Here is a 288358-nt window from a genome sequence, read left to right as displayed (position 1 = left end):
AATCCATTTAATATGTGCCATGTTAATTTTTCATTCTATTTTTTAATCAAAATAGCATGCAGTACCAAGTCCCATACTTTACAGAAGTCTTTTTATCAATTTATAATCTAGAAAAAATACCAATTTAGTTTGACAGGATCTATTTTCCATAAACCCATGTTGATTGGCATTAATTGTACTGCCCTTCCTTAATCTTTATTAATACAGTCCTATATCAGCAACTCCATTATCTTGTACAGGATCAATGTCTAACTGATAGGCCTATTACATGGGTCATCCCATTTAGCCTTGTCAGGGTTCCTTCCCCCCTCTGAACTCTAGGGAACAGATGTGGGGACCAGCATGAAAGTCCCCCTAAGCTTATTCTTGCCAGTTTAGGTTAAAAACTTCCCCAAGGTACAAGCTTTGCCTTGTCCTTGAACAGTATGCTGCCACCACCAAGCGTTTTTAAATGAAGAACAGGGAAAGAGACCACTTGGAGAAGTCTTCCCCCAAAATATCCCCCCAAGCCTACACCCCCTTTCCTGGGGAGGCTTGAGAATAATATCCTAACCAATTGGTTACAAAATCATCAAAGACCCAAACCCCTGAATCTTGGAACAATGGAAAAAATCAGTCAGGTTCTTAAAAGAAGGATTTTATTTAAAAAAAAAAAAAAGGTAAAAATCATCCCTGTAAAATCAGGATGGAAAATATTTTACAGGGTATTCAGATTCAAAACAGAGGATCCCCCTCTGGCAAAACCTTAAAATTACAGAAAACAGGAATAAACCTCCCTCTTAACACAGGGAATATTCACATACAACAAAAGAAACTAATCCGCCTTGCCTGGCTTACCTATACTGCTTGCAATATTGGAGACTTGGATTAGGATGGGTTGGAGAAGATGGATTTCTGTCTGGCCTCTCTGAGTCCCAAGAGGGAACAACCATGTAAACAAAGAGGACAAACAAAAGCCTCCCCCCAAGATTTGAAAGTATCTTGTCCCATTATTGGTCCTTTGGGTCAGGTGCCAGTCAGGTTAGCTGAGCTTCTTAACCCTTTACAGGTAAGAGGATGTTGCCTCTGGCCAGGAGGGATTTTATAGCACTGTATACAGAAAGATGGTTACCCTTCCCTTTATATTTATGACAACACCTTTTTATAAATATTGGCACAACAGTAGCTTTCTTCCAGTTTTCTGGAACTTCTCCAGTGTTCCAAAACTTATTGAAAATCAGTATTATCAGGCTAGCAAGCTCCTCCAACAGCTCTTTTGAAACTGTTGGGTGCAAGTTACCTGGACTTGCTGGTCTAACTTTAGTAGCTGCTGTTTAACATTTTCCTGAGATAGTATTGAAATGGAAAGTGTATGGTAATCCTAGACATCTGTGTTTCCCCAAATACAGAACAGAAATATGTATTGAACATTTCTGCCTCTTTTGCATTATTATTATTGATAATTCTACCATTTCCATCTAATAATGAACCAATACCATTGTTAAAATTTTTGTTCCTAATATACTTAACTCTTCTGGCCATAGATTTCTCCTTGTCAATTTCCTTCCCTTATCAATTTTTACAATTCATAGCTTCTGATCTGTATTCATTATCAACTTCTCGTTTCGTGTGTATGTGTGTGTGTTATATATATCTTCCTCTCTTTCCTTCTAAACTATGTTGTGGGTGCGTGGTGTGGGTTTGTTTTGTTTTAAAACCAGTACTGCCTTCTTACTTGATTGTGGGTTTTGGGCATAGAGATAAAGGGCTGAAAGGGACCTTGAGACTTCATCTAGTCCACCCCCCTGTGCTGAAGCAGGACCAAGTGTACGTACACCATTTTTGGCATGTTTGCCTAACCTGTTCTTAACCCCCAATGATAAGGATTCTACAACATCCCTTTAAAGCCTATTCCAGTGCTAACAATTCTTATAGTTAGAAGATTTTTCCTAACATCTGATCTAAATCTCCCTTGCTGCAGATTAAGCTGATTACTTCTTGTCCCACCTTCAATGGACATGGAGAACATTGATCATTGTCCTCGTTCTAACAGCCCTTAACATATTTGAAGACTATTGTCAGGTCCCCCCTCAGTTGTCTTTTCTCAAAACTGAACATACTGAAAGGTTTTTAACCTTTCCCTCATAGGTCAGGTTTTCTAATGCTTTTATTAATTTTGTTGCTCTGCACTGGACACTACTCCATCTGAGGTGGCCTTGCCAATGCTGAGTATAGTGGGACAATTACTTCCTGCATTGTACATATGATACTCTTGTTAATACACCCCAGAATATTAGTCTTTTGCTACTGTATCACATTGTGGCTCATATTTTATTTGTGATCCACTATAACCCCCAGATCCTTTTCAGCAGTACGACTGCCTAGACAATTATTTCCCAATTTGTAGTTGTACTACGCTTAAGAAAAATTAAATATACTTTATTGAATTTCATTTTGTTGATTTCAGACTAGTTCACAATTTGTCAGTCATTGCCCTAGTTGTGACAATCTGATCTAGTGGTCTGAGCAGGAATCAGGCCAGGTACCAGTTTTGCCCTCTGACATCCTAAGAGTCAAGTTACCTGGAGATCAGTAAGCAGGAGCAGGTATTGCAGAGGAAGCAGTCCTAAGCAGGGAGATTCCAGTTCCTTTGTTTGGTTCACAGTTTCTATATAAACCCATCAGACTGCAGGACTGGAGTCCTCTGTTGGGGTTCACAGTCCATTCTGGCAGATGTTACTATGTCAGTGGTGGCAGATTGGAACTTATTAGCTGCTAAAAGCTCTGTGGAGCACGGAAGACCTACAGCACCTGACAGTCATGCTGAATTCTAATCTTGTCCTCTAAAGTGCTAGCAACCCCTCCCAGTTTGGTGTCAATAAATTTTATAAGCAGATGCTCAACTCCATTATCCAAGTCATTTCATGAAAATATTTACTATTGGACGCACAAGAGACCTCTGTAAGATTACTAGACACATCCTCCCAGTTTGACAGGAAACCATCTATAATAAAAGTAAAGGCGTACTTGTGGCACCTTAGAGACTAACAAATTTATTTGAGCATAAGCTTTCGTGAGATAGAGACTAACACGGCTGCTACTCTGAAACCATCTATAATAAAGTGGCTTTTAAACAATTCCAAAGCTCATCTCCAGAGAGATTAATTGGGGAGTTACTTTGTTACTTATAAAGAGGCTCATTTGTGCCTGGTGCTATGACAGCTAATCCTTTCCCCCAGCACAAAGTTCAAACTTCTACATGTGCTATTGTGCCATTTTATGAGCCCAGCTATCATCCTTGTCCCTTTTAAAGATCTTTCTCAGAAGCACAGACCAACCTTGTTCACGCTAGACTTCTCCCCACCATTTCTACTGCTGGTGGCTCTGCTGGGACAGCAACAGTAGGAACATTAACAGAGACACAATGCAGGTAGCTGATGGCATTTTAAACTGTGTCATCTAGACTTGCTCTAAAGTTGTTAAAATGCTGGCAGCCAGTTTACATCAGTGTTCCCACCATGTCTCCTATGAGTAGAGCTGAGCAACAGTTCTAACATACAGCCCTGGCATAAGATCCCTCAGTGACCTCAGGTCAGAGGAGAACAGGGCATAGCAGAGCTCAGGTCCCTAGCCTGCCTCCAGTAGGCCCCTCTCCTCTTCCACCAAGGTGTTTAGGGTGGCTTTCTACTTGTAGAGTGCTCCCCTGTGGAGGGGAATTCTCTTCCGCTGAGTTTTTATTCCTCTTTATGCTGCTTTGTGGATTTAGCAAACCAGGGAATCCAACCACAAAAGTGTAGATATAGCCGTAGATATATTCCTGAAAAAGTAAATTAGAAACATAAGGAGTGAATAGTGTTTATGATCTCCAGGGCTGCTGTATTATATAGCTGCTGCTACTTTTTTCATATGAAAAAAAGCAACTCTTTCCTTCATACTCCCTCCCCGGCCCCCTTATCACACACTTCCTATCTCACACCTGCCAATCCAGTAGCACTCTTTATGGTGAGACTCTGTGCTCTACAAGGGATTGCAGTGTATGGCAATTGTTAACAGTGATATGTCATCTTAAAATCCACGTCTAAATCTGTGTGACTCAGATAATTCAGACCAAATGTTAGAATGTTTTGCTGCAGGAGCCACTTTTCAATAAGATCTGTCTGCGGTGACTTTTCGAATGGATACATGTAAATTACTAGGAGAACATTTTGGGTTATTTCTCCTTCCCTTTTCCTTTGCAAAGGATTCCATTTGTAAGAACTAAGGGTATGTAACACTGAACTGTACTCCTCCCAGTGAGCAGGTGAATGGAAAGAAGTAAAGCAGAGGGAGATTCATCTTTGTAAAAGCAAATTACTTCCCTTAAGTACTCAGTGGCTGGTGTATTTTTCTAGCATCACACTGTACATGTGATATTTCCTGACTTGTACTGTTAAATTGGAGAGGGGAAATACAGTCAATATTACAAGGTGATAGGAAAATTACATTGTTACCTGGCTACGTCTTTAATGGAAAGTTTCAATATATTTTGTACTTCCATAGCACCTTCTGCTGATCCCTTTTGGGGTGAGGGAGTTTAAATGTATTCTAGTTTCTTTAGACTACAGTAAATAATGCTCACAAAAGAACATTCAGACAATAGATCAAATTCTGGTCTGCTGTAAATGTTTGTGACTATCTTTTGCAGTCGACAGGGGGTGGATAGACTCGCATACATATGGGCTGAATTTGGCTTAAAGTCTTCAGATTTCTCATCTCATTAGTTCAGGTTGCACAAAAGCCTTTTGGAGAATAACTCCAATGATCTGTGAGTAGCAGCAGCCATTTCAAATGCTGCTGTCTTAAACAGAAATCTAAAACAGCAGGGGAGGCAGAGCTGAGAGGTCACACTTACTGATTCTTCAGTGACAAGATTAATATTAATGGATTAGAAATCAAATTAGCCACCCACTCTTCTTTTAGCAGAAGTTGGTATATCAAGGGTTATTGCATCTCCAGGGAGTACTCAGGCTCAGGTGGCTGAAAAACCTGTCATGCCTTAATGCAAAATAAAATGTTGGCCCTATTTTTTCCCCTGATTTCATAAATTCTAAGGAAAAAAATCCTATCACTTAGTACCAGTCCTCACATTATCCTAGCCAATTCCATCTGTAGAGATCCTTCCACCTTAATTGAACAGATTTCTTATCCAGATTGGTAGCCATCTGACAGATACTGTTATGTGACTGTCAGGAAATTGACTGCAAATCACTATTATATTTATTTAAATGAACTTTTTTCTTCATTTAATTTTCATTCATCTTCAAAAGCTCATGTGCCTCCTGGGGATATGGCTCAAGGTCACCATTTGGACATAAAAAGTGTTGACTTTTTTTGGTTTTAGTTTTTATTTTTGAGGTTGGGGCTTTTTGGTGGATTTTTTTTAATGCAATTTCTTTTCTTATTTGGCCATGTTGCTTATTTATCTTTGTGGGGATTTATATACTTTTGGGAGGTACTCAGGAGTCTTTTTGGATTTTTGAGAGCCACAATTATTGTTTTTTAGATCAATAATGATCAGAAGGAATGTTAATTCCTGCATCCTGCCCCTGTTCTCCTTTGCAGCATTGCATAGGATTTGCCATACTGGATTAGACCATACATCCATTAAGTCTAGTATCCTGATTCTGGCAGCGTAGCCAACAACTGGTGTTCCAGAGGAAGGTGGATGTTTCCTAGAATGCCAATCATATAGGTTCCCTCCTGCTCTACAACACAACCAGCTCACACTATTGTAATGGTGTGAAACTGTGCCTACACAGCTGTTAATGGGGTTTCCAATTTTGTTTAGCTAAGTTGATAGGAAAGAAGCATCTTTTTCCATCGCATACATGGAGCCTAAGAGCTACATGCATTCTGGGGACCTTGCAGAGGCAAAGGACTCTGTACAGAAGGGGCTTTGGTGGCAGCTGCCACACAACAATGGATCCTTAGATTGTATTAACTTGTTGTGTGTTGAGGAAAGAGGAAGAATCTAGAGGAGTCTAGTTGCCTCCTCTGTGTTTTCCTTCTTCTATTCCACAGCAGGAAATCCATGAAGGGATTTCCAGGATGTTGAGGGAGAAGTGGGAAGTGTTTCATTCTTCTCCAGAGACAAGCCTCCCTCCATGCATGGACATAGAGTGGAGTATGGGTAGATTCTTGTTTCAACTCTTTCCTGGTTCTCCAGCTTTTCAAGTGCTTTGGAGATGAACCAAATTGGTAATTGCAATGGTGTTATCTCTGCAGAGAGAGAATTTGAACTGGAGTGTTCAGGAGTGTTGCACTTGACAAATGCTGTTAAACAGCAAGGTCACGGAGGGGCTCAGCAATGGAATTTTCTATGACTAACCATTATCCATATAGGCCCAGAGCCACAAAAGGGCTTGGTCATTGCAATGATCAGCATTGCAATGTCTAACTTTCAGGCACCTAGAAAATCACAAACAATAGGATTCACAAAGCCTTAGTTATGTACCTAGGCTCCCTATACAATGAGTGGGGAGAGAGAGAGTTGCCTTAGACTGGGAACAACAACAGCCAGCACACTAGGCTAGGAGCTGTGTAAAGTAGTCAATAACTGATGCAGATGAGAGGAATCAGTGCTAAGCTCTGCCCCTCTGAGGGTTAGGCACCTAAGTTCTGGCTGCAGGGAGACACCTGGTTTTGCTTGTGATCCACAGCTGGGAACCCTTCTCTTTGAGTCAGGTGTCTTAGGTGCCTAAGCTGTTCTTGTGAGGAGTTACGCACCTGTCTAGCTCATCCAAACTGGCCAGAGGAGGAAAAGAATAAGGAGGTTGTGCTGCGTCTGTGTAACATTTAGCCCAGTGGTTAGAGCACTCATTCAGGATGAGGGGAACCCAGGCTCAATTCCCCCCTCTGCCTGATGCAGGGAGAGGATTTGAACAGGGATTCTCTCAGGAGAGGGCCTTAATCACTGGATTATGAGACATTCTGATGTGAGGTTTCTCTCAATCTCTCCTGTGGGAAGTTGTTTCACTTTGTATAATACTTAGATGGGGTCAACCAATATCATAATGAACCCTTGAACAGAGTCCTTGCCTTCCCCCCTTCATGAGTGCTCTAGTAACCAATCAATTCTAAGTTTGTGACCAATTTGTGGGGACTCCCAAAGTGTCACTGGAGAAATTCTAGGTGGAAAGCTTAAGAAAATGAAGCTTTTGCTGGAGCTGTACTCCGGCCCCCACCACCCCGCTCCCGCCCTTGTTGATTATTAGATGGGGCAGAGAGCACCTCTCTACTGTTGAAGTTTTGGGTAAGTAGCTTATGCAGAGGAAACAACATAGTGACCCTTCTTATCCCTCTTCATCCAAGGATGGAAGCAGAGCATTCCTTACCTTCTAGATGAGATATAAGACTGGCTGTCTGAGTCTCAACTACAGCTAATGTTTTGGTATTTCATAGGGGTGCTCTGAGGATTAATTCATTAACTTTTGACAAGTGTATATAAGGGATGGGTCAATCTATTTAGGTTAAATAAGAAACAACACACACAACCAAGGAACAAGTGAAATAAATAAAGCAAACCTTTTGAGGGTTTGAGAATTTTGCTTTCAACTTTCCCATGCTATTTGCTGGGTTCAGTCTCATTTCAGCAGCATTTCATAGACTCAGATGGTTCTGGTTGTTTGAATAAGGCCTCAATAAGTAGTCATCATTTTTGAATGCTTATCAGTATCAAATTTATGAAACTTTGGAGGTTTGCCCCTCTGAAGTGTTTTTTAAACTGGATTCAGGAGCACAGACACGTTTTAAGAAAAGTATGAGGATGTCAAATATTTTTGAGCTGTTAAAAAAAAAAAAGGCAAGACAACTCTGTACAATACTTTCAGAAAGAGGCACTGCCATGTGGCACCATCCTCAACAATACTTAAAGCTTCTTTTATTCTTTTTCCTTTTGCTCACACTCCAACGACTCAAGGCAGAGCACAGAAGACTGAAAACTGCAAGTTTGGAGTTTGACATTTTCTGAGTTTTGGCCATCCTAAAATCGAGGAACTTAAGGGATTTGTTTTATGTTTGGCCAAGATTTACACCACACATCCAGTCCTTCTCCCGCTGCAGTTAATGGGAGTATTGCCATTGATTTCAATGGGAGCAGGAGATGGCCTTTGCTGGTTTTCCTCAATCTTAATAAATTAGAAGCCATTCAAAAGAAAGCTGTTATGTTATTTACAAATATGTATGCTAGAAACAAACCAGGTACCCAGTGCATGAAAGATTTGAATTTTTTAAAATTTATATTGATAGATCAGTAAGGTTAAATTTTCAGTTTCATAATCATTTCTCTAGCCCGGCTTTAAAAATACTCTGCTATTCAAACTGTTAATTATATATGCATGTTTGGAACACAAGGTAATGTTGGGTTATAAAAACCATGCTGATTCATTAACCAATTAGCTGAGACTGAGGCTTCATTGTACTAGGCATTGTGCACACGCATTATGGGAATGATTAAACTTTCAGCTGGGAGTGTAAATTCCCAACTTGAGGAGACATACTAGCTAGCTTTAATCAAACTCACATGCTAAAAATAGAGTGTAGCAGTGGCGCTGAAAGTGGTGGGGGAGGGGGCTAGCCACCCCAAGTACTTGCCTAGTTTTTCAGATGGGCACATACTCAGGGATGGCTACTCCTCCTGCTGTTTATGCTACTGAGGCTCTGTTCTGTTTTTAGTGCACTAGCTCGATCAGAGCTAGCACAAGTACATCTCCTTGAGCTCTAAAAATACCCTAAAAGAGACAGTCTTTGCACCAAACAGCTTATGTTCAAAACAGGCAAAGAGCGTGAGGGGAAAGGTAATTGAAGTAACACGCCCACTGTGACAGAGGTCAGTGGTAAAACACTGGGAATAGACCCAGTCTGCTGCTAGCCCAGTTGTCCTGTCTATTCTCTCACATTGCCTCCCATGAACTAAATGATTTATTGCTGGAGTTATTTACTTGTGTACTCACTTTGGGAATCGAATTAATAAATATTTAGTGCCTCCCATTTGGTAATCAATTTATATTATTATTTTTGCTCCCTATTAAAACCCCTGGAAAAGGATTGGTATGTTAAACGTCTTTGTTGGTGAGTTCTATTTATGTACTTCAGTGCACCATAAACAGTGTAACACTGGTAACTGAACACTTTATTTTTGTTTTCATTAGGATTAATGGAGAGCTACACCTAAAATAAACCATTTTTACAGATTGGCATAGAACCAGAGGACCTGATTCAGCATAGCACTAAAGCACACACTTAAAGTCAAGCATCAGTTTAAGTCCCACTGACTTAAAGTTAAGCATATATTTTAAATGCTTTGCTGAAAAGGGGTGGGCTTAAGCATATCCTTCAGTACCCTGCTGAACCAGGGCATCTGTTTCTTTGCTTTGCTAAATTGAGGCCAAAGAATCGTTAGATGAGATGGATGGAAAGAATTAAAGCCTTTACCATGAAGTGAAATTCACCCTATGCTGTTTAAAAAAAAATCATAAGATCTAGGTACCATTTAAACCCTCAAGTTAGGGCTTATGCTGGCCTTTTTGACAGCAATGAATTTCACCATATAGGAACAAGACATGACATTATTTGTCTCATCCCAGTAAAGTCAATGACAATATTTTCATTGACTTTGATGGAAGCAGGAGCAGGCCCTTTATAGGGCTTTAGCATTCATCATGACATTTACACTGATTACATTCTGCCTATATTTTTGTAGTATACCCAAGAATGAAATACTCTATACCCATGTCAGTTTTCAGACAGCAACATTCCAGGAAACCTTACTAAATATATCACTAGAACCCATCAGTTATATTTCTATAGTCTGTAATGTTTCTGGATGTTCAGACAACATAATAAAATAATAGCTATACAACTTAATATTGATGTGACCAAACAGTCACACACATACTGATATGATCAACAGTACTGTCCAATGCTAATCTGACTCTTTTGGAATATATGTCACTTCAAACATGCTAACCATATATTATGGAAAATAATAATAAATATTAGGTGCCGCAAAATAATTCAAGGAACATTTCTCCAGAGAATGTGGTAACAAATTGCCCCAATTCTGCTATTGTGACTAATACTGTCACTATAAAGGGCTTTGATGTGCATATTTTATATCCTAGATATTAGGAATAGAAAATGGGTAGGGTGAAATTCATTACAGTTCAAAGGGCCTATGCAGGTACTATGCTCCCAATCCTCCCCATATTTATATAGGAGTATCTCATTGCAGTCAATGTGTTTGAGGGCAGAGTTCAGCTTTTGTAGTAGTGATGCATGGGACATGGTCCTCTGGTCTGGAGTGAATTATCCCAAACATTTCAAAGGCGAGATTTATCAAAATCATATGGACTGTAAACTGAAATGAGAAAGGAATGAAAGAAATCAAGGAAGCTCAGCCACTGCAAATCACATCTCCCAAAGCAGAAAACACTGGAGCCAGATAAGAAATCAACCCAGGAAGATAAGCTGGGAGCCAAATGCTGTGCTTGTTAAAAGGGAAAAAAAAATCAATGCAACTGCCAGACTTCACCCTTGAACCCCACTTCTGTATTGCAGAAGCACATGGAGACAGCATGTCATCAACTGGCAGGGTTAGATGCTGTGTCAGACCTAGCAGCAATTCTGAAAGGGCTAAATTCTGCCCTTACTCAGAGAGGCAACACGCGGCTTAGGCAATACTTAAATTCCACTTGAGTCCTCAGGGAGGAGTTCTATTGAAGCCATTGGGATGATTCTCCAGAGTAAGGGTAGCGCGATTTAGTCCAAACTGTCTGGGAACTTCAGAACAGCATTTTGTTTTGTTTTTTTTCAAATGCTGTTGGTTTCTGCTATTCCAGGAATATGAGTGTCATGGTAAAGAGCTACCTGATGATGCTGACTGCATCAAATTTTCCATGGCATGCATCCGGTGAAGTGAGCTGCAGTTCACGAAAGCTTATGCTCAAATAAATTTGTTAGTCTCTAAGGTGCCACAAGTCCTTCTTTTCTTTTTTGCTGATACAGACTAACATGGCTGCTACTCTGAAACCTGTTGTTCTTATGTTTGTTTAGAGTGAGTTTTAGTGGTAATGAAAAGTGGGTAATATACACTCCTAGCTAGAATCTTGAGTCATGAATAACTGGTAATGCAAGCTTCACTATAGGTAATTTGGTTCATATGTTCAATCCAGCATCTTTCCAGCTGTTGCAGTCTTGAGTTTTTCCTGTGCAACATGGATGTCTTTATTTATAGGGAGGATTCTGATGCAGGGAAATGTTCAGTGAGTTGAGACCTACAAACTCTTCACCTGTGACCGAAGCTCAGGCTTGCATCTTTGCCTCAGGATCTGCTAGCTCATTCTCAGCTGCTGTGCAGAGTTGGATTGGCTTCCATGGGACACCATACATATGAGTGACCTGGAAGCTAGTCTGTGACTAGGCCTATAGCAGCTCCAGTGAGGGACAACTCCTCACAGAACCCCTGTTACACAACCTCCATCTCCATGTGCAGGTGCTGGAGTCCACTGCCAAAGGACGGTCTTGGCTGATGCCATCAGAACTGGAGACCTCCTAAAGCAGGGGTCAGCAACCTTCAGTATGTGGCCCATCAGGGTAATCCACTGGCGGGCTATGAGACATTTTGTTTATATTGCCCATCCGCAGGCATGCCTCCCTGCAGCTCGTAGTGGATGCAGTTCGCCATTCCTGGCCAATGGGAGTTGCGGGAAGCGGCAGCCAGCATGTCCTGTTGGCCCGCCGCTTTCCACAGGTCCCATTGGCTGGGAGTGGTGAACCACGGCCACTAGGAGTTGCAGGGGCCATACTTGCTGATAGTCAATGTAAACAAAATGTCTTGCAGCCCGCCAGTGGACTACCCTGATGGGCCATGTGCTGAAGGTTGCCGACCCTTGTCCTAGACTGATTGGAGGGAGTGGGTGGACCACGTGGCACTCAGCCAGTACATGGGGTTGCCCACCCTGCACATTCCCTGTCATGTGCTTCAGGGGGTGAGGGTTGCCTTGCCTCCTGCATTTATTGCTTTTTCTTAAGAGGGTTCTGTGGGATGGTGCTCACCCCTGGCCTCTAGAACTTGTCATTGGACCCCTGCCCTCTGAACCACCCCATCTGCCCCTGATACACAACTTGAGTCACTGCATGACATCCAGCTGGTTCTGTCTCCAAACTACACGTAGAAACATCCACATGTGATCATGCTTCATCCCATCCACTTCCTCACCTTCATGTCTCATACTGATTCCAAGTGGCAGGAATGCTGCCGTCTAAGAGGGGCGAGGAACCCCAGTGGGCCAGTGTGTACTCCATTCTAGTTCCATAGCCCAGCAGGAACATCAGTTTGCAGCTCCTCCATGGAGCCATACACACAGGTGTGTACCTGGAGCTATTCACATACTCCTCTGACAGCTGTTCTTTCTGCGTCAAGAGGGAGACCCTGGAACACATCTATGTAGAGTGGGTCAGGTTGCAGCCAGTCTTCAGGCTTCTCCCGAACCTCTCACTGAGACCGCCTTGTCAGCCTCCTGGTGCTGGCCAAGATAGTCTCCAGGAAGAAGCTGGATGAGGGATGTGCTCTGTGACGATGAGGCCTCTTTCTGGGCCCTAATCCAATCACGCCTCCAGGCAGAGTTCCTCTGGGTGCTGTCCACTGGTTCGTTAGACACCTTTTGAGGAGCAGAGAGCACTGTCGGTGGTTTTCTGCTTGCTGACCCCCTCTGCAGCTCTCTGATTTTTTTTTTTAAACCTTTAACCTTCACTTGTCATTTGTTGTCTGCAGTACTCACTTGTGGCCTGAGTCCAATGGCTCCTCCCCCATTGGAGGGAGCAAACTCTATCTTTGGGTGGGCCTAGATCCACCTGTCCCAATACCAGCAAATAGTACACACTAGCAGATTACATTACAGTCCTGGGGGCCTTTATTTGAACTCAGATATTAGAAATTAAAGATGAGTGCATCAATGATTATCTAAGAGATAGCTGCAATTCATTTTTGTGGCCTCATCCAGCCTAATATGCACTAATATATATATGGATCTGTGCTTGGAGGTGCTTGTGCTTGTGCTGAAAAATGCCTACTAGTTATGTGCTCATAATAAAAAGGGGGGAAATCTCCATTTTAATAGAGAGTTGCTGAAAATATTGCAATTTCCTTTTGAGTCTAAAAGTCCGAGCTAGGCCAATAGGGTTTTAATTGTCAAATTTTAGGCAATATTACTGAGTTCTGGTTTACAGCCATGCTATGCACAGTTTTGATTGTTGTTTTCATACCCTAATCTTTCTGGATTTTAACCTCTCATGCCTCATTGCTCAGCAATGGAATGTTGATCATCAAATGGAATGTTGATTCCAACAGAGGATTTTACTACCCTCCATAAACAGAAATTTGGGAATAACATTTTAAATTAAACAATTGATTATTGCAATGCTCAATTTATTGGCATTCCCACTCATTTGATCCATAGGCTACAATTTGGTACAAAATACAGTGGCTGAAGTCAGTGATTGTGACTCCGATTTTTCTCCTTTTGCACTGATTGCTAGTTAATTTTATAACTACTAGTAAACTTGAACATAAATCCCATAAAAAACAGGAAATAGTGTATCTTTATGAATCAGTGGCTTTTTATACTCTGTGCTGGATCAGCTGATACAAGGAGATCTGTATTTTTGTTCCCAAAATGAGTTAACTTGGATGGTCCCTCATTTATCTGTTTGCACGTATACCATGGAAGTCATTGCCTATTGCATTAGATATGCCTTTACTTTTCACTGGTTTATTAACAATAAATGATACCTGGTCTCTATAATGCCACTATCCTTGAAGCATTTCAAAGTACTTTGAGGCTCAATCTTTGTAAACTTATAAACATAAATTGGACGGAAAGTTTAAGCAATTTGTCCAACATCCTACAGTGTCAGCTGAGACAACAATCCATAGTAGTGATTCTTCCTTTGCTGCTTTAATCACTGGAGCACAGTGCCTCTTCACTTAAGATTAAGTGTTCAATGCATTTGTTTTCATGATCGTTCAACTCATTTACCACTGCAAGAGAAATTCACTTTTAAATGACTCACTGACGATATGGGCAGGAAAACTTAGGTCAAATAAAACAAATCACTTTTTGACTTAGCAGGTCACCCTGAGGAGTTCACTGATGCAGGAGGTGCAGTCAAATGCTTTGAACTGGATATGAAAAAGATCTGAATAATTGAGTATTTTTGTCACCAACACTTGGAGATCTGATCGCTCCAATAATATGAGTGGTCAAATCAAAGGGCATAAGCTGATTGCTGGTGGGATATGGTCAGTTTTGGTTTTGTTTTTTTTTTTTAAACTCATAAGTGCAAGATTTCACAATGATGGGGGTTTGGACTTTCTCTAAAACATAAGGTGTAATGATTACTGTTGAAAACAAGATACTGGACTTGATGGTGCTAACCTGATGGCCTGATCGCATATTGCAAATGTTAGATTCCTAATTTTAAAGTTATAAAATTACTCAGCATAATGTTTTTGTTGATCTATTAAATACAGGAATATCCATTTAGATTTAGAGTGAAATTCACCTCTGTAGGGGGCCAGCAAAACATGAAGGGCTTGTCTACACAGTGCGGCAGTATGATCTATGGGGGTTGTGAATTGTAGAGTGCTCTAATAGGTTGTGCTCCATGTGGACCCTGCTGGCATGAACTAAAAGATACCTAGTGTGCTTTAATGTACCTCTGACCTATATCAGCACGAACTAAGTCCCTTTTAGTTTGTACCAGCAGAATCTACAGCAGTTTCTGCACAACACAGTGGTCTATCAGGGTGCCAATTGAAAAGCACACTGCAGTGCCATGTAGACAAGCTGTTAGGGTATGACCATATCCTGCAGTCACAACATGTGATTGCAGCTTGAGTAGGTATGCCTGAACTAGCTTTGATCTAACTCGCTTGGGTCCTGGAGCAGAGACACTGCAGCAGTGTGAGCTTCAGTGCAGTCTAGTCCCACCAGTAATTAATTACCCAGGGTTCTCGCCAGGCTTGTACAGTCCATGCTGAAGCTCTGTGACCTGAGCTAGGTAGAGCAAACCTAGCTCGGGTATACTTATTCAAGCTGCAATCACACAGATTGCAATGTAGACATACCATTAAGCAACCTCTAGCTCAGGGTTCTCAACCTTTTTCTTTCTGAGGCCCCCACAACATGCTATAAAAAATCCACAGCCCACCTGTGTCACAATAACTGGTTTTCTGCATATAAAAGTCAGCATTGGCGTTAGGGGGTAGCAAGCCAGGCGATTGCCTGGGGTCCCATGCCACAAGGCCCCCCGCGAAGCTACATTGCTGAGGCTTTGGCTTCAGCCCCAGGTGGTGGGGCTCAGGGCCCTGGGCTTCAGCCCTATGCAATGGGGCTTCAGCTTTCTACCCTGGGTCCCAGCAAGTCTAATGCTTATCCTGCTTGGCAGCCCCCCTGAAATCTCTTGCAGCCCCCCAGGGGGCCCCAGATCCCTGGTTGAGAACCACTGACTAGCTTTCATTTAAGCCCCTGCTGTAGAGTTCAAGTGGTGCATAGGCCTTTTGCTGACCTCTGCACAAGGGTGAATTTCGCCCTTAGAGAGTACTGGATCCTTATTCCATGGAATACAATATTTATTGAAATTTAACTATGTAGCAGAAAAGAACTTTAAAACTTTTAGAAGTTCTCAGCATTTAGGCCTTTGTTCAGCAAAGCAGTTAAGCACATGTGTAATTTTAAGATTAGAAATAATCCCATCCCTTTTCAGCAAAGCACTTACTTGTTTAGATCTATTGACTTCAATGCATATATAATATTTCCTTTTTTTAGCTGACTAGAGGATGGGAATTACTCACCAGCCTGAAGTTAAGCACATGCCTCTTGACTTTCTGAAATGAGCATCTTTTTTTCTTCAACTTTCTGTGTTTAGCTTTTGATTAAAGGAGATTTGTTTAAGTTTGAGCTAAGATGGTTTAGCCAATTTTAAGAATTGGGCACTTTGTGGCTGGGAAAGGCATCCCCACTAGCAAAGCTCTTTATGTACCCAGGAAAATGGTTCTTCCTAAGATATGTAGGTGAGAGGCTCCATCCTGTAGACCCCGGAAGGTGCACAGGATAGGGTGTTCTGGTAATGGTTAGCCAAACAACTCCAGAATTTCTGGTGTATCAGCAGAATGTTGAAGTCCTGAAGGACTTTTTTTTGTTTGTTTTTTTCCTAACTTTTTAAAAAAAAAATCTAGGAAATTCCATAGGAAGAATGACATTCAGAGAACAAGAAGACTGCACCGGTAAGCATTCGGATATAAGGAGATGCTAAAGTTTCAAACACAATCTTACTCAGCCCCTGTTGTGTGTGTGGATAATGACATGGTTTTTAATTGCGAGATCACATACTATTTCTTAAACAATATACATTTTTTCAGCAAAGTGTAGCATTTTGTAGTACCCTACACTGGTCTCTGAATGCCGAGCAGTGTCCTTGAAAGTCATTTCATTTAAATACAAAAAAACCCCACAGTGAGTAGTACTTACTCAACACACTGCAGGTTTAGTATAACACAGAGTAATAGCGAAAAAGTTGCTAAGAGAGGCCACTCTAGTTTGCAGTTAGTTATTGTCTTAGTTAATGGCTTCATCCTCTATATTGCATCTAAGGCAAGCTATGCTGTGCATAGGTCAATTTGTGTAATAGTTTGTGTGGAATAAATTTACTAATAACCATTTGTGATTTAATTAACATGCAGTGACTCTCTTATGAAATCTTTATTGGAAAGACTCATTTCAATGTGCATTCCAAACTCAGTTCAGACATTTGTTACACTCTAATTTGCACAGATAGTTATTTCTGGTTTTTTTTTTTTAGGATACATTTACATTTCAAACAACTAATTGGCAATTTTTGTACACTTTTTAGTGGGCAAGGGAGGCAGATATCTACTGCCAGAATTCTAAATGACTTTTTTTAAAATGCATAGTACGATCACGATTCATCATGCCATATTCAGCTTTGAAGAGGTATTCTCAACTGATATGTAGAATGTCTAGTACCAGTGATTAAAAGGATGTTGCAGTAGAATAGTGATAAAAGTTAACAAGACAAACCTCTTTACCTTGTAGCAGAATATGATCCAGAGATTATATCTGTAGTTATCAGAAAAATAGCAGTTGTCACTGAGCAGGTCAGAACAGGAATTTGGATATGATGAGTGCCCCTGGGGACAATGCCATATTTGTAGAGAGCTTATAATGACTACTTAAGTGTATAGGGGCTAATACATTGCCTTCCTACTGGGCTATGCTACGTATGAAAAACTTGATCCCATTGAAATTCATGGCAAAAGGCCTATTGACTTCAGTAGGAGCAGGATTGGTCTATAAATGAAAACTAATTAAAGATAAATCGTGGTAATCAATTCTAAGACCTAAAGCCCAGATTCTGCGATGATTTAGTCTAAGTGTTTGCAGGATCGGGGCCTTAGGTAGGAAATAAATTGTCACCAAAAGGAATGTATCATAACTGATTTTTTTCAATTTTTTTCTTAGAAACACCTGTCACCTCTTTAAAATCTCCATTACTGTGAATGTGTCTGGTGTCTCTAAGTGGTGCTATTCTATTGCTTCACCCCAGCAGGAAGTCCAGTCTGCTGACCTAGATTGTGATAAAGGAAGTGCTAATCAGCAGATTGGCCATGTAAGGGCTGAATTGGGAACATTGGAAACAGAATTGAGCAGTTTAATGGGAAATATACTTTAGTGGGGGATGATGGGGCAAATCAAGGAACCAGGGGCAATTAGTATGCATGCATTTTTGCAAGTGCAAGTTTAAGTAACCACATTTCAAAATTTGCCCTTGGATTGCAAATCCTGTCCTTTTACAATACTATGGATCAATCCATTGGTAGTGGGATACTTTTATATTTTCCACTTCTTTTAGTTAAAAATGCAGTACTGGATTTCTGCCAAATAGATGATGGTATCCGAGCTGGGTTAGTAAATATCCTGAAATGACTGTGTGAAATTAGTTGGCTATTTTTTTTAACTTGCTAAAAACCAATCAGCAGTTTGAAGAAGATGCATGTAATATTGATTCAGATATAGAACTTGCAAAGAATTATAAAATGTGCTGTAGGGGGGAAAAACCTGCCCAAGAGGTGGGGGAGAAGATGGACTAGACAATTGTGTTTAGTGTGTGTTTTTAGGTCTAAGTCCAGTGCATCGTTACATTCTTGGTTTTCACACCTGAGCTCCAGAAAGTCAAATGCTGGTTTAGCAAATCAGATTATTCTGAGAATTGATGGAATCATTCCAAGTAGAAAACAATAAGATATGGCTACTCTGATTTGGTTGAAGGTGGAAAGTCTTATGTCCAAGTGAGATCTCTTGGGCAATTGCACAGAAAGTATTCAGCCTAGGAGGACAATGATCCAACACCTAACTCAAGGAAGTCAATGATAGTAATGAACTGCTAACCTAGAACCATAAAATTAGAAGGGACCACAAGGGTCATCTAGTCTAACCCCCTTGCCAAGATGCAGGATTTGTTGTGTCTAAACCATCCAAGACAGAGGGCTATGCAGCTTCCTTTTGAAAACCTCCAGCAAAGGAGCTTCCACAACCTCCCATGGCAGTCTGTTCCATTGTCCTACTGTTATTACAGTTAAGAAGCTTTTCCTGAGATTTAATCTAAATCTGCTATGCTGTAATTTTTACCCACTGCCTCTTGTCCTGCCCTCTGGGGCAAGAGAGAACAACTTCGCTCCACTTTTTTTTTATAGCAGCCTTTCAAGTATTTGACAACCGCTATCATGTCTTCCCCTTAATTTCCTCTTTTCCAAACAAAACATGCCCAGTTCCTTCAGCCTTTGTTCATATGGCCTGCATTCCCGAATTTGATCAGCTTTGTTACTTTCCTCTGGATCCTTTCCAGTTTCTCCACATCTTTTCTACACACTGGTGACCAAAACTGGATACAGTCCTATAGCTGAGGCCTAACCAGCGCTGATAGAGTGGTACTTGCCTGCTATGCCTCTGTTCTTGCAACCAAAAATTGCATTTGCTTTTTTTTTTTTTGCAACAGCATCACCTTGCTGACTTATACTGAGGTTGTGATTCACCAGATCCTGCTGCCAAGCCAGTTTATTTGTGCACTGGGAAGAAAAACAGAAGTGTAGCACCTTACATTTTGTCTTTGTTGAATTTCATTTTGTTGTGTCTAGATCAGTTCTCCAATTTATCAAGATCCCTCTGAATTTTAGCTCTAGCCTCCAAAGTGTTGGCAAACCCCCCCATCCCCCAGCTTTGTGTCATCTGTAAATTTGATCAGTATGCTCTCTATTCCTAGATCCAGGTCCTTGTTAAAGATGTTAAACAACACTGGACCCAGAACAGATCCCTGTGGAACCCCACTTGAGATGGCCCTCCAATCTGATAGTTATTCTTTGTTTGTGGTTGTTGAAGTCTAGATATATTATGTCCACTGCATTCCCCTATGCTCCAAACCAGTTACTCTGTCAAAGAAGGAAGCTGGTTTGGCATGATTTGTTCTTGGTAAATCTATGCTGGTTGCTAGTGATCACCCCTTCATCCTCCAGGTACTCACAAATTGAATGTTTTATACATTGTTCTAGTAGCTTCCCAGGTATCAAAGGGTCTCCTTTGATATCTGGGACCTGTTACAGTGTTGTTTAAACTGGTTTGTTAAAGCCCACCATGACACCTTTCTATGCACTAGCAAGGTCTACATAGCCCAATTAATGCACAACACGCCAATGCACTTTAAAAATCCCACCCTCATAATGCACATTGCTGCATAGTGTAGACAAGCCCTTAGAGGTCTGCTTTGAGAGTTCTCGTGTCTAGCATCTGGACCCCGTTCTTCCCACCTCCTCCTGTTCAGTTGATACACATGCAGTGAGATTGATTGGAAAGTGGTGATGGGGGGGGTGAGGAGGAGGGACTTGCATGAGAAGGAAATAGAATAATGTAGGCAAAGGAATTAGAGAGCAAAATGCAAGGTAAGAAAGAAATGGGACTGGAGATGGAGAAGCTGTGAGAGAACAGAAAGAAGAGAGACCCTAAAATACTGTAATAAGAAAAAGGGGACTGAAGGCAGGGAAAGGGAAAAGAAAGACAGATGCAACCAAGACACAGTAAGTTATGTTCTAAAATATATATTTATTAGAAACCTGGTTGAGCATGTTCCGGTTAAACACAGGAAAAACAGAAGTAAAGAATGGAAGTCATAAAAGAGCAACTTGAGGGAAACAAGAGAAAGTAGGTTTCAGAGTAGCAGCCGTGTTAGTCTGTATTCGCAAAAAGAAAAGGAGTACTTGTGGCACCTTAGAGACTAACAAATTTATTTGAGCATAAGCTTTCATGAGCTACAGCTCACTTCATCGGATGCATCACAAAAGCTTATGCTCAAATAAATTTGTTAGTCTCTAAGGTGCCAGAGAAAGTAGAACTTGAGAGAATTTTTTTTTAAATAACACTTGGTCAGTTTTAGAAAGGCAGCACACTGACTGTTCTGGGAATTTTCACTCCACTAAAATCATCTAGTAATCACCTCTCTGTTCTTTCTAAGGCTATGTCTACCCTGCACTTTGTTGTTAAAACTTTTGTTGCTTGGGGCGTGAAAAAAGACACACACCCGCGCACCCAAACAACAAAAGTTTTAATGCGGTAAAGCGCCAGTGTGGACAGCACTTTGTTGGTGGGGGACGCTCTTCCGGCGACAAAGCTATACAGCCCCTTGTGCAGGGTGGTTTTATTTTGTCGCCAGGACTGTGCACCTTACAATGGCAATGCTGCAGCGGCACAACTGCACCGTTGTAAGGTGCGCAGTGTAGACATAGCCTTGGTCTGCCTCATTCAATGATAAGCTCTCCACCTCAGCTCCAGCTCCATTGTTTGTACCTCGGTACTGGTCAGACAGAACTACTTCCTTCTATTTGTGCACCCTATGAGCCAGCACCCCAGTAGATTTTGTCCGTACAGCTAATGACAGCTGGAGGTGGGAGCCACTAACTGAATTGGCAGGTACATCACAAAGTGGCTGTCAAGCTGCACAGAAGCCAGCATGGCAGGTGCACTAGGTGGTGTTGAGAGTTCTGTGCGCCCTCAAACTCATTTCTCACTGTGGGAGCCTCTCAAATCCTCAGACCACCTTTGATCACAATGGGGGAGTATTGGTATCACTCAGTGGGAAGAAATAAGAAACACTGAGTGCCGTTTCACTGAAAGTAGGTAAAATGACTTCCATCTGTGATGCTCCAAGTTCTTTTACTTGTATTATATAACAAAGCACTGCTAATTAGCTTTAGTTCCTCCTACAGTTTCTTTTTTATTTGCTTCTTCAGTGTGGTTCTGTTCTGAAACATGACTGTAAATAGGGCCTCAGTTTGATAAGTAGAAATTTTTCTGACCACTGGTCTTGCAAATGCAGCCTTGCATATGAAAGGGAATCTGTTCTTTCTGGCTTGTGCATTATCCCCAGGCCAGTAAGAGAGATTCTACAGGCTAGTTTATCCTCAATTAAACTTGTGTAACCTGTGTCTCCCTGTTCTGCCCTCTTTTACAGCTGTGCCCACACCAAGATTGTACACGTGTCACGGGGGATGGGGGGAATTTGGCCCTGCACTTGGAATTTAGTAGTTAATGTTTCATTCACTTGCATGCATATTTCATGGCTGTGCTGCTAGAATGCATATGCCTTATCTGACCAGCCATCTGACTGGATGCTAGTAGAGTTTGACAAAAATGTAGCTTTGAAAAATAATAAATCTTGATGAGGCAATCCAATGATTGAAGACATGCCATACTACCTGTGCTTTATGCTGTTGTCTGAACCGTTCCATGGGATCACAGCCCTACATACATATTTCTTTATGCTGGATATTATTGTAGATTATACGGGCCTGTAGGTTCAGGTGCCAAAACAGAGGGGAGGGTGCAGCTCCTTATCAAGAGCTGTTGGAGGCTAGTACACTTCCTAGCAGGAGGGCTTCCCTAACTTGTGTCCCTGTTGCAGTGGGTAATTTCAGGGGCACAGAATCATTGGGATGCAATTCTACCCCAGGCACACACCCCTCCTTCATACCATCTGCCTTCCCCTTCCACTGGCCTGGCCATACTCCCTGTGCCCAGGGCTGCTGTTGAGAGAGCTCTGCACCTGCTGTAGGGCCCTCTTCACGAGGGATAATCCATTTGGCATACACCAGCCCTACAGCCCTTTCCACCGGACTATGTATATCAGAGAACAGTGATTAATCTGGCCCTATATAAACAGCAAATAGTGAAAGGCTAGTAGTGCCTTTAAAAGCCTAAACATAGCTGCTACCATGAATGTGTATGTTTTCCATTAAAATTGATAATAGCGCATCTACGATGTGGGTCTCAAAGATCCTTACAAAGATGAATATAGTTATCCTGAGTAGATAGCTGTCATGAGCAGGACAGGCTTTCCACAGACAGGTCTCATACAAGTCTCAGAACAAGTAACTTTTCTCTGCATTCTGTCAGTTTTAGATTTGCATGTACATTCTGTCACCCAGGAGGGTGACCGTCAGACTGTGACTTAACACCCCAAGGCTGACTCCCTCTACAAATTGCAATGGGTGGTTTGTGCTACATTCTCTAAGCTTACCCATGACCACCACAATTTCCTGTTACAATAATTTGAACAGAGGAAGTTATGCAGAAAACAAGTAAGTTTGCTGTCTTAATTTCTGTATATTTGATTAAGAATTTTAATTAATGATGCTTGTTACAGTTTATACAGAGTGCTCCCTAAACTGCAGTATAGTTTGGATGGGGAAGGGGCTTGTGAGTCAGACAAATACGCAAGGTAATTTCAGAAGCATTATAGTCTTCTCAGCATGTTGCTCATAAGCAGCTGTATAAGGTTCCAGGAGACTCTTTCATTTATAATGCTGAAACTGAGGAAAGTAGCTTAAATATTCAGCTGTGAGATATTACTGCAGCTGGGATTTCTGATAAGCAAATTGAGCCTTTTGCCATTAGAAAATCTACTGTACAATTGTCAGTGTTCCTTAAAGGCAGTAATAAAAAAGCAATTCCACGTGATCCAAGCCAGAATGTTTTAAAAGTGACATTTATATCTTTTGTTGACCTCTTTATATACTACTGGGGTGCAAGCTGGAGACCGCTCTTAACGTTCATAAAACAAGTCATTCAATATAACGGATATCTGTACCTTTTTGCTAATAGTCATGGTTTCCTGCCTGTGTAAGAGGAAATGGGGTGGAGGGGAAAAGCAAGCAAGTCCTCCATCTGACACTCAGATAACCTGTTCAAAACGCACATGTGTTCTGGTGCCGTTCAGAAGAGACGTTCTTGGTATGTCTGTTTATTTGTCTCCTTTGCCATTGCAGCTACTGCACTGCAGTTAGAAGCTTAAATCCTCATTGCATATATAACTTTAGTTCCCAAACAATAGGCCAAACTAGAGAGAGAATATCAGCTGCTGTATTTTTTCTGGACACACAATGCCTTTGTGAGGCATGTTGTGGGAAAATTTGGGTTGCTATGCAGTTGTTTTGCTGGTAACATGGGAACTAAGCCAAGCTAGAGCAAGACATGAAGACTGTTCTCATTAGTCCATGTAACAGAAATCCTCAGCAGTTATTTTGCTCTTAAGTTTTCCTTTATGTCTGTGCATTTCAGAAAACTGCAACTCCCTGCTAGCTGTGTCGATGCTGCTGTTTGGGCCCGACAGGCCTTCTCAGAGAACTGCTGCTACATGCATGTCAGGCAAAATCATAGTCAGAGTTTTAGGCCAGAAGGGACCACTAGATCATCTAGTCTGATTTCCTGTATATCATAGGACACCAACACCCCCCTGCACCAGTACACTAACCCAACAACTGAAGTTAGACCAAAGCATTACAGCCCCTAAGAGATTAAACTATTATGCACCATAGGTAGAGAATAGGAAGGACTGAGGTGCCCCAGTGCTCAGGACCCCTGCAATACCAGGGAAATCCTGAGGTCTTTATTCAGTTTAATTCTATCTTACTCAGACAAAACTTCCACTGGCATCAATGGATATGAATGGTTTTAGAAAATGAAAACCAAGCAATGAACTAAAAATGTAGCAAATACTAAAGTTAGGGGTAAAAAAATTCTTGCTTAGGTCAGAGCAGAAAGGAAGGTAGAAAACAAATATTTATTAATATTAGTGCCATTTGCACTCACTTTGTTTTTATCTTCACTTCATATACCCATTCAGCTAACTCTGCTTAAGATCGAACAGACTAGAACTGCTCTGAATGCCCACCATATGCTAAATATACTAATTTAAATAATCTTTAGCTGCATGTATAGTGCTATGCAAAGGCCAAAGGAGACTCCTGGTAGTTTGTGTGATGACCTGCAAGCCCCTGAGTCTTGTAGAGGCAGCCTTGCTAATTGGAACTAATTTCAATTTCTGAGAGAACACAGAGGATAGGGTATATCCATTGGGTAATAAACTACTGCATTTCAGTAAAGAGTGAGAGGGAATCTTAAGCACTTTAGTTATAGAATTAGAGATGCAACTCCAACTGACAGCAAGGCAGAGAGCAGAACCCTGGAAGAATCTCCAAATACTGCAAAGACACCCCAAATTGTATAGAAATAGGATATTTTTAGCACCATTACTCAGCTTTTAAAGATTCTCCATTGTCCCCTTTGAGTCTGGGGAATATTTGTCACAAAAACCACCTTTACAATTGGCATTACTTGTCACCCTTACTGGCAGTGTCTAAGGACTGAATGGGCATGGAAAATGGACTAACCTCTCACTCTAAGGGTATGTCAACATTGCAATTAAAAAACAGCAGCTGGCCTGTGCCACCTGACTGAAGCTTGGGCTAAGGGGCTGTTTAATTGCAGTATAGCAGTTCAGGCTTGGGCAGCTGCCTGAGGTCTAGGACCTCTTACCTCACAGGATCTCTGCAAACCCAAGTCAGCTAGCATGGGCCAGCCATGGGTTTTTAACTGCAGTGTAGACATACCCTAAGAGGTAGTCAGCCTGAAGTGTGGGATAGATTTCACTCCCACTACACTTACTGTACATATTCTTTGGATAAATCAATGGTTTTTGACTTCCAGAACTATCAACCAGGCACCTTTTCCATACATTACATTCACACTTCTTTCTTGTCAGTGGCGGATTTAGAGTTAGTGGGGTCCTGTGCTCCGCTTCATTTTTGACCCCCCTCCCCCACCCAGGGACCCAGCCAAGAAAAAGAACATTCTCTCTTATCTCCCCCATCTGTTTTTCTTTCTTTCTTTTCTTTTTTTCTTCATCCTCCTCCTATTTTATAAGTAATAGGAAGTCAATGAAAATAAAGGGAGGTACCTTGATTGTTTTTGTAGTCTAACTTTTTTTCCACTGACCACTTGAAAATTGCTAAGGGTCGAGGCAGACCACTTAATGATCTTTCAAAATATTGTTTGTACCTTTAGCTAACTATTGTAAAGTGCTTCGGATAAGAGCGCTTTATAAAAAAAACATTGGGGTGCGGGATCTGACCAGGAGTTAGGATGTGGGAGGAGGCTCAGGGCTGGGGCAGAGGGTTGGGGTGCAGAGTGCTTACTGCGGCAGCTTCAGTTTGATGCGAGGGGTGCAGGTGGGGATGGGGGGTGGTGCAGGAGCTCCTGTTTGGCGCTCAGGGCAGCGGTGGGTTTGGGGGGTGGCAGGAGTCAGGGTAGGTGTGGGGGGGTGCAGGAGTCAGGGAGGTCAGGAAGTTGGGGTGCATGGGGGGTGCAGGAATCAGGGCTGGGGTTGTGGGGGGTGCAGGAGTGAGGGCATAGGGGTAGACCAGGGGTGGGGGGGGCGGTATATAGGGGATGAGAAGCTCTGGGCTGGGGCCGTCCCAGTCACGGCCGCTGGGTTACCCTACTGGCTGGCTGGTGGGTGCATCCCTGCCCTGCCGCTGCCAAAGGGAGCTGTAGCGGTAGCAGCACATGAGAGGTGAGACACCCTGGCCTGCCACTCCCTTCCCCTGGCATTTTTCCAGGGGCCACCAGCAGCAGGGCACGCTAGGGACTGCACCTGTGCTGCCCGGTGTCCAGAGGAGTAGGGCAGGCACGGACAGACGCCCCACCAGGGGAACACGCATGCCTCCCCTACAGCGCACCCCCCAGCCAGCCCCTCACCTGGCTGCCTGCTGTGGCACATGGGGCCGCCAGTGCCAGCCTGCAGAAAGAGTCCTGGAAGCCAGCAGGAGCTTAGCTCACCAGCTGGGAGAGCACACCGCATGCCACGCCTACAGCATGGCTCTTAAACGGCTCCCTCCCTGCTCTCCCTCACAGCTTCTGCCCCTGCAGCCATCCCCCCCCACCTCAGGAGATGTTAGGCTGCCCGGCCCTGGGGCCCATGCCAGGGCACTGTGTGTTTCATTGTAAATCTGCCTCTGCTTCTTGTTTTAATATCTGAGTTGTTTTGCTGATTAGTTGTACTTCCTTTCACAGGAGCGGGGATAAAGACACTTTTAATTAGCATTGTTAGTTTTAGCTTTAGTTAAGGTTTTACTTGAATATTGCCACCCCCACTTTGGGAAAATGAGTCCTAATTTCACCCTGAGAGTTAACCCTTTTTTGTTAGACTGTGGTGTACAAGGTGTACAACCCTTTTCTGTTTGACTGTGGTGTACATTTATTATTCAGCAATGCCGCTATTATACAATTCTGGGCAGTTTTAATTGTATAATAGCGGCATTGCTGAATAATAAATATGGCTTTTCACAGAGCCAAGTATGTGTATGTGTCTCTCCATTGCACTCATTTAACTTACAAAGCACAAAAACATTTTGATAGAGCATAATAAATTAGGATTTGACTTTATGTAGTGTGCAGTGATTATACAGCGAAACATGGCAATGATTTTTATATTCAATAATAGCATATGTACACCTTTGTACATTTATTTTATTTGTATTTCTTATGATTTACTGCATCTTAGACTCAAGGGGCTAGATTCTGTGTTGCACTGCCTGGCTGGCACAGGTGGACACAAGGGTCAAAGGTAGTTTTGCGCCATTTGGATTATGGAGTGTACTCCAGCTAGACAGTCCTGCAGCTATTGAGTGTCTGTCCTTCTACCTGTCTGTGATATGTACCCTCCCACATGCCCCACATATATGAAACTCCTTTAGAGCCCCTATATGCTGACATAGCAGTGTGTGGAGTCCAAGCTACAGCCAAAATCTGGCCTCTAATTGGCCCCATGTCAAATTTTACATGATTAATTTACTTAGCTGGCTATACATCACCACTGATACATATCATTGTAGCAATATTGCTAGCTCCAAAGGTTCAAAAATCACAAGTCAGACCCCCAAAATCATGAGTTTTTTTTAAAAAAAGGATGATATTGTGGTTTTGGTTTGTCTTTTTATTTTTGATCTTCCCCCAGCCCACCCCAGTGTGGGTGTGTAACGGGTGTTACCCATCTCCCAAATTTATTAAGGTGGTTTTTGGCCCCGTTGCAGGAGCTCTCACTCCTACAACTGCCAGTCTCCTGCCCACTAATTCATTCTGCCCCCTGCTCTCCATCAACTCTGCCTTCATATCTTCTCACCCCACCCCCAGCCTGAGCTCTGCTCCTCCTGCAGCTCTTGGGCTGGAAGAGTCTGCAGTTGGATCCTCTCCTCCTCCTTCCCAGGCGGGGTGCTGCAGGGATAGGGAGGAGGGGAGTGGAGGTGCTGTTCCATCCCTGTTGCTCACAGGAAGGGATGGGAGAGGAGGCAGCAAAGCTGCCCTGAGATGTTGGACTCTTTAGCTCTGTCCAAGGTGGGGGGTGAGAATGGTGTTGGCTCCTCAGGAGATGAGGGAGAGCTCAGCCTGCTTCACAGCAGCTCTACTTGGCTTCTCTTCCACAGGTGGTGGGGCAGTGCGGGAAGGCAATCAGAGGAGTTTTTCTCCCAGTCAGAGCTTATATTCTTCTTGCGCCATTGCCAGACTGGCTCCAGCCCCAGCTGAACTCTCCAAAAAATTGTGAGTTGGCAACACTATAATATAATTGACAAGAACAATAGCCCTCCCTCCAAGCTACTGCGTTCTTAGCTAGCATCTCCCAAGATGCTCAAGGTAAAAGATAGGTTTTGCCATGTATGCAGAAGGTTAACAAATCCAGCCTGTGACTAGGGCCAAGCAAGTTTCAAAGCCAAGAGCCCACAGAGAGAGCACCTTGCAGGCATCTCCTCCCTTTTAAAGAGAGGGGGCTCCAGCTTGACTGCTTTCCTGATCACAACCATGGCTGTGTGGTGGGAGAAAGTAGTGTCTCAGGTGGCCTCTAAATGTAAACCAGGCACTAGAGTTGAAAGGAACAAGCAGCTGGATTTCATTTCTGCAGCAGGAGGCTGGGATGGACCTAAACATCCCCTGGCACATGCATAAACACACTCTTTATGTTTGTCAGCCAGCTATGCACCAATGATGCTGTGGTGGTTTCAGGTTATATTTGGGGGAGGGAAAGGGAGAAAAATTGCTTTTCAGGCCCACCTAAAAACGCTAGGACCAGCTCTGCTTGTTGAAATGTTTAGCCTTTTCTGAGGCTGGAACTGAAGCTGCTGCTAACACAGCCAGGCAACTATCAGCCCATGGATGCACCTGCTCTTGCTACAGCAGCTGTTATAAGGGGAACTCCTTTCTAGTGTCCCTCACCACTACCTCCAATAGTGTATTGGGGATGCACTACATAATTCCTGTACCCCTGCTAGCTGCTTCACTTAGTGGGAGTTCCTGCAAGAAGCTGTGTTCCCTGGCCCAGCCAAGAGTTTGGGAGGGGTTAGAGCCTGATACAGCCAAATCCTCTATATGAGCCTGGGGAGACCTGCTCCCTAACCCACCATCTAGGACAGACCTCCAGCAATCAGGGGAGACCCACCCATCTGAAGAACCAATCCAGCCACCCAACCACATGACCAGAGTGGACCCATCCACATCCCCACCCACACCAACCACCACACAGACAGAGGAGTGATCTACTTGCCACTATCACTGGTGCTGTGAGAAAAAATTACCAGATAGGGTACCCACCCGGGGAATGAGAGGTAGGTCAAGAGTTACTGGCTAAGAGTAAAGGATAAGGGGGAAGTACTGAATGATTTTTAGCAGATAAAGAGTAGAGAACCAATGGCTTTGAGGGGAGAAATCATTTGATTTATTTTGGTTATTTAAAAGAAAGCAAAAACTCTGGGATCAATGGACTTTTTTTTAAAGGGAAGATATAGTGGAAGGCAAAATATTTTATTCACAAATATCACATATATTGTTGACTGATGGAAAAAAATTGGGGGAGCTTCTTGTTAAAATTTTGGCACCACATCACTATCCATGTGGTAAGAATTATGTGCACAATTGCCAGTGATATAAGTGGGGATTGCAGAAGTGCATTCATTAAGAAAAGACAGATACATCTCTCATTGCTTTCATAATTTGCTAATATTTGCAGCAGCTGTTCTCCACAGAGTTCTAGAATCTTCCAAGTGAGCATTAAACCTTTAAGAAAATATCCCTAAGTATTGTTCTGCCTGTAATTTTAACTTGATGTTCATGTGCCATGTATTGTAACCAGCGTATATGGTTTTGTTTTAATCATGCAGAAGCACTTTCACAGAAGGATATAGAGCATTGCATGGTGACTATTTTAAATGTTATTAGCCTTCACACACAATAAAATGTTTCAGAGTAGCAGCCGTGTTAGTCTGTATTCGCAAAAAGAAAAGGAGTACTTGTGGCACCTTAGAGACTAACAAATTTATTAGAGCATGAAAGCTTATGCTCTAATAAATTTGTTAGTCTCTAAGGTGCCACAAGTACTCCTTTTCTTTTTACAGAATAAAATGACTCTGACAAAGTCACTGAGAGATTGTTAAAAGCTTGTCAATATGGTATCCATACAAACTATTGATGGAGAATCACATTTTGCAGTGAAATCCACCAGGGAGAAAAGAATTGCAAAGAATTCAGTAAAAGTGCCAGCAGTAAGTTGACATAATTGGCTACATTTAAGCTTTTTTCCCTTTTCCCCACTTCTTTCATTTAAGTCAAATAAATTACACATTCAACTAACTGCGTCATGGTAATAATTGTTGTCTTGGAGTCTGCTTCAAACCAAGGATTAGGCCCTTCCCCTCCCCATCCACATGTATGTGTACACGGTCCTATTTTTTGCCAAATCCATTATCTCAGTCATCTGAGATAACAAAAGTAGCTACCCATAGAAAGTGGTGATGTGAAAGGTCCAAAAGCATGGAGTTATTTTGATTTAGGGTGTTAGGCAATAGTAGAAATAACAGAGAAACCACTGTTGAAGGGGAGTGGAGACATTTTGTAAAGCTGGGAATGGGATTTTTATTGCCTTCTCACTGCTGCAGTTGTAGAAATGTTTTTATAATGTTCCCCATTCCTTCAAAACAGCAAATTATAACATAAGATCAAGAGATAGTCAAATGAGCTGATTGGCTACTGTAAACGCTTGTACATGCCAATTGTGGCTACATAATGCAGAAGAAAATCCATATGCTTTTTTTGGTTCCACTTTCAGTTTGTAATAGCAATAACCACCACCGTTCAGGCCATTTCCTGAGGATTCAATGATTGGCTGGAGTTAATATTCCTCACCTGGCCCTTGCTCCCAATCAGTCATTAATCTTCAGGAAATATCCTCCACCTCAAACATTATGATATGATAAAGGTCTGTAAAATCAAGAATGGCATGGAGAAAGTGAGTAGGGAGCTGTTATTTATCCCTTCACGTAACACAAGAATCAAGGGTCACACAATGAAATTAATAGGCAGCGGATTTAAAACTAGCATAAGGAAGTACTTCTTCACAAAGTTAACCTGTGGAACTCATTGCCAGGGGATGTTAAGGCCAAAAGTATAACTGGGTCCAAAAAAGAATTAGAGAAGTTCATGGAAGATAGGTCTATCAATAGCTGTTAACCAAGATGGACAGAGACATAGCCCCATGCTCTGGGTGTCCCTAAACCTCTGACCAGAAGCTAGAATTGGATGACGGGATAGATCACTTGATAATTGGTCATTCCCTCTGAAGGATCTGGCACTGATAACTGTCAGAAAATGCAATAATGGGCTATGTGAACTATTGGTCTGACCCAGTATGGCCATTCTTATGTTATTACCTAAATAATCTTAGTGCAGATCAGTACACATGGTATTCCGATGTGAATAACACAGTATGGGCGATATATGGGGTGCAGCAATGTAAATGGTGAGGTGGCATTGAAGGGGAGGGCTGGGAGTCAGAAGACACGAAATGAAGGGTTCATGAAACTACGGCACAGTCTCTGCTGGAAGGGGCAACGTGCGCAGTACTGGAGCTCAGCCACATGAGAAGGTGTGTACCCTGGAGTTTACAAAGTAATGGGGCGGGGTCTCCTCCCCCTTTAGGGACAAAGGGGCTGAACCTAACATGGGTCTGATTGCCCTGCAGAGGGCGGGGGAATGCAGTGATATCCTAGGATGAAGAATTGGAGACAGACATCTGGACACTAGGATGCCCAGAAGAGCAGTGACCTCCTCCTCACAGCACTGAGACCTCAGTCCTGCCAGCTGATCCACTGGGGCTCTGAATGGACACAAGGGTCAGTATGCCCTGTAAGACCTGCTAGACCAGAGCCTAGGTTTGTAATATTGTAGTATCCATCATTGTATCTGTCATTTCAAGGTGTGTTGTACCTCATGTTGAGGGTCACTGGTCCTCATTTCAGAGTGATGGGATTGAGAGGTGTATGGTTAAATATGGTATTTTCTAACTTCAGAATGCTTGACCTAAATAATGTTCTTAGTATATTTATATTGTGATAGATCCAGGCCAGTTGGGTACAGCAGAGCAGTAGAAGACAGATATACTGGCCACTGGATAAGCAGTTTTCTGTTCCCTGACTGACCAGAGCAGGGGCTGCTCCAGGCTAGTGTGGACACATGACTCCAATTAGCCTGCAAAGAGTCAGTTGAAGCCACTAGGCTAATGAGAACACCTGACTCCAATTAACCTGCAAAGAGTCAGGTGAGGCTGTTAAGCTAATGTGAACACCTGACTCTAATTAAGGCCCCTCTGATACTATAAAAGGACTCACTCCAGCCTGGCTGAGGCAAGCCAGAGGAGAGGAAGTACAGCTGAAGGGCTGAGTAATGAAGACATCCTCAAGCCACTGGAAAGGGAGCCCTAAGGTAAGGGTGAAGAAGGCATTAACAGAGAGAAGCGGGGGAGCTTTGGGGAAGTGGCCCAGGGAAATGTAGCAACTCTGGCAGTGAAAGGTCGGCTGCCAACAGCTGCTGCTATTAGGGTCCCTGGGCCACAACCCGGAGTAGAGGGCAGGCCTGGGTTCCCCGCAACCCGCCACTACAGAAACACCTCCTACGAGGGAAAGAGAGGTCCCTGTCAGGACAGGAAGCTAAACTGTTCCGGAATAAGCTCATAAGGACGACAGAGACTGTGGGAGTTCTCTCACCAACCTTCTTGCTGTCTTATGATGAAAAGAGCTCAGTAAACTGTACTCTGGCCCCAGAGAGAGAAGGGCTACATGGAGGGTCAGTGAGCCTCTGAGGCTAGCATAAACCGCCTGGAAGCTCAGGACCCATGGGGACAGGGTTGGAGCTCTGCCACTATATATATAATATATATGTGTGTATGTGTGACTATGGCTATTGCATCCAGTTACAGAAGTGACTGTATTGAAAGTGGGATGTGATCCATATGCTTTTATGTGTATCACTATTTAGCTCTGTAAAAAGTCTTGAGTCTTTTGAAATATGCTGTATCCAGTAATAGATTCCACTTCCTGTGCAGGGCCCAAAGGGTCAATGTACCTGTATAAGAGTATGTCTACACTATGAAATTAGGTCGATATTCTAGAAGTTGATTTTTAGAAATTGATTTTATACAGTCGATTGCATATGTCCACACTAAGCGCATTAAGTCGGAGGAGTGTATCCTCACTATCGTGGCTAGCATCGACTTATGGAGCGTTGCACTGTGGGTAGCTATCCCACAGTTCCCACAGTCTCTGCCATGCATTGGAATTCTGGGTTAAGCTCCCAATGCCTGATGGGGCAAAAACATTGTTGCGGGTGGTTTGGGGTACCTCGTCAGTTGCCCCTCCCTCCGTGAAAGCAACAGCAGACAATCGTTTTGCGCCTTTTTTCTGTGCAGATGCCATACAACGGCAAACATGCAGCCCGCTCAGCTCAGCTCACCGACACCGCCGCTGTTGTGTCCTGGGTGCTGCTGGCAGCAGAAGGTGCAGTAGGACTGCTAATCATCATCATACACTGCTTCCGCTGCAGCTCTGCTCTCATGAATCCACCTCACAGGTCCTCTCGTCGTTCTCTATAAATATCTATTCTCGTGGTCTCCATCATCAGCCACTGCTTCCGCTGCAACTCTGCTCTCCTGCAGTTGCCATACCACGACAAGTATGGAGCCTGCTCAGATCACCGTGGCAGTTATGAACACTGTAAACACCTTGTGCATTATCCTGCAGTATTGCAGAACCAGAACCTGCAAAAGCAGGCAAGGCGGTGACAGCAGCGCAGTGATGAGGACATGGACACAGACTTTTCTCAAAGTACGGCAATTTGGACATCCTGGTGGCAATGGGGCAGGGTCATGTCATGGAATGCTGATTCTGGGCCCAGGAAACAAGCACAGACTGGTGGGACTGCACAGTGTTGCAGGTCTGGGATGATTCCCAGTGGTTGCGAAACTTTCGCATGCGTAAGGGCACTTTCATGGAACTTTGAGTTGCTTTCCCCTGCCCTGAAGCACAAGAATACCAAAATGAGAGCAGCCCTCACAAGCAAGTGGCGAATAACCCTCTGGAAGCTTGCAATGCCAGACAGCTACCAGTCAGGAATCAATTTGGAGTGGGCAAATCTAGTGTGAGGGCTGCTGTGATCCAAGTAGTCAATGCAGTCACTGAGCTGCTGCTATCAAGGGTAGTGACTCTGGGAAATGTGCAGGTCACAGTGGATGGCTTTGCTGCAATGGGATTCCCTGTGGTGGGGCGTTAGATGGAACTCGCATCCCTATCTTGGGACCAGACCACCTTGGCAGCCAGTACATAAACCAAAAGGGGTACTTTTCAATGGTGCTGCAATGGTGGATCACAAGGGACGTTTCACCGACATCGGCGTGGGATGGCTGGGAAAGGTACATGATGCTCGCATCTTCAGGAACTCTGGTCTGTTTCAAAAACTGCAGGAAGGGACTTACTTCCCAGACCAGAAAATAACTGTTGGGGATGTTGAAATGCCTATAGTTATCCTTGGGGACCCAGCCTACCCCTTAATGCAATGGCTCATGAAGCCATACACAGCATCCTGAATAGTAGTAAGGAACAGTTCAACTATAGGCTGAGCAAGTGCAGAATAGTGGTAGAATGTGCATTTGGACATTTAAAAGCACGCTGGCACAGTTTACTGACTCAGTTAGACCTCAGTGAAACCAATATTCCCATTGTTATTGCTGCTTGCTGTGTGCTCCACAATCTCTGTGAGAGTAAGGGGGAGACGTTTTATGGCGGGGTGGGAGGTTGAGGCAAATCGCCTGGCCACTGATTATGCACAGCCAGACACCAGGGTGATTAGAAGAGCACAGCAGGGCGTGCTGCATATCAGAGAAGCTTTGAAAACCCATTTCATGACTGGCCAGGCTATGGTGTGATAGTTGTTTGTTTCTCCTTGAGGAAAACCTGCTCCTTTGGTTCACTCTACTTTCCTATAAGCCAACCGCCCTCCCCACTTCGATCACCGCTTGCAGAGGCAATAGAGTCATTGTTGTTTCAAAATCATGCATTCTTTATTAATTCATCACACAAATTGGGGGATAACTGCCAAGGTAGCCCGGGAGGGTGGGGGAGGAGGGAAGCACCGGGTGGAGTGGTGGAGGAGGGAAGGACAAGGCCACACTGAACTTCAAAACTTATTGAATGCCAGCCTTCTGTTGCTTGGGCAGTCCTCTGGGGTGGAGTGGTTGAGTGACCGGAGCCGCCTGCATTCTTGGGCGTCTGGGGAGGAAGCTATGGAACTTGGAGGAGGGCGGGCGGTTACACAGGGTCTGCAGCGGCAGTCTGTGCTCCTGCTGCCTTTCCTGCAACTCCACCAGACGCTGGAGCATATCAGTTGATTCCCCCAGTAGCCTCAGCATTGCATCCTGTCTTCTCTCATCACGCTGCCGCCACTTCTCATCTTGCTCGTCCCTCCTGTCCTCGTGTTCATTTTCTGCTTTCCTGGACTCTGACGTTGCTTGCCTCCACGCATTCTGCTGAGCCCTTTCAGTGCGGGAGGACTGCATGAGCACAGAGAACATTTAATTGCGAGTGCATTTTTTTTCACCTTCTTATCTGCACTAGCCTCTGGGACAGAGATGATAGGGGCAACATTGAAACATTTACAGCTGCGGGAGGAAAAAAAGGGAGAGTAGTATTTTAAAACACATTTTAGAGAATAATGGGTAGACTCTCTTTCACGGTGAACCTACCTTTTAACATGTACCAAAAGCACATGTGCTTTGTAAAGATCACATTTTGCCTCTTATATTGAGGGCCTGCCGGTTTGGTGTGAGAGATCACACACAGAGGGCTGGGGAACAGAATTTCGCTTGCAGGCAGCCACGATAAGCCAGCCTTTCAGCTTCTTCAACCTTCATAATGTGGGAATGGTTTCAAACAGCAGCACTCTCCTTTCCCACACCAAGCACCCGTTGGGTTGGCCATTTCAAAGAAGGGGGTCTGTACTGGCCGCGAATGCATCCCAAGTTTTCAGGGCAAAATCAATCATTAAACACACTTGCTTTTAAACCATGTATTCTATTTACAAAGGTACATTCACCAGAGGTGCCTTCTCTGGCTTCATGGTCCGGGAGCCTCCCTTCAGAGGGTATTGGCTCCAGGGTGATAAACAGTTCCTGGCTGTTGGGAAGAATGGTTTCTCCACTTGCCTGCTGTGCGCTATACTCTTCCTCCCCAAAATCCTCATGCCTGTTGCATGAGACTCCCCTCTTGCAGGTATCCATGGACAGAGGTGGGGTAGTAGTAGGGACCCCCCCTAGAATTGCATGCAGCTCATCATAGAAGTGGCATGTCTGGGGCTCTTACCCGGAGCGGCCTTTTTTTTGGTTTTTTTTTTTTGGTAGGCTTGCCTTAGCTCCTTAATTTTCACACGGCACTGCTGCGGGTCCCTGTTGTAGCCTCTGTCCATCATGCCCTTAGAGATTTTTGCAAATATTTTGGCATTTCTTCTTTTGGAATAGAGTTCTGATAACACGGATTTGTCTCCCCATACAGCAATCAGATCCAGTACCTCCCGTTCAATCCATGCTGGAGCTCTTTTGCAATTCTGGGACTGCATGATCACCTATGCTGATGAGCTCACCACGCTGGCCAAACAGGAAATGAAATTCAGAATTTCGCGGGGCTTTTCCTGTGTACCTGGCTAGTGCATCTGAGTTGAAAGTGCTGTCCAGAGCAGTCACAATGGAGCACTCCGGGATAACTCCCGGAGGCCAATGCTGTCGAATTGTTCACACTACCCCAAATTCGACCCGACTATGTCGATTTCAGCACTAATCCCCTCATCGGGGAGGAGTACAGAAATCAATTTTAAGAGCCCTTTAAGCCAACAAAAATGGCTTTGTAATGTGGACGGGTGCAGGGTTAAATCAATCTAATGCTGCTAAATTTGACCTAAACTTGTAGAGTAGACCAGAGCTAAGTAGGACTTAAGTGATGCATAGGCTTTGTGCAGGCCTCTGTATAGGAGTGAATTTCATCCTGTCTGGAAGCATCTTCTCTGATGCTTGTGCTTACACCAATAGGAGGTGCTAGGCAACCAAGCTTCACACCAGAATGGGGTGGAGGAGGTTGCTTAGCAACAGTAAGCTACAAGTAGATGCTCTGTTTTGAGCTGCATGGGCATTCTGTTCTGAGCTATGCAAGGTAATCCAGAGATGAGTCTGAACCGTAAAATGAGTTTCACAACCAAAGATGCATGGGTAGAATGAAAGAGAATAAAGAGGCTAACAAAAGAATGTGAGTGATTAGCAAAAGAAGACGGGACCTAGAGAGAGATGACACTGAGGCCTATAAGAGAAACTAAACAGAAAAACCAAGACCAAAGAGAACCATTCCAAAAAAGACACACAATATGTACTCGAATGGAGGCCTTGCTGGTATGCATATGTGTATTTCAAATAATTATGCAGTATACCAATTTAAATGTTCTTATATCTGTTCATTAGATACTTTGCTTTAGAAATCAATTTTATTTATATTTACACAAATAGGTGTTTGTGAGTGCATATTATTATTATTATTATTATTTGTATCCCAATAGCACTAACAGGCCCCAACCAAGAATGGGGCTCCATTGGGCTAGGCATCAAAATATCACAGAATAAGATGGTAAGCTCTTCAGAACCGAGACTATCTAAATAGACAGACTTGGATGGTGCTACAATGTACAAGTATATATCTATCTGATTTTGTTGTATGTATCGCCTTTCACTAAAACTTTAATTTAGATTTAAGGATGTTCAAATGTATTTCCTGTCAATGCAATCTCTGAAAATCAAGGAAATCCCCAGTTAAGACATTAACATGCAACCAAACTCCATTCACATCTTATCAACTAAATAAAATTATCCTATTTTATGATTTCCTTGAGATTTAGCAATTGCATTGGTAGTAAAAACTTTTTACCAACCTTAACTTTATATCAATCAAGCTTTTATGTTGGACATGTCTTTACTTTTTTTAAAGAGGAGTTGAGTGGGATATGAGTAGAAATGCAGAAAACAGAGGGTGCTAAGCTGGAGAGAGTGGTAGGTGATGATGATAATAGGAGAGGGCTGGGGTGTTGGTTGTGGACAGGAAGGTCAGTGGAGTATGGCAGGTGGCAAGGGAGGAGATGTGGTGCAGGTGAAGCTTAGGGGGAACAGGGCTGAGAGAGGGAATGGGACTACTGAAGAATTTACAACAGAAAAAGACCAAAAGCTCACAAAGGGGAGGGGAAAGGGCAAAAATAATCCTATCCCATGTGGTTAGGGAGAGTAGCAGAAATCATTAGGACTATATTCCTCTGTTGAAGGCTAAACTGCAGTTATATTTTTTGTTCCTGCAAGATGGTAAAAAGAACAATGGTCTCTGCTGTATTTTACAATCCATCCAAATTCACTGATTTTTTTTCACAATTTATATTACCTTTTTCATGTTCACCCAGCATACTAGCTGTGTGCATTCTTTCTTGGGCAATTACTCTAAACATTCTGGACTTCCTTTACTTAACAGCAATGTAATAGTTTAGGCCACTGTGCCTCAATCTTTAATACACTTGCTGGAAACTTTATTCTTCATCACCTTTTATGAAGTTTACCATCCAGAATAGTGTCCTTGTCTTTAGGGCAACTGCCCTCCATTTTTATTACTTTCTGTTTTGGCTGGGTCATTATCTCAGGCTTTGCTCAGATAAATATTAGTTTAATCCACTCATTCTTGTTGAATCTTTTTTACTGAACAGGGATCTGCTGAAAGTTTCTTAATCATCCCTCTGGTTTTGTGTGTGTATGTGTGTAGCATTTTAATTTTTTGTATATTTTTTTTGTCTGTTACTCATTCACAATCCACATTTTCCAAAGATGGTTGCAAGCTTTTTTGTGGAAATGCTTTGCATGTGCAAAATCCAACATGTAAAAATCTGCACCACAAGTGTGTTTCAGATTCCAATATATGTGTGGGTGGGAACCCCAAACTTCACATTTAGCAACATTTCAGGGGCGTGAAAATGTATTAAACAAATTGATGACCAATTTTGGAGTTAGTGTAGTCTAGTGGATGTGGCCCTAGCATGGGAATCAAGAGACATGGGTTCTGTTCCCTCCTTTACCACTGACCTGCTGTGTGACCTTGGGCAAGTCATTTCACTGATCTTTGTTTCTGTTTGCCTCCTGCTGGTTAGTTTAGAAACCAGTTTAATTAAATTGGCACAGCTCTTGTGTGGACATTCTTATTTCAGTTCAATAATGTCTTAGGTCAATTCTTATTAAATTGGTAAGGAATCAAGAGTTACGCCTAAGTAAATTGGTTTCTAAGATTTAGTTAAATTGATTCCACTTTCTTCTGTGAATAAAGCTTACAGACTTAGCACACTGGGGTCCCAAGCTTGGCTGAGGCCTATAGGTGGTGGCATAAACCAAGTATTAAACTGAATTTAATTGACAAATCTTCCATCCGTTTCACCTCACTGTTGCAGATTTCCTTGGCATTGTCAGAGCTAAGGGCTTTACCTTAAACTGCCTGATGTCAAATAGCCATCCACATTGGCTCATCTACTAATGTCCCAAACTCATGTGGGGAGAAGTGGGTCATGGACAAAATTACAAAGGCCAAGGCATAAAACAAGATGAAACTAACTAAGGACATAATGGGTAACAAGAACATTTTTAAAAATACAAATACAATAAAAACAAGTGGAAGACCAAGGACAGGGAAGGTCCGTTACTCAATGAGAGGAAAAGACAATAACAGAAAATGTAGAAATGGCCAAAGTATTAAATGCCCTTTTTTGTTTCAATTTCCACCAGAAAAGCTTTTCAGAAAGCAGATGACAACATAGTGAACATCCATGTAAATGGGGTGGGATCTGAGGCTAACATAGAGAAAGAACAAGTTAGACATCTTCAAGTTGGCAGAGTCTGATGAAATACATCCTTTCAACCTTTCCAGACTACTGTACCTCTTTCAGGAGTTCGATTTGTCTTGCATACCCCAAGTTTCATCTCACTTACAAACTGCTTGCTTACAAAATCAGACATAAAAATACAAAAGTGGTACAGCACAGTATTACTGAAAAATTGCTTACTTCTCATTTTTACTATATTATAATAAATCAATTGGAATATAAATATTGTACTTACATTTCAGTGTATAGTATATAGAGCAGTATAAACAAGCCATTGTATGTATGAAATTTTAGTTTGTACTGACTTTGCTATTACTTTTTATGTAGCCTGTTGTAAAACTGGGCAGATATCTAGATGAGTTGATGTACCCCCTGGAAGACCTCTACCCCCAGGGTAAACGTACGCCTGGTTGAGAACCATTGTCCTAGACTACTTAAGGAACTGGCTGAGGAGATCTCTGAGCCATTATCAATTTTCTTTGAGAACTCATGGAGGATGGGAGAGATCCCAGAGGACTGGAAAAGGGCAAATATAGCTCCTATCTATAAAAAGGAGAATAAAGACAACCCATAGAATTATAGACCAGTCAGCTTAACTTTGGTACCTGGAAAGATAATGGAGCAAAAAATCAATAAATCAATTTTTAAGCACCTAGAAAATAACAAGGTGATAAGTAACAGTCAGCAGGGATTTGCAAAAAAGAAATAATGTTAAACCAACCCAATAACCTTCTTTGACAGGGTAACAAGCCCTGTGGATGTCTGGGGAGCAATAGATGTGATATCTCAACTTTAGTAAAGCTTTTGATACTGTTTTACATGACTCTCATGAGCAAAGTAGGGAAATACAGCCTGGACTAACATACTATAATGTAGGTGCAAAACTGTTTGGAAAGCCATACTCAGAGAGTAGTTATCAATGGATCAAAACTGGAAGGGCATATTGACTAGGGTCCCTCAGGGATCTGCCCTGGGTCCAGTTCTATTCAATATCTTCATAAATGATTTGGATAATGGCAGAGAGAGTACAATTATAAAGTCTGCAGATGATACCAAGCTGGGAGAGGCTGTAAGCGTTTTGGAGGAGTAGAATTCAAAATGATTTTGACAAACTGGAGAAATGGTCTGAAATAAAGAGGATGAGTGAAATTCGATAAGGACAAATGCAAAGTACTCCACTTAGGAAGGAATAATCAATTGCACAAATACAAAATGGGAAATTATTACTTAGGAAGGAGAACTACAGAAACAGATCTGGGGGTTGTAGTGGATCACAAACTAAATATGAGTCAACAGTGTAATACTGTGGCAAAAAGACCAATCATCATTCTGGGATATATTAGCGAGGCTGTTGTAAGCACAATATGAGAAGTAATGCTTCATTTGGAGTACTGTGTCCAGTTGTAGGCACCACGCTTTGGGAAATACGTGGACAAATTAGGGAAAGTCCAGAGGAGAGCACAAAAATGATTAATGGTTTAGAAAACATGACCTATGAGGAAAGATTGGAAAAAATTGAATTTGTTTAGTCTGGAGAAGAAAAGACTGAGGGGGACATAGTAACAGTCTTCAAGTATGTAAAAAGTTGTAATTTTTCTCCTTATCCACTGAGGACAAGAAGTAATGGGCTTAATTGCCGCAAAGGAGATTTAGGTTGGACATTAGGAAAAACTTCTGGAATGTAAGGGTAGTTAAGTACTGGAACAAATTACCTAGGGAGGCTGTGGAACCTCCATCATTGGAGGTTTTTAAGAACCGTTAGACGAGTGCCTGTCAGAGACGATCTAGATAAAATTTATTCCTGCCTCAGTTCAGGGGACCGGAGTAGATAATTGACTGAGGTCCCTTCCAGTCTTACATTTCTATGATTTTTTTTTCTTCTCGCCCATACCCTGTTGTAGAAGCTGCAACTCATTCATGGATACTCAAGTTCTAGTGCTTTGATGGTAGGTGTGTACCTTTCCTAAACTCTGCATATTTCTCACAAGCTTTTACTTAGACTGGTTTTCTGAGGGAATATCTGTAGAGTCAGTGGATGAAATGTTACATGCGACTCTGGCCTGTTAATGGTTTCCTGCTATATATAAATGCCAAGGCCAAACTAAAGAGACAAGGTGTGTGAGGTAATATCTTTTTATTTGGCCATCTTTGGTTGTAGCCATGTCGGTCACAGGACCGACATGGCTACAACTTCATTGCATAAGGCCAACCTAAATAGTTTAGCAAAAGTAAGTGTTATAGGGAAGGCAGGAAAGTTGCATAGTATGCACTCGCAAAGTTCTATTAACATGATTTTATTTTTTGTCATAGTAAAGGACTAATAGAGCTTGAATTATTTTATTGGATGGATGTTGATGCTATAAAGCTACATCTGATCACCTTATTAATCAAGGGCTACATTTTGAGTGGTTCAGGAAAGGGGCATATGTTTCAGCTTATCCTCTGCCACAGAAATATCTATTATTATGATTACAATTACATTATACATTTATGAATAAGTTAGTTTTGACTGGCTATTTTTTTTAAAAAAATCCTTAAATGTCAGTTGTCTAGCAACTTGACTGACAGGAACACATTCTGCATGGTATCTTTAAGAGGTAATATCAGTGAAGTGGAATCTTGTCACAAGATAATGGTCTCCTGCTGATACATAAATGCTCAGGCATTTATGGAAAATATATGCCAAGGCAAAGCCAAGATGTTTATTTTTGGAGCAGATGCTAGTTCTGTGCTCTTGTTTGATTAAAAGAACATTTCTGTTACACCCAATTATCATGTCTCTGAAGTAAAGTAGAATCAGACAGTGTGGGCTTGATTTTCATTTATGCTGAGGCCCTTTTTTGCTCTGCTGGGAGGCCATAATATAATTTTAAAATTAGACTGTTGGTGTAATGGCTGTTGATGACGCCAAGTGATAGTTGATTTCACTGTAGACCTGCTGAATTCTGATTGGGTTAGAGAATAGGACACTCTTGTCTCATTGGTTAAAACACAAGCTTATCTATAAAAGCTATGATCCATAAAGGACCTTGTCTTACATTACAACTCTTCTAATTTTGCTCATCTACTGTGGCCACTGATGGTACAAGAGCCTTCTTTACAGTTACTGCCATCCTCGGCAAGTTTTGTGAATCTATACCTCTGTCTCATCTTAATTAACATCACTGCTGAAAACTTATTTTTCTCCATTTTCCCTGTACCTTTTCAATATTCCACTCCCTCTGCTATTACCTATCTCTGTAGTAGTGCTATTTAACTTAATAAAGTGATCTGGGATACAGTTTGTGTGAAAAATGCTATATAAAATCAAGTGTACTCTACTAAAAAGTACAGTACTCTAATCTGACTTCAGAGTGCCTGATTGACTTACAAGACAATAATTGCACAGCCTTCCAGTAATCTGATCATTAAAAAAAAACTTGCTGCTACTGTGGATTTTAGGACAATGAACATATTATTTAACTGAATATGGCTTTAAAAGTGTCAATGTTAATTTAAAATATCCCAAACATTATTTTAATCAAGTTGATGGGCAGCCCTTTCCCAGAGTTGGTTTTAACCCCTTTCTAACTGGAGCGGGGTGACCACCCTGCTACACAGTGTTTGCACATTGGCTCCGTAGGTGGACCTTACCAGTCTGTTCAGGAGACAGTTTCTGCTTTTGATCTTTTCAGCTACTTTAGTGAGATGGTATTTGTATGTGGGGGTGTGATCTTCAGTGACCCCTAGGTACACTGGGTTTAAATCATGAGCCAACAATTGATCACTCAAGATGTTAACCTCAAGTTAGCTCTGAGCATGGTGTAAGTGGAAGCATGTTGACATGTCTTTGATGTACTTGATTTCAGTCTCCATTTCTTGCAATACTCACCTAAGGTAGCCATATCACTGTTCAGGTTCTTTTCAGTCTTTTGAAAATCTTGGTCCCTTGTGGCCAAGCAGTTATCGGCATACATAAACTGCCTGGAGATGGTGTTCAGTAGGTCATTGGTGAATGCATTAAATAAAGTTGGTGGCAGCACCCAGCCTTGTGGACGTCTGTTCTTCTGGAATCTGCAGGTCCTGGTTTTGTGGCCCAGACCCACCTGAAAAGTCTTCCTCAGAACATCAGCTCAGTTGCTACAGCAACGTATTAAGAGGAACTCTTAACAATTTATGCAGCAGACAAGTATGCTAGATGGTGTCATATACTGCTATATACGGTTAAAAAAGACAGCTTCAAGTTATCATCTTCTCTTGAAATCTATTCTCAAATGTACATAGTTAGTGCTAACACTTAGTCACAGGTTTCTTAGTTTGGTCGGAAACCTGCCTGATCATTACTCAAAACTTGTTCTGTCATGGGCAAAATTCTCTGTAGAATTATCCACTCCAGGAGTTTATGCTTACAACTCAGGAGTAATATTGGGTGATAGCTTACGGCTAAAGAATGGTCTTTATCTGGCCTTGGTAAAGCTTTCACTTTAGATTTCTGCAATATCTTGGGTGTCATATTCTCATGTATGACATGGGACATGAAAATACACAACAAGTGTTCTGGCTTTTCTTCCCAAGATGTTGTAGTAGTTCTGGTGAAAGCCACAGGCTTTCCCTGTTTTTATGGATTTCATTGCCTATTCTATTTCTTCTCTTGGGAATGGTTGGAAGCTTTCATCTTGGTTGAGCAGTGGAAATGGCTTGTAGTGATGCCACTCTTGTTTGACACCTCAAAATTGTATCTTTGTTTGTTGGTCAGGTATGTGACAACACTGTTTTTGGAGAGATCTTCTGTCGCCATGTGTCTCGTGGGTTTTGTGCTTCATTGAACTTTCTAATGAGCTTCCAAGCTTTTCTTCTGGATCTTGACATGTCCATTTCTGAGAACTTTTTTCCAGTGGACTCTTCAATGACATGGCTTTCATAAATTGTCAAGTCCCACCATGTTCTCCAGCAATGGGAATCCTCTGCAGAGGCTTCTCACAGCTCAACCTTCCTCTGGAATAGAAGGATTCTTAAGAATGACCATTCTCTTTGGTTTGGGAGGTAGAGGAAATCATTCCCAACCTTTTAGGAAAAAAAGGATACTTAAGAGTAGAAGGGATCATTGTGCATAGTCCACTCCTACCCAGCTCCTCTGGAATAGGAAATATCCTCAGAGAGAACTACGCATGCCTATTTCCCCCACGCCCCCCCTTACTTCAGAATAATAGGGAATCTTACTGGACACGTGCTCAGTGCATCTCCCACTTAAGAGAAGAATGACTGAGTGTATGATGCTGACAGTTCAGTTCTCTACTCCTTCTGGAGCAACATTGAACTTTGAGATCTGGATTCTTTTCTAAACTACATGTGTTTTACTTCAGTGTCTTCATCGAGGGATCAGGCCTGCTTGTGAGTGGAAATCTTGGCTGAATTTCTCCAAAGCGTGGGATTGTCACAGAAGCAACCTAGCATTTATGGTTCAGGACATAGCTTATTTTTTTCATGAGTTTTTCAGGTGTCGGGGAAAAAATAGAAGAGTTTATTATTATACCCTAATGGAAAAATCCAATAGAATTGAATTGGGATAAAACTTAGGGTCCTATTAGAAACTTAGCATTTTACAGAAACTACTAGAAATATTTATAGGGCTTGATTCGCCATTGCCCTGCACCTTGTATAGTCCTTTACACTTGTGCAAAGCAAGAAAATGGGCATAACATACTAGTATTTATTTGGTAGTGTTTTTACATCCACTGTACACAGATGTAAGTTACTACACAGGTGCAGAGCAGTGGAAGATCAGGGCCATATAATGTAACAGGGTTCTGCTGGCTTTCATTAAACTCTGCTATAGAATCCTATAGCAGGGATGTAATTCTCTTAAATTTTATAAATTGGCTCAGAGCACACAAAGACAGTTAATATTATTATTTTAAATTCCATGGGACATGAGGGAAACAACCTTGGTTGTGCTGTGCTGTGTGTGTGTGTGTGTGTAATATGCATATAACAGACTTTTAAAAAAAGAAAAAGTTAATGTTTTGCTGTTTTTTTTATTTTATTTATTTACTTTTTTAGAGGAACTACTTTTTGGTGGAAGAACTCTGTGATTGCAGTGAGTCAGACTGCATAATTACCACTATTGCAAGTATAACAAGGATTGTGATAGAACTTCTAAATTAAAATAGTTGTTCAGTTTACATTACAAAATAGCTATTGATAAAGAACTGGAAAGAGAACAAGCTGGAGAATTTGATCATATACAAAGCTCCTGATCTAGACTATTTAGTGGAGGTACTTCATGATTTTGTATTGTGTTTATATTTGTATTAAATATCTAGAACAGTTCTCAACTTTTTTTTACCCAAGACCCCAAAAAACACTTGTTTCATAGTATGACCCACAATCACAATCATTTACAGCTGCAAATGACCCTTACTGGGCTAACAGCAAGAAACTAGTACTGGACTTGGGTAGTTGGTTGTTGTGGAGGGTTGAGAGTGTTTGGGTTGCTGGGATAAGACTTGTGGGTACTAGAGTTTCTGGGAGGTGGTGTCTGAGGACCCTCTAGGGGTACATATTGGGTGCACTAGATACTTTTCCCTCATGGCCTCCTTCTCACCCACTCATAATCTACTCTGGAATAAGGTGCCATCTCAGAATGCTGTGCACATCAGGAAAAATGTCTTCACAGTGAGAACCAGATAGATGTTACCTCACCCACCTCGTCTCTCTCATATCCTGGAACCAACACTGCTACAACGACACTGCAAACATTAATCTGTAGAACAGTTTCCATGGGGAAGTGGTAGAAGCCCTATTGTTTGGCATATTTAAAATGAGACTTGGCAAAATAATGTACAGGAAGGAAAAATTCTCTTTTTCAGGAAGATGGACTTGGTGACCTAACAGGTCTTTCTATTTCTACTTGTTATGATTTGGTGAAATAGTCAATGGGATAAAAGAGTTGGTAACTTATAGATTTAAGAACCCATCTTTGGGTTCTAGTAATAGAAACTACTGAATAAAAGTGATGCTCAAGAAATTCTGTTAATTTTCATAGTTGGTGTGTTGCAGTTACCAGAAAGCTTATGTAACTGATGTCTTGATTTCTAACATGGTGTGCTCACTAAATTTCATGGCTTTGAAGCTTGATCAGTGGCCCTACAGAACAAATTATTTATTCAGTTACTAATCTAGAGTAACTTCACTGAGTTCAATGGAGTTCAAATTTACACCAGTGTCACAAGGCGCCTCCGTTGCTACTTGATGAACCGCGCTACCTGGCCAGTTCGGATGGCGTCACAGCCACAAACACACACCAGGCTGTGTATTTTTCACCCAGGTGTGCATTTTTTCCCTTCTTACATAGTAATATTGTGCAAGACAGGCTTGCAGCAACTTTCCCTACAGCCCTAATTCCCCAACCCAGGCTCATTCTTTGAGCTGCCCTTTTTCTTCTTGTTCCTCCCCTTATATCCTCCCCAGTTAACTTGTTAATGCAGTGATTGTCACCTTGGTGCTCACAGTCTCCCAGCAGAAAGTGTATAATTGCCCTGAGCTGAGCCTGCAGCAATGTCGGGGATAGGGAGGCTGCTGGTACCAATCTCACTTACCCTGGTTGTGACAGGGTGCTATCTGGCTTTATGATTTTAACTGTATCTTTACAGTTAAATTTGCCACTATGCAAATATCATGAGTATGTCTGCAATTTACTGAGTAATTTTTAGGAAATGACTCTATGTGTTAACAGTGAAAAGAATAGAATCCTGAATATATGATAGGCAAAGTTGAGAAGTTAGACAATACTTTTGGGCACAAATAAATGCTTTTTTCCCATTCTTAACACAAATTATAAAAGTGCATGCATTATGCAATGATTAGTGGACAGTTTTGTACATACAGATTGTTAGAACTGGCCTTGTAATTTCAACTTCTCTCTTCTTCGTTCTTTTCTTTCTGTTTTTAATTATCTGTTTTATCTTTTTGGATTCTGAGGTTAAGACGATAAATCTTTTTAGAAATCAGAAGCTCTCAGTGAGAATCCATTCATCTAGTCCTTTGTCACTCAGGTGTGGCTTGGCGCTTGCAAAATCCTCCCATGCAGTCTAACGTTGGTATAAATCCTCCTGCATCAGAGTTTAAGATAATCTCTAGTTAGCTGGGCTGGTCTAAAAATGATGCTGTTTCGTTGAAACCAAAATGTTTTGTGGAAACATGTCTGTTTGAATGAAAACTTCATTGGGAAGGTTTCTCAATCCAGGATGGAATTCCTGGAGATGGGGAGAGAGAGAGAACTGAGACTAGCTTGGTGTTTAGGGTTCTCTGCCTATCTCAGAGAGAGGACTTGAATCTGGCTCTCACACATCCCAGGTGATGCCTTAACTGCCAGGCTATTGAGGCTATTTTCTCTCTCCTCACATTGGAACAAAAATACATTTTGAAATCTTGAAATTTTTCATGAAATGGAATTGTTGTTGACTAGCCAGCCCTAGTCAGAGGAAAACTTGCCCTAGGGGCAGGTTATCCCATAACTGCCTACTGCAGGATTTCTTGTACCTTACTCTGAAGCAGTTGGTACTGACCACTATTGGTGACAGGATGTCAGACAAAATGGACCAGTATGTCTGATCCCAGATGGCAATTCTTGTATAACTTTTTAGGAGGATTAGGGAAAGTGCAAGAGACAGTGGAGAAGGATAATCACAATAGGAAACAAATAAAATATAAATCAGAGATGGACCTTAGCCAGAAAGTTTGTATTCAGATCTGGATCTGAACTTTCCCAAATTCAAGCGTGTTCAAATCCTAAGTTTCCAACTGGCTGCTCTTTTTATTTGGTAAGAAAGCAAAACATAGGCCTAAAGAAAGAAAAACACAAAGCAATGGAGGAAGAAGAGTAAAAATAAAGGAGTGGGGGAAAAAAAGAATATGGAACAAATTTATCCATCCAGAAACTGTGATTCTCCCCTGGCACATTACGTGTGTCTCTTTTCTGGCTTGTGGCACCTTAGAGACTAACAAATTTATTTGAACGTAAGCTTTTGTGAGCTACAGCTCACTTCATCGGATCCGATGAAGTGAGCTGTAGCTCACGAACTTACGCTCAAATAAATTCGTTAGTTTCTAAGGTGCCACAAGTCCTCCTTTTTTCTTTTTGTGGATACAGACTAACATGGCTGCTACTCTGAAACCAGTCTCTTCTGGCTAGTGCCCCTATGGCTATTAAGTTAGGGAGGTTCCTCCCGCTTTCTGTTTCCCATAAACTACCTCCCAGCCAACTTTCTGTAGCTGGGGCTCTGTCCATGGACTCATGCGTGAAATGTTGGCTGAATCTGGCCCGAAGAATAAATGATCAGGCGATAGAGAGAGGTTTGTCCAGTGCTCATAATATTTTTGGAGATATTATGCTGCATACAGTTAAAGACTATTTAAAAGGGTGGGTATTCCTGTTTAGTTTCTAATGACTGTTTTTACAGACTCTGAATATGGGAGGGCGCACATGCTCTCTTGTCTCTCTTTTCCTGTAGAAATAACATGGAACAGGAAAATAAAGATAGAAGCTGAAACATATGGGTAATTGTTGAACTAAGAGTGAAACTTAATGTGGAAAGTTAAACAATACAACTGGTTAATGGTCCAAACCATTGCCAAACATAACACCTTTTGAATGCTCTGAAAACAATTCATAAACATGTGAAAGTTGAAAGTCTGTTTTTGTCTGTGTTTTTGTGACTTTGTTACAGATTTGAGATTGCGTCAATGTATTTTACATTAGTTCTCCAGTCTTTTACAAACGGAGCACACATATGTAGTTCGGCCAATAGACACATCACCTTTTGAAATCTGTGCTTTTTCTCCCTACCTATAAAATGTTCCTCCTGGGGAAAAAACATTTTAATAATTAAAGAACAGTTTATTATTTGCGGGCCAGATTGGGACTCTTGGGCACCGCTGTGCACTGGAGGCAAGGTGGAGCTGCGTTCTCTTATGAGGAGTTCAGGAAAGCACACTGCCTCCTGGAGTTCCTTGGCACCCGCTAAGGAGCATGCTCCCTGAGCTCTTTGTGGCTGGTGGAGTCTAGGTGGGGACAGAGCTCCTTTGAACTGGCTAATGCTCTAGAGACTGCTAGTAGAGCTGGTCAAAGATTTATGATGGAATGCCCTTCTCTCCGAAAATACAGATTTGACAGAACAGTTCCAAGGGAATGTGTCGATTTTTTTTCCATCAAAATTTTCAGCAGAAACCAGGCACAGGGACAAGCAGCTCCCCAGCCACTCTGCTGGCAGGATCCTGGGTTCCCAGGCTCTCAGGTCAGCCACCTCCCCAAGCAGGTCAGAGGAAACCAGGGAAGCAGCTGCCCAGGGAGCCAAGAAACCTGAGGAGCAAGCCAAAAACCCATTATTGTTCTCCCAAAATGGAATTTTTCCCAATTTTTGCCTAGTGAACAATTTTGAATTTTTGACCTTTTCATCCTGATTGGGATGAAAGTTTTTCAGAAATTAATTTTTTTTGCACAACTTATTGTCTTTTGCCTTTTCTGGATAGTTCTAGTTACTAGTAAGGAGCAGCCCCTGAGCTTAGAGGAGTGCATGGACTACATTGAGCCCTCCTCACCTGCTCTCTGCAAGGCTCACCTCTTCAGGCCTCAGTCTGGCCCAGCATGTGCATCATAGTGTATTAATTTGTATCAGTTATTGTAAAACTTTTCTGGGGAATATTTACCATCCCCCAGGATCCCAAATTAATATTCCTGAATTTTGGTCCCTACTGTGAAGCAGTCCTTTGGAGATCTGTGTGTGACAAGTGGTTTCTGAATGGCCACTGGTGCTGTGTATTTAGCAAACATCCTCAATTAAATAATGTCCAGAAAAACTGTGCTTCTTTTTCCAGGTTTAACCATAAATCCAGATGTGTATTTCTCTGTATAAATTGTTTTGGGGGGCAATTAACCCAAGTAACAGATCTTGCTATGGATTTTTTGCTTTAAGCTTCTAATTGTGCACATATATTGGAAACTTATAAAATATAAAACAAAACACCATAGCCTAAAACCATGAGAAATTTAGCTCTGATTTAAGCATTCTGTGGGAATGCAGTTTCCCATCTCCTTGTTTCACTCCCTCTCCCATTTCCGGTAGTGTACTATAATGTAAAATCCTGAGCAGAACAGTTTTTCCATTCTGACATAGTGTTATGACAATGTCGAGGAAAATAAGACTGGCCCCCCTAGCAATATCATTTCTGCTCTGCAGGTGCTGATGTAATTTTCTCTGACAGATTCCCCACACCCTACCCAGTAAGTTTATAGTGTTCTAAAGAGGCTACATAGTAGCGGCGCATGCTGTAGCTGATTGATAATAATACTAATTGAAATCTGTTGTCCAAAAATGGTGCAAGCTTCCCCACTAATATGCTTTAGTCTTCTTTTGCAGGGTGAGGGTGTTCCATGCTAGAATTCATCATCTATTGAACACTTGCTTCTCTACTGAGATTGACAACAATGATGCCAATTTTGTGGCATGGTCTTCTGGTATGGTAGGTGTCACGCTGTCTGGAGTGGCTCACGAGTGAGAATACCAACCTCAAGGCAAACTGCTATGAAGCAGGTCACAAACCCCAAACTGGTTGAGTTCTATACTTAGATTTCACCAACCAAGTAACAAGAGGAAACTGCCCACTCTCTATGCAGCCTTAACATGGAGCCACAGACAGTCCCCTTTGGCATTCCCATCTATCATGCCACCTAAGCAAGCTTGACTCTGTGATAGTGTCACTTTACACCAAAGATCACAAAATAATCAGGTTTTTCCCAGTCCCAAAGGACCAGTCACTTACCTCAGGTCAATTTGCACCTTAGATCTCTCACTGGACAACTCTTGTAGCCAATTCTGTAACAAACTAACTACAGGTTTATTAACTGGAAAAAGAAATAAGGGCTTGTCTACACTTACTGGAGGATTGATTCTGCGGCAATCAATGCATTGACAGTCGATGTAGCGGGTCTAGTGAAGACCGGCTAAATCAACTGCCAATCGCTCTCCCATTGACTCCTGTACTCCACCTGATTGAGAAGAGTAAGGGAACTCAATGGGAGAGCATCTCCCATTGATGTCGCTTAGTGTGGACCTTGGGGTAAGAAGATCTAAGCTAAGTCCATTTAAGTTATGCTATTCACTTATCTCAAATTGCATATCTTTGATCGACTTTTTCCTTTATTGTAGACAAGTCCTAAGAGAGATATTTACAAGATAAAGGCAGATAACATACACACACAAATGAGTTACAGTCTTAAATTCCAAATGATGACAGAAATTTCTATAATATGCAAATTGTATATATCTTTTAGGGTTAACCCACTACATGGTTGGGGACTACTTGCTTATGCTTAGAAAGCCTCACCCCTCAGAGTCCACGCAGCAAAGGAATAAAAGTTCTCCTTAGCAGGCATTTTTATTCCCTTCTCCCAGAGTTCAAGCTGTGATGGGATGAGGGCTTGGGCATGTATCCTCTTAAGGGCTGTGGGGGAAGCAATCAACCAAGTCTTTGTTTGTTCCACCATGGCCTACTTGATGTGCAGGAGATAACACCTTCTGCAGGAAACCAGCAGTTTGCATTAGATCAGTGGTTCTCAAACCTTTTTTTTTTCACAGCTCACTTGAAAATTGCTGAGGGTCTCGGCGGACCACTTTAATGATCTTTCCAAATGTTGTTTGTACCGTTAGCTAACTATTGTAAAGCGCTATGGATAAAAACGAAAAAAAAAACCTTAATTTTTTTTTGTTCTACAAATAAAAGCACACAACTTACATTTTAATATCAGTAGTCTTACCTTTCTAATGCAATGGATGTGCCCTCTCTCCCCGCTGTGGCTGGGAAAGAGGACCATTTCTCCCCAGCAGCTGCAGCCTTGGAGCTAGGGAAAGTCACCTCTTTCTCTGGCCACCACAACCCTGTACATCCCAAATTCCACCCAATCCCTCTTCTCACCCCATCCCACCTACCCTCCTATTGCCCCCAAGGCCACCACCTCACCTTACATGTGCTTCTTCTCCAGGGTCCAGGCACCTAATTAGTGGAGCCATGCCTGCTTGGCTCCACTAATTAGATGGGTGGCCCTTCATTCTCTCATGTGTGGCTACCCACGTGTGCATCATAGAGAGAATTATCCATGGATCACCTGAATGGAGCTCAGACTAGTTTGAGAACCTCTGCATTAGATTAAATTTTTTTTCGTGTTTGGTGAATTACAAAGTTTCAGAACAAACATCTTTGCTTGTATTACTTTATAGCAGGGATATAGAGGACATAAGTGAGATTATGAAATGCTTGTGAGTTGCTGCAAGCATTAAAGTGTAAATATTATACACACTGAAATAAGTCCCATACTTATCTTAACAATATTACACACAGGTGAAACAGACTGGTTTCCAGCTATGCCTTTGTGAGGCCTAAGGGTCTTGGCATGAGCGGGAACCTGGTCTGCCAGCATCACAGTGGATTTCACAGCATAGTCGTTGGGAATCAAACAACCATAGTATGACCAAGTAATTTCACATAGACTAGTGACCACCTGTTAATGACAGAATCTTTTGTTTAATATTTATATCAAACATGATTCATGACTGAGTAACTCCAGTTCTACTGGTGCAACTCCATTGATTTCAGTGGGTTAGCACCAATATAAAACTGGTGAGTAATACTGTCATGATTCAGGCTTCTCAATTGGATTTGTGTTGGTGAAAGATTTGTATCTCTTTATCTGACCCATAAGGTAGCTCGTTTCAAATACTCTACACTTTTTGTAGTGAATCCAGTTTAACAAGCGACCAGTTAACTGAAAAGCCCAGATTACAGTACTCCCCAAACAATTCTAGTGCATGGCAATGTTGATAATATTTAACTGCATCACACCTCTTTGCCATGCCGTCATGTTGGTTATACGTTAATGGTCAAACAGAAACGCTTATGAACACACATGCTACAAACTGTGTGTGTTCCAGGCTAAATGCAATTTTCCAGTACATGTCTAGACCCATTCATTACGCAGCCAAATATTTTACCACAAAAGCATAAATCCTATACTCAACCATGAGATTTTATTTAAGAACCAAAGACATTTGTCATGATGATTTACTAGAAAATAAAATATGTCTCCTAGGACAAAAAATATATATTTAACCATAAAATGTAACTAAGTGAAAGGGAAAGAGGACTTTATTTTTTTCTTGCTCTAAAGAAATACAATACCAATTTTTAGAAATGAAATCATTTCCATGAATAGCTTCCGGTCAGTGAAATCCTCTTTAAAAAAAATTGACATGGACAAAAACAATTTCCAACAGCATGCAAGCCACAGCTATTAAACATGCCTCGCTGTTGCAGAGATATATTAGATTAGTCAAATTATTAGTTAAATTATTCTTGTAGAAATTGCAAACTTCTAAAAATTGACATTTTCTTTATCTACTGATGCCAGGACAGGTGCAGTAAATAATGGGTTCCACAACCAACATTTGTACTGGAAGATATTGCAAGAAGGCAAAGGTTTGAGTGCCAACTTGGTTGGTTGGTTGGTTACATTAAAAATATCTATTTTTCAGGATCCAAAATATGAATATAATTTCCATGTAGAGTTCTAAAGCTTATCTTGTCTTTTAGAGCATCATTCATTTGTGGGGTTCAAAGGATTTACAAACCAACAATTAAGTCTCCCAGCACCCCATGACAGGTTTCATAGTAGCAGCCGTGTTAGTCTGTATTCGCAAAAAGAAAAGGAGTAGTTGTGGCACCTTAGAGACTAACAAATTTATTTGAGCATAAGCTTTTGTGAGCTACAACTCACTTCATCGGATGCACCCCTATGAGTTAGGGAAGTATTATCCCATTTTGCAGATAAGGAAAGGAAAATTACGCTTGTGCCCTGCCCTACCCAATCCCCAACTTTTTATTTATTTTTGCTCAGAAGAGTTACAAACCCTAGATTTAAAATATATATATATATATAGTGTGTGTGTGTCTGTGTGTGTATATATGTACATATGCACACACATCCTCATTTTACTGATTAGTGCTTAGATATTGTGGTGATACACACCCTACAGATACCTTGGATAGAAACTGAAGCAAAGAGAGATTAAACGACTTGCCCAAGTCCCACATGAAGTTAATGGCAGAGCCAGGAATAAAACCCAGGTTTTCTAGTTTTCAATTCCAGTAGACGACACTACCCTCCAGTGTGCAGGCAACCTTTTCTTTTCGCAAATCAGTGCAGCCTAAAATAAGTTCTTCAAAACTGTGAAACTCTTCCACTGAATCCAAATGAAGAGCACCCCAAATTGACCCTCTATGAAGGAAACTGTATCCCCTCCATATAAACAAAATTGTACTTGAACCAAAGCTTCACTTATTGTACAGAAGATTCTAATCAGCAGGCCTCAGAGTGGGACCCTTTATGCTTAAGGCCTGCATACAATTGTAGCTAGGATTTTTATTTATTTATTTTTATGGCCTATCTGGAGCTGTGGACATTGAAATTCACAAAGCATGCTTTTTCTGTACTGTATTCCAGTATGTAGAATAACTAATAAGAGACCCAGAAACTCTGAAAAGATATCTTTTCATGGCTTATACTCAGACCTTCCATTTGTTACCAGACACATACAGCATTAATTTCTAACAGTAAATGTCATGCACACAGTAGCTCTGCTGTGGGTATGAAAACTAGTTTCATTTCAGCTGTAGCCGTAACAGATCAGATTACATCCCTCTGTGTGAAACTGTACAGCCCAAAACATGTTTTGCAGGGGCGATTTGAAAATCGCAGTTAAACTGACCTATATCTTAATGTTTTTCAGTTGTCTACCTGTATCTAATTAGAGGACAGGCTGACCAGATAGCAAGTGTCAAAAATCGGGACAGGAGGTGGTGGGTAATATGTGCCTATGTGAGAAAAAGACCCCAAATTTGGGACTGTCCCTATAAAATCAGGACATCTGGTCATCCTATTAATAACTTATTTATCAAGCACTGAAAAGTGAGCACGGCCCTTCACAGATATAAAGCAGGAGAGGTCTCTCTCCCAAAGTATTTGCAAACTAAATGAGAGCTTGCAGACTGAGGGCCAGATTGTGCCCAGTGCACAGGTGAACAGTGGTGCACAGGGAAGCCAAAAGGAGCCTTCTCTATCTTGGTTGGCCTGTGTAAGGGCTGGATAGAATTGTACAGGAGCTGCTCCGTACCTACTCGAAAGGCTGTTTGGCAGACATGAGGTGTGCCATTGCTCTGCCCTCCCCCCCCATTGCCCTCCCACACTGAGCAGCCATGCAAAGTGGTGGGGAGTAAAGTTATACCCCCCTCCCCAGGGGAACAGTAGCTGGCACCAATCTTCAGCACAAAGCTGTGCCTAAATGGTACAATCGAGTCACAAATATGAGGTTAAATAACTTGTCTGAGGTCATGCAGTGAGTTAGTGGCAGAGCCAGGAACAAAATCTAGTCTTCTGCCTTCCATTTTTTCTTTCAGTGCACTGTGCTGTATAGGACTGTTTCTAATACAGTGTGGGCTTAAATAACCAAATGGTGATTACAAGAGATGGGTTGTTGTATGCCTGTTTACTTTGATACTGCTATGGAGCACTCGCCCATATTAAGCCAGCTCTGCACTGAATGAATACCTAGGACCCTGTATATCCCCAGTGGGATATGAATAATTCTCAGTTCCTTCACTGAAAACTCAGGTGTGCAGCACCTCTTTTTAAAAATAGGTCACTTATTTAAGTGCCTAAATATGGATTTAACCAAAGTAATTTACCATAGGCCATAGCCAGTACCTCTTTCTGACTGAGGTGGTTATTATAAAATTTTTACAGCCAGGTAAACTATAGGATGGTTCAAATAGCCCAGTGATGGGCCCTGTATAAATATCTGGATAGACAGAGAACCTCAAAAGATCTTTATGAAGCTTAATTAATTAGTGTTTGTAAAGCACTTGAGATTCTTTGTTTTAAAATATATTATAGAAATGCAGTTCAATGTTTGTTCTACTCTTACTGTTAACAAGAACTTCAGTATTAGGTTGCTACTTTAAGAAATTGGGATATGCCATTTCAACTAGAATATCATAGAAAACTTTGTCTTATTGTCCTCCAATTTTAGTTAGAGACCAAACATTTTTGTTCAGTTTATATTACTGAATATGCTAGAAGACCTACGTTTCTAGCAGTACTAAGCTACTACAAAACAGAACAAAATAAAGCATTAATTTATGGCCAAATTTATCATTGACATACCAGACATTTCTAAGACGTGCATAAACCCTCAGACACACAGAAAAGCAACAGAAAGAGAACAAGATTAAACTCAAGTCACTCATGACAAATTTTTGGTATCTTTGGTATCTTATAATTAGGCAAGGCCTAAATGAAACCCTAGACCAAACTTTGGGTGATTGGAAGGGAGGTTGGAATCTGAATTTGGATCCTGATCTGAATTTCACAACCTTCTTCTATAATGGACTGAACAAAAACCCCAGAACCAAAATACACCTAAGTAAAATCCTGCTGAATTTTGTATCTCAGGCCCATCTCTGAACTTTCCCAACATATGGGATGTATGTTGAAATCCAGGATTCTGGTTCAGGTCTGTCCCTAAAACTTCATAATTTGTGATTAGTTTTCTATCAGCCTCATGAAATTAAAGGAAAAAAGGGTCTGAGACCTCTCCATCGACTTCAATGAGCTTTGGATCAAGACCTAATAGTACTGGCGAGAGCTAGGTATTGTCTGGTTAATGGCTGCACAAGCTCCTTCACATAGTTCTGCCAAAGCAGCTCCTTTCTAAATGGTCCTTTTCTAGCACTCAGCCTCATTTTAGCTGAGACTGCCACACGTGATTCATTAATTATGCCAATATTGGGTCATTTTGACAAAAGTCTGCAGAAGCCTAAGATGTGACTGCCAAACTCATTTTCACTTGTGGATTTGAATATAGGTCTTCAGAGAGGAAAGATCAATGCACAGTGCCAACTAGCCCTTTAATAAAAAAATAAATAATATGTATCAGATGGAGGAGACTTTGTATGCTAAGTTCAGTATGGAATGACTTTTTATAGCGGAGTTGTAAACCTCTGGAAGTGGTTTTATAATGGAAACAGTGACAGGTCCTGAGCTATGGTAACTCAATTAAGTGTGATTATAATAATACCCAGAAGGAAATGTCCAGTATGTTTTGCTGCTGCTTTCTGTTGTGTCCTCCACACATCCAACAATGAATTAAATGCAGGAAAGGAGAGCAGAGGACTGCGTATGTGCGAGGGGGAGGGAAGAAAGAAGGAAGAGAGAGTGGAGTTTTTAGAGCCATGCTCTTTTGCTTTCAGAATAGCTAGTCATTGTTTTTCCTGTTTCTTAGAAATCTGCAGTGTAGCCAATGATCAGAATCAGCTGTTGTGCTTTGAATCTATCTGTGTCTGTTTACTGTGAGCACAAAAAGAAAAGTCATTAGCTTGTGAGCACACTGAAAAGCATTGAGCAATGATGTGTTTTGAAAGAAGGGGACAGCTGAGCCTTCTGGAGGCCACAGTGAAAATGTAATATGCCAGTTATAATGGGTCTCCTGATTACTGTTGCTTACAATCATCTACACAGACAGTTTTTGTTTACATATTTGATTTTATGGTTCAATCCTTTTCAAAATGTAATAATAAAATGTTGCCCCCCACAAAAAGATTTTCAGAATTTTTCTGTCCAAAACTGTGAATTATCAAAGAGCTAAAAACACTACCTTGTATGGTTACCAGACCGAGCCAATTTTCCTCCACCTAACATCTGTTGTCAGAATACAGCCAGTAAACTGATCACCAATGTACAGAAAATGCCATATTTACCACATTTCAGGTATATATGGGATGTGCCCAGTCACCGACTGCATAGCAGAAATCCTATCTGCACCGTGCCACACACTTTCCATCCAACTAATAGCATCATTAGCTCACTTTGGCGTAGTGGTTCTCAATCAGTGGTACACGTACCCCTGGGGATACACAGAGGTCTTCCAGGGGGTACATCAACTCATCTAGATATTTGTCTAATTTTACAATAGGCTACATAAAAAGCACTAGTCCAGTCAGTAAAAACTAAAATTTCATACAGAGAATGACTTGTTTATACTGCTTTATCTACTATACACTGAAATGTATGTACAATATTTATATTTCAATTGATTTATTTTGTAATAATATGGCCAAAATGAGACAGTAGGCAATTTTTCAGTAATAGTGGACTGTGACACTTTCGTATTTTTGTCTGATTTTGCAAGCAAGTAGCTTTTCAATGATGTAAAACTTGGGGGTACGCAAGACAAAGCAGACTCCTGAAAGGGGAAAAATAGTCTGGAAAGGTTGAGAGCCACTGCTGTGGTGGACAGAATGGGAGGGAGCCTTTGCCACTATTAGGAACTCCATCATCATCATCATCATCAGGCTGGATGAATGGCTACCTGGCATTGGGCTCCCACACTGCCTCTGGAGCCAGCTCAATCGGTTCAGGTGTGGTGTGGTTCACACGGCCAAGACTAACCTCGCCTGGGGCATGCAGGAGCCCCTGTGCATCTGTAGTGCTGTGGAGGATGAGCCACCTATGCTGGATAGTTGCTCTTTTTGTGTTGGTCTCCCTAGAGGTCTTCTCAAACTGAACACTGCTGGTTCAGAGGCCACTGACTGGCTCAAGGCCAGTTAGTTGTTTTTTTGTTTTCTTTAATCTTGTCTTACTTGTCTTGCCCACATGCAATATATCCCCTCAGGGATCATTTTCTTCCAGAAACCCATACCCTTGAGACTTGTTGACTGCTCAGAGTCAGATCTCTTTTCTGAAAACTTGAACTCCAGAACAGCTAGTGATTTACCTGGAGTATAATGATGGGGGTCCCGATGATCCTAGAGGAGTAACTGGGCATTTTGCCATTGACTTGATTTGGAAGAGGATTGGGCCCCAAGATAGATTGAAAGGATGAACTGCCCAGATTGAATGAAAACAGGAGAAGGGGGAGAGAGTAGGCATCAATCTGCTTGTTTCTTATGTATCTGCCTCAGCTTTACATAAAAAATTGACTTCAGGATATGAACGTGCCAAAAGTTACTATTAATACATTTATAAAATGGCATTGCTTGATGGTTATAGATAAATGTCTCTTCAGCCAAAGGAGTTATGTTTAAGTTTGTTATTGTTTGTGCTATACAAGTCACACATAAACATTTAGAACCTCCTGGGAGGTGCTTGTGTTTTATTTCTGTGAAGCTAAAGGGGCTTTAATTATGGTTTGGAAATTAGCTTCTTTTTAGTTTTCTTCTTAATTCTCATCATTCCTACCCTGCAGATTGTGGGAAACTACCAATTTTTCTGTAACTGTGTCCCTTACCATTTGCTCTAAGCCCTAGGATGATCTCACTGTTTTCATTTCATCCTTCAACTTTCTTGCTCCCTGCCTCTCCTTTCCCCCACCAAGAACAGAAAACAGAAAACCTACTGAACCACTTCCACTGTTATAATACAGAGCTCCTTTCAGGGTTATACATCAACACTGCTGCCTAGGCCAGCCAGGAAGACTTATCATTCTTATGGTACATCTTATATCCTTATCTTCTTTCTGGAGAAAAACACACTATTTTCACCAGGCAAATTGACATTCTGCTAGCCAGGATTAACTCACTAGGTTTGAATAATGAAATGTACTTTTAGTTTCTATAAAGCCTCTACACTTACTAATACAGTTTCTCTATATATCAGCAGCTTATCAGAGTGCTTGGAAGACAGGGTTCAGAGTGATTCTAGAATCAGTGATTCTCTTCAGAGGGGCAGGTATTTTAAACATTATCACACATACTTTTTCACTTTAGCTAATATCGAAATCAGAAGCTCAAAGAATGTGCGAAACAGAGATAATTAAAGCTGCTTGTGCTCTCCCAGTATGTATTCACCAGAATTATTTTTGTACAATAGGTTTGGTAGCCACACACTGATTAGTCATAATTATGTAACTGTTGCAACGGAACCAATTTTTTATATGAAACTTGTTCAGATCAGTAAGCTACACATAAGAAAATTTTACATCTAGCCAATCTGTTTAGCGTGGTTCAGAGAATAAGACCCAGGACTGAGGTCCGGGTTCTCTTCTCAGCTCTACCTAGACTTTTGTGCCCCTCATTTTCATCATTTGTGAAATGGGTATAATGATACTTACTCTCTTTTGTGAGATATTCTGAGATGAATGGATAAAAAGTGCTATGAAAGTGCAGAGTTTTATTATTTAGTTTCTAATCAAAGGAGATAACTAAAAGAGTATGGAAGAAATTTTAGGCCATTATGCCGTTATGGCCTAGCTTGGAGTAGGAGCCCCTGGGGAAGAAAGTATTTTGAGTCTTGAGTCACAGTGCCTCCCAGAACTCCTGGGGAGCACACCTACAAGGTATGGAGAGGGAGAAAGGATGGTCCAATGAATAAGGAACTGGTCTAGGACCTCAGGGGCCTGGGTTCAATTTCCTGCTCTGCCACAAACATTCTGTGTGACTTTGAGCATGTCACTGTGCCTCAGTTTTCCACCTGTAAAATAGAAATTTAGGACTAGGAGGGACCTTATGAAGTCATCTAGTCCAGCCACTGTGCCAAGGCAGGACCAGCTACACCTAGAGTGTCCCTACCAGATGTTTTGTCTAACCTGTTCTGAAAAACCTCCAGTCATGGGGATTCCACAGCATCCCTTGGAAGTCTATTCCAGTGCTTAACTGTTAATAGTTAACTGGTATAGTTAATATCTTATAGTTACACACCATCACACTAGCCTATCCCAAACCAGCCCTGAAAGGATTAACTGTGCTTTGCAGGCTGAGGAAGGCTCACCCCTCCGACTCTTCTGGGCATGCTCAGCAGAGTATAAAAGGAAGCAGCCCAATTCAGCCTGGGTAGGTTACTGAAGGGGGAGGATGCAGACTGTAGGCCCTGTCCAGGGAGCTGTTACAGGCCTTGACTACAAAGCCACAGCACGCAGAGCTCCAGATAGACTCCAGGCTTCCTGCTGAGCCCAGAAAAGAGACCGCACTGGCAGGAGCTATACCACTTGAGGACCCCAGAGACCCATGGGAACCATGGAGCATTGCCAAGGGAGAAAGGGTAGGAAGCCGTCCAGGGGACTTAGACTTTTCTCTGGTGAGTGAACCGGGAAATCAGTCAGTATGTTTTGGGAGGATCTCTGCTGACTCAGTGGTGAGCATTCCCACCTTTGCCAGAGCCCTGGGCTGGAACTTGGAGGAGTAGGGAAGGCCCTACTCATCCTACCTTGGGTGCCCCACTTCCCCAATGAGCCAATAGGCCACACAGTACACCAGAAGTGGGTGCACTTATTGACTCCGGCCATTAGGCCACACTGCCCTGAGTGGAAGAGTCGCTTTACTGACTCCAGCCATTAGGACAAGCTTCTCTGAGGGGAATGGCTGCTTTATTGCCTCAATGTCCTGCAGGGATTGGGCCGGGGAACCGCTTTGTGGAACTGCCAGTGCATCTCACTGAGATGGGGCCTGGTGATGAACCTGAGGCGTTCCTCATCACCTTTGAATGGGTTGCGATGGCTGCCCATTGGCCCCCTGAACACTGGGTCACCCTGCTGGCCCCCTATCTGACTGGTCAGGTGCAGAATGCTTACTGCAACCTTGATCCTCACAAAGCCTTGGATTTCTAAGTAAAAGATGACAGATTAGATTACCCTGGCATTCGCCCGGAGACCTTCTGCCAGTGGTTGCACAAAGAACGTTACCTGCCTAGAGCTGGACCACAGGCTGTGGCTCAGCAGTTGCAGGACTATTACTGGAGATGGCTAAGCCCTGAGAACTTAACCGGGCCCCAGATAGCAGAAGCCGTGGCCCTAGAACAATTCATGCAGATACTGCCGGCAGGGGGAAAAGAGTGGGGGCAACACCATTGCCCCACTATCCTGTCCAAAGCTGTCTTGCTAATGGAGGATTACCTGGCCATGGAAGGATCGGAGCGACAAATCCCCAAACCAGAATGTACAGTGGGGTGGAGACGGAACCCTGATTGCAAGCAATTGAGGCCTGAAGTAGTGAGATCTCGGAACAAACTTAACATCACTGGGCCCCCACTGACCACTAGTGGGAGCTGGGCAACGCATCCTACCCTAAGGGGGAAAGCTTCTTTCTCCAGTACATCGGAGACTCCCGGACCCAGCCTGCGCACTGGAATGGCTCCGGGCCACTTCTATGAGTGTGGGCAAGAGGGGCACTTTTGGAGAGAATGTCCTTTTATGGATTGTGCCTATGCACAGGTGTGGACAGCAAACCACTGGGCTTGGAAAAAGGGCGTGGCTAAACTCCTGGTACCCGTATGGGTAAATGGTATTGACTCTGGCCATAAGGCCATACTGATACATTTTATAGTCAGGGTCATAAACACAGGACCTAACTGGCTGCTATTTAGTTTCCCTCCCCCCACCTTCTTCTCCCCCTGCTGTTGTAACAACCAGGCAAGGTACTAACAAACTTCAACAGGACTTTAAAAATAAAGTGGAAACCTCTTTACCAGCTGCTGCTGCACCCTCGGTAGCTCACTCAGCCTCCTCAACCCCCTCCCCCTTTCCTGTTTCCTGTCCTTTCAGACTCCCAACAGCCAGTGCTCCCAGTTCTAATAATTATAAGCACCATCTAAACACCACACCTACGTGACCTCGTACATGGGACGGACTATACCTACCCCATGACAGCTAGATACTAAGAAAAACTTTATAACTAAGTGAGGATAATTCTTCCCTGCTTCACATGGGTGTCGTGAAGATAAATACATTTAAAAGATTGGGAAGCACTTTGGAATTTACTGATGAAAAGCTATTTACTATTATAAATAGTATTATTTTTATTTAAAAATAATGTATTATTTTTACTACCCCGTCTCTTTGGAGGTTGCAGTATGCACACATGCCTTCACGGCCAGCTAGCTCTACAATGTCCTCACCTACTACCCATCTTTTTTTTTGTAGTGACAACAGGATCGCTAGCCCTAAGGATTCCTTTCATTCAGGGTAGCTCAAGGGCTGCAATTGTTGCCAGTCTCTGCATGGAAGACAAAAGGAGAGGAAAGGCTTTTTGCTTCTCTCACTCTGGAGAAGCAGGAGCAGGCCATGATGTGCAGATTCCACTTCCCGGCGTCACTAGTGCCTTAATTCATGCCACACTTAACTGGATCTAGCTGATTTCAGCAATTAAAAGTAAACATAGCCAAGTCTACTGCTCTGTTGCTAAATCTACATCAAAATAAGTGTCCAGATTTTCAAAAGAGCTCCTTTGAAGTTAAGCTCCTTTTTCAAACTTGGCCTGGTGTGTTAGTGGCTTAATTAATTATATAATTGTTCCTGTCATCCTATCATGGCTTCTTATATTATACATACCCCAAACCCTTCTTTGCGGGTAGTATCACTGGAGACACATGGATCAATAGAATTCTCTTTTCAAGCCAGTACATCTTCTCCAGTAACGGCTTTGATGGTCTGGTAATGGGCTATGCACCATTGTCAGATACAGTTTAAATCTCACCCACTTTACCAATAGCCATGCTGATTTGGAGGGCAGTTATAGATTAGATTGGGGAGGACTGGTTTGTGATGGTTAGTCTGCAATGCCATGGAGGAGAGCATTTCAGTGACCAGCCTCTTACTTTCCATGCTGGGAATGGCTATAACTATCAGTGGACAAGAGTTTGCCACTCTCCAATCTTGTCATATGGGCCCTCTTGAATGTTTTGTATACTTCATGTAAAACTATGAACCTGGTAGAAAATGTGACATCTTTTATTCCACATGAAGTAAATTATAATGAATGACCTTCAGCCTAGAAAGTTGCATTTGAACTGTTTTGGTTCGTGGATTAGAATTTGTCAGACCAATACATGTTGTTCCACTCTCTATCTTGTCCTTTTATTTCCCCCAAGAACAAAGCTACAGATGTTTTCTGCTGTTCATTTAGTGCCATCTTTCCTGAACATTCAGTGGACTGTATTTCTGTGCATCACTCGTATTAGTGTGATGGCCCAAGTGCAACTGAGAGCTGAATTTGCTTCATTATTCCCTTCTGATCTGATCCAAAGCCCTTTGAGGTCAATGGAAAAACTACCTCTGATTTCAGTGGGTTTGGTTTCAAACCATTATTTTGCTATGTGATTCTCTACTTAATGTGGGCCCAATTCTGCACTCATATACAAAGGAAACACCCTTTGACTCCAGTGGGAGGTTTGCTTGTACAGCAATGCAGGATCTAAACCTGTATTTGGAATGGAGCATAGAGTCAGTGGATAATGATAGATAAATTTCAAAAGGTTCACGTGAGGTAAGCAACTAAACTTCTGGTGGTTCATCTGAATTATTCCTGGCTCTGCAAAATTGATCTGAAAATCTTACAAGGCAAGCTTTGTTGTGAGATTTCTGATACTTTATGGTTCCATTCGGGCCACAGACTCTGTATTTCTCCTCATGGTAGACTGATACTTCTGCAGAGGCAGCAGGGGAAATGAAAAACAATAAAATAAACACCCACAGTTTTCTGGACTTTTTCAAGCTACAGAGAATGTTCAATTTGGATTTCGGTAACATGGTTGGTTGTGTTACTTAATCAAAATCAATTTTTCAATCTCTACTTAATGGGCTGTTTTTTTACTTAGCCTAAAAGTGTAAAGTTAGGGCTGGAAAACACTACAGAGTATTTTTAATTTAGATTCTGCATTTAGAACCCATGACTTAATGTTTTAACATTGCCTAGCATATTACTGGCAGTACCAGAAAATAATAAATAAATATTAATATGACAAATTGTGCTGTTTTCAAAGACATGTAAGAACATCATTTTAATATGTGGGTCAATTTTCCCTTTTTTGCATTTCCTCTTGATCAGCATCCCTGGTACATTGAGAATTGTATCTGTTTTTTCCTAATTGCTTAGATTAGAGTCAATATTTTGTGGATTCACATCATTGTCCTTGTATCTAACAGTGGAAGATAATTAATTGTATACGTGAAAAATGATCACTTACTGCAGGTATTTTGTCTGCTTCTTGTTTGCGCCCTCTTCTCCCCCCTTCTTCCCCCCCACCAATACTTTGTGCTAAGTAAAGGCCATGACATGGTGACTGCTGGGAATGCATTCCAGCAGGGACAATATTATGAAAGGCTCAAATAACATAACTCCAGTGGAGTTTTCAACAAGGGCTTCCATGAATGAGTTGTCCTTATGGAGGGCCCATTGAAATAGTCTGCAGATTGGAATGTTGTGCATAACTGGTGCTTACATTCTCTTATTGCTTGTCTGTTACTATCTCTTGTAGCTTCTTAAAGTTGCAATTTCCTGTTTCGTCACCATAGTTTTCTCATTGTCAAATTCACATCAGGGAGCATATCTACAAAACTGTTTTATTTTATAAGTATATGTCCAATCATCTGGGAGAGGTTAATGACAAGAAGAGAGTTGAAAAGGAGGAAGATGTAGAAAAATAAATAAAGAATTTAAGCAAAAAACAAAAAACAAGGTATTATTGGATCATCCATTTCTGTTCACCTTAAATATACTTGCCATATGAATCAATGGTAGTGAATCTGTTCTTCAAAACTAAGGATGCTGCTCCCATGCTCTAGATTTTTATTTGATCTGACTGAGGAAATCAGTCACTTGCTGGAAAGAGGCCAATAGCAGTGAAGAGAACTTAACTTTCGACCTTTCGACAAGTAATACAGGAAACCATCAAATCTTTTCTGTATCTACCAATATACATTAATTGGAAGAATTATGATTCCTTCGTTTCACTTTGCATTAATTTACTCACATGTCCTTATTTGGGATGTCGGAGTGAAAAAGCACCATTCAAACAATGTAAAGCTGAGAGCTCTACAATGCCTAGAATTGATGGGATACTTCTCTACTGTTTAAGGAGCATTATTTCCACTTACAACTTTTAATAATGTTTTTCTGTGTTTCTTTGTAATGGGTGCACTCACCTCTTGAGTACCTCTTAGTAGCTGGGTGGGATACCACCATCCTTTTGTCACCCCACAGCATACTGTCAGTCTGCCAGCTGACCATGGTGAGTCTTCCATGGCTTGGCCCTCCAGCAAAGTCACAAAGTCCAAATGAACCCCTTCTGGGGTAGTAAAGAGTCCAATAAGTGAACTGTTCTGATGGTCTTCAGCCCCGCTCTGGGCCCTTTAAATTCAACCCTTTGTTCAACCTCTCAAATAAGTCCTGTTTCGTTCTTTGGGTTTATGCCACTGTAGCCAGTAAGGGAACCAAGGCTTGCTTACTACTCCAGGTTCAAGCCTAGGGACCATATAAACAGCAGCTATGCCCTGCTCACTTTCATTTCATTGCTACTTCTTCGCTGGAGCTCTTCCTACTAGGCCTTTTTTAGTTTCACCCCTAACTCAAGGCTGAGGTTCTTGCCTCCTCTCTCTCCCTGCAAACTGAGCTTAAACAAATGCAGCTAGAAACAATCCCTCAAGTTCTTTTTGGCCAGAAGGGAACTCCCCTGCAGCTCCTTTTATCTGAGCCTGCTGGGCTCTGATTGGTTGTTTCTGTGAGGCCTCACTAGGCTGGCCAGGAAGACCCTCCTTTGCTGCTCCTTTCCTGTCATTTTGATGCTTCCTGGGGTGGCATGTAGTAGAACTGTGGGGTCTCCTGTAGGGAGCCACAAAGGCCAAGTACACCCTGTCACATTCCTCAACCCCTTAAATTTTAATCTTTCCTACAGTTGAATTTTATCTTGATTTCCTGTGACATCACAGAAATACATTTAATATTCATATGGATTGATCCATGTTTCTCCTTGGTAACTTAGCAATAGTTTACTGAAACTTGCAGTGAAATGACATCAATTTTTTTCATTCTTGCTTTACCTCCTTGTAATTAAATAATTCCTTGAAGTTTAGTAGTTTGATCTCTCTCTCTCTTTCTCTCGCTCTCTCTCTCATATATTTATCTTAAATTGTCTTGCCACAGATTGTGAAGCAAATTTATCAGAAAGGCTTTCTTCCGAATTAGAATTCTTAAGCAATATGTTAAAAGTAGAATACTGGAGAGTCATCTCTGCAGCCAACTCAGAGACCAAGTCTACTTTTAATAAACACACTCTTGTCCTGGCTAAATTTAACAAGCAAGTCAGCATCAACGCAGTATAATTATATTGTTGGGTGTATGTGTACAGCCCCTGTGCCTGGTGAGATAAATCCAGTCAGCTGTGAAGCAGCACAGAATATTATAGTCCTAATTTTTCTTGTCATAGTCAGCTACCTTGTTTTGGCTAAACTCAAATGGGGCCTGTCTAGAGGATTTGTATTTGTTTACCAATTTATTTTGAGGTTGCTTTAAGAAGGCTGAAGTATTCATACTTGTAGTTCAAGTTATAAGTACTGTGCTTTGCAGTCTCGGTGATAATAAGACTGGCTAGAGAGAAGTATTCAATAATAGAAAATCCTGTCCTTTGCTGGGTACCTTCCATGCTGTGGAGAAAAGTGACCAGTGTGGTTCCTCTGTGCAAGAAATGAGGTAGGTTTTGGGAACTATGCATCCTGATCTGTGGTGGGTTTTGACCTAAAAAGGTCTGGAGGATTTAGCCCATCAGCATATACATATAATCATTTCAGGCACAAACCAGGCCATTGCACAACAGCACAAGTTGGACAAGGAATGAGATATTATGGAAAGGATATTGGGTAAATGCATACACTTAGGCAAAGAACTATGGGATCTTTTGAGTAGATAGGACCTTTTTTTAACATCTCATGTGAAAGACCCCATTCTATATATAAGAAAGAGACCAGACTTATCTGAGAGCCTGAACAAAGGGTTGAATATACATATGAAATTTATTATCCTGAAAGGATGATGGCTAAGTTAATAATATTGCTGGAATTTCAGCAAGTGGGTAAAGCATTTAGGAATTTCAGATCTCCGTGTTAACACAACTAACTATCCCCACCAATAATGACTTCAGGTCTCTGATCTATTATGAGCCATCACAGATCCCTCTACTAGACACTCGTAAATCAGTTTGTATTACCTTTTGGTCACAAATCCATACATTCTTTCAGTGTAATAGACACGGGCAGAACCAAATTAACTTTGAATTGATAGCATCTCTTCAGATGATGGAAATTAGAGCCTGATTCTCCTCTCAATTACACCAGTATAAATCAGAAGTAACATTGTAAAGTCAATGTGGTTGCACTACTATATTTAAGATTATGAAAGGCATATTAAACACTGATCTGTCATTCTATTTTATATTGTTCAATAATATGAGACCAAGTTGTGGTAGGGACTCGATAAAGTTCATGGCATTTATATTTAAAACAAGTTGAAGGAAATACTTCCTAATCAGTAATTGAACCATTTAATTTACTGTCCACAGAGAACAGAGTTAATAGGTCAAATTCAAATAGTGGAAGCTCCATTGACTTCACTGATGCAGCAAGATTGGTTTTGGCTCAAATACAAGTGGCTGGATAACTCTGACAACTAAAATTTGTATCAGAGGGGTAGCCGTGTTAGTCTGTATCCATAAAAACAATGAGGAGTCCGGTGGCACCTTAAAGACTAACAAAATTTATGCCCAAATTAATGTTAGTCTTTAAGGTGCCACGGACTAATATTTGTAGTTATTTTGTCTAGGTTTGGGTAAACAAATCCCCATGCTTCAGGCTATAAAGCTGATAGTGACAGGCATTCAGAAAGAATTTCCACTCCGATGTACTAGTACATGATAATACTTGCCAGTTGCATTATGGTATTTTTCTTGCCTTCCTCTGAAGGATCACTTAGTGTTGCTTGACCTCTCAAATGTCCATAGAGTTCCATGACAGTTTTGGGTGGAACAAAGAAAACACGCTCCGTCCCTTAATGTCCACCCTTGGAAACAGAAAAGCAACTGACAGGATTAATGATCTGATCCTCTGGTACAATTTATAAAACCAGGAAATGTGTGCTGTAGGTTTTATTTTAAAAATCAAGATTTTAAATACAAAATGCTAAACTCTTAACCTATGCTATTTTAAGCCCCTAATATGAAAGTTGTTCCATATCGGTGCAGAGGTTCTCTTTTGTAGAGCACTTGCAACCTCAGGGTTTTGCAATATAAAGGCACTCACTCCATTGGCTTGTCCTTTTGTCAGTCATTTTTATCTGTGTGAAGTAAATGCAAACCAGCTCACGTAGAAGTAATACTGCATCTCATCTAATTTAAAATCCAGACATTTCCAGTGATTAGAGCTGGTCAAAAATGAGAATTTCGACCTCCCAAGGAAACGCTGATAACTTAACATTTGTTTTCATCCTGAATCAGGGCAAAAAGCTGAAATATCAGAATTTTTATTTTTTCATATAACATTCCAGAATTGAAATGTTTCATTTTGGCTCAGTTTGACATTGAACTGTGTCCGCCTGTGCTGGTGTGGTGCCTCATGAGAGTTGTAGTTTGTGTGTCTCATGGCTTCATTCTCCTCAGTTGGCAAAGGTAGCTGGCTGACCTACATCTACTATGAGGCACCGTGGTCTCATCTCTGATTGAACCACTATGGTATACTATGGGAGCCTCATGACCACAATGCATGTGAATGACAACTCCCCTGAGGTATTACAGCAGCACAGGTGGATCCAGATTAATGTCACAGTAAGTGACCCAAAACACAAGGTTTCAATGTGGTGTATGAAGGTATCAGGGATGCCATTCCTCTGGGATCAGAGGCCTGCTGCTGGGTGATTAACCCCACCTGCTGCACCTGAGAAAAGAGCTAACCTTAAGTAGCTGATCCCTATAAAAGAAGGCAGCAGGACATAGGTGCTGAAACTAGGAGTGCTGCAGCACCCATTAACTTGAAATGGTTTCCATTATATACAGAGTTTACAGTTTGGTTCAGTGGCTCTCAGCTCCACCACAATAAAAATTGTTCCAGCACCTCTGCAGCAGGAAATGGAGTGGGGAGACTGTAACACCCTTCAGAAAGCCAAGGGGCTGTGCTCCCAATGGACTGCTACTGGAGTTACTGCAGAGAGGAATTGCTCCAGAAACCAAATAGGTAGTAGGGAGACTGTGTAGTTCTTTATTATGAAAACAAGAACCAGGAAATTTTGGGTTGTTGGTGCGAGGGAAAGATTTGGGGAAGGGACTATTCAGCCTGCAAAGACTTTTGAGAGAAAAGTCTGAGAGGGTTTTGTTAAGGCAGGTTAAAATAAAACAACTAACCATACTGGAAATTGCTTTCCTGGATTCTGAGAGAGAGCTCAGAGTTTTATCCCAGGGTGTGAGTGGCTCAGCAAAAGCAAAACCTGTGCCAATAGGAGGAGGGTGCTATAAGATAGGCCCTGCCCCCCATACTTTATAGAGTGAGTGAATCTAAACATTTTTGGGTGTCTGATTTGAAATGAAATATATTTTGATTTGCCCAATATAAAATCAAAAATCTGCAAAATATGGATTTTTCTTGCTGTTGAAAGAATGAGGAGTACTTATGGCACCTTACAGACTAACAAATTTATTTGAGCATAAGCTTTTGTGGGCTAAAACCCACTTCATCGGATGCATGCAGTGGAAAATACAGTAGGAAGACACACACACACACAACATGAAAAAATGAGTGTTGCCATACCCACTATAAGGAGAGTGATCAGTTAAGGTGAGCTATTATCAGCAAGAGGGGGAAAAACCCTTTTGTAGTGATAATCAGGGTGGCCTGTAGGGGGGAAAATAAGCATGGGGAAATAGTTTTACTTTGTATAATGACCCATCCACTCCCAGTCTTTATTCAAGCCTAATTTAATGGGGTCCAGTTTGTAAATTAATTCCAATTCAGCAGTTTCTCATTGGAGTTGGTTTTTGAAGTTTTTTTGTTGCAGTATTGCCACTTTTAGGTCTGTAATTGAGTGACCAGGGAGATTGAAGTGTTCTCTGACTAGTTTTTGAATGTTATAATTCTTGACATCTGATTTGTGTCCATTTATTCTTTTCGGTAGAGACTGTCCGGTTTGGCCAATGTACATGACAGAGGGGCATTGCTGGCACATGATGATGGCATATATCACATTGGTAGATGTGCAGGTGAATGAGCCTCTGATCATGTGGCTGATGTGATTAGGTCCTATGATGGTGTCCCCGAATAGATATGTGGACAGAGTCGGCAATGGGCTTTGTTGCAAGGATAGGTTCCTGGGTTAGTGTTTTTGTTGTGTGGTTGCTAGTGAGTATTTGCTTCAGGTTGTAGGGTTGTCTGTAAGCAAGGACTGGCCTGTCTCCCAAGATCTGTGAGAGTGATGGGTCATCCTTCAGGATAGGTTGTAGATCCTTGATGATGCATTGGAGAGGTTTTAGTTGGGGGCTGAAGGTGACAGCTAGTGGCATTCTGTTACTTTCTTTGTTGGGCCTATCCTGTAGTAGATGACTTCTGGGTACTCTTCTGGCTCTGTCAATCTGTTTCTTCACTTCAGCAGGTGGGTATTGTAGTTGTAAGAACGCTTGATAGAGATCTTGTGGCTGTTTGTCTCTGTCTGAGGGGTTGGAGCAAATGCGGTTGTATCGTAGAGCCTTGCTGTAGACAATGGATCGAGTGGTGTGGTCTAGATGAAAGCTGGAGGCATATAAGTAAATATAGCGGTCAGTAGGTTTCCAGTATAGGGTGGTGTTTATGTGACCCTGGACGCTACAGTGCTAATAAGCGATGAAGTGGATCTCTTGTGTGGACCGGTCCAGGCTGATGTTGATGGTGAGATGGAAATTGTTGAAATCATGGTGGAATTCCTCAAGGGCTTCTTTTCTATGGATCCAGATGATGAAGATGTCATCAATGTAGCACAAGTAGAGTAGGGGCGTTAGGGGATGAGAGCTGAGGAAGCGTTGTTCTAAGTCAGCCATAAAAATGTTGGCATACTGTGGGGCCATGCAGGTACCCATGGCAGTGCCGCTGACTTGAAGGTATACATTGTCACCAAATGTGAAATAGTGAGGACAAAGTTACAAAGTTCAGCCACCAGGTTTGCCATGACATTATCGGGGATACTGTTCCTGATGGCTTGTAGTCCATCTTTGTGTGGAATGTTGGTGTAGAGGGCTTCTACATCCATAGTGGCCAGGATGGTGTTTTCTGGAAGATTACCAATGGATTGTAGTTTCTTCAGGAAGTCAGTGGTGTCTCGAAGATAGCTGTGAGTGCTGGTAGCGTAGGGCCTGAGGAGAGAGTCCACATAGCCAGACAATTCTGCTGTCAGGGTGCCAATGCCTGAGATGATGGGGCATCCAGATTTATGGTTTTTAGGTAGCAGAATACCCCTGGTCGGGGTTCCAGGGGTGTGTCTGTGCAGATTTGTTCTTGTGCTTTTGCAGGGTGTTCCTTGAGCAGATGGTGTAGTTTCTTTTGGTAACCCTCAGTGGGATCAGAGGGTAATGGCTTGTAGAATGTGGTGTTAGAGAGCTGCCTAGTAACCTCTTGTTTATATTCCGACCTATTCATGATGACGACAGCACCTCCTTTGTCAGCCTTTTTGATTATAATGTCAGAGTTGTTTCTGAGGCTGTGGATGCCATTGTGTTCTGCATGGCTGAGCTTATGGGGCAAGTGATACTGCTTTTCCACAATTTCAGCCCGTGCGTGTTGGCGGAAGCACTCTATGTAGAAGTCCAGTCAGTTGTTTCGACCTTCAGGAGGAGTCCACCCAGAATTCTTCTTTTTGTAGTGTTGGTAGGAAGGTCTCTGTGGGTTAGTATGCTGTTCAGAGGTATGTTGGAAATATTCCTTGAGTCAGAGACATCGAAAATAGGATACATTTGATGGGAAATTCCTGTACTAATTACTTTCCCAATCCAGACTCCTCATTCTGAAGCAAACACGTTCTCCCTTGTATTTCAGTGCCAACACTCCTGTCATAAAGCCCATGAGCATGTTACTTAAATATTTTTCCATGTAATGTTTAAGTTCATGACACTGGAATTCCATTATTAGACTGAATCTAAAATCTTGTGACTTAGAATCCAAAGGTGGTTTTTTTTTATTTTTTTATTTGTTTTCTGGCAATGAATTTAAGGTTCACATTTTCAAGGTTTTTTCTGCAACCATGAGAACTAGAAAGTTACTAAAAAAAATCCTAGAGAACCTGAAATCTGAGATTCCTATCTAATAACCTGATTCTGGGATGTGGGAGTTTAAGAAAAACATCAAATATTGTGTCATTACTGACAAATCCTGAGCTTTAGCAACATGGAAATTCTGAATTTTTATACCCAATTTGTACTGGTGTAAATGACTACGTAAGGTGAAGGACAAAGGAGAATTAGGCCATAAGAATGGCCACACTGAGTCAGACCAAAGGTCTTCTAGCCCAGTATCCTGTCTTCCGACAGTGGCCAATACCAGATGCTTCAAAGGGCAATTATCAAGTGATCCATCCCGTCGGGCAGTCCCAGCATCTGACACCAGAAGCTTAGGGACACCCAGAACATGGGGTTGCATCCCTGACCATCTTGGCTAATAGTCACAGAGAATAAGTCCATCAATGAACTTATCTAATTCTTTTTTTGAATACAGGTATAATTTTGGCCTTCACAACATCCTCTGACAATAAATTCCACAGGTTGGCTGTGCATTGTGTGAAGAAGTACTTCCTTTTGTGTGCTTAAAACTCACTGCCTATTAATTTTATTGGGTGACCCTTGGTCCTTGTGTTATGTAAAGGGTAAATAATACTTCCTTATTCACTTTTTCCACACTATTAATGATTTTATAGAGCTCTATCATATCTTCCCCTTTGTCATCTCTTTTGCAAGCTGAACAGTCCGTCTTTTTAATCTCTCCTCATATGGAAGCTGTTCCGTACCCATAATCATTTTTGTTGCCCTTCTCTGTACCTTTTCCATTTCTAATATATCTTTTTTTGAGATGGGGCAACCAGAACTGCATGCAGTATTCGAGGTATGTGTGTACCATGGATTTATATTGTGGCATTATATTGTCTGTATTTTAACTATCCCTTTTTTAATGGTTCCTAACATTCTGTTAGCTGCTTTGACACAAATAGGTAGGTCCAATATATTTGTGGTTTTTATATTGTTACGAGCTGAGTTAAATCTTATTATGGATTGAGTTGAAACCTCATTGAAACTGATGTGTGAACATGCCCTTCACTTAAAAATAGTTATGAGAGACAGTTAAGGGGTCCCATCTAAAACAAGGCCTAATAGATTCTGCCCAGAAATCAGCATGGTATGGACAGGGGAGGTCTATTAGTTATTGTTCTGACCAGGAGGGTGTGTCTGTGAAAAAGACAAGTAGTGGAGGTTGAAAGGGAGAATTGGAAGGGGGACAGACAAGAAATTGAGAGACTGAGGGTATGTCTACACTATGGGGACTATATTGGCATATATACAGTGCCATAGGGGTGCTGGCATAACCCCCGAGTGAAGATGCAGCCTAGAGTGATGGAAGGGTTTTTTTCCATCACTGTAGTAACATCATTTTCCTAAATGATGGTAGCTAGTCCGTGGAAGCATTCTTCCATCAACCTAGCATGTCTACACTGGAGGTTAGGTTGAGCTTAGGGATGTGGATTTGTCTCACCCTTAACTGATTTCTACATCAACCTAAATTAAGGAAGAGCAAGAAATTAAGCCAAGCAGGAGCCTGGAAGCACAATGTGACCCTGAGAGAAGCCTGGTTCTGGTGCTGGCTAAAGAGGCTAGGGCCTATAAGCAAGATACTATGCCCTGGTTTTGGTTCCTCTTACATTCAGAGAAGCAGGACTTTGTACATTCCTTGTAAATAAAAAAGATTGCATCAAAGAAAATACCAGACTCAACTGTCAATTTCTTCTCCTAATTGCAACTACCTTCAAAGCCCCAAACTTCAAGTAGGTGCTTGGGTTTAAATAGGGGTAGCAATATGTAAGATATCCCGTTCAATTTCCTTATAGAAAAAGTCAGAACAATTATGTAAACACCTTTTTTCCACAGTGCACATTTTGTCAATATGGGTTGATGTAGCTTGCTGTTGGTGCAGTACAGCACACAGAGTGGACCCAGTGGAGTGATTCAGCCTTTTACAGGCCAATCTCTGTTTATTTCTGTTGGGATGTGTTTACTGGGTGAGTTATTTTGTTTTTAATTATAATCCCACCTGTATTGGGTTACATATATCACTTTGTATTTGAATCACTTTTTTCTAAACCAGAAATAATTTGCCTTTGGGTTTCTACCACAGTGTGAAGGTCAGACTCAAAATTTTGTACACTATTCAAATAGTCCACTTGAGAAGGTTGTACTCTTGGGGAAAAATTTATATGTTGTTCACATAGAAAAGAAGTAACTGAGGAATAGAAAAGAAAATTGTCATTTTAATATCAATCATTCCCAGTATAGACTTTTTGCAGAAATAGTGCTGTCTGTAGTTTTTGACAGAATATAAAGGAGTTTCACCGCCTAATACAATACAAGAAATAATCTGTATTCTGGTAGAACAATAGCTAGGTATTTAGCATTGGCTTGTTAAAAAAGAAGATAATTCTATTAGATTTGGAAGCAAGTATGTAGAAATAATGCACAGCAGATAAAGGGTTTAACTAAAAAAAAAGTGCTGCTGTTACTTGTCAGGTTTCAGAGCAGCAGCCGTGTTAGTGTGTATTCGCAAAAAGAAAAGGAGTACTTGTGGCACCGGCTGTAGCTCACGAAAGCTTATGCTCAAATAAATTTGTTAGTCTCTAAGGTGCCACAAGTACTCCTTTTCTTGTTACTTGTTCAGATTGCAGTTTTACAGTTTATAACATTCTATCTCTATTCAGGAAAAAAAAATCAAGTATGTGATGTGAGAATCCACTTGCAAATCAGTTTAATATGATATTAGTGGAGTAACATCTTCTTAGCACCAGCACTTCACTGTTATTTTCTACGATCGTTTCTCCTGTTTTCTGCCACAAAGAAGGAGTTTTTGGTCACAAAATCCTGTAGCAGCGATAGGGAGGAGGTTTTCAGTTCCAGGTCATAAGAAGTCAGGCCCATTCATTATCTGTAGCAGTACATTCCACAACAATTATACTTGGACTGGGCCTGCTTCCACCCCTACATAAGTCAGTAATAAGGTTACATCTTTTCTTTCACACTCATTACATATATTCTTTTATACTCCACTTGAGTTGGTGAATAAACTGCAATCAGGGCAACCCTGAGGTAGGCAAAATTTTAACTGAATTTAATGGGAGTTCAAGGCTGGAGCCCCTTTATAATGCTGCTCTATATTTTATTCCTTAGAGGAACAAAAAATGTTAAGACAAAAGTTAAAATTTATAGATGGTTCCAAAACCCTAGATCTGAATTCTCTGATACTTTGGGATGTGCAAAAATCCAGATCTGGATTTTAGGCTTTTAGAAACTGACAAAGTTCTGGTCATAAAACTGCTTTATGCTTTTTTTAACATTTTATTTAGATAGAAATGTACAACTTTCCCTACAGCACCATTGTCAAGCAAGCTGGGAAATGAAACAGGAATATTTTAGGAGGACTTGTGGCATCTGATGAAGTGAGCTGTAGCTCACGAAAGCTTATGCTCAAATAAATTTGTTAGTCTCTAAGGTGCCACAAGTCCTCCTTTTCTTTTTGCGAATACAGACTAACAGGGCTGCAGCTCTGAAACCAGAAATATTTTAGTTGACATAAATATAATATGGATTGGTATTTTACTTGAAGCAATAATATGTTGTAATCAAGCAAACTAAAGTCTTCATGGTACATAAGCACATAAGAATGGCCATATTGGGTCAGACCAAAGGTCCATCTAGCCCAGTATCCTGTCGTCTGACAGTGGCCAATGCCAGGTGCTTCAGAGGGAATGAACAGAACAGTTAATCATAAAGTGATCCATCCCCAGTTGCCCATTCCCAGCTTCTGGCAAACAGTAGCATTTTTTTTAAAATGCTATTCTACCTTTGGTCCCAAGCACCCTGCTGTGGGCCTATGTTCACTAGGAGAAATGGGTCTTCTTAATAGGTGTTAGCTAACCCATTTTAAAACCTTACTATAGACAGGGCAAGGGGAATTTTAACATATCAGCTGGTTGTTTTGTAATCAAGGAGGGAGCATAAGGTCCCCACTATAACATGTATTAACTGATCAATACAACTTTTCCTGTCTACAGTAAGTTTTAAAATGTATTAACTAACATGTTTTTTAAAAGGCCACATTTATCCTTGCATGGACAGGCCCTGTGAGATGTGCAGAGGAGCAAATGAAAATAAACATACCAGAGCCCACACAGCATATTCTCCTTCTAGCACATGAGCTCCGCAGTTTTGGCTATGTGGGATGATGGGGATGGGCCTGCTAAGAATGAGGGGAGTTGGGATGCAGCCATACTTAATGGCATGGTGTCCTGAAGACCCCAAACATTACCAAGCTGAAATCCATGTGGGAGTTAATACTGGTTTTAACCGCATTAATAAACTCAGCCTCCCCTCTGCAGGAGGTTCAATCAATTTAGCAGCATAGGTTTTCTATGAAGAAGTTTTTGAGAACTTAAAAAAAAAGTTTTCTTTTGAGACCTTGTATTATGGCACAGAGTATCCAGGACTGTGTGTATGCAGCAGAGAGGAAAACAGACTTTATTAGGGAGTGAGTAATGGATTACGGAGCCAAATTTATGCACTGACTTTAATTTGGCTTAGTTTCTAGACTGATATTCTCAGTATTAGACTGATATTCTCAGATAAGTAGTAAAAAAGGCACTGGTAATTAAATTTAGTGACTATAAATCAGAATCTTGTGAAAAGGATCCTAATGACTCAGGTGATAGCAGATTAATGCTTAATTCCAAATATGTACAATTATACTGTTTCCCCCTCACACACCAAGAAAAAAAAAGTACAGATGCACCAACTCAGATACTTCAAAACATGGGAAAACACTTTGAGCCTAATACTCAAACAACTCCCACTGAAGCGAATGAAGTCAATCCTGTGATGTCTTGTACCACCTTTACTATTCCTTCTTACAGCTCCTTATTAGCTTCTCTTTTCTATGATCTGCTCAGGATTCTGAGAAGCTACTGTTAAAGGGAAGTAAATAACAGATTCACAAAAGCATTTTATACATATGTCATGATATGAAAGAACTGTCATCACATCTTTTCCCAGTCATATTTCCACGTGGTCAAAAAGTCTTTGGCTTTGTGCCTCTGCACTATGTTGTAGGATCAAAAACTCTCAAGCTTCACTCCAGTTTGGTATCTTTCTTCTCTTGGAGATTTTTCTTCCACAGTCTTTACTTGATGTTAAAAAAACAGCCTGTTTAAAGCCCACTTTGCCTTCTTCTAACTGAGTTAAGTACACGTGCTGAACCAAAGAGGTACAGAACATACAGATAAAAACATTAGTTGTTCTCTTAAAGGCAGTATGTAGAAAAGTCCTTTAAGAGCATTTGAATCAGGGCAACTGCATAATTTTGGGTCTTGTATGTATTAGAAAGCACCTTGCTACTTATGCACCATCCCAACATTTAAGATTACCTGTAATGCTCTTGTAACTGTCCTCTGACTTGAACACAGGAGGAAGGCTAGGGGGTGGGAGACAGGACGTTCTCATGATTTGATGGTAGGTCCAGGATTTAGCTTCCCTCATAGATCTGCTCAAACCCAAGTTTGTTGCCCTTCAAGGCTGCGAAGCTTATCAGTATTGTATCACTCAGAACTTTACTGAAGGGAGGTGATTTGAGTGTATTCAGGAGTTCTTTTCGAGTTAGACATCTGCCACTTTTAGTATTTGCACTTTAAATGATTTGGATAATGGCATAGAGAGTACACTTGTAAAGTTTGCATATGATACCATACTGGGAGGGATTGCAAGCGCTTTGGAGGACAGGATGAGAATTCAAAATGATCTGGACAAACTGGAGAAATGGTCTGAAATAAAGAGGATGAAATTCAATAAGGACAAATGTGAAGTATTCACTTGGGAAGGAATAATCAATTGCACAAATACAAAACGGAAATGACTTCCTAGCAAGGAGTACCGCAGAAAAGGATTTGGGGGTTATAGTGGATCACAAACAAAATGAGTCAACAATATAATATTCTTGCAAAAAACCCGAACATCATTCTGGGATATAGTAACATTTATGTTGTAAGCAAGACATGAGAAGTAATTCTTCGAGTAGAGAAAGTTCAAAGGAGAGCAACAAAAAATGATTAAAGGTCTACAAAATATGACCTATGAGGAAAGACTGAAAAAAATGGGTTTGTTTAGTCTTGAGAAGAGAAGACTGAGGGAGGACATGATGATAGTCTTCCAGCGCATAAAAGGCGCTTATAAAGAGGAAGGTGATAAATTGTTCTCCTTAACCATTGAGGACAGACAACAGGTAATGGGCTTAAATTACAACATGAAAGATTTTAGGTTAGGCATGAGGAAAAACTTCCTAACTATAAGGGTACTTAAGCACTGGAACAAAACTACCTAAGGAGATTGTGGAATCTCCCTCTCTGGAGGTTTTTAGAGAACAGGTTAGATAGACAAAGACCTGCCAGGGAGGGTCTAGATAATATTTAGACCTGCCTCAGTGCAACGGACTGGAGTAGGTGACCTAATGAGGTCCCTTTCAGTCCTACATTTCTGTGATTCTATCTATTGTTTTTTTAGCCAATGTACACTTGCCCAGAAGCCTCTACTTAGAATCAATGCTTAGAAACTATTTTGTGATACGTGCATTACAAACACCTAGATAGATAAATTAATGTGTTTTTGCTGAAGTCCAATCTATAACCATTAGATTCCCCATAATGGGTTAAAATAAGAAAATAAGAGATAATTTGTGTTAATCAGCTACCATTTAAAAACAAACAAACAATTCACTGGATCAGCAAGAAGTTACATAAGGACAGGGTTTGTTGCTTGCTTGAATGTTTCCAATGAATACATACTGTAGTGTTCGATCTGACCCTTTGTTTAGGCTACTACGCGTTTATACTGTGGTCATCACAGGGTATAGTGTCTGAATCTCTTACTTCCATTGTCTGGATTGTAGTGGTGTACTGTTGTGAGAATGGGTACAATAAAGCATGTATACTGATTTTAACAAAATATTTTTTCTCAACCACAATCTGTGCATCCTTTTTTATTGACGTGTATTTCTGATGGAGGTCAGGTTAAATTTTTTTCCAGAGGTACATTTAAAGAAGGGCCAACTGAGACACAGTTACTTTAACATCTCCTGCAAGCCAATAACAATGGAATGAATATGCCAACCAATTGTGAAGAATTCTGACAGGGGTTTGGGGACAGGCAGAAGCTGTGTTCGGGGGAAGTAGCTGTTTCCCTTTTTTGATTTATTTCAGGGAGAGCTAATTCACTATTTGCATTTTTTTCTGCTGGATGGTTATAATTTGTGATTGTTAGGGTACTTAGCGATTTTTGTGAGGGCCTTTTGAGTGTTCTTAAAATAAATACAAATTAGTTGCAATTCTTATTGCTCTACATCTTTTTTTCTTCTGCTATTTGAAGCAGAAAAGTAGATGGTAATCATGTATTATTATCATAAACTCTTCTAAGTGTGTAGGGGTTGGATTGAAATGTATTGTGAATGTTGTAGCTCTCTCTGTCTCTTACATTTTCATCTGGCAGCTGAAATGTCTTTCTAGTGCAAGCTGGGGAGTGAACCCAACGTAGGTTCTTGTCATCATAACACAAATCCTTTTTCTGTGCATTTATTATTATTTAAACATGATATTAGGTAGTAAGGAGGAGATATAGGCTCCTCTGCTTTGTGCTGGGCAGTAGTTAGTCATGGTGGACTTTTTGGAGGGGTTACAGGTCTGCCTGTATTAGCTGTAGGTGGAAGGGGGCTCAAGGAGTGACAAAGGCAATGTCTGATACATTGGTGCACCCTCCCATTGCAAATGAGTCATTAGCTTCCCCCACTATCATCCCAAAATCTTACTGTTACTCTCTCCGTGCACCTGGCAAGGTTCTTCTTGGTAACTAGTTTGGGAAGTTACAGGAGGGAATCAGTTTTCAGATCCCTCTGTATTCAGATTTCACCCATGCGGCTGTCCTTTTAATTCTCCCGGATCCTATATTCACTATGTGAGGAATATAGATGGGATCTTTGGGGCAGAAGGCAGTGGAAATGCTTGGGGAGTGGGAGGAAGGATTGGGAATATACAGTCCTAGATTCTCCTCGTTCTCTTTGTCCTGTAAGGTAAATTAAATTGAATACTTTTGAGGGCTTGTAAAAAATAAAAAGGCAGCCGCTCCGTGAAACGCAGATGGGATTTTAAGGCTCCCAGGCTGTAGATATGAAATCCAGGAGCGGCCGCTGGGGAGGCCCAGAGAGGGGATAAGGGAGAGCTGAGTGGCGACAGCGGGTATCCTAGGGGGGGAAATCTAGATGGGCAGAGATGGACTGGCGGGGGCGGGGGCGGGGGCCCAGCTGGGGGGGGCGGACCCAGCCCCCCCGGTGGATGAGCGCAGGACTCCCCGCGGCCGCTGGGCTGCTCCGCCCGCGCCCCCGCCGGGGCCGGGTTACGCGAGCGGCTCCGCGCCCGAGAAGCGGCAGCGTCTGCTGGGCTCCCGCCCCTGGCCCCGCCCCGCTGCCGGCCGCGGAGGAGGCGGCGGCGGCCCGGCCATAAAGCAAGTTTTGTCTCCGCTGCTCCAGCCGCTGCGGCGCCCCGCGAGGAGGCGGCGAGAGCCCGAGCCCGAGCCCGAGCCATGGCCGCGGCTGCCCCCGGGCCGGAGCGGGGAGGCAGCGCGGCCAGAGCAGCCCAGTAACCGCCCGGCCGCAGCGCCGGCGCCTTCGCTCCGCCTGCCCGGCCGCGTCCGCGGCGCTGCCGGGCTCGGGGGCCCGGCACCATGTGGGGCAGCAGGATCCTCCCTGAGCTCGGGGACGGCGGCGGCTTGCGCAGCTACAAAGCCGGTAAGGAGCCCGCCCGCCGCGCATCCGTCCCTGCCCCCCACCCCCCCGCCGGGCCCGGGCCCCTGCCCCTGCCCAGCGGGCACGTCTGGGCACCGCGCTGGGTTTGCAGAGAGCGACCAATACCCCCCCGCCCCCCCCTGGGTCTCTCCTCGCTCCCGGGTTTGAACAGATGGCCGGGAGAGTGGTCTCCATCCCCCAAGTCTGGCTTTGGGGCAGACCCGGCCCCACACCCGATCGTTTCTGTGGAGTGCTTCAAAAACAGTCGCAAAAGGATGCGGGTGGAGGGGAGAATAATAGTTTTGGGGAGGTGGCAGAAGGTCCGGGCAACTCATTTGTGGTGGTGCGTTTGCAGACAGGCTGCTCTGTGTCGAGGGGCATTTAAGGGAGCCATTTGAGCTGAGGAAATGCAATTAGCTCGGGCCTATATTGAGGGTTGATCATAATTACTTTCAAATCTGCGACTGGAAAAAAAACAAAACAACACAACCCTCCCCCACCAGACACCTCACTTCTTTCTCTGCAAAGGGGGAGAGACAAGTCTGGGGTTAGAGGAAGAGTCTTCATTGCACGTCTGTGCTGCTTTTGCACATGGCAAGAAGAGATCTAGTTAATGAATCTCTAGTCACTAGGTATAATTGAGGCAGCACTGGTACAGTGACTGGAAACATAGTGATAGCTCTGGGTCAGTTGTTTTTTCGGTAGTGTAACTTTTCAGGATATATGGTATCTTGGCCAAATTCATCACTGATGTAATTCAACTGAAAATGTTTTTAGAATGTGAAAGGATACAAGGATGAGAATAAGGGAAGGCCAGTTTTCTTGAAATCGGTGGATTTACACCAGAGAAGAAGCTAGCTCATTGTTTAGATGTGTTGTATATCTCATTTTTAATTAAACAATGCACTATATGATCCCCTTGATTCTTCTTGCACTGATTGCTGAAATGACATTGTGTTATATCCAGTAAAGTTCCCATCTTTTATTATTAATGTGGAACAGTTTGGTCACAGTACTGGGAACTCGCTGTATGTGGCTGTAGGGCACTTGGAAATACTGTCTTTCTTTTGCAACATTGGTAGTTATTTTATATCTCCAATTAGCTGGATTTAGGGATATAAATATAAACTGCCCACAGTTGCAGGAGAACTAACTGTTGTAGATTATACAAATGTAGTTTTCAAATACCCCTTTTTTGTATCGTTTGCTATTTAGTTAGCTGGAAGGTAGAGGTGATGACAAAAGCTGATTTTTATCTAAATAATCTGCTTTTCCTTAATTCACTCTAGAGGATGGAGGGCCTAAATGATAGAAGTCATTGCCCGTATGCGTGGTTCTTGTTTCAGATTTGACTACCAACGTTTTAGTCAGGTTTTCTTTTTTAACATGGTTTTCGACCTTTAATTTTAGTGTAACTTTTATAACTATTTCTGGCCTGCATTTGAACTCTGAGTTTCTACAATTGGCAAGACTTTTTCAGGTTGATTTGATATTTAGAATTGAATTTTTAGAGACGATTTTATAGTGTATTGATCTCATGAACAGGACAACTCATGGGAGCAAGGGCTTTCCGGATTGGGGCCTCTGTCTACTGGCAAATAAAACCAATGGACTGAGTGCAGAGAGCTTTAGACAGTTTTGTAGAGGGGGAGCAAAACCATGTAGTTCTTTTTCAAGCAAAGCTCTCATGATTTTGCTCCCTAGTCTAGACTAATACATCTTTGTCAGAGTGTAGGGCTAAATTCTGCTTTCTTCTACATCGGTGTAAACTGGAAATAATGTCATTGAAATCAGCCTACTGTGTTAGTTTTGAAATTGAGATGCATAGTTTTCATTTTGGAATTGCAACATGGTAGCAAAACATCGGTCTCTTTCATTAAATGGTATATAAATAGTTGGCATAGTTAAATGGCAATATTGTTTTGCTTTTGAGCCCACATGTTTTTGCTTGAAAATATAAGATATTGCCTGAACCTCCACAAATAGTCCCGTGTGTGCTCACGGTAATCTGAAAGATGCTGCTGTGGTTTCTTTACTGGTAGCAAGAATTATTAGTCTTTTAAAACTATGTATAACATAATTTGCTAAGGATTAGTTATTCTTTTGTCTAGTTTCCTATCCTTTTGATAGGAAAAGTTGTCATATCCTTCATAAAATCAAAGGAGAAAACTGCCTGGGGCCTAAATTTTTGGAAGGGCTAAGTGCCTGTGGATTCCTTTGGAACTGCAGGAACTTGGCAGCTTTGAGAAAGTGGCCATAATTATTTGAAATCTGGTGGTACAAACAACAGTACTTGAGCAGTGTATAATATCAGTTGTTACGATCACTAAACTTAGAGCCAGATATGAAACCTATTCATGTTAATGGGAATCTTTCTATTCACTTCAGTGGGCTTTGGATCAGGCCTTTACTGGCTATGTGAACACTGCAGTCTAATCCCAGGATTCAAACTTGGACTTAACCCCCCTTCTGTCTATACACAAATTGTGCTAAACCAGGGCTCAGTCTCAGGATCCCCTGGGGATGAAGGGTCTGAGCCTGAGTGAAACTGGATCCAGGGTTCAAACCCTATAGCTTTGCAATAGAGACTTGTGCTTTGGAAGTCTGCCAAAAGTCTTCCACCATCTCACAGGCTGGATTTCATTGTCCTTTTCCCCGGGGACATCCCTTCTACATTAAATTGGTATATATGGAGGACTAGCCAACTGTTCTTTTTTTAGTCCTGAAAAGGGCAGTTTGAGGAAGTATAATCGTTGCTATGCTCACTGAAAGGGAGGTTGGAGGAATATTCTGCAGCTGAGTATTGTACGTCAGTGTGGTCTCTCAGCTGTCACACTAAACTCCTTTATATTCAACTCAACAATAGGATGCGCATAGTGTCAGTGATGCTCAAATCAGCTCCAGTTGACTGGCTCCCGGTCCTGTCGCCCATCCAGCCTCCACAGATTAGAAGAGCTTCTCAGATATCTCGCTTTCTGAACCATGTCAATGCAAACGCGATGATTCCACTGCACGATGACCTACAGAACCTGCCAAAGACAAGATTAAAATCCCACAACCCTCTATGGAACCGTATCAAGACCCTTACACCCAACTTCAGTGCTTAGGCTCAATGGAGAGTCACATGGAGCATTTCAACTGCTCAAAACAAACAGCTCATTGATCCTGTTGGTGAATTTACCGGATTTATGTCAGAAAGACTAGTGCAGATTGAATTGCATAAGGGCATCTCATGGGAGACATGGACACGCCCTCTTTAAATGGAAATGAGGCAAACACCTCTATGCAACTGTGGTCACCAGGCACAAATGATGGAGCACATCATATCTGAGGGTCCCCTTTGTTCTTTTGCCAGGGGCCTGAAGGACATTCACCAGTTCACAGCTGTGGCAATGTGCTGGCTATCAAACTCAGATATAAATTTGTAGTTGTTGCTACCTACTCAAGCCATACAAAAAAACAAGTTTTCCCATGCTGCACCACAAACCAAGGGCTGGAGCAGCCTCATTTTGGGAGTGTGCTAGGAAATCTGGGATATGGGTGGTTGGACTCGGGGCTGCATAATGCAGTTTAGACCCTGGATCCCCAGGTTGGGGACCCAGAGTTCAATTCCTAACCTGGGGTTACAAATGAGTGTAAAATGTTCAAGCCCTAGGTTAGCAAACCCAGGGTCTGCTAACTTGAGTTCTACTCTCCCTGAGCTTATGTTGCGTTGTAAACATACCCACTGTGTCTGCACTGGGAAGTCATTTGGTTTAGGCTAAACTTAAACTGAATGTTCTTTTTCTGTGTTTGAATCAATCGTCAGGTGTCCCTTCATCCATGAATGGATGAAGGGTTTACTCATGTTTGTTCAGCAAATCTCAGTTCTGATAATCTTTATCTCAACAGTGTCTGCAATATTCTATAAATTGCTTCACTGTCTGTCTGATTTCCATCCTCCTTTTCCACCCCCTCCCCCTCAGTAGTGTTCTTTTGGGATAAACTGAGTTGAAGAAAAAGGGACTTTGCATTTCATATAATATAAGAAGCAAATGTATAGATTGGCACAACACAGAATTACAGAAGCATGGTTGGTTAGAAAGTGAACAGAAGATAAAGGTGAAGTGTAACCTTTGAGTTCTGATTCTGAAAAAATATTTCCATCACAGACTGAAGAAACTGCTGTAGTTAAGTGTGTCCATAAATAGTATTGGGTAGCAAATGAAAGGAGTGTAGTTAGAGGTGCACAACCATTCTGATTCAACATTGGTAATGAATGCCAATGTACTTTGCTGTTAGCAGATCTGATATTGTTTGTATTGATAAATAAATAAAACTGAAACTATTGAAATGATATGGTGTCATAAGATAATGGTCTCTTACTGGCAAACAAAAGTTAAGGCATTATTTTCAAAGTTGGAGATTCTTGTCTTATGACAGTGTGCCCTTCTTCCTCCCCCCCTCCCCCAGTTACATATCTCTCTTGGACCAAGTTACTGGTATAGATTTTTATATCTTTTTGTCTGTTGCACATTGGTGCAGTAGAGTTTTGAAGATGCAACATTGACTGGATGACACACAATAGGTCTTCTCATTAAATCAGTCAGAATAGTTTATCCATGAAAACATAATATTTTGTTAAAGTATATTCTATATACATGGAAAAATTCTTCTTTATTAAAGTACGTTGATGGGTACTACCATCCCCTTTTTTCATGAAAAATCTCATGGTCTACTTAAAAAACTTAGATACAGAGTGTGGAACCCTATCACTTTTTATATATAGCTGGATCATGAGATTTTTTTTTTCCTGTGGAAGATATAAATTCATTTTAACTTTTCTTAAAACACAATGAGCCACATCAGTTCCTGGAATATACACCAAGGAGTAATTTGGCCCCTATATTAAATGTTCAGGTATAACCTAGATAAATTATTCTGTTTCCTTTCATATTTATTTTCCAGAACCAGTAAAGTAATTGTCTTTATTGGTAAACTGCAGAGATACACAACACAAATACCCAGAATGCTTTGGAAAATTTTGAAAGTCTAGCTGTCTTTGAAGTCTTCACTCACATCCTGTTTTGTTTCCAAATTCATTTCAGAATGCAGAATTCCCTTAAACTGCAGAATGAAAACAAAGTAGACATTAGCTTGTGCACAAATTTATGTGCCTCTTTATATCCAAGGATTAAATGGTAAACATTTACACCATGGCAAATAGAGCTGCCAAGCTAAAATCAATCTAAGGTCTGTTAACACTTGTCTATTGTTTGAAAATTGAATTATTTTTTTTTAGAATTTAAGTAGGTCACTTTCAGACCTCTTTGCAAAAATTATTACTCGTAAATACCTTGTAAGTTAGATAAGTAATTTCACTTTATTTTACAGTGGGGTAAACTGAGATGCAAGAGTTTAGTAACTTGCTGAAGACCACACAGGGAGTTGTGAAAAGTGACTCCCAGCCCCAAGCTCAAGCCTCTAGACTGTTGTTTGAATTGGGTAGGCGATTAATGACACACTTCAGGCTGTGAAAATGTTCATCTGCATCAACAGTATCCACCAGACGAACAATCATTCCCTTAGACTGTGTGTGTTCAGTATGATATAAATGGCTGCAGGGACTTAGACAACTGCTTAATGATTTATTTGTAGTGTGTTTATTACCTTAAATAAATGGGACCATCTGTGTTCATACTGTAGTTCAGCAACCAAAACAGGACTATTGTGGCCCTAGGACTCTGTATGAGAGGAAGGTGTATAAGGTTTGGCTACGTTCTCAACAAACTTGAAATAAGGAAGCTCCTAAGGGTGTGATTAACATCGTATAGAAACAACTTCCTGAGTCTTGTGACTTGTAATGCATTAGGAATGTGATTAGTTCATATTCATAAACCCCTGAGCTGCCTTGTTTCTCTTACACATACTAGCTTATGTCTATGGTTTAAGTAAGAGTTAGACAGCCTACTCAGTGATGTCATAATTCAAATTGTGATAAGGTTGCAACTCATTGTGAGCTTTGCTGGTGTTATAACTTACTGAACACAACTGCATAGTGGCACTAATGAAACTTAGGTGCTTAGTTTGTACCAAGGAGAGAGAGAAGTACTTGGGAAAACTTAACTTAGTTCTTTTTGGGGGTGGGGAGGCTGGGGGGTGGGAAAAGATCCAGTCATTTCATTTCTGTAACAAGTTTTGCTCAGTAATTCAAGTTCAGCTACCAAGTATGTGATGGTCCTCTAAGCCTGCAAGGAGGCAGGCTTATCTTTGCGTGCTGGGCAATAAATGGTGAGTTAATGTCACCCTATAGAGTGGGCATCATATACATATTTATCCAGACAAATAAAAATAAAGTTGTCATATTATGGAATGAATGATTATCGGCGTTTACAAACTCGGTATGACAATTATGGGAATGGACATTGAGGTGATCTCTACTCTCCCTCAGTAATGATGAGGTAAACTGAGATTCCCTTGTTGGAATGGTAGTTGCTGTTAACTCCTTACATCTCTCCACAAAGCTATAGCTTTTCAAAACATTAATTTTAAAGCTGTATATATTCAAGTGAATTTGTACTACAAAACACTGTCTTAAGAGGTTGAGTGCAAAGAGTTTGTGGTTCTACAAAATGCAAAAGTATAAGAGCAGTAATACTCTTACTCAGTGGCATTTAAGGAAGGCTGCAATCTTTTCAATTGTATACTCTCACTCAAAACTCCTAATCTGACGGTGGACTACTTTTTTTTTTTTTTTTGTAATATCTAAAGTGACTCTTTAAGATATTCTGCTCAAAGCATTGGCTTAAGTAATAATAAAGTGAAGTCATCTCACAATACAAATCAGAACTATATATTAATAGTTTGCCCTGGACAGCTATGTCTAGAGTAAGAAAAGTCTCTCTGTATCTGTTTAAACAGGTGTTTATTAACCCATGTTAACTACTAACATGTTAAAATCATGGAATAGACTAACTAGGCAAGCTGTAGTTTTAACAGATGTTGGCTGGTGAAAGCAAACTTTAACATAAGATTTACTTCAACCAGCTAGTACATGTTAAATCTGCACTTACCTTGTCTATATTAAGATATTAACATTTAACATGAGTGAGCTAGTGTGTTAAAAGTCCACTTTTTTTTTTAATAGTATGGATAAAGCTTATGTGTCTGCCAAACATGGGGATAACCTGTCTTGAAAGCACAAATGAAAAAGATCTGTAAATCTAATGGTTCTGGAAGGACTTAAATTGTAGGAACAGATGGTTGTGCTGCCATTGTTGGAAGTAGAGTATGTATGTTGTGGATAGGTTATTATAGGAAGAGGAATAATTCTACACTTGTCTCCAGTATCAACTGTTCTGCCTTCCACATTCTTAAGAAGCCTGTCTCTGCATTGCAACCTGCCTGAGGCTTAACAGTGGAGGAGTTAAAACCACTTGTTAATTCTTATGGTGGTCCATTTTGTACCGCTGTAGCTAAGAATTTTTTTGCACTCTGCCCTTTGTTGTAAAGTGTTTGGTGACACACAACTGTGCTGTGAACTGAAAGTTTACACTAAAAACTCTCACATGCCACAGCAAGGGAGAGACTCCTCTCCTTCCCAGCCCCAGCTCCAGGCTGGGAAAGAGGGCCATCTCTCCCCAGCAGCCGCAGCCCTGGAGCTGGGGAAAGTCTCCTCTTTCTCTGGCCGCCACAGCCTTGCATGTCCCAAATTCCCCCCACCCTCTCTTCTCACCCCGCTGCCCCTTCCCACCTACCCCCTATTCTCCCCAAGACCACAACCTCACCTTATGTGTGCGTCTTCTCCAGGGTCCAGGCACCTAATTAGTGGAGCCATGCCTGCACGGCTCCACTAATTAGGTGGGTGGTCCTTCATTCTCGTGTGCGGCCACCCAGGCACATGCCTTAGAGGGAACTATCTGCAGACCACCTGAATGGAGCTTGTCCACGGACCACAGTTTGAGAACCTCTGATAGAAGTTATTAGAAAATATGCAGAACCTAATCATGAGGGGTGTAGAGGCCCCTTACTTCCCTGTAGGGGAGATTTTTGCTAATCAGCTGGTCTGGCTAATTTGAGGATGGTCAGACTGGCCAGGAGGAGCTGCAAAGCATTTGCTCAGCCATTCAATCACTGGAACCTATAAAGGCTCAGAAGTAGGGGGTTGAAGAATTCATGCAAATTTACTTAGAGCTTGACCAACCTTGTATGGGTCCTGGCCATTTGCTCTTCTACATCTGACAATTAATTACCCCGCAGAGCTGCCTGTGAAAGGTTAGGCTGAAGGATCTAAGGATTTGGGGTCCAAGTTAGCATTCTCCAAAATAGCTGATTGTCTGTCTGTCTGACTGGCTCTGCTGCCAGAATATTCAGCATCCTACTGATTTTCCATTTTGTCAATTGAGTAGCCCCCAGAGGCATGACCTGGGAGGTGCTGCTTCTTCCTGATGTTATTCCTCTGTGACCTCTGCTGCCATGTGGCAAGCATGTGGACAGCGTAGAAAGTGCAGTAGTGCATACACTACCTGTCCTCCCTGGGAAGAATTTCCTTGGTTGAGGTGCACTAGTCCCTCAAGTTTCACCTGGTGCACAAACTCCTGCAGCAAGAGGGGGAGGCTGAATCAAATCTTAAAACTACATGAGTCTTTCCAAGAGTCTCTTCACACCGATTTGGTTCACCACTACCGTCCATCTGGTGACTTCAGGAAGTAAATATTCAGATGCAGATTCCCACATGGAGGTCAAGGAGAATGAGGAGAGAGGAGCAGTAGAAAGAAGGATCATGATGTTAACTCCAGGGAGTAGAGCAGCTTTAATGGCACTGGCAGATTGGAATTGGTCCAGAATAGTATTGTATGAATGGGGGTTAAAGTGATAAGGGAAGACTGCTTTTACAAACCCTTGGCTGAGAAAAGGCGGGCTAAAGACTGAGTGGCACTAATGTCATGATCGAGGGGAAGGATTTTTTTAAGAAGGGGCTGTACAGCAGGTAGTAGAGAGCTCGGAAGTTACCAGAGAAAGAAGAGTGGCCTGTGGTGGTAATCACTTTCTCTTCTGCAGCTGTCTGTGTAATCCCAAGCCCTTATGTATCTTTGAAAACTGGCCAGCCACGGAGTGCTCCCCTCCTGCACATTTAGTGACAGAGGCTGTGAAATTTTCAAATGCAAATTCATTTATAATGCATGGAAGCTTGTGATGGGCTTATAAATTAGCATTTTGTTCAATACTTTGACAGTACTTGTATGATATCTATGTAACAAATCCTTTTTGCTTATTAGAACAAACATAATTTTCATCTTTAATTAAAGAGTCTTAATGTGCAGTATCCAAGCAAGAATCATTCCTAAGTCACTCAGAAATCTTGTCTGAGACTTTATCATCAGTTATCCAGTTTTTAGTGTCTGGTTCACTCTTTTTTTTTATGATAGGGCGTGTCCATGTTGGAAGCCGCAACTTTTTCAAATATGTTTCAGGGTAAATTGGGCATCTTTTCAAGATTGTTTTTCTTTAAAAATGGCAGCTCTTCTTGGATGCCTGCTCTGCAACAAAGTTATCCATAAGTATGGACGATCCTGATCCTTAAGAGACTTTGTTTTATAGTTGAGAATTAATGCAAAAGAGACTTAACTTTATACAGAATTCTATACTCCTATTAATCAAAGGATGAAAGCTTCTGTGAGTAGAAGCTCAAAGGGATGGTGACCTAGCTAGACATCGCACAGGGTGGTAATATTTACCACTTTATTTTTTAAAAATCTCTAGCAAAACTCGTATGGAAAATAGGGCTAACGTGTACTCTTATATTCATGATGTTCTGTACCTTCATCCACAGCTTCTTTTGATGTAACTAGAAAAAGGACTTGGAAGGTCATTTTACCAGAAGAATCATAATTAAATCGTATAGAAGATTTTACTGTATGTAAAGCCATTAAACAGATGAGAAGGAAGAGGGAAAAGAAGTAGCTGTTGGTAGCCTGGGTGGGGTAAAGTGGGATTAAGGGGAATATTTGCCATCAAAGTAAGCAAGCTGTTCAAAGGAAAATTGAATGTTTATCCCGGCTCCATGGGGGCTTCCAAGATGCTGGCATGCAGTGGATTTGGAGGAGAGCTGCTCAGTCAAAGGTCCTATCTTGACAAATAAAAAGTGCGCTTGTTTAAATCATCTTAGTTGAACACAATTGGAATACCCAGTTAAAGTGCTTCTAATGTGTGTTGAAGCTGTGTTAGCTGGCTGTGTTGTAGCCTAGTTTTCCCCTGTGTCTTAACAGGACTGTTCAATCCTGTTAAGCTAATGTGATTGAAAAATGCACCCTTTTTTGCCTGTTTGGACTTGCTCACAGAGGATACGCTAGATATTGGGGTGGAGTGGGAGTCCTGAAATGATTCTGTTCCTGCTCTGTAGCTTGGGAGCATTTCTTCATGCATGTCCCCTTGCCCCCTTTGAAATTCCCTAGTGGCTAGCTCACTTACTCTGGCTAAGTGCTGGGGGAAGGATTTCATTCCAAATGCACCATAGCAAGTGTAAAGAAAATTGGTGTTTTTGTTAAAATTGTAGGGTGAAATCCTGGCCCAATTCAAGTCTGTGTCAAAGCTCGAAGTGACTTGAAAGGGACCAGGATTTTGCCCCTTGCAGTTAGATATAGAAGTGTTTAAATACCACTTTTAGATCCATATCTATGATGAGGTACTGGAGCATCCTCCTGAACAATCGTGGGTCTGAGACTGTTTTAAACACTGGCTATGATAGATCTTTAAGTGGATCCCTCTTTGAGTATAATGCATATCAGAGGTAGTTGAAAAATGTGGAAATTCTTTCATGTTTGAATAGAAATACCTGATATTTGAAGATTATTGACCAATTGTAATACACTTCCTACATCCCATTTTTACATGGCCGTTCTTTACAGTCAAGGTTATTTATAGGCCTTTGTTTATAATGAAGATGAGGGGTGTTTTTATTCTGTTTTTCCCCAAGTCCAGTGCACCAGCGTGGTAGGAGTTCTTCTGTGATTCACTTGTTAGCAAGTGTGAGAACCTTCTATAAAGCTACTGAAGTTTTGTTGACTGACTCGTAGTGGACATGACTACTCACTCCACCCTGTATACAGGGAGGTCGGACTGGCTCTTTAAGGAGGAGGAATTGGGGTGCTAGGACCAAGGAGGTTCTGGAGGGAAACCCTAGGAATGGCCAGGCTATGAGAGGGCACTTGGGCATAGGTTTATGTTGTGGTGGTGGTTTTGAGTTATCAATAAAGCCAAGCCCTGGGAAAGGGCTAAATTTGTACACTGACTTGGGGGTCTGAGTGGTCTTTTGATGGTGGTGAAGGGATTCTGCTGTTCCTGTACAATATGTCTCATTTAATTGACTTCGGCAATTGGCTGCCTACCCAGAGGGCCCAATGTAGGAAGTGTACACAAATATAGTGTAAAACAAAATCTATAACATTTTTATTATTAATGCTCTGAGAAGAGAGGTGTCTAGTAAAGCCATTTTTAACTGATAGGCTCTCTGAATTTAAAAAGAAGACTCCCAGTCTGTAGCAATCAAATTGAATTGAGAGCAAAAGTGGAACAGTGGGGTAAAGAGTGCATTGAATAATATGAAGACAAGGAAGCGAGCCAGCATAGCAGACATGAGGTAATTTATGGAGTCTTTTGTGCCAAATGTAAAATAAGAAACATCTGTAGTCTGCATTTCTGAATGTTGCTGTGTGCTAATAGGCTGTATCTGGAAGAAAGAAAAGAACCCATATAAATATGATTAGCAAGTGAGAGGAAAATCTCAGCTCTACTAAAGTAAATGGCAAAATTCTGATGGACTTCAGTGTGGCCAGGATTTTACCTGTGATTGATAGGTTGAAAGCAGGTATTTATAGTTGTGTGTGGGGTGTATATATTCATAGATTATAAGGCCAGAAGGGACACTATGATCATCTGGTCTGTCATTCTGCATAAGGCTGGCTAGAGGACTTCCCTTAATTCCTGTTTGCAGTAAAGCATATCTTTTTTTGAAAAACATCCAGTCTTGATTTAAAAAATTTCTATGCAAGGTAAATCCACCTCAACCTTAGTAAGCTGTTTCAGTGGTTAATAACCCTCAGTGAAGAAACTGAGTAAATAAAATTTTTAAAAATTGCACCTTATTTCAAGTTGTGTATAATTTTTATATATAATATGAATGAATGACTTGATTGTAAGCTAGAATGTGACATCTCACAAATTGAACCTAATGCCTTCATATAATCTTTATATGTCTGTCTTCTTTGTTTTGTTTGTCCGTGCTTGTGCCTTTAGATTGATATAATCTCTGCCAGAAAGGGCTTGAAAACTTGTCACTGACCTAGTATTGTACAGTGGCTTATGCATTTACAAAGCCATGTAAATTGATGACTCTGTCTTGGATGCTATTTTAAGATCAAAGTCAAACCATTGTATTTTGTATTACTCCTCCTCTCTTCTCCCCAGAGGGTTTTTCTCTTCTCTGGAAACACTAATAGCTTAAAATCTTTCATAAATCTGTGAGAGTTCATAATTAGATGTTCCATGTTATTACAAAGAGAGTTATACATTTGGAAATGACTTCTGGGGATATGTAAAGAATACTGTACCTGTAGCCATCTGTATGCAATATGGCTTAATTGCATTAAAGGGTTCTAGAGAGAACAAACACATGAGAGCTAAGTTTTTTAAGTAGATTATTCATATCACCAAATCACAGAAGAAATTACATGAATTTATAGTAATTTTGAGTTATAATATTAAATGTAATTGGTCTAGAATACTGTTCTAGTTGAGTAGTAGTGATTTAAAGCTGCAAGTCGGGAAGTTCAGTTAGATAAGACTTCATGCTCTTTCACCCTCTATTCTCCTGGATTCCTCACTCTCTCCTGGGTTTCTCTTCTCCCCTCTACTTTGTCATTCTTCCCTCCCTTCTCACATCTTATCTCTGCTCACTTGCTTGCATTATGTGAGGGTCTCCTATTACATGATCAAAAAACTGGGAAGTAAAATACATTAATGCGTGAATGTTTGTTTTACCGATTGAGTTGCACAAGATACAGGTACGGGTCTTTTGCGTACAGAGGGCGGTATGTTATCGGTTTACATGGGTAAAATTGCTAGAGTTTCCCTACAAAGTTTTTCCGATTGTAAAAGGATTTTATAAAGAGTGCTGTCTTACCTCTATCTACAACTCTGTAAGCTCCATGCTAAAATAAATAAAAAATTATCCTCCCTTTTGTCTTGGTAGTCTTCCCCTTCCCGCTCTATCTTCCTGGTTTTTCCCTTCCTTCATTTTATTTACTATTTATCCATTTTCTCTCCTTCTTATTTTGTAGTAATCTTTTAGAGCAGCAGTGGGCAAACTATGGCCTGTGGGCCAGATCTGGCCCATCAGGGTTTTGGATTGGCCCATGGGATAGCCACCGCCAATGGCCCCACACCACTCCTGGAAGCGGCTGGCCCCACGTCCCTACAGCCCCTATGGGGTGGTGGCGGGGGGGGGGGGTGGGCAGAGGGCATCATGTGCTGCTCTTTTATGCAGGCACTACCCCCCACAGCTCTCATTGGCCGGGAGTGGGGAACCGCAGCCAATGGGAGCTTTGGGGGAGTACCTGCAGGCGAGGGCATCACATGGAGCCCTTCCCCCAGCCCTGGGGACGTGGTGCCAGCTGCTTCTGGGAATGGCATGGCATGGGGCCAGGGCAGGCAGGGAGCCTGCCTTAGTCCTGCTGTGTGCCACTGTCACTCTGACGCCACTCCAAGGTAAGCAGCGCTAGGCTGGAGCCTGCACCCCAACCCCCTGCCCTGAGCCCCCTGCTGCATCCCTCCTGCACCTAACCCTTTGCCTTGAGCCCCTTCCTGCACACCGCACTCCCTCCCACACCTCACACTCCCTCCTGCACCCCTGTCCCAGCCATACATTCATAGCCCTGCATGCAATTTCCCCACCCAGATGTGGCCTTCGGGCCAAAAAGTTTGCCCACCCCTGTTTTAGAGTACAAGGCCAGAAGGGACCACCAAATGATCTAGTTTGACCTCCTCTATAGTACAGGCCACCAGCACCTGCACACAAAAGCCAACAACCAAAATTAGACCCCAGTGTTATAGCCCACAGGAGACTAGACTATTCTGTACCATTGACGGAGAATATGAGGGACTGAGGGTCACCAGTGCCTGAGGACCCTGCAATAGCAGGCAAATGATTAAGTGAGAGAGACCCAGATAATCCAGGCCAGTGACTCATACCCACAAGCTGCAGAGGAAGGCAAAAACCCTTAAGGTCAGTGCCAATCTGACCTGGGGGAAATTCCTTCACAGCCCCACGTATGACGATCAGCTGAGCATGTGAGCAACCCTGAGCATGTGAGCAAGAACCAGCCAGCCAAGCACCGACAGATAAACTGTTCAGTGCCACCTCATAGACCTGGCCTTTCTCCTCCAGTGTCCCATCTCCAGCCATGGCCATCCCTGATCTTTCAGAGGAAGGAGATTAAAAAATATTAGGTCCTAATTGAAGCACTTCAGAAGCCTTGTTAAATAAAATAAATGTGTTGAAATAACACAAGATAAAAATCTAGTTACCATTGCTGAATATTTATTGCTTGAAGCCTGTCCTAATGCCTTTTCCAGAGTGCATGAACATAGTGACTTTGCCAAGCATTGCAGATCACCTGACATGCATAAACCACTGCTCCCATGCTTCCTGATAATTTGTCCATCATAAGCATAGAAAAACCTTCAGAAGCAGACAGACTAGAGCAGCCAAAGTAACACACTGGCTCAGTAGTGCTTTATTAATGAAGCTAACCACAGAGGTAATCTGAGTAATCCATGTGACTTTTAGTCAATTTTCCTCTTAGCCGATGGTGACTTAATGTAGAAGAATTCTGTTTAGCTCTTCATATATAAATCTATAATGCTTGTCTTCTGCTAGTGCTGCAAAGATCAATACTGTGTGTGTGTGTGTGTGCGTGTGCGAGAGAGAGAGAGAGAGAGAGAGAGAGAGAATCATAAAAGGGGGGGGGAACGAAACCTGTAAAGAAAAATAAGACAGAAAATGCAGTAAAAAAGAGGGACTAAATTGTTCCTTCCACACACACAGCTTCAGGAAGGGACTTTGCAGAGATTTCCCCACATCTCCCTGTTGTGGGCAGTGAGATAAGTCACTCCCTAACCTGGAGGATGATCAGAGATCCAGGGAGGCACTCAGGGCCATCTACATGTAGATCCTACCATGCTCTTCCCTTCTCCCCCCCCCCCATTTTCTCTTTTAGGAGCTGAATGACCCCAGGCTCCTTTTTTGTCGATGGTGGCCATCAGGGATATCCTTGGAAAGGTTATTACAGCCTTGTGCTGTGCTAGTGGGGACGATTGCTTCGAGAACTGTACAAACATATTAAAAGACACAGTCCTTGTATGAAGAAGCTTGTAACCAAATTCCTTTATCCTGAAAGATGATCAGCACTTCAAATTCAATTGAGATCCGTAGGAATTTAGGACTCTTATCAACCTGCAGGGTTTGATTCTATTAAAGCTAATACATTTTATCCTTTTTGTTACTTTGCAAGGTCATATTTTGTTGTGTAAGGCGTTTTGGGGCTTGATTGTGCTGAAGTTAATGGAAGTTTTGCTACTCATTGCGTTGAGAGTTTGACCAGGTCTATAAATCATAATAGATGGCTGCCAGTGAGTTATAAGAAAACAATTTATGGAATGGAGGGTTTCTGGTGCCATAGTAAACTACAAGAGATTTTCTCTTATGGTCTGGGATCCCACCACAATCCTGAGATGGATTGTTTATAAAATTGTATTAATATACTATATGAATTTGCCATTGTTTCTTCACCAAATTGGGATTTAGTGTTGTGCAGAAATGTACCTTGTTTCTGTAGTTAGAAGTGAAGTAGTGCTTCCCTAATAATTTTCAACCCCCTTTAATTTGAGAGGAATAGAGGACTAAACAATATGTTATCAGTTTTGAGGCAAATTGTAACTTGCTTGGAACACAGTTTTACTGATATGCAAACTTGTTTGGCTTTAAAATAATATTAATCTGTTTATCTAAGAATGGTGTTTTTATAGACATGTCTCAGACCTGAAACATTATGCACACCTCTTCTGAAGTATACATAGGAGGACACAGGTCTTATTTTATTTCTTTTTGTACATTTTCTTAACTTGTACATGTAATCTGTTAATTTATATGACTGCTCTTGTTGAATGAGCTCTACTTCTGCACAAGGAACAAGAACTTCTCTGCTGAACGTTCCCTTAAAAGAAATGTCGGAGGGGAGCTCCTAGCCTGCAGATTATAAATATATATAGGAGGGGCTTCTCCACAGTTGCTGACCATGTAAGGTTTGTAGGGTAACAGATACCTGCCAGCACTTTCTGAAGGTGTGCAGAATGGGAGCTTAGTTCCTGTTTGCCTTGTCTGAAGTGGCATTCTTAACCCTCAGCTTCTCAGAAATTGCTCATGTTGGGAGCTCTGCTATTATAAACATTGTAAACTGCACAGGCCAGTTCCAGTGCAGTATTGGCCGCTCGATGGTATTGATAGTATTGTCAGCAAAAAGTGGAAACAGCAACTCTGTACATGTATCCTAAATTATTATGGTGGAAAAGTGGACATAAAGAAAAGTTGTTTGAATGCTGAATCCACTACCTTGCTGTGCGAGCACCAAAGAAGCCGCAATCTTTTCTAAAACAAACAAAAATCCACATACAAATAATTTCTAGAACCTGAAACTTCAGTAAAGCGTAGTTAAGATATTTAACTAATTTCATATTGCCGTCCCAACTTGTTCCCTTATGCTTCAAACCAGCTGCATTATCCACCCAAGCTTAATTTTATATGGTTTCTCTTTCTATAGAGGAGCAGAAAGATTTGTAACAAAGTATACTGCATGGTGATTTTTGGATAGACAATGAGCATAGAAAGAATCTGCTCCCAGGACATTCAGTCTATTCTTAACAGCAGCAGAAAACCCTCTACATGGAAATGCTATACTGCTTGCTTCCCTGAGACATTTGGAAATCCCATTCATCCTGGAATATCCTCTCTTTCAGACAGACCCGAAGTCTTCAATCAGTTCTGTAAGATATACTTGACAGCTATTGATGTGTTCCATCTCCCTGTTAAGGGCTGCTTGGTCTTTACCCATCCCATGACTATGAAGCTCCGGAAGGACATCATAAAGAGACTCTCCAGTTTCTAAACTGATCCCTGTCTGAGCATTGTGCCCTCTGCACTCATGAGGCTATCTTTTGGTTTCCTGTTCCCACCTACACCTCTCTCGGAAGGTTGCCTGCCTTAAGGTTATGACCTCCACTAGGAGGGTAAGGCAGGTTGGGGCAAACCCACTAGACACAGGCTTTCACAGGTACAAATTCTCTTTGAGACTGAATCCCGAACTAATCCCTAAGGTGCCTTCTGAATTTCATCTTAACCAGACTGTTCGCCTTCTAGAGTTCTACCCATGGCCCCATCTTAGTACTGAAGAAGTCAAGCTTAATTCTCTGGATGTATGCAGGGCTTTGGCCTTTTGTTTGTGCCAGACAAGACCCTTTAGGAAGTCTCTCTAAGATTATTTGTTGCTATCGCTGAAAGAATGAAAGGAGAAGCTATATCTTTGAGCAGCTACTTGTAGTTCTGTACACACCTTCGCCAAGCATTGTGCTCTGTTTCAAACTTCAGATTCAGATGCTTTCTTTGGCCCTGGTATCCTCTGCTGTGTAGTACAGAGTGCTTCCTCGCATCCTCCTCCTCAATGAGCACTGGGAGTCATCCATAGGAATCAGCACTTAAAGAAGAAAGGAAGATTGCTTACCTTACCTAGTAACTGGAATTCTTCAAGATGTGTAGCGCCTGTGGATGTTCATGATCCTCCTTCCTTCCTCGCTGCTTGGGGCCTCTTTGGATTCATGGTAGAGCAGGGACTAGAGAGGTGATTGACAGTTGGTCTGCACTGCCCCTTGTGCCCTCTATTGGGAGCAGGAGGAGGCACTGGCACAGATCAATGTATGCTGCTCTTGAAGTGTTTCTGGTTCTGAGCTCATGGAGCACATGTGCACCCACAGTGAATACTCATAAGGATCACACATCTTGAACTCCAGTTACCATAAAGTAAGTAAGCTTCCTTTCTTTGTAACCATTCACTGTTCCTCCACAGGAGTATTTGAATGGAAAGTCACTCCAGCTATCATATTTACAGTCCAATTTATAAAGCAAATGAACTTTTGAAGAAAGACTAACTATGTCAAATTAGGGCATGGTCATGTTTAATTTCAGCATTGCAAGATTCCTCTTAAACTGACAATGTTAAAATTAATGTCGCTGTCGCTGTCCAAGCTGACTCATTTCTGGTCACAATTTTGAAATTGCTGTGTCAAAAGCAGTGTCAAGGACAGAAAATCTGGTATTCTATAGTTTACAATATACTTACCAATTTCAATATTTTACCAATTGCATAACAAGGGTGGAAGACTTTAGCTGTTGCTTATAGTTTAGCATCTAAGTTCATTAACTCCTTTATTGTTCTTATTGTAAAAGCAACTGTTTATCAAACTAACTAAACTGGGATTCTAAAACCCTTCTTGTGAAGGTTATTCTGTTATATACGTGCATAAATTTATGCACAATTTATATTAAAATCTATACCTGCTGCTAAAATAAAGTACTGATACAGCCAAAAAGCTGGCTAGCTGTCTGTCTGGTATCTGAACACTTTATATGTGACTTTTTCTGTAGAAAGATTAAATTTGATACAAAAAAAAGGCAATGAATGTTTAGATAATCTGTCTCGATAAATACTAGTCCACTTCTGCCTCTGTATACACTTTTCTGTCTACTGATTTTATATTATATAAACACTCATGGTGGTAAAACAGCATCTTATCTTTCATTTATTTTGTCTGTTCAGCCTTAGAGAGCAATAATTAACAGCTCTTGATAAACTAAGCCTATTCCAGACATATTCAGAATCCTGGGAGTGTGTGTGTGTGTTGTGCTCATTGGAAGGAATTGCTACCTGATCTGACCATAACTCTGATCTTTTTGGAACAGATTTTTAGTGCACTTATTTGTAAATCAGATCATCTTCATGAGATAAAACTGGTAACACTGTAAAATATTGCATTGATGTCTGACTGGTGTGATGCTTGCTGGTGTGTGTGTGTGTGTGTGTGTGTGTGTCGCCCTCCTCCCCCAATTAGGCAAGATTGGCAATCTATGCTGATTGGCTGGTTTAAGAACAGCAGAGTAACATAGGTGTACTGGCAGAGCAGTGTGGGGAAGCTTGCATATCGTCTGCCCATATTAAGCTTGGCTCAGTTACATTAGTCCCTCACTCTTATTTATATATATAAAAATCACAAATTCACAAAGTGTTGAAGAGGAGGTGGGGGCTATGAGACAGTGTATGTGGTGATTGTCATGCAATTTTCTTTTAAATACTCCAAGCTAATGAATTTTAAATAATGAACTGAATTAATTCAGCCTGCAGGGGGTTTTTTTTGGTTTCTGTTTTTTGCTTTCTTAACTGTCTTAGTTTAGAATTGGGGCTTTGTGTCTTTACACTTTAAATTTGCATTGGTTACAATTTAACTTTCAGCTCTTGAGACGACACGTTTTTTCTCGGGACTCAGTTTAATAAACTGGAGTGTCTTATTGCCTTCTGCTTCTTTTTTAAAAAAAACAATTTATGGCAGTGGAGTAAATTAACTATGAACAGCTACCACGTGTACAATACTTACTCTGCATAATAGTTTTCATCTATGAAATGTACCAATGGGATAGAAAGATAAAATAGTAATTTTCATTTTTTCATGGGTAAGGCCCTTTTGTTTTCAATTTTTACTGATTTTTTACCAAAAACGTTGAAGCCTGGGTTTTACAAAACTGTTACTTTGGTTTATATTGAGGTTTTTTTCCTCCCTAATTTTGGATCACTCAAATACATTAGTGACCATAAAATAATTAAATTTTAACATTTCTGTGGTGGGGAAAACACCACAGCAGCCCACCACGGTAGCATTTAATTTCAGAAAGGGGGACTACACAAAAATGAGGAAGTTAAAACAGAGATTAAAAGGTACAGTGCCTAAAGTGAAATCCCTGCAAGCTGCATGGAAACTTTTTAAAGATACCATAATAGAGGCTCAACTTAAATGTATACCCCAAATTAAAAAAAACATAGTAAGAGAACCAAAAAAGTGTCACTGTGGCTAAACAACAAAGTAAAAGAAGCAGTCAGAGGCAAAAAGGCATCCTTTTAAAAGTGGAAGCTAAATCTTAATAGAAAAGAGCATAAACTCTGGCAAGTGAAGTGTAAAGATATAATTAAGAAGGCCAAAAAAGAATTTGAAGAACAGCTAGCCAAAGACTCAAAGTAATAGCAAAAAAATTCTTTATGTACACAGAAGCCGGAAGCCTGCCAAACACCTGGTGGGGCCACTAGACCATCGAGATGCTTAAGGAACACTCAAGGACGATAAAGCCATTGCGGAGAAAATAAATGAATTCTTTGCATCGGTCTTCGCAGCTGAGGATGTGAGGGAGATTCCCAAACCTGAGCCATTCTTTTTAGGTGACATATCTGAGGAACTGTCCCAGATTGAGGTGTCATTGGAGCAGGTTTTGTAACAAACTGATAAAATAAAAAGTAATAAGTCACCAGGACCAGATGGTATTCACCCAAGAGTTCTGAAGGAACTCAAATGTGAAATTGAAGAACTGCTAACTGTGGTTTGTAATCTATCATTTAAATCCGCTTCTGTACCAAATGACTGGAGGATAGCTAATGTGACGCCAGTTTCTGAAAAGGGCTCCAGAGGTGATCCTGGCAGTTACAGGCTGGTAAGCCTAACTTCAATACCGGGCAAACTGATTGAAACTATAGTAAAGAACAGAATTGTCAGACACATAGATGCAGATAATTTGTTGGGGAAGATTCAGCATGGTTTTTGACGATGCATGATTTTCCTCTACAGTCTACTAGAATTCTTTGAGGGGGGTCAACAAGTATGTGGACAAAGGAGTTCCAGTGAATATAGTGTACTTAGATTTTTCCGAAAGCCTTTGACAAGGTCCCTCACCAAAGGCTCTTAAGCAAAGTAAGCCGTCATGGGATAAGAGGGAAGGTCCTCTCATGGATCAGTAACTGGTTAAAAGATAGGAAACAAAGGATAGGAATAAATGGTCAGCTCTCAGAATGGAGAGAGGTAAATAGTATTTCCCCCCCAGGGGTCTGTACTGGGACCAGTATTAAAAATATTCATAAATGATCCGGGAAAAGGGGTAAACAGTGAGGTGGCAAAATTTGCAGATACAAAACTACTCAAGATAGTGAAGTCCAAAGCAGACTGTGAAGAGTTACAAAGGGATCTCTGAAAACTGGGTGACAGGACAACAAAATGGCAGATGAAATTTAATGTTGATAAATGCAAAGTAATGCACATTGGAAAACAATCCCAACTATACATATAAAATCATGGGGTCTAAATTAGCTGTTACCATGCAAGAGAGAGATCTTGGAGTCATTGTGGATAATTCTCTGAAAACATCCACTCAATATGCAGGGGCAGTCAAAAAAGCTAAAAATGTCAGGAATCATTAAGAAAAGGATGGATAATAACACAGAAAATATCACACTGCCTCTATATGAATCCGTGGTACGCTCACATCTTGAATACTGCATGCAGATGTGGTTGCCCCATCTCAAAAAAGATGTATGGGAAGTGGAAAAGGTTCAGAAAAGGGCAACAAAAATAATCAGGGGTATGGAACAGTTTCCGTATGAGGAGAAAGTAATAAAATTGGGACTTTTCGTCTTGGAAAAGAGACGACAAAGCAGGAATATGATAGAGATCTATAAAATCATGACTGGTGTGGAGAAAGTAAATAAGGAAGTGTTATTTACTCCTTCTCATAACACAATAACTAGGGGTCATCAGATGAAATTGATGGACAGTAGGTTTAAAACAAACAAAAGGAAGTATTTCTTCACCCAACGCACAATCAGCCTCTGGAACTCTTTGCCAGAGGATGCTGTGAAGGCCAAGACTTTAATAGGGTTCAAAAAAGAACTAGATAAATTCATGGAGGATAGGTCCATCAATGGCTATTAGCCAGGATGGGCAAGGATGGCGTCCCTAGCGTCTGTTTGCAAGAAGCTGGGAATGGGCAATGGGATTGATCAATTGATTACCTGTTCTGTTTATTCCCTCTAGAGCACCTGGCATTGGCCACTGTCAGAAGACAGGACACTGGGCTAGATGGACTGTTGGTCTGACCCAGTATGGCCGTTCTTATGAAAATACCGATTAAGAAAATCCAGTCCATTACCTTAGGTAGCTGTTTGTTAATAATCAGCTAATCTAAGTGTAAATGCAAGGCTGTCTGTGAAAGCAAGACAATAGTAGAAAATGTATATACCCACACACTTACGTGTATATATGTACGTACTGTTTAATGTACAGTTCATGCAATAAACTACATCATTAAACATCTCTTTACTTTCAGTACACTTACATTTTCTCTTTGCTTTTTTTTTTTTCTGTCATCCCATCCCCCTCTATCAAACCCAGTAAAACTGGGGTGATTTTTTGCACCGATTGTTTCATCCGTTTAAAAATTTTGAAATGGAAACATTGATAAATTCCCAGATAATTTAAACAAAAATGTAGGGCCTTGTTTATGGCACATCTGATGGTTTAGACACCTGGAATTACATCATTTTGATGTGCTGCATTCCTTAGTGGCCAGGCTGTACCTGGCCCCTGCTATGGTATGTAAAGAGGAAAAAAAGCTTTTCTCCCTCCATCCCCCATATTCTGTCTACTGCAAGTAGGCCAACTGCAGTTGCAATCACTGGGCGTGTCCAGAGCGGGGAAAATAGGTGGCTCTAATCTAGATGACCCTTGAATGTAGAGATTGCTTCTTGTATAAGCTTTGCATTGGGCATAAAGGTTGTGTACTTAGTTTGACTGGGATTTTTCCTCAATGCATATGTTTTTGTGTGTTAGGCTGCAATATCAACAAGAAACTTTTGTATTACTTTTTCGGTATTTGTATCTCTTTTCTGTACTTTATTAAAAGAAGAAATACAATGCCAATCTTTAGCAGGATGCTAATTACCATGAGCAGCACGAGAGATGGGCAGTTTAGTGAGTTGCTGGGAACGAGGCTGAAGGAAGGATATAACAGTAATTCTCTCAATCACTGCTGTGAGGATGTTTTGTGGCTGGTGGGGGGACAGGACAATATATGTAGTGGTTTGGGCGGGCAGAGGTGTTTGAGTGAGTTTGGAGGGAAAGACAAATGTAAAGGAAGAGGGTATAGAACACTGTGGAGAAAGAGAAGGAAATGACAGACTCCAACAACATAGGAAAAAGATACACAATTATCTTTTATTAGGAGGAAAAATGGGAGGTAACAAGGAAGGGACTGGCAGAGAAACAAAAAAAGAGATGTTCAGTTACAAATTCTAAAAATGTGTTAAATAGTTGACAGTATTACAATTAACTACTGTATCCTGGAAATGGTAACCAGCTGTCGTATTCCTTAAATCACTAGTTCTCCATCAGGGGTACGTGAACCCCTAGGGGTATGCAGGGGTATTCCAGGGGGTACATCAACTAATCTAGATATTTGGCTTGTTTTACAACAGGCTACTTCTAAAAAGCACTAGCGAAGTCAATACAAACTAAAATTTCACTCAGACAATGATTTGTTTATACTGCTCTATATACTGTACATTGAAATGTAAGTACTGTACAATATTTATATTCTGGTTGATTTATTAATTGTATGGTCAAAATGAGAGTAAGCAATTTTTTTTCAGTAATAATGTACTGTGACACTTCTGTGTTTTTGTCTGATTTTGTAACCATGCACTTTTTAAGTGAGGTGAAACTTGGGAGGTGGTACGCAAAACAAATCAGACTCCTGAAAAGGGTACAATAGTCTGAAAAGATTGAGAGCCACTGCCTTAAATTGCTGGAGGTAGGGCATTTTAGAGGCATGGTGGTATACATGTTTTTGACATGGCTAGTAGGCTTGTTAGATGGGTATATTTTTCAAGTACTGTCAAAAACTACTTTATCAATTCATTAGCTGCATTCTTGTCTCCGTGAATGACAGTCACTGTGTAGTTTGGGATGTTGTAATGAACTCAAAAATTGTTAAATGACCTTAAAATATCTGAGTGGCATGCGAGAATGGTTACTGAATGTGGGACTAACCTTTGATCACATACTATTGAAAGTATAATGTGTAGTTAATGGCTAGGTCAGCGAATAACAAGACCTATGCTGTGCACTGCTTCTCAGTTTTTAATGTCTGACATCTGATTAGACGTACAAATCTGGTTGTCAATAAATATGCTTAACTAGACTATGTTGTGGCACCTTAGAGACTAACAAATTTATTAGAGCATAAGCTTTCGTGAGCTACAGCTCACTTCATCATCCGATGAAGTGAGCTGTAGCTCACGAAAGCTTATGCTCTAATAAATTTTACTAATTAAATTTGCCCCAAGTACTCCTTTTTCTTTTTGCGAATACAGACTAACACGGCTGCTACTCTGAAACCCCGTTACTGAAAGTTACTTTCTGATGGATATCTGGGTTAGCATACACCAGGTATGCATTTGATCATCCTTATAAAGTGTATATCTAGGGACTAATTGTAAGCCTGGTCATGTACTCTGCATAATCTGTGTTTCATAATTCTGCAGAATTGTGCTTTACAATCCAATCTTTGTTTCTTTAAAAAAGAAAATCTTAGATCCTGTGATTGTGAAAGAAACCTTCCAAATTTAAACTGAGTATAACCAGTGCACTGATATTTTCCTGAGCCTGTAGCCAGCTTGAAATGGTAATTTTGAGAGTTGCGAGCTGCCCCATTTGTCTTTTTAAACTTTGAAACCTAATGTTGCCCAGTCAGTGTTAAGTATTCCAATAATTATTCATTTTAGCAAAAACATTCAAGCAGCGTGATTATCGTACAACTTGAAACTACTGAACCTTTCTTGCATTCAAGTACCAAAAGCTTCCACCACCTACCCAGCTTCCATCTTCTCCTCTTACGGCTTCCTCAGTGCAACACAGTTCTGTGGCGTATTGATGGGTGAATTTAAGGCAGGCAACATACAATAATTTTAAATACCTTGCAACAATCAGTGCAGTTTTGTTTGTTCATGTTCAAATTTAAACCAGTAAAAGAGTGTATTTTTATGTTTACCTGAAATGGTTGGGGAATTTCTAGTCTGCTACTTTGAACTGCCACAGTAACTGTTGCTACAGAACCATTTAGGCAAACCTTGCCAAAGAGTACACAGAGCCCTGATTGTAACTTTATTCATAACCAGATAGTCACTATTGACTTCACTGGTCTGTATCTGGAATGACAGACTTCTGACTTCCTTCTCTGTAGGCCCAGATTACTTCTCCGCGGGATGGTTATCTGGTACTGAATCACTGTGGCAGGCCACAACCATTCCATCGAGCAGCCGAAGTAACCGTATCAGAAGACACAGTATAGCTTCTGACAGTGGCGACACGGGCATTGGTACCTCCTGTTCTGATAGTGTGGAAGGTGAGTGAAGATTTCTTTAAATTCTGAACTTAATCAGTTTTAGTGAGAAAGAGATGACCTAAGAAGTTTTTAAAGGCCAAATGTGTCTTAAAATACTTATTTCTCCAATATTGTTAAAGAACATGAAATTGCCAATTTTTATGATGGGTTGAGAAATTTGTTTTTGGTTAGATCTGATTGATTTGCATTGTATGGGCCTTAACTTCTCTGTATCACAAGGTTGTCTTCTGTTGTGTGGGAGTAAAGATAGATAGTTTAAGTCATAGGACTGGGAAAAAGATGGAGAAAGATCTCGTCCTTTTTTGCCTTCTGTTCAGGGGAATACAAGTTGCATTTTAATATGGGGCATCTTATGAACTGGCAAAGTTCATTAAGATTATCCAAAAATATCTAGAGAGGGATAAAACTAAGTTTGAGCCATATCATATCCCCAAGATTCCTCAAACTTGCTGCCATCACATAAGATGTATAAGGAGTTTAACCACTACAACAGTAGTATCCCTATCCCCCTGCATGGAGGGCTCTCCGTGGAGTTCAGAACTGCACTGGGGCAGCAAATGGGACAAGAATGGGTTAAGCCTGTGTTGAGCACTGATAGGCCACAGTGATGCATGGTCCCCTTACCCTAGAAAACCCTAGCTGTAGGAAAGGTTGGGGCTGTTACTTTTTTCTGCAGGGCCTTTCTGTGCTTGGATCTCTCTAAAAGGAATCCTGGAACCACTGCAGCCCTGGAGAAGGGAGATTAGCATGGGAGCCCTTGAGCCAATATAGAGGCATGGGTTTCTGTATGACTGCTCTTGGCCTCCTGAAGATGGCCTCGGATCCTCAGGGTTTGAGGCTGTAATGCCTCATTGCAAAGGGGGGAGTCCTTTCTTACCAATCCCGCCACCCAGCATTTGAAGAGGAGCTCTGGAAAGGAATTCTCTCCATCTCCTTATTCCCTTCCTGTGGGTTTAGCTGTGAGAAGGGGTAATCTGGTGCTATATTAAGAGACTCGGAGGTGATAACTGCTGTACAAAGAAGACATGTTCTCTATTGGCTAATTGCGATGGATTTGTGCTCTGATCAGTGTGCGTTCTTAACTCTGCTTTGTGTCAGAGCTTGTTGGAGAAATCCTCTTTAAAAATTGGGCCAATGTATTTACCCTAATTGTCAGCTCAACTGTAAAAAGTAAGTAAAAGTTTTTAAAAGGTCACAACTATTAATGGGGAAAAGTTTCAAAAGAGACAAAGATTAAATTAGTCAAAATAAAAAGGCCAATTAATTCAAGAACTGTGTAAAAATTCTGCTTGGTAAACAAGATAGTGTAAAACCCAAAATCAATAAACCAAAATTGGTTTGTTTAAAAACTAGGCCTAATTTGTAAACCAAATAATAAAAGGATTAATAAAAGGCTATTCGCCCTTTTGAGTTCCTTAAAGAGAGATTGTTTTGGGGGGAAAAATTGGAATGAGCTTCACCATTATGGTTGCTGCTATTCCCGGCGTCTCCTGGGACTCCAAGCATTTATCATCTTGATACTAGGAGATGTCCTGACCAGAGAGGGACCCAAATGACCTCTCCACCTCTGCCAGTTCTGCAATATCCCAAACGCCTCCTGGGATGTGAGACTTTGTATCTCTGTTACCCATCCGAGTGTGTCCTTTTCCTTCCCCACCTTATTTCTTTTTTTCTATCCCTCACCTTTTTCCTTTTGTCTAATAATAGTCCATCTTAGCCAGGCAAGACTATATTTTGCAACACAACTATAAGTCTGTGACTAGGAAAAGACAACTGAAAGCAATACCCTAACTAGCTCAACGCTGGTACAAGTTTTCCAGGTCTCAGAATGGCTTTATAAGACTGTGCTGTACTTGCGTTTCTGCAGCACTGAGGTTGCAATTGAAAGTAAGCACCAGAGACAGAAGCTGCGTTTTCTGTTTTTCTTTTCTCTCCCTTTTTGTGTGGGTCTTTGTCTTGTCTTCTGAAAAACAAAATCCAAGTCTCGCAACACCAGTAATGCAAGCTCCAGCTGATCTACTAACTTCTTCTCCCTCCCCCCCAGAATTACCATTTTTGGTGCCCTCTAAAAATCTGTCAGACCAGGGTGGCGGGTTTCTTCTAAAAACTTGCTGTAGCTTAAAACAAACAAGCCTTACGGAATACTTGACATTTCAAATGCTTTAACTGCCCCCCCCCCCCGCTTCTGTATTTTTTTGAAAAAAGGTTAAAGTAATGTTTAGTGGTGTGTTTGCCATGGTACTAAGCAAGCTAAGGTCTCTGTATACCAAATCTTGTTTAGCACAGTTTAAGCCTAAACAGTAATAGGGTCTTGTTAACTCCTTTAACCTTTGAGCCTATATATTCCATCTAAATTAATACACTTTCTTTCTTATTTTTCCAAATATTTATGTATAAAATATGGTAGGGTTTATGTAAAACAGATTATTCATTAGCTAGTCTATGAAGAAATATAGTTCAGAAAAAAATTCAGTAACCTAGATAGTTCTGCAGTACTGGGATTTTATTTGATTTTTTTTTTTTTTAATTTGCCTTTTCAAACCTTCTTTATTGATTCTTGCAAATTTAATTGCTGTAATACCGAAATAATGCTTAGTTATGCAGCATTAGGGTCCTAGCCACACCCCTTACTCAGGCAAAGCTCCTGTGAAATTCTTTGGGATCCTTGCCTGAGTAAAATGTGTGGATAGAGTCCAGAAGTATTACTGGCCCATAAGACTAGAAGAAGAGGTATTGTGTATGCTTGAAAGCTTGTCTCTCTCATCAGTAGAAGTTGGTCTAGTAAAAGGTATTGCCTCACCTGCCTTAGCACATAATTTTGCTTTCTGATCCACCCATTAGATTTCTCTTTGCTTATACACAGATCCAGACATTGCAGAATAGTGAATCAAGATCCAGGCTTGGATAAAAGCACTTCTTTTCTTGTTGGCTTCCCAATTTGAGGGGCAGGTGGGAAAGAGAGGGGATGAAAAAGCAATTGCTATAAAACTTGATTTAAGGGGTATTATCACTTTAACAGCTACCTTATATCTCTGTGGTTTTGACCTACTGTTACAAGAAACATCTCTTATTTTCAGTTACAGCAATCACATAACCTCTATATTTTTTCAGTTTGTATATTTTGTGCATTTGGTGATGCTTTACATACAGTCAGTTTCACTGTTTCCCTTAGTCCCCTGGCTTGTTAGCTATTTGAAAACTTGCATGACAGTGCAGAGAAAAACCAAGAAAAATGTGGTTGTAAAATACAAGTTGGCAGGAGGACTGAGGGGATAAGTAGTACCTGAACTTACTTCTTTGTAACTGACTAAATTTAAAGTTGACTGTGTTTTTCAGGAACAAATTAGAATAGCTGATGCAACTTCGATAAGCTTGCCAGGGCCGGCTTGTAGTCTTTATTCTAGCCATCTGTTTTCAATGTGGGTGCTAGGGAAATAGCCCTTAGGGAACAGACTTGGCAGAAAAGATTGTCTTTTGACAACTCAGCAAATCATTATAACGTCTAGCAATTCAAGAAGACTGAAATGTGGGTTTACCTCGCTTTTTCTGAAGCTACTAACAGTCTTTTGAATCTAAACAATTCTTTTGAATCTTTTGAATCTAAACAAGAATCTAAACAATTCTTAATTTTAGAATTACAAAAATGCATTTTGTTAACATTAACAATATCCTTTGAATTTTTTGTAAATAAGATTTATTCAGTAGTTCAGAGCTGTAGTTATTAAATGCAATAATATGTTGTCTGATGCAAAGACTGAAATTCAAGTCAATTTTTTTAAAGATGATCTGTTTTTCTCTTTCACTATTGCATTTTAATTTCTTTAAAAGGTGGTAAAATCAAATTTTAAATATTTATTTGAACTATTTCAGGAGCATTCTTCTTTCATTCTGGAATTAGAGTTTAAAGGGATAGTCCCAAGTAACTTTTTTTTTTTTTTTTTTTTTTAGACTCAGAATTAATTTCAGATTGGGGGCAGAAAGAGGTTTTTTTTTTTTTTTTTAATAATGCCCAAGAGGAAGAGAGAATATCACTTGATGTGTAGTTGTCCTCCTATAGGATTGGAGTGCAATCATAGTATTGTGCTAGTATATGAAAACGAGGAAATGAAACTGACTGGTCTAGTTTCATTGTTCACGTTGAGCAAAGTGGGTACAGGGGAAAGTAAAGACTCTTATGTGTTGAAAAGCTAACAGGATTTAAAATCTATTCTGCAATAATCATCTGATATTAAAGATTTGTATTAACTGTATTTATCGTCACTCAGAGTATCCTTTTAATCTTTCTGCCAACAAATGGTGATGGACATGAACTTGTTCGCTGATTCAAATCCTTGTTCACAAGTTTTTTTGTTTTTTTTTTTTAAACCAAATATACATTGAGGCCAAATACTTAATATTTCTACTTGGAGCAGGAGAAAAAGTTGGAGGTGGGTGCCACATCACCTGTGAGCTGAATAATATGCATCCGATGAAGTGAGCTGTAGCTCACGAAAGCTTATGCTCTAATAAATTTGTTAGTCTCTAAGGTGCCACAAGTACTCCTGTTCTTTTTGCAATACAGACTAACATGGCTGCTACTCTGAAACCAATAAATATATGTCTGGCTTTATTTTAAAAAAAATAGCTATCCCTCCTGACTTTATATAGTAGCTAACTCTCCAGCAAAGATTTGTGTGAGCTTATTAGCAAGAAACCTTTTTCTCATAGAATGATTTTCTTTAGAGTTAGGGTGACGAGATAGCAAGTGTGTGTTTAAAAAAAAAAAAAAATGGGACAGGGAGTGGGGGGGTAATAGGTGCCCATATAAGAAAAAGCCCCCAAAATCAGGACTGTCCCTATAGAATTGGGACATCTGGTCACCTTATTTAGAGTTCGTGTACTTTCTGAAAAGGGGGTGAGGGAATTTTAAGATATTCTTCTTATAAGCACTATAGATTCTATAGAGGCCTGTGAAGATGATTCCTTGCATTTCTTTTGGTGAGTATAGGAGGCAGTTTCCTCTAAGAACTGCACAGAGGAGGTTTTAGTGGGAGACAGGTGCTGGAAATCAGCACCTCATGATTGGCTGAGGCTCTCAGCTCCATGACAGGTGGGGTGAGCAGAGAGAACCAGGAGAGAGGATACTCTCTGGTTATCAGAACATGAGGCTGAAGGCAAGCAGGCAGACCCTGTGGAGCCCCTCAGGGTGGGAGATGGTCCTACTTGGTTGCTAGCGGAAGCCAGAGTACCCCAGTGTGAAGCCTAACCAGATGGTTTGTGTTTCTTTTTGAATACTTTTCTTGTTTGTGAAGACAAGAGAACCCTGAATAAAGGGACAGAAATCTAACCTGGGTGTGGCTGACTGTCGATCCATCCCCTGCTGGTGACTAGGGCCACTAGCATATAAAGGGGTACAACACAGCTGGTCCCAAGTGGCATCTCGATATGAGTCAATGTCTACATGCAGCATTGTGTTAACATTTTAGAAGCCATGGTGTATTTTACCATCTTGTGCCACAGGATGTATCCTAATGAATGTGGTCAATTCATACAGTCAGGAGTTCAAACTCACTGAAGCTTCCAAAAAATGCTAATGTGAGGGAGACAACTTTTTGGGTGGCATCATGGTAAATGTTGCCACATCACCATTCAAACAAGATATATGTTCATGCCCATAAAACGTGATCTGAAGATGTGATCTCGAACACTTTTTTTTTTCTTCAGAGATAGTTACTGATGTAAAATAGGATCGCCATTTACCTACCGTAATGAATAGTGTGACCTGGTTTTATATACCCACGCTACTGCCTAAGTCTCCCTTGCTGGGAACTCATTACCATCATTCTTTTCTAGCTACTATATGTTGACAATATGTTCTTTCAAAACTAATATAACTTGGGTTTCCCTGGCAAATTTTGTTTAAATCCTACTAAAGAATAAATTATGTCCCCAAGCATTAAGTACGTACTTCTGCTCCCTCAGGAAAAAACACTTTTACCTAGCAAGTGGTGACAGCATCTCCTTTTAAAGAAAACATTTTATTGTAAATTTAGGTGAAACACATTCCTGACTGTCAAGATAGATAATATCTATCCAACAAAATGGAGCTTACTCACAGGAACAGAGCATTGCTTTTCAAAGGAAGGAAACCCAGAAAAGAGAGGCTCCAATACGCTTCCCTGTTCAGTCATAGGAACTGCTCCATCAATTTCTGTCTGACCTGCCAGGATCCAAAGGCTCAGGGATTGACTGTTTAACTTGGAATAGTACACGGATTTCAGCTTCCAGTTTTGCTTATTGCTTAGTTGGAAACTAAGTATGCAATATGTTCTGAAATTAGAGTACACTGATGACAGTGGGAGCTGATGGCATTTGCCAGCTCAAAGGAGGTTCTCCTTATCTCCCAAGATTCAGGCCTCTCAGTGCTCTTATAGTACAATCAACTTGAGTTACATCAAGATGGATGGCTACTTTATGACTAAGATTTGGAGGTGTTGGTAGTTGAACACATACCCAACTACCTCTTTTTTTTTTTTTTAAATAAATAAAAAAAAGCTTCAGTCTCTAGACTACAGTATTAACTTCATCAGATCAAACTTCTTTCCTAACCCTGCACTAAGCTATGGTAAGCAAATACATTCATTAAGCCATCCTTCAGTCATATTTAAAAAAAAAAAAAGGGAGGAAGGGTAGAAATAAGGCAAAGAAACTACTTGAGAAAGAAGAGAAGAAGAAGTTTTGAAATAATGGAAATCATAATTTCACAGCTGCTGTAGGCTGTGGCACATCCCCCATGCGTACAAGGAAATGTTGCTATCAAGTTAAGCTAATTAGATGTAGTAGTGATACAGAAAAGTTCAGCTCAGAATGTGAGGCGAGATTCCTTTGGACCTCAAATCATCCTTTAAAACAAGCTCCTATTCTATAGTTTAATATTCCTGAGAATCCAACTTTGTGCAAAGAATAGTGACAGTACATCTCATGTTAAATCTCATCCTTTGAACAAAGCAACATTTTAATTAAAACAGAGTAATGTATATCTGCATTGTTTTTTCTGGATAATGCATCTTTTTTAAAGTTCAGCAGTAAAGCTCAAAAAATGAAGGGATTGTTCCCCTTGCTAGAATTGTGACACTCCTCCCAAAAGCCACTTCCATAGATAACTAAAGACTGTATTTTCAAAGTGCACGCGCACACAGAAACATTTACTCAGATTTGTATACAACAATAAGAAGGGGCATCTATCTAATGCTCAAGTGTTCCTACTGGAAAGTATTTAAAAGCAAAAATAAAGTTAACCAGCAGAACATGTCTCCCCTTCCCAACATATGTCTTCAGAACTTGTGCATGGTCATGTCTATATGCATTGCATTGCAACCACAACTTGCATGCTTACGATTGTGCTCTAAGATTTAGATCAGAATACCCAGTTTATAAATATGTTCCTACCATATAGAAAGTCCTTTTTTAGGAATAAAATGTGTCAGCCTGCCAAAGCCTGGAACCCTATGAATCACCACTTTAATACCTACTTCATGTACCCCTCGTGATTAGATGGTAGAAGTCTGTTTCTGAATTGTGAAGGTGTGTCGGTGCAACATTGGGGAATAACCTTGTTCAAGTTGACAGAGGCCTGAAAAAAGACTACCTTGGTTTCTCACAAAAAGCCTCACCCCAAAATTTATCAAACTTAATTTGAAACTGAGTTTGAAAATGCTTAAAGTGGTAACAGACTTTAAGGCTTCCCAGTGGCTTCTGTTAAAATAGATGTATATTGGAATAGTCAATACATAAGATAACAGATATCTAGTGACACAATGTGGTATTAGGCTGATGAGTAGAGAGAGTGATCAAAAGTGGGGATAATGCTGATATTATTTGGGGGTAGAGAGCATTATTATGATTTTGTATGGACACTATAGATTTGTATTTTTAATGTCTTATTTTTTGCAATTCTTTGTGTTAAATTCCTATAGAAGCACTTAAAACCAGTACTTCAGTTTAGAGAGAGGAGAGAAACTATAACTTAAAATTTACCACTGAGTTTCATGCAGCAGAGGGCTCCTAAAGACTTATTCAAAGGCACGTTTTTGCAATCCTTTTCTGTTTGCAAGCTTACATAGATTTCAGTGACAGCTATGCAAAGGTAGGGAATGCAGGATCAGGCCCTATAAACCTCACAGAGTCCTGGAGCCGGGGCTCCAGCCAGAGTTTGTACATATACACTGCAATTAAACAGCCCCACAGCCTGCAAGCCCAAGTCTGCTGGCACAGTCTAGCCGTGGGTTTTTAATTGCAGCATAGACATACTCTGAGAGACCAGCTTGCACAGAACTGCACCAGAATTAGGGGCGGGGGAAGTGAGCTTTAAGGTACTTTGTATACACTGCGGGTATCTGGAATAACCACGTTAACCTCTTGGTTGTGTATAATTACATAATTTTAAATATGGCTTGCAGCGTTACTTGAACTAATCATATGACTTCTTTTTTAATTCCTTGCATTATAATCAAGGTACTGCAACTAGCAGTAGAGTGAAAATAATCATTTGTGTTGTAGGAAATGATTTACCTTTTGCTAAGCATGAAAAGAATTGTTGATGGTGCCTGAAGTTTCAGCTCTTAATTTTACAGAGAAGAAGTCAAAGCCTTTGTAGATGGCTTTGCAATCATTGCTTTATCACGCTAAATTTACACTGCTGGCAGACTGCTTGACTTCCTCCTTTTTATTTTGGTCATGTGAACAGATCTGTTATCACTGTAGAGCTGAACTAATTATGATGGAATACTCCATTGTATTGAATGTAGCTTAAATAGTGTGTTCTATATATCCTTGATTTTAATTATGATTTTTATTAAATTAAAAAGTTGCTCTGATTCTGAGCTTTCACCAATGTAAATAGAAGGGTGACTCCACCAAGTCGTGCGTAAAAACTGTTCTGATGATGGAATCTGTCCCAAAGTCTTGCTTCTGAATGCCATATTACTCTATACTTTCTCGATAACCATAGGTACAGACTTCTTTTAGATGGGTCTCATCAGTGGTGAAGAAATTAGCTTGTAAATGCAACGTTCACAGATTATTCCATTTTTTTTTTACACTAATAGAGAGGTAAATTCTCTTTCCTCCCCCCAAAACCCTACAGAGAAGGTGGTGGGGTGGGTGTGTGTGTGTGATATGCAGAAATTATATACATAGAACAGTGAAGGAAAATTTTAAAATAGCCCAGGTTTAGGGGGAGGGGAATGGTTTGAAAGTCTGAGATGCTTGAAATTAAAAAAACGAAACACTTGGCCACCTGCTTATTGGACGCTAAATTTGCGGAACCAAAATGAAGATTAGAAGCAATAGCTCAATCAAGTTCTGCTTTGATATTAGCTTTTCCATACAGAATAGAAAGGACTGTGGCAGTTACTATGTAGAGCTATAACTAAAGTTCTGTGCCTATTATTTTTAAACACGTGTGTGGTGGGTTTTTTTAATATTGTTACTATATTTCCTGCTCCCCCTGCCGTAAAAGCTTTTACAGACTCAGGCCACTTGTTATAAGGAAAATTTCTTCTCTATACTTGAAGTACAATACACGTGTGTGTGTGTGTGTGTGTGTGTGTGTGTGTGTGTGTGTGTGTGTGTGTGTGCGTGTGCATGTGTGTGTTAAGGAGTGAAATGGAAAGGTTTGCTATGATGACTGCATGTGTGTCAGCTGCAGTAATATAAATCTGAACTGCAGAAATCTAGTCCGTTACAGAGACATAGCTTCTAGCTTCCAGTATTGGGGAGGAGAAAAGAAGTCCTACATTGTAGAAATCTGCATTTGAATGCATACTGGCTAGTTGTAACCTGCTCCATGAAACATGCAAATTAAGAGCATGATCATTGAGGGTTTATTCATATTCTTTCATAAATATATTTGAACTGCCAGGATAAATGTATTTAATCATAAATACAAACACTAGGACAACTCTCAATAATTAGATGTTTAATTTTCCAGTTCCCCTTCATTTTTTCTCTGTGCCACATTGCTATTTGCTATTGCTATATATTCCTCATGGATTGAGACTGGGCAGAGGACTAGAAAATGTAATATGTAATGAGCAGCCCATTCAAGGGCGAGAGAGAGAGAGAGACACAAACAAACAAACGCACGCCTAGCAGGAATTTTTAATAGCTGTCAGATATTCTCTTATGGACAACATTTATTTTTATAAATCAATACATTTTTTCATTTTCTTATGAACATTGTACTACAAACTAAAGGTGAAATCCTGTTTCTCTGTGCAGTCTGAGCAAACACGCCTTGAGCTTGGGGTTAAGAAGGTGTGGGGGGCATGGAATCATGAATTAAGTGCCACCTGTGTTCCACAGTGTTTGTGGTCAGTGGGTCTTTGAAATTCCTGGATCTGCTGGGCATGCCCATCCCCTCTCCCAGTATAACTATAACCATGTCTCTCGGCTATGAAGAGACCCACTAGCTTGTCTCCACAGTGGACAGGGGCAATGAAGCGCTCCAGGGGTTAATGTAGCAGGACCACAGTGGTCCCTCCTTTTTTTGCCATTCTTCAGTTTTGGAGAATTTCCCTGGAAGGGCTTGAGTCTTGATTTCAGATAAATGTATTTTTAATAGCTGTTTTGTTTTTTGTTTTTTAACAAGGTAGTTAGTGATAATGCAGCTGTAGCTCCTGCCCAGTGTCTAGCAGTCAGAGAATGCTTCCTAGTGTAAAAATGAAACGCAACAACTTTCTGCTAAGCTACAGAACTGTAACGGTACTTTTAGTATCCCATGTGATGCATCAATACTGTATCATAGGAAGTGTTTGATATCTGATGAATAGAACTGAGCTGAGTTTAATTTCTAATCCTTGTAATTTAACTGTCTTAATGTAAGCTTTTCAGCAGGGGAAAGTATTCTGGCAGATTTTACATTAGAATCACACTGCAATTTATAAATCTCTGTACTTTCTTTGTGCATTCCTGAGATCTCTCATAACTTTGCTATCATTACACTCTAGTATTTTTTCCATAACTCTTGAGTTTGAGCTGAGGTGTTAAAGAAATTCTTATTTCAAATTCTAACTATGTTCAAGAGGTACCAGTGCAAGTTAATGTTGGGGAGAGGAATAGAGATTCCACTTCAAGTAAATGTTCTTAAATTTGTTTTATATTTGAAATTTTGAAACTTAAGGCTATTATCCATTTTGGTTTAAGCTGATTGTAGTCTTTCTGGTACAATCTGTCATTGTGAAAGCGCAGGGAAAACTCCTCATCCATCTTTTTATGGGTGCTTGTTTAAAAGTTACTGTGTTCTTTGAGGATATGCCAGATAGACCCATGTGACCTGGTTTGAGCAGCAAATGTTGATGATTGGGTACAGAACAGGGCTGAATGAAACTTGTTGCTTAAGATTTGTCTTCTCATGTCTCTTTTGCAAACAGACAATATCAGCAGTATAAACACTGCTGAAAAAACAGAGCAAAATTCATGAGGCTTTCTGTTTCCTGGTGACCAGAGAATCCTCAGTGAAATGTCTGAGGAACTACTCTGATGATCGGAAAAGGGGAAGAAAAATTAAACTATTTTAAATAGAATTTTTTTGTCAAATTTTTAGCATTTTATTGAAGAGGAATAATGGAACAATTTTATAGACCCAAGATAAGTCTGAATACTCAAAGTTTAAGGTCTGTTGCTAATGGATTTTTAAACCTTTATGATGTCTCAAACATTTAAAAAATACATGCACTGAAACTTTTTTTTAATTCTTAAAGACACAGGGTTGTAAGGCAAATATTTTTACTTGGCATTAAATTGGGATTATGTCTTCGTGTGATGGGCTATGCATACTTCTTCTTGGGGCACATGACTGAACTGCTTGTATTTTTCTGTTTGTTTTTAAGATGTAACTTAGAGTCAGAATTATTCTTTTCTTATCCGTGTGCAGGTTTTGAGTCCAATATTCTTTCTTCACTCTGAGCTGAACTTGCATAGGGAGAACAGAATATCAAAGTTGAAATGCAGCATATGGACAGGAAAACAGAATCTTGCCCTCTGAGAGAGACCTTGTGTAAAAAATCTTCATTGCTGTGAAATCCTTAAATGCTCCCCTACCTCCACACCTCTGACAAATCTCCTATGATTAGGTGATCATATGCAGGCTACATAGAAGTTTATTGGCTTATTTTAAGACCCTTTATTGAACTGCAGATGGTCAGAATCTTTTAAAGTGCTTACTTCTCTTTTTGGACACTGCCTGATGTGAAGGGGGGGGGAACACTTAAAGATATTTTTGTATTGAGATTTTATTCTCTTGTGCTGTTGTTAGAGTAATACTATGTGTTCAGCCAGATGTACAATATTTTGGTTATGAAAACAAATATTTGTGAAAGATGCCATGAATAGCTTTTTAGATCATACAAATATTTCACATTTCTTCTCCAGGAAAAAAAGATGGTTCATAATTTTACGAGTAATAGCCTTTCCCAAAAATTTTGGTTGTGCAGATGAGAAAAATAAGTGATGATTAACCAGAAAATTCCTTTCTGATTTAGCCATTTTGTGGTCATAGTAGGTAGCTGAGACTTTAAAAATTAAAAAATAAATCAATCCCAATTCCTGGATGCACATAAGAATACACTTCTGACTTTGTGTGTTTTGGGGGGGGGGGGAGAATAATCTGAGGGAAGAAACTACCTAAATAAAGTATTTGACTTCTTCCTAGATAGTCATGTACTCTTTGTTTTTATAAGTTAAAATTAAGCATCAGGGAAGACAAAACTATGTTGAACGATGCTGCCTGGAACCTGGCAACTTAGTGCAGGAAGCAATAGGATTTCTTCTTGAAATTTCAGTTATAGTCAACCTGAGGTCTTAAGAGAAATCTATTTTGTTTTGTAAGTGAAGCTGATTACGAAGCAGCCCACCTACTTACCATTCTGCTGACAAGGGTCCATTCTCTATTGCAGAAATCATACTCGGGGCCCAGTTCTATTCCCATTGAAACAATGGGAGTTTTGATGTTCACTTGAATGAAAATATGACTGAGCCCTAATTTTGGCTCATAGATTGCTTTCTCTTTGCTTAGTGAACATCCAGTACTCCAGCAAAGTGCAGATAGTCTTTTGTATTTGTTTTTGTGTTTGTTTTTTTTCCACTTGCAGAGTGGACATGAGGAAATGTGAAGTATATCTGCTGACAGCTGTTTTTTGTTTTGTTGCTTTTATAAATTCCAGATCCTTACATTTGTACCATCTTCCCCCTTATTCTGTGTACGTCCTTCAAGATTTATTTTTTCCCAGCAGCTATTTTTTTTTCTTCTTCTTCTTCTGGGTTTGAACAGACAGGGCGTAAAGAGGTTGCTAACATGCTAGGCAGCCCACAAAAGCTTGTAGACCGGATTCCTAACCATGTGCACAAGGGGTTGCAGAAATTCTTCTCTCCTCCTGTTTCCCACTGCCTCTTCATGCCCCTGGAAAGAGTACATTCCCATTTGGGAGCAGAGGCTCTTCTCCCATTCCACCACTATTGCAGCAAGCAATAACTACCTAAAAGGGAGCAGGGCAGAATGAAGGTGGAGCTCTGGCCCCAAACCCTGCTGCACCAGGACGTGGCGTAAATCCCTTTAAATATGTGTTGGACCTAGCACTGAGCGCTGAGGAGGAATTCTGGGTGAGTCACTCATTCTTCTTCAGATCCTTGCTGTAGGTCAACCTGTCTGTACCTCATCTGGCATATTCCATGCCTTAAATGCCACAGTCAGGCTCAATATCTCAAATGAAAACCATGTAGTAAATTTACACATTGGTGTAAGTTGCTCCCCAATATGTCTAGGGTGCATACTTCTAAACTGCGTTATCCAAAATAATTAGCACAATTTCTCTCAACAGCTGAGAAGGAAATTGTATAAGAAACTTTTGTTTGTTTCACTTAAGTATTTATTTTTGATATTTCTACCCAAAATTATGCATGGCTCAAAAGTCTATCATTATCTCCTATGTCTGTAACATCTAGATTGCTAAAGAGCTGGCCAGAGGACACATTTTATGTAATGGCTCTTGCTGTGTAGAATAAATACACTTCCTTGTATTTGGGCTGCCACTGTTAAAACAGAGCACAATTTATTATTTTTGATATGGGCCCATGAATCGTAAGCCTAAACATCCTGTGCATGTTTAGTGGATTATGGGAAACATGGATAGACTATTAATGGTACATCCTTTTTGCACCAGGTTCAGCCCATTGCTATCAGAGGCTAAAAATAATTTGTATTTTCATATACAGAACCGTTCTTATAGACTGACATAATGAGTTAGTTTGTTTTCAATTCAGAATAAGATTTTTAGCTTTCTTGTTATCTCTTATTTTATTGCAGGATCACCCCAGAGATCCCAGTTAGTATTGTGGCCCATTATGTACAAGCAGATACCCTTTAACTTTTTTAATTGGGTGAAAAAGGCATTTTAAAGTAGTGTTACTCTGAAAAGCAACACTGTAAAAGTGTTGCCTTCTTAAGCAACAGATGGGCTTCCTGTATGTAGAAAGAGTTCTCTCTGCTGATAGTGTCAAAAAAGGTTTTACTCTTGTTAGCATTGCAGAGCTAATGAATGAGTGATTTGGATTCTGTTCCTCCTTGTGCATCATCAATAGAACTATTTTTTTTCATGGGACCTACAATTCGAAATTGGTTACAGTTGCAACCATATTCTAATCTGTTGTTTTACACAGGTGTGAGTGAAAGGTTGGTTTGGCCAGCAGAAACTTTTATTGTTAAAGATGAGTGTGAGGAAAAGAATCCAACTGGATTTGCTGTGTCCAACTTGAATTTGTAGTACTGTCAATAAGAAAAAAAAATCTTTACTTGTAAACTGAGCATATTTGATTGAGAAGTGATGGCATGCCTATGTCAAGTCAGTGATGTGAATACTTACAAAACAGGGCTTATTTCTGAATTCCCAAAGAGAACTCTGAGACAGATTTGACTGTGTGTAAGTGGGAGAGAGGGATTTTAAACTCCATTATTGATATGCATCAAAGCAATAATTCAAAAAGCATCATCTTTTACGGGCCATTAATAAGTACTGAATCTGTGCTACAGAAGAGATCTTATAATGTGTAAACTACTTCTGTTCTAATGTGCATGAAACCCTAGAATGAAAACTGGGGGATTGAATTTTAATGGACAATTAAAAATAACGTGTGAATTTGGCCAATCTTTAGATTCGAAGAGGTGGCAGGCATAGTTATAACAGACACAAAAAGCATTATTAGTTCTGTGTCCTACAGTTGAGAATCAGAAGGCAGCTGGCTCAATGCCACAGCTGCCAGTAGTTCTCTTCTGGCAAAAGAGTCCTGGATTTTGAACTTGTGAACTGGGTTCCCAGTGAACATCCAGAACTTTTGTGCCTGGCAGGCTCCTCGCTCTCTGCTTTGCTCTTCCAGAGGTGGTCCTGGTGAGCCTTACCAAACCAGTTGCTTATTCCTTTACCCAGCATAGCTGCTGGAAAGACTTAGGTGCTGATGGTTATTTTTTATGAGGGGAATGAAGTGGGAGAGGGAGCTGGGTTGTACTGGTAGTGATTGCTACACTTAGCATTGGAGGAGAGGGAAGACAGCTGCTGATGCCGCTTTTACAAGCAGGAAGATGGAAGTGAGGAGCAGAGTAGCTGAGCTGCAGGATGGGGAGCTGGGAGGCCATGGACACCTCATCAGTATCGGGGGAGCACGGGGCAGCAGCAGAAGCAAAGGAGCCCTGAAAAGCATTTGTAGAAGGAGGTAGAGAGGGGAGGGTGCAGAAGAATTTACTGACTTGCGTAAATGATATAAGAATTACTTTAAAAATACCTCAACTTGCTGGAACAGTAGGGCCAAATCTGAATAGAATGGATGAATTCTTTCATCTTTCCAAGGCATGTAAATTGCAAACCATGCAATTTTGTGTGTGTGTGTGTGTAAAACCATAAAAATGAGGCCCTGTTTGCGCTGCATGGACACAAGCCCGCCTTTCTATAGAGTTCTACTTATGTTTCTAATTATGGGACTGAAATTTGGAAGGTCAGTTGCATGAATTTGGTATTCACGTACTACTTTGCTGCTTTCCATATACCTCAAATATCTAGCTTTTTTTTTAATTGTCCCTGGAAAAATGTTTGACATGTTGACAGCTATATCCAGTGGTCGTACAAGCACATGGATTTATGCTGATCTTCAAAACTGGATCTAACATTTGGTTCTAATTCTAGATTTCATTTTATAAGATTAATGCTGCTGTTTATGGTATTATTTAGCTGGTTTCTTTCTATTCAGAAAAACATTGCATTTGCTGTCAGAATTGAATTAGAAGGTAAAGTTATTAAAAATACTCAGTTACTGAATATTGAATTCAGGCTTACATCTTGGCTTTTATCAGAAAAGCTATGCTAAAAATCATGCTTCATTCTTCTGCTACTTATAGGGTTGCCACATTTCCAGTTTTCACGTGGACAGTCTGGTTTCGGCTTGTATATCCAGGTGTCATTTGACAAGCACGGATGTCTGGTTTTTTTTTTAATCTGTGAAAAAGATGGCAACCCTAAGGAGAAGGAAGGAGGCATCGCAGCAGGTCCAGGCTGCTCGTGCGGCTTGCAGCGGTGCATGGCTCTGTGCAGCCCACGGGTGGCAAGCAGGGTGGCCTTGGCTGTGCTGGTGAAGGTTCTGTGAGTGACTGGCAGGGCCTTGGGGGGAAGAGAAAGAGCAGGGATGAGGCCTCATCGGGTCTGGTTACCAGCCATTAGAAAGATGGCAATCTTAGCTATTTAATTTTTTTATATGGTGGGTTTTTTTTTTTTTGTTTAAACCAAGCAAACTGTATAATCAAACTACCTAATCTAGCCAAACCAGTGAATTTCTCCTCTGCGTAAGGGAGCAACAGAAGAGATCCCTTGCAGGGAAGCTCTGCAGCCTCCTGGTTATAACAGTAGCTCTAAGGAGGAGAAGAGGGGATGTTTCCCACACTTGAGCATACCGAATAAATCCACAAATAGGCCCCATTCCTTTTAGTGAGTGCTGCAGAAGAAGACTCGCACACTATTTTAACTAATTTGACTCCATGCAGGCACACAGGTAGGCTTATGTAGTGCTTGCTGCAGGATTAGGCCATGGTATGGATCCATATGACCAAAACACCGCAAAAGATGCGTTGAGAAGGCTGTACTGTTCCAGCAGGAGCCTGAGGGGAGACAGCTCTGCAGGTATGTAGGGCCTGTGACACCTTTTAGTATTCAAGCTGCCTGCCTTTTACTGCACTGTTGCAGACCACTTTCATGCAAGGAAAGCATTCTTGCTCTACTCACATTTATTCAAGATAGAATTTCATGTGGTCTGTCATGTTTTAAAAAAAAAAAAAACAAAAAAAAACCAAACAAATACAAACAAATCCTTTTGACGTGAACACAGAAGACATAAAAATGGAATTATGGAAAATAGACAGCCCTATGCATTTATCTCAATAGGGATGCTAAAGCTACTTTGGAAATAAACGACAAATTGCTGATTATTGGATCTGAAAAGTAATTCTTTAATTTTATCACAGAAGTAATAGGTTGCAGATTACTAACTACTTATAGAGTTCTTCTGCATGCAGCTTAGTCTGTAACTATGCTGGGGACTTGAATGTTCTCAGGAAAGGAGTAACAATATTGATTAAAAATTAAGTGGATGAGCTAGGGAACATCTTTCATTACTTCTCAATTTGAAAGTAATGAGTTTTTGGGAACTTTTGGGCCTATCATGAGCTCCTGCACGATTGTGGGGAGTTAAGAGTACCGGAACTTGCATGATCAGGCTCCCTATTGCTTTAAAAGGTAAATTGATAGCCTTGGGTCTAAGTAATGGTCATCAGTTACTTAAACCCATTCTGTAGCCATACATTATTCATACGATATGTCAGCGCTTCTGAATTCACTGATTTAAAAAATTGGATCTCAAAAGGAGTCCAGTTAAAGAGCTGGAAGAAAGTGGAGTGCTCTACCATAGATTGGTTTCAGAGTAGCAGCCGGGTTAGTCTGTCTAAGGTGCCACAAGTACTCCTTTTCTTTTTGCAAATACAGACTAACACGGGTGTTACTCTGAAACCTGCAATTAGAGGGAAAACCGGTTGGCTAGAAATTAAAAATAAGCAGCTTTCTTAGTTTGTTTTGGACTGGAGTTCGGAAAAGAAGCTTCTCATTTTTGTATTATACTTTCCTGGCAACAGTTAAAAGTATTCTACGGAATAACACCAAGACATGCTTACTCCTTATCAAAGCTAAACTCATAGGGCTTTTGTTACACAGGAGTCGGAACATAGGAAAGCATTTTGTGAGCAGATATGTCACTCCTTGCATGACAAAAATCTAATACTAATCTAATACTGAATACTAATACATTCAGAAGGATGTTTGATAGTTACACTGGGGAAAATCCTTAAGTCCCATTAAAGGTATAGAGGGCACTTGTGTGGGTGAGAACTTAAAGTGCATGATTTAGATTATTTGTACTAACTATTAATGGTAAAAGGATGCTTGAAAATGAAGTCCTGTGATTGCTAATAAATATGATAATGCAATGTTGTGGTAGCTATGTTGATTCCAGGATATTAGAGAGGCAAGCTGGGTGAGGTAATATCTTTTATTGGGCCAACTTCTGTTGGTGAGAGAAACAAGCTTTCAAGCCACACACAGCTTAAAAGAGAACAGAAGTTGGTCCAATAAAAGATATTACCTCACCTACCTTATCAAGTAAAGTTACTCCAGTCTGAGTTACTCTGCATTGCCTGTCTTAATTATCTGGATATTTAATTAACAACTGTGGTAACTTTTTTTCCAAAATAGGATTATTTGTGCTCTACAGTAGATCACTAGGTCCTGTCCACAGACTTGTATTATATTTTGCCACAAGCTTAGTGATGGCCCTGAAAATTAAAGGTCATTGGTTTATTTACAAAATATTTTTGTTACTAGCGTATCCTTAGCACTCTAGCTTAGTAACCTTAGTAAGATGATGCAGTTGGTTGATCTGAGTGGGAAAGTCTCAACAGTTATGTGTCCAAGTTCTTTGTATGGAAGTTAACAGTGCTCCTAACTTGTCAGATCACCTAAGAGGAAACAGTTGTTGAGTTTGTAGCATTAATAAGTGGAATTTTCTACTGTTGTTGCTGTCTTATTATGTTGGGGTGTTTTTTGTTACTTTACAACATTAACCTGAAAATAAACGCAACGGGATGAATTATCTAGTCCACTAAGGTTGCTTTGCAACCGGTAAGTGGCATAAAGCAGCCTTAGAGTGCAGAAGATGGCCAGTGGAGAATTTACCCTGTACAGTCACTCTCTGCTAGTTTTAAAACCGGCAGAGGCAACTCTACTGCCTCTTACGCCAGCCCCTGCCCTATCCCTAGCAAAAGGGGAAGGAGGAGGTGGGTGAAGTGGGAAATGAGTGGGATTAGGTGCAGTAATGATCTACTACATACAACTGATGTTCAATTCACATAAGATCCTAGAGGAACCTTATGCTAGTGGGGTAAGTTAGGTATTCATCTGAGCATAGTTGATGCACAGAGATAGGGGGAATTGGGGCCATTACCTCCAGCAGTGTTTTGGATTCTGAATGCAAGAATAAAACATGATACCCAGTGTGCTATTAAGAGTTTGAATTTTGGTGCACAGGGATGGCTATGACTTCCTGTCTCTCCTTCTTCCCCATTTCTATCTTGCTTCTGAGACCATGTTCATTTTCAGTCAAGACTGGTACTGTCTATTCCAAGCAAGTGTTCTGCAGAAAAGTAGTTAGACTAGACAGCACCTTTGTCAGCATGCAGGAAATTGTTTGAAAACATGTGAAACAAGTTAATATACAGGAATTCTAGCTCTCTGGAATTTAAAATTTTTACTGTTTTTTTTTTATTTTTTTCATATAAACTAATAGTTTTATTATTATTATTAGACTCCACAAGCACCCTTTCCTATTTGAAATTAACAACTGTGGTAGCTGACCAGATTCTGATACGTGCATTTTCCAGTACAAAGCTTCAAAAAGCAAACCTGTAATTATTTTCAGATAGCAAAGTTTAGGATGGCAATTGGAAAAGGAGTGAATGCTTGCTTGTGAGTAAAGGAACACAGGAAACAGGTAAGGCCCAGAGTTTGGCATACACATGGGTGACATTACCCAAACAGGAAGGTAAACAAACAAGTCTTGTTGGCTCTTATTGCAATGAGAATAAAGGAGGTGGGGGTAAGAGAAGGAAATAGATTATCAGATTGAGAAAGGAAAGTTTTTAATAGTACATGAGATTATTTTCAAGTCTATGTTGACCTGATCCTGTAGTCCTTAACTTGGGCCAAACTGCTATTGAAGACAATGGGAATTGTAAGTAAGGTCAATAGAAGCAGGTCCTGAGAAGGAACAAGCAGTTGTGACCCTCTTCAAAATCTGGAAACGTAGGCTATATCTACACTACAGACCTTATAGTGGCACAGCTGTACCACTGCAGCTGCACCTCTGTAAGGGTCTCCCATGTAGGTGCTCTGTGCCAATGGGAGAGAGCTCTCCTGTCAGCATAAGTAAACCATCCCCCGCGAGTGGGGGGTGGCTGAGTCAGCGGGAGAGTCTCCTGCTGACGTAGCACTATCCCCACCAGTGCTTCTGTCAATGAAACTTACACCCCTGACCGACATATGTTTTCACACCCATGACCGACAAGTTTTACCGACAAATAGTAGTGTAGACATAGCCGTAGTCTTTGTGTGGAAAAACGCCACAAATTTGTTCTTTTGGTTCGTTACTTTTAGGGGGAAAAGCAGTCCATGAATAAAGCACAGAAAAGCGCTTTTTATGGTGCTCATTTGCATTATTTATAAACATTTGCAATCTATTGTCTAATATAGCTTCCAGATAACTCATTAATGTGGTGATTGATGGCTTGTGTGGGACTGGATGTTCCTTGTTCCTGTAATGTGGGCAGAATATTCAACATTCTTTTACCATGTTACCTCCTCCTAATCTTCTCATTCTATGAAACCTACTTATATACCAACTCTGCAGATTAGCTGGCAGATTCACTGTTTGTTCCTATTGTTTAGTTAGAATTGGAGTCAAGATGACTTGTGTGGTCCATTCAAACAGGTTAATTGTACATTGTGGAACTTAGAAGTCAATAATCTATGTAGGACAGTTGACTACATAATTTCATTTCCATAATGATGCTGCAAAGCAGGAAGTAGCAGGACTACCATGTACCATGTCCAAAAGAGGATTATAGATGTCAAATAATTTATCTAGAACTGCTGCTGGGATTCCAAAGGTGGTGGTGATACCTTACAGGTGGAAGGATGCAAGAAATAGTCCCAATAATATTTTAAAAAACAAAACTTTAATATTCCTAAAATAGGTTTTCAGCAATAGTGATGTGAATAGAATACATGGACACTACTTTTTTAACATTAATATTGCAGTAGAGCCTGAAGGCCTCAACTAGGTCAGAGCCTGTTTGTGCTGGGCCCTGTACAAACACACATTAAATGACAGACTGGGCTGTGGCATAAAGGTTTTCACAGCATTTGTTTGAGATGATCTGCATAACTTTCACTCCTGGCTCACTACCCATGAATAACATGAGCATCCCAATCCTATGCTACTGAAACATTTACAGGATGCACACCAATATGTATTGCCTGTATTATGTGTCCATGCTACTGAAATTGTTAATATCGTAATGCTTTTTAAGTTAACTGACTAGATTTTAAATTGGATTTACATATTGATGTAATACTTCCTATATTTGTTTGCTTTGTCCTCTGCAGAAAATTGTACAAACTATTAGCAGTTTGTGCATTTAACAATAACAGAAAATGTGGAAACAGCAGAAGTGCTAAATGACTTTTTTTGTTTCAATTTTCACCAAAAAGTTTAGTAGCAGTTAGACGTCTAACTTAATGAATGCCAGTGAAAACGAGGCAGGATCAGAGGCTAAAATAGTGAAAGAGCAAGTTAAAAATTACTTCTACAAATTAGAGTAGCAGCCATGTTAGTCTGTATCCTCAAAAGTACTTGTGGCACCTTAGAGACTAACAAATTAAAGTATAAGCTTTCGTGGGCTACAGCCCACTTCATCGGATGCACTGAATGGAACATATAGTAAGAAGATATACATACACAAGTTATTTGTATATATATCTATGCATCCGATGAGGTGAGCTGTAGCCCACGAAAGCTTATGCTCTAATAAATTTGTTTGCCTCTAAGGTGCCACAAGTACTCCTGTTTTTTTTTTAGACAAGTTAGGTGCCTTCAAGTCACCAGGGCCTGATTAAATGCATCCTAGAATCAGGGCTGGTGTTAGGGATGGGTCATCCAGGGGAACCACCCAGGGTGCTGTGGTCAAGGGGGGTGCCATCTGGCAGCGTAGAGTCAGAAATTACTCACAGTTGGCAGGGGAGCACTGCAAACTCAAAGGTGATGCGTGGTAGGGGTGTCCAGGTTTCTCCCTGCTTCCTCCTGGCTAAGGAATGATGGGGAGTGGAGGAAGTGATGACTCAAATACTGCTCGCCCGTGCTCCCCGAGGGGGCTGTAAGAGGGGAAGTGAAGAGCAATGTCAGGCGCTCCCTGAATCCAGGTCACTTTCCCCACCTGTTCTGTGCTGTGCTGTGAGGCTAGCATCAGGAGCTGCTGCTATCCTGCTCTCCCCTTATGCAAAACTATCAGAACAAACTGGAGAAATGGTCTGAAGTATATAGAATGAAATTCAATAAGGACAAATACAAAGTACTCCACTTATGGAGGAACAATCAGCTGCACGCATACAAAATGGAAAATGACTGTCTAGGAAGGAGTACTGCAGAAAGAGATCTGGGGGGGTCATAGTGGACCACAAGCTAAATGAGTCAACAGTGTAATACTGTAGCAAAAAAAGCAGCCATCGTTCTGGGATTTATTAGCAGGAGTGTTGTAAACAAGACACTAGAAGTAATTCTTCCTCTCTGCTCCATGCTGATTAGGGCTCAAGTGGAGTATTGTGTCCAGTTCTGGGTGTCGTGTTTCAGGAAGGATGTGGACAAATTGGAGAGAATCCAGAGAAGAGCGACAAAAATGATTAAAGGACTAGAAAACATTACTATGAGGGAAGATAGAAAAAATTGGGTTTGTTTAATCTAGAAGAGAGAAGACCTGAGAGGGGACATAAGTTTTCAAGTACGTAAAAGGTTGTTCCAAGGAGGAGGGAGAAAAATTGTTCTCTTTAACCTCTGAGAATAGCACAAGAAATAATAGGCTTAAATTGCAGCAAGGGTGGTTTAGGTTGAACATTAGGAAAAGCTTCCTAACTGTCAGGGTGGTTAAGCACTGGAATAAATTGATTGGGGAGATTGTGGAATCTCTCCAATTGGAGATTTTGAAGAGCAGGTTAGACAAAACCTGTCAGGGATGGTCTAGGTAATACTTAATCCTGCCATGGGTACAGGGGACTGGACTAGAAAACCTTTCAAGGTCCCTTTCAGATCTGTGATTCTATCTATATATGTAATCTTTCACATAATTTTTATGTAATAACTTACTTATGAGTAAAAACAAAAGTAGATAAAACACTATGGTAAAAATGTTAACTCTGTGTGTGTGTGTGTGTGTGTGTGTGTGTGTGTGTGTGTGTGTATATATATAAAGAGTATTTTGTATGTTCAATATTCAGATTTCTCATCAGACAAGTTTTGTGTTTTTTATACCTGCCCTATATTTCACCATTTCAGTTATGCTATTTTCTGTCAATTTAAAGAGAGGTTAATTTCTCAGAATTTAGAAAGATTGCTTCAATTTATCAAAAGTCATTTGTCTTTCTCTCTTCTGCCCTTAAGCTGAAGTGTATCAGGAGCCCATTACCTCCTGTTTCCTGAGTGGTGATGTAAAGCTCTTTCTCTGGCTTCTAAAATTGCTATCCTGTGCTAGGTTTCAGGTTTCACCCTTGTAGCTTGTACGTGGGCCGAATGCCATTACAATTGCTATGTTAGGGATTTGCTGCTACTCTTAGGTAACACAAGAAAATGCATTAGAGACTGCATTGCGCAAAATGGCTTCCCCCCCCCCCATGGTACAAGAATTCCTTCTAATTATTAATGTCATTAGAACAGAATGAACATTTTTTTAAAACTAATCATAGCAAGGTGACTATCTAAAATGACTCTGTACTGGTGACCAGAGGGTTTGACTTCATTTTAGAACTAGAATTTAGGTTTTGGGTCTGTATCTTCTTTTCTCCCACACATGTATTGAGTTGAACAGTTCATATTCATTGAGAAATAAAATTTCACCAAAAAAGAATCACATTTTGGAAAAATATTGTGCTTGTAGAAACAGATTTCTGAGGTGTTCCTTGGTGGGATGTTGAGCAGAAAAGAAATTTATGTATTTTTGGGTAGCATAAACTACTTGGAATAAGATGCTTGGATACCATGGTGCTGAGAAAGGCTATGATTGTGTCACGGAGATCACAGAATCCGTGACTTCCTGAGATCTCCGTGATATTGGGGGGGCCCTGCAACTGACTGGCTGCTGCTGCCGATAGGAATCCCTGAGCTGCCCAAGTGCCGCTGCTGGCAAGGCCTCCACTCCCCCCTCTGCAGCTCCGAGCAGCAGGACCCCAGAGCTGCTTAGCTGCTACCGGGGTGGGGTGGACTCCTACAGCTCCCAGCCGCAGTGGGGACCCTTGAGCTGCCCAGCCACCACTGCTGGCAGGGGTTCTCCTCCTCCCCCCCCCCCCCCCCCCCGCAGCTCTCTGGTCACCCACCATGTCAATGTTGTTTAAAGATTGTGAGTAGTTTCAAACAGTCTTAAGGCTGCTCAGAAGACACAGCATATAATCCTGCTCTCAATGAAACCTGGGAGCTTTGGACTTGACTTCAGTGGAAGAAATATCAGACCTTTAAACTGGTCTCTGAGTTCATTGGCACAGCTCTTTTCTAAATGGCTATCCATTTATTCCGACATAGTCTAGAATTGAAATCATATTAGCCTTTCTGTGTTTATCGTTAATGCAGTGTCTGTTTAGTTTTCACTTCTCCTTTCCTTATAGTAGACTTTGATTTTTCCAGACAGATTTCAGACAATCTGCTGTTTTGGGGACAGAAGTTTGTGCTGGCCTTTCCTGTAATTGGGGGTGTCGGTATCAGAGCATGTTTAACTAATTGACTTACAGATGCAAGCAGGTAGCTAGATATCTAACTACTACTATTAATGCAGAAAAACTGATACAGCCACAACTATCTGTAGGTGAAAAACTGCCCGCAAAAGTGGAAGAAATCCTTGAAAATCAAGCTCTATAGATTGCATACACATCTGAATTTTTCCGATTGTAGTAAATATGCAAGCCTTTGGCAAACTTGCTACAAATTGTTTTATCGCAAGATTATTTTTAAGGCGAAGGGTAGAAAAGGAAGCAGCCTCGGCACCTGAGCCCGCTCCAGATTGTAAATAGCAGAAATCCCATCAACTTAAATGGGAGGAAGATTTATCTGGAAGAATAGCATGAGCATTAAGGCAACTAAATCTTCCCATTAGTATGAGCATTTTATTTGTATTTGTTGAAACAATTGGCTGACCTTTCTTGGAAAAGCTTGGTTCCGCCTTCACTTTTTCTAACAGGATCATACAAATTTTGAGTCCGTTCTCTTAATGGAAGTCTCCTAGACAAGAGGATGTACTGCATGTTAAGCTGATGCTGCCTTAATTTTGTATTGTAGATCCACACCAAAGAGAGAACCACTGTAGACGACTAACGGAATGCTGAAAACACACATGGATCATGGGTCTAGTAATCATATTTGCATTTTTTTACCCCCAAAAACCCCAAACAAAACCAAAACTCTAGGCAGGGCATGAGGTGTGAGTATAAAAACTGGATAGTGTCTACCTGCCTCCGTGTTGTATAGCATTGAAGAGTTTGAGCAATATTTTTAAGGAATACTGTGCTGTGGAATTGATGACTCTTGCAGCAAAAGAGCAACTTTGAAATGTGGTTTTATAGGTGTTTTTTTTTTTTTTTTTTTAAGCCATCTTAGAAATTGGAATTGAGAGTGAGGTGGGTGGGTGGGGGTGTGTGTGTGTGTGTGTGTGTGTGTGTTTTCCCATCTCCCATTTAGAACTTGTTTAAAAAGTAGATCTGTGGTCTATTTCCTCCAGTGCCCTGTCTCCAACAGTGGCCAGCACCAGATGCTTCAGAGGAAGATGCAAGAACCCTCACAGGGAGCAAATGTGGAGTAATCTTTTATAGGTTAATACATTTGTATGGCCATAAGCTTTGGCTAAAGCTGGTATATGGTCAATCGCAGAACCCACACTTCATTATCATATAGAAAAGAGAGTTTGTTGCATAAACAAACTAGGCAATTTTTTCATCAGTTACCTCTTTTTGTAATCTACTGGTTCTTATTACAAACTTATCTATGGTTGTTTCTGGATGATGGAGATTTTTTTTTTCCTTTTTGCTGCAGGTGATATACTGTGGCTATCTGACATACATGATGTGACTGAAACACTCTAATTGGCAGATAACTCTGAAACTATGGAAAATGATGGTGATCTTGAAGGTGGATAGTCTTCAGAATCCTGTACGTTAAGGATGGATTCTCCTAAACAAAATAAGTCAATGCAGCTGTTTAATTATTATTACCCTAGTGCTCATTTCTTGACGTCTGATTTGTGACCATTTATTCCTTTACGTAGAGACTGTTCAGTTTGACCAGTGTACATATGATATATGCCATCATGTGCCAGCAATGCCCCCTCTGCCATGTACATTGGTCAAACTGGACAGTCTCTACGTAAAAGAATAAATGGACACAAATCAGACGTCAAGAATTATAACATTCAAAAACCAGTTGGAGACCAGTCTCTTTTGGTCACTCGATTACAGACCTAAAAGTTTCAATTCTTCAACAAAAAAAAACTTCAAAAACAGACTCCAACAAGAGACTGCTGAATTGGAATTAATTTTGCAAACTGGATATAATTAATTTAGGCTTGAATAAAGACTGGGAGTGGATGGGTCATTACACAAAGTAAAATTATTTCCCCATGTGTATTCCCCCACCCCACCCCCCACTGTTCCTCAGACGTTCTTGTCAACTGCTGGAAATGGCCCACCTTAATTAACACTACAAAAGGTCCCCCCCCACTCTCCTGCTGGTAATAGCTCACCTTAAGTGATCACTATGGTTAGTGTGAATGGTAACACCCATTGTTTCACGTTCTCTATGTATATAAATCTCCCACTGTTTTTTCCACTGAATGCATCCGATGAAATGAGCTGTAGCTCACGAAAGCTTATGCTCTAATAAATTTGTTAGTCTCTAAGGTGCCACAAGTACTCCTTTTCTCCTTGGAGTATTGCTTTTTCCATTTTTTCAAGATAAAGGGAAACTGTTCATCTAAAAATCACCTTTCCTTCTGAAAGCTGTACATCTACTATTCAAAAATAATTCTCAAAATTACTGGAACAGAAGGAGATTAGGAGTGGGGAGGGAGTTATCATTTGTCTCTGTTTTTTCTGTGTTTTTCTGCTTTCAATAGGATTTTGTGTGTAGTAATTTACTGTTTTTCTTGTTGTTGGTCATTTGCACCACACTCCTGCACTGATCTTGTGGGTGCTCCGAGCTCTGCAGGAGATTGTATATCAGTAACTATTGCAGCACCAACTCTGATGCTGAAACTGAAGAGGCGGTAGGCAAAGGAGCAAACCGAGAACGAGGGGAGGAGAAAGTGTGAACAAGTGTCTTTTGTGGCATTGTATCACTCTTGGGTTGATCCCTTCTTTGGTTTATAAGGGTCTTTTGGAACAGGACAAAAGGGTGCTTGGTCACAATTTACTTTTTAAAAAAAATTAGTCATTTAAAAAATCAAGTTGACCACACTCCTTAGTGTATTGCTGTACTGGAATTACACTTAACTAATTCTTAGTGTGGGTGTGTGTGTTTTTTTTTTTTTATGGGAAAACCAGAAAAAGAAAAAGCAACACACTGATATATAAATACTAGTGTACTTATTTGTGTTCAGTGTACTAGTAAGATCAATTTACCCATTGATGGTGTAACTTTATTTAAACATGTTTTTTAATTTACTTGCTGAAATACATTTAAGATATATGTAAGGGTATGTTTTAAGCTAGACTTACCGTGTGTGTGTATGAACAGATCATAACAGCAGCCCTGCTTTCACTTCAGACGGCCATCACAAAGTTAGACTCGGCAGAGGTTATTTATAACTTGTTTCCACTGACTGCGCGATAAGTGAAACTTGCTTTTGGACTTGCTTGATATTTTCTTTGTTTTCTCTTTGATCAGATACAGGGATATGTAATCTTTTCTACAACTGTAAAGAAAGAGATGGTGTAGTATCTATTCTCTTTCACAATGTGCAATGCATACTTTTTAAAATAATTCTGCCATTCATGTCCCTGATTAAAACCTCCTTTTTAGGTAAACAGCTGGATAAATCCAATTAAGAAAAACACAATACAATTGTGATGGGTACCCTGGGTGCAACCTGGAATTGGGGTACTACTTTGTCCTCTGACTTTCCAGCCTGGGCTCTCTTTCACACTGTGGTGTTGTGACAGGTTACAAACCACTCCAGTTTTCCTGGCCTAGGACCTCAGGGCCATACCATCTTGCCCTGGACAGAAGCCTGACCAGTGTAAGTTTTTATTACCCAGTCCGCCCCTCCCTCAATGTGGAGAGGACTTGCACCAGCCCTTGTAACCTGAGCAGATTTCCCAAGCGCTTCCGCCAAAATGCACTGTTTTAGATAAAATATAAAACAGATTTATTAGCTACAGGAAGATAGATTTTAAATGATTATAAATAATAAGCATACAGATCAAAGTTGGTTACCTAGAAAGAAAAATTGCAATCTGAGTTCCGAGACAAAACAGGATTTAAATCAAGACGTCTCACCCTGATAGATAATACAAGCGGATTATAGATCTTCGCTCTACAGGCTGGGACTCTCCTTTTTAGATTGGGACCACCTCCCCAGTTCAATCTTTGTTCTCCAGATGTGTTCCAAAGTGTCAAGTTGTGGGGGAGTGAGGGCCAGTGATGTCACTTCCCCCTCTTTTTTATAGTTTTTTCCAGCTTGCTCGAAAGATCCTTTGCTATGATTGTGAATCAAGCAGTCTCCATTGTCCATGTGCTATCTCTGAGAAGTCTCCATTGTATACAATTCCTGTGATAGTCTTTGGGAGTGTGGATTCATTTAATGGACCATCAGCAGCATCTGGCTGCTCCATTGTTGTACCTGAAAGGCTGCTTGTGGGTGTTCCCAACCTCACAACATATTTCAGTAACACACACATAACGCCACATACAATGACAGCAGATGCAATCAAACATTAAAATCCTGTAAACAGATCAAGAGTTTTAAAATGATACCTCACAAGGCAGACTTTGTACACAACATGCCATAATTATATGGCAGTAGTGAACATGGGGGTTGCAGGGTGCTGCTTTGAAGCACAGCATGCCACACACACTTTCCTTTAGTTTATTGCAGGAGTTTAGTCACTGACTAATGCGGAGGCAGTGTGCCCAAGGTCCTCCTTAGGTTTTGACCATACAACTTTCAAGTGTTGTTAAACAATGTAATGTTACCCACATGAGCCTTCGCAAAGTTCTGTACCTTCTCTAGGAGTTGCTAGAAAACATCTTTGTATCTTTGTATCTGTGTATCTTGTACCTCACAAGGCATACTTTGCACAAAACAGATCATAATTATATTACAGTGGTGAATATGGGGGTGCCAGGGTGCTGCTTTGAAGCATAGTTTACCACAACAGTCTCTTAATTTTTCAAATACTGAATTCTTCACAGCTATTTTTACTTTCCTCTGAACAGTCTACCCTTGTGGAGCAGGCGTTCTGGAGTAAATCTGTTTCTTCTTAGAGTGCTTCCTCATGTTGATACCGTTCTAGGTGTGTGCATGGCCACGTGTACAGTTGTCAGAGTTTTTTGCCTTGGCAGTATCTGTAGGGTTGGCTGTGGTACTCCCTTGAGTGCCACGCTTGTGTGCTGGTACATTAGGTGCTGCCGACCCTATGCCTGCTCAGTTCCTTCTTACTGCCCGTGATGATTGGTTGGAGCACCTCATCTTGCATTGCAAGAATATTCGTGGTTCTTTACAGCCCATTGTTTATCTTCATTGTATATAGTTTTAGGTACTTGGCCATTAAGTTAAATGTTAGGTAGTTTGGTAGTTAGTCTCGGCTGGGACTTCACCCTGGCGTGGGGCATGCCCCGTTCTCCTGGCTTCAAACCATGCTTGTCATGCAATGGGCCTATTAGTGACCCCCATGACAACTGCTTAGGGGATTCCCATAGAAAGGACAAGTGCAGAATCTGTAAAAGCTTTCGCCCTAGAACCCAGAAGGAGCAGGATAGCCACTTGAGGGTTCTTCTCATGGAGGCTGCACTTTGTCCTGCGTCCGAGTCCTCCTGCTCGGACCCCATGCCAAGCACCTTGTCATCTGTGCAGAACGCATCGCCAGCACTGGGCTCCGCCCAGCACTGATCCCCCTCGCTAGTGCCTAAGAAGCTGCAAAAGAAGAAGAGCACCCTGGCACCAGAGAGGAAAGGGCCTTTGGGCAAAGGACCTATGTCAGGCCATGTGCCTGCTCTGCGGCTTCATGGGGGTACCGCTGTGTTCGGACCACCCAGCCAAGCCAGGGATCGAACTCCCGGGAGTGGCAGGGGACTCAGTCTTCTCCTAGAGCCTTCGTTGCCCAAAGCGGCGCTGGCAGCTAAGGAACAAGCAGGCTGTCTGTCACAGCACTCGCCACGCCAGGCACCAGACTCAGCTAAGACCCCAGCACTTAAGGACAAGCCTGTCATGGGACTGCCCCATAGGGTAGTGAAGCACCCTCGATCCCCGGACTGCAGGTGTCGATCCTCATCTCCACAGCCTAGGACCCTGGCACCATACCCTCGGTCTTTGGTCAGAAGGCCCAGGTCCCTGACATTGTATTCTCCCCCTATGGGGCATGGGACACCTGAGTCAAGGTACTGGTCCCTGTATCCATTGTACAGGTGAGCTTCCCACCAAAGATTTCCACTGCACAGGTCACCTTCGCCTAGATGGTCTCCCAGACAAAGTTCCCACTGGGGCGAGATCGCTCCCCATCACAACACCGGTCTTCACCTCCCCGTTACCTCTCCCTGGCCAGGCACCAATCCTTACCCTTGTCTCACTGATCGCTGCCCTGGGTCAATCAGCAAACTGAGGCCTCAGTAGCCCTGCCTTGGTTGCTGGTAGGGCAATGGTCTGAGTCGGACCGGGAGTTCAGCCCCTCACCAAGGAGGGGTGATTCAATGCCGACCTGCGAGACCGGTGTGGCATCTGCAGCAGCATGGCAACAGGGACAAGTGGCCTGCTCAATGACCTTACCGGATCCTGTGGTGCGTGCCTGTAATGTTGGTCCCATAATCCCACCAGTCTTCCATGGCCACCTCAGAAAAGCTGGCTCCGGGACCAGAGGTGGAACACAGCACTGAATCTGATGTGAGGGCAGTGCAGCAGGCTCCAATGCCTAAGGAGCCATCCCTGGAGAAGGAAGGGGAATCTGCCCCTTCCCCGGCAGTGCAACCATCGTCGTCATTGTCTCCAGATGAAGCGGTGGCTGGTCCCTCCCAAACAGGCAGTCCCCCCTGACAATTTCAAGGATCACCAGGTCCTCATTAAAAGGGTGGCTACCAATTCAAACTTAAATATTGAGGAGTTTGCAGAGGAGTCCGACCTCTTTAATGTTATGTTCTCCTCCACTCTGGCCCGGGTCGCCCTGCCTGTCCACTTAAGATTGCGAAATCACTGTGGCAGACCCCCTCTTCCATTCCGCCTACTTCTAAGAAGGCGTTAAAGAAGTATTATGTCCCTGCAAAAGGGTTCAAATATTTGTACATGCATCCTCCAGCGGCATCACTGGTCACATCTGCTGTTAATGAAAGGGACAGGCAGGGCCATATCAGTGGCATGTCAAAAAATAAAGATGCCAAGAAATTGGATTTGTTTGTCAAAGTTGATTCCACGAGCAGCCTAAAATTTCAGGTGTCTAACCACCAGGCCCTGTTAGGCAGGTACAATTTTAATATGTACAAGTTACAAATTCAAGGAGGCCCTCCCACAGGACCAAGCCCAGGAGTTCACCGCTTTAGTAGAAGAAGGCACAGTGGTGGAGAGAGGGGCGCTCCAGATGGCCTGGGATGCTACAGACTCTCCTCTGAGCTCACGGACTCAAGGCTCCATGGCCTTGAAGGCCCCCGTGGCACCCTCCACTCCTTGGGTCTTCATAGTCCTTAGCAGGTGAGGAAGCTGTTCCATCCTCCATCTCCTCCACCTCCCCAGTCTAGGTCCTGGGGGCCTCCCCAGCTGAGCACCTACAGGAGAAAGGGTAGAGATGAGGGGTCTATGCAGCAGCACCCATCGTCTTCCCATTGGTCTGCTCAGCCTGTGTGGTGGTTTTTTTTGTTTTTTTCCCCCCAGGAACCAAGGAGGCTAGAAGCAGACATTTGGAGGGTATGCCCGAGAATGGCGCCCCGGTCGCTTCCCAGGATCCACCCTCCCACTTTTTCCTTGACCACCTGTCCCCCTTCCGGTCAGCCTGGTCTCAGTTGACCTCAGACCATTAGGTGCTCGAAATAATATCTTCAGGTTATACCTTGCAGTTCATGGCCATCCCTTCCTCTGACCCCCCTTCCCTGTCCCTCTTCAGGGACCCTTCTCAAAAGCAACTTCTCATCCAAGAGGTCGAGAACCTCCCGCACCTGGGGGCGGTGGAAGAGGTCCTTCAGGACATGAAAGGAAAGGTGTTCTGCTCCCACTGCTTCCTCATCCCGAAAGCAAAAGGAGGCCTCAGACCCTTTCTGGTCCTGGTTCAGCACGTTGCAGTGGACCTCTCAGTGGCTGCTCTGTAACAGCTACCACTCAGGCCGGACTTGCTGTCCCAAAACCGTGGCAGTTTTCTGCATCCAAACCTGATAGCGCTGCACCCGATGGCTTGGCTGCTGCATGGTTAATGCAGAGGAGCAGGAGTGCTTGGTCAGTGTCCAACAGGTCCTGTTGGGCAGCAGAAAGCTCTCCACCAGAGCAGCCTACCTGGCCAAATGGAAGTGGTTTGCTTGTTGGACCTCTGATAAAGGCGTTCGGCCTGATTGGGCCTCACTGCAGTTAATCCTGGACTACCTTCTGCATCTCAAGCTCCAAGGCCTGTCCCTTTCATCGATCAGAGTCCACTTGGCTGCTGTCTCGGCCTTCCATCCACCACTTGAGGGTAGGTTGGTTTTCACCCAGGACGTGACTGCCAGCTTCCCCGAGGGCCTCGAGTACCTCTGCCTGCTCGCCAGGGACCCCGTCCCTCTTTGGGATCTGAATGTCCACCTGGTTGTCCATCCACACGTTCATGTCCCATTATGCACTTACCCAGCAGGTCCAGGACAATGCTGGCTTCGGTAGAGCAATACTGCAAGCTACCAGACCAGAGGTTCTCAAATTTCATTGTACTGCGACCACCTTCTGACAACAAAAATTACTACATGACCCCAGGAGCGGGGACTGAAGCCTGAGCCCACCTGAGTCCCGCTGCCCTGGGCTGGGAGGCCAAACCAAAGCCTGAGCCCTTCTGCCTGAGCCCAAGGGCTTCAGCCCCAGGCAGGGGGCCTGTAACCTGAGCCCCACCATCCAGGGCTGAAGTAATTGCGCTCGGGCTTTGGCCTCAGCCTCAGAAAATCTAACGTCAGCCCTGGTGACCCCATTATCCACCCTCCTGCCCTTCTGTTGGAGTTGCTGGCAAGTGGGAGAGTGTAGGGTCGTCTGTGCCTAATATACCAGCGCATGAGCGCAGCACTCAAGGGGGCGCCACAGCCAACTCTATGGATATTGCTAATGCACAAATCTCTGAAGATTGTGCACATGGGTGTGCACACTTTGAATGGAATGGACATGTGCAACACATCTTGAACAACAATTACGAAAGGTAGGTAACTTTTTCCTTTATAGTCTTTTGACTACCACAGGTTATTGTTCAATAAATGACAGCTGTCTGATTTGCCTCTGACTGCTGTGTCCTGCGTCCACCACAGAACCTGCTTTTAGATGACCTTCCAGTTGTAGGCATAATACGTAGGCCCTTAATTCAGACACAAAACATAATTTGTCCTTCAGTATCAAGGACCTCTTAAAAATTACAGTGACCATTCTTTTGTTGCTGTTTTAGTAAGATTTATTTTTCAAGAAAATTCAAATGTGGAGGTTGGATATGTTGATTTGTAAAAAAATATTTAATGGGGGAAAATAAGCAACAAAATTAGAGTGGGAATCGTATTGAAATTCTTAAATTACAAATTTTAAATGTAAGTATTTTTCAGAATGGGGGCCCAGAGTTTCTTTATGCTGAGGCCAGTTAGTGTTGCACTGTCTCTGCAACGCAGGTGTAAGGCCATTATCATAGGTGCCGACTCCAGGGGTGCTCCAGGGCTAGAGCACCCATGGAAAAAAAGCACCCATCGGCAGCCAGCTCCCCCTACCCCCCGTGGCTCCCGCGTCCTGGCGGCCCTGCCAATCAACTCCTCTGCCTCCCACGCCACCGCAATCTGTTCTGCGGCATGCAGGAGGCCCTGAGAAGGAGGGAAGGGGGATAAGCGGGGGATGGGGTGCACTTGGGGGGGGGATGGAATTGGGTTGGAAGAGGGGCTTGGAGGAGGGATGGGGTGGGGGCAGGAAGAAGTGGGGTGAGGGTTTCAGGGGAAGGAGGTGGATAGAGGCGGGGTCTGGGGCAGAGTGGGGGGTTGAGCACCCCAGGGCCCAGAGGAAGCCAGTGCCTGTGGCTATTATAACTGGCAACAAGCAGATCACCTTGCCTAGGGGAATCCTATGAATAGAATACAGCCACCGTTAGCAGCTACCCACTGGCTCCTGAATTGGAGGCATAGCTGAGGCTTCCCTGTGCACTTGGGATCCATAGCTGCCATAAAAACTTCTTTGGGACATTGATAGCCAGTATGATTTAGAGCAGCCTTCCAGTTGCTCTGACCTATTCTAAGGGACTAGCCTGATGCACAACTGGCCTCGGATTCAGGGACTGCAAAGATGGGTTAAAGGCATCTTTGGATCCACCCTTCTCCTGAATTGCACTGTTTTCTCTTGCGTTGCAGCTGAAGATCAGGAGGCTTGGCCCGGTTTACTGGTAGGTAGGGCCCTACCAAATTCATGGTCCATTTTGGTCAATTTCATGGTCATAGGATTTTAAAAATGATAAATTTCATTATTTCAGATATTTAAATCTAAAATTTCATGGTGGTGTAACTGTAGGGATCCTGACCCAAAAAGGGGTTGTGTGGTGGGCGGAGGGGTTGCAAGGTTATTATGTGGGGGTGGGATCACGGAATTGTCACCCTTACTTCTGCACTGCTACTGGAGGCGGTTCTGCCTTCAGAGCTGGGCAGCTGGCCAGCAGCCACTGCGCTCCGGCTATCCAGTTCTGAAGGCCGTGCAAAAGTAAGGGTGGCAATACTGTGACTCCTCCCCAGTAACCTTGCAACCTCCCCAATATCCTCTTTTGGGTCGGGACCCCCAGTTTGAGAAATGCTGGTGAAATCCCTATAGTATAGGGTAAAAGCACACAAAAGACCAGATTTCACGTGTGAGCCCAGATTTCACGGTCCATGACCTGTTTTTCGCAGCCGTGAATTTCGTAGGGCCCTACTAATAGGATATGTCTACACTGCATTTGAACATCTGTAGCTGGCCCCTTGTCAGCGGGCTCAAGCTTGTGGGGCTTGGGCTGTGGGGCAGTAAAATTGTGGTGTGGGTGTTTGGGCTGGAGCCTGAGCTCTGGGACCTATGAGGAGGGTCCCAAAGCCTGGCCTCCAGCCTGAATGTCTACACTGCAGTTTTACAGTCTCTCAGCCCAAGTCTGCTGACCTGGGCCAGCCATGGATGTTCAGTTGCAATGTAGACATACCCTATGAGTTTACAGGCGGAAGGGACCACCAGATCATCTAGTCTAAACTTCTGTATATCATAGGCCACTAAATGCCATCCCGAAACCTCAACACCAAGCCCAACAGCCAAAATTATACCAGACCATTACAGCCCTCAGGAGGCTAAACCATTGTGTGCAACAGGGAGAGTACAGGAGTGATTGAGGTGTACTGGTTCAGGCAGTTTAAAAGTAAGATGAGTCTTCACTCTTACCTCACATCAGATCCTTACTGAACCTTTTCTCAGGTTCATAACCCCTATTTGCTGTTCTCATTTTCTTCCAGAAGCAGCGTGCAGATGGTTTCAGGAAGCTGAAGGCGAACACTTCCTTCCTCACTCTCTAACTGATGGGTTTTATCTTCAGTAAGAACTTACTGGGGAGCTTTCAGAGGTTGGGATATGTATCCATTGCTTATCCTACTGAACCATGAAACCTTTTTTGAGCATTGCCACTAATCTGTGTAGGCAGTTACTATAATATTGTATGTCTCTTGCTTAAAAACACCCTCAAGGAGCAGCTTTGATTGATGTATATATTTCCTTCCCCCCCCCCCCCCGAATGTATATGAGTGCCTTTTTGAAAAGTCAGCTTTCCCATGCTGAATCCTGGGAGTTCTGCCTGTACTTCTCAAATGGCTCTGAATTTTTTTTTTTTTTTTCCAAAATTCTCTTTGCCGCATCTGCCTGGTCCTGTGCCTCTGAGACTAGGGTTTGCGGAGCACAAAATATTGTTAGGTTTTGATTTTATAGTTGATCATTCCTTTTAAAAGGTTATTTGTTCAAATCCACTGAAATGTGTTTTTGCTTCTTGAGGTTTATTTTTTCCAAGAGCTCCTATTTTTTCTTTTTTTTCTTTTAATGAGCAGAAAGTGAAAGACTTTATGCTTGATCCTTTCAATATATATGTACTGCATATTTAAAATGGAGTATTAATGTGATGTTGTTTGTATGTACATCATGTTAAATCACCCAGTTTCATCTTCACTTGGAGCATAACTTCAAACCATATTTGTAATGAACCATGTGTATGCAGGAGAATGAGTATCTCAACCAAGCGTGTTTCTTCTCAGTCTTTTGTTTTTGTTTTGTTTTTATGTATTCGGTGCGGTACTCCTGAATTCAAAGGGTGTCTGTTTACATTTTGCAAGCTAGTTAGGTAATGGCTTCTAAAGATCAAAGTAGAGGGTTCTTCCCCTTTCCCATGACATGCTTCAGCATGCCCAAATGGCAGCAGTGTTTCCACAATGTGACCGTACATTTATGTCCATGCTTAAGAGGTCTTAAGAGATGTGATTCTGAGAGAGCCATCTTTTTCTTTGCCCCATTACTTTAAAGAAACAATTCTAGATTACAGTAACCAAGGCTATAATATCACCTCAGAAAAAATGTAGTGTAAAATTGAAGGTTATGTGGGAATGAATCCTGAAGCACAATGATGATGGTTTTAAATAAGTCCCTGGTGGTGATGCTTTGTGGCATTCTGCACAGCATGTGCATTGTGGCTTTCATTTTCTGCAGGCTGTTGAGAGGCTTTCAGGCTGGCATCTTTGTTTTTCTTCCTGTCTCCATCCTCTCAACAAGAAAGCACTACTGAGTGTTGGTGGCGGTACTAATATTTCAGCGGCCCTCTCGGTGCATGACTTTGATACATCTGTAGGTAGCTGGAATTTCAAGGAAATAAAAACAATGTAACAAATCATCCTAGTAGTGATTTTTTTTTTACCATATCTGAGCAGCACCGTGAATTACAGGCCGTGAGCAGCTGTTAAGCTTGACCTTAAGGTTTTTGTGTCTTGTGAATTTTGTGTGCTTTTAATGACTTGCCTACCAAAACAAACCAAATTGTGATTGATTGATTGATTTTATTTAAAAAACACCACCACTTAATGACGGAAACATTGTAGACTACATCCAATATTCTAAGGAGCAGTTTAGAATAATGTGATGTATTGATTCTGATTTGTGTGCAGTCCATTGCTTAGGTAGACAAATTCTGGTTAGCACAATGACTATGTAATTACTTACTCACTGCCAGCAGTGCTTCATTTTCTTAATTCGCTTTTAGAAATGGCCCTTATCAAAACTGCTTCCTATCTCAAGTGATCATTTAAAGACCTAGAATGTGACCTGTTTAAATATTGCAGCGATAAGCACTATGGACACTTTTTCTTTTTCCTTTCCCTTCCCCCCCTTTTCTTAGTAGTAGTCGTCGTTGTCGTATTTTGCGTGTAGAGTATACGTTTAAAAAATTTTTTCCCTAAAGTCAAAACACGATTCACTTTTTTTTTTTTTTTTTTTTTTTTTTAAAAGCTTCTATATTTAGCAGCTAGACAAGGAGTTCAGACTTGCTGCCTATAACCTTTGGTGAACATACTTTCAGATGCAAGGGAACTCTCATGCAGGATCAGATTCTTTGTCCATCTAGTTCAATATGTTGGTTCTGACAGGGGACAATATAAAATGTTTTAAAGGAGGGTTCATGAAAACCCATAATGGTATACAGAATATCCAGGCCATAGGGGAAATTTCTTTTTAATTCCCATTAGTTAGTAATAGGTTTGTGCTATTAATCATTTTAATCTGATCTAATGAAAGTCATTATCCATATAAATGTATAGTCCTTTGTCAGATCTTGCTCATCTGTTGTCCTCAATGAGTTCCACCAGTTTATTATGTTGTATTTTAAAAACTTCACATAAATACCCCTTATCAATTTTAAACATTTTGCCTTTCAATTTCTTTGGCTGTGCCCTTGTTTTTTATGATGGTAAGTAAAAGTGCCAATTTAGTTCTTCTATACCATTCATTACTTGCTATACCTTTTGTCTCTTCTCTTAACTAAGTAGTCCTTATTGTTTCAAATTATCCTTGTACAGAAGTAGTTACACACTTTAGTTTTTCTCTGCTGTGTCTGGACTCCTATTTTTATTATAGAAAGATAGCTAATATCTCTGTCTGTTTATATTTGGGGGAGATGCTTGTTTGAAGGAATGTTTATTTTCCTGCAGTAATTGCAACTAAATTATCCTTTTAATGTTTTTGGCATGCTAAAATTTGAAAGTAGTACAGAGAGACTCCAAAGGATGTGTGGTGAAGTACATATGTAAATCATCACAGTGGTCTCACCATTGGCAGCTTTTTGTTGAATCATGCAAATGTATTTTTGCTTTTAGAGAATGGTAAATCAACCTTTTCAGTGGTCTCTTTTGTTTGGACTGGTTATTTGCTTGTCCAGTTTAAGGTCCTCCAGCTGCTTTGCAGTGGCTTATCCCCTCTACATCAAGGCTTCCCAGTCCAGCCATAATCGTCAGATGGAAACGAGGGAAAACACATGGCTTATGGCTGCAGTACTAAAAACTTTCTTGACAGAGCCCCAAATGTTCAATTTTGATTAAACCCCCATCCCTAACTCAAATTTGCATTGTTCTCGGCAACTGTTTAGAGAAGGCTTGTACAGACTCCCACCCCTTCATGAGCCAGATGTGGTGATATATTGCAGAGACTGTGTGAGTCATGATTTGGCTGGTTTTAAATCACTTGTGGCTGTGTCGCAGAGGTCTAACTAAGAGTTGCAGCAAGCATTGTTTGGAGAATCATTCTGAAAAGATGACGTGCAGCTGAGCACAACTTCTGTAATCCCAATTTAAGGGTTTTTTAGCAAGCTCTTAGGATAGGAATGTCTGCCTTCTCTAAACCTTCTCTTCTGATTGCTAAGAATATTTTTATTTCTGTAATAAGTACTTTATTGAATCAGAGAGGTAGTTTAAAGTGTGCAGGTTTTTTGGCTGCTTTTTAATACCTGCATTTTCTTCAGTGATCAGGACTTCCTAATTTATAGCCCAGATAAAATGCCAGACTTGAAAGCCTCTGATACTAGGAAAGCCCACTGATTTCAGCAACTCTGGGGATGTACGTGCCATACAGTATTTGCTCTTCTTAAAACTGCGCAAATGAGGTAAGTGGTTGCTCTGGCTTTCTGAGAGAAGAAAACACTTTGGTACTGGTGGGGAAACTGTGATAAATAGTAAAAAGAAAAAGGAGGACTTGTAGCATCTTAGACTAAACAAATTTATTTGAGCATAAGCTTTCGTGAACTACATCTCACTTCATCGGATGCATCTGATGAAGTGAGCTGTAGCTCACGAAAGCTTATGCTCAAATAAATTTTAGTCTCTAAGATGCCACAAGTCCTCCTTTTTCTTTTTGCGGATACAGACTAACAGGGCTGCTACTCTGAAACCTGTGATAAATAGTGACACATTTACTCATAAATGAGGTCTCTAAACAACTAGTTTCACTTTACCTCTAAAATGGCAAATTCAAGTTCAGTAATGTAGGATTTTCTATACTAACCAGTATAGTATCAAAGCACCACATATATAATTTGTAGCCTAAACTACATCTAGTGAATTTCAAACAAAATATTATGGTGGAAGACAGGTGGATTTTGATTTAATCAAATTGATTTAAATCGCTAGCCAGGAAGACTCTATTTAATCATGGATTTCTACATAAAAGTGCATTCTTGTTGGTTGTTATAACCTTAATAGATATTCTTCACAGGTAGAGGAACTTCGTTAAAATATTCCCAAACTGGGTCTCTTTTACGGCCTGCTGCCATTTTAGGCTTTCTCTTCTAGTGAGAGAATGGTATGGTAGATCTCAAATCAATGAAGACTACACTCAGACCTCAAGACAGTTTCACTTTTGTTTCTCTTGCCTGTCCCTCCCTTTTCACGTTTATCTCCAGATGACTTCTCCTTGTCCAGATCTATTCTGCCCCCAACAATCATCTATGCATTGAATTTTTTTTGAAACTTTGCACTTTTAGAGAGAGGTAAGGGATTGACTCTCTACAGAAATCTGCAGAGGGACAATAGGGTTGAGGTCTGTTATTTCTCACCTCTCTCTATATATATTTATTTTATTTATTTAAAACATTTTTGCTGTTAACAAGCATGTTAACTCTGGAGACACAAATCCACAGTTTGAGAACTACAAAACTAAGCATCTCTGATGGTATCTTCTAGACTGAGTACTGAGTCCCATTGGGTAGATTGAAAGGTTCACCTAAATCTATACAGAAACCCTTGTACCCCATAAGATTGGGTCCATAATCCATGAACCAATGGAACTCATTTACAAAACTTTTCTTAGATATTACATGAATATATTGTCTCATACTATAGAATTAGAATTTATAATCCCTGTTCCATGATGAGATACATTATAGCTCAAATATATCTTTATCTTTAGATAGGTGGTTTTTCCTCAAAAAGCATTTTGTCAAGTCTGTTTTTTTTTAAAAAAAAAATCCATTTTTTTTTTTTAAATCATTGATTTTTTTTTTTTTTATCTACCCTGGTGTTAGATGAGTCTTTCAACTAAGTCCCAATTTTTGCTTCTGTTTTCCCTGTTAAAAATGTGCTCACAACACCTAATGTGGTATAAGAAGATGCATAATTCAGCTCCCTGTCCTGCTTTAGATGTTAGGATTATTAGACATACCAGGAAAAAAACAGAAACCGGAACATAGATTTAGCAGGTAAAGAATTGAAGTTCTTCTTTAAAGGGACTCTGGTAAGTAGTTTGGGCACTAAGTTTTATTCCACTAAATAGATAAATGAAAAATCTACTAGTAAACACAAGTTTTTAATTATATAAACATTCTTATGTGGTTGTGCTGGAGAGAGCAAGCAGAGGGAGTACAGTGTTGGAAGCACTGGGATACTGTATAACAACCAAAAATGTTGTGTTTTTTGCCAGTTTCAATCTTGCTGCATACTATCCAAGACATGTGGAAAGCACTTTTTCATTGGTATCTCTGAAGTCAGAATTTGGCCCATATTTCCCCTCTTGCAAGTCTCCCCTCCCTCCTTCCCTCCCTCCCTCCAGAAAGTGAGTTGGATAAGACTTTCTAGCCGCTCCATTCCTGGGCCATAATTTAACATGTGATGTATCTGACTCGGAAAGTGACCCCGGAGGTTCCCTTAGTTATTTTAAATCAGTATTTTGATTCGCCTAAAGGGACACTATCAGTGTTAAAAATATTTTCTGATATTGTGTTATAAACTTTACTGAACAGACAAGGAGTAAATTGAGCATGTAGGAGGATAAAAAAATAACGAAAATCTGGGTCTTCTCTCAAATGAGAATTCTGCCTTTTTTTTTAAAAAAAAAAAAAAAAAAAAAGGGACCAGGATTGAGGCTGTTTTCTTTGATTTCATCCCAGCAGTGTAGTGCTGAGAATAAACTAATTCAGAAGTATAATACACTAAGTAATAACTAGCACATATAAAATATACCCCTGTCTAGTAGATGGTTGTACTCTTTTGACGTATATAAATAAATTGTAAGATTTATTAAGGTGTAATGCAGGAGATTCCAAATTATCTGTCTCTATGACTTGTTGGTTAGGGCAATACTTGTTTGTCACAAAAATGTTGTACATGTTAGCTAGGTATTTTAGGGAATTTTATGGCGGGGGTTAAGAAAATAGGATAATTGGAAAAGCAGTTCATTTTATTATATACCATAGGATATGATTATGATGTAGTCTTAGAGGAAACCCAGGAATAACTTCCTCCATTTTTTCTGCTTTTTTTAAAATTTTATTACCAAGAAGATTGTTTAACAGAAAATTTTAAGAACCTTGAGCCAGTAAGGCAGCATCAATAATAATGCCTATAAACTTTACATAAAAACTGATTCAATAAAATGGAGCCTATTTGATGAGAAATGCTGAAGTCTGAATGCTGTATAGGTTCCAAAATTTGGTCGTCTTGTTGGATGAAGTAGTGCTTTAATTCCTACCCTTACTCCTGAATTTTTGTAAGGAAAATTTGTGTTTTGGATTGAGTCCTTTTTCTTGGTGGGTTATGGCTAACTGGAACAGTTTCATTGCCACAGGAGAAATATCATAATTTAGGGTCTTTCTGATTCTCTTTTCTCTCCATGTGGGTTCTTTTATTTATTTATTTTTTTTTAAACCCCATGCAGATTTGGGCTGTTCTGTTTTTAAGATTCTTTCCATAAAATTTCCCCATTTTGCATAGCCTGTGGCATAAGTCCCTGAACTCCTGGGCTCCATAGTAATGGAGGCTCCAGCCTATTCCAAGGTTACTTTCCTATGGAAAAAAGCTGCATAAGAACTTATGTGGCTGCCTTGTCCTGTTCCTCTTCCACTCTCTGACTTATTCTGTTGCCAGGTATGATGTCGGTACAGAACAGACTACACCAGCATTTTACCAGTGCATGTGATTTCTTCTTGAAATCACTGGCTAGCTGGGGTTTTAAATGGTAGCGCTGCTCGACATGTCTTCCTGGGTTCACTGCTCTGAAATGGATTTCAGCCATGAGAGGCAGGCACTAGCAGAATATTTCTTCCTCCAAAAAAGAATGAAGTGGGATGGGGAGGCAATTTCTTTTCTGTCCCAACACCAATGCGGGGAATGGGATCTCACAAAGATTAGTGATGGGAATGGGAAAACAGAGGTCCCCAAACTGTAGGTGTTCTCCTCTACCCACGTTTCTTCCCCCCCGCCCTCCCCCCTTTTTTAAATCCTGAAGGGCCCAGCCCACTTTCCATGGTAAAGCTATGCAAGGAAGTTACTCTAGCCCTGTGGATGTTATCTTTCATATTTTCTTACATAGGTGTGCAGGAACAAGGAGAATTGGGAGAATTGTGCCTGTGAATGGGGAGTAGGAGTGTTGAGGAATTGGGTGCTCCTTGTTATTTAGGTTTGTAGTAAAAGAAACAGTGTCTTTCCCAAAGCTCAGTCACCCCCACAAGCAGCATCTGCAGAGTGCTGGTTCATGTTAATTGATTTGCCCTTGAACCCTGATCTTGACTGGGCTAGTTTTGTGGCTCCCCAGGAACTCTGGTACTAACTGAAAGGATTCTGAGGAGAAGACTTCCTTTTTTTTGTCTCAAATGTAACCAAAAAGTCTCATGGAGTTTAATTTGCAGATGGTTAAGTAATAATGCTTTAATGAGCTTCAGAGTGGAACAGCATGAGCTCGGGGTAAGGTTAAGCCATGTGACTTAATGGAAGCTGGTGAGAGGATTAGCTGCTTACTTCTTGTTGTCTACAGGCCCTGATACTAAGCAGCAGTTGCTGGCTATGGGAGAGCTGTCAATCAGATCTCAGTAACCTCTGCCTAACCTCTGTTGTTTTCACTTACCAGTCTCTCTCTGAACAGTGTCTCCCTGATGTCCTCTTTGTACATTTTCATATTTCCGCTTAGGGTTGGAGATGCAGGGAAAAGTGCAAGAAATGACAGTATGATCCTTTCATTGTATAGATACCCGTTTTAAATCTCTCTATCTACACAGTAACCCCCTTAGAAAAAACTCCACTTAACTTTAGAGTGAAGTTGGCTAAACTGTATAGCCTGCCAACTCAAACTGTAAAAAGCAAGGAAACACTTAGTTAAGTTATTCACCACTTCATGTACACTCTAATAATCGGTTCTCCTTCTCAGTCTCTGCTGCCTTCCTTTTACCATGTAGAGCCTGTGCATCTTCACCTACATCACAAACAGCTAATGCTATCCTCACACTGTAGCTAGGTATCTTGATTATTTGTTTAGGCTTGGTGTGGCCTCCCTAAACTATGCTGTATGCAGATCTATGTGGTTTTGTGTCGGTAATAAGCAAAATGTAGTGCCATATTGCAAATGGTGGCTGCAATATGTTTGTTTTTTTCCCCTGTAATATTTAGGGACGATTTCCTCAATGAGTATTTGGTGTTACTCTTTGTTTTTAAAATTTGGTATGTAGAAATTTCAGAATTGGTGGTGTGTGTGTGTGGTGTGTTCAGCAGGGGCGTGTGCAGGAATAAAAAATTGACCCCTTTTGGGGTGACAAGTTCTGTTTCCCCCCTGCAGCCCCAGGGCCAGAGGAGCTCCCCACCCATGCTCAACCCCTCATGCGGTACCAGTGACCCCCTCTTGACCAGTCTTTGTTGCCTGCTCTGCTCACTGCCACACTACTGTTGGTTAGGAGGATTGTCACTCCGTATCATCTCAGCTGAAAATTGGTGGAGGCAGAGAAGAGGGTGGGGTGGGTGAGCTGCAGAATGCAGGCTCCTGGCAGAAGGGAGGGATCTGGCTGCCCAGTGCTGCACCTAAGAGCTCTGCCTGGGCGTGCACTGTGGTACAATACTTGGGGGCAGGTGTCTTTCCCACATCCCCCTCCCCCCCAGCCCCGGGGTTGAAAGAGCTTTCTCTCCTCCTGGGGCCAGAGGAGTTCTGTGCCCCAACCTATTACAGAGATGGAGAGGCTGTGCCCCCGCTTGCCCCAGCTTGTGCATGCCCCTGATGCTCAATGTTAAGCATGTAGTACAACGTGTTTCATGGACATTGGACTTGACTTTCACAGCATCACTGATCCTTTACAGCTCCATTTTCTCCTCCATAGTGTGCGTGTACACACTTGCACAGCTCTTTTGCTGATCAGATTGCTTCCTTGTCTTCACAGGATGTCTGGTGAATCAGGGATGGTTGTTGACAGTGAGAGAGAATGGCAGTAGCTTTCAGAACTTGGCTGTTTCATTGCAGAATCTTGGCGTAACTCAATTATTTTAACCTAAATAAAGGGAATCATTGTTTGTGGTTTAATTTGAAAATGTCATAAGTGGCTTATTTCAAATACATTGCCTGTATGTATGAGGTTCAGAGAGAGGGAAAGAGAAATTTGGAATTTGTGGTGACTGACTGTTTAACTAGAGGAACCAAAAAAATGCACATTTCAAAAAGGGAGCACTTCAAATTGTTTCCTCTGCAAAATGTAATAAATATATTGCAAACAATATAATGCATAGAAATTCATTTTTTCTTAAATTTATTTCATATTTGGAGACTAAGTATGATTAATATGTGGCTGAGGGAATTTTTAAACCTGCTTTAATTAAAAAATTTCAACGCAGTCTTAATTATAGAGTTGCTACTGATATCTCTGTAATATGCAAACGACAAAAATATTTTTCCCGCATTTAGGAGCGTCTCTACGCCTACCTGATGTCGGCAAAAGTTATGTTGCTCAGGGGTATGTGGGGAAAAAACATTCCTGAGCGACATAAGTTTTGCTGGCATAAGTTGTAGTGTATACAGCTGTATATCAAAGCTCTCCCACTGATGTAGCTACTGCTGCTCGTTTGGAGTGGTTTAAATTATTTGATGGGAGAGCTCTTGCCTGTCAGCATAGAGGGGCTACACAAGAGATCTTTCAGTGGCACAGCTGCGTCGCTGTAATGTCGCTAGTGTAGACATAGCCTAAATAGAAATCTTGGCAACTTTATGACATGTTAGAAAAACGTTCCCCTGAAACGTTGGCAACCCAAAAGAAAAAATAGTAGTGAAACTGGCCAGTCTACACCATTTTCATTGTCCTAGCTTTGCAACAGTCACAGAAGGAAACGTTTTTATGGGTTTCAGATTTATCAGTTCTAATAACTGTTTCATGCAATGTGTTTTTAATATGACTGTGTCCCATTAAGAAATTACTAGAGGATATGCCTGCTGCTTTAGCATTTCGTCCTGAGTTTGACATTTGATCAGTATTGCTGGCACAGCTTGTGTGCATTTATTTACTTGATAATCTTTTTTCGCAGATCATTCAACGTCAAGTGGTACTTCCTTGTTTAAAGCCCAGCGCGATCACTGGTCTCTATCCCACTGCCCATGTGATGCCGTCTAATGCCAGCTCTTCACTTTCCAAACAGGGAAGCTCTGAAGTCTCACTGCTCACAATGGAGTACAAACCTTTTACGGTCAGGAGGAAGTCGAAATCTGGACGTAGTGGACAACTCTCTTGACATGAAGGATGTGAGGCCTGTAAGGAAATGGTCATCCTTGTCTAAACTCAGCACACCAGATAGCTGCAGTCAGGATGAAAGTGTCCTTTCAGGGGATTCCAGGCCTAGTACTGACAGATCAGGGAGAGACAAGACCATGTCACCACAATTAAGAACAAATGGGCCAAGTTGTTTGCATAATAGCATGGAGTTGCTAAAAGTTGAGGACAAGGAAACTGGGAAAAAACGATCTGTGTTGGATTGCAAATACAAATATGAAAGTTGCAGCAAAGAAGACTTTGGTGTTTCAGACACCTCAAATAGGAGACATGTCTTTGACATGACCTACAGTGCCTTACCTGAAAGCAAGCCCCTCAGCCAGCTGTGAGGCTTTTGGGCATCGATATGCAACGCTGGGACAGCAGGCTATGAACGGAATACCCATTCAGCCTTCAGTGAGACTCAGATGTGGCTTACAGAACAGTTGCATGCAAACCCTCTAAGCTGTAGGACTGCTGAGGAGACGTATGGTTGCAGCTTGTCAACTGCAGCAGCTTGAAGATCTTGCAATGGGAAATGAGCACCCGATGCAGGTAAGAATAGAAATTTGGTGTTTGCTGCCATCAGGTGGGCAGCAAGAGTCCCCACATCCAGCATGTTTTTTTAAATGTTTCAGGTGGGGAAAGTATTCTTATCTCGCCCAGTGCTATTGTTGGTTTTTAAGCTGTTTGTATAATTAATGAAAAACTGACTGCACTAGAGCTTCATTATTATCGGAGTGCCAGAAAAGTGTGGTCCAGTTAATTTACAGCTCCTGGCAGTTAATTATACCAGACCATTTACCCAATCTATATGAGAGCAGCATCTATACGTTCTGCAACTGTGTAATATATAGGATATCTAGTCATATTTGTGTGTCATTTTAAAAGAATCTTCAGTTGAAATGGTGTGATATGCTTGAATGGACTTTATCATCTGAATTGATTTATAAGAAAACACCATTTCTTTTTACTTGAAACATATTCATAGTAGACAATGACCCTCACATACTGTAAGGTTAGTTATTTCATAAATGTTCCTAATAGCCTCATTTATAAACCACACTCTGATTATTAGTGTTGACATGTTATAACTTTCTAATCTCTTCTGTTTTTCTAAAAAAAAAAAAAAAAAAATCTAAGCATTCAGGATTGTCCCTCCTTTTTTGTGTGAAGGTAAAATTTAACACGGTTTAACAAAAATAAAGCATTACATATATTACAATTATTATTTCAAAACATATCCATTATATGCATGTCTGTTTTCAAATATTGCTGTCAACACAGCTCAGAATAATTTATGTTCAAGGACAGAACAAGGACAGGGAAAACGAACAATAGTTTATCACTTTGGTTAAGCTCGATGCTTCTGCTCTTCAAATTTTCAAGATTGTAACAAATCTAAGACAAGATTTTGTTTAAAACCTTTGTTGTCTTTAAAATTCCCTGTTTTGTACTTTTTTTGGAGTCCATTTCTCTCCAACTGTTGAAAAATTCCTTATGTCAGGCTATAGCTTTAGGGGAAGTGTTCCGAACTGCTATGCAGGAGACCAGCATTTGATTGCTGAGCCACTTAGCCTTGGTCTACGGTACAGATTTATGTTGGGCTTCTCCTATTGGCATATTTACCACCTCTCAGAGAGGTGTAGTAGCTAAGGTGACAGGAGAAGCTCTCCCATCATAGGTACTGTCTTCACTAAGCATTACAGCCGTGCAGCTGCACTGCTCGAAGTGTAGACAAGCCCTTACTCTGACATTTGTGGCTAGCATAAGGTGGGAATGCTGAGGAACTGTGCACAATTGTTTGGAGTACAGTGGGAGCATAGCTTAACAGCAGAAGCATTTATACAGCTGATTGAGGGATGTCTATAGATCACATTCAAAGCCTATCTGGTCTCCTTCAAGTGAGGTTGGGGTTGTGGCTCACATGAGGAATACTTGAAGAATGGGGAAATGTGGGTAGGGGAGCATTTGCAATGGCTCAAAGCCTTTTAGAAGCAATGTAGCAGTGTTGAAGGAGAGAGAACAGTTTCCTTCTTTTAATGCTTCAATGAGAACTTGGTGCTGTTTTAAAATCATCTTATTGCAACAACCTTAAAATGTTTCTGCAATAAATTATTTGTAATGTTTTACATATTGAATACGTCCAAACAGGAATCTCCTGAAATGTATTTGCTACTGTTTCTGAAAAATAAAATCTTATAAAGTACTTTATTTAAAAAAAAATAGTAAGCAGTGATACTGTGTACAATACAATAACAGGATGATAAACTTTATTTTCCTTTTCAGAGTAGGAGTTTCATTTCATGACACTAGAGATCATTTTTGCTGATGGTGACAATCTTTAACAGTGGAATAAGAAATGTGCCATCTGCTTGGAAGTATGTGTACTGATTGAAATGCAGTGACTTCAGAGCAGGCAGAGAGAACCTACATATGCTGTTTATACGAAAAAACAACACAAATAACCAAATTTATCTTTGACTAAGAGTCGAAACAATGATAACTGCCCGAACATTACATCAGAAAGTGTGTGCAGAAAAAGTTGGCCTATTAAACACATTCTGGTACTCAATTCAGGCGATGTGGAAAGCATCTTATATTAAAAAAAAAGGAGTAAGTGGCACCTTAGACACAAACTTTATTAGAGCATAAGCTTTCGTGAGCTACAGCTCAATTCATCGATGATTTGGGGAAAAACAGAGAGATTGATATATAATACACAGAGAACATGAAACAATGGTTTATCATACCACTGTAGGAGAGTTTTCAGAGTAGCAGCCGTGTTAGTCTGTATTCGCAAAAAGAAAAGGAGTACTTGTGGCACCTAGCGACTAACAAATTTGTTAGTCTCTAAGGCCACAAGTACTCCTTTTCTTGTAAGGAGAGGGATCACTAAGATAAGCCATCTCCAGCAGCGGGGGAGAGGGGGAGAGGAGGAAAACCTCATGGTGACAAGCAAGGTAGGCTATTCCAGCAGTTAACAAGAATATCTGAGGAACAGTGGGGGGGTGGGGTGGGGTGGAAAATAACATGGGGAAATAGTTTTACTTGTGTATGACTCATCCATTCCCAGTCTCTATTCAAGCCTAAATTAATTTCTCCCCCACACTGTTCCTGAGATATTCTTGTTAACTGCTGGAAATAGCTACCTTGCTTGTCACCATGTAAGGTTTTCCTCCTCCCCCCCCCCTGCTGGTGATGGCTTATCTGAAGTGATCACTCTCCTACAGTAAAAAGAAAAGTTTCAGAGTAGCAGCCGTGTTAGTCTGTATTCACAAAGAAAAGACGTGTGGCACCTTAGAGACTAACAATTTATCTGAGCATAAGATTTGTGAGCTACGCTCACGATCGGATCATTCCTTACAGTGTGTATGATAAACCCATGTTTCATGTTCTCTGTGTGGTATATCAATTCTCCCCTCTGTTTTTCACCAAATGCATCCGATGAAGTGAGCTGTAGCTCACGAAAGCTTATGCTCAAATAAATTTTAGTCTCTAAGGTGCCACAAGTCCTCCTTTCTTTTTGCGAATACAGACTAACACAGCTACTACTCTGAACCTGTCATCTTATTGAAACTGTTATATAATAAAAAAAAAAAGTGAAGTGGATCAACAGAGAATCTTCTTCAAAGGAGATGCATATCTTTGAAGAGATTACAAGATATTCACCTGAGGCTAAATATCTACATGTGTGTGAAACAAATTTCAGGGGAGGTTACTAGTTTTTAAGTGTTTCTCTGATACTTGGTAACATCATGGGGTGTTCTGAGGTTGTCTTCACCAACATGCACTATTTGAGGCATGTCTATCACAAATCCTTTAATCTAAGGTATGAACAGACCTTCAAGAAGCAGATATTTTTTAAACATAAGGTTGTTTCTTAGAGAACTAGAAAGATCCATACAATATTCCTGCCATCAGGCATTGCGCTAGTATTCCCTACTTATGCCTAATGTTCCAGCACACAGAAATCCATTTTTAGGTAACTTTTTCCACGGGAAAGTGCTGTAGGGATAGGCACTTGTTAGGGCAAAATTTTAGCCTCAGATGCACAACCAAGGCTCCCATGATTTAATTGGAAACTGGGCATAAATTTGGAGTGGAGAATATGCCCCATAAGGCTGTGAAAGGTTTGACCACGAGTATTTGAATAGTAGTTTCTCAACCTTGATACTGTTGATATAAAGCTGAATGCTGTACAGCAGCACTAGAAATGAGATTTAAAATGAAAATACTTTGTCTTGAAAACTGAGCAGGAACATAAAAATTTCAGAAGGTTGCAAACCTGTGTATTAGTATAGTACTAGGTGTCTTTGGAAGAATTATACCTCTTTTTAATATACAGTATGTTTGTATACTTGTTGAGAAGAGGCTTCTTTAGACTACCTGACTTGCAGCTGACTCTAGTATTGATATAGTAGGTAGAAGCCATGGTGGCTTTAGAAGGGGTTCATGAATTGAGTTGGACCCACAGAAATCTTGAAACCAAGGATGCAAACATCTGCAGGAATAACTGAAGGAGTTACTCTAAGGTGCCACAAGTACTCCTTTTCTTTTTTGAAGGAGCCATGTTTGCTCCTTTGCACAAGAAACCACATGCAGCTCCATAGGCTGAGTCCTGCATCATGGTGCTACCATTCCTGACCACATCGCTACACGAAGAGGTCAGAGTACAGAGGCCAAAGGGAACTCTGGGGTGGGGTTTTCCAGGCACTTTGTGGGGCAGGGTTGGGTGCTGGCTCATGCTGGCCTTCTCCCTAATCTGAGCAGCTGGGGGATGATGACTGGAGCGCCCTCCCCATCATTTCCGGGTGGGGTCTCGCTGTCTTTGAGTAAACTGGGACTGGCCCCAGGACGGCTTGTGGAGTGAAGCTGGCCCTGTGCTGAGGCCAGGCCTATGTCCTCACCACACACCCAACTGCCACCTCGGCTCTCATTGTATCATGCTCTCTTTGGTGTGTGTGTGTGTGTGTGTGTGTTTTTTTTTTTTGTTTTGTTTCATACCGCGATTACACTTGAGTTTAGTATACTGCACCAATTCATCTGGAGGCTACATCTGTGCTGGATGGAAGTTACTTAGTAGTCTGGCTTTCCCCTTAATTTGTCCATTTGCCATCTTCCATTAACGAGGTGCTTAGCCCATATCTCTGTTTAAAGCACGCATAGGTTAATATTTGAGCTGGTCGGGAAATGAGATTTTCGTCTTTGGAAAACTTAGACAATTCAGAATTGGTTTGCATTCCAAATCGGAATGGAAAGTCAAAATATCAGAACATTTTGCAAATCAAAATATATCAACTTGTGAATTGGAAGTATTCAACTAAATTTCTATATTTATGAGCAAAACAATCTGACATGTTGAAATAATACCATTCTCTTCAAATGGACATTTTTGAAATGAAAAAATAGTTTCATTTTGAAATGTCAACTCATAATATTTTTACTTTGGTCCCATCTGATCAAAAATTTAAGTCTTTTCTCAAAATCAACATTTCTCCACAGAAAATTTCAATTGGTATTTTCAGAGTTTTTCGTGCAAAAAAACTTCAGTCACTTTTTAGTTTAACATTCATTGTTGTACCTCCACTGAAGTTGCTTTTTATATACTGTTCATTGTGAAGTACGTGGTCTTGGGATTTGACAAGTAGGGATTCATATTAATACAATAAATGGTTTTGAATACATGCTTATGGCTGATGTGTAAATCCAATCCTGACCATTTTTGATTATTAAAAATATTATGCCTCTGTTTGCTGAAGACGTGTTACTCCCAGTAACTCATACAAATTTTATTCTGTCTTTTAAAGATGTATGTTTTACTCTCTGTCTCAAACTTTGTAGTGTCACTGTTTAGTTGATAAACAGTTTGTTGCATTCTTCCAGATGGTGAGATTCTTGTATGCTTTGTTTGTAAAGTGATTTGGGATAAAAAGTGAAATATAAATACAACCCAGAGAGTCACCGTTTTTCCCCCTTCCCCCCCCCCCCCCGTTGTCTCTGTTGATAGCTGTAGTTGTTTATATATACACAGTACATTCTAAAGCGGTCTATGCAGCATACCTGTGAATAGGCATGTCATTAGCATGGTTGTTCCTTTTTTGACTGCAGTGGGCTTTTTGTTTGGATTTGGTATACTTCATGTTATGGTAACGTGCCTGCACAGTGAGACTCTAAAAGGGTTAACTGAAACATTAAACGAGCACATTGCTATAATTTAGATCTCTTGTATGAATGTACAGACATTTTATAACAGCAGAATATCCTCCAAAATATCAAACAAAATGTGATAAAGTGCTTATAATGAAGTAGCTGGGTAACTTTTTCTCTTTGAAACATACATTGACAATCAATACAGAAATTGACAGTAGTGGATCAACATAGAATAGCTATTGACTTTACAGCTTGTTGCTGTATGTCTTTTTGATTTTTGGAAAGGCAGTTTAAATATCTATTACACATAAGTCATTCGTAGACAAGTGTGAAAAGCTTTAATTGTAAGTATCCAGGCCATCCCATCTACTATTGCATGAAACTTTCAGAAAACTTCAGAGAGACTGAAGTAGAGTATGGAGACTTGATAGTGTTTTTTTATTTTATATTACCTTTGTTCAAAATTTTAAGCTTAACAGCTGGTGATTGGTGAAATTCTTTCAATACTGATGCATAATAGAACTGCTTGCTGGTTTTTTGTTTTGTTTTTTCAAATGCTGCAGTGGATGGTACGCCTTTTAAAAAGCTGCAGTTACTATTGTTTTATATTTGAACATGCATGACAAATCCTGTAACCAGCTGGTGGTATTTGCTTTTGAATAGCCACAACAACATTTTTGTTTTTCTTTTGTATGTAATCTGATACTTGCCATCAATCAGCTTTAGGTGTCTCTCTCGTCCTTTTTCAGGCCTGTGTTTCAGTTTTCTTCAGAGAGGCCGCTCTATGAAGATTTCATTTTTTGTTGTTTGTTATCCTCTTTGCAGAGATTGTACTCCTAGGAGACTGCTGTCTTTGATTCTTAGTTGTTTAAATACAAGTAATCAGTTTATTATACCAGTGGCAAAAGAACTGTGTATTCTTGGATACAGTGCCCTTTTGTAGCCAGCATGGAACTATACACTTTTCATAGCCTTTGGTAAGTATGTTGGTTGGTTTGCTTTTAAGCTATTTTGCTGTAGAGTAGATACATGAGCATGTAATGTTCTTACAGTTTATAGACCCTTCTCTAGCTTATGCAGTATGCACATCTTGTGTTCAGATAGTTTGAAGTGTTAAGTTATCATTGCAAAAACAGAACCTCAAGGAGATTCACATGAGTTTAACAAGGATAAACATGAGCACCAGAACCATAACAATAAGCAGGAAATTAAGTAGCAAGTTGAGGCCTCTGTTGTTAGCAAGATCCATACTCTGCACTAGTCTGACCTCTTGTGCTTGCCGCTGAATTCTTGATTGTAGCTTCTGCCGGTTCAGTTGCAGTAGTAAAAATTGGGATTCACACGTATTTCATCCTGTTCTTAGTTTTCTACCTGTCCTCAGTTTTTGCCACCTAAGAGAAAATTGTTTGTTCACAATAACTAATAACTTACTCTTTTATGACTGGTAATGTTAATCTTCTACTTTCTGCAAAGAGCAGCTAGTTTGGAAAGATAACTTGTTTGACTTACTGATATCTCCTATTTTGCTACTGTACTTCTAAGGAACAGATCCATAGTAAAAGAAATGGGGATTATGTAGCAATTTTATTTAAAAACAAAAAATGTGTGGTGCGGTCCAGGCAAAGCTCTTGTCAAGGTCATTTATGGAATGTATGGGTAATAATAATGGAGCTGAAACTTCCCTTAAGGCCCATTACATTTCAAAAACTGGAAGCTTAAAACTTTTTGGAAGAACACTAAAGTTTCAAAAAGTATAAGATTTCCTAATGTGGGTCAAATGCATCTTTGCAAATAGGGAAATTTCCTGCCCTTCTAAGGTTTTCAGCATTATGTGGTACTGCGAGCAACACCCTCTTATTTTTGCCAACAATGTGTTTGTATAAGATTTATTGCAGCCTTGCAAAAGCCTTACTAAGAACCTCGTTTGAGTTGGCACAGGCTACATCTTTACTGCTTTTAATAAACATATACGCAATAGTTTATTTAAAAATGTAATAACTTAGCAATTGTAAAAACAAAACATAAACAAATAGGACTGCTCAACACTATGTACTAAATCGGGGTGGGCAAACTTTTTGGCCTAAGGGCCACATCTGGGTATGTAAATTGTATGGTGGGACATGAATGCCCATAAAATTGGTGGCTTGGGTGTGGGATGGGTGCGGGCTCTGGGGTGGGGTCAGGAATGAGGAGTTCAGTGTGGCAGTAGGCGCTCCAGACTGAGGCGGGGGAGGTGAGGGCTCTGGCTGGGTATGTGGGCTCTGGGGTAGGGCTGGGGGTGAGGGGTTGGGAGTCCAGGAGGTGCTCCAGGCTGGGACTGAGGGTTCAGCGGGTGGGAGGAGGGGATCAGGGTTGGGGTAGGGGATTGGGGCACGGGAGGGGGTCAGGGGTGCAGGCTCTGGACAGTGCTTACCTCGAGCAGCTCCCAGAAGCCACGTCATGTCTCGCCTCTGGGTCTGTGCACTGCCCCGTCCGCAGGCACCGCCCCGTCCCGCAAGCACTGTCCGACAGCTCCCATTGGCTGGAGTTCCTGGCCAATGGGAGTTGCGGGGGCAGTGCTTGGGGCAGGGGCAGTGTGCGGAGCCCCCTGGCTTCCCCTACACATAGGAGCTGGAGTGGGGCATGCTGCTGCTTCTGGGAGCCGTGCGGAGAGGGGCAAGCCCCTGACCCCACTCCCTGGCTAGAGCGCGGAGAGGGGCAAGCCCCTGACCCCGCTCCCCGGCGGGAGCTCGAGGGCCAGATTAAAACTTCTGGAGGGCTGGATGCAGCCCCTGGGCTGTAGTTTTCCCACCTCTGTACTAAATGCTGCTAAAACTTCATTTAGATGGCAAGCCATTGTGGGGGAGGGGGATTGTTTATGGTCAAATACATAAAACTAGTACTTTTTTGGCATTTTCGTACCTTTTTGAAAATAGTATGTGTTGTAAGAGTTATGGTCCGGATATTAAAAAGAAATGTTTGAGCCTCGTTTAAACCACTAAAAATACTTTAGGTGATTGTTTAATGAGAAAACTGATCTTGACAAAAGTCTCTATACGTATGCCATTATACTTCATTTTTGCCCTATTGGCATAAAAATATGTTGCCGTACCTTCTTCTGCTCCCAAGAAATGCATTTTAATTTACTGGTTTTAATTACAAGCTTTTGATTTATTTATTTATATATAGAGTCCCACTACTACCTACAGCATTGCTAAAATATGACATTTTTAAAAACGTGAAACTCCATTACAAACTTTAGGGGTGGGGCAGACTGAAGATACAAAATGCTACAGTGAAATATGGTTATCAGTGTGTTTCAGACCATTTACAAACATTTTCTAACTTGAGCTAGTCTCATAAGCTCTATTTAATGAGAATATGAATATCAGAATCTGGCACCAACATGCCACAGGCCGAATTCAGTGTGTGTGTGTGTGTGTGTGTGTGTGTGTAAATAGCTATGTGCATATTGGTTCATCCACAAGTAGATGTAGCCTGGCTTACACCAGACATCCATGTACTGTGGATTATTCTGCATTGTGAGACAGTGGTGGTTATGAATCTTTGCAAGAACAGTGTCATTTAGACCTTTTCCACATTAGGTTCCCCACCCCCAAGATTTCCCATTGATGGCTCCCCTGGTGGCAACAGCAGCCACTGGCAGAATTAGCCTAGAAAAGGTGAAAGTACTGGTGCCCTTTTTAACTATCCAAGGTTTAACTGCCTCATGATTTAGACTTGCTCTGAGCAGTACAGATAATGCTGAAATGGGTCAGATCTTCAGCGGGTGTAAAACGGTAACATCAGTTTACACCAGCTGATGATCTGGCCTAAAGGCTGTAAACGGGGAGTCTTACTATATAGCTTTTTTTAAAAAGCATAATTCTGATCCTGACTAAATTCTTTCCTGGGATGGAACTACTGCTGATTATAATGGAGTCATGCTAGGGTTAAGAGTTACTGACTCTTGAGTTTTCATTTTTTTTTTTTTTTGAAGGGCTGATCCAAGATTATAGCTATATATTTTTTTCTCCTTACCTATGTGCAAGATAAACTAGAAAAAGATTAGGTAGTGTGCAGTAAAGCAATGGCAATTGATTTGAGTACAGAAATGAAAACTCCCAAAATCAAAAGCCACCTAAGATATTGGGAATCTCTATTCTTATAAATAGAGTGAACTGTAGTGCCATTTAATTAAACTCACTATATATCCTGAGTGAATTAAATCTACTTAAAATTCATTTAGGCATAATAAAGTAAGCAAATAGCACTAGTCAAAACAAACAGCACTACAAAGAATAAAAAAAAACCTTACATTGCTTAGTTCTTTCACATGACTTTATATAAGTAGTTAGAATTAACTCTTCTAAACTGGAGTGTATTTGAACATTCCTTGCTTTTGTATTAATATTTTATCTTCAAATGTTGATTTTAATAAGTAGAAGTACAATAAAATGCTTATTTTAAAGGTCCGATAACTATACAAAGAGAGAGGTATTATGTATCCAAATTTGAAAAAAAAAATTATTTATCTTTGGATTCCACTGATATTTATGGTATAAAGTATGATAGAAATGTTATCGTATTTTCTTCATATCAACAGAATCCCAAGACACACGTAAGCTTATAGTATACATTATAGATTTACATTGGTGCAAAATGCTAATAGTGTTTTCAGTTTCTTAAGTTCATTTTTTCTTTGTTTAAGGTTTTTTGACTCTTGTTTAAGGTTTTTTTTGAATTTGTATGAGGAAAATTCTATTTGTACCGGGGTTTGCCTAATATAAAAAGCTGACTCCTCTGAAGCCTGTTATCCCAACAAGGAGTTCCCAGAACGTATGAGTTCATCTTGAGGGCAAACTAAAACTGGAAACCCTATATCCAAAAAATTTTTAAAAGGCTTGTAGCTTTGGCTTTTCCCACTTCTTCTGAAGGGAAATCCCAACATGTTACAGGCAGATCTTTTAAATAGTTACTGTACAGTTACTAGAATCTCCTCACGAGTTTGTAGGGCAGAATTGAAAGATGTGGAATACATCATGAGATCACTTAAACGTTGTAATTATGAAGAATATTCTTATATTCACATTAAATTGTATGCGATAGCACATCTTTGTTTGTTTTTAAATTCCTTGAAACTACGTAGACATTTCAATAAACAATTTTTAAATAACTAACAGTTTTTGCAAGCAAGAATTATAAGGGTATTTGTTTCAAACTGTACTCCACTGCATTTACAATTTCACTAAAAATAAGGCATTTGTGATTGAGGGGACACGCATGCTTTTATATGAACCTAGTATTTATAAACACCTTTTGAAACAGGGATTCTTTTACCAGTCTTCAATGGTGCATTCAGGATTTTGATATGTGCTTGAGATGCAAGACGCAGTATTGACTACTGTCTTTCAAAACAAAGGAAGTTGAAGGATGGCTGAATCCATCAGTGCCTGAATTGGCCAATGTATAGTAGCTATCTTTTTATTGCCTGTAGTTACCAACTTCATTCTGTCCTTCTGCTGACCTTTGTATCTATCTGCTTTATCTAGGCAGAACATCACTTTAATATGGGTATGCTGGCTTGCACCACACCAAATATTAGGCTAGTTCCTCATTCTATTTGACTTCCCATATTTTCACTGTCATCAACCCTGCTCTTGTAACCTTAATTCCTGGGGCAAGTTATTCTCTCTTGATGTTTGCATGAAACTCCCTTTGACATCAAATATAAATTGCACATACAGAATACAGTTGTATAGAGCCCTTTAAAAATGAATGCTTTTTACTGATAACCTAGATTCTTGTTTTTCCTCCCTTTTAAATGCTGCTGGAATAGATCTTCTGAATATTAAAGATAGGCAAAAAGTGGGGAGGGAGAATTGTAATCTAATAACGCATAATAATACTTTCAGTATGAAACTGATATTTAACTTCAGTATTTCAAAGTCTTGCTGAACCAAATAGACTTCAGTTGAAGGTTTTGCTCTTGAGAGATCAATACATTCTCTAATTCAGAAGTTCTCAAACTTTTTTTTATGTGACCTATCTATTAATAGGTAATTATGCAAACTGCTTCCTTTCCTATCCAGGATAATGTGCGCCACCTCCTTTGCAATTGCACAATGTCCCTTTGGAAAACTGGGAAAATATTTTGTGTGTTTAGCTGTTCCTTAATGTGCTTTGGCTGCTGGAAACGAGAAGAGCTAGCAGCTCTCTGCAGACCATTAGCAAGAGCTCCATAGACTGCCATGATCAATGGACTAGTGTGGGAACCACTGCTTTATTTTGTTCATGATGCCTGCAAAATATACTTTTCCTGGGAAAAGGCATGGTATAAAATGTACAACATAATGACAGATGGGTAGTTTTTCATTCTAGACAATCATATCAGAAACACATCCCTAGTCTTCAGCTAGCTGGGAGCAGGCCTATGTTGTGTTTTTCTGACCTATTTCTGACCATCTTGAGCTCACTAGAAGGTGAATTTGGTTCAAATACTATACTGATGAGCTGCCTCAAATAGAAAGGGTTTGGATAAGCAGAGAGTTATCTTTAAAAGAAAAGTGTTATTTTTTTCTTGTACCATATCCAGCTTGGGTAAGTTTGATCAGAATAATGGAAATGACCTGGCTGCAGAATAAAAAAAACCCAAACCTTTTATTTATTATACCAAATACAAAAGCCACTCTGACATAAATGCTGAATTTCTTGTATTCAAGTTTCCTAATGTTAAGGAAATTGCATTTCTTTGTGCAAATTATGGTACATGTAAAGTGTGGTAGATAATAATTTGCAGCTAAAGCTATGTAAAATAAAAGGATCTTGAGATCTCAAGGCTAGGGTTCCCAACCCTCCTGGTTTCATCAGGAGTCTGCTGGATTCAGGCCAAACCAGGAGATTTTAGGCGCTAAAAGTCTGGCTGCTCAGGTGGGCTAATGCAGGTCTTTCTGCCTGCCCTGGCCCCATGCCACTCCCAGAAGCGGCTAGCATGACCCTGCGGGGGCGGGAGGGGTCTCAGTGTACTGCCTGTGCCCTGAGCTCCAACTCCCCAGCTCCCATTGGTCTGGAAATGTGGCCAATGGGAGCTGTGGGGGCGGTACCTGTAGGCAGAGGCAGTGCATGGAGCCCCCTGCTGCCCCACAGGGGCCGCAGGGATGTGCTGGCCGCTTCCAGGAGTGGCGTGCAGAGGGACCTGTGTACGGACCCCGTGGCCTTGCTTACCTCGGGTGGCTCCCGGTCGGTGGCACAGCAGCTAAGACAGGCTCTTCCCCCCACAGCTCCCATTGGCTGCACTTCATGACCAATTGGAACTGCGGAGTTGGCACTCAGGGCGTGGGCAGCACGCAGAGACTCCTGCCCTCCCCCAGGGTCGCAGGGACGTGCCAGCCACTTTCAGGAGCAGCAGGGAACCTGCTGCCTGAGGTAAGTGCTGCCCGGCTGGAGCCTGCACCCTTTTCCCCCCCCCACCTTAATCCCTTGCCCCAGGCCTGAGCCCTTTCCTGCACCCAAACTCCCTCCCAGAGTTTGCACCCTGCCTCCCCCCACCCCAACCCCATGCCCAGGCGCATCCCCTCCCACATCCCAACTCCCTGCCCCAGCCCAGTGAAAGTGAGTGAGGGTGGGGGAGAGCGAGCAACAGAGGGAGTGGGGAAATGGAGTGAGCGGGACGGGGCTTCGGGGAAGGGGAGGGGCAGGGGTGTTTGGGTTTGTGTGATTAGACAATTGGCAATCCTACTCAAGGCACACTTTTGGCTTCTGCTTGTTTTGTTAGCCAACTGAACATGAGTGAATACTGTTCTCTTAATAGGGTGGTTGGTTCTTGATATACCTTGAAAAGCAAATTAAAACTCTTTACAAATGCCAGTTTGCTTCAATAGACATATCTTTTGAAAACTGAGTCACAAGTTGTGTGAAAAGATATTGGACAGAATTGAAGTTTTGGTATTACTTTTCTTCCCATTATCAGTCCTAAATCCCTTCCTTAAATAGGAAAAAGAGACAATTTTATATCTGGGAAAAGGTTTCTTTAAAATAGCTTCTACTTCATTTTTCAGGATTCTAGTCATAAACTATTGGAGCAAGTTAAATAATTTCAATTAACAGTGTAACATCGTAGCATCTTGCAGTGGAACAGAAAATTTTCTGGAACATGTTAAAATCTAAATGTGCCTGTGCATCATTTTGGATTGATCTGGACTTCTATAAGATATTAAAATATATCCAATATCTAAAAAGATTTACAGTGAAATTTTAAAGCATGCAGGCCCAAAAGAGTGAGATGGTGGTTTTTAATATTGTAGTTGACTTGGCTGAAACACTAATTGAATATCACAATTAATGCCCTTCCATACTTCCATGAAAAAGGCACAAATTTTCCAACGTTCACATGAGATGCCTCTTAGCAAGGTGAACAAACAAGTTAGCTCATGGACAGCTTTGTACCAGTAGGCTTTAAATCATTGTTCAATACAGAAGAGCTTTTTAATGTGTTTACAATGGCTAGTCCGAAAACGGTGCAGTGGGGTTGACGAGACTGTTTTAGTCCAACTGCTTGATCTGCTCACATGGGTGTTCTTGCCTTGGGAGTTTCTTGTTTAGTTCTTTTTTTCCCTTTTGTTCTGGCTTTCTTATAGGATAGTGCAATGGGAAGCAAAGATGCTGTGGAACTTCAGAGAAGCATCACAAGGATACAGATAAGCAAGAGGCATATTAAAATAAGACAAAAATTTATAAAGAGCCCCTGGAGCTTTTGGCGTGTTTGTGGGTTCACCTCAATAGTTGAGGCTCTCCTCATGGCAGAGCGGGTTATGTGCTGAACCTTCTCCATGGCAACAGGAAAGCAGAGAGCACAAGTCAGGTTTTAGAAGAAGTGCAGGTAAAAAACAGAAGTTGTCAGGAACAGTGCAAAGTGGTTATTATCTTCTGTTTTTGATTCTGATTTAGGGAATCTGTGTGGAGCTGGGAAAGCAGGAAAGTGAAGAGTTAGAAACACAAAAGTAAAGTGTTTTGATCAGTGCAAGTGCAGATTGTATTCGTTATAATAGTGCCTGAAAGAAAAAGTGAAGTTACTTTCCACAGTCTGCTACACATTATTTTCACTTACAAAAAAAAAAAGATTTTCAAGATAGTTAAGACTTAGTGGAATTGCACATGCAACCTTATGAGTGAGTTACTGAGTGCCTGCAAATCCGAGGTGCAGGCCCATTATGAAATGGAACTTGTGGATGCTCAGCACTTCTCAGAATCAATCCAGTAGGGCCTAATCTGATTCCCTTCAGAGTCCATGCAAAGATTCCCCTTGTCTTCAGTGGGAGTTGGTTCTGGCCAATTAAGAGACAGGATGGTCTTGTGGATAAAAGCCACAGAACATGGAGTCAGGCAATTCTGATTCTTTTTGGCTGTGTCACTGATTACTTATGTGACCTTGGACAAATCAATTAGCTTCTCAATGCCTCATTTTGGAGGGGGAGTGGAAAAACTAGTCTTGCTAATGCATTTTCTTTCCAAGTAGAAAGAATTTCAAGTGTAAGCAAATGCTGTAGCAGCATCTAGTAAGTATCAGTGATATGGGGAATTTCTAGTAAAATTATCTTGAAGGACTGGCAGTCTGAGACCTGAGGCTTTTTCTTTTCTGAAAGTACTAACGTGCACTAAAAATTTCATGCCCAAAGACAGAGAGGTGATGCTGCAATAAATGCATGGGAAAATACAACTTTTTAATTTGTTAGTGATACAGTGTTAGTGTTGCTTGAAGTGCTTTTTATAAGAAATAAAGAGAAGATAGGGATACAGTGCTTTTAGGAATGCAAGTTATATTGAATTTTAAAAAAAATAAACCCCCAGAACATGCTGTAAGCTCTTCAGGGCAAGGGACTGTCCTTTTTGTTTTATGTGTCTGTTCAGGACCTAGTACAATGAGGGCTTGATCCATGGCTGGGGCTGCTAGGCACAACAACAATACAAATAATTGATGATGATGATGATGGTCACTGCAAGCGGCCCTTGGATAAATACATTTATTCATCATAAATTTTTCTCCTAGCAGAGAATTTGCCTCTCGATGTTTATATTCCATTTATCTCTGTGTATGCAGTGTAGCTGTAGCCTTGTTGGTCCCAGGATGTTAGAGACACGGTGGGTGAGGTAATCACTTTTATTGGACCAACTTCTGTTGGTGAGAGAGACAAGCTTTCAAGCCACACAGAGCTCTTCTTCAACTCTGGGAAAGGTTCTCCCAGTGTCACAATAAAATGCAAGGTGGAACAGATAGTTTAGCATAAGCAGTTACCAGATATTGTAAGGGACCATTCAAGGCTGCTAACTACTTATGCCAAACCCGTGATTCTAAAACTTTTGTACTGGTGACCCCTTTCACATAGCAAGCCTCCGAGTGAACCCACCCCTTATAAAATTAAAAACATTTGTTTATATATTTAACACCATTATAAATGCTGGAGGCAAAGCAGGGTTTGGGGTGGAAGCTGGTAGCTCATGAACCCTCTCATAATAGCCTCACAACCCCCTGACTGGTCCCGACCCCCAGTTTGAGAACCCCTGTGCTAAATAATCAGTTCCACCTTGCATTTTGCTGTGATTCTGGGAGTATAAGAAGGGCTCTGTATAGCTTGAAAGCTTGTCGCTTACCAGCAGAAGTTGGTCCAATAAAATACATTACCTCGCCTGCCTTGTCTCTCTGTGGCAGATGTATACTTTCTCTGCTCCTGTCCCAAATAAGTTTGTTCATAACAGCTATATTTTAAGATACATAGACTCCTGCCATCGCATCCACGTAGAGTGGGGGAAGACAAATCCTTAGCAGTGACATCCCACAAATGGCATCATAATTGCTGTGTGAACCATCCTGACTGTAAAAGGAGGTGAATGGAGAGCGTAAGGAGGCTTTTATACATGGATGCTTCCAGATCCATGAGCTTGCTTGCTGATCTGGCTAAAAGGATTCATAAGAAATATCATAAAGTGAACTTCATTAAAACTGTCAACCTATCTTTTTTTCTCTTACAAATCTGTCCACAGGAGAGAAGGAGAAGGGGCTTTTAGTTCATATCCACTATTATTGTATGCCGTGACAAGGATCTGTTTTCAGCATTGAAGACTTCAGTAGCATTTCAAGAACTGACACAAAAATCAAATTCCACATAGATATAGGTTTCAGAGTAGCAGTCGTGTTAGTCTGTATTCGCAAAAAGAAAAGGAGTACTTGTGGCACCTTAGAGACTAACAAATTTATTAGAGCATAAGCTTTCGTGAGCGATGAAGTGAGCTGTAGCTCACGAAAGCTTATGCTCTAATAAATTTGTTAGTCTCTAAGGTGCCACAAGTACTCCTTTTCTTTTCACATAGATATAGTAATAGCTTTGGTTGGTTGAATGTGGTGACATCTTTTCCTAAAATTAGATTCTACAATTTTGGTATATGACATCAAGAGCTTATTTTTAGTTGCCACTTTAATTTTTCAGCTTAGTTTGACTCTAGATAGATGAAAGCAGGTATAGCATAAACACTTGCCCGGCATATTCTATTCAGTTATTTGTCTGGTCTGTGTCTCTCTTGTGTAAGTGCAGTAAAAGCAAGACAGATGTGCCAGAATTCTCAGATGACTTGACTGAAAGTTTATCCATTCGCCTAGCCTAATAGGGGCTGAGATGCACTAAAATGTTTGTTCTGTTCCAGACGAGGTATGATAGTTCAAGCACTAACGTGTTTATACTGACACAAACAAGTTTGTTCAAGCAGTGCATAAGTCGACACTTCAGACAACCATATTGCTGGGCATTACTTCATCACAACCTTCTGTGCCATTATATAATGGCCACCACAATTCAGAGAAGGCCCATCATTTAGTACGGTCATATTAAAAAAAAATGTTAATGGTGGGGTTTTTTTTTTTAAACCTTTGGAAGGAGAGAGGAAATGTTGTTAGTGAAATAGTCATTGGGCATGATTCTCATATACCACTCTGGCTGGTGTAAAGGAGCCTTAAAGTGTGAGAGAGTGGCATAAATGAATATAGGTACCTTTTGTGTTTTAAAAGATTCATATTTGAATGCTCTGGAAGAACCAGATGTAGGGAGTTAACCTAATTACTGAATTCTTATCTAGCACAGCAACACTATGTGAAGTTCTTAAAGAAGCACCAGCCCAGGGTTTCAGAAGCATTTTGAATGCTCCTGTCTTCTCCCTACCTAATATGTCTCTGTTTGGGAGAGGTTTCTCATCTACATATAGATCTATACGTCTAGATTTCAATATGTGTTTCGCTACAAGGTGCTTGGTTTCAGCTAGCAAATGCACATTTGCTTGTTAATCTTCCCTGGATGTGCATTAAGAGAAATAGACTCATTAACACAGCTGTGTGTGGATAAAAAACAAGGTCAAAAGGCACAGTCCAATATTATATCATGAAGAATCATTATTAAAATGAAGGCCTATTCTTGCCATATATCATAACAGCATAGAAATGCCCAAGTTCAGATCACTGGTGCTAATAGTTTTTAGGTCAACACTATGATGAAGCATTGTACACACAAAAATGTATCTCAAAAGCCAAAAGTGGGAGTTTCAGCAGGAGAGCAAATTATATTTGAGATCTTATGTGCCAAGTGCTATTGTGTCATGTGCAGTATTCTCCCGCATTGCCCAAGAAACAAACCTTTGGCTCCGTCATTGAATGGGTGTGTTCACTCATCTGGAAGAGATGTAGTGTCCACACTTCATTGTTTCAGGAAAAAGCCACATTGCCGATCCTACATGTCCGTGTGTAAAGGTTACTTTACAGTTGCTGTCTTACAGTGGTTCAACAGATCAGTCACTGTTGGGCTCTTAGCTGACAAGTAATTATTGTAATGATTGCGTGTGGTTATTTATCCATTTCTGGGTACCCTTCATACTGAGCGGAGGTATGTGAACAAAGTTCAAAACTGTAGGCCAAATTCATTCCAGGTATAAGTATATTGACTTCACTTGGGTCCACACAGGATAAATTTGGCTCCATTGGAAACAGTGATTTTTAGACACAGTTTACTCATTTCCTGTCATATGTTTACTAAATGTGGAGTTATATAAGTGAAATAAAAGGGATTTGAGATGCATGCATCTTTCCATAAAACCAAACTAACTTGTGGCATGGAATAGTAAGACAGGCACAGGAAATGACAGTAGGTAATGAAATATTTCACAGTAATTTCATTTTGGTAGCATGGCACAAAAAGCAGATATCCTAGTTGCTTCCTTTTTCAAAATGAACAATTTAGTGACCATCAGTACCACAGAGTAAAAATGCTAGTGAGTTTGCGATCTGTGGTTTATGTATATTTTTGGAAGCTATTATCTAAAATAATCCAGCATACAACATACTTTTGGATTAATTGTTGTTCCTCTGGTCTTCCTACATGAAATCCCATTAATCCTAGTTGAGATGAGATGCTGTCTATAAATTCAGGTGAGAAAGAACTAAAAGGTCGCAGTTTGACAGTGGGAACTCAGTACCTCAAAAGCAAAAGAAAGCTAGTTAAGTATCTAGGATTAAACACTGAACATTAGCTGTGGGAACGTAGTTAGATGTGCAATATGCAGATCCAAGAGGAAGATTGAGAATACAATTTGCTACTCTGCTCATGCACAGAAATCTGTAGGCAGTGCAGAGATCTGCCTGTTGTTTTCCCTCCCTGACAGGAGGATTTTGCTCTATTTATTGTTCCTTAAAAATATGTCTAATCTCAGCATATGTAACCTCCTTTTCAGCCAGTGACTGTATTGATCCATTTAATTTTTGAAAATCTTCTATGTCCTTCTGAAGTCTCCTTTTTTTCAGTCTAGGAAGAAGGGGGAACATTAACTCATTAGACCACTAGAGGTCCTGTGTCTACTGTTTATGCTCCAGTTAGTTCAATAAAACAAGTGTTCGTTTAAAACAAACAAACAAAAAAAAAAAATAAACAGGACTAGATCAGATAGGTGGTGATGCTGGAGAGGCTCATAATGGCATCTAGCAATTTTCTGAAGTGAAAAAATGCTCTGCCAATGGTCCACTGGTTCTTTGGTCACTAGCTGAATATCTGTATATTCACCCATAAGAGCTTTCCTGTATTGCTATTCAAGTCTTGTAGAACCTCTGGTCGGAATTCCTTCTTGTTCTGTCTGATTCAAGTGTTTCAACTAGAGAAGAGTTCTGATCAAAGCAGGCCACTGCAGGAAAGGACTAGCACTGTGGGCACAATAAGTTGTTCCCACACCATGAGAAGGGCAGTCATTTGATGGGAGCAACCTGAACATCAAAAAAGGGAAGCTGAATTGGGGGAAGAGAATGGATAGAACTGTGTGTAAAGAATGGAAACTAGAGAAAAATAGACGTCATGGTAGGGGGAGATGGAACACAGAAATAGAGTAGGGGGAGAGGAGAAATGGAGCGGGAGATCAAAGGGATGAAGGGACCAAAAATGAACAAAGAGGGAAAGAGAAACAAGGGAAAAGGTGGGTGTAAAGAAACTAGAAGAGACAAACTGAAGCTGGAGTACAGAAACAGTTCATGAAACAGTAGACTGAATCCATCTTGCCAGAAATAGCAAGGACCAAATTTAAAATTGTTGGGGTCGCTTTTTGTTATACATTGTTCTTACACTTTGATTTAATGATAGATGAGGGGCATACTTAATTTTTATATATATATATGCATATAATGGGTCTTCTGATAATATTTGAGGATCTTAACTGAATTTCCTGCCTGATATTAAGAATCTTTTGTGCAGTGGCATTTAAATCAGACTAATGGATTCAGTGGTTAAGAGTCATAAAACAGGCTAAGTTCAGCTATTTTGTTGGCCATTTTAAGGGGCTCTGTGAATTCCCCCCACTGCCCTCATTATTCTGATTGATTTTGCTGCTGCTCTTGTTCCAGAGGCAAAATAGCTATCAATGAGAGAGCTTCTTCCTAAATCATAAGTTGCTGAGGAACCAACAGAGGCTAAAGTCTAAATATTATACTGATTGGGTCCTATAAATACCTAACAGATACATATTTTAGTGTAATTACTCACTCAATGTCTGCAACAGTTCTAGCTGTGCATACATAGCTTAGATTCTTGTTTCTGAAAGTCACCCAGCACGTCTCGTATGGCTATACTGATCATCACTTAATAAAATTAGTAATGATATTGCTATGATATTGAGTCATTTAGAATGGTTTTGTTGTTGACTCAAATCTGAGTTAAATTCCTAGCTCTTCTATAGACTTCCTGTGTGATCTTGGGGGAAGTCGCTCAATCTCTTTATGTATCAATTCCCAATTTTAAAAACCAGGGAATAATACCATTTGCTTTTTCCAACTTGTTTGTTTGACTTGTCTGTTTAGACTATCAGGTCTTTGGGAATGGAGCTCTCTCTTAACGTGTGCATGTACAGCATCTAGTACAGTGGATCTCTAATCTCAGCTGGGGTTCTAGTTGTTGCTGTAGTACTAATAATCGATAACAGAAATAGAAAGCAAGTAAGTGAAAATAGAATTTTTCCTTCATAATCTTCTTAAAAAGAATGGTATTGAGATAGGGTAGGGGGTGAATTCAAGTGGTTAAAAAGTGATTTGATGTGCGGACAAATCCCCCAAAAGCATACATGTATCACTGACTCTGTTTTCCAAAGCTCGGTCCTCAACTGGCATACATTTATTGTTTGATCAAATGCCATTAAAAACCAACAAAACAAAGGTGTTTTGTTTATTCCTGTGTGGATGTTTTGGGAGCATTTGTCACTTGTTGCTGATCTAAAAGGTACAGTAATGAGCACATTTTTGCTCTCTGTAATTATGGCCCATCTTAATGAGCTTCACATTTACCTCTAATGCTACATTGAGGAATTTCTATTCATAGCAGAACAAGAAATAAAGTTCTGTTGGAACTCCTTGCCAGAGGATGTTGTGAAGGCCAAGACCATAACAGGTTCAAAAAAAAGAACTAGATAATTCATGGAGGCTAAGTCCATCAATGGCTATTAGCCAGGTTGAGCAGGAATGATGTCCTTAGCCTCTATTTGCCAGAAGCTGGGAATGAGCGACTGGAGAGGGATCACTTGATTACCTGTTCTGTTCATTCCCTCTGGGGCACCTGGTGCTGGCCAGTCGGAAGACAGGATACTGGGCCTAGATGGACCTTTGGTCTGACCCAGTAGGGCCGTTCTTGTGTTCTAAGCATCCGAAGTAATGAATTTTAGAGCAATGATCTACTATGTAGGCTATAACTTGTCTCTAGACATCTATGAAACACTCATTAATTTTCCTTCTGCAGTATTCACAAAACTGTCTCTCAATATTAATAAGGAATCAGACATTAAACAAAGCAGATAGTTGCTATTAACTGTTAGTCAAATGTAGAATATTACATCTGTTTAAAAACATTTTTTTCATTATATCACCAATACTTTTGTTACTCAGCATTCTTGGACATCTACAAAATGTCTTATTATCTATGCAAGCTTTGGGATTATGTAGAGATGATAGCCACATTCTAACCTAATGTAAATCAGCATAACTCCATTGAAGTCTATGGAGTTATATTAATTTACATGAGATAAGAATCTCACCTGATATAGCCATGGATGTATTTTTATAAAGAATCTAATAATAAAGGGGAGCTAAGTGCTATAGCTCTGTGTGTGTGTATTATATACACAGTATAATAAGTCAAATTTCTTGTTTATTTCTTAAATATAATGTAACTTAGTGTGAGCAAATCCCTATCTTTGTATGAAAAGACAAAATATTTGGTTTTAAATAAAATATTTAAAAGGAAAATAAAATGCTGTTACCTAAATGTCCCGAGACAAATGCCTCTTGCAGGCAAAATGAGAAGTACTACTGCTTCGTTCTGGAAACAACTCCTATAACAGAATTACATAGTCTTCAACTATTTATATGATGCAAAGTTCACCATATGAACATCAAAGTGTTCCAGGAATAGAGTTCAAACAGTTCCCTGTTCACACATGGATGATGCATCCAAATACAAATATCTGGGTATATTCTTGGTGAATACATTGCACACATAATGTTAATGGAATTGCATGCAGGCACTCCAAAGAGTGTTGGGAGAATATACTTCTAAATACAAAATATACAGTAGAACTCTCTGGTATTCATGGATCTTATCCTAAAATGTAAATGCATATATGAGGTATATATTGATACAAATACAGTGCTACTCTTAGAACAGATGTAGGTTTAGAATGTACTTAATCCATTTTTGTGTGTTGCAGTCTCCTGACTTCTAAAAAACGAATAGATTTCTCCCTCTTATTTCGGAAAATTCTTATCTGATTCCTAGACTCATGCAGTCATGGTTCTTTGGATTTCTCAACAAAATAAATTAACATGAAAATACAAAAACAAATGTAAGAAGTGACAAAGAAATGTTCCTGTTTACCAGAATTTCCCTTACTTTACTCATTTCCTTTCTTTAATTAAGTATATTTTTGCTCTATATGTTCTTTATAAAAGGGTCAGATTTAAACAGCTAAAACTTTTTCATGTGGGTTTTTTTTTGTTTGTTTTGGTGCAGTGTCCAAACACTTGATGGATGAAAGGATACTTTATTTATAAAAATTACTTTTGATATTTGAGAATCTTAGGTGTATTTTCCTGCTAGGTATTAAGAATCTTTTGTGCCAATGTATTTCAATGAGACTAATGGATTCAGAAGTGAATGTAGCCTAAAAAAAGATTTTAAGTTCAGGTTATATTGGCCATCAGAAAAAAAAAGAAGCCTTAAAAAGATTTCAGAACTGAGACATAGTACGTTAAAATTTGAATACTGCATAAAGACTAAGGATCAGCATTTAACCCTTCTTTATAATCAAAACGGGGGTCTATATATCGCACGTTAATTTAAAAAATGTCTGTGCTATATAAGTGAATCAGTTTTTCTGATTTAAGAATAGGAAGGTGAACTTTCCTTGTATTGGGTTGCTAGTGGGCAACTAACCAAAAGTAGAAACCCTCAAAACCAAAAACAGTAATGTAAACGTGAATTAAACTTTTGATGAGAACAGAAAAATTTGGTTTTGAGTTTTAAAACTAAAGCAACAATAGCCAACAAAAACCTGAGTAGAGGTATGGGAGAAATCATTAAGACTTCTGGTGGTGTGGTGATGTTTGCTTAATCCATTCCCCAAAGAAAATATAGCTTCATATTAAAAAGAAGCTGATGATTTTTAAAAACAAAACTACCATCCTATTTTTTCCATTACACTATTTTTTTTGGCTTGGAACAGTAGTGCCTAAAATCTCTCTCCTTTTTAAAAAAGCAGCTGTAAGGGTTGAGTTATTTTAAATAAGCATTTATAATACAGGCTGCTAATTTTGCATAGAGCGGTTTAGTTTGGAAAACTAAAATATAATTGTAATAAGAAGAGATCCCTTACCTCTGATGATGATGATTAGTGAATTATAGGACAGTGTGTTCTGAGCTGTGGAAAACTTTGCCTGGACTTCTCTGGCAACTTGTCTGAGTCCTGTCACCAAGTTTGTAGGAACAATTGAAGAAGGTGGAGGGAAAAAATAACAAAAGTTTGAGGCAGGGCTCATGATGTCATGCAGGAATTCAGAAGTTGTGATTGGTTACAACCTGGCCTTCCAATACAGGGAAGTTGCTCATCTAAACTCATTGTAGCAGTAATGTTAGCACTGGGGAAATGGGGGATTTTTTTGTTTTGTTTTTGCCACATTCTTTAAGAAGTGGACAGGAGGAAAGCAGTCTGCATGGCCATGAACTGAAGAACCTGAGCATGATATGATCCAGTGTTTGGAAATGTGGAGATGAGCTGCATGCAAATATGTAGTATTTTTAGTAACTTATACAAGATTGTGATCAATTAAGAAAAAGCTAGAAAATTCTTCAAGATGGTGAATTTGCTACAACAATGATAAAATATTTTCCCATAATAAAAATCCCCCTTTGAATATTTTGCTTTCATATTAATTCTTTTTTTTATGGGTCTTGAGCATCTTCACAAGCTTTGAAACCATTTCATTTGTTAAAATGGGTTTACTAAGCTATGTGGTGTGTATCGCTTTAGTGTTGTTATGCACCTGATTGCTATTCTCTTTACGTCACAGTATGAGTATCCCTGTTGTGTTCTCCAAAACTTTCCTTCCCCACCCCAGAGGAACTGATGCAGTTTGTGCTTCATTTCAAGATCTCCACACCCACAGACTTGATGTGGGGCAGGATTTTGCCCCAGAATAACTGAGATGCTTTTAGCTCTCTGCATATGCTTCAAATAGTTACTTCTCTTGACCTTTACCGCAAACCAAATTATATTGTGGTCAGATATGATCATTTTTTATAAGAAAGCACAGAGCGGATTTGGCAATATAGTAAACAGCGGAAGATATGCTCCCTGCTCTATAAACCATGCAGCTTAAATAGACAGAACACAAACCAGACACACACTAATGTGCTGTCTTGCTGCATTTTTTTATTAATATAGTGTTTGCATTAAAATACTCTTTTTGCGCTGTTTTGATGAGCTTCTCTTGACTTTACCCTTGGTTAAGTGAAGTCAGGTCCTGTAAAACTGTTACAATAACTTTAACACAACCAGAGCTTGAAGCTTTTATCCTAATATAGTAAATTTGGCAGTTTTCTATTGCCCTTTAGTATCAGGAACAGAAAAGTTAAGGTTCCATGTTTCAGTTTAAAGTTAATTGAATGTCTCCTCAGAGAATGGTGGTGGTTTTTTACTTGTGCATAAGGCCTCATAATTCACTTGTAGTGGCAATGTTAGTATTATGGATCTGTGACATCTCAGGAGAAATGTATTTGCCCTTTATAAAGGAAAGCATCCTGTATTTATCACAGGATGCGGTCCTGCAAAAAGTTCATTTACGTTGATGGGTACGTTATGGCGCTCTTTTACTTGAGACAAAATGAACCACTTTTGGCAAAAGTACTTTCTTTAACTTAGTCAGCTGCTTCAATTCTGACTTTAAAGTGAAATGTCCACTGTTAAAATGATTAGTGTTTGATTACAACACCCAGCATACCATTAACTATAATTTAAATCCATCCTTGTACAGATGGACATAGCAAAAGTGGTGTTTTGCACTTATTCATTCCCAGACTTTTTAACTTGTCTTTGTTGACTTTGATGCATTGGTCTGTTACTACTGCCACTTTAGGGGTGTGTGTATGTATGTTTCATAAGGATTTTTTTTTTCATATATAGTATTGTGACAGGTTGGGAACAAAAAAATTGCCTTCAATCCAGTAGTTTCATCTATTTTATTAAAATTTGATTCATTTATTTTCTGGTCATAAATTAAACACAATAAAAAAAGTGAGAGTAGTACAAGCAATTAAAAGGTGCCTTCAAAGGAATTTAATGAATCTCTTCTTTGTATTTCTAAAACCATTTAAGACTGTCTATTCCAGAACCATTTAAAATATCTGAATACATAGTACAGATTAAGACTAACTGAACGCTAATGAGTATATTCACTGTGAATCTTGTCGATGATACCTATTGTAAACAAATTGGTTTTAGATTAGACAAGTTGTCACTATAGAACTTTGTTAAATTTCAGTCTGAAATTTCCTTTTCTGTCATCTGAAACCTGGAAGAGGGAGCCCAGTTATCTGTGTAGTCTTCTTAAAATAACTAATGTGCTTCCTGTTGACATACTAATGCAGTATCTCCACCAACTGTACTTAAATGCATGCTGCATTTTTCTGATTAACTCTTCTGTGTATCTATTACAAGGTGCTCAGCCACAAATGAACTAATTTGGGACATTAGAAAAGCAAAGGTTGGAAAAAGGAATACATGTTGGAGGCTTTGGCGTGGCTTCATTTTCTTCTTGGGAACAAAAATGTGCAGCTGCTGCTTGCATGACCTTAAATGGAGAAGATCTGGACTCTCTCCAGTGGGATTAGAAATCCACCACCAGAACATGTTTGTGCTCTTGTATTTAGAGATCCGGTTGCTCTTTGGGATAATATCCAAAGAGCAGAGGCATTTTACACTTGGTGTAGCAGCTCCTTATTTAACTAATAATAAAAATTTCCTTGAAGTTATTTTGTCTTGTGTTTTGTTTTAAATTCCAGATATAGACGTCGGTCACCTGTACTATCTTGGTAAAACCTGAGATGTTAGTGTTTGTTTTCTGTAATCTATATTGATGGATAGAAAAGAACTAAAGTGTGTGGGGGGGTGTGTGTGTGTATGTATGTATATGTATACAAGCATAGTCTGGTTTTGTGGCTTTAAAGTAATCAAAGAAATTCAGCACTAAAACTGAACACCAATGCTGAGGCCTTCACACAGTTGTACCACTTTTCTCTAATAATATTTGGTAAATTTAAAAATGCATCTTTACTCTGCTTCTGTAAAAAGGGCATAAATGAGTCCAGATCTCTCTAGATTTCAGTATAACATGTTCAGTTTAAAAATAATAAATATATTTTGTTTGTTTTTTTTTCCTAACAGTCAGTGATGCAAACTCACCTTGAGAACGAGCCTGAGTTCCTTTGTTTTGTCTTGTCACCAGTGTAACACATGATCGACAAGCCAAATGCTGTTCTTGGTGATAACCTCACTGTTTGTGTGTTTGCACAGGTGTCACTGATTGTAATTTAGGAAACACTTATGTTGATATATGGTGTTTGTTTGCACTACAGGACTAACCGAAGTAAAAAGTATGAAAACCTTTTTTGTTACTGAACATGGCAGATACAATTCTAAAAGCATAGAAAGAGCTAGTTCTTCAGCTGCTGTAAATCCACATAGTCCCATTAAAGCCAATGTCAATATACAGATTTACACCAGCTAAGATCTGGCCCAAAAGCAGATGTGTAAGCAGGTGTCATTTTACTTAGTAGTTTAACAGAATTGCACTTTAAGACAGTTTCTTGCTTGATTTTGGTAGTGAGGTTTAAGAATACAGTCCTGACTTCAGTGGGTCTCATGTCAGATTCTATTGCTTTAACTGGGGTGGGGTGGAGAGGAATGGGGTTGAGGCTTTGTTTGGTTTTGTTTAACTTAATGTATTAGTGAAGCATTTAGTGAAACATTCTCTAGCAATATAACTAGAGTTCACGCTTCAGGATAACAAATGAGATCAAAGTTATGATAACATATAATCCTACAGAGTCTGATTTTAGTGTTTTTGTTTGTTGTTTAATCACAAAAACTATATAAATAGGTTGCACTCCATAGCCTGCGGGGTAATTTAATTAGTCATTTGCTTTGAAGATAATCGGCAATATTCTGAATTTTCTTCCAGTGCCCTTCACCACATCACTCCAGGATATTCTTTTTTTACCCTTTCTCTTTGTTGTTCCCCTACCTCGTGCTGCTTTCAGGCTATTGTTACAACATGCTGTATCCAAGTTAAAGGAGACAGAACAGTCACAGAGAGTATGCATCCGATGAAGTGAGCTGTAGCTCACGAAAGCTTATGATCGAATAAATTTGTTAGTCTCTAAGGTGCCACAAGTACTCCTTTTCTTTTTGCGAATACAGACCAACACGGCTGCTACTCTGAAACCTCTCTAAGAGAGCCACCTTTCCTGCTTCATAGATTGGCTTTCAGGGAATTGTGTGGAGTGTTGTGGAGGAGGCCTTCCTTCCTCACACCTGTGCCCTGAAGATCAAGGCCTGTCTTGAACATCCCATTTTATTGTCCTCTGGTAAAAAGGGTGAAAGTTCTTAATGATTTCATAAAATTGGAATGTCATTAAAGTGCTGGCTTTATTTTTATTTTAAATGTTGCTCTGTCATCGATAATAGCAAGGTAAAATAAGTCTTTGGCTTTGTACCTGTTAAGTATACATAAGCATATGGGTTTAAAATCTTATGGAACATAACTGAATAGAAAAGTCTCTCCTCATCAGAGCTGCAGCATCACACATCTCTCTGGGACTTTTTTCCTCTTGGAATGCTAAAGGCTCTAACAGTATTGATTGTCAGGTTTGTTACTAGCAGAAGACAGTTTCTGAAAAGGTCAGCTTTAATATTTACATTTCCTTCAGTCTTATGGGCATGAACTTTTAACAAGTGCAGTAGATTACAGTGGCAATGCCAGAAAGCAACATGATACAGCAGAGAACGTTCAAGGAAAAAACAGAATTACTTCAGCTTCAGTGTGTTTGGTTAACAGTGCTTTTTTTTTTAATAATTACAAAATCTTCAAACACATTGTAATTTGAAGTTTTAGTCCACTCAGTTGATTAGCTTAGTTTATTTGCATGAAGTGATGTACTGAGAAACTCGTAACAAAAAAACCGTGTTGAGTGTCTTTCAGATAAACTGTTCCAGGAAGCACAGAGATTAGTTGTGTTGTTTGACATGGTATGAGTGATGGATGAACATAGGGACAAAGGCATATGAAGGAGAGATAAAGAACTTGAAGACCATGTTTCATTTGCCAAGTGTGGTGGCACTGGATTATCTCCACTTTAACAGCAATTATAGAATGGAGACCAGAGATTGTGTTTTGGACTTCAGCTGCTACGTATCTTCAGTAGTAGATTGTCTTTAACAGGAGAGTGCTCAAACTTTCCAACACATTAGCAATACTCAGGAGCTTGAGAGTTGTATCACAGAGAATCCTATAGTAGTTAGTTTCATCCTAATATGCAGTAGTACTCAAGGAGGGCATGGGTGCCCTCATGCAATGCTCCATCTGGCTCCAAGGGGCACTTCATTCAGATTAAGATGGAGGTGGCATAAAGAGGTCTTTTAGCTTCCATGGATTTACTCCTCAGATGGAAATGGCTGTATTTGGCTTGCAGGCTACTTGTTTAGTCACCCCTGCTTTACCAGGTGCATGTGTGAAATATTGAACTAGGAAATTTTAACACTTTTTCCAAATTGAAGAAATTGTCATTTACACCCCTCACTCTTCCTCCCCCACTATCTTCATTTCGCTTTAGTATGGGGTAGTGATACAAAGATGAGTGAAGAGCTCTTGGTGGATTACCAGCCATTAGTCATTTCTCTTTTTGTTTCACAAATAGTTATAAATAAAATATTTGGTTAGTTTTTAGTTTCACTTTTATTCAGTGTTTCTCTAGCTTAATAATAATAAGTGTTGACTTCTTGCCATTCATTTCACATGTACATGGGCAAGAAAAAATACTTATTTGAAGTATAGCTGCTTCCTGTGAGGGGTTCTGGTACACCTAAGGGGGGAAAAAAGCCCAGCTCCTCCTACCCCTCCCCCCCCGAATACTTGTGAGTTTGAGGGGTTGAAATTTTTGCCTCTGAGCCAAAGTGTTTCAAAACTTTGGAGTATTTGGATCGCACCATTATAGAAAGTGTCAAACTGTGAACTTTAATCTGGGACTGTAGTTTGGATCCATCTCTAAGCAGTAAGAACAGATTCCAATGGAAGCCTGATAGTACTGTTGTTTTATTATATGTATACTGCTTCCTATCACTCAGCGAACTAGGCAAGTATGCTGTATAGAGTCTAGCGAATCCTTGGACTGTTTGATTGAAATGAAGGGGAGTTTTCTTTTTCTTTTGTAATTATTTCGGTTATCACTGAAATTCTTTGGCTCTCCGTTATTGAGGCTTTTCTGTTGAATCATTTGAGAGAGAGAGTGGATCAGATATGTGATTTGTATTTCTTCATGTCTCTTGGTATTGGAAAAGCTGTTATCCTCTGCTTTGATTGCTCCTATTAATGACAAATGGGAAAAAAAATTAAAAGCTGTGATTTTTCTTAATCTTGAAAAGGTCTATAGCTTCTGGACCATGCTAGCTCTTCTGCCCCAAACTTGAGTATCTACAGCACTATACAAGCCACCTTCTTTGGTTGTTTATTTACAGGAGAATATCCTTATTCTCACTGTAGATTGGAAATTGTAGGATTTTTTTCAGATAAATTAGTCACTTTTAGCTTTCTAATGATAAATCATAGTATAATTAGTAAATGTGCTAACTATAGTATATTCTTGGAAATAAAACTTCATTGCAGGAGCCCTTAAGGGCCTCTACATGCTATTGTAATACAAATAAATAATAATGTGTGTGTGGATTACAAGTTTCACAGAGTTCATCCAAATGCTGATTGGCTTGATTTGTGGCAGTTAGTTTACAGTGGTAGCCAGTATATTACCCCTGGGGGAATTCTGCACCACTGCACGCATGCAGAACTCATGTCCCCTGCACATTTCTTTGCTTCCTGGAGAAAAATGACTTTCTGACAGGGAAACAAAGGGAAGCGGCAAGAGCAGTCTCACCCCCTCCCCAGCAGCCAGGTTTTTTGTTCTGGGCACTCGGAACAGCTGTTGGAGAGGGAAATCACAGTGGGGGGAGACTGAGATGGGCTGTCGACACACTGGCTGGTGGCTCCTACCTGTGCTGGGCTCAGTTGCTAGTCCTGGCTGGGCTGGGGGCAGGGGAGGATGGGACTTCCTCTTCCCCAGCAAGGAGTGGCTGGGCCCAGGTCAGACCCACCCCCAAAAACCTCCCCTGGCTAAAGAAGCTCTGCACCCCCACCTCCTGCCCCCCATTGCTCCTCAGTTGTGGAGGGGGTGGGCATCATTGTATGGGGAGCTGCTTGCCATACCTGGACCCCCCAAACGGAGACTTCCCTGCCAAACCTCACCCCCACCCGCTAGCAGCTGGAACCCCCTGCACATGAAACCCCACCCTGCCAGTTTCACCCCCCTGCATCTGGAGTCCTCCTGTACCCAGGCCCTACCTCCCTGAATCTGGACCCCACACCTTAACCCAGACTATCCCCCACTGAGCTCCCCACACTCCAACCCGCACCCTGACAAGCCCCATGCCCCCTGCACCTGGACCACCCTGGTGAGCCCCCCAGATCTCCAACCAGTTGCATCCAGACCCCATACTCCATCGAGCCCCACTCTCCCAGCACCCACATTCCACCTCTGAGTCCCCTAACTAACACACCCTTGCTGAGCCCCAACCACCTTCACCTGGACCCCCCTGCAGAATCCCTTTCCCCATGAACCTGTAACTCCTCAATGAGTCCTTGTATATCCACACCCCCCCGAGCTGCCTGCCCACAGATTGCCCCACACAGAACTCTCTTGCCCCATATCTGGATCCCCCTCACTAAGCCCCTGCACACTAGGATTCTGTCAGGCTGAGCCTGCCTCACACCTGGATTCGGGCCAGGGCTATGCATGCATGCAAGAATCTGTCCCTCTCACTTGCTATCTTGGTGCCTCTGGCATGGAGGGGAAGAGCACTGTGGTTTCTGGGGCAGGCCCGGCCTTTGCGCAGTGTCAGGGTCGGGTGTAGCCTTACCACTGAGTCTGTCCTGGGGTGGGAGGGCTGCAGGGTGAGCGCCCACCTCCATGCAGCCAGTGGCCTTTGCTCCCCATTGCCGTACTGGAGCCTCCACATTTATTCATTGACAATAAAATATGCAGAATTTTAAAATTATAGTATGCAGAATTTTTATCTTTTTGGCACAGAATTCTCCCAGGAGTAGTATATTAAGTACATGAGTATGTTTGTGCATGTGGCAATCTCCTGAATTTAGGATTTTTTAAAAAAAGAGACTGATGATGGGTTTCAAACCTGCTGGATGCAGGCATGTTTATAGAGCATTCATGTCCAGACTACTAAAAGTTCCAAAGTGAACTGTTGAGCATACTTCCTTCACAGCTGATATCTGTGCTTGTGCTTAGTTCTGTCATTGGGGAATTTGTGTGGTATCCCTTTGTGGTTTATCAATCATAGAAATACTAAAGAGGCAGAAGGATCCAGACAATTTTATACAGATTATTTGGATCTCCAAATTTCCGTATAAATCTACCTGGCTCCCAGCTGTTCTTCTCCACACGTTAAGAATTTAGTGATCTTGCTTAGATATCTCCCCCCCACCCCCCTTTTTTAGTGGAAGGGTGTAGCAAAGTAGACTGGGTATCATAAAGGACTGTGTTAAAATATTTGCCTGTTGGCTGCAATAATCTTCCCAACTAGCATGTCGTTCCCTTGTATAAAACATCCTCCATGCATCCTGAGGTTTCAAGTATGCGCATATTACAATTGTATAAAATGTATTTAAAAAACAAAAACCCTTTATAAGCTTTGTAGTGTCTTTTTTTTTTAAAAAAAAAAAAATTAATTCATTCCTTGATCTTAAACCATCCTTACTTGACTACCAAAGACCTACGGAAGGGTTTGCACTTGGGGAACTGGCCTGTCTGTGCCAAGTATTGCTTCCTTTCCAATGAATAACATTACATAAATAGGAAATTGGTCCAGATAGTGATCAGGAGGACGTGTATTCCAGTGGGTAGGACACTGGACTGGATTCAGGGAGACCTGAGTTCCATTCCCATCTCTGCTACAAGTCTGCTGTGTGACTTTGGGAAAGTTGCCTTACTTTTTTGTGCCTTAATGTCCTGATCTGTAAAAATGGGGATAATATGCCTAGCTCTTGTCTAAAGTTCTTTGAGATCCACAGGTGAAGATCCACAGGTGTTTATATAATGGGTAGTAGGTATCATGCATTAGGAAGTGGAAATTATTAGAATCTTTCTCCTTGCCTTAAGAAGCCTTCAAGGCCTGATTTGGTATTATCCAACTAGACCTTCCTGCCTCTGACGTCTCTTGCAAAGAAGGAAAAACACTTTCACAGACAGACAGGATTGCCCTCAGATGGACCCATATATTGAATTGCTAGTTTTGTTAGAGACAAGTGTGTCTCGAGTACCCCTCATAATGTCAAGTGGAAGAGGTTTGCTATCTGAAGTGAAGCCAAACAGTTAGAAACTTTCACTTATTCCACACACAATCTGCTTGACTCTATTCCACGCTTGTCAGAGTCCTAACTGTATGGATTGTCTGTCAGAGGCCAAATTGGTTGCAATGTTTAGTCCATTATAAACCTGTGAAAGATTCAGACCAGAATTTTCAAGTGTCCTCTGATTTGAGACATCTTAGCCTTGATTTTTTTTTTTTTTAAAGAGTGCTGAGCACCCAAAACTCCAGCTGAAGTTAATGGGAGAGGTGGATGCTCAGCACTCAGAAAAATCAGGCCCAAGGTGGGTATAAAATAGTCTAGAAATTCTGGCCTAATTTCTAGGGGAAATTCTTGAATAACTGCTATTTGTGTAGTGCTGTAGGCTATACATGCCACTGTCTAGAAATGAAATGCAGTCCCTGCCCCATGGAACTTGCAGTTTAACTATGTTCCCAGGATACTAAACTGTTTGGCTGGTAGTCTGAGGCCCAGATTGTTCCCCTATATGGCAATACCTTCTGCCCACCCCTGGCAACAGGTCACTGTAGAGATAAGTAGTGACTAATTATTACATGTGCTAGATAAATTAGGGATATGGAGATATTGACAGCACATACTTATCCCCTAACTGGATATAGTTCTGTTCAGGTCTTGTTAAAGATGGCTGTGTTTAGGAGATGACACCTGATAAATGAATTTACAGGCACTGGGAATTTTTGGCAGTTGGTTTGCTAGGACTGTTTATTATTCTAATCATAATAGTTTCATGGTTTATCTTATGCTCCAGTCATTCACTTGTTTAGCCATCTATTGTCTCTATCATAGTAGGTATAGACTGGAAATCTTTGGGGCAGGGATTGTCCTTTATATTTTGTATGTACAATGCCTAAACAATGGGGGCCCTGATCCCTTATTGGGGTCTTTATGGTGCTACTCTAATATTAAAAACTACTTACGGTGAATCAGCCATAACTCTTTCATGACCTTTTTGAGTGCATGATTTTTTTGGTCTTAATGTTCGTGCTTGCTTTTCACAATGAATAACTATATTTACATTTTTGTGGTTGTGCTGCTTCTAGCTCAGAGAGTGGATTGAAAGAATCTTTTAGCAACTTGTATCATACACAGCTTCAGAGAATAAAGAAAAAAAAAATCATAGCCGTTCACGCCAGTAAAGCCCCTTTGTCTCCAGAATGTTTCAATAAAAAAGTTTGAATTAAATGTAATGGGAAGATAATATGATCACTTAATAAAACAAGTGCTTCTATACTTAGGAAAGACTCGCTTGTTATCTATGGAAAATTCCAGGCACTATTGGTCTTCACATCCTATTAAGTGGCACCTAGAAGTGTTTGTGCTCATAACATTTGCCAGAATATAAATGGAAGGGTTATCTGAACAAATTAATATTGGTTGTTGGCTCAGACTTTAAGGAATGACATCTCTGTTGTGTTTGTGTGTCATGGTTATTGTTAGGTCGATATGCAGAAGGAGGTATATAATCGAGTCCACAACTCCGGGAATACCTCTTTTGCGATGTTAGTGTGCTGGCTCAGAAGTGGCATAGATGAGAAAGTTGTGGAGCATAACGGAGTGCCTGACACCATGCCACAAATGAGACAACATTCTTGTGCCATGACGAGTACCCGTGACAGTGTATATCTGTTACGTACCTTGCAAAACTGTATTGTCAGAGTTAATATTCTTTTCACTTGTTGGTTAGGTTTTTTTAGAGATTTGTTGTTGGTAAGAACACCACTGGTGCCATTCTTACAATAGAACATCCCATGAGAGGAAGACTAATGTTCTCACCATCCACGTGGGTATCCATAGCTCCAAGTGATACCTTTTATCTAGGTATTCATACTGAACTCATCGTGATGTGTGCAGCGTAAACACAGATATGTAGATTAGTGGATGGATAGATTCTGAGCAAAATAAGAATTACTTCGATTATATGCTGTATGAGGCAGCAGAGACCATTCTCATCATCTTTGCATAGTGTCTAGCACAATGGGATGGAGACCACTATGTGCTGTTGTAACCCATGCCTGCGTGGTGTTACTCAGTCCCCTTCTAGTGGCACCTAGCCCAGCTAGAGACTGATGAATCTGCTATATTCTTGGTTAAGAGCCATTTGGCTTTTAGCTCCATGGAGAAGTCCTAGGGTTGATCCTGCTTGCCGACAACTAGGGTCTGTAGTCATACAAAAACTCAATAAGAATATTTTGAAAAATCAGAAATACTTTGAGTGTCTCTGGATAACATTTTTATGTAAACACTTTTATTTTAAATGTTTCTGGGACATCAGAAATATTCAGCTGTCACTCATCTGGCCTGGTAGGAATATGGGATCATATGCCAAGAAATTATTGCAAATGGGTGGTATGATGGGTTTTTCTGAAACCTTGGTCAAAACATTCAAACCATAAGCCAAAACTTCCAGCACCCAATTCTAAACCAGAAATGCCAAAGATGCCCTTCAGTCCACTTTCTAGTAGAAAACTAGCCAAAGAAAATTTCCATCCCACCATCAACCTCAGCCTGGACCAGTCCACACAAGAGATCCACTTCCTGGACACTACGGTGCTAATAAGTGATGGTCACATAAACACCACCCTATATCGGAAACCTACTGACCGCTATTCCTACCTACATGCCTCTAGCTTCATCCAGATCATACCACTCGATCCATTGTCTACAGCCAAGCGCTACGATATACCGCATTTGCTCCAACCCCTCAGACAGAGACAAACACTACAAGATCTCTATCATGCATTCCTACAACTACAGTACCCACCTGCTGAAGTGAAGAAACAGATTGACAGAGCAGAAGAGTACCCAGAGTCACCTACTACAGGACAGTCCAACAAAGAAAACAACAGAACGCCACTAGCCATCACCTTCAGCCCCCAACTAAAACCCCTCCAACGCATCATCAAGGATCTACAACCTATCCTGAAGACGAGCCATCGCTCTCTCAGATCTTGGGAGACAGACCAGTCCTTGCTTACAGACAGCCCCCCCAATCTGAAGCAAATACTCACCAGCAACCACACACCACACAACAGAACCACTACCCAGGAACCTATCCTTGCAACAAAGCCCGTTGCCAACTCTGTCCACATATCTATTCAGGGGATACCATCATAGGCCTAATCACATCAGCCACACTATCAGAGGCTCGTTCACCTGCGCATCTACCAATGTGGTATATGCCATCATGTGCCAGCATGCCCTCTGCCATGTACATTGGCCAAACTGGACAGTCTCTACGTAAAAGAATGAATGGACACAAATCAGACGTCAGAATTATAACATTCAAAAACCAGTTGGAGAACACTTCAATCTCTCTGGTCACTCGATCACAGACCTAAGAGTGGCTATCCTTCAACAAAAAAGCTTCAAAAACAGACTCCAACGAGAGACTGCTGAATTGGAATTAATTTGCAAACTGGATACAATTAACTTAGGCTTGATAGAGACTGGGAATGGATGAGTCATTACACAAAGTAAAACTATTTCCCCATGGTATTTCTCCCCTCCCACCCCCCCCCCCACTGTTCCTCTGATATTCTTGTTAACTGCTGGAATTAGCCTACCTGCTTGTCACCATGAAAGGTTTTCCTCCTTCCCCCCCCTGCTGTTGGTGATGGCTTATCTTAAGTGATCACTCTCCTTACAGTGTGTATGATAAACCCATTGTTTCATGTTCTCTGTGTGTGTGTATATAAATCTCTCCTCTGTTTTTTCCACCAAATGCATCCGATGAAGTGAGCTGTAGCTCACGAAAGCTTATGCTCTAATAAATTTGTTAGTCTCTAAGGTGCCACAAGTACTCCTTTCTTTTTGCGAATACAGACTAACACGGCTGCTACTCTGAAACCTGTAAGTCCTTACAGATGACTTGATTGATAAGCTGATATTTCCCTCTGTATTCCCCCTCATTTGGCTCATGTATCTAAAAATTTAAAAAGTTCAAAGTCCTACTGGTGAACATGTCTGTTAAGCCTCTAATTATTTTGTGTCTCCTCTTCTTCCACTGTTCTGAAAATAAACTATGGCTAAGCAAGTGAAAGTTAATTTCACCTTAATGAAAACAAAATAGTTTGTATGTTTCTGTCCTGTTACTTTCTACAATATATTTTATAATTTTTTCTCTCCTGGTTCTTTTCTTTCACTTTTATATTCTGAAATAAATCAGTGTGTAATCATGTCTTATGCTTAATATACCATTCCAGTTCATGTCTAGGTAAAACATTAGTACTAAGAAAATTTCACTGAATGTTTTGGAAGAAATGTTGCTTTTACAGTGCAATATAGTGTTGTGTTTTACATTGTTACCTTTTCATATTTTTTCTATTCAAAGCCTTATTCTATTAGTTATTGAGTTGCTCTCAAAAACAGCAATAATAGCATTGTTGGTCACAAGCTGACCTAAGTAGCATTTTTCTTTTTAATATTTTTATTGAATATGTTTCAACAATTATACAATGGATTCAAAATATAGGTCCATCTAATGGAGTAGAGGCAAATTTGACCAACCTATCAAAGCAAAACAACTATTTATCACTACTAAATCTAAAAACAACTACAAAGACGGACAAGAGGGAGGAAAAATACTTTAAACAGTATTTTATGTGCTACTTTCTAAACTATATCACTGTAGAATCTGTTATGTACAGTCCATACGAGATTAATGCTCAAAACAATGTAACACTTAAAACTGGGAAAGAACTTGTATTGGTTTTTCCAACTTTAGACTCCAAATTGCCAGTGCTACTTTTGACTTCTGTGAAGTGGGATACCAATTAATGCAACTGTCATTCTAGCCTTTTGTTCTGCAGAAATCCCTTGTGTGAACATTCATATGGACCCTTTGTAATTATTAGTGGGCATGTCTACAGTATACGTGCTTGCTCCTTAAGTAGACCAGTGGGGTGAATTTGCTCACAGCTACACCTCTGCAGTCCCAATCAAGACATTAGGAAGAAAAAAACCTATTAAATCATCCTTGCCATCTCTCTGCTAGGACAAGCTTATTCTCTATTTTCTCTAGTGTTTTTTGTCCAGTGTAGTTTTAAAAAAAATAAGTGATTTGGTTTCCAGCACTTTCTTTGGGAGACTTTGCACTGCCTATTATGTCTCACTGTCTTAGGTTTTTCCTGCTGTTAGCCTTACGTTTTTTGCTTCTGTAATTTCATCACACTACTTAGTTGTGCATGGTGCATGCACCAATTAAATAATTTCCTCTTTTCGTGGAAGTATTTACAGACTGTTACGTTTCTCCAAACTCTGTATGTGGTCTCTTAATCCTTCCTCATAAATCAGTCCCTTCGGGTCCTGGATCTTTTTGGTTGCTCTTCTCCAAACTCCCTTCAGTACATCAATATCTTCGTTAGGTGGTTCCCAGAACTGAACATAGTATTCCACATGGGTTCACACCAGAGCTATATATAAAGAGGTTATTATCTTCTCTCTCCTCCATAATGTGGTGGTTTTGTGTATGGAGCCCAAAACTGCATTACTTTTTTTGCAGCCACATTATATGCAAAAGTGTCTAATTTTTATTGTACATTTTTAACCCATGATCTCTCTCATAACTGCTTTCCAGGTTACCTCCTCACATCAAGTATATGCATTTCCCAAGTTGTATTAGGGAGCATTTTCCAAGTTTCAGAGTAGCAGCCGTGGTTAGTCTGTATTCGCAAAAAGAAAAGGAGTACTTGTGGCACCTTAGAGACTAACAAATTATTTGAGCATAAGCTTTCGTGTGAGCTGTAGCTCACGAAAGCTTATGCTCAAATAAATTTGTTAGTCTCTAAGGTGCCACAAGTACTCCTTTCTTTTTTCCAAGTTGAATCTCATTATTTCCTGTTGCTGTTTCTGATCTTTGGATGACTCACTTTTCTTCTTCACTTAATAAAGATGTTAAAGAAGACTGGACTTAACAGCAGTCTCTGCAGAGCTCCACTAGATACTATTGACATCAGTAGGGTTGCATGGTTATAATTAGGACAAACTGTGACTAGAGTGTGCTGGATTTGCAGAGGCATTAACAGAGTTTATCAAACCTTAGGGTTTGTATACATGGAATATACACTAGAGGGATGTGATTTGCATGTTAACTGGCCCATTTAGGTCCTGCTGGTATAAACTAAAAGTTCCCTAGTGCATGCTGATATGGTGCTGTTTGAAATAGCAGTGAAGAGTGATGGCACAGACTTCAATTCGGGCAGTACACACACATGGGATTCTGAGTACATACTTGCATTGCTAGCTCCATATCTACGCTGCTAATTTTAGGAGTGCTAGTACAGGTAAGCCACGTAGGTATGTCTGCTTGAGCTACAGTCACACCTCAGATTGCAGTGTAGACATACCCCTAGTCTTTCCTGTTAAGAATTTAACAAATGATATGATGCTAAGTAGTAGCACATTATCCTTGTATAGCAAAGGCGCCGGGTTCAGTGAAATAGTAGTTGGTTAGAATTCAACACTGCAAGTCAGGATTATTGCATTCTGTTCCTCGTTCGGCCACTGACTTCTGTGAGACTTTGGGTGTAAGTCTCTGAACTTCTCTGTGCTTCATTTTACCCATCAGCAAAATAGGTATAATATTCTCTACATTAGTGGTGTAGGGTTAAAAAGAAATTCCCACTCCTGTATGCTTAGTCTGAGTAAATGGACCGATCATAGAATATCAGGGTTGGAAGGGACTCAGGAGGTCTAGTCGAACCCCCCTGCTCACGGAGGAGCTATCAACAATTTTTGCCCCATATCCGTATATAGCGCCCTCAGGATTGAACTCACAACCCTGGTTTGGCAGGCCAATGCTCAAACCACTGAGCTATCCCTCCCATGGCTGAGAATAGGTATGGGCAGGTGACAGGCGGAAGGGTGTTAAAGAAATCCCCGCGCGCTTTTTTTGATTCAGGCTATGGAGCAGCCACGGAGCTAATCCAAATTCACTACCAAAGCCCTAACCTTACCCTGCCCAGAGGAGGAGAGAACAGAAGTGTCTCTTTGCAGGAGTAGAGCTTCCAGCCTGGCTTCCCTTCTCACCACCACCCCTTCCCCCCCCCCCCCCCCCCCCCGCCCACTCTAACCCTTTTAGGTTGATATGGGAACTGCTGTGGAGTTGAGGTGCATGCCACACAGGTTTATGGTTTGCTCCTCCTCCTAACTCCTTCACCACCACCTCCTTTCCTCCCTCCCACTCCCCCCCCAAAAAAAAGAAAAGAAAAAAAGAAAAAATCCTGCTACTCTTGTGCGGCAGAGCTGCACCAGTTTCATCACCTTGACCCCTCTGCAGAGGGGGGTATCATGCCCTTACATGATGTCTGTAAATTACATTGTTACAGAGGGGCTATGTCCAGTCCATAAAAAGTGTGGGGGGTTTTGAAACAGCTGTTTGGACTGCAAGCAACTGTCAGAAGTGTCATTCACTTAAACAATGTAATTTTGGCTTCTTGCTGGTTGTGAGAAACAGTAGTGGGCAGCTGAAACTTTACAGTTGTAAAGTAGAAGTTAATATATTTTAATAACTTATTAAAATACAACTTTCAGGGAAGATTATCTGAAAAATCATTAACTTTTTTTCAACATAGGCCCTCAGCATTTGGCCCCATCTAATTATATGTGCTGAGCTACTGAATGCTTTCTGAGGCAAAAAAGCATGAGCATGGTTGAGGAGGAGATTTAATATGATCATTGAAAACTGGACCCCAAATACTGCTTGGTTAAATTATCTGAATGTTAATATCTTGGGAGTCTAGAGAAAAATACTTTTCCCACTGTTAGAAACATGATGGTATCGGTCAGTAATTTTGTGTCCGAAGCAATAAATATTTGCATATAAGCCAGTACAGCAAAGATTTTTTTTTTTTTTTTTTTTTTTCCCCCCCCCCAGCAGCTAGCTGTGTCTCAGCTGTGACTTGAAGAATTGCCAGGTCCTGAAAGTCAAGGCCCAGCCCTTGTTCAAAAACAAGCTAGTGAGTCTTTGGATGTCAGTGTGCAAAGGATACCATTTTAATGAACAGATGTTTTCAATCTGAGTTAGATATGCTGGAAGAGGTGCCAGCTAGCAAAAATAGTCATGTTTTCTAGGGCAGTTGGAAAAGAATGCTGGGTGTTTCAGATGGGCATCTTTTCTAGTTGCAGTGGAGGGTGATGGTGTTTGAAGTGGGAAGGTGTTGTTGGCTTTACTGGATATGCTGTTAAAAACAAACTGTATTCTCATTACATGGTTTGAGGGCTTGAAAGGACAAAAAGTTCTCAAATGTAATTGGACCACCTGTGTTTCTATCATGGCACAATTCAAACTATTTAGAAAGCTGTTGAGAGTATTCAACACCATGTGCTCTAAATAAGTGAAGTGAACCTTTATTCTGGGCCCTATTAAAGTATTTATAGCACAAAACAAAAAGGAAACAAGAAATGGAAAAATAATTTGTTTGGAATGACCAGTAAAAACACCTAGGTTTGATAGGTTTCATAGAAAATTATGGTGCTCTCTAAACATTGTGCACATCTATGAGAATGGATATGTTCCAAAAGCAAAAAGTTTTTGTGAAAGTCACATAAATAGACCTTTGGTACTGTATGTACATATATTGACACATCCCCCATTATATAGCAACTATTTGGCAAATCATTATATGTTTAACTTTCCAGTGTGTATTCTGTCTTGTTTTCAAGTGGCATTGACAGGTCACTGACAGATGCTGCACATAGTCTTTTTATTGTGTGAAGTAGATTTTGTTGCTTTTTGCTTGCACGTTACTACATTATTTTTTTAAAGCTAGTTTTGCAGTGGGTTTATGTAGTGGACTTGTTTTGACATTTTCAGCTAGAAAAATATATGGAAGCTTCCATATAATTTTCAAATAAAAGGGGCAGGATTTAAATTACTTACTTTAATCTCTGCCCCCTTGTCCCTTTTAGGTGCTTTTCTAAAGACTAGGGAGTTGCACACTTTGTAGCTTGGGTAATCTTAGCTCATTGCATATACCAGGTACTCCTTGCATTTCTCCATTCCTCTCCCACAAGCTCACTGTGCCACCCTCTCTTTTCAGGGACTCCCTGCAACTCTCCCATACCAAGGTCCCTCATCCCTCCCCCATAGCAGCATCTCTTTGTGCCCCTCCATCCTTGCTTCTCCCCATACCTTCCATTCCCCTCTATGCCAGAGGGCTCTGTGTGCCCGTTTCCTCCCATTGTAGAATCTTCCATCTTCCCTGCCCCCTATGGCAGAGACTCTATGTAATCCTTCATTAAACCGTAACTCCTTCATCCCCATGCCAGGGTCCCCCAACATCCCTCACCTACCAAGAGTTATCCATGTATGCCTCCATTCCCTCTTCCCCCCCCCTCCACCAGACATCTTTTTTCTCTCTGAGAAAGGAATAATTTGGGGTATCAGCCTGTTAACCTATTGGGAGGATGAGCAGATATGAGATGGGATTATTGTTATGCTATAAAGTGTAATGGGTGCCATCAACCACTTCTTTGATCTATAGATAATTGGAAATGTGCTTGTGGCTTGGTGCTAAAGACCTGGCAGAAAATTCATGTGCCCCCGATTCACCCTTTTCAGTTTTTTGATTTCCCCTGGGGATCAATAGGGTGCTGGTCATTAGTGCCTAGAACATTCCCTGAAATTTCAGACTTGATTGGGTGTGGCATTCAAAAGTTACCTCATTTCAGATAGACAAACCGAAATGCCATTGAGTTGGGTGTAAGGCTGTCTACATTTGGCCAACATATTCATTCTCATCGGTCAGTATAAGAGCCAGAACTTGCCTTGTTCAAGCAATGATATGACATTTATATTAATTTACAGTCTTAATTTATATATTGTCATTTCATTATGCAAATATTTTAGGAGAGAAACTGAAGAATAGTTTTGCTAGTTGAAAGTACAAAAAACTTTATGTAGAATTGCCCTTGTTGGAATCTGGTCAGCATACCCATTGCCTTGTAAAAAGTGTTTTAAGATCTTTGACTGCAGTTGCTCAGTCTTTTTTGTTTTGTGTCTCCTTTGGAAGATATGCCCAACAATTTAAATAATAATCATAATACCTAGCTCTTGTGTAGCATTTTTCATCAGTAGATCTCAAAGCGCTTCACAAATTCTGTGTCTTGCCTATTGCTTATGGGGCCAGATTCAAACTAGCAGGGCTCATCTACACCAAGAAGTTAATTCGGATTAAGGTAGGGTACAAATGAAAATTGCATAGCTATTCCAGATAAACTTCAGGTTATTTTATTCCAAAATAAGAGCACCCACACAGGGAGTTAATTTGGAATATCTATTTCAGAATAATTCCCCATGCAGACAAGCCCTTAACTCTTGATGATGCCAAACCCTGCTATCCTGTGACAGAATATGCAGACAGGAAGTTGTCTCCATTCAATTTTCCTTCCTTTTACTCAGACACTCAAGGGAACATCTGTAGACTGGCTGTTTTGGAGACAGGAGGGAGAGAATGCCTTTGGGAAGGCTAGACTCCATACCATAGGTGCCGACTTTGTGGGTGCTCCAGGGGTGGAGCAGTCATAGAAAAAAATTTGCAGGTGCTTAGCACCCACTGGCAGCCAGCCCCTCCTTCCCTCCCCCCCAGCACCTCCTGCCTGCTGGTGGCACCTGCTGATCAACTCCTCCCACTCCCTCTCAGCGCCTCCTGCCATGATCAGCGGTTTTGCGGTATGCCGGAGGCTCTGGGAGGAAGGAAGAAAAGGGGGATGGGGCACATTCAGGGAGGGTGGGGTGGGGAGGGACTTGGGGGGCGGAGCTGGGGGTTGAGCACCTCGTGGGCCCAGAGGAAGCTGGCACCTGTGCTTCGCACCTATGTCATGCGACTGGGTTGAACCTCAAACTTTGGGAATCTGTTAACACTTCTTTTCTGCTTATATTAATTTATTTTTGCTTTCTTTTTATAACCTTGTCCCTCAAGCAAAAGATCTTGCTGACTGCAACTGTACTTTTTGTTCCAACGATTTATTCCACCGGTTGACACACTGTCATTAACTAAATAGGCTGCTGTATCACACACAGCAAGAATTGTGATCTCAGCGTTGACAATTTCATAGTTATGCAGTGCATGGGACGCTGAATCAAGATATCAAACTAATGAGCTTTCTTAGGAAGGCAGAGAATCCCTGGCTCTGAGAGGCAGGGAAAGGTGCTAAAATAGGGAATCTGATCTGGTAAGATTCAAGATTGTTTCCCCTCTCTGTCTGATTGTAGACTAAAAGGATTCAGTAGCTGGGTAGAGAGGCAGGCAGCTCTGTAATGGGAGAACCACCAAAGGAAATGCTATATGCCATCAAATATGGCCACCTTTTACTGATTTGTATTATGCAATCCAGTCTTGTCATTGGTACAACTAAGTTTTGTAAGACATGCGTTGTGTGGCCATGCAAAACAGATTCTGTTGTGCTTTTGCATTGGGGCATAACATCCCCTGCACCAGGCCTGGAAGAAAATTGTTGGAGGGGATGATGGGACAATGATTTTAGGATCTTGTGAGAAGCAAAGACTAATGAGAGGGAGCTGGTCTGACTTAGATTGACAGGCCAATATCCACCCAGGGCCTCAAAGATTCTTGACTTCTGTAACTTATCAAAAGAAATGTATCTCAGTACTTTTTTAAAAAATTTTATTAAGCCATTTGAAAATAAAATCAAGAAAACATATCACCAAAATGAATATTACTAATAATAAATCAAACTAAAAAGAAAACAATGCAACTTTCAAATCAATACCAAGTTAAATCATCAAATTAAATACTAAAATTTACTAATCTTTGTCACTGCTCCTAATGAGCACCCCTCTCAGCCATGTACTAGGACTGATGGGAGGGCAATCCAGGCCTCTGTGTGCTGAATTTAAACCCAATTTATATATATTTTAAAGGTACATATATTCATGGGGATTACATAATTTTTTCATGTAATTCATTGGAGATGAAATCTAGTTGTTGGCTGAAGGAGGATAAAATGATATTTGAAGATCTCAAGATGCCAAGGGCTAGATTCACAAAGGGGTTTAGGCCTTGAAACACTTAACTCCTAGGTGCACGGCTGCCTAGTGAGTCATAGCTCCTAGGCAGGCATCCAGGCTCCCATATGTGTTATGAGGAGAGTTAGACACCTAAGAAAGGGATCCGCAGAAGCCAGCAAGTTGAATGAGGAGCCTCCGAAGATAGCAGAGAGAAATTCAGAGGCAGGAGCAGGACTTAGGGCCCAGATCCACAAAGGTACTTAGGCACCTACATAGGTGCTGAAACTAGGGGTGCCGGGGGTATGTGGAAGCACCCCCTGGCTTGAAGTGATTTCCGTCATGGACAAAGTTTTTACAGTTTGGTTCAATTGCTCTCAGCAACCCCACTATACAAATTGGTCGAGCGCCCTTGGGCACCTAACTTCCTTTAATCTGGTACCTGACTAACAGGCCAGAAGGAGGCACCCGTCTCCACTCTGGATTCTCAGCTGTGAACCCTCTCCTGGAGTTAAGTACTTAAGCCAGTTCAGCCCCTTTTCCAAGGGGTGGGGAGAGAGTGAGATACTTTCTCTCCCTGTTGTAGCCAATAGCCCAGTGGCTAGGCACTTCCCTGGTATGGGGAAGACCTGTTTTCAAACCCCTGCTCTGTCTGATTTGGAGCAGAGACTGCACCCCAGGTCTCCCACATTCCAGCCAAGTGCCCTAACTACCAGCCTATTGGGCATTCTGGAACAAGGTCTCTCTCCTGTTGGAGGAGTTCCTCTATATAAATATTCATTAGGCCAGAGAGAGGGAGAGAGACTGAGAGAGAGACTCTATAGACTGACTCTGGCAGTTAGGGCATTTCCTGGGATATGGGAGAATATGGTTCAAGTCTGTGCTTCTGTGAATATTTAACTATTTATACAAATTATACAGCTTCATCAGGAGAGAGTGAGAAACCCCAAAATACTCAATAGCCTGGGGAACTTACCTGCATGCAGGAGACCTGGGTTCAAGTCCCTGCTTCAAATCAGGCAGTATGCAGATTCAAACCTTGGTCTCCCACCTCCCCCATAGGAGCATACCGTAACCACTAGAGCTATTGGGTACACTGCAACACATACTCCTACCTGCCCTCAACATTCCCATCGTGCACATCCCCACAGCCACAGAAATTCCCAAACTGCTCACCCCCAGCTGTCTTCTGTGCAGGTTGGTATGCTCAGAGCATGTCTGGGATTGGCTCTGCTGGGGAGATAGGTGGGGAAATGCCTAGTTTGAGGATCTCACCAGGGCTTAAGCTGGGCGTCAGGACTTTTGCAGCTTTTTGTGCCAGAGGGAATGCTGGGTGCCTACAGGGTTAGGTGGCAGCTGATCTATGATTTTTGTGAGCGTTAGTGGTGCCTAAAATGTTGGAGTCAGGCACCTTGGTGAATCTAGTGCCAAGTGCTCTAATACTGTGGTTCTTAACCAGGGGTACACAGAGGTCTTCTGGGGTACTCAACTCATCTAGATCAGTTTTTCTCAACCTGTGGGTTCCAACCCCCAGGGGGATCACGGGATAGGTTTAGGGGGCTCACAAGTGCAGGGCCGGCATTAAGAGATGGCAAGCAGGGCAATTGCCCAGGGCCCCACGCCACAGGGGGCCTTGCAAAGCTAAGTTACGTGCTTCAGCCCCGCCGCCTGGGGCTCGGGCTTCAGACAAGGCTCTCAAATGAAAAACGGGCTCAGTTATCACATTGAAATGTAAATACAATATTTATATTGCAATCAATTTGTATTTTATAATTGTATGGTAAAAATGAGAAAGGAAGCAATTTTTCCTTAATAGTGTGTGTGCTAGGACACTTTTTTGTATTTTTATATCTCATTTTGTAAGCAAACAGTTTAAGTGAAATGAAACTTGGGGTATGCAAGATAAGGGGTTACAGTAGTCTGGAAAGGTTGAGAATCACTGTTCTAATACCATCAGGAAATCTTTTGATTCTGCTCAAAAAAACTGCAGCAAGTGCATAAAAATGAGTATCTATATTCAACAGTATTTCCCTTAACCACAATATTTGACCTCTCAATGGCCGTTTTTTCTCCAGCTCTAGTTTCAGAGGATATTGCCTTAACAATGCTTTCAGAGTAATCTAAGATGAGTTTGAAAATGGGATCTTTTGGATCAGAATTTCTTTGCTTTTTAAAAAAATGTTAACTTTACTGCATGCTTAATTCTTTGCTCAGTTTTCCTTTAAGTAAAACTGCAAAATTAAATACAAGAATGTGTTATGCTTCAGAAAGAACTTTGCATTTGAAACTCATAGAACATGGAAAAAATTCGTACAATTACTGTTCTTTGAACTAATCTATATAATTTTTTTTAAAATGCAGGTTCTTACTGGATCGTCTCGTCAAGGTTACACAGGTACAGGCTATCAGGATTTCAGTAATTGGGAATCCCTTATGAAAATCAAAGAAGGGTTGCTAAGACAGAAAGAAATTGTGATTGATCGGTGAGTAATCCTTTCTTGTCTTCAATTGCTGTGTTAAGTAATAGACCAGATTATTGACACAGAAAGTACTATAGATGTTGACTTTCAAGAAGACATGGTTCAACAAAGGTTTTTAGGACTCAGTCGTGCAAAGACTCATGTACAAATGGGACTAGTCAGTGTGTGCAGTTGTGTGCATGTGTGCCTTTTCAGGATCAGGGACATAGTATAATTTGTCTGTCGTTTCACTGACATTGGTCGAGAGAGAGGCGAATGAGACCATTGTCTAGGACTGTTGCCCCTAAGATTACAAAAAAAATCTTTAAGAAGCTGTCTGTAAAACCTTAATTTTCCTTTTTTCAGCCTGAACAATTCCTTGAAAATGACTTGGAAGACAAAAGTTGGTTATTTGTAACCCATTCTTGAGATATTTTTTCCTATGAAAAGTTAAAGGGGGGGGGAATGCTACAGTTCAATGATGTAGTGGAACCGAGCTCTTAAAGATTTGAGAAATTGGCACCATAGAGTTATGCAAATGGTAAAAGTGCATTCAAACATTCCTATATTTTGCTCAGAGAATGATAAATCCAGAATAAATGTCTAGATAAACACTTCCTTTATAATCAGTGGTATGAAACAATCAGAAGAGGACCATGATCGAGGCAGGGTGGGTGAGGTAATATATTTTATTGGACCAACTTCTGTTGTTGGGAGAGACAAGCTTTTGAGTTTACACAGAGCGCTTCAGGTGTGAGAGACTAAGGCCTGGTCTATGCCACACAGTTAAATTGGTGTAAGCTACCTAGTCGATCTAGCTGTGGAAGTGTCTTCACTTAAATTTGGCTCCCGCCGACATAAGTGTCTCTCTATACTGATTTAGTAACACCAACTCTCCAAATAGCGTAGAGTCATAGTTGATGTAATTAGGTCAATGCAGTGTCAGTGTAGACACCGTATTGTTTACATTGACTGTTACTGGGCTTTCAGGAGCTGTCCCACAATGCCAGACACAGACATTACAGTCGATACAAGTGCTCCTGGTGAGGACATGTACTGCCAACACAAGGAGCCAAGTGTGCATACACACAAGCGATTGAATAACTGCGGTGGTTGTATGTCAGCATCAGCTGGGTTGACATAATTTTATAGTGTAAACATGGGCTAATTCAAAGTGTCACTGCTAAATACAAGAGGAGTACTTGTGGCACCTTAGAGACTAACAAATTTATTTGAGCATAAGGTTTCATGGGCTACAGCCCACTGCATTGGATGCATGCAGTGGAAAATATAGTAGGAAGATTTTATATACACAGAGAACATGAAACAATTGGTGGTGTTATACACACTATAATGAGAGTGATCAGTTAAGGTGAGCTATTACCAGCAGGAGAGAAGAAAAACCTTTTGTAGTGATAATCAAGATGAGCCATTTCCAGCAGTTGATAAGAACGTGTGAGGACGTGTGACACGTTGTTGTCAACTGCTGGAAATGGCTCATCTTGATTATCACTACAAAAGGTTTTCTTCTCTCCTGCTGGTAATAGCTCACCTTAACTGATCACTCTCATTACAGTTTTCAGAGTAGCAGTCATGTTAGTCTGTATTCGCAAAAAGAAAAGGAGTACTTGTGGCACCTTAGACTAACAAATTTATTAAAGCATAAGCTTTCGTGAGCTACAGCTCACTTCATTGGATGCATTTGGTGGAAAATACAGAGGGGAGATTTATACACGTGTGTGTGCGCGCGCGCACACACACACAGAGAACATGAAGCAATGGGTTTCATCATACACACTGTAAGGTGAGTGATCAGTTAAGATGAGCCATCACCAGCAGCAGGGCGGGAAAGGAGAAAAACCTTTCATGGTGACAAGCAAGGTAGGCTATTTCCAGCAGTTAACAAAAACATCTGAGGAACAGTGGGGGGGGAGAAATAACATGGGGCAATTGTTTTACTTTGTGTAATGACTCATCCATTCCCAGTCTCTATTCAAGCCTAAGTTAATTGTATCCAGTTTGCAAATTAATTCCAATTCAGCAGTCTCTCATTGGAGTCTGTTTTTGAAGTTTTTTTGTTGAAGGATAGCCACCCCTCAGGTCTGTAATCGAGTGACCGGAGAGATTGAAGTGTTCTCCAACTGGTTTTTGAATGTTATAATTCTTGATGTCTTGACGTTACAGTGTGTATGGTAACACCCATTGTTTCATGTTCTCTGTGTATATAAAATCTTCCTACTATGTGGCATCTTAAAGACTATTTTCCACTGCATGCATCCGATGAAGTGGGTTGTAGCCCACGAAAGCTTATGCTCAAATAAATTCCTTAGTCTCTAAGGTGCCACAAGTACTCCTGTTCTTTTTGTGGATACAGACTAACATGGCTGCTACTCTGAAACCTGCTAAATACAAGGTTTGAACAGATTGTTTAGCGTAAATAGTTAACACATTTGAAGGGACCATTCAAAGTGAAGTTGCCTGTTAACACCTCTTCAGTCAGAGAGAGAAAAGGAGAGGGGGGAAAGCAGCTAGGGTGGTGTTAGTGGGTTACAGATTTGTAATAAGCCATAAATCCAGTGTGTCTATTCAGACCATGATTTTTAGTATCTAAGAAAGTTATGAGTTTACCAGGCTCCTCATTTGAAAGTGTCATGAAGGTTTCCTTTGAGGATGAGGACTGATAGTTCAGATGCAGAGTGATCACTTTGTGAAAAGTTTCAGGGGGGTAGCTGTGTTAGTCTGTATCAGCAAAAAGAACGAGGAGTCCTTGTGGCACCTTAGAGACTAACAAATTTATTTGGGCATAAGCTTTCGTGGACTAAAACCCAAGGTGTTCACCCACAGGTGATATAGATGTTTTATAACTTCTATCATTTTTCTGAGACAGTTTATTCAAGAGAATAGTGATTGTCTGGTTTCACTCATGTAGTTGCTAATGGGGCATTTAGTGCACGGGAGGAGGTACACCTCATGTTGTGATATATGCATGTGTAGGGTCCATGAATCTTGAAAGGTGTGTTGTGGGGGTTGTTGATCATTGTAGTCGTGGAGAAGTGTCTGCAGATTTTGCATCTGTTTTGACAGTATGTGGTTCCTCTTTGCGTTGGTGTGCAGCAATCTGCAGTTGAATGTTACCTTCTAGGTTTGTAGCAGTTTCTGAAGTTTTTGATGTTTGGCTGAATGAAGCTTTGAAAGACAAAATGCGCTTTTAGGGAAAAATCTAAGTTTAATGAAGCTCATGTTAAAGGAACAGATGTGAGCTTGAGTCATGAAGTTTGGATCAGAATGTCAGAGCATTTAGATACTGGGTTTTTGGTTTTTGTCCATCTCTAATAATAGGCTCTGAGGAGCTGGTAAAGGTCTGTAGGCTACACTAATTGTGAAGTGTTTGAAACCTCTCATTAACAATTGGTGTACAGGACTTAGATGATGATATAAGGTAGAGATTGGCCAACTACAGGAATGATGGATGTTTGTTATGGAATATTTTACTGCTCTGTTATTTAATGCCAACGACTCTTTTTCTTCTAATGCATTTGTGTAGCTCAGCTGGAGACAATTTTTTGAACCCAATAGAATTCTGTTCAAGTGGGCTGACTCATTCTAGTCTTTGACTGCTACAAAGAGAAAATAGTATGTACCATTTTCTTTGAGCCACTATCCTCATTAATAGAGTATGATAGTTTAGATTACAGCATGTAGCATCGTTCCTGGAGCAGCTTCTGTGTCGCAACTCCAAGAGGCACAGCACAGAACTCTCAGCCAGGGGAAGGGGTGGGCTAAGGTGGCTTTAAGCCACCCTTGCCTCTTTCTGATTTGGGGCTATTCCAGTGGCTGGAGAGGCCCTGGGCATAATTTACATAAGCCTGGGCGAGGAGAGCAGGGTCTGTCTAAATTATGGCTGTCTCTCCAGTTCGCTCTGTTCAGCTCCATTTCTGCAGTGCTATGTGCTACAGCCTCTCACCTGACATGCTCCTCCTCCTTCCAGTGCACCCTCTACATCAGCGCTTGTGAGGGTGTCTATGGAGCACAGTCTATAGCTGTGTCTCACTTCCAGTGACAGAGGATTTTTTTCCCAGACAGATTAGGGGCTTACTCCACTGTGGCCAGTTTAGCTGGCATCTCACCTTGTGTTTAGGTTTTAGAGGATGGCAGCTAACATGGTTTTCATGTTTCTACCTTTCTTCATTCCCCTTCTGTTAAACATTTTGACTGATCATGAACTTCCATTTGACTAAAATGACTTTTTGAATTCTAACTATCTGATTTTATTGCTTTTTTTTTTTTCTTGGGATGGCCATCAAGTATTTTTACCTGGCAAAAAAAAGCATTTTTACCTGGCATTTTGAATGGCAAAAAGTCTGACTATTGTAATTCTCAGCCCTTTTCCCTCTGTAGTAGTGTTTAATTTAGTTCTCTTCCTACATATTCTGTTTGCAATGATGACAGGAAATACAGGTCCTTGTGCATCTCTCAGAAAAGTCTGTTATGCTGATTACTTCTTATTCAACTAAATGTGGTAGAATGCATAATGGAAGCTATTAAAGGTGCACAACAAAACCTTAGTGACCTCACATTCATTTGCTTTAAGTAGATAGCAGTAGTGTTAAGCATATAGTGAATTACCATCATGCAGCTTAATAAAACCATGCAGGAAGGATTTCCTCCTGAAGAGCAATCCTTCATTTTGGCAAATCGTTTGCTTTAAAGCAATCTGTAAATCATTATTTTTAAAGCCAATGATTTGAGATATTTTAAAATAATCTAACACATTTTTGTGAGAAGTTTAAAGTTGAGAATTAAAACAGGCTTTCTTTTAACAGTTTTTGCAAGTTTTGACAGTTACAAAACTAACCAAAAACAGTATATAACACTGTTGGCTCTTTTAATGTAGAAAACAAGGTTAGGTTCCTGTTTCATAGTGCAGAAATATGGCACTATTGATCATAATTGGTGTTTTGCACTCGATGTGAAATCCTGTGAGGTGCCTTTGGTTCATAATATTTATCTCTAATAATATCTTTCATCTGCAGATTTCAAAGCACATGCACAGGTAGGCATTATCCTGGTTTTGCTAGTGGTAGGCATTATCCAGGGTTTGCCAGTGAGGAAACTATGGCAAAGAGGGACATGGGGAACCAAGGGTAGAGTTAGGAATAGAACCTAGATCTCCTGACTCAGTCCTATATTATTCTGCCTACAGGACTGTACTTTTAACTCATTTTTGGAAGGATGTTTTTACCCTGGGGATTAAAAAATAAACAAACAATCATTGTTAGCACTGATGCTCTATTGCCAAATTGCTTACAGTTCAAGTTGATTCTTAAATTGCAGACTCTATGCTTAGGGAAAAGGAGGAAAAAATTCATTTTGTTTCCTGTAGTTTTGATTGTAGATGCTTGGGGGAGACAACTTTTTATGTGTTTTATGGAGGCCTATGAGGTTGTTGGGGTCTCTCTTTTAAATCGTGGTCGACACTGAGCTGATGTAAAATCCAGTTGGTAACATACTGTTAACTTGACAACACGAGCAAAACTACAAATGCTTTTTCTAAAACACCTCTTTCCTCATCTATCTGGAAATCAGAGCAATGCTGTAGTGCTGGCCTTCTACATAATGGGCTAGATTTTCTTCCCTCGTGCTCTCATCCATCCCACCTGTTCCCTGCTGCCCAATACAGGACATGGTCAGATAAAAAGGAGCATGGCTGGGACATATCTATCCTACGCCAATCTCTCGCTTCTGTTTCAGTGCTAGGGACATTAGTAACAGAGTAAGTTGTTTTTAAATGTTGTGCTTACATTGTTCTGACATGTGCCAGGGACTGACCCTGCACACAGTTGTCTAGAATTGGGAGAGAGATAAATCACCTTTGCACTTCCCACCCTAATCTACAGTATGTGCACTTTGGTCTAATGATGTGCAGACAATGGATGTTTTAGATTTAAAATCGCTTTGGATAATTCAATGTTACTTTAATGTGGGGGGGGGGGGGAACCTGCCACCTCCTTCCACCTGAGAAGAAGTGCAAAACAAGCACTTTGGATCAGAAAACTGGACAAACATCCTTTTCTGTGTCTTAAGCATTTGAAATCCAGTAAAAACTGGATAGCTGAAATCAAACCATTTTCAAGTTGTCTTTAAAAGTACTTCAGTGAATAGTGCTCAGTATGCACAAAAGTGCATTTTGGTAGTTTCCTGTCAGTGGAAAGCCAAAGATTTGAGTAGAATAAAAAGCCATCTGGTTCCATTTGTAACAGAAAAATTGGTTCACTTTTTATTCCATTTACCATGTTGAGCAGCAGATTTACTAAGTGAGTAGATCTACAGAATGGGACTCCAACTGATTTTGATCAGCTTGAAAGCTGAGCACATATGAACACAATAGTATCAATAAGTAGATAAAAGGCAATTATTTTCATTTGGAGTATTGAAAAGCTACTTATAAAAATTGCATATCTTAATGCCCCAGAGACTGAGATCAGTTTTTATTCAGCCATGAAGACGGAGTAAAAACTGGTCCAGATCCTCCACCTCTTCTGAGGAAAATGCATGAGAGGCTATGACTATACGCTCACACAACTAGTGAGAGAGATGTACATGGTCTTTCCCCTCCAGACACAGGTTCATGGGGAATGATCGAGCCCTGAATTAGGATTTGCCTTAAGAGCAGATGTGCTGCTGCTATTGTAATGTTTACAAGCTGAATGCTCTACTAGACACAGTACAAAGTAGCTTGAAAACTTAGCCAAACCTGGATTGTTCTCACTTTTTATTGTTATTTCTCAAGGATTTTGTTTTGACATGTGACATCTTATTTTTAACACTAGAGGGAGCATTGAGTTCTTCTACTGATTTGGTAAATGCCAATGTCACATTTGAATCTGCAAGCTTCTGTTTTGCTTTGTATATTAAAAATGATAAAACTGTAACCTTGTTTTATAATATTTGGAGTGGTTCTGAATTTGACCAACCATTACAACCAATGCATCCGATGAAATGAGCTGTAGCTCTCGAAACCTTATGCTCAAATAAATTTGTTAGTCTCTAAGGTGCCACAAGTACTCCTTTTCTCATTACATCTAGGCATTTGCAATACAAAGTTAGGCAATACTGGCACTATTTGTCTGGCAGGAACTATGTGTAACGGTTGTATGAATAAATGTCAAATATTTGAACATATGACATAAGCTACTGAAAATACCACTGCACTCGGCAATGATGCAGTGTTCTCTTCCAAACAGCTTAGAGGCATCCAAACAGCTTATTTTTAAGGAAAGGTAAATGTAAAGGTTAGAATTTTAGCGACTAGCTCTCATTCCTCAGGGTACAATAACGTTTAGATTCTTAGAAAAGCTGCTAAATCACTGGCTTCATACCCCTAGCTGAATTGTGTTTAGAGCTTTCATTTAGACAGCTGAATTAAATCCATTTTCTTTCCTTTTGTGAAATTATTTTGTCTTGATTTGTTGACCTCATACTGTGTGTGATTGGATCATGTGCATGTTACTGCCAGTATCCATTATTCAGTGCTTAATTGTAACTCTTGATTTGTTATGGTCTACAGTATTACTGTATGCATAGAAACAGCATTTTGAAATAGTAATTTTTGCAGCGATTTGAGAAAGGGAGGATAGTGAATTCATGAATGGCCTGTTCAGAGACGTATAATCTTTTAGATATGAATGTGCAACAGTCTGTGGTGTAAATGGGAGTTCCATGCATTAGATCAAGACCAATATATTCATGGCCCATTGGGAGCATGTTATAAAATTCTACTCATCCACACAGTCAGAATAATGCATTTTTGGAGAGCAGCTGAGTAAAATATAAATGGCTTTTTCCTTATCCTGGATCACTTTTCGTAAGAGATGAGGTGTAAAGGTTTTGTACCTTGACTAGTACACTTTCATGGTGATTTTGTCATTTAAAAAAAAAATCATGTAAGCTCAACCTTTCCACAAGTGGCTACAACTTAGATCAATACAATGGAAATGAAGATATTAAAAAGTCTTTCTCCACATTTTCATAGGCTACCTGGTAGATTTAAACTTGGTATGAGATTTGAAGTATGCTGTATCTTATTTTTTTTTAAACCTCTAGTGTTTTTTTAGCACAAAACCAATGTGAAACAGCACTTCTCACCCTTGCACTGATGTCTGCACTCTTTTTTAAAAAAAACTACAGAACTCCCACAGTGTTGTGGAGGAGGAACCAGCCCTTTTTCCGAGCAGACAACTCTGTGTATCTTTCTCCCTTTCCACCTTTTATATATTCCCTGTGGTAGTTATAGCCATGTGATAAATAGCAAAGCCGTGTGATAAAAAACAGTTTTGTGTATACCTTTGACTGCCTCACCTGCACTCACCACTAACCATTTCCCTTGGGCCTTATTCTAACACTCAATTTCTAGGTTGCTCTAAAAAGCAGCCATGTAAAAAGAATAACATTCCAGATAAATGTTTCCTCCTAACTTCCAAATGTGGTATTCCTTTCTCCATGCCAAAATTAAATTCTCCAGAGGACTAGGAATGAGCAGTGTTCAGTTGGAACAAATGGCAGGTTTAAGGTAGCTCATGAAGAAACTGGGGCTTTATTTCATTACAAATGAGGACCTTCTCCACTGCCATCCCTTACCAGTGATCAGAGCTTTAGGATTTGGTACTTGGAGGTCTTGAGATACTGGACTTGAGACATGATACTTTTGGGTATGAAAAACTTACTTTTCATCATTTTTAGAACTTTCTAAAATGTATTACTTAGCATTTTCCTCCTGCTCTTTGCATTTGGACTCATCGTCACAAGAGAACCCAGCAAAGGGATATGAAATATTGTATCCATTTTTAAAAATCTCTAACAGTTTCTCTGAAACAGGGAGGCGATATATTATATAAAGATTATTGGCCCTCCTTTCAAAATTACCTGCATAATTCACTCATGGTTTTAGCATTCCTGAGTAATGAGGCCACATTATTCTATCATGTATATCCTGATCCTAACGGGCTTTTGTGTGCTATCCCAATACAACAATAAATAATAATAAAATGCATCTATTTCTCAGTAACTTTTGACATTCCAGTTGCCATTTAATCTGTTAATAAAATTGGTAATATCCCTGTCTGATGGATAAAGCTCCTATTCCTAAGTTTTGAAATTCTCTAAGGTACTGGACCTTAAACCTGACACTAGTGTAGAACTAAATAGACCATGAAGAGACTCTGAGCATAAATTTGAAAGCCAAGATGGAAATATTTCTCTGGGAGGCTGATTTAAAAGAATGAAATACCCATCCCCCCAGCTCTTTGAGGCTATTAGTAATGTTAGGACATCTCCCTCAGGATTTAGATTAGAGGTGAGAAAGCAGGTGAGCTGGTCAAAGGTGCATGATGAATGCAATTTATTACATAGATATTATCCCCAGTTATGGGGTGGTGTGCATGCTCTGTGTGCATACATGGATATATGTAAAAGGCATGTGGCTTTAATTAGCCAGCCTTGAGGAGACTGGTATGTTTTGAACGTGAGAAAGCGACGTTAGTGTCCATTCTGTCCTCCTAACATTTTGGGAGAGAGTCAGAAAGAATTTTTATCTTAAACAGCCTGTTTATTAATACTGGTCACTGGAGACAATCCAAGATCGCTCACATCCTGATGAATTCCACTCTGAAAATAATGTGCAGTGCCCTTTGTGCCATGTGGAATATTAGCTACTAATGCGAGATTTTCCAGTGAGATCTTGATTTAAGCAAAAGAGATGAGGTGCAAATGAAGTGCAAAATCAGCATTTCCTGGCACTTCATAGATATTAAGGTCAGAAGGGACCATTATGATCATCTAATCTGACCTCGTACACAACGCAGGCCACAGAATCTCACCCACCCACTCCTGCGAAAAACCTCTCACCTATGTCTGAACTATTGAAGTCCTCAAATCGTGGTTTTAAAGACTTCAAGCATGACAAATGAGAATGAGGATATGGAGGTAGATATTACCATATCTGAGGTAGAAGCAAAACTCGAACAGCTTAATGGGACTAAATTGGGGAGCCCAGATAATCTTCATCCAAGAATATTAAAGGAATTGGCACACAAAATTGCTAGCCCATTAGCAAGAATTTTTAATGAATCTGTAAATTCAGAGGTTGTATTGTATGATTGGAGTATTGCTAACATAGTTCCTATTTTTAAGAAAGCGGGAAAAAAAGTGATCCAGGTAACTACAGGCCTGTTAGTTTGACACCTGTAGTATGCAAAGTCTTGGAAAAATTTTTGAAGGAGAAAGAAGTTAAGGACATTGAGGTTAATGGTAAATGGGACAAAATACAACATGGTTTTACAAAAGGTAGATCGTGCCAAACCAACCTGATCTCCTTCTTTGAGAACGTAACAGATTTTTTAGACAAAGGAAACGCAATGGATGTAATTTACCTAGATTTCAGTTAGGCGTTTGATACTTTGCCACATGGGGAATTATTAGTTAAATTGGAAAAGATGGGGTCAATTATGAAAATTGAAAGGTGGATAAGGAAATGGTTAACAGGGAGACTACAGCGGGTCCTACTGAAAGATGAACTGTCAAGCTGGAGGGAGGTTACCAGTGGAGTTCCTCAGGGATAAGTTTTGGGACCAATCTTATTTAATCTTTTTATTATTGACCTCAGCACAAAAAGTGGGAGTGTGCTACTAAAGTTTGCAGATGATACAAAGCTGGGAGGTATTGCCAATTCAGAGAGAGACCGGGATATCATACAGGAAGATTTGGATGACCTTGTAAACTGGAGTAATAGTAATAGGATGAAATTTAATAGTGAGGAGTATAAGATTATGCATTTAGGGATTAATAACAAGAATTTTAGTTATAAGCTGGGGACGCATCAATTGGAAGTAACAGAGGAGGAGAAGGACCTTGGGGTATTGGTTGATCATAGGATGACTATGAGCTGCCAATGTGACATAGCCGTGAAGAAAGCTAATGCGGTCTTGGGATGCATCAGGCGAGGTATTTTCAGTAGAGATAAGGAGGTTTTAGTACCGTTGTACAAGGTACTGGTGAAACCTCACCTGGAATACTGTGTGCAGTTCTGATCTCCCATGTTTAAGAAGGATGAATTCAATGTTTAAGAAGGATGATCCGAGGAATGGAAAACCTGTCTTATGAATGGAGACTCAAGGAGCTTGGCTTGTTTAACCTAACTAAAAAAAGGTTAAGGGGAGATATGATTACTCTCTATAAATATATTAGATATTAGAGGGATAAATACCAGAGACGGAGAAGAATTATTTAAGCTCAGTACAATGTGGACACAAGAACAAATGGATATAAGCTGGTCATTGGGAAGTTTAGACTTGAAATTAGACACAGCTTTCTAACCATCAGAGGAGTGAAGTTTTGGAATAGCCTTCCAAGGGAAGCAGTGGGGGCAAAAGACCTATCTGGCTTTGATTAAACTCGATAAGTATATGGAGGAGATGGTATGATGGGATAACATGATTTTGGCAATTAATTGATCTTTAAATATTCATGGTAAATAGGCCCAATGGCCTGTGATGGGATGTTAGATGGGGTGGGATCTGAGTTACTACAGAGAATTCTTTCCTGGGTATCTGGCTGGTGAATCTTGCCCATATGCTCAGGGTTTAGCTGATCGCCATATTTGGGGTCAGGAAGGAATTTTCCTCCAGGGCAGATTGGAAGAGGCCCTGGAGGTTTTTCGCCTTCCTCTTTAGCATGGGGCACGTGTCACTTGCTGGAGGATTCTCTGCTCCTTGAAGTCTTTAAACCGCTTGTCTCTTTCATAACTCTAGCTGTCCTTTACTGTTTGCCATATTAATTAAACTGGCATACTCAGAACAGATTCTTCCCTATGGTCTCTAGCATGCCCCTTAGACAGAGTTTCACCAGCCATCTTATCAGATGGAGGGAGTGTGCCTGCTGTTCCGTGTTTTCATGGGGAGTGACATGCTACCTTTTGCATAGCAGGCTTGCTTTGAAGACTGGTGCAAGGGGAATGATGTGTGCATCGAGAAGGAACGGTCCCTGCCATCTCTGGAGTCCCTGCACTCCAGATAGGCTCTTACTTGAGGGGCACAAGGGGAAGCTGTTGCATTACCTCCCACATATACACAGCTCCTGTGCACCTGCATAAGGTGTAAGGATTGTCAGAATATGGCCCTAAATTACAATGTCCCTATGGGGTTAGGCTGCTGTGAGTGAGACCTGGATTGGCACAGTATATTAAATGCTGTATGTATCTGTCCCAGGGTACACCACTCCCGGGTCTGGTTCCTCCTCCTGGTCACTCTGGGCATTAGTTCTTGAGACATCCGCAGTTTGCATGCTGTCAGTCCAATTCTGGTCTGCAGCTCTTCTCGCTCCAGGACAGGGGTGGGCAAACTTTTTGGCCTGAGGGCTGCATCAGAGTTCCAAAACTGTATGGAGGGCCAGGTAGGAAAGGCTGTGCCTCCCCCAAACAACCTGGCCTCCAACCACCCCTGCTCCTTGTCCCCTGACCGTCCCCCCATCCAACCCCCCCGCTCCCTGTCTGACCCGTCGCTATCCACACCCCTGCGCCCTGACTGTCCCACCCCCAGCACTCCCATGCCTATCCAACCGCCCCCCTCCCCTGTTCCCTGTCCCCTGACTGCCCCCTCCTGTCACCGTCTGCCCCTTATCCAACCCCCCAGCCTCCTTACCATGCTGCTCAGAGCAGCATGTCTGGCAGCTGCACCGCCCGGCAGGAGGCTGCAGGGGAAGGCGGGACAGCGGAGGGTGGGGTGCTAGCCTCCCCAGCCGGGAGCTCAGGGGCCGGGCTGGATGATCCTGTGGTCTGGATGTGGCCCGCGGGCCATAGTTTGCCCACCTCTGCTCCAGGACCCTTCATGACTTAGCCCTCTGGAGTACAGTCCATCAGCAGTGCTAGGCAGTCTTCCCATTCACTGCCTTAGTTATTCCATGCCCTCGGTGGCCCTCGGGGAATCCAGGCCCACCCTATTCTCCATGTTCCAGTCCAGGGACCCTCAGCTCAGCAGTTCAGGGCTTCCTCCTTCTGCCCTCACTGCTCCTTCCCTGGACTGCTTCCTATCACTCTGGTTCCCCTTCTCTCTGGGAATGCCAGCTCCAAACCTTCTCTCTCTTCCCAGCGAGAGACTGCCCTTTCCCAGCTGCCCCCATCAGTTGCCAGCTACTTGGCTTTATAGGCCTGGCCTGTTCCTGCACAAGGTGGGCCTGCTCACAATCACTTAATTTTGTGTTCCCTGGCTTCTCCAGGTGCCTGTGGAGTTAATTGGTCTGCCTGGCCACCTTAACCCCTTCCAAACCTGTGTGGGGTGGACATCCTATTACAGTATCCTTTCTTGCATCAAGCTGCATTTAACAGGAAACCCTCTCAACTGTGCTGCATTTTTTAGCTGCAACTCCATCACATCACCTCTGTGAGGCCAGGGACAAAGCCAAATGACTTCGAAAAGACAGTTCTTGCATAGACTGTGAGCAGACCTGGGAATGAAGACCATCATAAACCTCATCTCCTTCCATTCCAAGTGCAAGACATACTTTTTTAACCTTGACTTTGCTGATGTGAATACACAGCAGTGGGTACATTTAAAAACAAGAACAAAAACACCTTTAAAAACAAATTTCTACCAAAATAAAACACTGCACGGTGTACACAATTCTTCCTTGGAGAGAGGGAAAGAGAGTGATTGATGCATGACAGATGTTAGCATGTCACTTAATGCACGATTGTGAGGCAATCAGCTTCTGTGGTTATGACATCAGTATAAGAACCTTTATAGAACAGAACCAGTTCTCACAAAATGCCAGCCAATTATCGTGAACCTACATTACCTCGCTCTGTGAATCTTACCAGAGATGCCATTGAGCACAACTTCAGGCAAAAGGTAAATGGCATTGTGGAAACTGAAAACTGTTCTACCAGTGCTGAACTGGGCCTAGAGACATCTGTAGCTCATAGTGCAATCCACAGGTGGCCAAGTTCTGTGAGGTTTGGGAAACATGTTTCCAGAGCTCTGCCATGTGTCAGAACTGGTGGCCCCGAGCTCTTGGCTGTTCTGCCTGCTCGAAGCATGAATGCAGGCAGAATGTAAAGAGAAGCAGCTGATCTTTTGGGACGAGTCCTCCTCTGACCACATACTTTGATATCGGATAGATTAGTCCTAAGGGTTATGAAGAAGTCTTAATATTGGCCTGTGTGTTAGCGTAGGTTAATGAAGACAAGATAGTGCTATGTATAGTACAGTCTCCAATTTCTGAAACACATTATTATCTGACATAGGGTTATCTCCTTTAACATCAGTTAAATGCATTGACTAAATTTGTACAATGAAAATTTTAGATAATAGGGAAATTTCAGTGTCTCGCATGACATTTGAATAACTATGGCTGTATTGTATATTCCTCATTGTATAGTATTAAGTAGAAGTATTTCCTTTATGTAACCTGCATATACTGTTATAAGTACATTTTTTTCTTTTAAGTTGGATTCAGATGTACTTTAAGACCTATTAACTGTAGCCTCTAATTAGCTAAAACAACATTTGGTATTGTCGGGCTGAGTATTATAATGTGTCCAGATAAAACCAGGTCTTTATATGAACATCCGTGGCTAGTGTTCCTTCCCCTACACTGTCAAGCACCACTGATCCACAGGAATTAAGACATTGTTGATGCCTGAAAGTGATTCGCAAAAATGAAAGGTTTTTGGTGAAGAAATGGCAGAGAAAAGGATTTTACAAAAGGTGGAAATAGAAGGGAACGCATCTTTTCATGAAAAGTAAAAGGGTTTGCTGTAGGTATATCAGGATCTTGCATGTGGCATTTGGGACTTGAGAATCTAATATGTAGGAACCAGATGTAGCCTGATGCACGTGTTCGGTAACCCCTTTGACTTCAGTTGGGTTGCATGCTGGATATATCAAGATTTAATTTGACTTTTGAGATTTATAATGATGGTTGGTGTGTTTAAAAAAAAAATGGGGAGGGAGAGGCAAGGGGACAACAAAGAAAATACCCTCAGGATATTGATTTTGAAATTTTGTAGGAGATCAAGGGAAGAGAAAGTTATTGCTATAATCAGAATATAACAAGCAGATCATGTCTGAGAAGAAAAACACATTTTTAAATTCATTTTACCCCCCAAAAATGAAACTGCTACACTGCAGAATTTTTCTGTGAAATTCAATGATATTCTGGGTACAACAGGATCTTTCATGTTTTTAAAAAGAAGCTTCAAAGCTTTCTCTTCTGCTCCTGGATCAGAGCTTTATGCCTTGAGGAAAAGGTGAAAAGATTTGAGATGTCTTGCAAACTAAAATCTTTTTGAAAAGCAACTTCAATGGTATATTTGTATCAATTATTTGGCAACAAAAGTAGATAGTAATACCTCCTTTTAATGAAGATTCCTTCATAGGTATCACCTTATATATATATATATATATATATATATATATATATATATATATATATATATATATATATATAATATTATAAACACCGCTCCCAAATATCATTTCTCAGTGTTTGTTTTGTATAAAAATACAGCTTTGCTTCCCTTGAATGCAGCTCCTTTAACTGGCACTTTAGAGGTATGCAAGTCATTTCTGCTCACCCCTTTTCCTCAGGCTGGCTATGCTGGCATACACAAGAATCAAGTCTGAGATTTAAAAAACAAACAAACAGAACAACCCCAAAACACTTTAATTATCTTCTGGCTCACAGTAGAGAAACTGCATTGAAGTAACTAAAAGTCCATGTATTAAAAGTAACGTTGTTGGTGTTTTTTCTTTTTTCCTACACTCAGTATTGAATTTTGAGAGATGGCCTTTCATGAGAGAATGGTGGTCCTGTGAATGAATGAGATTTGTTTGCTTTTGTTTTGTTTGTTTTTCATTGGAGTCAGACATTTTAGCTATAGCTGGCTGAAAAATGCAATTTGAAAAAACAAACAAGGGGAAAAAAATGACCACAGAAGATAATTTGGGGATGGGGTGTGAATTTGATTTTTTTTCTCAAACATCAATTTCAAAACAAAAAATATCAGTGAGCTCTAGTTTTGTCCTTTATGAAGACAGAAAACACTGTTAAGGTGATTAATATTAAAACTGATCTAGTCTAATACCTCTGTCTGGAAGGTGAAACTAGCTATCTGTTTCAAGGTTGGTTAATTTTTTTGGCCTACCAACCTTAATATTAAACTTTGCCATTTATCTGAGCAGAGACTTGAAAAAAGCCTAAAGAGTCTTCTTGAAAGTGCTAGGATTATTAATTGAAGACAGGCAGGCTGTCAGGTATAGTATTTCCACTGTCATGCATAGGCTATATTTGTGAGGTCATCTGAACCTCTTACACACACTTTTTTTTTTAAACAAAGTCCTCCCAGCCTGTGGTTATACAGTGGATTAGTCGTAACAGCTGTGGGGTAACAAAGGATTAAAAGTATCCTAGCATATGACAACATCAGCAATGAAATGCATGTGGTGTGAGGTCTTTCATTGTCAGAGAACTCCAGACTTGTAGGATTATATGCATATAGTGAATATATTTCTATAACGTTTATTTTTCATTCTTTGTTCATGAATAGCCATCAACTTTCATACTTTTGTTTTCCTATGGCCTGAAGTTAGTTTACTGTAGAGAGTTCATCTTCAGGAAGACAATTGCACAAGAATTGCATCATCTATGAAAACGTTTCCTTGATGTCTTTTGTTGACAAAGTTTTAGGATGGCAGATAAATTCTAACTACGTTTTGCAGGCCAAACAGAAAAATATTGAGACAAATTCAATCCACTGTAGTCATTTACACCAGGGATTAATTTGGCTCATTTTATTTTCCTCTGGGGATTAGTGGGAAGAGGATTGGTTTAAAAACAAAATGATGTATTTTCAAGTTCAGTGGTATTTTTAAATGCTCAGTTCAGCTGTTTAGTGTCTGTTCAGGAATGCAAATTTAAAACAAATGTTGAGATATGATCAACCAAAAGAATAGGAGAGTGCAGTTGCTTCAACAGTTTGAGTCATGGTTACTTACATAATTTAAATCAGACTTGGTGAAAATGTTCTAATAAAATAAATATGCACAATAACTGTTCACCTTTTATCATCCTACTTTGACCTCAGGTTAAGAGGTCTCTCATTAAATGAGTTTGCTGAACTTGGTTCTGCCCATCCTTCATAATTGTGACCAAGAACACAACAGAATTTATTAAGATCTCATCATCTCTCTCACAATAATGCTGTGTCGCTCTTTCTAGTAAAGATCATATACATTCTACGTTCAAATCCTCTCCCTCCATACTATGATTTGGAGCTCTTGTTATTACTATTATTTGAAATGCAATTTAGCATAAAGACCCAAATCAAAATTGTTTGTTGTAGCATTCCCCCTCTTTTAGAGCAATTTTTTTTTCTAGTGTTACTCATTCCTTCTTAACTGGGCTCATTCCTTCCACATAGGCTGGGAAGGAGGAGAAGAGGTGGCTAAAAAAAAATTGTTTCATTGTATCATAAGCTTTCGTGAGCTACAGCTACAGCTCACAAAAGCTTATGCTCAAATAAATTTGCTAGTCTCTAAGCTGCCACAAGTACTCCTTTTCTTTTTGTGAATACAGAGTAACACGGCTGCTACTGTGAAACCTGTCATTGTATCATAGGATATCTTGACATTTATTTATTCTTATGAATTATATTTAATGAATTGTCTTAATATGCTGTACAGTTAAGCCTTTCTTATATTTTTCCATACATCCCAATATATGTATAATATGTACCACACCTTATGCAACAAACATTTATGGGACATGTAAATTTACCTTTTTTTAAAGCAGCAAATCCCTCTTTGAGGTGGAATAACTGGGACACAGTCTGTTCATGGCCAGCTGGGTGAATTTTCCTGGCTTAAAAAAAAATCCCTCTAATTGGGGTTTTGTGTGTTTTGGCTTTACTTTAGTTTTCTCCCATGATTTGGCCTCAGAGACTCCTTACCTAACTAATCAAGGATTCCTTTCCCTAACCAACTTTTCATGTTTTTTCCATTTCTTGTTGCTTTACTTTTATTAAAACCTTTTGATGCCTCCTGAGAATATTTGGAAGATATTCAATTTAGAAACCACTCTATTTTTATGGGTGGTTTTTTTAGGCTGTTTTGCTCAAAGGTTTTGCTCTTTCCTTAGAAATTAATCTGCTCCTGCTGTTTATCCCCACTCACCGCAGGATATAATCTCCAAAGAATTTAATTGTGATGTCACAAATAGGTTTGTGAATTTAGGTGATGAATAAGCAGCAGGAACAGATGAATACTTAATCAATTATCCTGTTCCCCAGCAAATTCCTCCTAGTATAATAAAAAACCAATCAACCAAAAACACCACAAAACAATAAAAAAAAAAAAGGCGGGGAGGGGAAAATGGAGGAGAAATACAAAGAATGAGAGAGATGCAGAATTTATTGTTTCTAAATAATGTCCCACCAAGGTATCTCTGTCCCTTTAAGGTTTTCACCAGCCAGTGTGACAAAGCTGATTGTAGTCGACCATTGGAAGCCCCGTCTCTGAGTAAAGAGATTAGTGGATTTATTGGACCATATGTATCTCTGATGTAACTCCATTGACTTGTAAATTGACATCCAGGGTTGTGTTTGGCCCTCTAACCATAGTAGTTATTTTATAAATAGTGGTATAATTTATGCCTCTGGTGTAAACTGGTTGAAAGATTGGTGCAAGAGATAAAGTAGTTTAACTTGTACAACTTTGATATCTAGTGCTGTGTAAACTTAAATGCACTATAGCTCATTTGTCAAGTAGTCAGAAGAGAAAATATTAAGCAGAAAAAGGAACTAAAAGGAGGACCTTGGGTTAAACTGCCATCCTTATTTTATGGTCATGGCTTTTCCTTTTAAACTTTCTTCTGCCCCCTGTTGGTATGTAAATTTCAGTTATGTGAAAAAAGTATAACATGCAACCAGAGGAGCAAAAGCAGGTGTAGCACTGCCCCTTTTCTAACCCCTGGTATAAAAGACATCTTGACTTGTCAAATTCATGGTGGTCTCAAGACACTCTTCCATAGGAGTTCCACCTGGATTCTCCAGGCTGAATTTAGCTCATTTTGTATATGCTTTATGGGGAATACATGTGACCATGTATCTTAGCAGAAGTTGGGTGGGGGTGGGGTCCTGGGAGTGGGGGGACAGGGAGCAGAGGGGGTTGGATAGGGGTGGGGTCCTGGAGGGCAGTTAAGGACGGGGGTCGGATGAGTCCTGGGGCCTGCCAGGGGGCAGGGGTGTGGATAGGGGTCGGGGCAGTCGGGACAGGGAGCAGAGGGGGTTGGATAGGGGGTGGGGTTCCGGGAGGTTGGGGACAAGGAGCGGGGGGGTTGGATGGGTCGAGGGTTCTGAAGGGGGCAGGAAGTAGGAAGGGGCAGATAGGGGACGGGGGCCAGGCTGTTTGCGGAGGCACAGCCTTCCCTACCCGGCCCTCCATACCGTTTCGCAACCCTGATGTGGCCCTTGGGCCAAAAAGTTTGCCCACCCCGGCCTAGTGGGACTCCAGTTCTGACCCTAATCCGGATTAATTTCAGATAGGCTGTGATAGGAAATCCCAGGGTTACTATAGCTTCATAATGGTGAAACATCTAACTTTGGCCAAGTGGAGCCCATGGTTTTCTGTTTCTCATGCTCAAAGTAACTTGAAGGTTGGTCTTTATTGCTAGAGTGGTATGAAATATAAATCTTCAAGATTCATGGTTTTCTCTCCTTCTCCCCACCCCCCAAAGTAATCTGACTTTATGTATTACAGGCAGAAGCAACAAATTAACAGTTTACATCAGAAGATACGAGAGAATGAATTACGGGCTCAACATGCCAGGCTGAGCCATCTTATGAATTGTGAAGAATCATATGTGACTAACTTACAGGTAAGATGGTTATCTTTGCTTAGGTATTTCAATATATATTAACTGAACTCATCAGAAATACCTGAGGGCATGTTTACAGTTCACTGCAGACCAAAAACGAAAACTGTTTAAATTGTTTGTCTGTAAAGCTGCCTAATACTCATACTTTGCATACATTTCAGAATGTTCTGTTAAATGTCCTTTTCTCCAGTAATTGCAGAAGTGTTTAAGTATTTTTATAGTAAGTATATTTTGTGCTTAACATTAATTTTACTATTGTGTGTGTGTTTGAAATCTGAAAAAAATGTATGTTGTGAAGATTGAGGTTAGAGCCATCATAGTATTCAGCCAGCAGAGGGATCTCTTAGACAGGGTGCAGGGTAATGTTAGAGATGAAGTTAAATAAGGAAGAGAGAAAAAAAAAAAAGAAGAGGTTGAACAAAAGTAACATTACAATGTTAGCTGTATTGTCAGAAGTTCAGCACCTTATAATAAATGGAAAAGATGTAGAAGCCTGGGCTGTGATGGTCAAGCAAGGGACCAATGGAGTAACTTTGCATGGTAGAACAAGACAACAAATTTGGCAGGGACACTTAAGTAGGACCTGGGATAGTAGCCAAAGATGCATCTAGAGGGAAGGTGTGTGGGGGGGAAGAATGACAATGGCAAGCGTAAACAAAATATTCTCCTATTCCATTTCCCCTGTATCAGCTTAACCTTTCTTGTTACAATCAATGGACCAGATCCTCAGTTCATGTACTTAAGCATAACTCCAGTTATGTCACTGGAGCTATAGTGATATACCCCAGCTGAAGACCTGGCCCAGTGTATGTATAAGCCCATAGAAAGAGGAATCTGAATACCTGATCATTGGCTTTTTGGGGCTGAGAATTTAGCATGCCTGTAAGCTAACAAATGTATTGATTGAAATGGAAACACCACACATTGTTAATTATTTAGGGAAAGATTTTCAGGTGCCTCAGGGATTTATGTGCTTAATCGCAGCTGTAGGCACTTCTGCAAAATCTCCTCATTTTGTAAAATTATTTTAAAATCGTAAACATGCTTTTCTATACTGAAATACTTGCCTATTACAGATTGGGTGGGTGTGAGTTTGAAGAAAAAAGTATTGACTTTTTTTTCTACATGAAAGGGGCAGTTACCCCAAAACCTGCAAGGATGTTCTGGGTTGGTTAGTTAGTTTTAGCAAAAGGATGTTACACACAATTGTACATATAATCATGTAAATAATAAACTTTATGTAAAATGTTAATGAAGGCTTTTCATAATTAATAGCCTTTTTAAAATCAAGCCTCAGAGGATTTCTGCTTTAATTGGTTTATTCAGCATCTATTCCTGGGAGTTATTTTTCTTAACGGTATTCCTCATACATAGTTTAATCTTTGAAAAGATTTTAAAAATTATTCTGAATATTTTGTCTGTTTTGTTAAACGTCCTGTTGTCAGCTCAAAAATCATGTCTTTTAACAAAATCAAATTGCCTCATAAAATCCAGTGTAGATTATGGAAAGGGAAAGATTTTTTTTTAAATGCAATTTACTTTTCATCACTCATGCTACCTGTATCCATCTTGCACTTCTTTTACCATGGACAGTGAAAACAAATGTAATTTTCACTCCTGTGAAATGAGGAGGCAGCTTGGTGCAGTAGATAGAGCAGCAGATATGAAACCTAGGTTCTGTTCTTGACTCTGCCACTTCTGTGACCTTGGGCAAGTCATTCCACCTTTCTATACCTCAGTTTCTCCATCTGAAATATAGGGATAATAATGCTTACCCTCTTTCAAAAAGCTTCTAAAGGTGTAAGCACCATTGCAATATTTTGGTTTGTTCATAGTCATTTGTAGTCTGGCTTGCTTTTTGGGTTATAATGCAGTGTTTGGGGTTGAAAACACTACGGATGTCTTGGCTTTCTGTGAAAGAAAAACCTATATTTGGAGCCAAATTTGACGTGACCCTGTCCCTTTAAACATGTTATGGAGATCATCATAATTCTTCATTTTAAGGTCTGATTGCCAAATTCAGATATTCTCCTGCTCCACAAAGTATAACTTCCAGAAATTCATGGTGTATTAGCTTATTTTTTGATGCTTATAAACAGCTCTGACATCCGATATTGACTGAAACTTAAGTCCCACTCTATCTGTGTACAAAAAAATGAGCTGCTCTATCAGACTATGGCCTTCCCTATGAGCTTGAGATGCGATTCCCCTGCTTGTGCTATTTACAACCGTGCTAGCTTGATGAGACTGGTATAAGTATGTGTACATGAGCAGGGAATCACTGGGCTCGTAGTGTAGATGTAACCGAATGAACGCCAATGCAGTTATTTTTCATAGCTTTTGCTGGTCACCTCTCCTCAGTAAACATGTTGTAGCATGTGTGCGTTTTCTTTGTAAAACAGGCACTGTATTTTTTCAATCTACCAAATGAGAGGGTTTTCTCTGAGAGCTAATGTCAGCTGCACTTTAACTGTTTTTTTTTTTCTTTTCTTAAAGCATCCACAATATGAGAACACATCATTGCAAGCTCCGTTTTCAGAAAGATCAATATCCCACTGTGAGGAGCTTGAGCAAAAGCTTGCATCAGTTGAGAATAAGGAAATGCAACTCAATGAGTTTCTCAAGCAAATTTCAAACAAATCCAGTGAAGAGAAAAAGAAGATGGAAGAGAAAGTAAGTGGCTTTCATGTTTAGATTTCATCTTTGTGCCATGGTGTATCAGAACTTTTTAAGTAGAACGCAACTAAAATGTAGGCTCTAATTTATCCTGTGGTGTCTCTAGCCAGTCCATAATATGGCATTTAAACATGCCGGGCCTGATTCACCACTTGTTCCATTGTTACATGGTATTATGTAATTACTTGATTTCAGTTGCGCTGCACTGCGTAAAACTGGAATATCACAGTGTGACTCATGCCCAGTAGAAGTGTACCGAACCTCAATCCTGTCAATAGAGTGGCAGCATGATTTCCCTGTCCAGGGTGAAAAGGGCTTTTGGTTTTTCATTTTTAAAAAACCCTCTTGGACAGGGGCAGTCTTGCTATTTGTATGTGTTCAGTGCCTACTGCAGTGAAGCCCTAGGTGTGACTGTAATACAGGTAACAAATAATAGCCAAACAGATGCTATATACTGCCAGAGGTACCATAACCTGTAGCAGTTTTTTAACATGGCTGCCATATGGATTGTAACTTGTTAATATGGATGTAACTCTGGAAACCTTTTTTTAAAAATGCCTGTGTTGCTAGTCCTCCCTGTCAAGGTTCCTTCCCCCACTCTGAACTCTGGGGTACAGATGTGGGAACCTGCATGAAAGACCCCCTAATCTTATTTCTACCAGCTTAGGTTAAAACTTACCCAAGGCACAAAGTCTTTGCCCTTGCATTAGGTAAAACGCTGCCACCACCAAGTGATTTAACAAACAATCAGGGAAAGGACCACTTGGAGTTCCTCTTTCCCCAAAATATCTCCCCAAGTCCTTACACCCCCTTTCCTGGGGAGGCTTGAGAATAAACAAGATGAGCACAAACCAGCCTTGGATTTTTAAGACCCAAAAAACCCAGTCAGATTGTTAAAAAACAGAACTTTATTAGAAGAACAAAAGAAAAGAGAACAACTCTGTAAGATCAGAATGGAAGATAATCTTACAGGCAGTCAGATTCAAACCATAGAGAATCCTTCTAGGCAAAACCTTAAGTTACAAAAAGACACAAACAGGAAAACACATTTCCTCCAGCACAGCAAATTTACAAGCCAAAACAATAAAACCTAACGCATTTTCTAGCTAGATTACTTACTAACTTTACAGAAGTTGGAGGGCTTGCATCCTTGATCTGTTCCCGACAAAGGTATCACACAGACAGACAAAAGCCTTTTTCCCCCCCTTCACATTTGAAAGTATCTTGTCCCCTCATTGGTCATTTTGGGTCAGGTACCAGCGAGATTACCTTTGCTTCTTAACCCTTTACAGGTGAAAGGATTTTGCCTCTGGCCAGGAGTGATTTTATAGCACAGTATACAGAAAGGTGGTTCCCTTTATATTTTTGACACTCCCTAAAGTGGAACATTCAGAACAGGGGAGAGAGAATGCTGGCTGAGGGAGCAGTAAAAACAACTCACAGAGATAGCATTAGCTTCTCTTGGAGGGATGAGAAAACTATAGGCAGCTTCACTGGTGTTAGCCCGAATGTAGATGGCTTTCTCTGTTCCAGCTGCCATTTTCAACACCATATTAATTAAGCTTGCTCCCTGCATGCATATATGACCTGGTGCTAAAATCATCCATCTTCATTATGGGTCTTGTGGTTACTAAGGCGAATGGAGCCAAAGAGGGACATTTTCTATTAAAATTCCATTCTTGTTGAGAAAGTGGTAGGTTTGTAAGCACAAAGGCTTGTAACAATGTGTTGAAATCTTAATTTTTGTTTGTTTATTACTTTCAGTTGAGCACGTTCCCTTAGAAGGAACATCGCCTCCTCTGAGCAACCCTGGATACATCTTAAAATACGCTGTGTCAGTGGTTTTCAAACTTTTTTTTACTGGTGACCCCTTTCACATAGCAAGCCTTTGAGTACAACTCCCTTTATAAATTAAAAACACTTTTTAAAATATATTTAACACCATTATAAATGCTGGAGGCAAAGTGGGATTGGAGTGGAGGTTGACAGCTTGCGACCCCCTGAGGGGTCCCAACCCCCAGTTTGAGAACCCCTGCGCTACAGAAACTGACAACTCAGTTTATTTTCAAAACTCCATTAAATCATGTGTACAATAGAAAAATTACTACTGCTGATAACAGTGTCAGCGGAATGGATCTGAACTTCTCTTGAATGTTTGAATGGTATTCAGAAACCAGTTAAAACCTGTTGCTGACACTGATTTCAGCTCATGTCAATTAGGTTTGCTCAGGGTGTCGCTTTAAAGGAAAATGGTATCCATGTGCCTCAGCCCAACAGTCTGAAAATTCATGTGTTTTGAAGTACTTATTAACAAGAATAAACAAACATTTTTTTTTAAATACCGTGGAAAGTTTGGGACTAGAACTGCTGTGTCTAATACAGCACACAAGTCTCATATAAAGAAAAGGAGGACTTGTGGCACCTTAGAGACTAACAAATTTATTAGAGCATAAGCTTTCGTGAGCTACAGCTCACTTCATCGGATCATAGAATCATAGAATCATAGAATATCAGGGTTGGAAGGGACCCCAGAAGGTCATCTAGTCCAACCCCCTGCTCAAAGCAGGACCAAGTCCCAGTTAAATCATCCCAGCCAGGGCTTTGTCAAGCCTGACCTTAAAAACCTCTAAGGAAGGAGATTCTACCACCTCCCTAGGTAACGCATTCCAGTGTTTCACCACCCTCTTAGTGAAAAAGTTTTTCCTAATATCCAATCTAAACCTCCCCCATTGCAACTTGAGACCATTACTCCTCGTTCTGTCATCTGCTACCATTGAGAACAGTCTAGAGCCATCCTCTTTGAAACCCCCTTTCAGGTAGTTGAAAGCAGCTATCAAATCCCCCCTCATTCTTCTCTTCTGCAGACTAAACAATCCCAGCTCCCTCAGCCTCTCCTCATAAGTCATGTGCTCTAGACCCCTAATCATTTTTGTTGCCCTTCATTGTACTCTTTCCAATTTATCCACATCCTTCCTGTAGTGTGGGGCCCAAAACTGGACACAGTACTCCAGATGAGGCCTCACCAGTGTCGAATAGAGGGGAACGATCACGTCCCTCGATCTGCTCGCTATGCCCCTACTTATACAACCCAAAATGCCATTGGCCTTCTTGGCAATAAGGGCACACTGCTGACTCATATCCAGCTTCTCGTCCACTGTCACCCCTAGGTCCTTTTCCGCAGAACTGCTGCCGAGCCATTCGGTCCCTAGTCTGTAGCGGTGCATTGGATTCTTCCATCCTAAGTGCAGGACCCTGCATTTATCCTTATTGAACCTCATTAGATTTCTTTTGGCCCAATCCTCCAATTTGTCTAGGTCCTTCTGTATCCTATCCCTCCCCTCCAGCGTATCTACCACTCCTCCCAGTTTAGTATCATCCGCAAATTTGCTGAGAGTGCAATCCACACCATCCTCCAGATCATTTATGAAGATATTGAACAAAACGGGCCCCAGGACCGACCCCTGGGGCACTCCACTTGACACCGGCTGCCAACTAGACATGGAGCCATTGATCACTACCCGTTGAGCCCGACAATCTAGCCAGCTTTCTACCCACCTTATAGTGCATTCATCCTGCCCATACTTCCTTAACTTGCTGACAAGAATGCTGTGGGAGACCGTGTCAAAAGCTTTGCTAAAGTCAAGAAACAATACATCCACTGCTTTCCCTTCATCCACAGAACCAGTAATCTCATCATAAAAGGCGATTAGATTAGTCAGGCATGACCTTCCCTTGGTGAATCCATGCTGACTGTTCCTGATCACTTTCCTCTCCTCTAAGTGCTTCAGGATTGATTCTTTGAGGACCTGCTCCATGATTTTTCCAGGGACTGAGGTGAGGCTGACCGGCCTGTAGTTCCCAGGATCCTCCTTCTTCCCTTTTTTAAAGATGGGCACTACATTAGCCTTTTTCCAGTCATCCGGGACTTCCCCCGTTCGCCACGAGTTTTCAAAGATAATGGCCAAGGGCTCTGCAATCACAGCCGCCAATTCCCTCAGCACTCTCGGATGCAATTCGTCCGGCCCCATGGACTTGTGCACGTCCAGCTTTTCTAAATAGTCCCTAACCACCTCTATCTCTACAGAGGGCTGGCCATCTCTTCCCCATTTTGTGATGCCCAGCACAGCAGTCTGGGAGCTGACCTTGTTAGTGAAAACAGAGGCAAAAAAAGCATTGAGTACATTAGCTTTTTCCACATCCTCTGTCACTAGCTTGCCTCCCTCATTCAGTAAGGGGCCCACACTTTCCTTGGCTTTCTTCTTGTTGCCAACATACCTGAAGAAACCCTTCTTGTTACTCTTGACATCTCTTGCTAGCTGCAGCTCCAGGTGCGATTTGGCCCTCCTGATATCTTTCCTACATGCCCGAGCAATATTTTTATACTCTTCCCTGGTCATATGTCCAACCTTCCACTTCTTGTAAGCTTCTTTTTTATGTTTAAGATCCGCTAGGATTTCACCATTAAGCCAAGCTGGTCGCCTGCCATATTTACTATTCTTTCGACTCATCGGGATGGTTTGTCCCTGTAACCTCAACAGGGATTCCTTGAAATACAGCCAGCTCTCCTGGACTCCCTTCCCTTTCATGTTAGTCCCCCAGGGGATCCTGGCCATCTGTTCCCTGAGGGAGTCAAAGTCTGCTTTCCTGAAGTCCAGGGTCCGTATCCTGCTGCTTACCTTTCTTCCCTGCGTCAGGATCCTGAACTCCACCAACTCATGGTCACTGCCTCCCAGATTCCCATCCACTTTTGCTTCCCCCACTAATTCTACCCGGTTTGTGAGCAGCAGGTCAAGAAAAGCGCTCCCCCTAGTTGGCTCCCCTAGCACTTGCACCAGGAAATTGTCCCCTACGCTTTCCAAAAACTTCCTGGATTGTCTATGCACCGCTGTATTGCTCTCCCAGCAGATATCAGGAAAATTAAAGTCACCCATGAGAATCAGGGCATGCGATCTAGTAGCTTCCGTGAGTTGCCGGAAGAAAGCCTCATCCACCTCATCCCCCTGGTCCGGTGGTCTATAGCAGACTCCCACCATGACATCACTCTTGTTGCACACACTTCTAAACTTAATCCAGAGACACTCAGGTTTTTCCACAGTTTCGTACCGGAGCTCTGAGCAGTCATACTGCTCCCTTACATACAGTGCTACTCCCCCACCTTTTCTGCCCTGCCTGTCCTTCCTGAACAGTTTATAACCATCCATGACTGTACTCCAGTCATGTGAGTTATCCCACCAAGTCTCTGTTATTCCAATCACGTCATAATTCCTTGACATCACCAGGACCTCCAGTTCTCCCTGCTTGTTTCCAAGGCTTTGTGCATTTGTATATAAGCACTTGAGATAACCTGTTGATCGCCCCTCATTCCCAGTATGAGGCAGGAGCCCTCCCCTCACAGACCTTCCTGCCTGTGCTTCCTCCCGGTATCCCGCTTTCCCACTTACCTCAGGGCTTTGGTCTCCTTCCCCCGGTGAACCTAGTTTAAAGCCCTCCTCACTAGGTTAGCCAGCCTGCTGGCAAAGATGTTCTTCCCTCTCTTCGTAAGATGGAGCCCGTCTCTGCCCAGCACTCCTCCTTCATGGAACACCATCCCATGGTCAAAGAATCCAAAGCCTTCTCTCCGACACCACCTGCGTAGCCATTCGTTGACCTCCACGATTCGACGGTCCCTACCCAGGCCTTTTCCTTCCACGGGGAGGATGGACGAGAACACCACTTGCGCCTCCAACTCCTTTATCCTTCTTCCCAGAGCCACGTAGTCCGCAGTGATCCGCTCAAGGTCATTCTTGGCAGTATCATTGGTGCCCACGTGGAGAAGCAGGAAGGGGTAGCGATCCGAGGGCTTGATGAGTCTCGGCAGTCTCTCCGTCACATCACGAATCTTAGCCCCTGGCAAGCAGCAGACTTCTCGGTTTTCCCGGTCAGGGCGGCAGATAGATGACTCAGTCCCCCGGAGGAGAGAGTCCCCGACCACCACCACCCGCCTTCTCCTCTTGGGAGTGGTGGTCGTGGAACCCCCAACCTCAGGACATCGCATCTCATGCCTCCCAACCAGTGGAGTCTCCTTCCGCTTTCTCCCCCCAGACATATCATCTGGTCCACTCTCCGCATTGGTACCTGTGGAGAGAACATGAAAGCGGTTAGTTACCTGTGTCTGTGTTACTGGAACCCGGACATTCCGCTTACCTCTTCTGGAGGTCACATGTTGCCAAGCTTCTTCACTGGCCTCTTGGCTCCTCTGTGCAACCTGCTCTACATCTTTAGAGCTTTGTGCCCCTAGAAGGCTATCCTGAGTTTGGTCCAGAAAATCCTCAGTCTCTCGTATACAACGCAGGGTCGTTACCTGTTGCTCCAGACCTTCAATCTTCTCTTCCAATATGGAGACCAGCTTGCACTTTGTACAGACAAAGTCGCTTCTGTCCTGTGGAAGAAAGACAAACATGGCACATCCAGTGCAGGTCACAACAGCTGAATCCCCCCCTTCCATATCACCTACCTACTACGGAGCTTCCTCAGAGACGTTGGCAAGATGTAAGCCTCACTGGGCTCACTCCAGGCGAACTCCCAGGCAAACTCCTGCTGTGAGCTGCTCTGCTGTCCCCGCTGCTCCGCTGCCGCTCAGCTGGTTCGCGAGGCTCTGGCTATTTTTAAACAGCCAGGCTTCCCTGACGCAAACACACAGACACCCTAATGCCCGCCCCCTGCAGGCTAGCAGCCAATCAGACACTCACTCAGGCTCCCTCCCAGCAAACACACGCTCGGATACTTCCTCAGCAAGCAAACACACACACTCGGATACTTACCAGTCCTAGGCAAACTCCTGCTGTGAGCTGCTCTGCTGTCCCCGCTGCTCCGCTGGTTCGCTGCCGCTCAGCTGGTTCGCGAGGCTCTGGCTATTTTTAAACAGCCAGGCTTCCCTGACGCAAACACACAGACACCCTAATGCCCGCCCCCTGCAGGCTAGCAGCCAATCAGACACTCACTCAGGCTCCCTCCCAGCAAACACACGCTCGGATACTTCCTCAGCAAGCAAACACACACACTCGGATACTTACCAGTCCCAGGCAAACTCCTGCTGTGAGCTGCTCTGCTGTCCCCGCTGCTCCGCTGGTTCGCTGCCGCTCAGCTGGTTCGCGAGGCTCTGGCTATTTTTAAACAGCCAGGCTTCCCTGACGCAAACACACAGACACCCTAATGCCCGCCCCCTGCAGGCTAGCAGCCAATCAGACACTCACTCAGGCTCCCTCCCAGCAAACACACGCTCGGATACTTCCTCAGCAAGCAAACACACACACTCGGATACTTACCAGTCCCAGGCAAACTCCTGCTGTGAGCTGCTCTGCTGTCCCCGCTGCTCCGCTGGTTCGCTGCCGCTTAATGCATCCGATGAAGTGAGCTGTAGCTCACGAAAGCTTATGCTCTAATAAATTTGTTAGTCTCTAAGGTGCCACAAGTCCTCCTTTTCTTTTTGCGAATACAGACTAACACGGCTGCTACTCTGAAACAAGTCTCGTATATTGAGCCATTCGGCCTTCCAGAGTGACTATGTGAAATCCATGAGTGAAAAGCTGCTACCTCCTCTCTGAGAGGTGCAGCGTAGAAGTTACAATGCAAGACAAGGACGGCTCCCGATTCTGGGCTGTTCTGGGAGTTGGGCAGAATCTCTGCAGCCTAATTCACTACACAATCATGACTTATTCCCAAGGTCCATCCAGCCTGTGGACTGAATGAGGCAAGGATCCTGTGGAAAAAATGTGATCATGTAATTAAATGAAAGCATGAAAGTGGGATGGGATTGTAATCATAGAAAGGAGGGAATGCAGGGCCAGAAAGGGCATATGCTGCTGTAGGGACACAGCTGACAGGCGGTCTGAACTCTAGACTGGGGACTAGGTTCAGGAGGCAGCCTATCTGCATGACCCCTGTGCACCGTCACGGTGCAGATGTTAGGATCAGTCAGAGCCCAAAGGGGAGAAGGCCCCTGATCAGTGACTGAGGGATTCATGCTGGGGGTATGGAAATTATTTTGCTCATCTAGGGATGATAAAGCTGATTGTTACTGAGAGAGGTGTTGAAGTGATTTCTGGGTGAATTCCTCCCCTCCAAAGGCTGTGGAAGGGATCTCCATCCCAAGGCGAGGGGTGCGGGATTGAAACAAACTACTAGTCAGGGAAACCTCTCCTCTGCCCGCTGCATGCAAGAGGACCAAATTAAGGTTTCATGGGCCACCTTAATACTGACATTAACACTAACTTTTGAGGGCCGACCTTTACAGGAAAAATAATTCTCTAGGAAGGGGGGAGAGGACACTGGGGATGTGAAGATGGAGGGAAGGGGAATATCAGTGGCTGGCAATCCAGCTAATAGAGGGAGAGAAGCTACAGACTGTGATTGCAGGAGAGGAACCTCAGGTTGTGGGTGCAAGAGGGAAAGGGAGATGTGGAGAAGGCCACTATATCTGTCCCTGAAAATGCAGGAAGATTTTAGTGGGCCAAACAGTTGTGCAAAACCTCACTGAAGAAAGCACAAGCCCAGCATCTCCTAAAGGAAGAGATGTCAGAGGAGTAAAGGCGTTTTGGAAGGTCATAGGTTTGGGGAAGCATCCTAACTCTAGGATGTATCTCCAAATACTTTTGGATTCTATCTGGTAAGAAATACCTTAGAACAGCCTGAATGCAGTATCAGTTTTTGAGGCCATGATAATTAAGAGATTCATATCAAAACTACCGGTAAACTTAAAACTTCACAGAATGTGTATATAGCCCTCCCGTAGCCCCCAAGATCCTGACTTGTTTAGAAAATTGTCCCTGGAAAAGCTTTTCCGATGTTGTCGGCTACTAAGCACTTTTATAGACTCCATCATTAGATTCTGACATTGCCAGTGTCTCTCATAACATTTATTTTTCAGCAAGATGGATGTTTCCAGCACTAGACACAGAAACACCAATTGTATTTGATATTTTAAAGGGTTACATTTCACACTTATTCATAGCGACAAATGTTTCTAATCCTGTAAATTGCTAAGCTGTTGATCTGAGCAATATGGGTAGAGTTTTCATTAAATCAGATCCTGAGTGAGAAGACAGGTTTTGAGCAGTCTTTCTTTTTTTTTTTTTTTTTTTTTTAAGTCCTTGTTAATAAAGCAAGTGCCAGGAATGCGTGTATGCGTACTGATCTTTGTTATCAAACATAGCAAACAAATTATTTTGCAGGCTGAGGTTGAATTAAGATTCCTGTAGAAAGTCAGCCTTAACAAAGCTGCTCTTTCATTGTGATGTCTTCTGATGTAGTTGTTGGACTGTGTCAAGGTCAAATTTTTGGCTCAGATTCCTATTGGGTTTAGTCCTGATAGTTATGTATTTGAAGTTGTTTTTTAATTCCTGTAGCTGTTGTTCAAAATAATATCCAAAACAAAACATTTAAGACATCTGTCTTGAGAAGATGTTATCTGGCCACCTATTTATATTGTGTGTAATTATAAAATGAGAGTTGAAATAACACTTTGTAACTCAAGAAGAGTATCAGGAGTAAACCACTGTTACTGGCGTAATGGGTAGAGCACTGGACTCAGGAAATCTGGGATCTGTTCCTGGCTCTGCCACTGGCCTGATGGGTTACTTTGGACAAGACACTTCACGTTTGTGCCTCATTTGCCCCTCTAGTAACTTCCTTTGTAAAGCACTTTGAGATCTAATGATGAAAAGCACTGTTTAAGAGCTAGGTATTATCACTGCACTACCTTTAGGCACCAGATGAATCAGGACTCCATTGTGCTTGGCAAGCATATACAAACAGTCCCTGCCTAAAAAACAAGACGGACAAAGGACAGGAGGGGAAACAGGCACAGGGATGTGAAGTGACTTGCCCAGTGTCGCACAGCAGGTCAGTGGTAGAAGCAGGAATAGAACCAAGTCTCCTGACCCCCAGTCCACTGCCCTATCTGAGGCCATGCAGTTTGTTGTGTACATGGCTTTTAAACATAGTATTTACCCAAGAACTCGGAAGCATGTATGTGTTGTTTTTAAGTAGGGCCAAATGCTCTAGTGGCTAATGTGCCACAGATCAAAGAAAGCTATCTCAATTTATACAGAATAAAAGTTCAAGAACTGGGAGTAAAAGTGGCTATGTTGTATGATGCTATATGACATCAAACCCACAAAAACAGAGCTGTTGCCCCTTGGCTGAGCAGCAAAGATTCAGGGTCTTGCAGAGAGGTTTCCATTTGGATGAAAAATTGGTGGCATAGTATGAGGGTATTTTCTTACTGCAGCAGTCACCAAGCGGTCGATCGCGATCAACTGGTTGATCCTAGAGGATCTCCCAGTCAGTCACCATCTCCAGTGGCATAGCATGGATGGCGCTAAAGCAGACTCCCTACCCCGTCCCCACTCCACTCCTGGAAGTGGCCAGCACGGCCCCGGGGGCAGGGGTCTCCCTCTGCGCGCTGCTCTTGCCTGCAAGCACCGCCCCCGCAGCCCCAATTGGCCAGGAGAGCTGCGGGGGTGGTACTTGCAGAGAGAGGCAGCATGCAAAGCCTCGTGCCCCCACGCCCCAGCAGGGGTGCGTTGGCCCCATTCCAGGAGCAGCATGGGGCTGGGGTAGGCAGGGAGTCTGCCTTAGCGCCAGCTATGCTAAACTGCTGACCGGGAGCTGCCAGAGGTAAATGCTGCCCGGCAGGAGGCTGCATCCCAGCCCTGAGCCTCCCTCCCAGAGCCCACACCCCAAACCCTCTCCTGTATCCTGCGTCCTAACACTCTGCCCTTGCCCGGAGCCCCCTCCTGCACCCAAACTCCCTCCTAGAGCTTGCACCCCTCCTGCACCCCAACTCCCTTCCCCAGGCTCAGCCCAGAGCCCCCTCCAACATTGCGAACCTCTCAGCCTAGAGCCCGCACCCCCTTCTGACCCCCTACCCCAGCCCAGTGAAAGTGAGTGAGGGTTGGGGAGAGCGAGTGATGGGGTGGGGGTAGATGGAGTGAGCGGGGTGGGTCTTTGGGGAAGGGGTGAGGTAGATCCTGGGTTGCCCTTAGATTCAAAAAGTGATCTTGGGCATAAAGTTGGAGATCACTGTCTTAGTGTAATATGTTTTATTTACAAACAAAGTACACTAATCCTGTCTGCCTGGATAGCAGTAGGAACAAAGCAGCACATAGACAGCTCTTCTGCAGTAGCCTCATGCCAGGCTTTGCATTATCCCAAGAAAGAATTCTCTGCCTCTGTTTTTTCTCTCCAAGGACTCTCACAGACTTGCAGCAAAATGCAGACTCTCTGACTGTCCACACAGTAATTTTGTCCCAGTTCTCCCACTCCTAATATTCTTCATGTCTCTGTCCACCAGGCATGTACACAGAGCAAGCCAAAAGAGTGAGAAACTTCCTAACACATTGTGGGCAATTGACATAAAAAAGAATGTGTTAAATAAGGATGTTTTCAATTCTGAAGCAATGGGTCATATAAACTGAGGTAAAACAATTGTAGCTTCACATAAGTTTAATACAACGCAAATATTTAAAGATGGTAATTGTTCTGGGTAGGAGATACTGGATTTAAACAAAATAAATGACCCTTTGGTGTAATTTTTTGTAATAACTAACCCTTACTTCTGGCTAAGAATGTAGTTTCTAAAGATCTGCTGAGTTTTGAGAATTTGGAAATAGATTCTTCATCTTATAGTGGTTTATTTTCTACCATAATAAATTATGTAATCTTATTACCCTTTTAGCTTAAAACCAGAGACAGATACATAAATAGCCTGAAAAAGAAATGCCAGAAAGAGTCTGAACAAAATAAAGACAAACAGAGACGAATTGAAACCCTAGAAAAATATCTGGCTGACCTGCCAACGCTGGATGATGTAGAAAGGCAGAGTAAGCAGGTAAGGGAGAAGTATCTGGTTTTAATAATACATAAAAGGAGAGTTACAGATATAAATATATTCTGTGACATGCATTTGTGACTGGGGTCTCAGGGGATCCACACTGAGGTTATTCAATTAGGGCAAACTGTAAAGAATGGGGCAGACAATCCCCAAAGCTGGTGGATTTCCAATACTTAGATTTACCAAGCCAGCACAAAACACCTTCTGTAATATCTTACTGGTTATCCAGAAGCCAAAACACAGTTCCCTTAAAGCAACCCAGCCTTGGGGTTCCACCCAGATGCCCAAGTCAGATATGATGAGGATTACTGAACATTTTATTCATCATAGAAGAAAGTTTATACCAGTCCCTAATGTGTCCAATCCTTAACTTCCAAGGTAACAAATATTTCAGATCTTACCCATATATATGCTTACAGCCATTTCTTCTTAACTAAACTGAAATGTATTAAAAAAGAAGAGTGAGTATTGGTTAAAAGATGCATACAGACATGAGTACAGTTCTGAGATCAGTTTTATAGTAGAGATGGCACCTTAGAGACTAACAAATTTATTTGAGCATAAGCTTTCGTGAGCTACAGCTCACTTCATCGGAATGAAGTTGACAGATTTCCACTCTATACGGCTAAATTCAGTGCCTTGCATAATGACAGGTTTCAGAGTAGCAGCCGTGTTAGTCTGTATTCGCAAAAAGAAAAAGGAGGACTTGTGGCACCTTAGAGACTAACAAATTTATTTGAGCATAAGCTTTCGTGAGCTACAGCTCACTTCATCGGATGCATTTCATCACTTCATCCGATAAAGTGAGCTGTAGCTCACGAAAGCTTATGCTCAAATAAATTTGTTAGTCTCTAAGGTGCCACAAGTCCTCCTTTTTCTTTTTGCGAATACAGACTAACACGGCTGCTACTCTGAAACCTGTCAATACAGTGATGTCACTTCATTTAAATGTTAAGATCTCCTTTCGATCTCTGAATTAACAGAATACAGCATAGACAGGAAGAGTTTGGTTACATTGTTAACCTCCAACAATATATATGTAAACACACACAAAAACCAATATGTTATCTACCAATATGGTAATTCTAAAGGTTGAATTCCGGTCATTTATCTTGCAAGATGCTTAACCCTTTCTAGCCATGTGTCACACCATTATTCATTGTTTTGCAATTCCTCTTGACTGAATTGCAATGTGGATCACATTTTTTCCCCACCTGATTAGAAGACAAATATTTAAAGTGTTAAAAGGTGTTTTAACATGTAACAAGGATAATTATAATAGAGTTTAGTGCACTGTAGTTGGAAACGGTCAAAATGAGGTTAAAAGTGTATTCAGAAGATAACTGTAAAACTGGGGCCTGTAGTAAGTACTTTAATACAAAATTGAGCATTATATCTGACTATTTGGATGTATTGTCTTAGCTGCATATTCTAGAAGAGAAGAACAAGCAACTCGAAGAAACAGTGACCGATTTGGAGAAGAAGCTTGGAGAGACTAGAACACAATGTAGGGAGAAAGAGCTGCAACTCGTGTGTCAGAAAAAGAAAGAAAAAGACCTGGTCACCACAGTGCAGAGGTATGAATACCTACTTGATACTCGGGGACAGTTGCAACATACTTGTTGTTTCAAGCCGCCAAATTCTTTGCAGCTTTACTCCAGTACGGTGTCAATGACTTTTGTGTCACACTGGAATTTGTTAGTCTCTAAGGTGGCACAAGTACTCCTTTTTCTTTTTTGCAAATACAGACTAACACGGCTGCTACTCTGAAACCTGTTATGCAAGGCACTGAATTTAGCCGTATGGAGTGGAAATCTATCAACTTCATGAAAAAACTCGTACAGATACAGAAGACATCATCTTCCTCTCCAAATGCAAACAAATGGACATCATACCAAAAGGACTGAAGGAATTTTAGACTCTAAGGTGCCACAAGTACTCCTTTTCTTTTTCACACTGGAATGTATTACCACACAGAAGGTGACAAAAAGAAAAGGAGGACTTGTGGCACCTTAGAGACTAACAAATTTATTTGAGCATAAGCTTTCATGAGCTACAGCTCACTGCATCGGATGCATTCGGTGGCACAAAAGTCATTTGACACTGTACTGGAAATATTATGAGATTTCCTTTGTATCATGTTACAAATGATATGATAACAGAGGAGGGGCTGACTATCACCAATGTCTTTCTGAGCTGGCAGCATGGAATAGTGCCTGGTGGGGGTTGGGTAGAATAAGCGTGTGCAGCAAAAGAGCATTGTTTAGAAACTCCCAGCATTCCAAACTAATAAATAAGACTGTACTGGACTGTAGGAAAGCTCAGAAGAAATTTATTGAGGGGTAAACTAACCATGGAAGGGTCAAAGATTTAAAAATCCTGCATCCATCTCCTAATGGGGAGGTATTTGTTCTGAAGCGGGAGGATATTTACAGGGAGATTTAACTGCAGCTTATGCCCTATTGCTGGCCTTACATAATCATAAAAGAACAAATTGGGCAGATTTCCATGGAAAAATTCCATCTGGATGATTGAATGAGACAATGTTGTTATGGTGTATGTTACATTCTTTATACTACTTAAAGGCATAATTTTAAAAGGAAAAATATCAATTGGAGTTCTGTGATAAAGACTGCCAAAAGAGAGAGGTTATGAAAGGTAATTTCTCATAATTTGGGGTGGATGTCACTTTAGTTCAGGGCCCCTCACTTGCCTAAATGTACATACCAGTAGCAGTCTAAAAGTGTGTTACTGATGAAAGGCTAACCCGCTGGGACATCTAGTCAGGCAGATCACTGGGCACATTGTTTCCATCTTACAGCTGATGCACCTTTTTATTTGTGCCTGTGTAATCTACTGTGGTGGTTTTTGTCTTTCCTGAAAGCCTACAAATATTTGAAATGATCTCTGGCTTCTATATTGGAAAACAGGATTGTCACTGTAATAAAATACACTTATTTTTGAGAGCTGCTGAGGGGGAAAGCTCTGGCAGCACATAGGGGCTTTAAATGAACTGCAGGGGGCTGGGAACATTCCTGTAGTATGTAAACAGTGTAATGGCTGAGATTTGTGGCTTTATGCTGCCCCCCTCACATGCCCATCATAGGAGGCAGGAATGACAGACCGTAGTGCTTGGCACTGTGGGCAATTCTGGACTGCAGTGGAGCTCATAGGGACCCCATAGGCAAATTGAGTAAAGCTGCTGTAAGAACAACCTCCAGGACTGCTCTGACTAATGCTGGAGCTGTTTCAACCCCCACATCATAAAATGGGCAGCACAAAGGTGTTTTAAAGCCACATTTGTTCCCCTTCCTCTGAGTGCACCTCCGGTGCCATGCCTCAAGAGATGCAACACAGAATCTGGTCCAGGATTTATTTTTTTAACGGGGCAACCAAGTATTACAAAGGTGGAGTATATATTAGATAAGTAATAAACTTTCCTGTGTATTTCGATTGATCTGTTCTTGTTAGTGAAATGGCGACTTCAAGAAATCCAGGATTTACACCACTTACCCACCTGTCGGTTTACTTATATATGAAGCTGGAATCTACTTGTAAAGTCTTGGTGGGTTTGGTGAGAGACTGGGTGGTGATGCTTATGGTAGTTTTTAAACCCTCCACTAGAACACTTTGCAGTTTTGTTTCCTTGTTTTCCCAATACATTGACTAGTTGCTTTTCCATTCTTATCTCTGAATTGCAGTTTGCAACAGAAAGTAGAAAAATGCCTGGAAGATGGTATCCGCCTCCCCATGTTGGACACAAAACAGCTTCAGAGTGAGAATGAATGCCTCAAAGAAAAGAACGAGAAAGCCCGCAAGGTCAGTCCATGAAACTGATTAGATGAACTGTCAGAAGCGTCCACAGAATGTCCAATTGTGTTTCTTTGTCGTCTTTTTCTCTCACTCAATTTTTCACATGTATTGCTGATTCCGGTTTTTCTTCAACACATGTTTCTTGGGTCAGTGCATTTGTTTTGCATGAATCTCAGTTGCACAAAAAAATGTAAACCATTTTTGGTCAAACAAAATACAGAGAGACTTCGTTTTTATCAAGAAACTGGCAATAAGTTAGTTGTGATTGTGTAATTAGTAATTTCATGATGAAGATTGCTGTGAGCACTAAGCAGTATTTCTTTTTTATTATTATTATTATTTACTTCGAGGATAGGTCATTTGAGTTCTGGGTTTAGACATTTATAAAAGAAAAGAGGGTTACTAGATCAGAAACTATAGAGATTATTCTACTAAAACTCACAGGGTCTATCATCTTTTTGAATGTGGCACTTAGTCATATTTCCCTTTTTTTATAGGTCATAGACAATCAACAAAATCAGATAGCTGGGATGATTTTAGAAATTCAGGTAAGGAAATGTATATATTTTGCCATTGGTTTAGTCAGCTACAGTTTATGATAATGTGCTATTAAAACACAGATATACAATATCTGTCCAGATAGGAGGTTGGAGTAGAAACATCTCCTTAACCTGAATTCAACCTTAACTACAGTTACCTGCATTCCCTCGTAACATCCTAATTTATTCGTTATTGATGTTTTACAAAGTTTCTTTGCGTTGGCCATATAATTTGGTGGAAAAAACATTAAACAATAAATGCAGATATGTGAAGTAGTATGTGGTTTGGCTAACTTCATACTTGAATTTAAATTTCAAGTGTGAGCAAAATGAAATGGGGCAACTGAAGGTCCTAATATTTATTAATCAGTAAAAATAAGCTTTTTAGCACTTTGCAGATAGAAACAAATTGGATTCCCAGCATAAGGAGGAAAACTGCCTCCCTCCAAGCTGCCTTATGCTGATGGTCTAAAGGATGTCATGTTAGATATCCTCAGAGTGGATTATGTCACTTTTGGTGCTATTGATATGACCGCACACTCTTTAACAATGCTTCATGAGACAGGCACAAATTGTAGTCAGATAAGAAAAAGAAATGCACATTAAACACCTAAATATTGAACACTAGCAGTTGCTCTAAGGCTGCAGTCTTGAATGAACGGAAATGTAACAGGAATGGGTTTGAAATAAAAGCCATATTGATGAGTTGCTACAGTATGATTGATCTGGCATACCTATTAACAAAAGTAAGTAAGTTTCCTTCGCTTACTTTCATAAAATAACTGATTAATTTTACCCATCAGTTTGACTGACCGTTTAGTAGCTTAACACACTTTTGCCATCACGATGTATTCCTGGATCTCTCCAGTTCCCCAATAGTTTTAATCTCCTCATTACATCTACTTCCCTGCTGCTGGATATAACAGTGGATCTCATTAAATATGTTGAGGGTCTTACGCTGAGTCAAATTGTGTTTTGAGCTGGATTAGGACCAGTGGCTACAAGCTCTGCTTCATTTATTGGTACCAAGGCCAGCATTGCCCTAACTTGAGTTAGCCCCAGTAATCATTCTATGTCCATTGTCAGAGCTTGCTGCTATTGACAGCCTATTTTTAAACACTATCTTCAGCACAGGATGTTTATACAGTTAAGAGGAAAAAGGAAAGCTTGCATACCTGACACTTGTGCCCAGTGTTCTGTCAGCTGTAGTTGACAGGCTGGTTCTGTTCTCATCATAAGTCAGGACTGACTCCACTGAAGGCAGTGGAGTTACACAGGCAAAAATTGGTTTTATATGAAAGGAGAGTCTGACTTCTTATCTCCATAACATTGCTGAAGATGCTGTCAGTTTCAGTTACCTGCTGCATAAGTACTGGGTGTGCAATGTAGAAAACTTTCACTCTTAGAAAATAAGTGAGGGTCAGAATGAGTTTAAAACCAATCTAGGTGTGAGGACCAGGATCTCAGGTGCAATGGGGTACCAGTCAGCACACCCTCGGGGCCAACAACAGCGGGGACAGCCAGTTTGCAGCATGCTTCACACATACTCCTGGTTTGGGGGTCCTGGAAAGGGATGGTGAGAACTAACTACGCCAGCTCTATGTCAACAAAGGATTTGGCATGCCTGGGGAATCCTCGGCTGTCTATTTACAGCAGCTTTAAGTTGCCTTTTTACTCCCAGAGCGGTGCAAAGAGGACTGTGTGACCAGGGATCTTGCTCTCTCCTTTAAAACTTCTCTATTTTTAAATTAGGATCTCTTCCTTGTCTTCCTGTTTGTAAGAGAGGTGCTTTCCCCTGAATCACGTCTGCTTCCAGTTTCTTGTAAGCAGCTCTTCAGTGCCCCATTTGGTGGCAACCCAAATAATACTGTCTCTTCCCATTTAGAAGACTACTAGATACAGAGCACCAGCACTTGCATCCAGGGAGATCCATAAACACCCCCCAGAAAGATCCACAGTGAGCCTTAGGAACCAGGTTTCACCAGCCCCATTCCTCCCCAGCCTGTTCCAGAATAGGGAGTCATAGGCAGCTCCAAAGGGAGATCATCAATCTCAGGTTTGTTGACTTCACAGCTGAGTAACCCACATATCTTGGCAGGACTGTTTTTCTTTTTCCTTCTCCCCTCCCCTGCTATCTTGATATTTTTGTGGGGGTGGAGAAGAGGGTTTCAGTGCTTGTTCCTGGCCACCAGGGTTCCATCAGTCCATATTCACTTGACCTCTGATCTCATCAGTCATTATGTAGCACTTGTTCTCCTGTCTCCTGCTCCCGCTGGGAGTTTAAAGGAAATTGCAGCTGATTTGTTAACATCATTAGAAAAGGGAGGATTTCTTTCCAGAACCAGAAAGCACAGAATGTGGTTAAGCAAAAACCAGACTAATACCTTTTTGAATTTTAGTTATTTACTCGGTGAGTTCATCCACAATTTAAAATTATGCTTTATAACTAAAAAAGAAAAGGAGTACTTGTGGCACCTTAGAGACTAACAAATTTATTAGAGCATAAGCTTTCGTGAGCTACAGCTCACTTCATCGGATGCATTTGGTGGAAAAAACAGAGGAGAGATTTACACACACACACACACACACACACACACACACACACACACACACACACACACACACACACACACACACACACACACACACACACACACACACACACACACACACACACACACACACACACAGAGAGAGAGAACATGAAACAATGGGTTTATCATACACACTGTAAGGAGAGTGATCACTTAAGATAAGCCATCACCAACAGCGGGGGGGGGGGGAGGAGGAAAACCTTCCATGGTGACAAGCAGGTAGGCTAATTCCAGCAGTTAACAAGAATATCAGAGGAACAGTGGGGGGTGGGGTGGGGGGGAGAAATACCATGGGGAAATAGTTTTACTTTGTGTAATGACTCATCCATTCCCAGTCTCTATTCAAGCCTAAGTTAATTGTATCCAGTTTGCAAATTAATTCCAATTCAGCAGTCTCTCGTTGGAGTCTGTTTTTGAAGCTTTTTTGTTGAAGTATAGCCACTCTTAGGTCTGTGATCGAGTGACCAGAGAGATTGAAGTGTTCTCCAACTGGTTTTTGAATGTTATAATTCTTGACGTCTGATTTGTGTCCATTCATTCTTTTACGTAGAGACTGTCCAGTTTGGCCAATGTACATGGCAGAGGGGCATTGCTGGCACATGATGGCATATATCACATTGGTAGATGCGCAGGTGAACGAGCCTCGGATAGTGTGGCTGATGTGATTAGGCCCTATGATGGTATCCCCTGAATAGATATGTGGACAGAGTTGGCAACGGGCTTTGTTGCAAGGATAGGTTCCTGGGTTAGTGGTTCTGTTGTGTGGTGTGTGGTTGCTGGTGAGTATTTGCTTCAGATTGGGGGGCTGTCTGTAAGCAAGGACTGGTCTGTCTCCCAAGATCTGAGAGAGCGATGGCTCGTCCTTCAGGATAGGTTGTAGATCCTTGATGATGCGTTGGAGAGGTTTTAGTTGGGGGCTGAAGGTGATGGCTAGTGGCGTTCTGTTGTTTTCTTTGTTGGGCCTGTCCTGTAGTAGGTGACTTCTGGGTACTCTTCTGGCTCTGTCAATCTGTTTCTTCACTTCAGCAGGTGTGTATTGTAGTTGTAGGAATGCATGATAGAGATCTTGTAGGTGTTTGTCTCTGTCTGAGGGGTTGGAGCAAATGCGGTTATATCGTAGCGCTTGGCTGTAGACAATGGATCGAGTGGTATGATCTGGATGAAAGCTAGAGGCATGTAGGTAGGAATAGCGATCAGTAGGTTTCCGATATAGGGTGGTGGTTATGTGACCATCGCTTATTAGCACCGTAGTGTCCAGGAAGTGGATCTCTTGTGTGGACTGGTCCAGGCTGAGGTTGATGGTGGGACGGATTGACAGATTGACAGAGCCAGAAGAGTACCCAGAAGTCACCTACTACAGGACAGGCCCAACAAAGAAAACAACAGAACGCCACTAGCCATCACCTTCAGCCCCCAACTAAAACCTCTCCAACGCATCATCAAGGATCTACAACCTATCCTGAAGGACGACCCATCACTCTCACAGATCTTGGGAGACAGGCCAGTCCTTGCTTACAGACAGCCCCCCAATCTGAAGCAAATACTCACCAGCAACCACACACCACACAACAGAACCACTAACCCAGGAACCTATCCTTGCAACAAAGCCCGTTGCCAACTCTGTCCACATATCTATTCAGGGGATACCATCATAGGGCCTAATCACATCAGCCACACTATCAGAGGCTCCTTCACCTGCGCATCTACCAATGTGATATATGCCATCATGTGCCAGCAATGCCCCTCTGCCATGTACATTGGCCAAACTGGACAGTCTCTACGTAAAAGAATGAATGGACACAAATCAGACGTCAAGAATTATAACATTCAAAAACCAGTTGGAGAACACTTCAATCTCTCTGGTCACTCGATCACAGACCTAAGAGTGGCTATCCTTCAACAAAAAAGCTTCAAAAACAGACTCCAACGAGAGACTGCTGAATTGGAATTAATTTGCAAACTGGATACAATTAACTTAGGCTTGAATAGAGACTGGGAATGGATGAGTCATTACACAAAGTAAAACTATTTCCCCATGGTATTTCTCCCCCCCACCCCACCCCCCACTGTTCCTCTGATATTCTTGTTAACTGCTGGAATTAGCCTACCTGCTTGTCACCAAGGAAGGTTTTCCTCCTTTCCCCCCCCCCCTGCTGTGGGTGATGGCTTATCTTAAGTGATCACTCTCCTTACAGTGTGTATGATAAACCCATTGTTTCATGTTCTCTGTGTGTGTGTATATAAATCTCTCCTCTGTTTTTTCCACCAAATGCATCCGATGAAGTGAGCTGTAGCTCACGAAAGCTTATGCTCTAATAAATTTGTTAGTCTCTAAGGTGCCACAAGTACTCCTTTTCTTTTTGCGAATACAGACTAACACGGCTGCTACTCTGAAACCTGCTTTATAACTGTATTTTCAGTTCAGTATTTTATTTAAAAAGTAGCCCCTCAAATATTTTTGATATTGCTTCCTGGAAGTATCAGCTGAAATGAAAACAAATCCTGCTCCAAACAATTTGTGATTGTTTTAATTTCCTGTTTATTTGTAATGGTTTTGATCTTCCTATTTTTTTTTATTGTGAGAGATTAACGTTCTGGTTACTTTTGAGATGTTGTTTTTGCGTGCCGAATATCTTCAAAAATAGAAAAGGTAGATGGCAGTTGTTTTAAAATTCCAGTTCAAATGATTAAATTAGATTGTCACAAAACTAACATTTCCTTTAGGAAAAAATAAAAAAAAAAATAAAGGATAGAAAAGCCAGATTGTACAGGGCACTTGTTATCTAACACATGTGGCGTTCCTATTGTTGGAGCTATTTGTGTATCATGACTGATGGGATTAACACAACTGAATTTTAGCTTCATACTGAAAATGTATAAAGTAAATCACACGGCGAGAGGAGAAAGGAAAACCCATAGAACTGTGTCGCCAGGATGGTAAGCCAGTGGGCTTGTATGTGAGTGTGCACTTAGACATGAAGCTCCTACCCAAGGTAGGATTAATAATTAATACAAGTTTGCAATTTTAGTGATCCCTGGCAAATGCCAGTGACTCATGAGCTGATGACATACTTATGATTTCAGTAAAAAGAAAAGGAGTACTTGTGGCACCTCAAATAAATTTGTTAGTCTCTAAGGTGCCACAAGTTCTCCTTTTTCTTTTTACTGAATCAGAGTACTTATGGCACCTTAGAGACTAACAAATTTATTTGAGGTGCCACAAGTACTCCTTTTCTTTTTGCGGATACAGACTAACATAGCTGCTACTCTGAAACATATGATTCAGTGTAATATAGAATTTTATGTGAAATTATTTCCAGACTATTCATTGATGGAGTGTGACTACAGTTATACATAAGACAAATGACGACAGAGAATTTTGAAAATCAAATGGGAAAACTTAATAGTATCTGTGAACATGTCTTTTTTTAAAAAAACAAACTTGAAATATGCATAGATGGGATGAACATAAAACAAAGAATGTAAACATATGTTCAGTGTGACTGTTGGATGTAAAAACCTCTTTTAGTTGATATAAATGAACAATATCTGGGGGGGTCTACATCAGGGATGGGCAAACTTTTTGGCCCGAGGGCCACATCGGGGTTGCGAAACTCTATGGAGGGCCGGGTAGGGAGGCTGTGCCTCCACAAACAGTCTGGCCCCCTCCCACTTCCCGCCCCCCTCAAAACCTCCAACCCCCCCGTCCCTTGTCCCGTCCCCACCCCCTGACAGCCCCGCCCCATCCAAGTGCCCCCTGTCCCCTGACTGCCCCCCGGAACCCCCTGCCCCTTATCCAACCTCCCCCCGCTCCCCATCCCCTTACCATACTGCTCAGAGCAGCAGGAGCTCACAGCCACGCCACCGTGCTTCCCAGCAGGAGCGGTGGGCCAGAGCGCTGGCGCACAGTGAGCTGAGGCTGTGGGGGGGAGGCAGCAGGGGAGGGGCTGGGGGCTAGCCTCCCTGACCAGGAGCTCAAGGGCCGGGCAAGATGGTCCCATGGGCTGTAGTTTGTGCACCTCTGCTCTACATGGTGATTTAGCACACCACTGAGAGTAAATTCTCTTATTATTCACCTTTTAGAAGTCAAAATTTAAATGTAAGAGGGAAGACAATCCTCTGTATTTGGTTTTGGTGTGTCAGAATAGGGAAGCAGCAGCACCATTCTTCATTACTTTCAGGTTAATGTATTTGGAAAAGCTCTATGCTATTGGGAGTCAAATGGGCAGTGGGTTAGTGCATTAGCCTTTGAATGCAATTCTCAGAGTAATTTCATATTCGGTCATAAAAGGAATTAGTTTATCCTAAAACTTCATGGGCATTTTTCTGTGCCCCAAAAGCACTGTACAGTTTGGAACAATTCAGCACAATTTGCTATGGCTGCTTCAGTTATTGCTCCTCTTCTCCTTGAGTTCTTCATATCCTCAAGAAAAACTATTAGAGAATTGGGATGAAACCATTAAGTTCCTATTGAAATTGAACTATAGAACTTAAGAACAATTAATCTTATTTTTTTTAAACATCTTCTTAGAATTCTCAGAGAGAAGTGATTCTCTATTACATTTTACAGGACTTTTCCAGGAGTCCACATAAGAAAATATTATTCTGAGCCAATGCCATTCCATACATGGGCTAGCAACGTATAGTAAGCAGTAATCTATGGAGAATCCATTTTAATTCTTGCAACATGACCTGGAGTTCCACTGGCCTGGAAAGGTTAAATCAAAATAATTCCAAGGCCAGGGCAACAAAGAAGAAATATGCAGCACTGCCACCTATGCTCCTACTGTATTTTGAGCAAGATAGGCGTGGATTGACATCGAATAATTGGAACTGGGCAACAGGTTTTACATTTTAATGTGCTGATCAAAGGATACAAAGGAACGTTTGGGTGCACTGTGAGAGCATATCACCGGGCTTTGAAAGCAATAACATTACCAACATGAAAAAAATCCCCCTTTTTGAAGCTTTGCAAGAATCTGTGGTTTAGAGCCTTAAGAGTTTATATGAATAGTAGCTCAGCTTTATTAATATTCTGAGTGAGGCAGTTTGACTGCTTCTCTTTCTGGATTTGAGCCAAATAATCCTGCAAAGCATATAAACCTAGATGAGGGAAATCATCAAGTGGTGAAATAAGTCTGCATGATACTGACAAAGATAACTAAGGTCATACTGAATTGCAATATATATCCAAGTGGAACTATGTATGTGGAGGTCTCTCTTGGAACCCAGAAGTAACCTCTGTAAGCGGGAACTAGAAACCCACTACACCAGCAAAAGAGGACACATGCACTTAATCTGAAATATTAATATTATTTAGTGATGTACGTTTTCAGAACTGTACAAACTAACAAATTCCACATATTTGTGCAGAGCAGGATTATCCCTATTTTCGAGAAGGAGAACATGGAATGTTGCATCACAGTGACATACAATAAGTACAGATAAGTGTTTTAGATGAATGGAGTCTGGCAAATGTTTATAGTCTGATTTTATATTGTATATAAAATAAAAGCTAGGCAAAGGAAATTAAGCAATGGTGTGAATTTCTCACGAGATCAAGGTCATTGTCTCAGATGAGCTGATAATGCAAAAACTTTCACCCAATTAGGTGTGAAATTTGTCCTGTATCTGTTTTCCACAACTTTAAGAAGCTTTATAAAATGGATTAATTGTTGTTTAAGCAGTCAGCTGTCAAAAAGACAGTGAGGTGAGACCTCTAAAGCACACTCAAGAGCCGTTGGCTCAGCATCCATTGGAGGAGTTGTTGTATTGATCTTTTTGGTCAAAAGTAGGAATCAAATCTGAGAAGCTGAGTATTTATTAGCAATAAGTTCATAGAAAGTTATTGCTGGTTTGTAACTGCTAGGATAATCATTTGGGCAGCTGAAGTTACCCAAAAGCTATTAAATTATTTTACCTTGCAGCCACTCGTTTAATCAGGATTCTTTCACCCCCACTGCACAGTTCAGGTGTTTAAAAATAATTTTGTAAAAAATTAAAGTAACTGCACCATATCAAGAGTTGTCATCAAAGGCTAAAAAAGGCCTTTGATCTGAATTTAGCATCAAATTCTGACAGTACTCTAAGGAGGGGTTGTCTCCATATTTTTAAAAATGGAAAAAGAAAGGTGAGAAAAGAACATCTTGTTAGTGACAATGAAATTAGCACAAAATTGACACTTAGTGGGCGTTAAGACATTCCTCGTATAAAAAGGAAATAGCTGCTTGGAATTAATTATAGTGAATAGTAATTTTAGACTCCATGCATTTTTCCCCTATTTAAAATCCACAGGTATTTGTGTTTATTAAGACGGCCCTTATTATTGTAAGGGTTTTTCTCTGAGGTTTGATATTACTGTAGAAATCTATCATGATAACTTAAAATTTTCTCTGACTAGAAATAGTCAGTATCCTACAGAGATTTGCTCCCCAACTGACTGCTAGAGGAAGCTGTTCCTATTGCTAAATGCTGAGTCATTTAACTGCTGATGGGAAGGTAGTGAAATAAATAGATGATTTACTGTACTTGTTCCTCAACAAAATTTATCCCGATGTACCACAATATACCCCAACTGACAAGATACAAGAATTAAGGCACTTATTCCTGTTTTTATTCTACCTAGTCTATGGAAGAAAAGCTTTTGCAGGGGAAACTGACAATGCAGAAGATGACGAATGAGATTGAAGAAAAAGAAAGGCATATACAGCAGTTAAATAAAACTCTGCTTGAAGTAAGTAATTAGAAACCCCTGATAAAAAATATTTCTACCGCAGTAGGGCTTTAGATCCCAGTCAGGGCCCCACTGTGCTAGGTGCTCTGTAGGTATGTAGTAAAGAGACAGTACCTGCCCTGAAGAGCTTACTATTTCAGTTAAAGACAAGACACAATGAATGAAACGGACAAATCGGTGGAGATTTATTGCCATTCACACTTTGAGTGCTCTAGCCTGGAAGCTTTGATATGGATGGTTTATTTTTAATTTTTAAAATCAGATTAGGCCCTAAATCTGCCATTTAATAAATGCTATCATTTATCTAAATCCATTCAGTTTAATTCATATTGTTCACGGTTTGAAACAGAAAACATGCTGCTTTTTTGTATGGTGAATGTTTTGAGATGTCCACAACTGGTGTGGGCTAGTATTAGATGATGAAAATGACACAGCCCTTTTCTTTCTTTCTTTTTCACAAAGAACCAAAGACTAATGGAAGAGAGTGCCTTTTTGAGGGAGCAGATGGAACAGTCCAGACAGCCAGTGTCTGAAAAGATGCCAGTGGCTGACCAGTTGTTCAAAGAAATGTCTCATTGTTTGTTTGACTTGAAAGCACTATGCAGCATTCTTACCCAGAGAGCTCAGGGCAAGGAGCCTAACCTCTCCTTACTGCTGGGAATCCGATGTAAGTGATATTATTATACGATATTTATATTGTACTTTGACATTGAGAAACCACAGTCTATAGCAATGGAATCTAGTTTGGGCTGGCTGAGACCTGTTTAGTTTTCTACATGGTGACCAGAAAGTACATCACTCTTTCTATACTTTTCAACTGTTCTTGGTCATGCAGTTACTATTCCAAGCTGAAAAGGAGGACTTGTGGCACCTTAGAGACTAACAAATTTATTTGAGCATAAGCTTTCATGAGCTACAGCTCACTTCGTCGGATGCATTCAGTGGAAAATACAGTGGGGAGATTTATATACACAGAACATGAAACAATGGGTGTTACCATACACACTGTAAGGAGAAAGAAGAGGAGTACTTGTGGCACCTTAGAGACTAACAAGCTTATTAGAGTATAAGCTTTCGTGAGCTACAGCTCACTTCATCGGATGCATCCAATGAAGTGAGCTGTAGCTCACGAAAGCTTATGCTCTAATAAATTTTAGTCTCTAAGGTGCCACAAGTACTCCTTTTCTTTTTGCGAATACAGACTAACACGGCTGCTACTCTGAAAACTGTAACGAGAGTGCTCAGTTACGGTGAGCTATTACCAGTGGGGGGGGGAAGAGGGGGGGAAGAAAACCTTTAGTAGTGATAATCAAGGTGGGCCATTTCCAACAGTTGACAAGAACGTCCGAGGAACTCTGGGGGGTGGGGGAGAAATAATATGCGGAAATAATTTTACTTGGTGTAATGACCCATCCTCTCCCAGTCTCTATTCAAGCCTAAGTTAATTGTATCCAGTTTGCAAATTAATTCCAATTCAGAAGTGTCTTGCTGGAGTCGGTTTTTGAAGTTTTTTTGTTGAAGGATAGCCACTCTTAAGTCTGTAATCGAGTGACCAGAGAGATTGAAGTGTTCTCCGACTGGTTTTTGAATGTTATAATTCTTGACGTCTGATTTGTGTCCATTTATTCTTTTACGTAGAGACTGTCCAGTTTGACCAATGTACATGGTAGAGGGGCATTGCTGGCACATGATGGCATATATCACATTGGTAGATGCGCAGGTGAACAAGCCTCTGATAGTGTGGCTGATGTGATTAGGTCTTATGATGGTGTCCCCTGAATAGATATGTGGACAGAGTTGGCAACGGGCTTTGGTGCAAGGATAGGTTCCTGGGTGAGTGGTTCTGTTGTGTGCTGTGTGGTTGCTGGTGAGTATTTGCTTCAGATTGGGGGGCTGTCTGTAAGCAAGGACTGGCCTGTCTCCCAAGATCTGTGAGAGTGATGGCTCGTCCTTCAGGATAGGTTGTAGATCCTTGATAATGCGTTGGAGGTTTTAGTTGGGGGCTGAAGGTGATGGCTAGTGGCGTTCTGTTATTTTCTTTGTTGGGCCTGTCCTGTAATAGGTGACTTCTGGGTACTCTTCTGGCTCTGTCAATCTGTTTCTTCACTTCAGCAGGTGGGTATTGTAGTTGTAGGAATGCATGATAGAGATCTTGTAGGTGTTTTTCTCTGTCTGAGGGGTTGGAGCAAATGCAGTTGTATCGTAGAGCTTGGCTGTAGAGAATGGATCGTGTGATGTGATCTGGATGAAAGCTGGAGGCATGTAGGTAGGAATAGCAGTCAGTAGGTTTCCGGTATAGGGTGGTAGTTATGTGACCATCGCTTATTAGCACCATAGTGTCCAGGAAGTGGATCTCGTGTGGACTAGTCCAGGCTGAGGTTGATGGTGGGATGGAAATTGTTGAAATCCTGGTGGAATTCCTCAAGGACGACTTTTCCATAGGTCCAAATGATGATGTCATCAATGTAGTGTAAGTACAGTAGGGGCATTAGGGGACGAGAGCTGAGGAAGCGTTGTTCTAAGTCAGCCATAAAAATGTTGGCATACTGTGGGGCCATGCGGGTACCCATCGCAGTGCTGCTGATTTGAAGGTGTACATTATCCCCAAATGTGAAAGAGTTATGGGTGAGCATAAAGTCAAAGTTCAGCCACCAGGTTAGCCGGGACATTATCGGGGATACTGTTCCTGACTGCTTGTAGTCCGTCTTTGTGTGGAATGTTGGTGTAGAGGCTTCTACATCCATAGTGACCAGGATGGTGTTTTCAGGAAGATCACTGATGGATTGTAGTTTCCTCAGGAAGTCAGTGGTGTCTCGAAGATAGCTGGGGGTGCTGGTAGCGTAGGGCCTGAGGAGGGAGTCTACATAGCCAGACAATCCTGCTGTCAGGGTGCCAATGCCTGAGATGATGGGATGTCCAGGATTTCCAGGTTTATGGATCTTGGGTAGTGGATAGAATACCCCAGGTTGGGGTTCCAGAGGTGTGTTTGTGCGGATTTGTTCTTATGCTTTTTCAGGGAGTTTCTTGAGCAAATGCTGTAGTTTTTTAGTAAACCCTCAGTGGGATCAGAGGGTAATGGCTTGTAGAAAGTGGTTTTGGAGAGCTGCCTAGTAGTCTCTTGTTTATATTCCGACCTATTCATGACGACGACAGCACCTCCTTTGTCAGCCTTTTTGATTATGATGTCAGAGTTGTTTCTGAGGCTGTGGATGGCATTGTGTTCTGCACGGCTGAGGTTATGGGGCAAGTGATGCTGTTTTTTCACAATTTCAGCCTGTGCACGTCAGCAGAAGCACTCTATGTAGAAGTCCAGTCTGTTGTTTCGACCTTCAGTATGGCTGACTTAGAACAACCCTTCTTCAGCCTTCGTCCCTAATGCCCCTGATAAAATGTAGTAATTCCCCATGTGCTTCTTACCACAAAGATCCCAAAGCTCTTTTCAAATGTATATGCTATGACCAAATCATAATCAGGAACCACTTTATAGAGTAGTGCCATCTTCTCTAAGGTGAAATGCAGCAGCTGTTTGATAGCACACAACATATCCAACAGGTTAGGAGAAGAAGTGGAGAAAATTATACATGTTAACATACTTGCAGATGAGCCAGTATACTGGCATTAATGCACATAATTTTACAGTGCCATGTGATCTTGAATAAGTATAAGTAGCCAAGACTCCAGAAGTGATGCTTTTAGTAACACAGGTTTACTACTAATAGAACACGCTTCCTGAAGCAAATAGGTGTTGCACTGAGATCTCCCAGCTGATTATTAATCTGACTTGATTTTGTGAGATCCAGTAGGATCACAACATGAGATGGTATAAATTAAAGAAAATACTCTAGGACCTCACTAATTCTCATTAATAGAGAGCTGTTGCAGACCAGCCATGGTTATGGATTAGTGAGTGTTGGAGCAGGAATCGATACATGCATAGTTCTCATTTCTGTTACCTACGCAGCATTTGAAGGGGTTGGCCGAATGGTGGTTTTACTCTGTGAGGTCCCAGGGGAGAGTTAATTGCATCTCTGAGATACCTACTCTTGCTATTCCAGGCTACAGAAACACATCCTGCATGCGTTGCCCTCCACCAGGTTGCCCAGACCTGTATCCACCTGCTTTTGGGCTGTGCCTCTCTGCCATCAGACTCCTGGGAAGAAAGTTGTGCTGCCACCGCTTCTCCATCCCACCCAGCATACTTTCTATTGGCAGGAGCCCCTCATAAAATTGTGTAGTCAATCTGGCCTTTAGGTTTTTCCATAGCCATTTTGGAAGAGCTACAGTAGATTCAAAAATTGAATAGTGTATGGTTTTAAGTGCACTAAATACTGCATTTTGATGGCTTTTCATTATATTGAAGCATTTTTTTGTCCTGGTATCACTAAAAATCAAATGTGCACTCTTCGAAGTGAATGAATGTGTAAGCTTTCATGTGGTTGCAAGGTAAGCTAGCTGTGTCTTGTTTTTCACAGCAATGAGCTGTTCAGCTGAAGAGAATGAGAATTACCACAGCACAGAAACTCTCACCAAGAAACTCTCAGAGGTGTGTCAGTTACGGAAGGATATTGATGAACTGAGGACTCTAATATCAGACCGTTATGCTCAGGACATGGGAGACAACTGCATTACCCAATGATAAAATTTGGTCTCACAGCAACAACTAAACTATTAAATGCTGCTGTGTTACAGATCTTTGCATTTCTATGAAGGAGCCATATGGGAAGACTGCATACTGTATATGAGCTGCACATGGGTGTCTGTGCTGGATCTGAGGGTTGTGCATAATTAATCTGGGGGATGGTAGGGAAATCATAATTTGAAGAGTGGTACAGATCTCAATAAAATCTGTGTTCTCCAAGCTACTGAATGTAGGACCAAGCTGTGAAGAATGTCCCTTTAGAGATGTAGGATTTTATTTCCTCCCTCATGGCTCATTTAAACAATTGGTGTGGTTATATTGTTTTCCGGAGTCAAAGCAAAGTCTCAGAAAAAGGCACTATTGTTACTACTGTACTTACTTTCCTTCATCAGAGGTTGGAATTGCATGGCTGGAGTGACAGGTTCAAGCACCCAAAGGTGTAGAGGAAAAAATGGATGGTGGAGCCACATGCTTCTGCAAAACGCATCATGTTGGAAATGGCTAATTGGGGTGGTCTTAGACTATAACAAAAGGTGGTTGCTCTTTTTATAATTGTGTCACGAATTAGGCAAGGGAAAGAAGGGGTGGTTTTAGCAGCTGATCCTGTTGATTGATTATTAGGGTTTTTATTTTATCCAGCAACAGTCTAGGCAGACAAACTCTGTATGTGAATGTGGTCCCATCAGATTTAGATGTTAGCCTTCCTCATATCGCCATCTTTTAACATGTTGCTTAAAAACTTTGTTTCGGTAATATGAAGACTGTGTGGCACAAACCCACAAAAGCCAGCAGCTATAAGTCTTAAGACTGGCTTTCTGTCAAAAAAAAAAAAAACACTGGAGACATCTCATGGTGTGTGTATTGTAGTTATTTTCTATCTACAACTTGTGTCTTAAATGGGTTCAGTCTATATATCAAAGGCCCAATACTGCAGGCCTCCTGGAGGTAATGAACACCCTAAATCCAGTGGGTCAAGAAGGGTGGTTGGCACCTTGCAGCATCTGGCTCCGTACACAATTTTTTCTGCCTCTCAGTGCTGAAAGCAGACTGATCAGCAGACTCTCTCATTTTGAGTGGTGTGCAGGACTTGTAGATTTTTCCAGTCCTGTAGGAAAGGATTACTTTTTAAAAAATAAAGGAACACATTATCCAGTGCAAGACTGCCCCTGCAAGACAGATAGAATATTAGCACTCCCACAAAAAGATTCTGTGATTAGAATTTAGCTGGATAACTGTAAAACAAGGATACCTCTATTTCACTGGAGACAAACACAGCAAATAAATTCTGCCTTCAAATGCTGACCTGGCCAAAATGGCTGTCAAGCTGCATTATTAATGTTAGACGATGAGAAATAATCATAAGACTGCAAACATTTTAAAATTGAAAGTTTTGAGAGCAAATAGCTGCAGCTTGCTTGTGCAGTTATTATAGCTGACAGTACAGTGCTGACAGCATTAGAAATCTTGTTAGTAAGCTTATGGGCCATGACAAAGTAGGCTGGAAGACAGCAAACTGTGGTAAAGGAATGGCTACTTTCAGTTTTTCTGATATTAATATCTAAATTTAATTTTCACTATTTGTTTAAAACAGAGAAAAAAATAGCTTAAGAGTAACGTGGATTGACATTGCTGATTTTAATGTTGACATTTTCAGCTTTGTTGTGTTAGTGTTTAAATGTCATTGTTACGAACTTAGAAAAGACTGACCAGAAGATTTTTAAATGACTAACTATTACATGAGCTTATTTATTCAACAGGTCTTGCTTGCTAAACCGTCCCTACACCTGGCCTAGATCTGAAAATCTATTTTAGTGTTTATATTAATGGTTCTCAGTATTTTTCAAATGCAGATTTACTCAGATTGAAGCAGCAACTTTGGGAGCATTAAGTCTTCCATCTTTACAACTGAACAGCCTAATCTTTACATTATAAAAAAAAAAACTCTGGGGCTAAGAAAGAAGCTATCTTTTTGCCCAGAACTTGGTTTTTAGGGTTTTTTTAAAAAAATCTTGCCTAAAAATTGGGGTTTGAAGTATTATTGACAACTTTAAACAGGGATTTTCACATTAGGGCAAAACTGAAAATAAGGAATCTTTGCTTATAAACTTAGTGGTTGCTATTTTGATTAGTGGTTTTAATAACTACTTACTTCCATAGAGCTCACTTTCTTTCTGCTTGACCCTGAAGCGAAGTCATAATCCTTTGCTTATCGCAAATTTGTCTAGTGTCAGGAATTCAACATCATGACTTCAGACAGTCAACTAAGAGTACGTGGTGCGGGTAAAAGAGAGGAAAGCCATGTCTAAGCACCACTGTACTTCAATAAGCAGAGGAGACCAAAAAATAAAAATAAAAAAAAATCAGCCTATAAAAGGGAAATGTATTCCTGTTTTAAATTGCTTGGGCACATATTGGAGGGATAGTGTAGTGTTAAAGGGAACAGCAGATTTTATCATCTGTGCCAGGTCCTCCCTGTGTGATGCTCAGCAGGTCACTTAACCTCTGTACCTCAGTTTCCCCATCTCAAAAATGGGGATACTGCACTGGGGAGTTTTGATTAATGTTTATAAAGCACTTAGAGATCCTTGGAAAGAAGTTGCTATGATTCAAAGTATTATAGAAAGTTCTCCCAGTATGAAAGTCTTGATTTTTTTTTTTGTTGCACTATTGTGAATGATACTGTAATTCTGCATCTTTTCTCTTGTTATATTAGAGCACCAATTGTATTTACATCTAAAATATAGAGCACTTGATTTTTAAAGTAACACACTGAGTTTATCTGCCTCAGTCAAATTAAAGCAGGGAGAGAAATGGCAGATGTGATGAGCCAAAGATACAAATTACTGATAAGGTTAGAATTAAGTGACCACAAGAATAAGTATTTTTCCTTTTCTTTGATTTCTTAAAATTGGGCCTGCTGTTGTAGGAGCTATTGCTGTATATGCATCAGTTTACAGATGTCTCCAAACAGAATAAGCTTTGTCTAAGTAAGATGTGCATGATTGTTTAACTGGTTAAAAAGTAGAGTGTGTGTGGTCTCATTTGACATATTTAATATGATATGGTTGATTAACAAATGTTAACAGTGGCATTACTGAAACTGATTTAGTCATGACAACTTTTTGCCATAACTTAGACAATCTCAAGGGCTAAAAAAAAGTCTGAGTGGATACTGTACCATTTTGTCTATTAGTGGACTTGCAGAGAGTAATTTTTGTATAGTTTGTCTAATTTCTACAATCTTAAGTGACACTTACAGTGAACTACTGTATTCAAGAATGTATTTTAAAAATGGCATAGAAAAGAGTTGTCTTTGGAAGCTATAGAGGATGCTATGTATTTACTGTTTATAAGTAGTTCAGCTCAATTGTGTAAACTTAACTTAGATTCTTAGCCTCAGATGTGTAAGTTTGTAGTGATGTAGTTCTGTAATTTATTGAGGTTGCTATAACCACCAACTCAGGCGACAACATTTTAAAACTGCCGGTAGAGTAGCTGTAAGAGCCAAAGTTATTTTACTCTGCTCATTTCTGAAGATTTCTTTCCTTTCTTTTTAGTTATAGGGGAAAATAATCCTGCTTTCTACTTTAAAGATAAGAGGATGCAAGGAAGGATGGAAATCTCTCTTCGGGTACCTGACACCTGAATTTTGCCCTCACTTATGTCCATGTACCCTCAATGACATAAGTGGGGTTGCATGGGCATAACTGGAATTAGAATTTGGTTGTTTTAATAGAAATGATACAACAGGTTTTTCTGATGCGTGGGGAAATATTTAGATTGATTCAAACAATCAACCAACGTTTTTAAAATATGAAAACAAAACAGTGGCTATTGACAATTATATAAACAGATTTTATATGACTAGCTGATCAGCAGTATTAAGTCCACTGCTGCATACCTTTGTGCCTTTTGTTGCCTACAGTAAATGTATATAGTCCCAATGAATTTTACTTGAGCTAGAAGAATGTCAATAATTATTGCACCTTGTTTGCTTGAACTATGGATCTTTTGTTTTTAGGCTTTGATAGTAAGGAGCCTCTTACATAATATCTAGAAATATGTACTAAATGCTGTAGGTACTAGGCCTACATCTTGCAAGTTAGATGATTTTAGCAGTCCAGTTTTTCTGTACAGGAAGAGTGGGAAGGAAATTAAATCAAAATGATGATTTTGTATATATGAACAATAGATCATTGGTAATCAGTGGGGAGGAGGGGCTGGGGCTACCTTTTAAAAAGCACAGCTGACATATGTACTGGCTCAGTCCCCGAAGGCTGGTAGTTATGTAAATTGGGTTCTGTTTTTGAACCGCTCAGAATACCTCGTGTAAATAGAGTTGTCATGACTTAATCAAAATGCATTCAGTGTAAAAAGTAAAGGAGCCACTGGGTGGCTCACCTTTAGCTCTGTTGTTGCCTCTTTTTGTAATTTTTTTATAGTAGGGTTTACAGCTAGAATTTTGAATGCCAAAGTTCTATTTATTAAATAATAATTTTTCATTGTTAATGGCTAGTATTTTTCCACTGGAATTTTGTTTGTTGTTGATTGGGATTTGTATCTACAGAGCAAAAATAAATTTGTTACAAAATTACTGTTTTTAATCATTTATATTGTGGTAACACCCGGTTAGGATTGATACCTCACTGTGCTAGGCACTATACAAAATAGGAGCAAGACATGGTCCCTCCACTGAAAGGCCAACAACGTAAAAGTAGAGAGAAAAGATACCAGTACATACCAACTGTGACATATACCTAGACAGAAGGAAAATTACTCACCCATAATACTTTTTTTAAATAGTTCTCTCTCCTCCTATCCTACACCAAAAACAGCCTAACACACAGAAAATCCATTCCACCTACCAGGAAGCAAGCTGGCAGAACAGTTGTCACTCATGGACACCAAGTGTGCATCTTCACCACTGGTACTCATGCACAATACCTGCACTCAGCTGCCACCTAACCCTGTACGTGCCTAGGTTCACTTGGAGCTTGCACTTTTACTGCAAAAGGTTTAAGCTCCATGTTTCTGCCTCTGAACAGATGTGCTACTGCCTCACTCCAGGTTCCAGGTGCCTAAGCCCTAGTGCCATTCATAAACTTAGAGGCTGCCTATTCCCCCTCCTCCGAGCACACCTACCATATCAGGCCCTGCAGACAGGCTCATAACTCCACACAAAATGCCCCTATGGGTGGGGGGGGGGAATGAGTAAACTAGGACTTCATTACCTTTAGCTCAGTAGTTAAGGTACTTGCATGCAATGTGGGAGACCCTGGGTAATGGTATTTTTATCTAGGATGGGGGGGCACGCTCATTTGCTCTCATACAAGGCCTTTGAAATCTTACCTTTTGCCTAGCTGTTAAAGGTTCTTAACATAAGGAGGCTCCTTGTGCTTCTAGCAGATATTTGGGCTGCTCTGAAGTCCTTCATCCCCAGCCAGCAGGCGGAAGAATCTATGCGCTGTTCCGGCTAAGAGTCCAGAGATGGAAAGGTGTAAGAGAACATGCAGGCCAATGAGCAATAGCAAAGAGGGAGGGGAGTTAAGGAGTCTGTGCAGAGAGGTAAAAGGATTGGCCAATTGTTGAAGATCATTCCCAAATGGGTCATGATCTGGGTCCTACTGAGCAACTTTGAGATGTCCTACCTCAGAAGTCCAAGCTGCGTCAAATACAGGCCCCTGTCACAGGACTTGACCATGTGGAGTTAAAGAAAGATTTGTTTGTCCCCACTTAACACAGGTTCATAACCAGTACAGCCAGACAATTCATAAACACATGAAGCCGAAGACAGGCCAAAGGAGAATGACCAATCCCAAATGGCTTGTTGCCTAAAGCAAAGCGAGACTGTTTGTTTATATTCACCTCCTGGATCCTTGCAACTCCCTGTAAGAACTCTTCTCCCTCCCTTCTCTTTGGCTTTGGCCTTGGCCTTGCACTTTATGTGAACCTTTGTCTCGGAGACAACTTCTCAGTCAGCCACTATCTCACTTCCCAGAGCTTGCACAGAAATTTTGTTATGCCTACTTGCTAGAGACACCACAAAATTCACCTCTAATATAATTAGCCTATGTGTTACACACGTCACATCACTGGGAGTTCTCTGGACTTCTAATGAGGTACTTCTCATTAAATGAAACCCCCTCTGTCTTCTGTATTAACATACGTGCTGGGCAACATATATCCCACTTTTCCATAAGGCTGAGCAATTCATAAAAGATTAACTTCATGAGAATGTGATGAATAAATCTGTTAAAACAATTTTAATACTTAAAAAACCCCATTTTCCTCAGTCTAAATATAGTGCTGCTAGTGTATACCACAAACACACTACAGGTCCAAACATGGTGTGTGTGGTTTTTCTGTTTTGTGTGTTTTACAACACACACACCTCAGCTGTGACAGCTAAACCTGCAATAGATTTTGCAGTGGTTCATTATGGCTGAAGAGTCATTTGGTCTGTAAACAAATGACAGCAGTGTAAGCTGGTGTATTTGAAGGTGTGGGGAAGGAGATAGAGAATTCTGTGATACTCAGTGCCTGTGTGTGTGTGAGAGAGAGAGAGACTGTGGCAGAGCTTAGTAGAACTGTCATCATTTTCTCCTTGTCCTTTATTGGACTTATGCCCGATTGTCTGGGGCTGCTTTTCTAATTTTTCCTCTTGCCGTGACTTTACCCAGTATTCTCTTGAAGTCTACCAAGACATCTTTTAGAAAATTCAATATTTTCAGCTAATACACCTGGAATGTTTTTTAAACAGCTTGGCAGTGTTAGCAAACATGGGCAGTAATGGACCTGAGAGTTAACTGGATTTGTTTGTCTCACCCCTCTGAAAGCTATTACCTAGAGGGATGGCCAAGAAAAAAAGATGCTGAAGGAAAGAAGCACAGGACTAAGGAGAGGTAGAGTTCATTTTGTTCCTACTTTTTTTTTTTTAATTCCTCTGCCTTAGTCCCAGAATTAATACTTGTGATGATACTAAAAGTTTGCACTGAAATAGTTACTTTACATTGTGAACAGCTCCTTTAATATATAAAAATTGAGATTTTTAATCATTTTCATATATATTAAAAACCACTGTAATCCAGTTTCTTGTCTAATAAAATCTGGCAAATTAACCCAATACTGCATGAAACTCAACTGCACAAAGCACTCGGGTATATGCTGTAGAGCAGTGGTTCTCAACCAGGGATACACATACCCCTGCAGGTACACAGAGGTCTTAACTCATACAGATGTTTGCCTAGTTTTACAACAGGCTACATCACACACACACTGGCAGTCAGTACAAACTAAAATTTCATACAATGACTTGTTTACATACTGCTCTGTATACTATGCACTGAAATAAAGAACAATATTTATATTCCAGTACACTTGTATTTTTACATCTGATTTTCCAAGCAAATAGTTTGTGAGGTGAAACTTGGGGGAATGCAAGACAAATCAAACTCCTGAAAGGGGTGCAATAGTCTAGTCACTGCAGTAGAGAATAATTTGTGACTAGCAGAGAGATGTACCAGATAATCATCTCACATTATTGCTATGATTCAAGAGAGATGACTACAGTCACAGTTGCAGAAAAGTTAGCTTTACAGTTGGCCACCGGCTCCAAAACATAACCTAGCGAAACAGTTCTGTAACATTTCAAAGGCTGAACTAAAACTATATTTCCACCTGCTGAAGCCTTTAATTAGTAGAAAGGTTCTCCAAGTGACACTGGCCATGCATCTACATTTGCAAAGGCAGCTAGGTGGCATACAATTCAATGTATTAGCATTGCTTCTGTTTGAGGTCTGAATTCATATCTGGCACTGTACAACTGTGCTCTATACAACTTGACTGACTTTTGTGTACTGCCTCTTAAATTTGCAAGGGAGCAGTAGCCATTTTATGAGGCAGAGTTGATCATAGAATATCAGAGTTGAAAGGGACCTCAGGAGGTCATCGAGTCAATGCCCAACTAAATCATCCCAGCCAGGGCTGTGTCAAGCCTGACCTTAAAAACCTCCAAGGAAGGAGATTCCACCACCTCCCTTGGTAACGCATTCCAGTGTTTCACCACCCTCCTAGTGAAAAAGTTTTTCCTAATATCCAACCTAGTCCTTCCCCACTGCAATCCGAGACCATTACTCCTTGTTCTGTCATCTGCTACCACTGAGAACAGTCTACATCAGTGGTTCTCAAAGCCAGTCTTCCACTTGTTCAGGGAAAGCCCCTGGCGGACCAGAGCAGTTTGTTTACCTGCTGTGTCCGCAGGTTCGGCCGATTGCAGCTCCCACGGGCCAAGCAACATGCTGGCCGCCCTTCCCACAGCCCCCATTGGCCTGGAGCGGTGAACCGCAGCCAGCAGGAGCTGCAATTGGCCGAACCTGCGGACGCGGCAGGTAAACAAACTGCTCCGGCCCGCCAGGGGCTTTCCCTGAACAAAACTACAGACCAGCTTTGAGAACTATTGGTCTAGACCCATCCTCTTTGGAACCCCCTTTCAGGTAGCTGAAAGCAGCTATCAAATCCCCCCTCATTCTTCTCTTCTGCAGACTAAATAATCCCAGTTCCTTGAGCCTCTCCTCATAAATCATGTGCTCCAGCCCCCTAATCATTTTTGTTGCCCTCTGCTGGACTCTTTCCAATTTTTCCACATGCTTCTTGTAGTGTGGGGCCCAAAACTGGACGCAATACTCCACATGAGGCCTCACCAGTGCTGAATAGAGAGGAATGATCACATGCCTTGATCTGCTGCCAATGCTCCTACTTATACAGCCCAAAATGCTGTTAGCCTTCTTGGCAACAAGGACACACTGACTCATATCTCGCTTCTTGTCCACTGTAACCCCTAGGTCCTTTTCTGCAGAACTGCTGCCTAGCCATTCAGTCCCTAGTCTATAGCAGTGCATGGGATTCTTCTGTCCTAAGTGCAGGACTCTGCACTTGATTTCTTTTGGCCCAGTCCTCTAATTTGTCTAGGTCCCTCTGTATCCTATCCCTACTCTCCAGTGTATCTACTACTCCTCCCAGTTTAGTGTCATCTGCAAACTTGCTGAGGGTTCAATCCATGCCATCCTCCAGATCATTAATGATATTGCATGTTAGAAGATTGCAATGTTATGCTCCATCATGGAGACTTTAATTTTGTTCTCTCTTTTTGTTTCTTTAAGTACATCTACTGGTAAAATATCTTTCCAAATGTTGATTTTACTGTATACACAAACTATTTCCTTTAATTATTAATAATCAATTTACAAATAGGCAAAGAAAGAAAAATGCTGTTTGAGAACAAGTCTGATTTAAACGTTGTCAATATCACATCAAAATATACAAAGCAAATATCTTTAACAGTTAACTTCTTGAATCGCTGCGTCAGTCATTAAATTATCTAAGCCACCATAATTTCCCACAACTGTGAACGTTTAAATCAATAAAAACAAAAATTAAAAATAAGCGTCATTATCCACAGCATTTTTTAAAGTAAAAATTGAATTTAACCAAGCCTACAATATAAGTTATTTCAGGCTAAACACATATGGTTTAAAAAAAAGAATCCAGAGAACAGCCCTAACATAAAAATGGAACGAATTCAAATAAAAAAAAAAGTCACCACACAATTTGGCCCAGCTAGCATCTTATTATTCAGTGTTCAAGGACTGACATAAGAGACGGTAATGCAGATGAGACTAGAAGTGCCTTGAAAGAAGTGTAGGGCTATTTTTCTGGACCCCACCTACATTCTCAATGTCTGACTCTTTCACACAATAATATTAAAGAAAAAAAACAAAAAAACCCACAGTTTGAGTGATAACCAATAATCTGCTGGAAAACATCACACGCTGCTAGGTACAGCTGCCTGTGGCACTGCTGTTGAGCTGCACAGAGCAAGCTCTATGCTAGTTTGTTTTGGACTTTCTAAGACAAAACTCTGAACCAAAGAGCCACATTCTAGCCTCAGATACAGACTGTCCTGCAGTTACTTACACACATGCACGCACAATCCCGCGAAGGGCTGAATGAGGTTACAAATGGTTCAGCTTTTCTTACCTTTCTGTTTAATGTTTAGATTTTTTACCAACTTGCTAGCTGTTTCCCTTTTGAACCCTATGTGTAGAAATCCAGTCTAATTAAAATTTGCATGCAGATACTGAATATAGCTGGTTACTTGAAATATGTGCAGATACCAGGCAATCCATTGCCCCTTCTTGAGGCATACTACTGATCTCCCAAGGTAGACAAGTCATTTCACACACTCTGATCACAGACACAGCGGGTGCAGTTACATCATCAAACTAGCAGGAGGATAATAAAGTTCCTCATGAAGAACAAACAATAGGTTGCCCTGAGGAAATAAAGTGTGTAGGTCGTATTGTGTATAGTATATGATTGGCTACAGCTATGAAGTTGTACACAATTGTTTTGGTAAGCTAAGATGGAAAACATCAAACCTCTTCACATACCTTTGTACACAACAGAAATGGTACATTGTAGATTTGTATAGAGACCTGATCCTGTTCTCAGGGACTCCAGTGGGAGCAGCAGAAAAAAAAAATCCCAATTTCAATTCCTGGAGAAAGAAACAGAATTTGCACTAGAAACAAATTCAGACCTATGAACAGGAAACAAAACTACTTTCTCCGATGCCTAAGACTTCCTTACACATTAATTCCAATAATATACTTTTAGAAAGCATTACCATCTTTATAATAAATTTTACACATATCACTGACATTTTTTTGATTCCGGCTACCTCCTACAATATTGATTCAATGATGACACAAATTAATTGCTATGCTCCTTTCCATGACTTCTGTATTTCTGATTTCAGTGCTGTAGAGACATATTACAGAAATCAATTTGTCTGTGTGCTTTGAACAAGTAATATGGGTAATAATTACTTTATGGTCATTCTGTAGACCATTTAATCATTCACAATCATTAACTTAACAAATGCGCTTCACATGACAACACCTTCACTCAATTTTTTTTTAATTCAACATACTCCTAAAGGTATATAAATTAGACTCAGAGTTAGGAATGGAAAAGACCTATTCATCTATCCGGGTTCATTCATTTATAATGGCAGGATATGTTAGCAGTTGCCAAAATGACCAAAGTTCTATGTAGTCCAGGATCTCCAACAATGGCCATAATTTCTTTTGGCCCCTTAAATTTCTCTCTTCCATGATAAATAAGTGTTTCCTGTATGTTTGTCAGCACACAGCCCACCAAGTGCCCTACTTTGACAGAGGGTCCCAAGTAGCGTAGGTACCAAGCTCACTGACTTCATCTCAGGGGATAGGAACTGTTTCTCCTCATAGGATTGAGAATTTTGCACACTCATATAAAAGACTCAAATGGTCCAAATACACAAAGAGAGGGAAAAAAAATCAGTCTGAAGACTAACAACCAAAAGCTGTAGCATCTAGCCTTACACTTTGCACAAAGGCAGGATATATCTTAGTTACAGGGAACTAAGCCACCCCACATTTTGTCCAGAATGCATTTTTTCACTCCCCTCTGAGTCTTCTGGCTGTCCAGTCTGTTAGAGACACAGTTTTGGTTCTTTGCCCCCCTGCTCCCAACAAGGAGTTTTGTACCTTTCAGGTTTCTTTGATTATGGTATAGCCTCATAGCAGTCTCGCCACCTCCTTTCAGGGTGGTGGTCTCCTTTTGGCCTGTAAATAGCTGAGGGCCAACAACTAGCCTAACCACACTCAAGGGCAAGAATTCTCTCCGCTGCAGGAGATTCCTTGGGTGGCACAGTACAGCATAGGACAGACAGTAGTGGTGGAGTGCATTGTGCTCTGCTTAATCCTTCGCTAGTAAAGTGGTCCCTGTGGGTGTCTTTATACAAGTGCCTGGTTTGGACACAAGGTGGCCCAGGTTGGTTGAAACAGACAAGTGTCTTAAAGCCACCTTTTCTCCTCTATCCCCAGTCTCCTCCCCTACCTTCCAATGAAGGCTGAGCATCAGTGCCTGTTCTTTTGCATCTGCTCACCCCAAATATCGCTTTGATGGTATATTCATACAACCGGAAGTGTTCAGCTCATACTCCCAGCCTCTTATCTGAGTGCTGGGCTGCTTGTTTTGGGAGAATATTCAAAGTGCTAGTCTAGCTGCCAGCTTGTCGTCGTCGTCTTCGCATCTGTGGCTAACATAGCAGGACTCAGTTCCTACACTGTTGTCTTACTAACAATTCTATGTCCAATATAAATGATTGGCAGATTCCAGCCATTACTTCACAAATGGTAGTAACAGTTCTACAAAAACCCTTCCTGGAAAATTATTTTAAAAAACCAAACAAATGAACAAAACAAACACGCACCAAAAACATGCCCCAAGAGGATGTTTTTCTACACTCAGGCAGATGCTGGTGGGCTTTTGCCTGTCTCATGAGGGTTTATATCTTTTACTGAAAAAATTATTAAACTAGTACAACTCAAGGACCATGTCCCTGCTGCCTAGAGGTCTGCTAAGCAATGAAACATTATGAAGTGACTTAGATTGGTGGCATACTCTGAGTAGCTCGGCGACGTGCTATATACATAATACCTTGACAATCAGTTTGTTAGTAACATTATCCTCCATTATATTAATCAGTCCATGAAAGAGTGAAGACAAGTAATGGGATGGTTAGTTTAATTATTGTTTAAACATTTCATTTAAACTAATTATATCAGCCTTAAACATTTCTAGCCTCCCACTCAAACTTTGGTAAGAAGTGAGCAAGTGTATTTTTGCATACGAGGTAGTACAATTTCAGAGGCCTGGATTCTGTTTGCAGCATTCAAGACAATATCAGAGGTGGAAAGCAGCCTTCAAGACAATGGAAGTGGCTCAGTCTAAGCCATCATGGTGTGCAGTGTTGTCCATTTGAGTAGAAGCCAGTCTCTTCACAAAAACTGATATGTCAGCGACAGCTGTTTCTGTGGCAGTGGGAGGCGGGGGGGAGAGGGGGCTGAAGACTAAAGCTTTTCTCCAATTTAAAAAGAAAATTGTTTTCTTGAAATCCTGGCTTTGCAGAAAATACTGAATTCTCACCAAGCTGTGGCTGTTTCTCCAGGTTTGAAGGTCAGCACATAGAACAGCTTGAAATAGTTGATTGTCTGAACTGCAAAAGGCTTAAAAGATCCTACTGGGCCATAAAACCCAGATGTCTGTTCATACTGATTTTAAAATAAATAGAGAACAAAATAATTAAATTTAAAATAAATCCTGTATTAAAAAAATAGAGAGCAAATTAAAGCCTAAATACGACCATGACCTACACCTCATGTAGCCCTATTCATTTCATTATGGCTGTATACCTGGTAAATCAAGACAGAATTTGACATAAAAGCCCAAATCAAGAGAGGTGTTTATGTTTCTGTCATGGGTTATTTTTCTGTGTACCCGCCCACTGTGCATGAAGGAGAAATAATTCTATGATGAAGTCTGAGTTATTCAAAATATGTAAGTAACTAACATGTCAAGCTAACTGTGAGGGAGAGTACCTAATGATAAATGTAAACCCATTTAATAGAGATCACTGTACTTCTAAAAGTTGCTTTGTTTTCCCCTTCTCTCAGTCTACTCACATGCCACACTTCACCGTAGCATCTGAATACCTTACGGTCCTGGTGTTCTGGAGTTCTTTGACTGAGTGACTGACCTGAGTGACTGACTGGTCTCTTGGGACCAGGCATAAACTTAAGATTCTACTTGATAAGTTTATGGAGGAGATGGTATGATGGGATAATGGGATTTTGGTAAGTAATTGATCTTTAAATATTCAGGGTAAATAGGCCTAATCCCCTGAGATGGGATATTAGATGGATGGGATCTGAGTTACCCAGGAAAGAATTTTCTGTAGTATCTGGCTGGTGAATCTTGCCCATATGCTCAGGGTTTAGCTGATCGCCATATTTGGGGTCGGGAAGGAATTTTCCTCCAGGGCAGATTGGAGAGGCCCTGGAGGTTTTTCGCCTTCCTCTGTAGCATGGGGCACAGGTCACTTGAGGGAGGCTTCTCTGCTCCTTGAAGTCTTTAAACCACGATTTGAGGACTTCAATAGCTCAGACATGGGTGAGGTTTTTCATAGGAGTGGGTGGGTGAGATTCTGTGGCCTGCGCTGTGCAGGAGGTCGGACTAGATGATCAGAATGGTCCCTTCTGACCTTAGTGTCTATGACTGGGATTGGCAGAGAGCTGATGTCCTGCTGCCTTTCCCCTATGTTTCTACCTTCTAAATTACATTTTCTTTCTTAAAAAAATGCATTAAATACTTTCCTAATATTACATTTCCATGCCAACTGTTGGTGCTGCTAACTAATGCTGGACCACAAGGGCCATAGGTCTGATCTAGTATGGCACTTCCTATGTTCCCTCTGCCATGCCACAGAAATGATATGATCTCAGATATGACAGGATGTGTTCCCCAAGAACAACCTTTCTATTAAGACATGGTCCACGTTATGAAGAAGTTTGAGAACCCTTGTTCTAATAATATATAATAATTTCAGCCTCTTTTTAGGCTTGTGGCATAGCTGGGGTGACTATTTCCTGAGCCACGCTATTTAGATTTTAAGAGAACAAATAAATATTCAGCACAACGAGATCTCAAAAAACAAACAAAAAAACCACCTAGATGAAAAATCCCCATTTTTTGCAGTCTCAGAGAATCAAAAGACTAAACTAACCATCCCTCCTGTGCTGTGAAGAAATCTGGACCAAACAGTGTAGTTTCTAGGTGCTAGATAAGCACTGACAACCCCCTCCCCCCTTCATGGGGATTAGAAATTAATTTTTTTCATTGATTTTTGTTTTGTTTTTATTCATGCAACACAAAATTGCAAAACAAATGCCCACAGCTTCCATCAATGAAATGATTGGATCAGAATATATATGAAATTATGCCATTGGGGGGAAAAAACAAACAAACTTACCATTGGATAAGTCTTGTTGGGGCAGGCGACACACCTAGGCAGAGGAAAACTCCAATTTCAAACCAAAACGTGTCAGGTTTGGTCAGCCAACCTGTAAAGCATGTCCAATAGATGTGATTGTGTGAACCACATAGGACTAATGTGTTCCTTGCAAGTAGCATACAACAGCCTTGTCTGACTGTGGCAAGGGCTGCTAAAGTTAAAGAAGGGAGTTTTGTAAGCTGGAATTTAGGAACGTTGATTTGAAGAAGTTTGGAGCTATGTGAAGTCTTGAAGAGAAAATAGTGCCCGTGTACAAGAGACCAAATGGAAAGGTTGCAAAGCCAAGATACCGACAGAGGTTACAAAATTCAGGAGGTTCAACCTTCTGAAAGGACATTGGCATTATTATGGATGAAACCATGCAGCGGCATAGGATAGTGGTTACCAGAATGTCAGACCAACTGCTGACTGTAAAACTGTGTTGCAAAGAGGTAACTATCCATACAGTAAGTGGGAGAGGATCAAAAGGTAAAAGAGGGTGTGTTTTGAGTTGTTGTTGTGCCTTACCGGAATGCAAGTTGTATCGCTCAGGGGTGTCAAAAACCCACTCCCTTGAGCAACATAAACTTACATCGACTTAACACAGAGTCGTATCAGGTCTTCACTGACGCTGATTTAGTGCGGTAGTGAAAAGCCCCTACATGCATATGTTGGAACTGTGAAGGTGGATATGAAACAGTCCATGGAGGGCATGACCTTGGAACTGGAAACTTAGAGGGGGAAATAATCCTATAGCCTTGTTAATTTCAAACACATTCTTTCAAAAGAGGGAAAGCCATCTCACAAGTGTCCTCTACCAGCATAACAAGTCCCAAATTGAGTTCCTTTTAATAATAAAAAACAGAGATCAGGGATAATCAATTGTAAGATAATAGTTGGCAAGTGCATTGTGAGACAGCACAGACTTCTCCTTGTATTCAGAATGCAGAGACTTTGGAAGCACCTGAACTCCTGGGCACTGGAAAAACGTAAGTGGTGGAAACTTAAAGATGAGAATGAAAAAAAAACCTCTTCAGACAAGGAGCAATGTGTAGACTTCCTGACAGCACACCAGAATGTATGGAGGACAATTGGTTCAAACTCAAGTCAACTTTTGCTGAAAACGGCATATGAAGTCCTAGGAGTGATTAAACCAATGCCATAAAGGATAAGAGGGGAGATTTGGTGGTGAATCCACTGAGGAAAAAAAGGTAACCTTAAAAAAAAATGGCAGGCCAGTAGCAGTGATAAGATGGCATATACAGGAGCACAAAAGGAGCCCAAAAGAGATGATGTGACTGCTAAAAGTATAGGCTGTGAGGACTATATAACCCACTAGGAGGGCATGAAGGAGAGACTCACCAAGTCAAGAAAGAAAATGAGGGATGTGAAAGTTTGCTTACATTAGAAATGAATATGGTATATTGCAAACAAATGGTGAATCAATGTTTGGAGTGATAATTTTGAAAGAGTGATGAATGAAGAGAACCCAAGGAAACCAAACTGGTGCATGGCAGATAAAGGAAGAGGTTACAGAGGCACTTAAGCATCTGGGCCAAATTAAGTACCACAGGATGCGGTGAAATCATTGAGAAGGGAAGAAATCAAGTATCTTACAAGTTTGTTCAATGGTATTCTTCAGAAAGGAACAAAGCCAGATGAATGGTGTAAAAGCTTGGTGGTGCCTATTTTTAAACTCAAAGATGATATTACACTGTGTGCTAATTATCATCCAATTAAGCAGATGTCCCATGCTATGAAAGTATAAGAGAAGATTACTGAAGAGCATCTATGTAGAACTGTTGAAATTTGGAAGGGTCAGTATAGATTCATGCTGGGAAGAGCACAATTGATGCCATATTTGCATTACGGATCCTCAGAGAAGTTGATAGAAAAGAGATGGCAACCGGATATGGTCTTTGTGAACTTGGAGAAGGTGTACAATCATGTACCAAGAGAACTAGTTTAGTGGGATTTCTGATGGAGAGGTGTGCCAGGAAGATATATCCATCTTATCCAGGATATGTATGCTGGAGTGACTACTGCAGTCAAAATTAAATGGGGCTACAGTTAGAGAATTTCCAGTAAACACTGCCCTACATCAGGGAAATCATTGTTTTTTGTTTGCAGTTGTCATAGGTGCGATAAGTGAGATTATACAAAAAGAAACACCTTGGAACATGCTGTTCACTGATGACTTAATTACATATATGTGAAAGATTAAGACCCAGCAAGCCAATTGCAACATAGCTCTGAGTGGGCTGCACTTTGAGTGAACATTGGTAAGACCAAGCCTATGATAACAGAGAGGAAGACTCATTATATAGCATATCATAGGCAGAGAGCTTAGAAGAGAGTGAAAGAATTTAAATACCTAAGATCAATTGTTGTGGATGATGCTGTCCTCCCGAGTGATGTCAAGCATCATAAAAAAGCTGTGTGGTTCAAAAGGAGGGAGCTGACTCCAGTTCTCTGTGACAAACAAATGCCTATAAAGTTAAAAGGAAGAGTGTAAAAAACTGTAGTTTGACCCATCTTAACATTCTAAACAAAAACTTGGCCGGCCATAAGAAAGAAAATCAGTATGCTTTCCGCCATGGAAATGAAGATAGGGTCAAAGGTTGGACACTTCATGATGGGAAACTAAATTAGGTTGTTTGTGGCTGAATGTGGCTTGCTCCAATGTATGACAAGCTGAAGGAGGCTAGGCTACACTGGTATGGGTATATCCAGCAGGAGAGCAGAGATGTTGGTAGGGTGGCTATGGATTGTGGATGGAAGATGACCAAAATGGCAGACCAAAGACTCGGGACATCAGTGGACCTCAGAAAGACCCATCTGTATGACAGTGTAGTGTACAATCATGAGTTTTGAAAGAAGGCTATAAAAGCCACCAACCCCAAATAGGGAAATGGCTAGAAAGAAAAAAGCCACCCTTGGAAGAGGCCATTTACCAAAGCAACAGACCAAGTCAGAGACTTTGATCAAATGTGGCTCCCTTCTACCAATCATGTGGGGGAAAGAACTGCTTGGACCAAGGATTGAGTCTATTACTCTCCCCTAAATAAGTGAGAAATTATACTGCACTGAATCTAAATGGGTCTTTAGCTAGCTTTATTTCCTCTGGCTGGGATGCAATTAGTCAATCACACCCAGATGCAAAGCATCACTCTACTTGCTTTCCCCCCTTCTCTAGAAGGTGATGGGTATGTGTGATGGAGTTACACCCCTACCCACCATGTCAGTACTGCAGTTTTATCAGTAGAAGGCAACATGATCACACACTTGACTGAGACAATCCATCTTGTAGAGGGCAGTGATACGAACTGTGGGAGACCAGTCAGAGAAACATTGTGTATTAGCTAATCTAAGGATGGGCGCCAATTTCAAAAATCGGATTTGGCCTTAGCATTTGGGAGTGTTTAGAACTGAGGTTTTGAGTCAGGCCCAGCTTTGAACCTGACTGCAGCTTTACCATCACTTACGAAAATGGGCAAGAGTATTTGGAAGTTGACAAGGAAGGGTTGGATTCACAAAAAGGACTTGAGGCATCTAACTCCCAGAAGCAAGTCCCAGTGGGATTCAGAACCCCCCCCCCCTCAGCTGCCCCCTAAATCCCTTAGGTGCCTAAAATTGCTTGGTGTCTAAATTTTTTGCAGTAAAAGTTCTCTAGGCACATATGTTTCGGCCTCAGTGCATGTGCATGGTATCCCCATGCCAGCCATCTGGTCATCTAAGCCTCAGAGTAATACATAAACTGGGGGGGAAAACTAGGTGGCCTGCCACCTAACTCGCCTCCAGGCCTGATCTGGTAGGCATGAGCAGATCCTACTTACCGGATTGGGTCCCTCTAGGCAAAATCATATTAAATTCAACTGGAAATAAAATGAATTCATTGGGGAATAAAGACTGAATGTCAGAACAATACCAAGTATCCCCTTGCGCTAAGAAAGTCTAAACTTCTTGCCTGTGCTTCATAATTCAAAGAGAAGAAAGTACATTCCATCAAAGTCTTTCTAACAAGCAGATCCTATTCTTTTTCCAAAGAGAGATCAGGGAAACGCTAACTTGCAGCCAAACTGTTTGATACCTTATCAAAACCTCTCATTCCTATAAGCTTCACTAAGAGACAAAGAGTGCTCCAAAGACATAGGCCATAATCAGACACCCCTGTCACTGATGAAGACAGCAGCCATTAATGAATATGTTTGGGCGAGGGATGAGAACAGAGAAAAAAAACATATCTGAAAGCCCCAGACTGAAACTATAAAATTTACGGCCCAATTTTGACAAGACTGGGCCACTCTGATGAAAGTATATGGATGCAGCAATGAACCTGCACCTTGTCTCTCCATATGAATGCACACCTACACATCGCATGGTGCAAATATTAGTACATGCCAAGACAGAGGTTTATGATTAAGTGCACAAACATTTGAAATATAGCCCTATAGATGCAGTAGCTGTATGTAGATCACTTATTGCTCAGTAAAGTATTATGCAGATATTACCTGCAAAGTGGGAGCCTAGCAAGTCTGGAGCACCATAAGCATGAGAAAACATGGCATCATCATACTTCAGATGAGGCAATTCTCAGTGCTATCATCAATAAATTAGGGCCTTACCAAATTCACGGCCATGGAAAACGCATCACAGTCCGTGAAATCTGGTCTCCCCCTGTGAAATCTGGTCTTTTGTGTATGTAGTATAGCTTTTACCCTATACTATACAGATTTCACGGAGGAGACCAGCATTTCTCAAATTGGGTGTCCTGACCCAAAAAGAGAGTTGCAGGAGGGTCGCAAGGTTACTTTAGGGGGGTTGTGGTATAGCCACCCTTACTTCTGTGCTGCCTTCAGACCTAGGGGGCCGGAGAGTGGCAATTGCTGACAGGGCACCCAGTTCTGAAGGCGGCGCCCCGCCAGCAGCAGCACAGAAGTAAGGGAGGCAATACCATGCCATGCCATTCTTACTTCTGCGCTGCTGCTGGTGGCAGCTCCACCTTCAGAGCAGGGTGCCTGGCCAGCAGCCACTGCTCTCCAGCTGCCCAGGTCTGAAGGCAGTGCTGCTGCCAGCAGCAGCACAGGAGTAAGTGTAGCAGTACCACAACTCCCCCTACAATAACCTTGTGACTCCTCACAACTCTTTTTTGGGTCAGGACTCCTACAATTGCAACACTGTGAAAATTCAGATTTAGATAGCTGAAATCATGACATTTATGATTTTTAAAATCCTTTGACCAAAACGGACTGGGAATTTGGCAGGGTCCTATCAATAATAGTCAGACATCCTCTAAAAGAGAGCTTCAGAGAGGGCACTGGAGTGAATGGAAACATGCCTCTTAAAAAGGGACTTTCACACTGAGTCAAACTTGAAAAGTCATTTATACAATAAACAATTTCCTTTGACTGTAATTTTCTGTCTCTACTTTGTTCTAACAGAAGATCTGGGTGTTTAAGAGTGTTGTTCTTCCTTATACTGCAGGTTCTCATTCTGGTTAAGTCTCTAGTTAAGCGAGACCCTCTGGAGTGATAGGCAGTCTCAAGAGATTTGGCAAAGCAGTTTGAATAAACATCTTGGGAAATTTAAACCCTTATTTAAAACAAAGCCCTCTGAAGCTCTCTGCCAGCGCTTGAGTGCTGTTTGGAGCCTATGAGCAACCTGCAGCCATTCCAACCTCTCCACAATTGACTCTCAGGACCTTGCATCATTTTCTTTGATCCTCTAATAGGCTCCTGGTGCTCATTGGCCCTCCCTCTCATGAACCTCCCCCACAAGTCCTCACTATTTCACAAGCCATCGTCCCCCTTGTATTCCTTGGACAGGCTCCTAGTGATTATTCCAAGTAGCATCAGAGAATTCTACCAAGTTTATTAAGACTCCTTGCTTCCTGTAAATTTTATTTCCTGTCCATGATTTCCCACTTCATACCCCAAGAAACTACCCAGAGCACAGTCCAGCTTCTTAGACTCGACAGTATGGGAATGAATAGAGGGATTTTAAATAATTAAATTTATCATTACAGATAATTTAGTCTAGTGATCGCAATGTCAGCTTAATTATCCATGTGATCACTGATCTGGTTACTCCAAAAGCTATTCTATTGCTCTTGCAAGAAGTAGTGTTTATAAATTAGCCATTGGTCTTAGTTTTAATTTACCATCATGAGAACAGCTGCAAGCTTGCCTACCCTGACACTAATACATTTGTACAACCAAGCCAGTTGTCTAGCCTGTAACCCTTCCCATTCCGATACAATGCAAAAGAGACCAGACCGACATAAATAAAGCTTCTTTATGATAAGAAGAAATCAACAGCTGAACAGCTTTTGGGGTCAATGGTAAAATTCCCATTGAGTTCAGAGGGAACATGGTCAGTCCTTTTATCAAGGAGAATAAAGAGGAGTGAGTGACTCATATGCTTATCATTTTTTAATTTATAAAGACATTGAGAGTGATCAGATTTGGACAAATTCTTTATAAGAAAGTGCTACAGTATCCTGTAGTGAAGGTCCATGCTGTTACCTTGCAGCAGGGATAATGCAGTGTTTTGGGCCATTACAGCTTGTTGAATTAAAGGGTGTGTAATGAGATTAGTTTTCAATATTGCAATGCTCGGCATTTAGTAACAGGTGTCTATTAGTAACAGATGTCTATTGACAGATCAGGGATGCCATTTGCCAGTCTGAGAAAAAGGTCACACCAAACTTGGTACCTTAGAGGCTAACAAATTTATTTGAGCATAAGCTTTCGTGAGCTGTAGCTGTAGCTCACAAAAGCTTATGCTCAAATAAATTTGTCAGTCTCTAAGGTGCCACTCCTTTTCTTTTTGCGACTACAGACTAACATGGCTGCTACTCTGAAACCTGCCAAACTTGGTGTATCCCAGAGGATCCATGAGAGGCCAGGGCTATACATGCAGAGGCCCTATGGTTCTGGAAGCTACCCTCCATCCTGGCTCCATTACACCTGTGGTACCAACTATTCGCGCCTGCTCAGATGACCCCAGAATGTGGGCTATCCCCACAGAAAGGATAAATTAGTCCCAATCTGTATCACCTTTCCCAGGGATTTTTCTTTAGGGCTCGAGGGGCAATAATTCCACCACTCAAGTCCTGCCCACTCCCATTTAGTCTCCCAGGGCCACCCATTCTCTTTGAATGGAAAGGTAATTATTCAGGCAAACATGCTGATTAAGGCAATTCACATTCTTTTCTTTGTAGAGTTAGATTAACAAGAACGTGTATATTGCATAGGCTAGTATTTGGGTAACTGACTCCAGCTCCTTCTCATTAGGTTTTTAGGGCCCTTTTATGAGAAGCAGGATAAAGAACATTGATGAACTATAGAGAAGAGTTCTTTCCATGGGGAACAGTAAGTTGCTCTGTTCTTTGAGAAAAGTCAACAGTTGTGCTGAATTACCCAGATTTCTTTCTTTTAAAAAAATATGCATGAGACTTTAATCTTTTCTGAGACAAGACTGAGGTTCAGAGCAACCAGAGATGACCCGTACCTGTTGGGGGGGGGAGGGAGGGAAACAGAGTGAGGGCAACAGCTTCAGATGATGTTACTGAGCATGCTCAGTACATGCCAAGCAGTAACTCAGGGTGTGGGGTGGGCACATGACCCTGCGTGCCCTCCCATGCGTCACCGGATAGAGCAACCCAGGTACCTTTATACTAAGAGACATTCGACATGTGTCATGTGAAGATATTTATAAAGAAATCTACACACTAAAAGTAGTCACTGAAAAGCACAATCAAAACAAAAAGATTAGGTACTTTGATAGCTAATCAAGTTCATACAATATTTCACAATCTTCCTATGTTCAAAAAGATGATAAAACAGTAATACATTTCAGAAGTTTAGTTAAAAAGTATAAATTACTACACAATAAGTAAACAAACTCTTCATCATGGATGTTACTGGCAATCTCCAAACCCCATTGTTCTCAGAGTTCAGGGAGACAGGAATTTCAGAATTCTCAACAATGGAGTTACTCCACATTTACACCTGCGTAATAGAGTCAGATTCTGGTCCCATGTATCTTGCTAAATTAATAAGGCAATTTTTAAACTCACAGTAGTGCCATATTTTATAAAATAACTTGTTCCAGGCAAAGCACACAACCTCTGGAGAGCATCAAAATCTTCGAGCACTTTAGCTTCTGGATGATAAAATTGGTACCTCAAATATAAGAAAAATTGCCATTTAGAGACTTTCTTATTCAATGTATTCTATTTGAATTACACATCTTTCAGAGCAACATGCATTATTCATCTAATGGACTTTTACATGGAACACAATTGTAGAATAACCTTTCTAAGACCTTTCACGTTTGCAAGAACCTTAGGAAAAGGAATTGTAACTAGTATCTTTTTCTACACATTTTCTAGACATTGGATTATTAAATACATTTTAAAAAGTCATCAGAGTGAACCCTCACATATAAATATAGCCAGCAACAGCAAATAAGGTCTTGATTCTTCCCCCAACCCCATAAATCAGCAGCAGGTTAGTTAGTAAAGGTCAGACCAGCACTTCAAAGATCACAATGAAAAAAAGAGATACTGCAAAGCCCTGACAGATATTTTATGCAATATACACACAGTATAATGGCAAGAATAACCTGAAATAATTTCTCATTTAAAACAGTAAAATATCAACTTATGACAGAATCCACCGATTCCTGGCAACGTATAAAAAGATGCTTTGGTTTCTACATGAAAGACATTTCCCATTTGGATATTGGAGTGTTCTGGATTATTTATGCAGTTTCATGTCTATTTTTTTTCTTTTGTTTCAAGATCTGCTCCTAAAACACTGTTATGGAAATTCTCACATGCAAACTCTACATGCATATCCCTGAAAGGATAGCAGCACCATTACAGAAGCCAGATCAGAAAAGCTGCTAGCCAGAGAGCCCACTGTCATGTTATTTATATTTTGGTAGCACCTAGTACTGCCCACCAAGGTTGGGGTCTCATTGTGCTAGTTGCTGTACAAACACATAAGAGACAGCCCCTGCCCAGAACAGCTTCCAATCTAAATAGATAAGCCAGACAGAAAAGGGAGAAGGGAAGTATTACAATTCTAAATTTTAAATATGGAACTGAAGCACAAAAGATTAAATTCCTTGCCCAAGATCATACAGGAAGTCTACACAGACCTGGGAGTTGAACCCAGAGCTTGATGCCCAAGCTAATGCATTAACCACAACACCATCCTTCCTTTGTCAGTCAAGATAATTTATTTTAATTGTGTCCTTCATACAGAATATCTCAACACTTTCCAGATAGTAAAATTGTGAGCTAAAGAGAAAAGGCAAGCTTTAAGATGACATTTAAAGAGCAAACTAGTCCAGGGCTGCCCAGAGGATTCAGGGGGCCTGGGGTCTTTGGCGGCAGGGGTCCTTCCACTCCAGGTCTTTGGGGGCACTTTGCCGAAGACTTGGAGCAGAAGGACCCCCCGCCACCGAATTTCCGGAGCGGAAGAAGTGGTGGCAGGTCCTTCACTCCAGGTTTGTTCAGGGGCACTGAAGGACCTGCTGCCGAAGTGCCACAAAAACTCTCGTGGGGGCCCTCGGGCGGCCCTGAATTCGTCAGTGTCCAGGAAAGGGGATAACGTGTTGAAGAATGAAGAAAAGGAAAAATTTTGACTGAGATTTATTTAGATTAAGAAATAATCTCCCACAGGAAGTGGTGGAAACCTGTTATTTAGGACTTTTAAAGTAGGCTGAACTAAGCACAAGAAAATGTAGGGTAAGCAAATTCGCACTAAGCGAATGGACTAGATTAGCAGTTCTCAAATTGGGATCCGCGAGTCATGTCCAGGGCCACTGGCCTCATTGATCAACTCCTCCCCCTTCCTCCCAGTGCCTCCTTCAGGCTGTGGAACAGCTATTCAGCAGCATGGAGGTGGTGTGGGGGAGGAGCGGGGATGGGCACGCTTGGGACAAGGGGTGGAAAGAGGCAGAGGTGGAGTGGGGCGGGGACGGGGACAGGGACAGGGGCTGAGCAACCCTGAGGAAAATTAAAAGCCAGCTTGGGGGTCCACGAAAAATTTAAAATCAAAATGGGGTCCTCAAGGTGCTACAGTTTGAGATGAATTAGATCATCCCATAAAATGTTTTTCCTATCTCTAATTTCTGTGAAAGGGTTCTAGATTAAAAAAAGAAAGACAGCAAATGTGAAAGAGCAATCTCAATCCCTGAAGACCAAGATGCAGCAATCTTGCTTTACGGAAGAGGAGTCCTGTAGAACTTGAGAGAGATTAAACCAATAGGGTTCTATAGAATTGTTTCTAATTTAAAAGACACTATCCTTTCATTAGAATTGTTAAACCTAAAGAATTAAAGAGAATTAGGAGCTCTTTGAAGCTCATTGAAACCAACAGAAAGATTATTGAAGTCAGTAGGAGTCTATCTTTCCCATCTCATGAAATGTACATGTCATTCTTCATTACATTCCTTAGGGCTGGTTCATAAGGATATTTTCAAGCCTGAGTGAAAGTTCTGCCTCAAGGCACTTTCATTGGTTCTTTCCCAGAATTATTTGACATGAACTGTGTGAAATAGACTGGGCCTAATTTATCCACGGTGTAATTCCATTGATTTTAGAGGACTTACATTAGGAGAGGAATTGGCTTGTTGATGAGTTTTTAAACTATTTTCAAATATTATCAAATTATGAAAAAGTTTCAGGGAGCTTTAACCCTCCCCCCTCCCTTTGCTCCCTTTCCTACCCTTTTGTTTTGAAAAAGGAAAGTGTGTTTCTAGTGACACAAGAACACAGGAATTGCCACACTGGGTCAGACCCGAGGGCCCTCAACTCCAGGACAGGAGAGTGGCCAGAATCAGGTGCATCAGAGAAAGGTGTAGGGACCTTGCAATATGCAGATATAGGATAACCTCCCCTTCTCACAATTAGGTCTCATCTCAAACTCTGAGAGTTAAGAGACTGACTGAAGCAGGAGGATTAACAGCCCTTCCAAAATTTAGCATTAACTATTATAATGGTGGATATTCTAACAGTTAATGCTAACAAATTTTGGTCCTTTTGGCTATCAAATTTCTAGCCCTTATGGCTGTGGAGATACTTCAAAAATATGAGCTGAATGTAAACTGATGCAGTGACTCCTGTCTGTATCTGCAGACAACCTGAAACAGCAGCTCTAAAATGTATAAACTGTCCTATTAAATCGCAACCAAGAGGAGGCTATGAATCTGTGGCCATGGGATTCAGCATTTTTTCTGATACCACAAAATGGAGCATATTTGCCAGAGAATGTCATTTTTCTGTAGTCTGTCCCCATGTTCTTTTTTCTGTCTTCCTGCCCTGCAACTTTCCCCTCAGTGGGCGTTTAACTGGATTACAGTACATGCTCACTACACTGTTTCATGAAGCTAGGTAGAAGGGCAGTCCAAACAACCTCCCCTTTCTGCAGTCTTCTGTGGCTCTGCCCCTCACAGCCTGACTTTCCTGTCTTGTGGACTCAGACCCACACATGCACCACAGTACTTAAAAGGAGTTGTTGCAGCAGCTGGCAAAGGATTCTGTGGCATGTATATGACCATTAGAGGGAGGGAGCTCAGAGACATTTGGAGACCAAATGTGCTTCGGAACTTTGAACATTCAATTCTTTCAGACAAGTTGGATTGGTATCACTATATTGTGCCACTGGTGGTGTCTAAACCGTGACAGGAAAACACTGTGGCTTTATGACTAGAATACGGTCTATTTCACACTATGCCATTTAGCTACAATATTCTGGTCAACTCACCAGGAGAAACTGGTGGTGAGAAGAGGACAGTAGAATTAAAAAAAGATATTTGATGAGGTTGTAAAAATGGTGAATTTGATTAAATAAATTATGACATTTATTAAAGGTAAACCCAATGCATGCCTCTCTCCTATTTTATGTAAAGAAATGAGCTCTCAATACCAGTAGCTCCTCTTACAAACAGAATGAAATAAATTGGTTTTCACATGGCAAAGTTTTGAATCATGTATTTGAGCTCAGAGAAGAGAGTGAAGGATTTTCCTTATTGAATGTGACTCTGCCCATGCAGAATACTAACCAGCACTGGCTTCCTCCGAATGCTTACATACAGGTGCAGAATAAAACATGGGTTCTCAAGCTGGAGGTTGCAATCTGATGACTGGGAATTACAACGACCCTGCCTTTCCCATGGGGCTAAAAAGAAATGGAGGTGGCTTCTGGGACATTCCCAGTATGAAAAGGTTGAGAACCAGCATTCTAGGAACCAATGTTTATTCACACACATTTACAGATCCATTCTTGTGTGTATTGGTTGCACACTTGCAGCAGGGTTTTCAAAACCAGTAAGTCGTGGCTTAACTCTGCTCCCAATGAAATCAATGGGAGTTTTACCATTAACTTCACAAGAACATGTAGGCCAATGCTGAGTGCTTTTGAAAAGCCCATCCTTTATTTCTGCCAGATACAAAGAATAGTGCTCAGCACTTATTGAAATCTGCAGATAAAAAAGCATTCTGTGCAGAAGGGGAGTACATATGATTTTCTCCATTTTACAGTTGGAAAAACTGAGGCAAAGAAAGATTAAATGATTTGCCCAAAGTCAGATAGTAGGTCAAAGGAAGAACTGGGAACAGAGCCCAAGACTCCTAATTTCAAGTCTGCTCTATCCTCTGAACTACACTGCTTCCTATTAGAAAAAAACAATTTGTAGTTGTCATGCTTTATGTATCTTTTTTAAAATCTGGATTGCAGTTAGATGCTAAAGTGGTCTTGAGGCATTTAGGAGCTGGAGTGTATGCATGTACCTTTTGTTAGGTGTTTGGATTTATTTATTTTTTAAAATTTTTTAGACTACTAAGAGTGAAGTCAGTTAATCAATCATGAATCAAATATTAACAAACGGACTTGGGCAGAGACATTTCATTCAAGCCCCTCTCTCCATATTGTGTCAGAAGCAAGCATAGAGAAGGCAGAAAAGAAGAAGAGCCATTCTGATTATTCCTTTTACAGGCAACCTAATCCAGAAGATGTTAACAGAACAAAAGGAGTGCTTAGTACTCATAGAATAAGGAACATTAATGGAAGGATTTATAAATTAGATAAAAACTGCAAACAGATCATAAAGTAGGTCTGAGAAACTTAAATAAAAGCCACTATTCTTGAGAGCAGATAATAAGCTCTTACGACAGCAAGAATTTTGGTATACAATTAAACCATGAAAACTGTCAACTGACAGGAAGTTGCCTTAAAAGCTCATGTTGATAAAATAGTTAGAAGAATATTGTTTCAAAAAGTTGGGAACAGACTATTTTACAGGTTCACTGGGTTCTTGTCTTTCAATAAGTAATAAAACACAGGTACAGTAACCAAAGAACTGGATTCTTTATTTTTTCACCATCATTAACTTCTCTCACTGCTTTAGGCTTCTTTGTTTCCTTCTTACTGAAGAATCACTTCAAATCAGAGTATGCCGATATTTAAAATGTATATTAACAATCTGCTACAGCTTTTGTATCTATAGTATCTTATGAGCAATATATCTAGATTCACAAACAGAGGAATAGTTCCAACACTTATTAGCAATGTTCCAGCAATCTGCTTCATGGTCTTAACAGCTCATGTTCACTGACTCTAGCAGACTCTCAGGTTACAGTTGTATAGTAGCCTTAGAAGTTAAATATGACCCTGTGGTTACACAGTTCCTTAGGTTTCAGAGTAGCAGCCAGGTTAGTCTGTATTCGCAAAAAGAAAAGGAGTACTTATGGAACCTTAGAGACTAACAAATTTATTTGAGCATAAGCTTGTAGCTCACGAAAGCTTATGCTCAAATAAAATTGTTAGTCTCTAAGGTGCCACAAGTACTCCTTTTCTTTTTATAGTTCCTTAGGACTAACTGGGAAAGTCTGCAATGGAAAGACAAGGGTGGTCAGGGATGTCCATAATTCACAAGGAAACTAAGACAACAAAATGTTAGTTTCCATCTGAAGGAGACATATCCTGGATAATGCCTTCATCCTTGTATAAGAAGTACTTGTATAAAGTACTTGCATAAAGCTTATGCTCTAATAAATTTGTTAGGCTCTAATAAATTTGTTAGTCTCTAAGGTGCCACAAGTACTCCTTTTCTTTTTGCGAATACAGACTAACACGGCTGCTACTCTGAAACCCATCCTTGTATAGGAATCAAGACAACAGAAGATGAGATTTTATTTGTTTGAGGCCAACTCAGACCTAGGGTTTGTTTGGATTTGATGGTACCAAAATTTCTCAATCTGTGCTTTCAAGATTTTGACCAAAGATGGCAAAAATTTTGCCACATGAACTAATATCATACTATTTCCACCATCCTCAATGATGAAATCTCAAAAGAACATCTGTTCCTATGAAATTTCCACCTTTGTAGGATGAAATTTCCTAACAGCTGTTCCTGTTCAATTTTGTTTAATATAAGTATCTATCAATACATGCAAAATGCACTCCTCACATGGAACCAAAGAGCTTTAGCTTATTCTCAACCGGAAATGGAAAATGTGTCCCTTCTGATTTTGCAGAGAGACAGAATCAAAACCATAGGAATGGGTCTCGATTCATGGATTTGTATGTAAACTACCCTGAAATTCAAAGACGTTGGGATACAAGGTTCCAGATTTGGCACATTTTTTGTCAAAATTTCAGCAAAACAATACAGAATATATTACTCTATCAGAAAACTGTCCATTTTCTAAAATTGCTTGTGCAGCAGAAGGATAAAAGTCAGTCTCCAGAGCCATATTGAAATACTCCTCCACTATATACAAAATATGTTTATATGTACAAACTTCAAGATACCTAAACACCTTGTAGTGCATTGTTGCACAAGAAAAATCATAGGTTTCAGAGTAGCAGCCGTGTTAGTCTGTATTCGCAAAAAGAAAAGGAGTACTTGTGGCACCTTAGAGACTAACACATTTTTTAGAGCATAAGCTTTCGTGAGCTACAGCTCACTTCATCGGATGCATTTGGTGGAAAAAACAGAGGAGAGATTTATATACACACACACAGAGAACATGAAACAATGGGTTTATCATACACACTGTAAGGAGAGTGATCACTTAAGATAAGCCATCACCAGCAGCAGGGGGGGGGAAAAGAGGAAAACCTTTCATGGTGACAAGCAAGGTAGGCTAATTCCAGCAGTTAACAAGAATATCAGAGGAACAGTGGGGGGTGGGGTGGGAGGGAGAAATACCATGGGGAAATAGTTTTACTTTGTGTAATGACTCATCCATTCCCAGTCTCTATTCAAGCCTAAGTTAATTGTATCCAGTTTGCAAATTAATTCCAATTCAGCAGTCTCTTGCTGGAGTCTGTTTTTGAAGCTTTTTTGTTGAAGTATAGCCACTCTTAGGTCTGTAATCAAGTGACCAGAGAGATTGAAGTGTTCTCCAACTGGTTTTTGAATGTTATAATTCTTGACGTCTGATTTGTGTCCATTCATTCTTTTACGTAGAGACTGTCCAGTTTGGCCAATGTACATGGCAGAGGGGCATTGCTGGCACATGATGGCATATATCACATTGGTAGATGCGCAGGTGAACGAGCCTCTGATAGTGTGGCTGATGTGATTAGGCCCTATGATGGTATCCCCTGAATAGATATGTGGACAGAGTTGGCAACGGGCTTTGTTGCAAGGATAGGTTCCTGGGTTAGTGGTTCTGTTGTGTGGTGTGTGGTTGCTGGTGAGTATTTGCTTCAGATTGGGGGGCTGTCTGTAAGCAAGGACTGGTCTGTCTCCCAAGATCTGTGAGAGTGATGGCTCGTCCTTCAGGATAGGTTGTAGATCCTTGATGATGCGTTGGAGAGGTTTTAGTTGGGGGTTGAAGGTGATGGCTAGTGGCGTTCTGTTGTTTTCTTTGTTGGGCCTGTCCTGTAGTAGGTGACTTCTGGGTACTCTTCTGGCTCTGTCAATCTGTTTCTTCACTTCAGCAGGTGGGTATTGTAGTTGTAGGAATGCATGATAGAGATCTTGTAGGTGTTTGTCTGAGGGGTTGGAGCAAATGCGGTTATATCGTAGCGCTTGGCTGTAGACAATGGATCGAGTGGTATGATCTGGATGAAAGCTAGAGGCATGTAGGTAGGAATAGTGGTCAGTAGGTTTCCGATATAGGGTGGTGTTTATGTGACCATCGCTTATTAGCACCGTAGTGTCCAGGAAGCGGATCTCTTGTGTGGACTGGTCCAGGCTGAGGTTGATGGTGGGATGGAACTTGTTGAAATCATGGTGGAATTCCTCAAGAGCTTCTTTTCCATGGGTCCAGATGATGAAGATGTCATCAATGTAGCGCAAGTAGAGTAGGGGCATTAGGGGACGAGAGCTGAGTGAAAAATCATGTGTTTGAAATCATTTGCTCTTTCAAGGCTTTAATATGTAATGTCATAAATATTAATCAATCAATTAGGAATGACTTGGAACCAGAGATCTTAAGAATGTATTTACTTTGGTTTCAAGAAGTGCATAGTACAGATCTTGGCCAGGTAACTTTAAAAAGTAGGCAAAGGATCATAAGAGCTAATAAACTTTTGAATTAATACATTCAGTCAAGACGTGAAAGAGAGCAAGGCACGCTGACTAAAAGAGCCTAGTTTGGATTCAGAAGAAGAGGAGCAGTTTCTCCAACAATTACAAAAAAAAAGAAAAAAGTTTAAAAGAAAGGGTTTCCATCATATATTGGTCTTCAAGAATCTGTTTAATTGTATATTTTAAATTCCAGACTAGGACTAACAGGTAAAAGTCAGCATCTTAGATACTATATAGCCTCAAGCTTCCCATATACAAATGGTACCGCTGGCAGAACGAGCCAGGAAGTTACATGCAATCATTCAAGAAGTCAATGGTGGTGTACTTGATAACACCAGGGCATAAGTTGCCCCAGTATTTACAATGGGCTGCTTATTTCCTGCAACTATTCAAGTATCGGACTGGTTTAGAAAGTCCAGATCAAGGTGGCTGAGGTATATCAAATTTTGCCATTTGAAATGGAAACTATAATATTCTGGGACCAACATGTCTACAACAACACTGCATACAAAGTCTGTTTCAGTCATTTCTGCTACTCTGTCTATACCCCAATGACAATTTTTTAAGTGGAGGAGTGAGAATGGAAAGAGAAACATACAAAATGTTTTAAACTGAAACAAGCACCAGAGAGCAGGTGAGGGATGAAGTTATAGGAAGGCTGTCCCTGGTAGTTGAGGAAAAAATTCTGCCTGT

At 41.0% G+C, this 288358-nt stretch overlaps 3 protein-coding genes and 2 long non-coding RNA genes across 11 annotated transcripts; 3 read left to right on the top strand and 2 right to left on the bottom strand.

The window, feature by feature from the left end:
- The first annotated feature begins 22612 nt into the window (after positions 1 to 22612).
- Positions 22613 to 29697, top strand: LOC122459327. The gene is made up of 3 exons (XR_006279939.1): positions 22613 to 22720; positions 27902 to 29599; positions 29641 to 29697. It is a non-coding gene; the product is annotated as an uncharacterized LOC122459327 (long non-coding RNA).
- Positions 29698 to 82126: 52429 nt separating this feature from the next.
- Positions 82127 to 86948, top strand: LOC122459438 (translation initiation factor IF-2-like). The gene is made up of 2 exons (XM_043511474.1): positions 82127 to 82651; positions 85585 to 86948. The coding sequence occupies exons 1-2, from the start codon at positions 82127 to 82129 to the stop codon at positions 85753 to 85755; spliced, it is 696 nt and encodes a 231-aa protein (XP_043367409.1). The 3' UTR covers positions 85756 to 86948.
- An 18802-nt stretch (positions 86949 to 105750) lies between these two features.
- Positions 105751 to 260764, top strand: CEP85L (centrosomal protein 85 like). The gene is given in 18 exon segments (XM_043510874.1): positions 105751 to 105832; positions 108063 to 108224; positions 154827 to 154858; positions 154860 to 154933; positions 154935 to 155384; positions 155386 to 155465; positions 155468 to 155537; positions 155539 to 155602; positions 203287 to 203408; positions 223190 to 223307; positions 225804 to 225980; positions 237700 to 237852; positions 239278 to 239432; positions 241557 to 241674; positions 242166 to 242216; positions 251427 to 251534; positions 251997 to 252201; positions 256007 to 260764. Coding segments are annotated over 18 exon segments (2382 nt in total). The 5' UTR covers positions 105751 to 105753; the 3' UTR covers positions 256171 to 260764.
- Positions 153622 to 179761, bottom strand: PLN (phospholamban). Of its 7 annotated transcripts, none has more exons than XR_006279935.1 (4): positions 179609 to 179752; positions 177998 to 178069; positions 162468 to 162591; positions 153622 to 153802 (listed from the first exon to the last, which is right to left on the bottom strand). XR_006279935.1 is itself a non-coding variant. In XM_038394257.2 (3 exons), exon 3 carries the CDS (start codon positions 170007 to 170009, stop codon positions 169851 to 169853), a length of 159 nt encoding a protein of 52 aa, XP_038250185.1. In that variant the 5' UTR covers positions 170010 to 170140; positions 177998 to 178069; positions 179609 to 179752; the 3' UTR covers positions 168798 to 169850. The 7 variants fall into 7 exon arrangements, 2 of the variants coding, with proteins under 2 accessions (XP_038250185.1, XP_043366810.1); XR_006279936.1 differs by lacking the exon at positions 153622 to 153802 and adding an exon at positions 177271 to 177376 and having other exon boundaries at positions 161475 to 162591; XR_005291792.2 differs by lacking the exon at positions 153622 to 153802 and having other exon boundaries at positions 161475 to 162591.
- LOC122459329 lies at positions 249086 to 266228 on the bottom strand. The gene is made up of 3 exons (XR_006279940.1): positions 265417 to 266228; positions 262217 to 262225; positions 249086 to 249105 (listed from the first exon to the last, which is right to left on the bottom strand). It is a non-coding gene; the product is annotated as an uncharacterized LOC122459329 (long non-coding RNA).
- Positions 266229 to 288358: the final 22130 nt, after the last annotated feature.

The sequence above is a fragment of the Dermochelys coriacea genome, chromosome 3 (genome assembly GCF_009764565.3).
Source record: "Dermochelys coriacea isolate rDerCor1 chromosome 3, rDerCor1.pri.v4, whole genome shotgun sequence".
Lineage (NCBI taxonomy): Eukaryota > Metazoa > Chordata > Testudines > Dermochelyidae > Dermochelys > Dermochelys coriacea.
Note: the sequence above shows the minus strand (reverse complement) of the source record. Positions and strands in the feature narration are given on the sequence as shown.

Bases quoted from the DNA above. Each gene is read 5' to 3' on its own strand.
- PLN (XM_038394257.2), bottom strand. From the start codon at position 170,009: ATGGAGAAGGTTCAGCACATAACCCGCTCTGCCATGAGGAGAGCCTCA.
- LOC122459438 (XM_043511474.1), top strand. From the start codon at position 82,127: ATGGGCAGAGATGGACTGGCGGGGGCGGGGGCGGGGGCCCAGCTGGGG. The intron at 82,652-85,584 runs GTAAGGAGCCCG...TCGCCCATCCAG, and splicing joins CTTGCGCAGCTACAAAGCCG to CCTCCACAGATTAGAAGAGC.